This window comes from Diceros bicornis, chromosome 7 (genome assembly GCF_020826845.1).
Source record: "Diceros bicornis minor isolate mBicDic1 chromosome 7, mDicBic1.mat.cur, whole genome shotgun sequence".
NCBI classification, from domain to species: Eukaryota; Metazoa; Chordata; class Mammalia; order Perissodactyla; family Rhinocerotidae; genus Diceros; species Diceros bicornis.
In genome coordinates this window covers 75,506,390-75,763,053 of record NC_080746.1, presented here as the reverse complement: position 1 = coordinate 75,763,053, position 256,664 = coordinate 75,506,390, and the positions used below count along the sequence as shown (strand labels likewise).

At 45.0% G+C, this 256,664-nt stretch overlaps 2 protein-coding genes across 5 annotated transcripts; both read left to right on the top strand.

Moving 5' to 3' along the window:
- Positions 1–21,782: 21,782 nt before the first annotated feature.
- TPH1 (tryptophan hydroxylase 1) lies at positions 21,783–39,042 on the top strand. The gene is made up of 11 exons (XM_058546080.1): positions 21,783–21,914; positions 25,718–25,756; positions 26,368–26,551; positions 28,467–28,567; positions 30,933–31,000; positions 31,148–31,344; positions 33,710–33,845; positions 34,560–34,686; positions 36,408–36,503; positions 37,244–37,377; positions 38,868–39,042. Exons 1-11 carry the CDS (start codon positions 21,798–21,800, stop codon positions 39,040–39,042), a joined length of 1,374 nt encoding a protein of 457 aa, XP_058402063.1. The 5' UTR covers positions 21,783–21,797.
- A 7,249-nt stretch (positions 39,043–46,291) lies between these two features.
- On the top strand, positions 46,292–252,205 carry SERGEF (secretion regulating guanine nucleotide exchange factor). Of its 4 annotated transcripts, none has more exons than XM_058546084.1 (11): positions 46,297–46,579; positions 50,254–50,389; positions 51,562–51,717; positions 53,397–53,491; positions 57,655–57,715; positions 62,370–62,483; positions 64,999–65,061; positions 68,790–68,948; positions 93,535–93,701; positions 167,324–167,360; positions 214,208–214,395. In XM_058546084.1, exons 1-11 carry the CDS (start codon positions 46,520–46,522, stop codon positions 214,330–214,332), a joined length of 1,173 nt encoding a protein of 390 aa, XP_058402067.1. In that variant the 5' UTR covers positions 46,297–46,519; the 3' UTR covers positions 214,333–214,395. The 4 variants fall into 4 exon arrangements, with proteins under 4 accessions (XP_058402065.1, XP_058402067.1, XP_058402066.1 ...); XM_058546081.1 differs by lacking the exon at positions 214,208–214,395 and adding an exon at positions 251,845–252,205 and having other exon boundaries at positions 46,482–46,579; XM_058546082.1 differs by lacking the exons at positions 167,324–167,360; positions 214,208–214,395 and adding an exon at positions 137,411–137,749 and having other exon boundaries at positions 46,292–46,579.
- The last annotated feature ends 4,459 nt before the right edge of the window (positions 252,206–256,664 follow it).

Genomic DNA, 256,664 nt, shown 5'->3' with positions numbered 1-256,664 from the left:
ATTTGCTCAGGTCCCTTCCAAAGGGCCTGGGAGGTGCCTAGCAATTTCAAATTTGAAATTTTGTATTCTTTTTCTTGACCAGGGCTCCCAAATTGAATAAGCTTCAAGTGACTTAAAACCTGGATCTGACCTTCTCTGTCCTTGACGCGGTCTTAGTGCAGTCAGCAGGTTACTTAGCCAGCAGGAGCTTTTCAGAAGTATAATTTGGCTGAAAGATGCAGATTAACAGTCCTCTTATGGCCGCTTCCACATGAAAGCTAAACCATGACAAGCAACAGATGCCACTTTTCGTGGGTTTGTCCCTCTTCTTGGCCCATGACCTTAACAGTGATTTTTGCAATGCTCTCAGAAGAACTCCACTTTGGAGTGGAAGAATTAGTTGCTACAAGCGGCAGGGCTCTGTGGTTTTAATGCGTTCTGCATTATACTGATTGGATTTCATGGTCAGCACAAAGTTTATGGCACTTCCGGTGCAACGCCTTTGTCAGAGACACACTGGCCCTTTTGTGTGTCCCCAGAGTTTTGTGCCTCACCATCCCCCGACATTTCCTGGAGGAGTTGCCTGGTGACACTTATGAGGCTGATTCAAGGCTCTACAAAATTTATTCGCTGATTTTATTACAGAGGCAAACAATAACCGTTTCTGCTGCACATGTGGGCCTGTTGGCAGACAGGATGGCCACGTGGGGCACTTCCTCTTTGCCTTTGGCCAGGTGCACACCTGGAAGTGTGTCTCCATGACTCTGGATGGGGTAAGCACGAACACAGCCCGAAGAGGAGAGAATGGAGCAGCTCACTGTGCAGGAGCTGATGAGAGGCTCTCAGTGGTGTTTTGAAGTGGCTCTGAACTTGCTGAGTGGCCGTGTGAGCTGCATTTACCCATATCATCTACAAAGTACAAAGGCTGCTCCTGGGTGCTCTGAGCTCCCTTTTCCTGGCCATGCTTTGTTGTGAGTCCTCTTGGCCCCTTCCCAGTATCAAACACCTACTCAGCAGGTGACATCCAGGTTATTTATGCATCTGATTATCAGTGGCTTTGTTGCCCTCTGGGGAAAAAGTTACATAATACATAAGCCAGAGCCCCGGGGATGACTAGGGGCAGATTAAGGGCACGGCTGCTTCTCTCTGTCAGGAAGGACTGGGGCTTTTTTGATTAATGTCTGCCACAATGGAGCCTGTCAAGTCTCCTAATATTTGGCACCTAGGAAAAGGTGCCCCCAACTAACCTCTTCTGGGGTGGGGTTTGGGGTGTTAATGCCATGTAGATAGGATTTTCCCAAAGATGAAAGGACCATCTCTCCTTTCTGTCCATTTGGAACTCCAGGAGTTGCTTTCCTTATCTCTCCACATGGTTATTTTATTCTCCTGACTCTTCCAGGTGGTTACGGTTTAGATGCTTTCAGAATCTTCCTGATGGCTGTGAAAGCTTGGCCACACTGCCTTGAGCTCAGTTGGAGATGCAGAGGAGAGGGGAGGTTAACCATCAAGTTTGCTCATTTTCCCTGATGTAGATGCAGTGATATCCTTTCGTAAAAGCCTCAGAGACCATTAATTAGACAAAGAGTACTGGCTTTGCTTTCTGCAAATGCAGCAAATGCTGTTTGACTTGTAGGAGAGATGGCTGGTCGCATTGAATGAGAGGGGTAATATTGCCTTTTTAAACAGTACAAAGCAAACATTAAGACAACAGACGTTTGGGGAAACCATGCGTGCCCAAACAGTGGGGCTGCTTTCTCCAAGCACAGTTGCTTCTCATGCTGTAAGACAGTCTCCTTCATCGTAGAAATCTGAATAGCCAGCACTTCCTAATGGTTCAGAACTCTCTGTATTTCTGTAGTTAGTGGCATTTTCTCACACTGTTTGCTTCATTATCTTGAGCAGGAATGTGTATCGCACAACTCCAGGGGGCACAATTTGCATTGTCTTTTTTTTGTTTTTGGTGAGGAAGATTGGCCCTGAACTAACATCTTTTGCCAGTCTTCATCTTTTTGCGTGAGGAAGATTGCCATTGAGCTAACATCTGTGCCAATCTTCCTCTATTTTATATGTGGGATGCCACCACAGCATGGCTTGATGAGCAGTGTGTGGGTCTGCGCCCAGGAACCGAACCTGCGAACCCTGGACTGCTGAAGCGGAGTGAGTGAACTGAACCACTAGGCCACCAGGCCGGCTCCCACATTGTCCTTTATGTAAATCATGCTACCTGGACTTAGAATGCCTTGGCTCTTCCAGATGGTATTGGGTGCTTTCATAATTATCTCTTAATAATGGACTAGGAGGTTTCTATATGACTTGGAACCCAAAGTCCCAGAAGTCTAAAAACCTGAAGAAACTAAAAAAGAAAGAAATCCTTTCCCTTCCTTAGTCTACTTTTTGAAATTCTGTGGTACATTGAGGTGAAAAATTCCCTGGGATAAGTGAGGCCTTGGATCCTGCTCACTTGCTGTGGGACTTTAGGCAAGCTATAGTGCACAGCAAATAGAGGGCTTGGTCGTGACCCATACTGAGTGGGCTGTTTTGCTCAGTGTGTTTCACGTGACCACAAGCCAACATTTCTTGGAGTAATGTGTTGAAGCAAAGATGTTCAAATGGTAAACAGGTTTCCAATTGTGACTTTTAAAAGTCTAATTGAGAACTGAAGCAGATTTGGGATGAAATTATTGCATAAGCTGTGTGTGAACAAACTTGTACACAGCTCGTCCCAGGAAGCCATTCAGGCGTTATCGGAGATGAGTGCTCACTGAAGGTGTCATGTTGTGAAGATTACTGTGCTTTTTGGAGGGAGATTTAGTAGACTTGGATCTTGAGGACTCAAGAGATTATGTCCTGGCCTGATCTCTCTCCTTCATCCCCTTGCCTCATCAAATTACTTTCCATTTGAACATGGATAGAATCCCATATGGCCTCTAATGTCTGAGGACTTGTAGCAACAGCCTCTGTTTCATACTCAGATACGTACATGGAGCTTTGACCTTTCTGACGAAGGGTTACAGACAACATTTTGTTTTGTTATCGCATCTTTCATTTCTCTCCCATAGACTTGCTCATTTCTGTATTCATTCATTCCTTTTCAGCAAACATGTATCGAGTAGTGATTTATTGAGCACCTTCTCTGTAACAGGCACGTGCTGGATCCTGGGCTATAGAGACGAAGGCACAGTTCTCACCCTCAAGGAGTTTACGGTAAAGGAGAAAACCGAGGAAACAAATCATGACAGTGCCATGGAGAGGAGTGAGCTCAGGCAGCGTCCCCACTGCGGTTGCAGCTTCTGGAGGACGGTTGTAGCTTGTTTCAGAGATCCCCTTCAATTAAATGGTAACATCTGAACTAAACGCATAGTCCTGCACTGGAGTTCAACCAAGTTTCCTCTTAGAAGTGGTAGCATGATGAGTAAAACAGCAGAGGAGAGAGAGAGAACAGCTGGTTTCAAGTTCTGTTTATGCTGTTTACAGGCTGTGTAACTTTAGACAAGTCACTGAACCATTCTGAGTCTGTTTCTTTAAGGACCAAATTAAACAATATAAATAAAAGTACTTTATAAAACGCTATATAAATTTAAGAGTTTGCTGTTAGGAAAAAAAGCCCCAGTTTGCCACAGGCACACACATAAATGTCGTACTCCTGAAGAATGATAAGCCCAACTTTTACTGTGGGCCTAATTTTTTTCCTGAAAGGACTTTTTTCCCTCTCCTTAAAGAATTTTTTCTTAATCATACATATAAATCACATTGTGGTATCTAAAGCAATTCTTCATTTTACCTAAGTAAGTCTCCAGTCACAAAGCAATTAGAACATATGCATTTTAGACCCTCAGTTTGTGTATAACATGGTATTAAAATAAAATCCCCATAGGGGCTGGCCCGGTGGCATAGCGATTAAGTTTGCACGCTCCGCTTCAGCAGCCCCAGGTTTGTGGGTTCAGATCCGGGGCGCGGACGGACCCACCGCTAATCAGGCCATGCTATGGCAGCGTCCCGTACAAAGTAGAGGAAGATGGGCACGGATGTTAGCCCAGGGCCGATGTTCCTCAGCAAAAAGAGGAGGATTGGCAATGGATGTTAGCTCAGGGCTGATCTTCCTCACAAAAAACAATAAATGAATCAATAAATAAAAATAAAAGAATAAAATCCCCATAGGTGAGCCTCAGGATAACTTTGCAGAGGATGATTCTACCTGAGGCGTGCATTCTGTGTTGCCAGGCTATGCTGTACCTGTGTCTTACTGCCCAAAAAGAAAAGTTCTCCTACATACGTACCATACAATATACACCCACATTTGACATATTATTAATAACTCAACACTAAAAATTCAACACGTCTTTTGCTATCATAGAAGTATAACATATTGGAACTACAACTTTTAAAAGAAAATTGTGCAGATCATGAATGCTTTGCACACACACATTGCCACATGCACACACACAAACATCTTTTCAAACTTTGATGAGGTATTTATGTAAGCATTCAGGGTTAAAACATATTAACATAAGTATTCTTGTCTGTGGTGATATTCTAGTTTATTGAAGAGCCTAAGGGAAGGGACGTGGAAAGAAACTTGCAGTTACTGAGTACTTCTTGTATTCAAGGGCCTGAGCTAGGGGATTTACATACATAATTTTGTTAATACAATAGTCTCACAAGGGAGATAGTATCATCTCTGTTTTCTGGATGAAGAAAAGTTCAGAGAGGTTAAGAAATTTGTCGTTGATCACACACATAAGTGGAAGAGTTGGAATTTGAATTGAAATTTGTGTGACTGTAAACCCCATTTTCTTACCTAAATATTGAACTGCAATCATATGAAATACCGTATTAGTTTTACTTGTTATTTTCCCAAGGAGACACATGAAATGACAAAGAGCAAGGTTCCAGAATTGGAACACTTTCAGTCATGAGAGTATTCTAAAAGTATAATACCCATGCAATCTTTCTGAAAAAAATTATTCAAAGATTTACTTCAAGAAAATAAAAAATTAATTCATGGTATAGAAGAAAGAGTAACTTACAGGTCAGAACCCTTTGATTTAATTTAAAAAGGATTAAACTTTAGGTATGGCTGGTTCCAGATGTTCAAACAACGTCATTAGGTCCTAGTTTCTCTTCCAGTAGTGCTCCTCTCCATGTTGGCATCACTCTCAATAAATCTTTTCCACTGGGCAACTTCCATTAGCTATGGGCTTTTATCCTCCAAGGTTAAGGATAAGAGAAAGTCTCTTCTTCTAAATTGTAAACAAGTCTTGGGCCTGATTCTCATTGGCCCAGTTTGGGTCATGTGACCATCATTGAAGCAATTATTTTGGCTAATGGCTTCCAATCCTCTGATAGGCTAGTCCAGAGTCATGTGACTACCTTAGAACTGGTTGGGGAGGGGATAGAATCAGGTCCACCCAAAGCAATTGGATTGGGACTGGGAGTCAGGAGTGAGTCTTCAGATGAAAACCAGGGTTCTGTTAGAAGAAGAGGGAATAGATGCACAGTGTCCAAAACAGTAATATCCTCTACAAGCAATGAACCAATAAACCAGGAAAATTGTTAGTTAAGATCAAATCATCACTGATACTGTTAATGTGGTATTTGATGCAATTGTTAAATGTTAATGTACTAACAATTTGTAAATAAAATTCCAGATGATTTGAACACATAGTTGAGGCTCAGTAAAGATTTGTTGAATGAATGAGACATTAGGACGTTTAGGATAGAGTGGGCAGGGGAAAAGAGAAGCAGGAGCATTCTAAATTCTTTGTCTTGTTAAGGAGAGAAGTTACACACACTGACGAATCTTGGTGTTGATAGGATTACATACATTTAAGTATGTTTGTTAAGCATTCAAGGATAATTGCTATTGAAATAGGGAAAAGATGTGGAATTTCTAACCCACTAGGAAAAAAAGGACCAAAGAAAATTTGATCAATCTAGCACAAGTCAGGTTGGGAAAGAAAAAAAAAGTAAAAGTGCATTTTAAGGCTAAATATACCCATGAAATGAATGTGTGAAGTCACATTATTGAAAGGTAAAGATTTTTCTGTTGAGACAAAATCAAGTTTTATGTTGTTTACAGGAGACAAACCAGACAAAACAACACGCAATAAAGGGCTAGATAAAAAAAAACTAGGGAAGTGATAAAATAACGGGAATTGAAAAACTAAGAATGGAATTCAAGGCACAAAAAAATTAGAGACACGGGCTATTTTATAAGTGATACAATTAATCAATAAGATGTAACTTAAACTTAAGTATACCAAACAATAGAGTAACCAAACCTATAATGCAGATTTTGTTAGAAATACAGGGAGAATTTTTTTTTTATCGTAGAAAACTTGAAGTCACCTCTCAGAAATGGACAAACCAAGTTAAAAAAATTAGTGAAGACATAAAAGGATGTGAATAACAATATTTTACAATGTAGATTTTATATATTTGTTTTATTTATTTATCTGTCATATCTAGTACTTAATATGTGCCAGGAATTATGCTAAATACTTTATAAATATAAACTCATTTAATACTCATAACAATCCTTTGAGACGGGTGTGCTATCATCTTCATTTTTCAGATAGAGAAACCAAGGCATGCTAGAGTTTCTCTTGCCTGAGGTCACACAGCTGAGTAAATGGCGGGACTGCACTTGGCTCCACAGGCCGTGCTCTTAACTCCTGTGTTCAAATGCATACATATGTAGACCTTTGTACCCCACAGTAAAGAATATATGGGCTCTCCGTATATGGTTCTTATCTTCTTCCTGGCTTATGGGAAGACTAGACCTGGCAGCTCTCTTACGGTAAGGAAGGTGTGTGATAATGTGATTAGTTATAGCCAATGAAAGGAGAGCAGAAATGACAAGTCATTTCTGGGCCAAAGCATTTAAGAGCTGGCATGCCACCTCAAAACTCTCTTTTCTCTTTTGGTGACAGCCGCAGATTGAGATGGCAGAACCACAGGAGGAAAGTTGCCTGAATCCTGAGTAACCATGCAGAGAACCACATGGAGAGGCGCTGCCCTGGAGAGTCACCCAGTGGGTGTTGGACTTAGAGTGAGAGAGAAATGAAATAAACCTTTATTGTGTTAACATAACAACATTCACATTGTTTTCAAATTCAACGGAGTATCCATAACGTTAGATAATGTGATGAGCCACAAAGAACATCTGGATACATTTCTCTAACTAGGTATCGTACAGGCACCTTCTCTAACTCTAGTGTCATAAAGCAAAAGAAATGTTTTTAAAGGAAGAAAACTAAAAGAATATAACCACATGGAAATCTTTAAATAATGGATAATTTTCTAGGAAAATATTCAATATTAAGTTAACCCAGGAAGAGGCAGAAAACCTTAAAAGACTAATATTCACATTGAAAAGGTAATAAAAGAACTACCCCCATCCCCACCTCAAGGCAACAGAAAGTGGTGGGAAAATGTCTGAAGTCTACAGAGATAGCAAAACTGGATAAGAACAGTCACACACACAAAAAGAAAACTATAGGCCAATCTTATCTATTAATATAGATACAAAAATTCTAGACAAAATATTGGCAAATGAAATTCAGCACTATATTAAAAGATATATAAAAATATGCATTTAAAAAAACTATCGTTACCAAGGTGAGTTTATCTTACAAATGCAAGGATGGTTTAACATTAGGAAATCTTTTAATGTAATTCACTACATTAATAGATTTTTAAAAAGAAGAGCATATGCGATCATTTCAGTAAATGCGAACAATTCATTTGATAAAATTTAACATCTGTTTCCAAGAAAAACAGCTTTAGTGGCCAGCCCAGTGGCGTAGCCATTCCAAGTTCGTGTGTTCCGCTTTGGTGGCTCAGGGTTCGTAGGTTCAGATCCCGGGCACAGACATATGTACCGCTTGTCAAGCCATGCTGTGGTGGCGTCCCATATAAAGTAGAGGAAGATGGGCATGGATGTTAGCCCAGGGCCAGTCTTCCTCAGCAAAAAGAGGATTGGCAACAGATGTTAGCTCAGGGCTAATCTTCCTCACACACACACACAAAAAAACAAAACAAAAACAAAAAACAAAAAAAACACGTACTCCTGTATCCGTCACCCAGCTCAAGAAATAGAACTTTTGTCAACCAGAAGCCTGTCTGTATGCCCCCTCTCAATCATAACTCCTGCCTTCCCTGCAAATAAACCTTTATGCCTACTTTTTTGATGATCACTTATTTGAAAAGTGCTACTATTTTTTTTCAGGTGCCTTTTCAGAGGATATGATTATTACCTAGGAATTCAGGAGACTCACCTGACTGACCTTTTGGAACTAATGAGATCAGTAGGATGGACTTCACTCCTGTAATTATTCTCTCACTTTCCTAAGTCATCCATTTCTTCTCTCCTACTGGGTCATTCTTTTTCTAGTATCTCCTCTCTTAAAAAAAAAAAATTCCTCCCTTTATCCCACATTCCCCTCCAGCTGCCACCACACTTTTCTGCTCCTCTTTACAACAAAGCTGCTTCTGAAAGAGCTAACATACTGTCTGTGGCCTAACCTCACCTCTGCTGAGGTACGCTGGATTCCCTCTGCCCCACGCCACTGACGTTGCTGTTGTCAAGGATCCTAGTGACTTCCCTGTTCCTGAATCCAGTGGTTACATTTCTGTCCTCAACTGGAAGTAGCGTTAAAGGCAGCTGACGATTCCTTCCTTCTTAAAACACCTTCTCTTCTTGGCTTCTGGACACCATGTTCACCTGAGTTTTCTCCCTCCTTGGTGTCCATTCCTTCAGCCTCCTTTTCTGGCTCCTCCTCCTCCTCTTCTTAACCTCTGGACCTTGTCATGCCTTAGGGCCCAGTACTGGGCCTCTTTCTTTCTCTTGATACACTTTCTCCCTAGGAAATTTCACCCAGTCCTGTGATTTTATTACCCTCTTTGTATATGATCATAACACCGGTGAATTCTAAATTTATATCTCTGCCTGTGATCTCTTTCTGAATTTTGGACTCCCGTTTCTTAATGCCTACATGACATCTTCATTTGGATAGCAAGGAGGCATGTCAAACCTAACAAGTCCAAAACAAGACCTAATTTTCTCCTCCTTGCCAAACCTGCTCTCCCTCCCCCCATCTGCATCTTAGTAAATGGAACCATAACCTACTCAGTTGCCAAGTGAAAAGTCTAGGAATCATCCTTGAAACCCTGTTTCCCTTACCAGCCCCCCACCGCTGCCGTCAACTGATCCTCTTGACTCCATCTCTGAAGCGCATCTTCAGTTCTTGCTCCATTCTCTTCATCTCCACTCTACCCATGTCCACCATCATATCCCAGCTGGACTCCTCCAGCAGCCTTTCAGCCAGTCTCTCTGCTGCCACTCTTACTCCTTGCCCCCCACACCCACCACCACAACTAATCTCCACCTGTCCACCTTAGAACTGGGGGGAGGGAGAAGCGTGTGATTTGGGGGCCTCTTTAAACTCCAGCATAAAAAATTGATTTGACTTTATAAAAACAAAAAAAGTAGTAAGGTATAAGACATCTTAAATGAAGTTAAAGACAAACGAAAGGCTTAGATGACAGCCATGCATATAACAGTTAATATCTATAATATCAAGAGAGCTCCTACTTATCAATAAGAAAAAGTAACCTGACTGAAAAATGAGCAGTGACATAATTGCATGTGGACAAATGTCTGAAGAGATGCCCAGCTCTGCTAATAATAAGAAAAATTCTAAAAATTAGATACGTGTTTGGTATTTAGATTATAAAAAATTAAGATTAATAACATCTACTTTTGGTTAGGATGAGGATGTTGTTTTCTGTTCTTGAGAATAGGAATATAAGTTGGTGTAATCTTTTTGGAAGGCAATCTGCAGTATTCTACATCTGGGAATCAGTTCTACAGAAATGCCAGACTGAATACATATATGCACATATGTTTGGGTTTTTTTTGATTGTTTTGTTTTGTTTTTTATTTTATTTTATTTTTTAATTTTTTGTTTATTGCAGTAACATTGGTTTATAACATTGTATAAATTTCAGGTATACATCATTATACTTCTATTTCTGCATGGATTACATCATGTTCACCACCCAAATACTAATTACAACCCATCACCACACACATGTGCCAAATTACCCCTTTCGCCCTCCTCCCTGCCCCTTCCCCTCTGGTAACCACCAATCCAATCTCTGTCTCTATGTGTTTGTTTGTTGTTGTTATTATCTACTACTTGATAAGGGAGATCATACAGTATTTGACCTTCTCCCTCTGACTTATTTCACTTTGCATAATACCCTCAATGTCCATCCATGTTGTCACAAATGGCTGGATTTCATCATTTCTTATGGCTGAGCAGTATTCCATTGTGTATATATACCACATCTTCTTTATCCATTCGTCCCTTGATGGGCACTTAGGTTGCTTCCAAGTCTTGGCTATTGTGAATAACGCTGCAATGAACAAAGGGGTGCATGTATCTTTACGCATTGATGTTTTCAAGTTCTTTGGATAAATACCCAGCAGTGGAATAGCTGGATCATATGGTAGTTCTATCCTTAATTTTTTGAGGAATCTCCATACTGTTTTCCCAAGTGGCTGCACCAGTTTGCACTCCCACCAGCAGTGTATGAGTGTTCCCTTCTCTCCACATCCTCTCCAACACATGTTGTTTCCTGTTTTGTTAATTATAGCCATTCTGACAGGCGTGAGGTGATATCTCATTGTAGTTTTGATTTGCATTTCCCTGATAGTTAATGATGTTGAACATCTTTTCATGTGTCTGTTGGCCATCTGTATATCTTCTTTGGAGAAATGTCTGTTCAGGTCTTTTGCCCATTTTTTAATTGGATTGTTAGTTTTTTTGTTGTTGAGATGCATGAGTTCTTTATATATTTTGGAGATTAACCCCTTATCAGATGTATGGTTTGCAAATATTTTCTCCCAAGTGTTAGGTTGTCTTTTCGTTTTGTTGATGGTTTCCTTTGCTGTGCAGAAGCTTTTTAGTTTGATGTAGTCCCATTTGTTTATTTTTTCTATTGTTTCTCTTGCCTGGTCAGACATGGTACGCACACATATTTGAACGTAGGTTCTATCATTCAGTTGTCATTAGCTGAACAAATATATTGAGAAATTACTATATGCCAGGCACTGGGATGGCCAAAGACTGGGAGTTGTCTTATTTCAGGGAAGGAATTGACCCTTAAGTGAAAACCTAAAGGATGAGAAAAGTGAATCAGGTGACAAGGCAGGGGTTGGGGTGTGTGGGGGTGGAGATCTTCAGGTCTGAGCATGTGGGAAGGTCGTGAGGTGGGAAGGAGCTTCAATTAGAGGGCTAGAACCCAAGGTAGTAGACGGAATGCAGTGAAGAATGGGAGAGTGAGAGGGTAAGAGGTCAGATTGATGCATAGGGGCCAGATTTGGGGCCTTTAAGATCATGGAAAGGATTTTAAACTTCATCGTATGAATAATGGAAAGCCATTTTATGCTTATAATCAGAGTAGTGACATGATCGTGTTTGCATTTTTAAACTGTGGCAAAAATTGTTGTGTAGACTCTGCACAATAGGTTTTGGCGTGTTTTAAAAGGGAGGATGAATAGGAGGAGGGACTAGAGTGGAAAAAAGGGAAACCAGTGAGGAAATAATGGCAGTGTTTCAGAGACCAGATGATGGATTGGACTAGCATGGTGACAGAGGAGATGGAGAGGAGGAGATGAAATCAAGTATAGATTGGAGGTAGAGGAGACCAAATTTGCTAATCTATGGGATGAAGGAGATGAGACAGAAGCATACGCAGGAAGGAGGGAGGACTTGGAGGGCAGGGAGATCAAGTTTACTTTTTTTATTGAGGAGAAAATCAATAACATAAAATTAACCATTTTAAAGTGAGCAATTCAGTGGCATTTAGTACGTTCACAATGTTATGCAACCACTACCTCTGTCTAGTTCCAAAACATTTCCATCATTCCGAAGTAAACCCTGTGCCTATTAAGCAGTTACTCCTCCTTCTCCCACCCCGACCCTGCAACAGCCTGCCCTTGGCAACCACCACACTGCATTCTGTTTCTATGGATTTACCTATTCTGATATTTGATATAAACTGAATCATACAATATGTGAGCTTTTGTGTCTGGCTTCTTTCACATAGCATAATGTTTTCCAGGTTCATCCAAGTTCTGGCATGTATTAGTACTTCATTCTTTTCTATGGCTGAATAGTATTCCATTGTATGTATGTATATACCAGCTTGCTTTTGAGTATATACCTAGGAGTAGAATTGCCAGGTCATATGTTAATTCTCTGTTTAACTTTTTTGAGGAACCACCAAACTGTCTTCCATAGCGGCTGGCCCATTTTACATTCCCACCAGCAATGTACAAGGGTTCAAATTTCTCCACATCCTTGCCAACACTTGTTATTTTTCCAAGTTAACTTTTGAATATGTTAAGATGCCAATGTGTCATGTAAGTGGAGATATAAGATAAATTATTGGATATAAAGGCCTGGAGTTTAAAAGGGAGGTTTGGGCTTGAAATTTACATTTTAGAGTTGTTAGCATGTCAAGGATACTTAAAGACATGAGAGAGGATGGCATTGACAAGGAAGAGGGTATAGACTGAGAAGAGAAGAGAAGAGGACCCAGGTCTTTTCCCAGAAGAACCCTGAATATCTGGAGGGAAGAAAAGGAGAAGCTGGCAAAGAAGATCAGGAGGACCAATCCAAAGGTACCACCAAGCCAGCTTAGCAAGTGAGAAGCTGGAGATTGGGATGTCCCTTCTCAAATATGTTCTGCCAAAGATGCAAGGAATGCAGAGAGGTGTCCTTCTTTACCACCATGGAGCCAGTACTTTTAATTTCTCAAAATCCTTATGTCAGGGTCAGAAAACTCCTTTGCCTTAGATTCCACTCATCAAGATGATAGGACAAAGACAAGGAGAAAGACCAGTTCCCATCTGGTACCACCCAAAGCTTCTAATTTTGGTACAAAGATGTCCATGTCCTAATCTCTGGAACCTGTGAATATGTTTTCTTACATGGCAAAAGGGACTTTGCAGTTGTGATTAAGGATTTTGAGATGGGGAGATTATCCTGGGTTTTCTAGATAGGCACAAAGTAATCACAAATGTCCTTACAAGTGACAGAGGAAGCAGGAGAGTCAGAGATGGATACAAAGATGCTACATTGCTTGCTTTGAAGATGGACAAAGGGATCATGAGCCAAGAAATGGAGGCAGCCTCTAGAAGCTGGAAAAGGCAAGAGAGCAGATTCTCCCCTGGAGCTTCCAAAGGGAACACAGCCCTGCTGACCCCTTGATTTTAGATCAATAAAACCCATTTCAGATTTCTGACCTCCAGAACCATAAGATGATAAATTTGTGTTGTTTTAAAACACCAAGTTTGTGGCAATTTGTTACAGCAGCAAGGGGAAGCCAATTAAGCACTTCTAATTAGGCAAATATATATTTTCTCCAACTGATAGACTTTTCTCTGAACCTTCTCAGAGTATTGAATTTTTAAATTATATAATTGAGCCCAGCAAAAATTCTTCATTGGTGGAATTCCAGACACAAAATGCTGGAGACCTTTTGGGAAGGGTCAGAGTCATCTTAGAATTCTGTCAGAGAAGTGGGAAAGCCCAGATGGCTGGAGTCGCCCAGGGTTGTGGTGTCTATGTATGTTCAGAGAGGCTCGGAGAAGGTTCCTGCTCAGTCCTTCAAGGTGACCATGGACCGGCTTCAGTGAGATCAACTCCACAGACCTCTCCACTTTAGGGCTAGCACCCAACCTATTCTGATTTCCTAGGGGGTGGGCTGACTGAATGCCTCGGCCCCATCTCTCTTCTTTAACAAGTGGTGCAAGCCCTCCTGTAGACCCCACTTTAGGAAAGCCATCTTTGACTTCAGCTTGGTTCTGGAAGGTGTCTACCTGGCCAGTTTTCATGGGATTGCAGTAGGAACACCAATTGAAAGTCAGAATGCTTTTGCTTGATTCTTGATTCTACTTACTAGCCTGTGCTGGACAAAGGTCATAGAGCCTCCCTGTGCCTGAGTTTCCTTGTTTGTAAAATGAGAATAATATTTACCTCATAGAGTTATGCAGATAAAAGAAAAAATGCATGTGAAAGCTGTAAATGTCCTATATTTTAAAGGACATCCACACTCAGCAATGAAAAGGAACAAATTACTGATGATGCAACAAAATGGATGAAGCTCAAAAGTGTCATGTTAAGTGCCAGGAGCCAAAACCCTATACGTATCATAGGATTCCATGTATATGACATTCTGGAAAAGGCAAAACTATGGGGACAGAAATAGACCCTGGTCACCAGGGTCTGAAAGTGGGGGGTGGGGATTGAGACCAGGGAACCTTTTTGAGGTGATGATTGTTTGGTTGTTACACAACTGTATATGTTCGCCAAAACTCACGGAACTGTAGGTCTCAAAAGGGTGAAGTTTACTGTGTTAAATTATACATCAATAAATTCGACTTTTAAAAAGTTAGGGGAAAAAAGTCCTACAATATAATGTGTTACATGTATAGTCCTTTGGGACAGAATCTAATGAACCAAACACTCAACCAATAAAAACAATGTAGCCCCAGTTTTAGGCTTCTGTGCCGTGTTGTTCGTATATCATGTAACACGATTTTCTGCTAATATAGCGTGGCCATCTGCTTGCAGCTGTAAAATTTCTTTAATCAGAAAGGTACTGAGAACTTCCCTTCTTAAAAGTTCATCGATTGCTCTGCCTCAAGGAACAACGGAAAGCACCAAGAGAGTGATGAGGCAGGCCTGGGCTAGCAGATAACTTAGAAGCACAGAGATAGGTGGGGGGGATTCCTGCTTCGGTCACCAGCCGGGAAAAGCAGTACCGAGGTCATTATGTCGGTAACAGATGTTAGCTTGGTTTGGAGGGAATTTCCAACTCTGGATTGATTAATATTAGTCAGACTTCTGTAGTTAAGGATGAGCAGACATTAGCTTAATTAAAACACCAGTCAGGTACACGTAAGGGCTAAGGCGTGCGAGTGTCGGCGCAGGCTGGCTGGACGGTCAGCACCGAGCGGAGGTCAGCTCCCCGCAGGGCAGGCGAACCCCCTTCCCATTGGCCCTGCCAGGCGGCCTCGGGCGCCCATTGGCCTGCTCCCTCGCCCGCTGCTATAAGAGGCGGGCAGCGCGGTTCGCGGGCTCGCCCAGCTCACCGCTAGCAGCGCCCGAGGTGAGTGGGGTGGTCCCCTCCCGCGGGGACCAGGGGCCGCTGTCGCGGATATGGGGGAGCTAGGCCGGCGCGAGGCGGAGGCAGGGTCCCCCTCCGGGATGTAAATGTCCTTGGGGAGCTGGGTCTGGGAAGTTGGAGTTTATCCCTGTGATCACTCACTCTTCTCCTTTCCTCCTACCCATTTTGGGGAGAAAAGATATTATTTTTGAAGGCCACCTGTGTGCCAGAAACAGGTTCTTTACACATCATCTGATTTCACCTTCACAACAAACCCTGTGAAGTAGATGTTTCTTGCATTTTACAGATGGGGAAACAGGTTCAGTGTCGAACCCGAGTCTGTGTGACTCCTCTATGATAGCAGAAACAGACACATTCTTCTTCCTTCCCTTCCTCTCCATCAAATGACATCTCTTTTTCCCTTCTCCTCCTGTAAAGGGAACTTTAGACATCCCCAAAGAAAAGGGAGTCTCAGATGCAAAGCCTCTCACCATCACACCTACCCTCATCATCTCCACCCTAACACAGGACTGAGAGTTGCTGTAGGAGGTTACAACTGACAAAGAGGCATATGGCCGGGTAGTTCAGATTCAGTTAATAGTCCAGGAAGGCTTAACCTTGCCTCTGACCATTTGGTTTTCAGAGGCTTAAATTTAATTCCCCATTGATATTCTACTCTAGTTAGCTTGGAGGAGAACAGACTAGAAGTGAGCTTTCTAATCTAGTAAAACTTTGTGCCTGTCAATTAATTCTCAAATAAAAATAGAATTCACTTATTTGGCTTAAAAGTAGATGTGCACACAGCTTAAAATAACTATAAATGTTTCTGTAAAGCTGTAATCTGTGGCTTGTGTATTTCCTCACTGGAGTTCATTTGTACAAGTACTATTAACATATTAGGTTATCTTCCAGTAGGGATGTATCTTCTATTTCCATTTTCTTTGCCACTGCCTTTATTTCCTAGACTATGTGTTTCATGGACGGTGTTTTCTCTTGTATTTCATCTCCACTTTCACCCTCATTCCCCTAATTCCCCATTTAGAATAGAAAAGTCAAGAGTCTCTGGAGGATTCTGTCCCTCCACACCAGTCCTCCTCACAGCTTTTAGTTCTGTCTTCAGACAGCATCCATGCTTTCAAAATACTTTAATTTGATAGTGCTTTCTGTTTCCTAGATCAGATAAATTTAAATTACACTTGCTATTGATTAAGGGGAGAAAAGAGTTAGTCAATATATACACCTTGACCTCTACTCTACCAAGGGGCTGTTGGTCTTCTGACCTTCTTAGTGTGTCTTCCTGATTTCTAATGGCGTGTTCTCACACCAGTGCATCTTTACTCAGGCCTGGAAATGCAGCAGGAGAATGACTCCCTGCCCTCACAGGAAAAGGGAAAGTACCAGTTGGCATTGGCCTATTAGGTGTTGCTTTGAAAAGAAAATATATACTTTTGAGGAGACAAGGATTCAAACAAGTGTGCCCCCTTGGAAACTTAATAGGCTTTTATCTTACCAGGCTAGTACTGTGGGTTTTGTTCCTGAAGGAGTAGGAGGGGCTAGGTAAGTTGAAGGGGGAAAGGAAAAAAAGTGACAAGGGAAAATGTTGAGGTTCTGAAAGGCGTTTGGATTAGTTGAATAAAGGAAAGAGAACTGATGCCTCATAAGCTCTGTCAACTCGGCAAAGTTATGGGCAAATTTTAGTAAAGATCAAAGTCCTATGCTCTGTAAGCTTATTTTGGGGGGGGGGGAGTGGCAAGCGGGAGGAGGTGAGAATTCTTTTCTTCTAATTTCTTAGCAAAAGTTCTTTTTGAGAAACCTCATTCTTATATTGACTTTAACAAGAGGGATAGGAATGTTTCCAAATCTCAATATAAAATGCCTTTCACATCATAAATATTCAATTAATGTATCCTTCACCCTCCTCTGCCTCCACCCACTAGGGAGATGATGGTGGCAAAACTAGATCCATTCCAGAACCAGGGAAAGAAGAGAGAATTATGAACCCCAAAGGGATGGAGTTAGACCAGCCATGACTGTTAGTAGCGACTTACAATGGCTCCTGTCAGGGGAGCTTAAGGGCCAGTTTTGAAATGTGAAAGGAAATCTTTATATAGTTTTATATGAAGAGTTGAAGGATAAACTGTCAGGAGATCTGAAACTCTGTCGGTGTCACCACTGACTGGCAAAAATCGCTTTTCTTTACTGTTCTCTGATCCTTGCTCCCAGTTGTAAAGTTTGCTTACATTATGGAGATAGTGGTGGGCCAGGAAATAGCTTATATTTGCAGAATCCTCTTCCTTCAGCATGTCATGGTGACAATATCAGGGGAAATGGGCCCTCAATAAGTATAGGCTGACTCAGTAAATTGTACTTTGGGGTCTTCATCTGTTTGTTTGCAAAAGAATTGCTAAATTATTCACTTGGGATTTGGAACTTACACTTTAGGGGTTTCATAATAAATAAACTAATGAAACTGAAAAATCACCTTCAGACAAAAGAATACTTACATTTTATGTCATAAAACAGCAATTCCATGTGTTTGCTACTATAAGATATAGGTTTATAACTATCTTATAAAATGTTTAATTCGCAGGGCAAGGAACACTCTTAGCCAGGGGAATTTAGAATGTCAATTTCATTACATTTAACATTTCCTCTTGTTTTGAAGACTAGGAGATTTGATATGCACTTCCCATTATTAGAGCTAATATTTGTTGAGTACTTAGTGTAGGTCGGCAACTGTTCTAAGGATTTCATATATATTATATATATTTAATCCTCCTTATAACCATGAGATTGGTGGCAATTATCTTCCCTCTAATTTTGCAAATAAGGAAATTGATGCACACAGAAATTATAGCTTGCCTAGATGGATTTGTAGATGGATTTATTATCAGCAAAATGCTATATTATTTTACATCTCTCTTATTGTTTCATCTGCATAGTATAGGACAAAGTTACCCGTACTCTGCATGAAAAAAAAGTCCATGGTCTTCGAGTGAGAGTTAGACAGATGAGAAATGTTTCCAAAAGTTTTCACATTTATAAAAGCATTTTGCGAATGCGTATCTGAGACCATTCCTGAATTTTTAGCCCCAGAGCCACCAATTCAGAATTTCCTGTGTATACTGAGTTTACCTTAAGAAATGGTCAATTCCTTTGAAGCTGAAGCTCTCTCTTAGAATCTCTTGCTTCTTGCCCATAATCCTTTCTGATCAGAGACTTATGGACAGGCCAGAAGCCATCTCCAATCATCTTTAGAATCTCATGGGATATTGGTCACGGGGTGGGGAAGTAGGGGGCTTGGGTGTGCCCCTCAGATATCATAGCTGGGATCTCAGGGTCCCATTCTCTTCTACTTATTTGTAATTATTGGAAAGTCTGTCTCTCCCACCCCCCGACATACATATGTGTGTCAGTTCCTTGGAGGCAAATTATCTTCTTTGTTCTTTAATCTTTACTGTCCTAACACTGACTATGGTATTTTATACACGTGAATGCACTTGGGTTGAAATTTCACTTATTTTACCATTAGTAATCATTTGAATCACAGAAAAATCCACACTGTTAATAAGTTTAACTGATCGTTTGGTTTTAAAGCATTTCACATAGAGATTGTTTTAGTTGTAGAGAATAAATTGACACAATTAAAAATATCTAAGCAGTTTTGATTTTAAACTCAATGAATCAATAATTCATTTGAGTAATAAATATTTCAATATTTGTTAAATTTTGAATTGTATGTCTCCTTCTTTTCTTGGTAGCTGAAATAGCCTAGTTTCTTCTGTGGGGAAAACATTTAAATACCAAGTCACATGATGTGTTTTAAAATGTGTAAAAGAGTTTTGATGTTATGAGTTCTGGTTAACTGTTTGGGAACTTTGCTATATTAGAAAGGTTAAGTAGCATGCCCAATGTCATATACTGATAAACGTCAGACCAGTGATTAGATATGTCTAACTTCACGTTCCAGATATTTCCTTACACTGTTTTGCAGCATAAATAGGTGGTTGAGAAGAAGCCAAAGTAGATATCTAGTTAGTCTTCTGAGAAGGCAGCTTTCAACTAGATGCCAGGAATTTTGTTATACCGTCTGTGTTTCTGAATATTTTTAGGGTAACCCCAGTGAAATCATATCCATGTGTTAACATTCGCATTTTCGAGGACATAGTTTTAAATATGTGTTCTCACATTTTCTAGCTGTGTGACCATGGACAGGTTAGTTAGTTTCTCTAAGCTTCATTTTTCTCATTTATAAAATGGATATAATTCCTATCCCCTCCCACCAAGATTTTCTGATAATTATATGAGATAATTTTAGTGCATTATATTTATAGACATTTGACAAATGTCAGTTCCCTTACCCACCTCTTGGGTTGCTAAGAATGGAGGGAATCTTGCCATCATAAAATGGGGAATTTCTTTTTTTTCTTATCTCCAAAGTCTCTGAACTTCTATGTAGCAGTCCTTCAACTTAGCACATGCCTGATAAATATTTGTTAAACTAAATTCCAAAGGTGTCAGAAAGACTGAATTCTGAAACTGAGAATTGTATTCCATTGGCAAATTTAGTAAGCCATATGTTTAAGACCATACAGCTGAAAATGACTAAGCCATATTTGGTACTTTATACTCTCTATTAAGACAGATAGGTCTCTTGGGCCTGCCTCTTATACGGGGTCCCAAAATGTTACATAGTATGGGTTAAGAAAAAGACTTTATGGAGGAAAGAGAAAACTCACAAAAGCTCTCTGGTCAGAAAGACAGAAATGCATGAAGCCCCTCATTTTGCATCATCCTATAGAAAAGCATTTCAAAGCTGGGACTTCAGCTAAATGGAAAACTACCTTGTCCTTACTTTTCTCATTTAGCCTTTGATCAGCCTGGCCATGGGTCTTAGATAGGTATTTGGATGGGCATAGAAGATCAAGTCCAAACTCCCTGTATTACCTGCACAGAGCCTTTTGAAGGATCTGGCCCCACTTTCCTTGCCTACATGATCTCCCACTGCTCTGTAGTGGGTGGTCCCCTGCTCATCTTTTGTCTTTCACTTCCTCATCTACTCCTTCCCCCCTTTTTCTCTAAGATCCAGTTCAAACACATCTTCTTCAATGAAGCATCTCTGAACATGTACCAGAATAATCAATCTAGTCACTGCCATCACTATGCCATCTGGTGTTCCCTGTTAGAGTGCTTATCCATCTGCATTGTCACTCGCTCACCAGACTTCCGGTTCCCTGAGTGTGGGGACCATGTCTTTAATCAATCTTTCACTCATTTATTCATTCGATGACATCTATCCAGGGCCTAATGTGCTGAGACTGTGCTGGGTGGACATACAATGGTGAGTAAAAGCACATGTGATCCCTGCCCCCATGGACCTCACTGTCTAGTTGGAGAGACAGACATCATCAAATACTCACCCAGACAGAGCTGCAACTGCACCTGTTCTTAAGACTGGGAGGCATATGGTGCCATGATGACCAGCACGAAGGGGAGTTGACATGGGGAGGTCAGGGAAGCTTCCACGAGAAGTGAAGATTGAGCTGTGAGGGATTGGAACATGGTCTGTCTGGCTTCAAGCCTACATCATACCTGCTCTGAGTGGTCGTGCTGCAGGCTTGGATCGATGAGTGAGAGCAGGTGAAAGACAGTGGAATCACTTACCTCAATTTAAGCTGTTAAAGGTTAATTCTGCTAGAACCACGACATGAAACTGGGCGATTAGGAAAAATTAATAACCAAAAGAAAACTAATAAGAATCCTCAATGTTCTGTTTCCATTTATTAATCCAAATCTTATTTCTCAAGTGTGTATTTCTCAACTAAAGGTCACCAATACGAAGTTATTGTACCCTACTTCTATCCCCCACAATATCCTCACCTCCCCCAAAACACACACGCGCACACACACACAGAGTTGGATTTATAATCATATAGCCCTTGCAGGCCAATATTGAAAAGGCTTCAGGGCCCATGACCTAGGGGGTTCCACAGTCAGAGAGGAAAGGGGATACTTATATGGAACCAGAACTCTCTCGGTGTAGTTATTCTTCTAGTCCACATGTGTCCAGAGCTGTCCAGGATCTTGAATTTATAAAAGAAATACTGTAGAAGGGCTTGTCCCTGTTCTGAAGGAGCTTGCTGCCTTGTTAGAAGACACGTATGAATAAAACACTTGGGGAAGCCATTCAAGACCCAGTATAACACAGTGCTAAAATTGTCGGGGGAGAGGAGGAGGTGGGCTTCCATAGAGGAAGAACGCGCAAGTCTGGCCACAGTCGTCAGGACACCTGCAAGAAGCCCGTGGGCTTGAGTCGTGCCCTGAAAGGACTGGATTAGAAAAAAAGAAAAAGTAGGTGCTCGCACGTCTTGTATGCCTATTACATTCCGGGCACTATGCTAGGCAATGTTTTATCTTACTTTGGTCTCATCACAGTCTTGCCAGTGTATCTGCATATCCATGTTTTACAGGTGAGGAAACTAAAACTTGGTTAATGTTATCAAATATTGTTTTAGTTTCAAATATTATCAAATATTGTCTATGTTATCAAGTATTGTCTACATTGCACAACTTCTTTTTTAGACCTTTCTCTATATTTTCATATTTTATTTTTAGAGAAGTATACCAACTTCATCATGATTGAAGACAATAAGGAGAACAAAGACCATTCTTTAGAAAGGGGAAGAGCAACCCTCATTTTTTCCTTAAAGAATGAAGTTGGAGGACTTATAAAAGCCTTGAAAATCTTCCAGGTAAGCACTCTCCATATTGCTGCATAAAACTATTCTAAAATGAGTCTCTGAAATTATATTTAAAATAGAAATGGTTGTAAATTCTTCAGAGATGGACTATAGAAATTTCTTATCACTTCAATTTCTAAAATATTGCTCAATTCTAACAAATGTGCAAAAGATACAAACAATTTACAGAAGAGGAGATACAAATAGCTAAGAAAGAAATGGGGGAGGAAAGATTCACTTCATAGATTTTGGAGAAGGAAATTTTAATTAAACAAAATATTAAAATTTTAATGATATATTAACACATTTAATGATATTTTTTATATAGCAAAATAGCAAAGAGTCTACAATTATACTGTTCCCTACTGTCAAAGCTTCAATGCATTTGGCATTTAAATATACCTTTGGTGTGAGGGTAAATTGGTGTAATGTGTAGGGAAACAATCTGGTAATATGTATTATGAGCCTTATAATGTTCACATTTTTTGACCCAGTAATTCCACTTCCATAAATCTATCTTAAGGAAATAGGCGTCAGTCAGACAGAACATCAACATTTATTGAGTACTTCTGTGTGCCAGGTACCCTGCTAGGTCCTAAGGATGTGGACCTGAACCAAGCAGACACGGTGCCCGCCCTCACAATGTATATAACCCAGAGGGGGAGACAGACACTAAACAAATATCATAGGAAATACATAATTACATGTGTGTAAAGTGACCTAAAAGAGAAGTACCAGGCGCTATGCTAGTGTTGAACTGGGAGACCTAACCTAGTTTAAGGGCTTAGGGACACAAAGATTTATTTATAGGAACTAAAAATTATAAGCAAACTGCTTGTCCTAAGGTAGGGGACAGGTTAAATTATGCTACTAGAACATCACTGGGGTTAAGCTTTTAGGCTCTGAAGGCAGACCACCTGAGTTCAGATCCTTGCTCTGTCCCTTATTGGCTGAGTGACCACGGGCAAATTAATTAGTCTCCCTGTGCTTCAGTCTTTACGTCTATAAAACAAGAACTCTGCCTACCTCATAGGGTCATTGTGAGAATTAATAGAATTAATATAGGTAAGTGCATTATCAATACACGGTTAGCTATTTTAAAAATCAAGTTTATATCCGTATGATATAATATTATATAACCATTTGAAAATATTTCAAAGAATTATGATTTTAAAATATGGACAAATAGTCTAAAAGAGTTAGAAAAGCATCAGTTTTCCTACCCAACACACCGTATCCTCAGTCCCCCTCCCTGGAGGCAACCTCTTTTTTTTTTTTTTTTAAAGATTTTATTTATTTATTTTTTTCCCCCCAAAGCCCCATTGGATAGTTGTGTGTCGTAGCTGCACATCCTTCTAGTTGCTGTATGTGGGACTCGGCCTCAGGATGAACGGAGAAGTGGTGCCTCGATGCGCACCCGGGATCCGGGCCCGGGCCACCAGCATCGCAGCTCGCGCGCACTTAACCACCAAGCCACAGGGCCGGCCCTGGAGGCAACCTCTTTTAACTCTTTCTGTTCTTTAGTTCTTTTGGTAGTGAGTTTATAAAATGTAAATATTGCTCTTACAGCTCTCTTTATCAACTTTACACAATATTCATTTACTCTCTATTGTGAATGATCCTGATACCACCTTCCTCACTTCTCCCTCCTACTCCTCCTAAAATTTGATAATTACATGATTATTTTAAGCTATTCTATTGATTACCTTTGAGTCTTTAAATAATATACCTTTATTTCTTCTTCCATCCAGTTTATTTTTTATTTTATTTCTAATCAAAGAACACTTGTGCATGGTTTAAAAAGTCAACCCACACAATAAAGCTTGTAAAGAAAACAGCAGTATTCTGCTTCATCTCTCTTCCTGCCTGAGTTCCATTTAATTTTTTGGTTAAACTTGAGTACAGAGGGTTGAGTTAATCATACTCACTAGATCACGTGTGACTGTCATTGATTTATACAGCCTCCTCCTGCTTTAAATCCTTGTTCCACTCGATCTCTATTTCTCTCTTCTGATAGACAACTGCTTTGATATGTTTAATCTGTACATTGAATTATTTTTATGTGTACTTTGGGATGTGTAGATTTTTTATGTGTGCAGTATTGGTAATTTATATAAATTTTATTGTATGATACACTTCTTGTGTTTGGAAGACCTGCCCATGCTGCTGTGTGTCCATCTCATTCGTTCTTCTAACTGTGTGTAGTGTTCCGGGATGCATCCACTCATTTTACTTATCCTTAGCCTATAGGAGGCAACCATTTTCAACTCTTTTTTTTTTGGTGAGAAAGATTGGCAACAGATGTTAGCTCAGGGCCAATCTTCCTCTATTTTTTGTATGTGGGATGTCATCACAGCATGGCTTGATGAGCAGTATGTAGGTTCGTGCCCGGGATCCGAACTCGCAAACCCTGGGCCGCCAAAGCAGAGCACGTGAACTTAACCACTATAAAATAGTGGGCCAGCCCCTATTTTCAACTCTTTTAACTATATTTTCTAGTATTTACTTCCATATTTATAAACAATATGCTTATTATGCTGCTATTTCTTAGTTTTTTCAGTTGTGGATATTTCCTATTGATTTCCTACAATGGAAGTAAAGATTTAGATTTATTGACACAACTCCCTTTCCAGTGGCCCCCTCAACTTCCCTTCCCCTCACCTTCCCAATGTAGTTATGTCTCAATTTTTGGCTATGTCAGTTTTTAGTGTTTTTATTATTAAGATTATGTAAATCTTGTTCAAAGAACAGCCATATTATTCATTATTCTGCCTCTTCCTTTCTTGTACAGCAGGATTACAACATAGAGTTTAAAAGCATAGACTATGCAGCTGGACAGCCTGGGTTTGAGTTCTAGCTCTGACACTTATTGGCTGCATGCCTTTGGGAAAACTGCTTAATCTCTCTCTGCCTCTACCTATGTAATTGAAATATCTGATAGGGAATCTCACTTATTACTCTTATTTTATCTGAATTTTCCTGGATCTTCTGAACTAAATTTTTCTTCCAAATGGACTTTTAAATTATTTAGTTACATTTCCTCACCAAATTCCATCAAGATTTTGATTTTGATAGCATTTGTCTTATAGATTAATTTAGGAAGAATTGACATTTTGCAGCTTTTTCTCCAAAAACATAATTTAACTTTATAATTCAAGTCATCAATCAGAAAATATTTATGAATGCATTATTGTAAAATTTCATAAGAAATAGACTAAATGAAACTCTCCTTTACTCCTGATCAATTCCAGTATATTTTGTAACTGGCTTTCCTCTTGGTTCCATGATAAAGTCTGTATTCCAGGATAAACCTTGCCTATTCCAATTCCCCAACATCCCTGACACTCACTCTCCTTTCTTATTGGTTCATGTTCCCTGATAATCCTTATCTCATCCCTACCTTTGCTCGTACAGTTCCTCCTCTTTGGAATCCTCCTCCTTCCCTTCTGTCTTCCCATTCTATCTGTTCTTTAAGACTCATTTCACTTCCTATCTGCTCCATAGAACTTTCTGCTTTTTCTAACCCATGATGCTTTTTCCCTTCACTGAACATCTTCTGCACCTGAACACTCACTACTCGTGTTTTCTCTTAGTCTTTCACATGTTAGCCAACTAGGTTATAAACTCCTTGTATGTCTTACCCTTTTTTGTATGCTTCACAGCTCTTACCTGGCTACAGAGGTGTTTGCTAAGTTAATTTAGATTGAACTGGTTAATATTGGAAATCGTCTACTCTAACCTTATCATTTTTTAGGTTAACCATTGAGTGATTGGTTCTTATGTTTCATTGTTATGTCACCCGTGTTTTTCCTCAGCTGCCCAAATTGGTAAGAGAAGATACCCTCCTACCACAGGTTTGCACACATGTCACCCACAGCTCAGGCTGCGTGGGAAGAGATGAGAAGCAGCAATCTGGTTCAGCTGGTTGCTAAGTTAGTAGCTTAAGAGATTGGAGGTATTAAATACTCTGGGTTCAAGCTGTTCTTCTAATTTTACTAAATGGGTTTTTTCAAAGGAAACTTTTCTTTCTAAAGGACTAACATTAATATCACATTTTGAAAACTGGCTTGTATTTGTAATAATTTTCAAAAGGTTCTTTTTATCTAGGAGACTTGGTATTTTGATTTGAATACCAATCAATTCTGGCAATCTGAGGGACTTCTAGTGGGTGTGATTTTATCAGTTTCTGGAGGGTGTGATGAGTTTTTCAAACTTTTTTGAATCGTACCTAATACTTAGGGAGAATTATTTTGCTGTTGACCTAATAATTCTCCCAAACGTTCTCCCAAACGTACCTAATATTTAGGGAGAATTATTTTACTGTTGACAGCACTAAAAACAGCCTTTTTCCCCTTTGGCTGTTATAACAAGTATGAAGTTGACTTTTAATGGTAATGAAAGCAAGCTTCTCGGAGACTATTACCACCTGAGGCCATCACATATAATCTTGACCTGCTTTACACAGGAGAAGCATGTGAACCTGTTACATATCGAGTCCCGAAAATCAAAGAGGAGAAGCTCAGAATTTGAGATTTTTATTGACTGCGATATCAACAGAGAACAGCTGAATGATATTTTTCATCTGTTGAAGTCTCATACTAATGTTCTCTCTGTGAATCCACTAGATAATTTCACTGTGAAGGAAGATGGTAAGTTCGAAAAGTGAAAATACTACTCAGAAGATTAAGTTCATCATCTGTGTCTAATCTTATATTTATCTTGAAGGCATGAAAGTAAAAATAAAATACTGTCTCCTCAAATTATCTACAGTCTGGTAGTGACAGGAATACAAAATATAATTGCTCAAAATGCTAAAGAAAAATTATAAAGCAGCATTTTATCACGTGTGAGAGAAGTGAAAGGAAACTTTCAGTATAAGAAAGAATTCAACAGAGTTAGAAATCAGTTATCTCCATTTCCAAATATCAAGCATTTCTTGTTTAACAAACCTCTAATTCACAGTCCCTGAGCACTTAGAACCTCTCACAGGGCTTAGCATTAGCAGATAGTCAGTGAATATTTGAATTTGTTGAGAATGTTGACAGCTGCTGACAACTGTGATATGAAATACACTCTGTACAACATTCCTCTCTGTCCCCACTCCCAACAAAAGCAATTGGAAAAGCAATAAAGCTTTCTGAGGTTTCAGACACTCAGATCACAAAGATATAGGCTGAGATCTTCTATTGTGAAAAAAAACTCTGGTAGTTTACTTGGGGCAAAGACAAATGGGTAATTCAGCCAGGTTTCATATATGGTACTCAATTTAAAATAATCCCTTCAGATTAGGTCACAATATTTGGGGTATAATCCAAGCTGATATTCATCTGCTATGTATTCATCTGGCCTTATAAGCTATTACAATGTTGATATACTTTCATTTCTGGCTGGCAGATAGCTGCTTCCCTGGGTCCTGTGAGTGCTCCCCACCTTGTGTGAAACCCCTGTGCTCCTGATCCTCCCCTAGGAGTCCCGTGCCCACCACAAACAACTAAAGGGTTAACACCTGGCAGAGCAGGAGCCTAGGACTTTCTGCTTGTGTCTATTTTGAGTGACTGGTGCCCCTGTTGTATTCGTTAAATCTCTTGAATGTCACTTCTGGATATGTTAGAAAGAGCACTCAACGGGGGCAAGAAGGATGGAGTTCTAGTCCTCTTTCATCCATTGGAAATGAGTCACCTTGGAGAAATTACTTTACCTCTCTGGACTTTGCTTACCTCATCTATAAAATGAAGAGTTTTATAGAAGCTAAATGGTTCAGTTGATATTTAGGGTACAGCTACTCGTATCAGATATTTCTACTAAGAAATGGAGATACCAAAATATATACTCTCTACCCTAGAGTCATTCCCATTCTTTTGTGTAAGACAGATAGATAAACAGATACATTATAATAAAATATAGTGAAAGCTTTTAGAGAGTTAGAAATATAGTGTCATGGGAACCCAGAGGACAGAGAATTAGCTCCAGTTACAGGCTCATTTGATTTGTATCTTGAAAGATGAGGAGAGTCTCAGGAAAATAGAAGGATGGAATAGTGTGGGAAATGGGAGTGGGATAGGTATTCCAGACAAAAGAACAGCATATGCAAAACCCCAGAGTCTTAGGAGGCCTTGTATCTGGGGAATGGTGACAGATAAAAGTGGCAAAGATATAAATGATCTCCAAGATCATTTTCATCAACAAAAATTAACATTGAAAGTTCTTATTAAATTTGCACTTAGTCTGTAAAGTTGTACATATTTATTCTGTTTTTTTAGGATAACTAAATATGTAGCTTAAAAATTTTTTTGAACTTTTGGTCTATTATTAAAGTAGAGCATTTCTCCAACAACAGGTTGATAGTAAATCAACCTGAAGGCTCAAAAAATTTTAAAGCTCAAAAATTTTGAATAAAATTTACTTACTAGAAATAGAGCAGTTTACTTGTATAAATTTTACCTCAATGTACGAGCTAAAATTAAAAGTCTCATCCAAATGCATTTATAGCTTTCTTAATTTCTTCTTCCTTATTGCCTTATTTAAAATTGTCTCCTCGACTTTTAGTGGTTTTGTATTTTGCAGATATGGAAACTGTTCCTTGGTTTCCAAAGAAGATTTCTGACCTGGACCATTGTGCCAACAGAGTTCTGATGTATGGATCTGAACTAGATGCGGACCATCCTGTAAATATTTTTAATAAATTTTTTCATGAAAATAATTTAAAGCAAACTAAAAATAAGGGCAACTTTTTCTTTTTTGGAGAAAGTGCTCATTCTAGACTAAATAATATCTTATTTTAATCCAGATTTCAGGAAGTGTTAGTAGGCCTCCATGTTGGTGGAATTGAGACTAACTGCCTGAGGAGCACCTAACTTCATTGGCTCCAAAACATCTGTCCCATGCCTAGCATTCTTATTATTTAGAGCTATTCCAAGACTTATCCTAAAATGAAGACAGTGTCTGTAGTCAGTTTGAATTAAAATGACATGAGTTTTTAGAAAGGGGAGTAAAAATAGGAAGGAGAAAGACAGTACTCACACTGCCCAGCATAATTGGTTTATTAGGCAGTTGATGAACTAGAAAGTTGTTTCCTTGGAAAATTATATGGGATACAGTACAGGCATGAGTTGGAGAGTTAGTAAGTCCAGGGCATTAGGATTGCTTATGGAGCTCTAGGATCCTGGGAGGGGTGGAGAGAAGAGAGCCAATAGTGGAATTGCACAGACCAGGGATATCATCTAGCTTCTTCCACTTATTAGCTGTGTGAATGTGATCATATACTGCCTTAACCACCAGCTGATCCATCCATTTATTCTGTAACATCTTATTGAGTCACTATTGGAATTAATAAATTGCTGTACCTGCCCTCAGGGAGCTTACAGTCTAGTTGAAAAGATAAAACACACATATATAAATAAACACACACAAGATAAAAGGTGAAAAGTGTGCTAAGTGGCATGAACAGATTGCTTTGAAATATACACAAGAGAGCAAAGACTTCTAGCTGAAGAGATCAGAGAAAGGCAACATTTTTACTGGGACTTAAAGGATTTTGGCAGGAAAGAGATGGAGAGGAAGGACAGTTCATTACAATATAAGCAAAGATTCAGAGGCAAGAAAACTTGGGGCATGTTTTTGGAAAGGTGAGTAAATAAATTTTACTGATCTGCTACCAAGTCCTGCTGATTTTCACCTCTTAAATATTGCTTAAATTTGTTCCTTATTCATTCCTGCTACCATATCTGTTAACTGGTCTCGCCATCTCAAATCCATCCTCCTCATAGTCACTAGAATGATCTAAAACCTCAATAGGATCGTTATCTATCTTCTGCCTAAAAATCACCAATGGTACATAGGTGAATATCTAAGAGAATTGAAAACATACATCCACACAGAAACTTGTACACAGATGTTCATAGCATCATTATTTATAATAGCAAAAAAATGGAAACAACTCAAATGTCCATCCACTGATGAATGGATAAGTAAAGTGTGATATGTCCATAAAATGGGATATTATTGGTCATAAAAAAGCATGAAATACTTATACATGCTAAAATATGGATGCCCCTTGAAAATGTTATGATAGTGAAAGAAGCCAGCCACCAAAGGCCATATAATTTTTGTCATAGGCCAGGTGCCTAGTAGGGGCTCATGCATCTGTATTAGAGATGAGTTTCATTCTCTCTTTTCAGGTGTCCTCCCCTTCTTTCCTAGTAGTTGTATTATTGGCTATTTGCTCCTGGGCTTTGCTTTTTGATGCCTTATTTTGTCTATTTTTTTCTTAAATATTTTTCATAGGTATAAATTCTAATGTTACTATTTTGTCTATTTTTTTCTTATCATTATTTGCTTTTGTAAATGATGAATATGTTTGCATTTTGCAATAAAATCTAAGGCTAGATTCAGTTGAGTCATGATTTCAAGGATTATTAATTACTATTTTAGTATTAATTACTATTACAGGAAAATATAACTAAAAATGTAGTTGAACCATTAAGAAAAAAAATCTCACCCTTGGAAAAGAGCCGTGTATTTAACTAGGGTGGTGTTTTTCTTATTCCTCAAACTGTTTTATTTTTGTAGCCACTATAGTATCTTTGTATCAATAATACCTTTGATCTTTTTTTTTTAAATTTTTATTTATTTATTTTTCCCCCAAAGCCCCAGTAGATAGTTGTATGTCATAGCTGCACATCCTTCTAGTTGCTGTATGTGGGACACGGCCTCAGCATGGCCGGAGAAGCAGTGCGTCAGTGCGCGCCTGGGATCCGAACCCGAGCAGCCAGTAGCGGAGCGCGCGCACTTAACTGCTAAGCCATGGGGCCGGCCCATACCTTTGATCTTTGTAGCCACTATAGTATAAAGCTGTAGTGTATTATTGACTTTAAAATAAAAATGATCATAAATTTGTAACAGTGCTTGCTCATAATAACAATTATGTAGCCCTTTAATATAATAGCTCGAGTAATAATGAAATGCTTCCTATATATCATTTGTCAAGTATTTTTTCGTATGAACATTTAAAAACTTTTCTTTAATTATCAGGGCTTCAAAGACAATGTCTATCGTAAAAGACGAAAGTATTTTGCAGACTTGGCTATGAACTATAAACAGTAAGTGTATTGTAAAAATAACTTATCCAACTTTGAAATAATAAAATAAATGAATAGAGTAGATAATGCTCATTTAGTAAATAGAAAATAAGTGCTACTGTTTATTGAATGCTAATTCAAAATAACTCCTTCCCTTTATCTCATTAGTGGAGACCTCATTCCTAAGGTTGAATTCACTGAAGAGGAGATTAAGACCTGGGGTACGGTGTTCCGAGAGCTCAACAAACTTTACCCAACCCATGCCTGCAGAGAGTATCTCAAAAACTTACCTTTGCTTTCTAAACATTGTGGATACCGGGAAGATAATATCCCACAATTGGAAGATGTCTCAAACTTTTTAAAAGGTAATAAGCTAACTAATTTTTTGGAAGGGGAATGTTGAACTCTGTTTGATCGTGACAGAATTCTTAATAGAGGCACAAAGTGCAGTTATATGGGAGGTCAGAATTTTCCTGTACTCTGTCCTGGAGTATTGGGTCCAGTACTGGGCATCACATTTGAAGAGGGACATTCATAACCTGGAGCAAGTGTAGAGGAAAGTGAGCAGAATTATAAGGGGATTGAAAAATGTATCATATAAATAAAATTTGAAAGACTTTTAGGGTGTTTAACCTGGAGATTTAGGGAACATTACAGCTTTATTTAAATATTTGTCAATCATTTTTACGTAATAGAGGATTACTATGTGGCCCTAAACTAAAGGACTATTGAATAGAAACTGTAAACTTTTGGCTCAAAATGGAGAAGACCTTGCTAAAAGAGCCATTTGAAAATAGAACAGGCTCATGAGACGGCTGGTTCCCCATCCCTGGTGGTGTTCATGCACAAGCTTCACACTACTCGTCAGGGGTGTGGTAGAGGAGAGTCACGCACCTTGGCGGAGGTTGCAGTAGGTGATCTCTGCAGCTCTTTCCATACCAAGATTCTATCATTTTCCCAAAGGAGGAGATGTACTAGCAGAGGCATAAACAAAGGGGAAGGACAATTGTGCTCCTGTAAGTGCTTCATATTTATTTGATCCAGGCCTCCTTATTTTTTCTAGCTAGTATAGGAAGGAAAATGATCAGTGATCTCCAGGGTCTATAGTATGTAAGAAAAATAAATATCTCCTTTGATCTCAGCAGATTAGAACCGTAGGGGAAAAAAAGAAGTTACATTTTTGACTCAAATAGAGTTTAGTTTATTTTTGTCATGGTCTGAAATTACTATCTTTGAATTTCTCACATAGACTGTTATAAAAATCTGCATATCTATTCAACTCCATAATTCTCATTACTCAACCGCTATACACAAAACTAAGACAGACTAAAAGGAAAAGGCAATATAATTTTTACAAAGGAAGAACTCATCTAAGTGGTTCCTACAAAAAACTAGATTTTAAAAAAATAGAGGCTGGTCCAGTGGCATAGTGGTTAAGTTTGTGTGCTCCGCTTTGGCAGCCCGGGGTTCGTGGGTTTGGATCCCAGGTGCAGACCTACACACCGCTCATCAAGCCATGCTGTGGCGGCGTCCCACATACAAAGTAGAGGAAGATTGACACAGATGTTAGCTCAGGGACAATCTTCCTCAAGCAAACAGAGGAAGATATGCAATAGATGTTAGCTCAGGGCCAATCTTCCTTACCAAAAACAAAACAAAACAGTGATGAAGGATGACAGGAAAGGAAATACTTGTTATGGATACAAAACTGAAAGCTGTTCACTTGAGGCCTGGAGCTTTTACTGGCTACAGAACAAGTTGTTAAAGTTGTTTCAAGGGAAAGTGTCAAGGAGAGAAACCAAAATTAAAAGAGAGTTCAAACAAAACATCAGTTGGAAGGGACTACCTGCACTGTCAAATACGGTGGCCACTAGACATGTAGTTGTTTAAATAATTAAAATTAATGTAAATCAAAATGTTAGTTGCCCAGCCGCACTAGCCACATTTCAAGTGCTTAATAGTCACATGTAGCTAGAGGCTATCCTACTGGGTAGCCTAGATATAGAACATTCCCAACATTGTGGAAAGTTCTATTGGACCATGAAGTCTGCCCGTCAGAGTGGGAGAATCCAAGTACAAAGCAACTGGGTGGAACTGGAATGCCCGACTGTGAGGGTTTGAAAAGAATGGCAAGATGGGAGCTTATAGAGATGCCCTGAGCCACTGCAGCCTAGTAGCCTGCCCCGTCTCCAGTGGGCATGCAGTCTTAGCTGTTGGGGGATGGAAGAGTGCCATCCAGTTTAGAGAAAATAAAGAAACTACAAGAAGTAGTACTGGCTAAAAATGGCATACATTCAAGAATAGGTCTGATCTAAAGTAATAGATCTTGTTAGTGAGTTTTTTTAAAAAGACAGTAAGATTGTCTAGGGGATATTCTGAACTGTTTAGGGAGACAGCAAGGTGTAATATAAGGAAACCTGAGTTTTCATTCTACCTTTATCATGGGCACAATATTGAGTCTCTGAGCCTCAGTTTTATAATTGTCACAATGAGGAAAATAAACTTTAACTCATACTATGAACATGAAAGGAGATGTGATATGTAAGGCCGAACTCATTGCGTGGCCATGGTAAGTGCTTAATAACTATTACTTCCCTGTAGTACACATATGGTAAATTTTAGTTTCCAGTGCTCCCTCAAAGTGTTACTTGGTGCCACTGGCAGAATTAAAGTGTTGCAGTAAACGGTCAGTTCTGGTGAAGATTTTCTGTCTTCTCCTTTGCTTTGCAGAGCGCACGGGTTTTTCCATCCGTCCTGTGGCTGGTTACTTATCACCCAGAGATTTCTTATCAGGCTTAGCCTTTCGAGTCTTTCACTGCACACAGTATGTGAGGCATAGTTCAGATCCCCTCTACACCCCAGAGCCGTAAGTACTTCTCCTTCAGCTGTCATTCGTCAAATAGCTATTTGTAGTAATGGTACCTACCTCCTGAGTTTTTTGTGAAGATTAAATGAATTAACACATGTAAAGCATTTAGAAGGGTGCCTGGCCCATAACACATGCTCCATGCTCAATGTATTTTCTCCATTATTGTTACTATTACTAACTGACAGCCTGTTAGGTGCCAGATGCTGTTCTAAGCATAGGGGATATAACTGAAAAAAATCAGACAAAAACTTCTGCCTTCATAGAGCTTATATTCCAGTGGGGAATATAGATAATAAACCAGTAAATATATGTATTACATTAGATGGTGATAAGTACCACGGAGCAAAATAACGCAGGGAGAGGGGATAGAGGCGTGCTTGGGAGCGTGTTTCTATTTTGAAAGGGTGATCAGGGAAAGACTTGCTGAGAAGGTGACATTTGAGCAGAGCCCTGATTTTGGGGTGGGGTGGGGGGGGGCATGTGGCTGTCTATGGGTATCTGTATGCACTTATGTATGTGTGTTTGGAAATGGCCAAGGTTTTGAACCACAATAGTTTCTTTATTTTATTAGCATCCTTGGTGGTTCATTTCCAAAGTAATACCACCTAAACAATTTGAATAAAAGTAAGATCAGATTTTGATGTGATGGAATGGTTGATTGTGCATTTATGTTAAGCATCACAGTGTGACACAGTTGTACCTCTTTTTCAGAGATACCTGCCATGAACTCTTAGGTCATGTCCCCCTTTTGGCTGAACCTAGTTTTGCTCAGTTCTCCCAAGAAATTGGCCTGGCTTCCCTTGGAGCTTCAGAGGAGGCTGTTCAAAACCTGGCAACGGTATAAATCTGGAAATAGCTGCATAGATTAGTGATTCTTAACTGGGGTGGGATGTGAGTATTTGGGTCGTTTAAAGTACATATTCAAAATGACCACTAGAAAATTTGTCTTTGCTCATATTTAATTTAAATGATTTAAATAGCATTAAATGAAGATGTGAAATTTTAAGGTTTATCAAAAGGAGACATGAGCTTTAAAAAAAGGTAGAGAAACACTGGAGTACAATAATGTTAGTAGTTTGTATATCTTCTTTTTTCAATAAAAATCAGAGGTTCCATAAAAATGATGCTAAAAATATTTTTGAGCATTAAGTACAAGACATCATGCTGGAAATATAAGTATGAGTAAGGCCTGGTTCCTGCCTTCAAGGAACCTACACACTACTTGAGGAGACAGTTGTGTTAGAAGGAGAGGAAGTCGAGAGAAGTTCAGGCAGAGTGCTCTGGGAGCACAGAGAACGCCTGGGGAAGTTTTCAGGGAAGAGGGACATCTGGACTGGCCCAGGGAAGATGAGTAATGTTCTCATGTGCTGAGGAACGAAGGAAGAGCATCTCAGCATGAGGGCACACAAGGAAAGACAAGGAGGTACCTGGTGTGTCTGGGGAAATGACAAGAAGCTGGAGCAGAGTGTGTGAGGGTAGGGGAGGTGGTGTGAAATAGGCTAGATGGTTAGAACAGTGCTTCTCAAACTGTGGTTTGGGGACCCCTGGGGTCCTTGAGTAAAAGATCCGTTCAAAGTACAAAGTGGATATTAAGGTAATGGAGTTCATTGATATGGTTTCAGATTTCACATTGCAGCTGAACTTTAAGAAATTACCACTGGTTGAGTTTTGATGCAGTGTCAAAGAAGAATATCCACAATTGTCTGAAAAGGCTATTACAATATTCAACCCTCTTCCAACTACTTATCTATGTGAGGCTGAATTTTCTTCATATACTTTAACCAAAACAACATATTGCAACAGGCTAAATACAGAAGCAGATATGAGAATCCATCTATTTTCCAGCCAGACATTAAATAATATCTAGCCAGACAAGTAACAATGTAAAACAATGCTACTTTTCTCATCTTTTTTTGTTTTGTGCATTATAGTTACTTTTCATTAAAATCTTATGTTACCATAAAATGGTTTATTATATTTTAAAATTAATTAGTAAACATTTAAATTTTTTCTCAGTTTTATTTTTTGATACGATAAATATAGCTTGCTATTACCCAGATAAAGAAAAGGTCTTGGGGTCCTCAGTAATTTTGTGTGTGTGGGGGTGTGTGTGTGTGGGGAGGAGGTGAGCTAACATCTGTTGCCAATCTTCCTCTTTTTGCTGAGAAAGATTGGCCCTGAGCTAACATCTCTGCCCATCTTCTTCTATTTTATATGTGGGACGCCTGGCACAGCATGGCTTATGTGAGTGGTGTGTAGGTCCGCGCCTGGGTTCTGGGCCTGCAAACCCCCAGGCCGCCAAAGCAATGTGTGCTAACTTAACCACTACCCCACCAGGCCAGCCCCTGGGTCTTCATAGTAATTTTTAAGAGTAAGAGTCCTGGGAACAAAAGTTTGAGAAGTGCTGGTTTAGAACAAGGCCAATTATGGAAATACTTGTGAGCTAGTCTGGGGGTCTTGGATGTTATTCCAGGGTACTTGGGTCAGGTATGAAGAGTTGTAATTTGTTTTAAATTGAGTCGTTCAGGATGTGAAAGTAATGTTGATGTCCTTTTGCAGTGCTACTTTTTCACTGTGGAGTTTGGTCTGTGTAAACAAGATGGGCAGCTAAGAGTCTTTGGTGCTGGATTACTCTCTTCTATCAGCGAACTCAAAGTAAGAGTTGTAAATCTTTGCGCATAACCATACCCACTTCATATAATTGATATGACCTGAAATTGTTTTTGGATTTGAACAAGAGCTTACTACAGAAAATACTTGGGGTGGCAGTAAACATTACTTAAGAGACATTTTTCTCTATTTTCCAAATTTTTTGATATATATATATATATATATATCTTAAATAAAAAAGTATGTTAAAGCTTTCACTTATGAGGTCTTGCTGTTTCCTCACCATTTTTGGTGTGCTAGCTAGCAGTAAGTTCTGTAATTTCTAGGGAATTCTTTGAGATTTACTATTTATCCAATAAAAGAATTAACTTATGTTTGCTGAGTGGGGGATGAGCCTGCAATACTGTCCAAGGCACTGTCTTGCTCTCAGGGAGCTGATCGCCTTGTGGTGGAGACAAGTCGTGTATAAGAATAACTCGTGCAGGGCAGAAAGTAGGTGCCATAATGCAGAAGTAAAGAAAGAAGGATCCTTGGGTGCCTCCCACATGGAGAAGAGTGTTGGAACAATGGAGGTGATCTTGGGGCATTTATGGAGAACAGCAAGCCATTTGTTTTGCTGGTGTATATTGTAGGTTAAATAAAGCTGTAGGAAATAAGTTTGGAATTGTAGATTGGGGCCAGTGCATTAGTAATACATTCAGAGGTGTGCTGATTCTGGCAGTTGTGTGTAGACTGTGATCTATGAAAACAGATAGTGTTTGATTCACAAACTCTTTGTCCTCCAGCATGCACTTTCTGGACATGCCAAAGTAAAGCCCTTTGATCCCAAGATTACCTGCAAACAGGAGTGTCTCATCACAGCCTTTCAGGATGTCTATTTTGTATCTGAAAGCTTTGAAGATGCAAAGGAGAAGATGAGGTAAAGTATGTCTTCCTCGTGCCTTGATTGTCCTCTGCAAAAGACAGGTCCAATAACGGTAGCAAATCACAGAAGCAAGCAGCTGGATATTGAGAAGCCTCTAGGCGCCTTCTGCCTGTACCACACCTCCCTTTCACAACAAATATTTAGAGTATGTGGTTTACTATGATGTGTGGTAGTTGCAAATATGAATCAGATACATTAAGAAACTGGTTTCTTACCATCAGAGAGTTTGTAATCTAAAAGAAAAATGAACTATACACAATGACACGTTGTTCTGCATTTTATTCAAGAGCAATTTATTCCAGCCGAGGTGACAGGTAAAGCTTAATAGCATTTGAGAAAGGATTTGACGGCTAGATAGGATTTAGATATGTCAACTTTTTGGCCAAAGGACAGCATAAAAAAAGTAAGGAGGTAGAAAAATACAGGAGATGTGTGCAAGGCATTCAAAGCTGCTTAACTATTAATCAGCTAAGTGTGTGGTTAAGGAAAGATGTTGGAGGCAGAGAAACTGCTGAGGAGGTTCTTGCAATACTTCAGGTGAAAATAAAAGCCTGAACTTGTTAAAGAGAGAGGTAGTAGGAAAGGAAAGGACTGCAGAAGCAGAATCAACAAAACAATTGGTGGAGGGGTCATGAGGCCACATTGTGACGATGGAGATAGACAGGGGTTGAAGACATACTCCTTGTCTTTTAGGGACTTTCCCTTAGCTGAGGAATTAGGCCATGCACAGAACCAAATAACAATACCAGCAGGGCTTCCTCTAGCACATATGGCTCCTTCGTGCAAATTGAAAGGAGGGGTCCCCTCTGGGAAGACCAAGTGGATTGCAAACTGGATTTCAGGCCCTACTCCTGTACAGTTGTCCTCAGCTGTGTCCTTAGGGGTCCTGAACACAATTGTTTTGGGGGTGCAAATGAGAGATTCAAATGTTGGCTTGATAAAGAAGGCAGAACTTTAATACTTGAAGAAAAGGTGGAATTTAGGTCATTTGAGAGAAGTCTAGAGGAAAATATTGTAAACAGAAAGAATGTACATGTGTAGGAGGCAGGACTGTTCCTGGCCTGTTTCAGTGTGTGTGCGTGTGTGTGTGTGTGCACACGCGAGCGCGTAGGTGTAGTTATGTAAATCACAACTGAGGGGTCTGTTACTATGTGGTCAAATGTTGTCACTGTCTACTGACAAAGTTACTGTGGTTGGTCTCCTTACTGTATAAAGTAATAAATCATTAATAAAGCCATCTACAGGATCGTTCCCTAGTAACGCAGGGGTAGATGTATCCATATCTACTTTAGATTTTCTACCTGTGTGGGATTCCAGGGGCCCTCTGCACATGCAGTATAGGGAAGTAGGGCAGATTGGTTACACGAACATCTAAGGAAGATTTGTCTTTTGCCTAGTGTGTGAAATAGGTTTGCTGTTGTTTATTTAGTTTTCATCATTTTCCGCCTAGAAATTGATTGCCTCTTATTTGTTTTCTTAAATAGAGAATTTACCAAAACAATTAAGCGTCCATTTGGAGTGAAGTATAATCCATATACACGGAGTATTCAGATCTTGAAAGACACCAAGAGCATAACCAGCGCCATGAACGAGCTGCAGCACGACCTCGATGTTGTCAGTGACGCCCTTGCTAAGGTTGGCGGGCAGCTGAGCATCTGACTGTTGCCAGTCCTAATCCTGAGAACAGCTGAGCATCAATTCAGAGGCCTGTGGGCCAACTCTTGCTTTTCTTAAAGAGTTGGTTGTGGAGGGACAGCAGCCAAACAATATTCTCTACTTCTATTTCTCAATGGATCATTAGTCTTTGAAAATTTGTACCTGGATACTCTAGCTACCACCTATTTTTTTTTTTCTAACATCTTTAGTGAAATGTGATTCATATACCATACAAGTCATTGGCCACCTGTTTTTCATAGAGAAGTTGATTGACCCAATGGATAGATCCAGTCCCAGCCTGATTCTATTTTTTCCAATCCTTCTTGAGTAAAATGACCTTTCTGATCACTTAAAATACCTTAATGTATATTATGGAGCTGACCCATATTGTTACCTAAGATCCTCTTATTTCTGAAGTTTCTAACTTATTGCTGAGTTTGTGCCAAGCTTGGTCACATTCACATGCCTAAACTTGATAGACCAGCTGTCTCTGCTGCTAGCATGAGCAAAGCATAGAGGCCTTTGCACATGAAACATACCCAGTAAAGAGCAAGTAGTCTAGTTCAAGTGTAGTGTCTTGTGGGGAAATAGTAGCAAAGTCTGGAAAGGTTGATTGTGGTATAATTCTTGAGATCAGGCTAAGAATTTGGGACTTTTATTTTGTAGCCACTAGGGAGTCCCTTCCAAGTGACCACCCTCCTTGAAACTCTTTCCTGTTGATGGTGTTGCATGATGCTGGTTTTGTTTTAGATTATCTGTCCTACTCATGGAGCTATGGGGAACTTGGTGGGGGTGCCACTTGCAAGGCCCTGTACTCAGACATGCAGTCCCACATATTGTGATGGGATTGTCCTCAGGTTAGCAGGAGACAGTGTTGTCAAAGGGAGAGTTCAAACTGAGACAGATGAGAGAAGCACAAAGTTAAAGGTGGAAAAGCAGTGTCAAGCACTTTATTTCCAAGGCGTAAGGTGAGACCATAAATAGGAAGGCAAGTCATGAGGGTAGAGGGTGAGGAAATGAAGAGGAAATGGAATGTAAGAAAGGTCAAGGAGACCATTTTAGGACTGACACTATAATAACACAAGGGGTTACAAGGATTGGTTTTTACGTCAGCTGTGTAGTACAGGGAGTACGGATAGTACCGTAGTACAGGCCTGATATAAACAAGTAAAGCTGAAGTCCTGAATACATGCTGGGTCTCCTTAACTTGCTCCTTTCCTCCTCCTGCCCCCTAAAGGAAGACTTTCCTCAAGTTTCTGTCTTTGGCCCTCCTCCGTCTCTGCCATCTCTTCATGAGAAATGTCATCCATGTCCACGACTCCAATTCTTCTTTTGGTTGACTCTCATATTTGCAGTTCTAACTGTGACATTTTTCTTGAGTTTCTGCCTCTTAATTCCAGCTGCCTGCTGGATATTTCCATCTAGATGTCCCATAAGTTAGGCCAATGTTGTACAACTCCTTGTGGCACCATTCATGTAGAATGAAATGGGGTTGTGTAACATGGCAGCCTGTCAAGTATCTCAAACTCAACAGGTCCAAAAGGAACTCCGAATCACCTGAGTATTACATCCCATCAGCTTCCTCTCCCAGGGATCTCATTTCTGTTCATGGTATAGTAAGGGTCATATTTTAAGTTAATTTTCCAGTCTTAATCAGCTACTTAAAGAATTGTGGCCTTATTTTTTTCACATGCATAGTCACATTATATACCATTTAACATGTTTTATTTCATCAGATCACTAGATCTTTTAATGCTTTTTAGACCTCAAAAGAAATTATTTAAAACTTTAAAAAAAATTATTTCATTTTATGTTATACAAGGAAATAGAATTGGGAAGAGTAATTCATGCTATTTCAGATTTTTACATTACTTATAAATTTTAATAGTTGATCGACTGTTAAGTATACGTTTGATGGTAACAGATCTAAGTCACCTAATCTAAAATCATTTGAAATATTGATTAGCTGGTTTATACTTAGTGTATTTGGTTGCAAGGAAATCTATTGTAAGCAAACCATGATAGATAGCAAATTATAACAGCATACTGTATACTGTAGATAACAGCAAATTATGCATACTGTGTCTGGTTATTTTCATACAACCTTGATCATGGTAAAGAATCATAGTTATTGAATTTTAAAATCATGATATTTAAAATCACTCTATGACTAAAGCACACTGAAATAAATGTTAAGGCACAACCATTATAATTCACAACTTCAGAATAATGGAAATATTTAATGATTGATTTCAGTTCTTTCTTCTAACCTCTGGATTTGTGATATTTGATAAATCAGGAATCCTGAGAGTCTTAGAATTTTCATGCATTTTAAATATATATCTACAAAGCATCTAAGAATATGTTAATAGTTATTCAAATATGAGAACATAATTGAACCAAAAGTTTGGTTCATAATTCTTAATCAGTGAGTTATTACTCGAAGACATAGATGATGTTTTCCTGACTTTCTGAAGAAAGCTCCAAAAGTTGGTTGTCAGAATGCCTACATTTCTTAATCTGCCTATTTTGTCATTTGGAGTTATACAGTATAATGACACACCAAAATGTACAGAATTATAGTTAATTTTTAAGTTGGCTTCCAAACTGAAAAAAGAAAAAATTCTGGAATACTCTAAAGGAACATAAAATAGAGTTCATATATTAATTTCTAGGAAATGTATAAAGATACTGTGGTCTATTTCAGTCTAGTCTTTATTTTTACTATGTACTATGATTTGCAAGTTTGTTATTCAACTGGATAATAAATTAACACAAAATTCGTGTTCTCAGCAAGCATTTATTTTTTGTCAAACATATGTTAAAACTGATTTAAATATATGTTAGCAATTTTTGTAGTTTAAGAAATCTATAACATCAATTCTTAAAAAGCCTATGAATATGAGATATAAGGGAAGCCAAATCTGGAAACTAGAGTAACTACTTTTCAGAATTCTGGATAAAGTCTCAACTCATGTTCCTCATCTGGAAAATGAGCTAAATCTACTTCCCTGGGTTATTGGAGGAATTCTGTTATGAGAGGACTTTGTAAAAGAAACTTATTATCATATGTAAAGAATCTTTAATGTAATCACTCTCCTAATCAGAGACCCCCATAGCTTCTGGATGATTTTATCTTCCTCCAGAGGGAATTCACGTTTGCTTCTAGCAGGTAGTATATAATGGCATGGGAAGATCTCCTTAGTCCAATCAGGGATTAAGCCAATTTGAGCTGAGCTTCAGTCTTTGTGAGGGCTGGTCTGTTTCCAGGTCACCTCTACTTTTAGGGTGCAGCCCTTTGGGGATCCTAAAGGAAAGCTATGGGTGTGGACAAGGGCTTCTCCATGGGGACCCTGGGCTCCGACATTTGTCCCCTCCTTCACTCTCATCCCCCTGCCCCCATAAAATTGCTAAAAGTAATTCAATTTCTCAGCTTCTCAGTTGCAGCTTTCAGCCCAGTTTCTTAGTCTCCAAGTCACTGCTTGCTAACTAGCAAGTGCTTCAAGCAGAAGAGTAATGCCAAATATAATTGCTCAGCCTCCAGATCTTGGCCCTTCAAGTTCTGGCTGCTTTGATAGCCCTCCAGTGACTTGAAACAGATTTTAAAAATGTTTCCCCAATTTTGCTAGTTGTTTTGGTGAGAGAATTAGTCTGCAGCTAGCTAATCTGCCTTTATCCAAAGCAGAAATCTGACCTTAGGGTAAATCATTTAACTTCTTTGAGCCTCAGTTTTCTCATCTATGAAATAATGGTCCTAACAATACTTAATCATACCAGTAATAGTGAGAAGATCAAATAAGATAAACTAATGGGAAAAAATTTCCTAACCTGTATGGTACAGAGATCTAGTCTGTATGGCCCCAAATACTTTACATTTTCTTCTTATGGGGAGACAAGGCATCTGAAAGTGACACCACCAAAGAGTTTAAATCTAGCCATTCAAGAACTGTAGCTCAGGGGCCGGTCCCATGGCTTAGCGGTTAAGTGTGTGCGCTTCGCTACTGGCAGCCTGGGTTCAGATCCTGGGCGCACACCGAGGCACCGCTTCTCCGGCCATGCTGAGGCCGCGTCCCACATACAGCAACTAGGAGGATGTGCAGCTATGACATACAACTATCTACTGGGGCTTTGGGGGAAAAAAAAAAAAAGGAGGAGGATTGGCAATAGATGTTAGCTCAGAGCCGGTCTTCCTCAGCAAAAAGAGGAGGATTAGCACGGATGTTAGCTCAGGGCTGATCTTCCTCACAAAAAAAAAAAAAAAAAAGAACTGTAGCTCAAGGAAGAGCTAGTCAGTGGCGTCTACATAGTTGAAATAGTTGAAACATCTCAACACTTCCAAGAAATTGTATTAAGGATATAACTGTAAGTTAGCTGAAGTATTGATGCATGTACATTCAAGGCGTGAAATCAGGAAACAACTGTATTCTCCCAGACCCTCTCTCTGTTAAAACTGAATCTGGGTACTTCCTCCTTGCCCCTTTGGTTGATATCTCAGGTCCCTGCTGTTAAGTTTCTGCTCACTCTCAGTCTTTAGCTTCTAATCTCTCTCTCTCTCTTTCTCACACAAACACACACACACAGACACACACAGACACACATACTCTCATTTGAGTATTTTAAAAGTCCAGTCTTGTGTAAAAGTTCAAAACATCAAACTTTATGAAAGGTTAAAGTTTTTCTTCTCTGGAATTGAGAAAGGAAGGTGTGTGCTTAGTTTCTTATTTTCTTGCTCCTGCTTCTTCACTCTCTGGGATGCCTCTGGCTCCTCCAGGGTTTGGGAATGGTGATGGGGAGGACAGGTAAGGAGTAGAAAGTTCTTTTTGGTCTGATAATGTGAGTTGGCATATGTGCTTTCTGTACTTGGTAAGTATTTAAAGCTGACTCTCATTCTCTGTGGCTGTTTTGGGAGACCTTCCCACTTCTTATTTCTCGGGCTCTCTTGATGTGGGTAAATGTATCTCTTTGGGCTGTTGAATTCATCTCACTCAGCCTCTAGGAATCTAGTGGTCAACTCTCTTGTGGGTGTCACTTCACCCCTCCAGAAATTCCCTTGGACAGGGTCTGAGACCACCCCTTGGCCAATTTGCTCATGCATGGGAAACACTCACATGGGAGATACTCAGACATTCTTTGTCTTGAGAAACTCTGAGCATGAAAGATCTCTCCAAAGTGTCAATCTCTCTTTGCTCAATTATCAAAGCAGTTATCTGGCCACAAGCCATTGGACTTCTCAGCACCAACTGGACAGCAGCCTGCCCAGGCCCCAATCTGGAGGGACATATCACAGTCTCTTAGTGGCCCTCTGAAGCACACCTTTCCTTAGACATGAGGAGAGCAGGACTCACAGCACATTGACATCCATTGCCACATATCCACTCAGAATTCTCTCTCAGCCTCTCCAACATCTTTCATAGACTGGAAGTCATACACTGGTTTTTAGATACCTCCTCCACAAGTCCTGCTTTGGTGGTCTTGTATCTCACTTAATAATGTGGGAGTAATTGGCACTTACTGCCTTGGAGTCTCAGCCAAAACTGAGACGGGAAGGGTCCCATTTTTACATCCTATTACACATGCTTTAAAGGAATGGTCATATAACATAAGGAACACTCATATGAACCAATCAGCAAACATGGTATCGTTTTTGCACATCAAGGTCTCCGGAGGATGAAGAGCTGCTTTGCCTCTCTAAAGTTTGCATTTTTCTTAGCATGGTCATTGATGTTCTCAAGATGCCACAGGCAAGAGGTAAAGATGAGGTGCTGCCCTTAAGGGGTCTTACAGGTGGAAACACCAAGGAGTGGGTGGAGTGAAAAAACAGGAAAGAACTGTAAGTGCTCACTGGAAACATTTTCCAGAGCTCCCAGGCATAAAGGGTGATGAGTACTGGAGACTTGTGTCAGCAGAGGGGTCCAGTACTAGTGAATATGGATTATCATCTTTAATGTGACACCATTTGTACCCACAAGATAATGTGTGGCTTGGGAAATGTGAGTTATGTACAAAAAAGGACAAAAAAGAAAATAAAAATCACTTGTAATCCACCACCCCGAGTATGTGTGTGTGTGTGTGTATGGAAAATTGGTATAATACTTATTTTAACAACATATCATGAACACTTTCCCCTTATTTAATATCTTCCAAAACATATCTTTTAATGGCAGCCTAGTATTCCATTGCATGGCTATGCCATAATTTAATCAATTTATTTTTGGACTTTCAGGTAATAAGTTCTTTCCTATTATATGGAATCCCATAAGGATAACTTGCAGTCTAAGTCTTTGTGCACAGCTCTGATTATTTTCTTGTGAAAAATTAACAAAAGTGGAATTACGAGTTAAATATCTATTTATCTTCATCTTCCTAACATGCACTGCCACGTTGTCCTTCACGAAAATTGTACTTAGCTCCCACCAGCAGCCTATGAGGGTGTCTGATAAAAACCATTTTATACGAAAATCTTTGTTGGATGAAAATTATCCAGTATTAATGATCAGTCAGGGCAGGGGCGTGCTCAGAGCGCTGAGGGTTAGAAGGCCGCCCCAAGATGAATCCACGAGAACCAGCCTCCTCAGGTCAGTGCTCCTGGGTGCAAATTCCCGCTCCGTGCCAGGCGCTGAAGGCGACACCGCCACAGTGTAGTACGACACTACACGCGCCTACCCACAAGCTCCCTCGGAGTTTGCAAACCCACAGCAAAGCAGGCCCAAAGACAGTTCGGCCTAAGACAGCGGGGCAGGACTCTTTCCACTCCCTCTCGGGCTCAATTTCTTCCCCGTCAAATACAATCCCTGTCCTGTCAGCCTCTCTGGGCTGTCCTGGGACTCCAAGGAGACAAAAACGTGAGGGAGCGTAGTGCCTTCGCACAGAATCATTACTAAAAATAAAGAGTGCGAGGGGTGGGAGAGAGAGGCAGACCCGCCCTTTGAGACAGGAGGCCCCAGACGGAGACTCTCAGAGCCGCCCGAGCTGCGCGACTGGAGGCGGCTCCAGAGGCGGCCGGGGAGGCGGCTGCGGCGCTCCCGCCCGCCGTAGACCCCTCCCCCGGCGGGCCCCTCCCCCGGCGGGCCCCTCCCCCGGCGGGCCCCTCCCCCGTGCCAGTCCTATACCCCCAGTCACCAATCCCTCCCCTGACGGGCCCCGCCCCCGTACCGCCCCTCCCAACCACAGACTCCTTCCCGCGCCGACCCCACCGCCCAGTCTCCAATTCCTCCCCCGGCGGGCCCCTCCCCCGAGGGCCCCCTCCCCCGGCGGCCCCTCCCCTGGCGGCCTCCCTCCCCCCGGGGCCCCCTCGCCCACCACAGACCCCCCTCTCCCGACGGGCCCTTCCCTCCTCCCCACAGATCCCTCCCCCGCGGCGGGCCCCTCCCAACCACAGACTCCTTCCCGCGGCGGCCCCACCACCCAGTGTCCAATCCCTCCCCCGGCCGCCCCTTCCCCGCCCCAGCCCCTCCCGGAAGCGCCGGCGGAGCGTCCCCGCATGGCGCGCGAGCAGAGCGCCTCGGAGGCCGGCCCTGCGGCGGCCGCGCTCTTCGCCTGGGTACGTGACTCCGCCCCCGGCCGCGGCCGCTGGGACTGGGGGCGCGCGGGCGCTGGGAGCTCCCGGCCTCGGCGGGGGCGGGCTGTGGCTCCGCGGCCAAGGCCGGAGTCTGCCTTTGGGTTGGAGGATCCTGGGCTGGACGCTGAGGAGGAGAGGGCGGGGAGGGAAGGGTCTTCGCGGGGTGACTTAGGGGCCTGTTGGCTGGAGGGGTCCTGACCGGAGGGGCTGCGGCGCCGTGGGAAGAACCTGCCTCCGGGCCGAGCGTCCGGTTCCGCGGGAGCCCTCAGGCCCGGATGGCGCCGGGAAGACAGCGTGGAGGCTCCGTAGGGAGAGGACTGCCCCGCCCCGGAGCCCTGTGGGGCCACCTGTGCTCCCCACACTCCCGTTGCTCGGAGGATGCGGGCCCTTGCCCAGCCCCACCCCTGCCTGCGGCGTTTGGCCGTGCACGAGGCGGGGACACTGCATATTTGCTGATATTCCGCTGTGACTGCATCTTGCCTGTACTGGGGGCGTGGGGGTCTTGCTCTGGTTTTGGTTTGACGGGAGCACCGAGAGACAGGGTCATCTTTATGTGTCGTGGGTGGGTCTTTGCCCAGGAGTGTGTGGCAGGCATCCGACCAGATGCTCAAGAACAAGCAGACGGAGTGTCTTGTAGTTCTTAATAGCACGGATCACAACTGTAATGAAATATGTAATTTGTGAAAGTCAGTCTCCTTGGCTGGAACGTAAGCGTCATAAGGGTGGGTACTGTGTCTATTTTGTTCGGGGTGTCTGGCACATTGTAGGGTGCTCAGTAAATACTTGTTGACGAATGAATGAATACCTGTGTGTGCCGAGCTATGTACTGGTCCTCTGGGAAAAACACACGAGTCAAAGACTTCCAGCTCTTGTGTTGGGAGGGGGGGATGACATCTATATTGCAGTTAAAACCAGTATGTATTGGTTAATTTTAAAAAGGTGATATCAGTACCAGACAGAACTTGTTGAATGTCAGGCTGCAGACTGGCGGAAGGGAGAGCGTGGTGTGGCCTGAGGTAGCCTGGCTGTCTGAGCATCCTTGGGGTGGCGCTTCAGCTGGGGGTGGAGTTGGGGATTGAATGTGTGCCTGGGGTGGGTGCTGGCTCTGGCTTTTTCCCCAGGGGACTGGGGTCTGTGTGTCAGATATGGCCTTGCCCCTGTGAAACAAAGGTGTGGTTGAACCTAACCCCAGTGCTGAGTTTGGAGGCCTGCTGGTGTGTTCTTCCTGCTGCATAATCTGCTTTTGCTAGGGCTGCCATAACAAAATACCACAGACTGAGAGGCATAAACAATGGAAATTTATTTTCTCACAGTTCTGGAGGCCAGAAGTCCAAGATCTAGGTGTTAGCAGGTTTAATTTCTTCTGAGGCATCTTTCTTTGGCTCACAGATAGCTGCCTTCTCTCTGTGTCCTCATGTGGCTTCTTCTCTGTGCGAGAGCATCTGGTGTCTCTTCTTAAAATGGTACCAGTCATACGGGATTAGGGACCCACCTGTATGGTCTCAGTTAACCATAATTACCTTTTTAAAGGCCCCATGTCCAAATATAGTCACATTCTGAGGTCCTGGAGGTTAGAGCTTCAACAAATTAATTTTAGGGGAACACGATTCAGTCCATAACAAGGGGATTTACCTCCTTGAAGGTGTGTGTGTGGGGGTGTCTGGAATGTTTGTAAGGAAGAGAGGCAAATAGAACTGTAATATGTTGTATTAAATTTTCCTTCATTTTGCTTTATCCTGGATTTAGGGCCTCTTGCTGCATTACAAAAATTGAGTGCCGTAATTTGAATCCCAGAGTGCCTGTGTCTCCCTCCCTTACTTTCTGTTCGGCAGCCTGCAATCCTGGTAATGGGGCAGCCACAGAGGTCTCAGGGCTGGTGGAGAAATCCTGTGCACATACACTCCACTTCACACTGCAAGACTTGCATTGATCTTTCCTAGGTAGGGACTCGCAGGGCCTTAGAGTCATTCGCTATAAAATATATGCACACCTTCTCTGGGCCAGCAGAGTTTCAGATGCAGGGGGCATAGCAGTGAGCAAAACGAAGTTCCTCCCCTCATGGAGTGTAGGGGGTGGACAGTAAACAAGTAAACAAATATATAGTGTAATGTCAGGGAGTGCCATGAAGAAAAATAGGGCAGAAAAAGGGGATAAAGTGATGGGGGTATTATTTTAGGTAGGGTTGTACAGTTAGCCTCCTGCCAGGTAAGCCTCGGCTGTTTCACTATATATCCTGTTTTTTCTTTTTTCTTAGAGTATGGTACAATGAAAGGAACAGGGCATCCAGCTTGTTGCCTGCCTAGCTGTGTGACTGTAGAAAGTTACTTCATCTCTCTGAGCCTTGGTTTCTTCACCCGTAAAGTGAGAGTGATAATGCCCATCTCCCTGGTTGTTGTGAGGATTAAAGGTGAATGCCCAGCCCATGGAGAAGCACTCAGTAATTGGTAGCTAATATGGCTTCTGAGGGCCTCTGGGGCCTGTGCCCCTGCCCTGGTTTGCTCTTCTCTGGGAGTCCTTGCAGCCCAGAAAGGCTGTGGAATAGACCACAAGGGCTAGGAGTTTGCATGTGTGTATTTTTTGTAGTTGTTTTAAATCACTTTTTCTCATTCAGGTGTCTTCAAAAATGAACACATTTTAAAGGTTTTACTACTCACCTCTAGGAAGAACCAGCCAGGAGTAGATACTTAGAGAAATTGTAAGGATTCCTGAAATCTTAATAAGATTCTCCCTGCAGGTCTACAACTCTTTGTCTCCAATTTTGAAAACAAAAAGCTCTGAAAACCCCACACTGACCTGACATAAGGGTCTTTATAGTCTTTGCCCACTTACTGTAAGTATTTGTAGCTTTTACTGCAGAATAATACTGTTTTGCTTATGAGTGCTACTCCTGGACCTTGCAGTAGTGTGTATGATTTATGTATGGTATTGCTGTTCTTGAGTCTATAAAATTCTGAATCTGAAATACATCTGGCTGCGAGGGTTTTGGATTAGGGATTCTGGACCTTTATTATATAATAACAATGATAGACATATTGCCCACCAAGGGGAAATCTGTTCCCTTATAGGAATCTCATCATGTGAATCTTAGAGTCACAAAACATTGTACTTGGAAAGGCGCTTAGAGATCCTTGCCAACCTCTTTGTACAAATGGAATAACAATGATGTGCCTTGCTTGATGGCACTAAATCCTTAGCTACCTTTGGTTAGAGAAAGTCATTGCAGTTTTTCCAGTCAGCATGTGGGAAGAAGGGACAAGATCTGGTCCCAGGGCATTTCCCACTCACTTTGTTCATATTTGCCCTCCTTATTTCTTTCCTTAGTCTCCCTAGATAATTAGCTTTTATCAGAAGGAACTCCCATGCTGTCCCTCAAAGGGAATGCATGGGGGCTGGGCATTGGAAGGGAAGGCGAGGAGTATCATTGGATTAGTTGTGGATGCTAAGGGCTCCTCTCACATGGAAATGGTGGTGGTGTGGGGATGGGACCCACCTGCTAAGTGTGGGTTGCTTATGACAACCTCTTGAGAATAAGCCTGTGAAATCTCCTCTGTTATAGGCTCTGAGAGGTGTGAAGGTGAGCAAGATAGGGACAGGTAAGTACACATTGACAGTTGGGGTTCCCATACTTTTTTACCCTTGGCTTATTTTACCCCTAGGGTGCGAACAGCTATGGGCAACTTGGCCTTGGCCATAAGGAAGATGTGCTTCTGCCCCAGCAGCTGAATGACTTCTGTAAACCGAGGTGTGTCAGGAGGATCACAGGAGGAGGGGGCCACTCTGCTGTAGTCACAGGTAACTTCCTTCTCGAGTAGAGAGCCCTGAATTTTCTTATTTAGATATTTTCCCCTAGGGAGTTATATTGTCATCTTTTAGCCTTTTGTATTTTGTAGAGGAAAACATTTTTGTGGAGGAGCCAAGTTACCATCAGAGAATCCTAGATTGTCAGAGCTGAAAGGACTTCATATAAATGAGATTCAGAGAGGATAACTGACTGCTTAAGGTTACAAGACAAATTAGTGGCAATGTTGCAACGTCTATCACATTTTATACCATGTATTGCTATTTAACTTTCACATATGAGTTAGAAGTCTTTGCAATTAGATTGAATATTTCTTGAGAGCAAGAGCTTTGTATTTTCCTTAATCTTCCCTCACAGTACCTAGGATAGTACTCAACACGTACTACAAGTGCTGTAAAATTGTAAAAGAGAGCATATTGCATCCTAGTGAAGAATATGAGCTCTGGAATTAAACTGCCTGGGTTCAAATCCTGGTTTTGTTATTGATTTGCTGTGTGGCCTTGGGAAAATTACTTAATTTCTCTGTGCCACAGTTTCCTCTCTGTTTCATGGGGCTAATGATAGTGGATGAGCAGAATCAGTGAGTTATCAGGGCTGCATTATTACTTTCTTGGGTCCTTGGCACTTTTGCCTTTGTGATCCCCTTCCTCCATAAAGAAATATTTAAAATTATATTTTACAACTGCATTGATATAAAGGTTAATGTAATCCAGGCTAGATTTAGTATTATATATTCATTCTTGTTACATTTATTTTTTCTTATTTTAAAAGAATTTAAAATAAAACACTTCTGTGGGCCTCTGAAAGTATTGTGGGCCCTGGGCACTGAGCCTAAAGGATAGTCAGCCCCAGACAGAAAGCTCTTAGAACAGTACTTGGCACATTCTACTGATAAATGGTGGCTTTTATTGTTCCAGTAGATGCTCAATTTGGTGATTGATTGGCCACTGCTGTAGGACTTGGAATTTCCATTTAGATATTAGATTTGAACCCCTTGGCCTTGTGCCTCTGGTCCAGAGCACGTTAATATGCATGGCTGAATAACGTGAGTGAGGAGAAAGTTATTGGGTCTGTGACTCCAAATAATTAGTGAAATCCTTTTGCTCCATTTGGCAGTTGTAATTTCTCCTGTGCTCATCATCACTGAAGCCTTTATATTTTGCAGATGGAGGAAGCCTTTTTGTTTGTGGCCTGAACAAAGATGGGCAGCTGGGGCTTGGTCACACAGAGGATGTCCTGTATTTTACCCCCTGCAAATCCCTCCTTGGCTGTCCCATCCAACAGGTGGCCTGTGGCTGGGATTTCACCATTATACTCACAGGTGAGGTCACTCCTAGGTAAGTCTTGATCACCGCAAAGGCTCTGGGTGAGAACAGCGTGATGGTGGGGACGCTGATTGAATGCAAGTCTTGCTGTGTTTAAAAACACATGCAAATGTTCTCTCTGGTTGTCAAGGAAAGTTGCGGGGTGCATTTTGCAAGGAAAGCTTTAACAGTAAAACTTTGGGTTGGAAAACTTTTACCAGAGACTGAGAAATGATCTAAATCACCTTTGGTGGCCACTTTCTGTCCCAGAAGTTCATGATAGCTGTGTGCCTGGGCTAGCCGGCTGGTAGTGCCAGCTAAGGGTTACTCACGGGGGAACGTGGTGGGGAAGTGTGAGGAAATCGAAGGCTGCCAAAACAGTAATGGCAGCTTTTGCCCGAAGAGGGATTTAAAAAAAAAATATGGCTGGGTACAACTGTTCGGTCTCTGCAAAGCCAGGTAGCAGAATAGGGTGTAGAGGGATATGGGCAAGGGTTGATAGAATCATGCTCTTGGGAGCAGCTGGCGATAGTTACTGTGTCAGCTGACTTCGCCCTGGAAGCACTTTTGACCTCTCTGTTCAGCTGCACCCTGTCTGAAAGGACCATCTAGAGTTCTGACTGGGCTCCCTCTTTGTCACAGTCGTCTGGCAAGGGCATCTTCTGACCATGTCACCCCCGCCTCAGACCCTTGTGGGTTCTCACAGGCATAGCTCAAACCCCAAGTATTTTAGCTCATGGCCTCCAAGTACTCTTCCCACCAGTCACTGTTGTTGCCTTGTCGTTTGTTCTCCACACTCCTCGTACTTTCTGTCTAGTGATACCAGACAGTCCATGCTGTTCTCTGTCTGGAACAGCCCCTCAACTCTTGTCCCTTCTTTAAAACCCTGCTCAGGTGTCCCCATCTCTCTTCTGCTGAGGGGTTCCATCAGGTGCATTGAATTTGGTAGTGATTATTAGAATGTGAATACTAGCTCTCATTTCTAAAGTGCTTTGTGTGGGCCTGTGTTGAAGTTGTAGGGAGTCTGCAGATAATGTTGTTTCCTGCTCACTTTTGGAACCAGTTGTGAGAATGGTGCAGAGCAGTCCCACAGTTGATCACACTGCTGGGTTTTTACTGCTAGAGGCTAAGCTGGAGGACGGGATTAAGTGTCAGGCCAACTGGTTATGGTAACACTCCTCTGATCCAAGCCTGTCCTCCAAACTCTAGGCCTCCCTAAAGGGGAAGCCCTTACTATGTGTCAGCCCAGACTGCCTGACAGGAAAGTGCCAAGCTACACATGTCCTGTTCCTGCTCCCAGACTCAGCACTGGGCTAGGTTGCCCCCTTTCCTGGGAAGCAGTGAGTATGGGGAAGGACAGGGAGAAAGGCCTGGAAATTCCATCACATGGAGACATGAAAAGTGGAAGATAAGTATCCTCTGCTTCCGGCATTAGGCCCTGGGCTGTGTTCTGCACAGCTCGTCTGTCATTAATTAGGTAGAGTAATGGAGAGTCTGTGTGAAGCACTTAGCCCCCGTGCCCAATGTTTTTACTCCCAGGGGAATAAAAGCAGGGACTGTGGTTTGAATGTGCTGAAGCCCAGGGCCCTGCTTGCTCCTCTTCACTCCCTGTGCTCTTCTCCTCCTTCAGCATTTGCCCGTTGGTCACAGATATCTTACTTCTGTCATCTGCGATTTAAGTATTTGTATTTTGCAGAAAGTGGTCAAGTTCTGTCGTGTGGATCTAACTCCTTTGGCCAATTAGGAGTTCCTCATGGGCCTCGAAGATGTGTAGTTCCCCAGGCCATTGAGGTAAGGACAGCACCTAATCTTGACTTGCCCGTGTCCTGTTAAAACGTTTCCAGGGTATTACAGTTATCCCTTACCAGACTAAAGGCTGGCCGGGTCCCTGCAGACCCATGGGATAGTTAGAATTTAAGTTGAAAAACTCAGGTTCTTCTGGGAAAAATTAGGTTGAGGGGATGGATGTTGTGAGTGAAAAACCTCTGTCAGTTCTCATAATTTTTTGTGAAATAAAACAATAAAGGTAATGTATGTTATAAAGACATTAATGGCATTTTACAATTCTAAAGTTAGTAATAGTGGGAACTATGTTAGAAACATGTCCAGATAGCAGTGACTTGCCTAAAGAAACTAAGCTAGGTAAATGATGTAGGCCAGTTCTGTCCAGTAGAAATATAATGTGAGCCACATATGTAATTTAAAATTTTCTAGTAGCACCATTTAAAAAAGTAAAAAGAAACAGGTGAAATTATTTTAAAACAATAGCTTTATTAAGATGTAATTCATGTAGCATAAAATTTACCTTTTAAAAACGTATAATTCAGTAGTTTTTAGTATATTCCTAGAGATGTGCAGCCATCACCATTATCTAACTTTAGAACATTTTCATCACCACATACCCAATAGCAATCGCTTCCCATTCTCTCCTCCCCCCAGCCCCTGGTAACTGCTACTCTGTCTCTATGGATTTGCCTATTCTGGACATTTTATATAAATAGAATTATACAGTGTGTGGCCTTTTGTGTCTGGCTTCTTTCACTACACATGGTGTTTTTAAGTTTCATCCGTATTGTGGCATGTAGATGAAATTAATTTTAATAATTTTTAAACTAATCCAGTGTATCTAAACTATTATCATTTCATTTTGTATGTCTTCAATATAAATCTTTATTAATGAGGTATTTTATATTCTTTATTTTATACTGTACTTTGATTCTATACTTTAAATTCTGGTGTACATTTTTTACTTGCAGTATGTCTCAATTCAGTCTAGTCAGGTTTCCAGTGTTCTATAGCCACATGTAGTTAGAGGTTACCATATTGGACAGCCCGAGTTCAGAGCTCTTTCACTGATACTTTCACTCATACTTAAAATGTGCATATTTTTGTGAAGATTATATTGTAAGTGAATTTTTAAACAAGTTATGCTAGAATCTAAAATGAATTCTACAACCTAAGCTGCTCCATTCATATCTAATTTCCTTAAACTCTGACTAAGGGTGGGAGATCTGTTTTCATTGGAAAGAGCTTGGGTCTGTTCCTGTCATCTTGCTGAATTCCGATTGTTGATCTGTGGGTTATTATTTGGGATCATGATTTCCATGGGGTTTTAGTCCCTTTGGGCTACTCTAACGAAAATACCGAAGACTGGGTGGCCTAAACCACAAATATTTATTTCTCACAGTTCTAGAGGCTGGGAAGTCCAAGATCAAGGCACCGGCAGATTTGGTGAGGGCCAACTTCCTGGTTCATAGAGTGTTGTCTTTTCGCTGTGTCCTTACATGTCAGAAGGGGCAAAGGCACTCTCTGGGGTCTCTTTTTTATATAAGGGCATCAATCCCTTTCATAAGGGCTCTGCCCTCATGGTTTAATCACCTCCCAAAGGCGCCACCTCCAAATACCATCACATTGGGGATTAGGTCTCAACATGTGAATTTCACAAGAACACAAACATTCAGCCTATAGCACATGGTATGCACAGAAGTCTAGACTCTGTAGTCCCTGTTGTAGGAAGTGTTACAGCTTCCAATTGCAAATAGATGGCTTTTTAAGAACCTACATATGAGTTATAATTAATTTAGCTTAAGCCACATGATTAAAGAAGACAGAGAGGAACAACGGTTAAAATATGTTGAACGATAGAATCAGAAGGTAAAAATGTTTTGACAGGCTGTATCCTATAGAGCAGTGGGAGGAATGTGCCAAAGTGAAATATAATACAAATTCATTCATTTATTTAAAAGCAACTATTGTGTATAGGCACTGCGATTAGGAAGATCCAATCATAGGATTTGAGGGCCTTATAGTTTAGTAATACGTGTTAGATATAGAAACATCTAAATGCATCACCATGTTAGAACTATGGTAGATGCATGTATCGCCCCAAAGGGGGAGTATTGAACTCTTAGGGGAAGGGGGGATGAGAACAGGCTTGTACTGAGTCTTGAGAGTTGAGTAGAAGTTTACCTGGCTTGAGATAGGAGGTTGCACAGAGTAGGTACAAAAGAAGCACAGGCCAGACAGAAGGAACCATGTAAGCAAAGGTATAGAAGCATAAAACAGGAAGGTTTGGGATACTGCAGGCAGTTTAGTATGATTGGAATATAAGGCAGTGGTAGAAGTGCCAGTGGGGAGGGGGCATCGGGGAGGGAGTGTATGACAAACGGTAAGACCAGTGTGTTAGGGAGAGAGGGGTGGCGTGGTGCGGAGGATGGAGAGAAGAAAGGTGGCTCAGGGATCTCTTGCTAATAATCCAGAGAAGAGATGATCCTGGCCCAAACTAAAGCAGCAGCAGTGGGGATGGAGAGGAAGGGATGGAGGTAGGTGGTGTTGAAAAGATTGAATCCACATGTAAAGCCCTTCAGTTACTTTTGAAAAAAAAAAAAAGAAAATTAAAGGAAAAATTTTGAAGGACAATATGTTCAGATTGTATTAGCAGTACAGTTTGATCTTCCCAAAAGCTAATATGCTCGTGGGCTGCGTTAACAGAAGTATGGTCTCCAGAGGAGGGAGACCAGAGCCCTGTCCTTTGTGCTGGTCAGACTGCATCTGGGATGTGTTGTGGTGTGGGTTTGGTTCTTAGGCCCTAGGCGTTAAGGTGAATAAGACTCGGACCCTGCCTCTGAGGGCTCTGAAGTTGGGAAAGACACTGTGGACCTATAAATAAACGAATGTGGTAAAGCTCCATGGGGGCTGTGATTGATGTATATACAGTCCCTTTAAAAGAGGGAGTTTGGGTCACAAGAGTGTATTTAGAGGAGAGAAACCAAGAAGGGGAGGGAATTTGAAAACAGGTGATGGCTGATGGAATTGGGGTGTTTGGCCCAAAGAAGAGATATGTGTTATCTATTGCTCTGTAATAAATGACCCCAAAATTTAGCAGGTTAAAACAACAAATTTATTATCTCATAGTTTCTGAGAGTCAGGAATCTGGGAACAGTGTAGCTGGTCTCATGAGGTTGTAGTCAAGGTGTCAGCCAGGGCTGCACAAGGTCTGCTGGAGGCTCGGCTGGGCTGACGGAGCTCTCACACCTGGCAGGAGGCTTCAGTTCCTTGCCAGGTGGGCCTCTCTATAGGACTGTTCAGACGTGGCATCTGGCATCCCCCAAGAGTGATGAGAGAGAGAGGCCAAGCAGGAACCCTCAGTGCCTTTTATCACCTCATCTCTGAACCGCTCATCACTTCCTTATCCTTTTCACTAGAAGCAAGTCACTTGAGTGTCCAGCCGACACTCAAGGGGAGGGGAATAATCTATACATCTTAAAGGGGGGAATCTCAGAATTTGAGAACCTATTTTTAAAACCACCACAAGATATCTCAGAGAGGACATGACAACTGTCTTCAAATATTTGGAAAGCACTGTCAGAAGCTATAGGCAGATAGGTTTGGCTCACCTAAGGAGATAAATGGAACTGTGCGAAGATGAACAGGCACCTGGGGAGGTGGTGAGCCCATGTCACTGGAAGTAGGTAGCACAACCACTTGGTGGGGTATTGTGGAGGGGTTTCTATCATTGGATGGGGATTGGACTAGATCAGAGGTCAGCAAACTAGAACCCTTGGTAAATAAAGTTTTATTGGCATACAGCCACGCCCATTCATTTCCATGTTTATTGTGTATGACTGCTTTTATCTTACAATGGCAGAGCAGAGTAGTGTGACAGAAACCGTATGGCCTGCAAAGTCTAAAATATTTGCTATCTGGCCCTTTACAGAAAACATTTGCCAGCTTTGGACTGGATGACCTTAAAGGTCCCTCCCAGCCCTGAGAGGCATTGTGATAGGGTATTTTAACAAGATTTTTGGCTTTTAGGGGTACATATAGAGGTATTTATGGATGGAAATGTTTGGGATTGGGAGCTCTAAACCAATCAGGCACATAATGAAGGACATGCTGCCTTGGATTTGGGCATAAGTATTCTGAGATCTCCATCCCTTTCTTTGTTTTGACAGCTCCTGAGAGAGAAGGTTGTTAGTATTGCTGCTGGACTGAGGCACGCTTTAGCTGCTACAGGTGATCATTTTGCTTCTATTTTCTAAATAGGCACATAATAAGGAGAAATGGAGCTTTATGAAAAAAGTTTAGTTCTTTTTTTTTTTAATTTTATTGAGATCACGTTGATTTATAACATTGTGTAAATTTCAGGTATACGTCATATTTCGGTTTCTGTATAGACTACATCGTGTTCACCACCGGTAGTCCAGTTTCCATTCGTTACCATACATATGTGCCCCTTTACCCCTTTTGCCCTCCTCCCAACCACCTCCCCTCTGGTAACCACTAATCTGTTCTCTTTATCTATCTGTTTGTTTATCTTCCACATGTGAGTGAAATCATACGGTATTTGTCTTTCTCTGTCTGACTTATTTCACTTAGCATAATATCCTCAAAGTCCATCCATGTTGTTGCAAATGGCACAATTTTGTGCCTTTTTTATGGCTGAGTAGTATTCCATTGTATATATATATACCACATCTTCTTTATCCATTCATCCATTGATGGACACTTGGGTTGCTTCCATGTCTTGGCGGCTGTGAATAATGCTGCGATGAAGACAGGAGTGCATATATCTTTTTGAAATCGTGTTTTCATGGAGAAGTGGAGCTTTAGAAGAAATAAACTTGAAGGAGTAATTTGGAGTGTCCCGCTGTGCTGCAGTTCTGCTTAAAAGGAGAATGTAAGGCAGATGTCATGTGGGAAAGCCTTTAGCAGGTGAGAGGAAGGAAAGAAGGTTTCTAGCTCTTTATTATGTTCTAGGCATGATGCTCAGTTTTCTTGATTTAGTTAATATCTTATTTAATCCTCACAACTGTGCAGTGATGTGAGTTAAATTTTTACATGTGAAGAAACTGAGGTCCAGAGAGGCTAATGCGCTTGTCCGAGGCTACACAGGGACTAAGGTAGTAAAAGGTAGGGATCAGAGTCTAGGACGGTCTGGATTCCAAGGACAACGTTCTTTGCTGTGGACTGCTCTGCTTTCCTAGTGGATTTTAACGTTTGTTAATTTAAAAGCTTCAAGCGTGCTTGTCTCCTGAACCGTGAGAGGGTGATGGCTGTGGGGCTGACGCTATGTGTGAGGTGGAGGGTGGAAAGTGGGGAGGCGGTGGCATGTGGAAGAGTGGTGACCTTTCTTTCTCTTCCTTGCTCATTTTTCTGCTCCCCATCGTGTGGGCTGAAGGACAGCCCTGACGGCTGTGGCAGCCGATGCTCCAGTGCTTGGTGAGTCCAGCTGTGGAGTGGGGAGAGGAGAGGAGGCGAGGAAGAGGCTGGCGCAGCGCTGTGCTAATGGTCGCCTGGGGCTTAGTGTTAATTATACTTTAAGAAAAAATTTTAACTTTTTATTTTGAGATGATTGTAGATTCACATGCAGTTGTAAGAAATAAAATAGATCTCATGCACTCTTTTCCCAGCTTCTCCTAATGGTAACACCTTGGGAGACTATAGGGCAGCAGCACAACCGGGATGTCTGGATACAGTCAAGGTACAGAGCAGTTCCATCACACAAGGATCCCTCTTGTTGCTCTTTTATAGCCACGCCCTCTTCCTGCCTACCCCTGCCCCCTTCTTAGCTCCTGGCAACCACTATTCTGTTCTCCAACAATAATGTGGTCATTTCAACAATGTTATATAAATGGTGTCATACAGTATATAACCTTTTGGGCTTGGCTTTTTTGCTCAGCATGATTCCCTGGTGATTCCTACAAGTTGTATCAATAATTTGTTCCTTTTTATTGCTGAGTAGTATTCCATGGTGTAGACATACCACCATATTACTTTGCTAGGGCTGCCGTAACAAAATACCACAGATTGGGTGGCTTAAACAACAGGAATTTATTTTCTCACAGTTAAGTGTGAGACTAGATGTCCAAGATCAAGATGTTGTGAGGGTTGGTTTCTGGTGAGGCCTCTCTTCCTGACTTGTAGATGTCTGCCTTCTTGCTGTCTCCTAACATGCATGGAAAGAGAGAGATCTCTGGGGTCTCTTCCTCTTTTTATAAGGACACCAGCCCTATTGGATTAAGGCCTCCCTCTTCTGACCCATTCAACCTTTATTACCTCCTCATAGGCCCCATCTCCAAATACGGTCACATTGGAGGTGAGGGCTTCAACATATGAATTTTCAGGGGGCACGATTCAGTCCATAACAACCACAGTTTGTTTAACCAGTCACCCACTGAAGGATCTGGTTGTTTCTAGTTTTTGGCCATTAAGAATAAAGCCATAAACATTTGTGGACTAGTTTTTATGTGGACATAAATCTTCATTTCTCTGGAATAAGTGCCCAGGAGTGTGGTTGCTGAGTTGTGTGGTGGCGATTACATTTTTATAAGCAGCAGCTTCTCTTAGAAATTATTGGGGCTGGAGAATTGCCTATCATTGGTTTACTTGCCCCTTTCTTACCAAAATTCTGTAATTGCTAATTATGTGTACATTTCTGTCCAGTTACAAAGCAGCACCGTTTCCATCATGTGTTTAATTAACTTAATTGTAAGTCCTGTCCTCCCCCATTTAATCTGTAAATATTTCTGCATGCATCTCTAAAAAATAAGGACTCTTTCTGAAAATACCATCATCATACCTACAGAAAATTAACATTAATTCTGTAATTTCATCAAATATCCAGTCAGTGTTTAAATTTCCCTGATTGTCTCAAAAATATTTTTTTTACAGTTTGTTGGAATCAGGATCTGAGTTAGTGTATACATTGCAATTGGTTGATATGTATCTCAAATCTCTCTCTCTTTTAAAATATTTATTTGTTCCTTTTAGTTATTGTGATAAAATACACATACAATTTACCATCTTAACCACGTTTAATTGTGCAGTTGAGTGGTATTACGTACATTGACATTATTGCACAGCCGTTACTACCATCCATCTTAAGAACATTTTTCATCTTGCAAAACTGAAACTCTGCATCCGTTAAACGATCCCTCCTCATCCCCACCTCTCCCCAGCCCCCGGCAACCACCATTCTCCTTTCTGTCTCTGTGATTTTGACCGCTCATACAGGTACCTCATATAAGTGAGATCATACAGTATTTGTCCTTTTGTGGCTTATTTCACTGAGTATAATGTCCTCAAGGTCTGTCCATGTTGTAGCATATGTCAGAATTTCCTTCCTTTTTAAGGCTGAGTAATATTTCCTTGTATGTGTAACCACATTTTGCTTATCTGTTCATCTGTTGATAGACGCTTGGGTTGCTTCCGTGTTTTAGCTGTTGTGAATAATGCTGCTGTGAACGTGGGTGTACAAATAGCCCTTTGAGATCTTGCTTTCAATTCTTTAGGGTATATACCCAGAAGTAGAATTGCTGGATCATATAGTAATTCTATTTTTAATTTTTTGAGGAACTGGCATACTATTACATGCCCACCAATAGTGCACAAGGTTCCAAATTCTCCACATCCTCACCAACACTTGTTTTCTGTTTTTTTTTTTTTAATAGTAGCCTTCCTAATGAGTATGAAGTGGTATCTCATTGTGGTTTTGGTTTGCATTTCCCTAATGATTAGTGATGTTGAGCATCTTTTCATGTGTTTGTTGGCCATTTGTGTATTTTCTTTGGAGAAATGTCTATTCAAGTCCTTTGCTCATTTTTAAAACAGATTGTTTTTGTTGTTGTTGAGTTTTAGGAGTTCTGTATATAGTCTTAATATTAATCCTTTATCAGATATCTCAAGTCTCTTTTAATCTATAAATTCCTTTTCATCTTTTTTTTTCCCTTGCAATTTATTTGTTGAAAAGATGTTAAGTTTTGTTTTATTTCAACACTGTGTTTTGCTCACATTGTGCTCTGTCATCATCACTTATAATTCACAAAACAAGTTAGTCTGTTTACAGCCTAAAGGACCATTGGTTATAGAATACTTCCAGAGGAGCAGAACCTTAATGTTGCCATTGGGTGATGGATCCTGGTTACACACATCTGACCATAGACCAAATATATAAAATTTCATCTACACCTATTTATGAGGTTCAGAACATGGGTACATGAATTAGCTTCAGTGGATATGGAAATAAGAGGCCCTTTCACTGAAATAGTGGCTATTAAGAAGCTATCTTGCAGTCATAAATATGTATTTATTTGGCAATTAAGAATCTTTGAATCCATCTTGGTGTAGTAGAAAAGGCAGTATATTAGGTGTTAGGAGAGCTGAGTCCTGGTGCTTTCTCTGCTACTAGCTCCCTGTCTGACCTTGGACAAATCACATCCCCTCTTCAGGGCCTCAGTTTTTTCATGTAGTTAATGTGAGGAATGGACTTGATAATTTTCAAGGTTCTTTCCTGCTCAATCTGGAGTCTGAGTTGTCCTTTCAGGTTAATCATGAACAAGGTGTCATTCTAGTCAACTCTGGAGGAGTGTCCTGGAACTTTTTGGAGGGAGTTTTACCTATGTTGGAATTTTCTTTGATGGTCTTAGTTTGCGCTGAAAGTTGGGCTTGTGGTTGGCTTGGTGGTCATCCTTATGACCAGTCATAGGGCCCCTTGAAGCAATAAGCTTCTCCATAATATGCATGTTAACTGAGAAGCAATAAGCTTCTCCATAATATGCATGTTAACTGAGAATGAATTGGGACTCTCTCATATAGTGAGGTTCAAAGAGCAATCTGGTCTTATCTTGATAAGCATTTTCCCTTTTCTCTCTTCTGCTCCATTGGGAAGCAAGTGGCATCGTGTTCCAGTGGGGAACTGGTTTGGCATCATCTGGACGGCGGTTGTGCCCTGTGAAGACTCTCCCACTGTTTTTGACAGCAAAGGAACCGAGCAGAGTGACAGGTAAGGCCCTTATTTCTTCTGAATTTTGTATTTGTTCTTTGTCAAGAACTAGAGACGCAGGCATGCAGAAAATGGGTAAATGGAGTTTTGCTTTTGCTATTCCTTGGTCTCTCTGTCTTAACGCTCTCTGTTGATTGGTCTGTTAGTCTTGTTGGGAGTTTTGTGGGCCCAGTAAAAGCACCCCTCTTTGCTGCCTTGTTTGGAACTCGTTGAGAGACAGATGCAAGTCAGGCAGAATGGTAGCTCTAGAACTGTTAAAAGTTAGGTTGGAAGACGTGACTTCGGTGTTTGGAAATAATGTGTTGCAATAATGAGCCTCTAAATTCTGAATCCCAGATTGAATTTATCCACCAGACACTGGAGCAGCTGCACAGAGTCGGCCCTGCTAAGCTTCCTGCATGGCTAAGGGCACGTGAGGAGCCACCTTCTCCGCAGGCAGGCACATCCCAAAGGGAGAACCCAGAAGGACTGTGCTCGCATGCCCAGTTCCTTCTCCCAAGGGGAAAGCAGGAGTAGGCGAGGTTGTGGAGAGAGGGGCCAGAAGTGTTCCCCTAGGGAGATCTCTCCATGGGGCACACGAGGAGTAGGTAGTAAGTGTTCTGCCCACGGGTCTGTTGGTCAGTCTTTGATGGCCAGTCACTCTCTAGGGCTTTCTCTTTTTCTCTCTTTCACTCTGGGACTCAATCACTCCCTTTCTCTCTCCCTTCCTCTCCCTCTCCCTTTCTCTCTCTCAGCTCTTCTCTCTCCCTCTGCTCTACACTCTTTGGGGGCCTTTCTTTCTCTGGATGTAGCACCTTGTCTCCATCTCCTCCTCTTCTCCGTCTTTCTCACTCACTCTTACTTTATGACCCAGTTACTGAGGACTGGCTGTAAGAAAACCTTCACAGGAAACTTCTACTCTCCTCTAGCTCAGAACAAAGGAGGGATTTGTGAGGGTGGTAGGGAGAGGGAAGGACAAAGGAAGGGTAAGTTGCAGTGGAGTGATGCGCAAGCTTTTGGGATCATTCTGGTTTTCCTAAGTCCTGGAGGTTCTCCTTCAGCAGGGGTGAGCCTTCAGGGTGACCCTGAAGCGCTTGGGTTGAGTCAGGGAGGGTACTCAGAGGAGAAGGGGCATGGATGCTGGACAGCAGTCCACTTCACGTGACACTGGAAATGTTCATAATGTGAACTCCTCCTTCCCAAACATTTTTCCTGCCTCACCAGGATATTCACTGCTCCCTGGGCATATCTACTGCTTTCTCATTTCTCTGTGCCTTCGGGCGAATTGTTACCTCTGCCTTTCCCTTCCTGTTCCCCTTGCGAAAATCCTGATAATTTTTCAAGGCTTAGCTCAGATGCAGCTTTCTCAGTAAAGACCTTCCCTCTTCTTGCCTCCATTGCATTTTCTTCACGTGCATGGACAGCACACTTTATTGTGTTGTTATGAATTGATTATATGTTTTCCCACACCCCAAAGATATGAGCTTTTTAAGGGCAGGAATTGTGTCTGCTTTCTATTTTAGCACAGGACCTGTAACTAGAAGGAATCAGAAATGTTTTGATTTGATTTGATTGTAACGACCTGTTTGGGGTCTGCTCGGGCCACAGCTTAGAGCTGATTTGGGGGGTTTTCTGATGAGATAATAGAGTGGATCATCAACTTCCTGCCCTCAGAGCCTTTCCCTTTTCCTCCTCCTGTATGCACCTCATTGCCGTAGGTTCTGGAGCTGAGACCCTGGGTGTCCTTTCCTCATGTGGCCACCAGGGGCCCAGGGCTTCCTCTGTGGTGAAGGTGGCCAAAACCTCTATTTTGTCCCTTCCTCATTCTACAGGATACTTGAAGGTGCAAGGGGCATTTTATTAAGACACTAGTTAGTTAAATAGAAGTGTCAGAAAAAAGAATGACAGAATAAGACTGCCTTTCTCTTCATGCTAGACCAGGTGACCACAACTTCTAGCAGAGTTGATTGGATTATACCTTGTCAGTAAAGGCGGTGTAATTAAGGGAGGGAAAGTGCTGGATTTGGAGATGGAAGGCCAGTTCAGTTCAGATTCTAGTTCTGCTGTGTGTTGTTGGGAGGCCTGGGTTTGTACTTCAGTGCCTCCATGTGATATCTGAATGTATGAGACATCATTGCTCCTAGGCCACTCAATGACAGAGCTAGGAAATACACATGTACACACACATGTTTATACATATGTGCACCTATATGTAGGTATTTATCTCTGCTAGAAACCATGAATTGACACTGATTTCTCCAGTTACAATCCAGTATTGCATGGTCGATTCTAGCCTTCCACCTTTCCATATCTGTACTTTTCCTCTCCTCTCTGATAGTGAGAAATCTCATTCCTTTATCTTCAGTATATTTACTTTTTTGTTCAACCCCCTGGTAGGTAACCAGTCTCCCTACTGTGCCAGTGCCGCTGACTCAGACCTTCCTGCACTGGCTGAGTTTCCCCCCAGGCCTATGTCCCTTGTCTGCCTAGTTTGTTCTGTTATAAATGTAATTTCAAAAGAAATTTCTTTTTGTAGGCCTAGAGGATTCTAAAGCGACGTGTGTTGTTGCTGGCTCCTGTCACTCAGCCTCATTGACAGGTAGGTACCAGCTCTTTCACATTCACATGCTGCCCAGAACTGTGCATCTCTGCCTCAAGTGGTGCTATCGGGACACAGAGAAGAGCAGAGACTTTGGAGTCAGAATTCTGATGCCACCACTGCTCTGATCTTAGGCGAGTCATTTTACCTTCCTGAGACTGTTTCCTTGGCTATAAAATACCTTGTGGGTGGTTTTGAGAATTAAATATGCAAATATACATACAGCACTCACATGAAACACAGGCTCACGTCCTTGCCCCTGAGTTTGTTTTCACAACTGTACCGTAGGGATGAGAGTATCTTCCTCTCGGTAATTGTAATGGTCCAACAGTAAATCCGTACCTAATGTATTGTTATCTTATCCATCGAATCCATTTTGGTGTCTAATATAACTAAGCTCTCTAGCTATCTGTTCTCTCTAGCTGTTTAATCTCAAACTAACCTATTTTATCCACCTGTGTCTTTCTAATCCATTTATCTATCTCTCTGCTTGCTCCCTCTATATTTATCTACTCTATTTTATTTACTTAACTATATATCTTTTTACTTAACTATATATCTTTTTATCTTTCATCCTTGTATCTTTCTACCTAATCTATGTATCTATATATCTCTCTAAATCTAGTTATGTATATATTTCTCTAATCTAATTTATATTTTTATATATTTCTCTTGTTGATCTCTATTCCATCTCTTTGATCTATCCATCTCTCTATCTAAGCTGTTTTTCTTTCTCACCCTCTATCTCTCTTTTTGGCTATGCATCCATCCATACATTTGACACACCCAGCCAATGCAGTATAAACTTTCTAGTGACAATGCAGCATTTGCTTGAAAGTGAAGGTTCTTTCTTCCGAAGCCCAGCTTGCCCTGAGCCCTGCTGGTAGACGGGGGACAATGGCTCTAAGAGATTTATTTTGGTAAGACCCTTCACACGGAGTTGAATGCATTACATTTTTTAAGCAAAGGGAAATGACTTTCATAGTGTTTTCAGTGTTTTATGTGGCTAGTATTAAGGTGTGTACATAATATATGTAAATTAATGATGGCGTGCATTCCTCAACATCAAATTTGCCATGCGGTCCAACTGAGAAGCTGCATTGTCTCCAGAGTACAAGAGCCATAATGTGAGAATTTAAATATTTTACAAATTCTGAACTACAGATAATTTATTTAATGAATTTAAAACAACCAACTAACAAAAGAAATACCTGCTTTTAGCCTATGTTTCATATTAAGTAGATTTATGTATACGTGAAAATAGTTGAATTAAAATGAATGCCAGCTGTAAGGGACTCCATTGGGCCTCTGGTCTCTCCTCTCCTTTTAGAGGAAGAACTGGAGGCCCCATGGTGGGAAGTGACTTGTTCATGTCCTACAGTCAGTGAGGGATGAGGAAGGCATTCTTTTCTGAGACTAAGAGTAGACTAAGATGTTTCTATTCTGTTCTAATTAATTTGAAATGGCTGGCATTATGTAAACCTAGGGATTCTCTAATTGCTTGCCAACGTCAATCTCCTCAAAAATGTTGTAATTAGTAAAGTTATTTATTATTTCATATGTGGAGCAGTTATATTTTGGTGTTTTAAAAACATAGATGTTGAATTTTTCTTTTATTGAGATGCAATTCATATATAACATTCACTCTTTTAAAGTGTACAATTTAGTGATTTTTAGTACATTCAGAAAGTGACTTGGTTTTTGGTATTTTGAAAGTGAGTTAAAAATTGTCGAGAGTACTATCCCTCTTTCCTGCTCTAGTTCAAGCTGTTACACAGTGAATTTTGTTCAGTGCCCTTTAGACCTTTTCTCTGGAGTTGTAGATTATGTAACTGTTTGGCGTTGCAGCAGAATTTAATTTTGCCTGCTGATGCAACAGTGTAATAATCTGCACGTGGAAGGCAGTTTGCCTTTGCAAAAGATGGTGTAGACTTACTAAGAGAAGTGAAGGCTCATTACAGACACAGGCTCATGGTCAGTGGCATCTGTAGCTGACCAGTCCATTTAATGGGTTGAGACTTTGCTGAGGGGGTCCTCTGCCTTCTTGTAAGGGGTCCTCTTACTTTGCACACCCTGGTGAAGTCCAGGGAGGTTGCCCTCTCTCTACCAAATTCCCCTCATAGAACTGCAAAGTGTCAGTGCTGCAGAGGTCACCTGGGTGACAATAAGGCTCCACTGATTTACACTCCCTCATTTTAGACTCGATGAAACAGAGGCCCAGAATGTGAAGTGACGTGCCCAATGTCAAAGAGGGATCAAGTAGCAGATCTAGAACTTGAACCCTGAATCCTGGCCTAATGTCCTTTAGTGATACTGTCTGGCTTTTAATCAGTTTTTGAGAGTATACCAGACTGCTCTAGAGCAAGCAATGCTGTAAAGCTTTATTGGGAGGTCACACAATGCAGTGGAAGTGAAGACCTTGCTTCTAGTCCTGCTTGACTTCTTATTAGCCATGTGATCTTGAAAATGACATCTCTGAGCATTGATTAATTTATCTTCAGAGAAGTGCTGTCTAATATAAATATAATGTGAGCTACATTTCAAAAAGTAAAGAGAAACAGGTGAGTTAATTTTAATAATGTATTTTACCTAACCCAGTATATCTAAAATATTATTTCAGTGTGTAATCAATATGAAATTTATTAATGAGCTACATTCTTTTTGTTTTTTTTTATTGTCTTTGCAATCCTTTTTGCTTTTTTTTTGTCTTACAACACGTCTCGGTTTGGACTACCTACATTTCAAGTGTTCAATAGCCACTGTGTATGCTGTGTGCTGTATAGTGTAGAACCTTAAATGTTAGGGTTGGAAGAGCTCTTACAGACCATCCAAGGAGTGACATTGTAGATTCATAGGCCAAATTGTAGCCCATGGCCCCATTTTATTTGGCTTCCAGTTAAAAAATTTTTTGGACGTGAATGACTGGAGACAAGCACATGCCTTCTGGTTTCCCACAGTCACCCACCAGTCTCTCTTGTTAACCAGTGTCATCAGTTAGATCGTCTGCCCTTCTAGATCAACCACCTTGCCCTGCAGTTTTCAGCTAGTGAAACTAAGGTGTAGAGAGGAAATGATTTGTCCAAGGTCAGTAGCTAGTTAGCAGATCCAGGAATAGAGCCAGAGTCACTTGACTCTGAATTTGCTCTCTTTCTGTTAAATCGCAATGTCAGTCAGTCACATTCTTGCTTATATCACAGGATTATTGTGAGGGTCAAATGAGCTGAAGTGCTACACGGATGTGATGTGGCAGCATTATATTTTCTGCTGGACAGGGCATGTGGTAAAATAAAATAGTCTTATGTTTAAAAAGTTTAAGCTTAAATAATGTATCTTTTAACCTGTTATTTTTAAAAGTTAATATATTTTTTCCTAACAAAAGGTAATGCAAGCATATATTTTAAAAATGTAGAAAATAGAGAAACATATGTCTTGCACATGGTAGATGTTGAATAAATATTTGTTGAATGAATTAATAAAAAATAAACTCCCACATTTCTATTCCTTGACAAACTACTAAGAACATTTGGCCTTGTTTCCTGTTTATAGAATTTAAAAAAATCGTATATGTGATTACACTATACATGAATTTTGTACTTTGCTTTGCTTGACTTGATGTTGTAGCATACAAATAATACAACTTCTTTTAACCACTTTTTGTTCAGACTTGTGTTATTTTCCATCACTTTGGCCTAATGTTCCTTCACCTCTTTTGTTGCCCTCTGTTTAAGCTGCAGGAGAGCTGTATGTTTGGGGAAGCAATAAGCACGGGCAGCTGGCTTCCCAGGCTGCTTTCCTTCCTGTGCCCCAGAAAATAGAAGCGCCTTGTTTTCAGAATGAAAAGGTCACCGCCGTCTGGAGTGGATGGACACACCTAGTTGCTCAGACAGGTGAGAGAGCAGCAGAGAATTTGCGGTTGGCAAGAGCATCTGGGGGACAACTGTTTCAACAGCTGTGGGTGCTCGGGATTAAGTAGGTTGGTTTTTACTGATGAAAAGCTTGAAGGACTGGGAAAGGGAGAACCTGGGATCTAGTTCTGCAATAGGTATGTGGGTTAAGTTAACTCCTTTGGGCCCTAAGAGTCTGTGAGGTTTTGAGAAGGAACCCATTGCAGCAAGCATCACCCAGAAATTCGTCCAGGTTGTTGAGGCGTCTTTGCTTTGTCAGAGCTGAAGAGGTGACTCTGTTTGCATTTCTACCTGAGTCTAAATTAAAGGCATCAGAAACTGTTAAGTTTAAGATAAATATTTCAAGATTGAGGCAAGAGCATTACCTTGAATCGCAGCTGGCATGGTATTTTGATTTAAATCTTTATCAACCCTCACAAACTATGTATGTTGATTCAGACATCCATAGATTCCCTCAGATGTTACCTTACCCTGCCATGCCATCTGGCTTTCGGCATCTTTGTCTTTTCTTGAGTCTTCATGTATTTCTTATCTTTCCCTGAGGGCGGTTCTCCTTTCCTGGTCTTCGTATTCCCGGCTTTGTTCTAGGGGTGCTTTTTGCGTGGCCTTTCTTCTTCCCTGCCTTCCTAGAACTCCTGGCTTCCACAGCCTATTCCAGACAGGCAGCCTGCAGATCTTCAGATCTGTTGTCGTGTCAAGGTCTTCTGAACTTCAGGGGTTCTCAGGAGGCCCCTGGCCTGCTCTTGGCCTGCTTGTTGGCTACACGCAGATCTCTGGACTCCCAAATACCTGGTGACTGTTATTCCAGTGCCTTCTGGCTTTTGTGGGTCTTCAGGTTAGCTTCAGTTATTCTTGGTGAGTCACACGTACTACACATGTGGACACGCAGACATAGACTTATGAGTAGTCATATCTATGATGCTTTTACTTGGTCTTTTAAAAAATTTTTACCATCATTTTGGAACAGAGGCCTGTGTAACAAAAGTGTATAATAAACTTGGTGTATTTACCACTTCAGAGGATGCTCTAAGGAAAGTGTTCATTTGGAGGAAAATCGTGACTTTCCTCAAAGACGTTCAGACTGCTTAAAGATTGGGACTATCTACAGAAATTTTCTTTAAAGAGACTCACTGAGCATAGTAGCTGCTTATTTAATTGTTAATATCTGTCTTTTCCTACAGACAATGAGCTCTGTGAGGGAAGGTGCCAGATCAGTCTTGTTCACTTCTGTGTCTCCACTGCCTAGCAGAGAATGTATTCGTTTCCTGCATTAAATTGTTTCTAGTTAAAAGAGACTAAACATACTCAGATGCATTTGAGTCAGGGTAGACAGCTAGTATTTCTGAGCTCTATCCTTGGACTCACTGGTTCGTGAACAGAAGGCTTCAGTTTGTCTCTTTGGATTCAAGAGTCCAACCAAATCAGTTACTGTTTATTGGGAACCTATTGAGCAGTGTGCTAGCCTTGGAGAAACAGAGGAGAAAGGACATGGGCCGTGTCCTTCCACTAGGCTGTGTAGACAGGCTTAAGTCTAAGAATATAGAGATGGAAGACTTTACCATCCATCTGCCCATCATATAGATGGTGAAGATCTGTTTATGTACCATGCCTTGTACTAGATATAAATCCTGCCCTCAAGGAGCCCACTGTCCACTGGGGGAGACAGACCTGTGACCAAATTTCAGTACATTGCAGTCTGAGAAGTGCAACAACAGAGCTAAGTACAGCGTGCAGAAGTAGCATAGAAACTAGCAGGAATGTGAGTAATTGGGTGTTGACAGGTAGTCAGTCTTCAAAGAATTGCAGTGCAGTAAAATACACTTACTACCAAGTGGTAGCGAATTTGCTTGAGTCTGTCAGTAAACCCTTTACCTAGTTAAATAGCTGACTAATGAAAGACATAAAGATGCTGCTTCTTTGATTCTAGCGTTGAAGCACTGTAACTGATGCTGATTTCCCTGTCTGGGCCAACAGCCCAGCCCTCAGGGTGGGAGGTTGGAACCCACGTCCCTGATACTGTCTGAGTCACTCCAGCTGCTCTGGAGTTCAGCTTCAGGTCTCCACCTCCACTTGAGAGAGTGGTTTTTTGGTAATGTTTCAGCTATTTAATTAACTTGTTAATTCAGATCTCTTGTTTATGTACTTTGTCACTTTCCTCTTTCTCCTAAGTCCAGAATGGTTCAAAGCTGGGATGTTTGAGTGTCCTGGTTCTTGTACTGAATTTTGGGTAAATGGGCATGTCTTGCTCTTTGATTCACCAATTTTGTGCTCCCTCTAGCAGCTGTGGAAGCCTTTGCCCTGGCCCAGTGTCATTGAGAAGAAACACCCAGGTCTTCTAGTTTAATCAGACGTAGCTGCTCGTTTTAATGAGAGCAGGATTTGCTTCCAGGGTCGGAAGCAGCTCATTAGTGGAACAAAGAGTTATTTGACTCAAGTTGTTTTCACAAGCTCCACTGGGGAATTGTTCCTGGACCTACCTACAGGCCACATCAGCACAGAGGCTGCTCTTAGTCTCATTCTGGAAGGCATTAGTTGTGTGATATTGATTTAAAAAAGAGTTTGTGCACAGTGACCATATATCTGTCCAGTAAGATTGGATGGGATGGGATGGGATGGGATGGGATGGGATGGGCTGGGCTGGGCTGGGCTGGGCTGAGAGAAAGGGAGCCGACCTTGCTTTTCCCTTTCTCCATAGTCCCTAGACCAGTGATTCTCAACTACAGTCGATTTTGTCCCCCAGGGGACATTTGCAATGTCTGGGGACATATTTGGTTGTCATAACTGGGGTGTGCTACTGGCATCTAGTTGGTGGAGGCCAGAGAGGCTGCTAAACATCCTACAGTGCAAGAGCAACCCCCACAACAAAGAAATACCCAGCCCCCAGTGTTAGTCGTGCCAAGATTGAGAAATGCTGCCCAGGACTGACATCTCCAGTGGTAGCTGCTTAGCTAGGACAGTTCACATCGTATCAGGACAACTTTACAGCTTGTCTGTATGGGAATCTGGGATGCAGTGTCTTGCCTCCCTCTTCAGGAGTCTGGTGCCTGCCTGCAGTGTTTGCAGTGGAAAAATACTTTTCTCTGTTAGTCAGAGGTGCTTGGAAAGAGTCCAAGAGAACCTGTTCTAATCTGGGAAAGTTGGCAAGGGTACCTGTGTCTCAGGCTGGTGGAGCTGCATTCTAGAAACCTTTCCCAAGCTGCTTAATGTCCCTGATCATTGTTCTCAGGAACTTCATGGGACTCCAGGGTGACTTTATCCAGGCTCAGTGACCTGCAGCTGTCTCATCTGAGATTCATGATTTCCTGGCCTGAGGTGCTTCTAGTGAGAGCTGGGTGGCGGATCTGGGTGCCTTCCTAGTTTAATGACCTTGGTCACTTAAGTCACTTCGCCTGTCCAGGCCTCAGTTTCCTCATCTCTCAAGTAGCATATTAAACCCACCTGCATTCTACGTAGGGCTGCTGTGAGCTCCAGATGAATAAATCTGGGTGAAAGATCTCAACGAATGTTAAAATTGTAAAAACACGTACGTAGACGAGGGGTGCCTGAGGTTGGGATATGTGAGCATGTTAAGGAGTTAGCTGTTCTTTTTAGAGAGACTTCTGTTTCAGCAGGGCCTGTGCAGAGCTTCATGAGACATACCATCTTCTCCCCTGAGGGCTCATGAGCTGGCCAGGGACGTGATGCTCGATATCCAGCTCTGACAGGCAGTTTTCTAAAGTCTTTCACTTACATGCAGCCAGCAAGTGGCTCTTTTCTATTATCAACAGTTTGGAAGATCTTTGTGGCCTTATAGATCATTTTCCTTGTTAAAATCTCTGATCGCACTGTCGTTCCTTCATGGTGTTCATCCCAACGTGTAATTGTATGCCTCTCTTTGTATTCTTGTTTGTTTAATGACTAGACTGTAGATTCCATGAGAGCAGTGTCTGGTTTTTTTTTTGTTTTTTTTTCTGTGAGGAAGATCAGCCCTGAGCTAACATCCATGACAATTCTCCTCTTTTTGCTGAGGAAGACCTGCTCTGAGCTAACATCTATTGCCAATCCTCCTCCTTTTTTTCCCTTTTTATCCCCAAAGCCCCAGTAGATAGTTGTATGTCATAGCTGCACATCCTTCTAGTTGCTGTATGTGGGACGCCGCCTCAGCATGGCCGGACAAGCAGTGTGTCAGTGCGTGCCTGGGATCCGAACCTGGGCCGCCAGTAGCGGAGCGCGTGCACTTAACCACTAAGCCACGGAGCCGGGCCCGAGCAGTGTCTGTTTTGTTTGTGGCTGTATCCTCAGCACCTGGCGCAGCCCTGGCACATAGTAGGTGATTAGTCACTAATTGCTAATGACAAGTAGAGAGAAACATGGACTTTGAAGTCACACAGGGCTGGGTTTGGAGCTCAGCTCTGTCACCTTCCTGATTGTGTGGCTGTGGGCAGCTCTACCTCTCCATCTCCGTTGCCACTACTGTGGTTCAGGCCACTGTCCCCTCTTGCCTGAATCCTGCAGGTGTCCTCATCTTCCCACATTCACTCCCTCTCATGTCCAATCTGTTCTCCATACCTCAGTTGGAAGATCTTTTCAAACCCATCGTGTCACATTCCAGTGGCTTCCCATTGCTCTTAGGATACAAACATAATCCTTTGTGGTCCTACGAGGCCTGTGTGCTCTGCCTGCCTTTCCAGCCCCTTTTCTTACTATGCTAGCTCTGGGTCTCTAGCTGATCTCCCCTCTGGCCTCTCCTTGGGTCCTGGAATACAGCATGTATTTCCCACCATAGGGCCTTTGCACCTGATGTTCCTTCTATTTGGCACACTTATCCCTGCGCTCCTTTTTCATTTTGATTTATTTACATCCTTTTTTTTTTTTTCAGATCTCAACTTAGTCATTGCCTCCTCCGGAGGCCTTCCCTTGACATCCCTGACTAATCCCTTTGCCGTTCTGTCTGTCCTCGCAGCACTACAGCCTCTCCTCTGTGCTGTTTTTTATAGAGTTCTTTGATGAATTCTCCCTCCTGCTAGACTCTAAGCTCCGGGAAGGCAGGAGCCACATTCGTTTGCTCAGCATTATACCCTCAGTGCTTAGCAGAGTACTTGGCACTTAGGAGGTAGGTACTCAGTACATGTTGGACAAGTGAATAAACCTGACTTCTTTGAGCTTAGTTCTTCATTAGGAACATGAGGAAGTGGTGCCGACCTGGTATGAGGGTTAAATGAGATGATGAATTAAAGCTTCCAGCATCCAGGGGCTGGCCCGGTGACGTAGCGGTCAAGTTTACACGCTCTGCTTCGGCGGCCCGGGGTTTGCAGGTTCAGATCCCAGGCACGGACCGACACACTGCTTGTCAAGCTGTGCTGTGGCAGCATCCCATATAAAGTAGAGGAAGATGAGCACGAATGTCAGCCCAGGGCCAGTCTTCCTCAGGAAAAAAGAGGAGGATTGGCAACAGATGTTAGCCCAGGCCCAATCTTCCTCAGCAAAAAGAGAAGGATTGGCATTGGATGTTAGCTCAGGGCTAATCTTCCTCACACACACACAAAAAATATGTTTAAAGCTTCCAGCCTCCAGCACAGGACAGGCTCAGTTGTTGGTTCAGGCTATGTTAGCTTCCTCTGCCCTTTGAAACCTTGGAGCTCTGGAGGTCAGATGCCCCATCTCTTCTCTTTCCCGCGAGGTTTCTGCGGGGCTGGATATGCATGTCTCTGGATAGGCTGATTCAGGATCCCTGGAGAGTGCAGAAAGATCATTGCTTACAAATGCTGAGTGCTGGTTGCTGGTGATTTATTAGAATTTCAAGAGGAGTGATTTACACAAGATCCAAACCTTAATGTGAGGTTGGTCAGAATACCTAGAATCCGTTGTTTTCAGAATGCTGGAAGCTCTCCCTGACCCACGCAGTGTCCTGAAGTAGCCTTGTGGTCTCACAAAGGCTGTGGATTGACAAATGGGCCCAAATACAGGGTCCTTGACGTTCTTCACTTTCTTCAGTGTCACCTGAGAAAGTCCTAGAGTCTTAGAAGTTCTAGAGACTCGGAGATGAAGGAAGAAACCTCCTCACTTTGCAAAGGAGAAAACTGAAACAAAGAGGAGAGCAGGTGACTTGATGGCTGCATTTAAAGTTATAAATCCAATTCTGCTTTTCAGTAATTTCTTTTCCCTCCCATCACTCTCCTGGTTCTTGGTTATATACTTTTAGGTGAGATGTTTTTTATTCTTCAGTTTCTCTAAAGTGGGGAATTGAATGGCACATGTGGAAGGGACCAGCTGTTAGCAACTCTCATTTCTTCAAGTGCCACAGACCAAGAAATATTTTATTGCCTTTGATGTCTAAGCATTAGTGAAATCTAAGCCGAGCCATTGATTCACACTAAACTGAGCTTATAAATATATCTAATGCTGATTTTTCTGTTTTGGGGCCAAGATCCTTTCCAGAATAGGGTGACAGTGTATATTACTCCATCTTCTTTGGGACCATGTATCATGAAACCTCAACCGAGCTCAGGGAGGTTCTGACTTCATGGGCTCTATTTAAAGCAGGTGCTTTGGAATTCATGATGTTGGCGCTTTAGAGCTTTGAAAACCCAATGGTTGAAAGTCAAACTGAGCCCAGAGGACTATTTTGAAATGGATAGTTTTTGCTCATTATTAAAGTCATTAGTTCTCATCCTAAAATCCTTAGAATGTCAGGAATGTATGAGAACTTAGAGCTCACCTGGTCTGGCTCTCTCAGTTTAGACATGGGAAAACTGAGGACTGAAGAGGGGAAGCACAGGGAGTGAGTGAAGGAGCTAAGACAGAACTCAGGTCTCATGGCTCTCGGTCCACTGCTCTTTCCACCTTGTCACATTCTCTCCAGAGACGGTGAGGAAGTGTGGCTGACTTGACCACACCCAGGGACCTGAACCAGGAATAATAGTTCTTTTGTACATGAAGCTCTGCTTCAAGAAAACACCAACACTTACCTGAAATGTGTCACTAGATTCCCTTATTGGATTTATGTGTTCAGTGGAAATGAGGAGATGGCGCCCCAGGAGCCAGATCAGGAGCCATTCCAGGATTCACTGAAGCTGCTGTGTTTCCACTTATGGTAAATCAACAGCAATCGCAGCTGCCATGGACCACTTTTGTCACCACAAAATGCTTTCACATCCGTTTTCTCATATGAATTTGGCAAGATGAGTGGTGTTACCCTTGTCCCACAGATGAGCCCCTCATTGGTTAACTGCATCACCCTGGCTCACGGAGATGGGCAGAGCTGAAACTTGAACCTGGTCTTTTGTCCCCAAGCCTGCTACTCTAATTCCAAGTTGTGTGTATCTCAGAATGCTCTGACTTATTAACTAAACTGCTTTTACTCTTCGTAGAAGCATCTTTCTCCAACTTTGCCAGTGCTTCTCCCAAGCAATAAGGAAGAACATTCTTGTTATCCTTAATCCTTCAGCAGGTGTTTGTGGAGTGCTTATCTACATGTGTATAGCACTGTGCTACAGAATATAGGGGAATATAAAAATCCAGAACTACCTTCAGGAAGCTTGTAGTTGGCTGAACAAATGAAATATTTAGTAGAAGAATAAAAAAGAATGCGGCAAAGAGCCAGAGGAGTGGCCCAGACGCTGAAGGCTCTAGGGTGTTGGAGGAAGGAGAGGTCAGGGTGGGCAGGGAAATGGGTAAAATCCTTTGGGAAGGTCACATTTTAATGGGTGGAGAGTTTGGGACTTGGTTTTGTTGCTTACTCTTTGTCCTCTGCGAAGACACAAAACTCTCTGGTCCCCTTCCTCCCATCTGGGCAGTCGGAGGTTGTGGACATGATGATCTCTAAGGGCCATTCTAGCTCTGCAATTCTATCCTATAAAAAAATAAAACTGGCCTAAGGAAATAATTATGGATATGTTGAAAGAATAAGTATAATGCCATTCATTGGAGCCTAATTTATAATGACAAAAACCAAGGCCTGGAAACAAATGAAATTGTAGGGGGACTGGTTAAATTGTGTACAACCATATGTTGGAATATCTGGCCATTAAATAGAATATTTTAGAAGGATATTTAATGACAGAGGAATATGCTTATATAGTAAGTGAAAAGAGTAGATTACAATAAGTTACTACACTATAACTTCTAATTTGTTTTTTTAAAAAAAGGATGTTTGCATAGAAAAGACTAAAAGAAATATGCCAGAATATTATTTCTGATTGGTGGGATTCTGAGTGAATTTTATTTTCTTTTATATTTTCTATGCTGAATATGTAATTTGTAGTCTGATTATATCCCCCCTAAATGTTGAAGTTAATGAATAAAATTTCTTGCCCCTCAGCGCAGGGAACTGGCCCCTTTGCCACCCATCCCTGCGTGTATGTCCTTGACAAATCACTTCCACGGGCCTCAGTTGGGAGGTCGCATGGAAAAGAGGCAAGACACTGTAGAAAGAGGCAGGAAAGCAGGGATCTATTTTTGGCTCAGTGGTGAGTCAGCTTTGTAACCTGAGGCAGCTTCCTTCTGAACATCCCTGAGCCTTGGTTTCCTCATCTGAAGAGGGGAGTTGTAGGTCACAAAAGGTCCTTTTAGCTCCAAGATATACTTTTTCCTGAAGATGGAGAATTTCTCCACTGTGGTGGAACTGGCTCACAGGCCTCCTGGGTTCCTTGAGCCTGGCGTCCTTGCTTTCTTTCCTGCTCCTCTGCACCTGGGCTGGTCTGCCTGGCTGCAAGCCGATTGCTCCTATTCAAAGTTCAGGGTGGGATTGGATGGAGCTGAGTGACAGGGCTCACAGCTGGGAGTGTGCAGTGACAGCATTCCACCGCTGGAGGGAAGTGTTGTGACTACTTCCCCCTCACCCACTGTCCTAGTTGCTCTGCCAGTGAAGAGTAGCCTTGATTTGCCTTGATTTGGTTTCAAATTCTAGAATTTTAGAATTAAAAGGACTTTGAAGATCATCTAGTAGAACGCTGTTATGCTGCAGATGTGAGATAATAGAGGCCAGAAAAGGCAAGTAACCTACTTATAGTTGAACAGTATGTTTTATCAGGGTCTGCACTATAGGGTTTAGAAGAAGGCTGCAGACAGAGCTGAGAGTGTGCCAGTTGCGTCCACAAAAGGGTGGCCAGCTCCCATGATTGCGTAGGAGTCTAAGGGATCTGCCTGGATACACCTTTACAGAGCTCCTCTGGCCAGGAGCTGAGGGCCTGGAGATGAAGAAGAAAGCTCTGGCTCTGCCCTGAGGAGCTCAGTCTGGTGGGGTGATGCCCCCCATGTGTCCGCCTTGCCCTCGGGGTCTGCCTCTCCTGAGTCAGGCTGTGGTGGTGGCGTGGAGGCTGGTTTGTGGAAGACCTGTAAGGGTCCTTGTGAATGACGTCCCCCCCAAGGTTAGGAGGTACCCCAGGCATCCCCAGTTGTTTTCCAGTGACTTTCTGCAGGCAGTGCTCACGTGTTCACATGTCCTATCTTACCATTTCTTGAGGTTTGGAAGGAATCCTGACAGTTCGTTTCCCAGCTTCCAAAGGCTTTGTTTCCTTGGCCCTGGGCTGACTTTATTTTTGGTTTCCAGGGTGCTCACAGCCCTAAGCACTGGGGTAAAGTGGAATTGTGTGCTGGTCTGGGAGCCAGGCAGCTGTGCGACCTTGGGCAGGTTACTTCCTTTGTGGGCTGGGAGGTCAGGCTCTCAGCTGCAGTTGTGTCATCTCTGCCAGAGAGATGAAGTTCTGGTGTATTTTTGGTTTTTGTGTTTGGCAATGAATACTCATTAATCTGTGGTCCAGAGAAGTGCAGTGTATGTCCAGCTGAAGCAGAAGCAAGGTTCACCCTCTGAAGTAGTGCATTCGAATAAGGAACTTTCAGGGGCCCTGGCCAAAGCCACATGCCGCTGGGCCTGGAGGGCCACCAGATGGCAGCAGTGGGCAGGCAGACGGCCTTGGGGGTGAGGCTGGTAGGGCCAGCATCCAGTCAGAATTAGCAAGGTCAGAGCTGAAAGGACCCCTAGAGGTCACCCAGGCCCTCCCTCACTTTTTTAGATGGGAGAACTCAGGCCCAGAGAGGAAAGAGGGCTACCTAAGGTCTCACCGTGATATGATACCTGAATATCTCCTTGCTTGTGAGAAGAACCGAGATCAGAGTGGCCTCTAGCTGGGTGCCCCACAGGAGAGCCGGGAGACAAGGGCCTGGGCCCTGGGCCAGTGAGCCGGAGGTGGGAAGGGCCGGAGACAGCAGTTAACTGTCTGCCTTGATCCTCGTTTCTTGGACCGTCTGGTCTTAACGCTTTCCACCCTCCTCCCTGCAGCAGGGGCAGTGTCCACTGTCTTTTCTGCCCTCCTCCCGTCTGCCCAGTTCTCCTCCAGGCCAGGGCCCTCCCGTCAGGCTGTGTCATGAGGGAAGCTTTGTTAAGAGTTGTCTCACAGTCCCCACACCCGACGGATGCCCAGGCCCAGGGCCTTGCCTGAGGCACGCTGCAGTAAGACGCGAGTTACACAATTGGTTGAACAAAACAATTTTTCTTTTTAATTTCCCGGGGGCAGAGTAGGGCAGGGCACCAGTGTGTGTCAAGCGCCTAGCATGTACCAGGTGCTGCCTTACATACTCCTCATACCCCTGACATAGGGTTCATTCCCTCGCATTCCAGGTGGGAAAATTGAGTCTCAGAGAGGCTCAGGGGCTTGTCTAAAGTAACACAGAGAGTTAAGAAGCAAAGAGACCATGCTCGAACCGTGCTCCATTTGATGTCAAGGATCGTGTCATTTCATCTCATCATGCTACCTCCCCTCAGTGACTGCACTGGAAATGAGTGGCTCCCAGGCTTTAGGGCACGGAGGAAGAAATACTTCTCTCTTCCCACAGCTGTGGGGCAGTTGTAGTGGTGGGCTGCTAGGGCAGGAGGCCTGTGAAGCAGTAAAGGGCCGGCATTTGGGGGCAGGGTGGGGGTGGTGGCAGAAGCCCCTGAGAAGAGAGGAGATGCCCTTCCTCTGTGTGCCTTACGCTAGCAGCTCCCTCTGCTCGCCTCTCCAGCCCCCTTGAAGCTGTTGCCAATTTCCATCTTTCTGCCCACTGTCACCTCTCACAGAGGCCTTCCCTGTCCGCCCCATCCAAAATGGCCACCACCACACTCTCAGCCACACACTAGGCCATGCCCTGCTTTATTTTTCACTTCCTGAAACCATAATATGATTATTGGTTACTTATTTGTGGTCACTCTCTCCTCACCAAATGCGAGCCCTCCCGGGTCAGGGACTTGGTCAGTTTTTACCCCCCTGGATCTCCCCTGCACAGAAGAGAGGTGCAGTGAGGGCTAGCTGCATGGAATGGCTGTAGTTTTGGGATGTGGGAGCTGTGTGGTCTCCAGTGGCCAAGCTCCCGAGACCCAGCCTGGGCCCTACCCTCTTCCCACCTTCTCGGAGAAGTGCAGGGCGGAGAGCCTCAGCTCCCTGAGGCAGACAGTGACGCCTGAGGCCCCAGGGTGGTAGGGTCCGCTTTGCCCCTGTGTGTCTGCAAGGCCTTGCCTCGGCTTCCCCATTGTCCACAGCGGTGGAGCACCAGCCACGCTGCCAGCTCACCAGGTGGTTCTGGGAAGGGCTCACAGGTCCCTGGCAAAGGGCTCGGTTTCCATTCAAGGAATCGTCATCCTCTTTCCTGGTGGGGATTGATTTGTTCCAGGAGCTCTCTAAAAGTGGGCGTTAAGTGACTGGCCTGTAGTTTTGCCATCATTTTTAGGTTCCTGATGAGTGGCCCTGTGCTTGCCCTTTCTCAGGAGACCTTGCCTGTGTCACAGGAACTCTCAGTAATGGTGGTGACAGCCAGTGCCTTAAAGTGCTCTCGGATGTGTGCCAAGATGAAAGTGGCCCATTTTGAGGAATCTTGGATCAGCTTTTTCCTAATCTGAGTGTGACTTTTTACCTTAGGAGGAAGGCTGATGTGGCCAAAAGAGCCAGGTTCAAGTTCTAATTTGGCTGCTGGTTGGCTGTGTGATCTTAGACAAGTCATTTAACCTCTCAGAGCCTGAATTTCCTCATCTGTTAAACGAGAATCGTAATCTCTAATTTGCCTCACAGGGATATATAGTGTCGTTCACTCATTCACACATTCCTGCCTTCATTCCTTCACTCTGTTATTCAATAAATATTTGTTGAATAGGCAGAGGTGAGGGGAGGGCCTTCCAGGCAGAAGGAATCCTGCAAACAAGGGTGTAGAAGTGGGAGGCGCACCCTGGCATAGTTTGCTTAACGTGGGGCTGGATAGAGTGAGAAGGGACTGGAGACACTCAAGTGTGATGGCGTGGATCCTCACTGGGGCTTTGTTCTGTGAGCGGTGGAGGGAGCAGCTGAAGGCTTCTGTGAGGGGGAGGGTGATAAACATGAGCAGGAAGGAGCCGCTCTGCCTCAGGTGTCTCTGACGGCTCCTCTGTTGAGGCCTCATGCTTGCTCCTTGCTTCACGTCTCATCTCTGTGGCTGATTTTGACGTGTTCTGGGTTCTCGGGGAGCCCCATCCCCTGTGAGCCATGGTTGCTATTAGAATACACAAGATGGTAGGGCCTGGGGTTATCTGGCTCATTGATCTGCCTTCTGGGAGGTTGGCCACATGGAAGGTCACTAGGAAACCATCATGTTGCCTTCAGTCATGAAGCATTTCTTCAGGGGCTAGAGATGAGCAGCTTTGAGGCTTCTCACACACGTCTCTGAGGAGCTGGAGGTGTGTGGGGAAGGGTTACTTGCATTTGTCAAGGATGCCCTGAGTGCCAGGTGTTTTGCCAGGGCTTTACAAAATGATCTGTTTAATCCTTACACAAAGTTTACTGAGTGAGGCTCACTCCTGTTTTCGTGAAACTGAAGAGCGCTTGAGAGATGGACTCGCCCTACCTGGTTCTTAGCCTCACCGTATTCAATGCGAAATGGGGGTCAGCAACACTACCGCATCATCTTCAAGGGAGTTGTGAGGATCAAGTGAGATCCTGGATGTGAAAGCTCTTTGTAAACTGGAAATTACTGTATGCATAGGCAGGCGTATTTATAGTACTACTTCCCAGCGAAATCCTTTGAGATTTGCTTGGGCCTTTCCTGCCTGGGCAGATAGAAGGTTCGAACCTTTGGTTTCTTTGTGCATTTTCTTCCAGCCGGCTCCAGAGTCAGTGGCTCCACTCACCACTTCTCTCTTTTAAGCTCACAAATATGAAGGTACTGCTCTTGTTTTAGAAAATTAACGCTACAGTACAAAATTAATATCAAAGTAAGCTTACTTGTTTGCCATTTTGGTGAAAACAATAATAGATCATGGAATTTTAATGCTGGAAGGGACCATCTCATCCTTTTTTGAAATTTGAGAAAACAGAAGCCCAGGGAGATAGTCCTGTAGCTAACAGATGCAGAGCCAGGATTAGAACCCAGTGGGTCCCTTGCCCAGGACCCCCCCACTGCCCCACATCGCCCCTCTCAAGAGAGACTTCAAGTGCTTCATCTCATTTGTGGAGGAAGGATCCAGTTTCATCAATTTCATTACACCAGCCCCTTTATGTAACAGGCTGTTTCCGGGTCCTGGCAGATGGTCCATAGTAACAGTGCTTTGCTGATTTGGTTGGAGCTGATCCTATGAAATGAAAAATCCTGTGCAGCAGATGCCTTTCCCAGTCCCTGGCCGTGGAAGAGTCAGCCTCCCCGAGGAAGGCACTGCGGCTTTGGTGCTTACCATCTCTGCTGTGACTGACGGTGAATGCTGTGGGAGGGAGTCTTAAACCATGTCACACTTTTACAAAAGGTCACATTGGTGACTTGGAGTTTCTTGGCAGGTGGGTGCTGGTAAAGGGTGTTTCTTCTAGGGCCTGAGGGACAGATGGGAACAGGGAGCAGAGTGGGAGGGAGATGAGCAGATGTGGCAGGGAAAGACAGGCTGTCCCACCATGGATCTGGCCTGGTGGCTCTTCACACCGTGAGGCCGTGCACATCCAGATGAGCAATTTGAATATAATGCAGTGCTTGTCACACCACCCACCAGCCTTCACAGTGGACCTTGATCCCAAGCCTCCCCCAGCCCCTTCCATTGAAATTCCCGGACTCCAGGTCTCCTGATCATCTCCCCTTTCCTGGTGGGCTTGGTCATAATGCCTTCTCCTCAGTGGCCTCCTCTGGCCATGCTCGTTACTGCCACTGCTTGATGCAAGGGACAGATCCCCAAACCACTGACAGTGGAGTGGGCGTCCCTTCCACGGACTCCTCCTGACCTGGTGCTGCTGCTCAGTTCCCACGCAGGCAAGGTGCTCACATGTGGAGTGGGAGTGTGTTCCCCCACCCCTGAGTGCAGCTCTGTTAGGACCCCATAGGTCTTTTAGACCCATCTCTCATGAGGAGCCTGGGGGAGTTCCCAGAGGTGGGATTAGAGGAAGTTTGAGAGGCACCGTCCGGTCATGTCCTAAGATGTTCTCACTGGTTGACAAACTGGCATCCCAGGATAGGCGCCCTCACCTCCTTGCTGCTGCCCATGGATGAGTTATTTGCCTCCTGAAAAGTTGGGGGCAGCCTTTGTCTCCCCTGTTTGAAGATCTTAATCTGTGTCTCCCGTTAGCTGTAAGCCAGTTTCTCTTTGGAAGCCAAGGATGCATATAGTATTTCTGGGGGTTGCGGGATCTCTTGAGGTTTCAGAGGTGGGACCTGGCTTCCTACCATAACAGCTTTGATGTGACGGTGAGCTTTGCAGGATCCGCTGGCCCAGTGTGTGGTTTGTCGCTGGTCCTGCTTCTGCGGGGCATCAGGGAGGTCTGCAGGGGGAGCTGTGTTCCCACAGCCAGGTGCTGGGATCTTACTGAAGGAACTGAGCATTCCTCTCTCTGCAGGCCCAGGCATGCTTGGGAACTGCGGCTTTCCCCCGGCTGTGCCGAATCTCCCCAGTTTCCCTCCCAGTGCCAGCCTCCCTGTGAGTCATCATCACCAGTGGAAAATACGGCCTCACCAACAGCTGGGCGCAGTGCTTGGCCTTTTTTTTTCTGTCTTTTTTTATAGCTTCACAGAGATGGAAACCGTTGATGATCTTTTGCAGTGGACAGTAGCTGAAGGAGAAGTCCAGGGCTAGGGACGGTGGTTCTAGGGAGGGAGAGGAGATGGCGTAAGGATGGTGTCTTTCCATAACTGGCCTTTGGGCCTTCCAGGCAGCCATCCCAGGGAGGCAGGCAGGAGGGAGCGTGCGGCCCTCAGCTGTCTCTGCCCTTCCCTGCCGAGGAGCCAGGAGGCCTTTGGGAGTTAGCTGACGCAGGGAGCAATGGAGCTCTGCGAGATTGACTGGTCCTTTTCATAGAGGCCTTGGACAGGATGTACTAGAAGTCGGGGGGGCCTGGGTTCTAGTCTTGCTTTGCTTCTAACTCCCTATTTGACCTTGGGTAAGTCAGTCACTTTCCTCACTGGGCCTCACTTTTCCCAGCTAAAAGCAGTTGGGTTAGAAGGGCTCTGAGGTCCCTTCTTGCTCTGACGGTCTGTGAGTCTGAACTGAATGTTAAGAATTTTGAACCTTGTTCCCATAATCCTCTTGAACATCTGAAACCTGCAGCTATTTCTCCAGGTGAACAGTGCTCACCGCATAAGGAGAATCCCACAGATGTGATCCCTCCCTCCAAGAACTTACAGTCCTCCTCCTTTCCTCTCCCCACGAGGCAGTGGACAGAGTCTACTGGGAAGCAGGAAACTGGGATTCTGGCCTGGCTCTGGCAAAATACACGTGTGTCCTTGGGCACGTCATTCCCCTCCTTCGGCCTCTTTTTCATTTTCTGTAAAATCAAGAGATTCTTGATTCGTTGCTTCTTGGCTTCAGCTCCCCCCCATCTCTCTCCCCGCACCCCCAACTTGAGCCTCCTACTAGCTTTTCTGCAGGGTGTGATTCTTAGCTGCAGAAGCTCTGGGGTATAGGTTCCTTTCTTGTTGGGAGGGAGAAGAGCAAGATTATTTTTTTAATTACGCAGCTAAGATTAGGCAGCAATCTACATTTTAAAATGTTATTAATAAGAATCTAAAAGTGTGCGAAGAAGCTGTGGAGTCTGAATGTGAAATGAGCTGGGAAACATCTGCAGAGGCTCTGGCCCCAATCAGGGATTTTTCTCTGGGTACCAAGTAGCTGCTAGGTGTGACTGGCAGCCTGACGCACGGCTGGGCCCCTGGAGGAGCAGGAAGCCCAGCACTCAGCCGGAGCAGCCCCCCAGAGCAGGGCTCACGGCTCAGCCTCTCATGATCGTTCTTTGCAAAATGGCTGTAGAGAAAGAGTCATGATCTTACTAGCACCTCTGTTTAGATTTTATGAAGTGTTGCACGTTTCTCGTCTCCCTTTTCATCCTAGTCCTGAGACCGAGTTAGAGCAAGTTTCGTTGCCCCTTCCTGAGTTGGCTGAGGTCTCTTAAATTTAAGATTCTTCCTTTCAGAAGGGTGGCGTGCTGTAGAGGAAAAGCTCCAGATAGGAAGATGCGAGCTGGGCGTGCTCGCGGGCCTCCACCTCCCTCCCAGCTCTGCCTGCCCCTTTCCCTACTTTATGTTTCTCAACAGCACTTCGAGTCATTTGCGATGGTTTGTGTTTTATGTGTGTCTGGTCAGTTGTCTGTCTTCCTCCAACTAGAACGTAAGCTTCACCAAGCAGGGGAGTTCTGTCTGTCTTGTTTGCTTCTGTGACCCCAGCACCTGGGACAGCACCTGGCGTGTAGAAGGTGCTCAGGAACTATTTGTTCAGTATCATGACTGCCTGGCTCTGTTTCTGAGTAGTCCGTGTGACTTAGGAAAGTTATTTGTTTTCGTCAGTTTTTTATTCTCTTTGGGGAGTTGGATAGGATGGCCTCTGATGTGCTGGGTGGCATATGAAAGTCCATGGTAAGAGCAATGCCTGTAACTCTTTTCTCTTTCAGCAAACACTGAGCACCTGCTGTGGGTCAGGCCCTGTACTAGGTGCTGTGAGGAATACAGAGAGAAGAGAAAGGACCACTGTTCTCCACCCTTTAATGCATGTGATGGTAATTTTGTGTGTCAGCTTGACTGAACCTCAGGTGCCCAGATATTTGGTAAACATTATTCTGGGTGTTTCTGTGAGGGTGTTTTTGGATGCAATTAACATTTACATTGGTAGACGGAGTAAAGCAGATTGCCATCCTTAATGTGGGTGGGCCTCATCCAATCACTTGAAGGCCTGAATGGAACAAAAGACTGACCCTCCCCAAGTAAAAGAATTCTCCTGCCTGACAGCCTTTGAACTGAGACATGGGCTCTGCAGATTCTGGACTTGCCAGCTTTCATGATCATGTGAGCCAATTCCTTATAATAAATCTCTCTCTATAGATCCTATTGGTTCTCTTTCTCTGGAGAAGCTTGACTAATACAGTGGGCAACATAAGACATGTCATCGGATCATCTTATATTTGGCAGCATAGGATGGTTGTTGGAACAGAGGTACGAGCACATGCCATTGGTTCCTAAGGAAGGGGTGGCTTATTCTGACGAGGGGATAATGGGACGCTTTAGGGAGGCAGTGGCGTTGGAACCAGGCCCTGAGGGGTGAGAAGGGGTTTGGTGGGTGGAACAAGCAGGCTGACCAACATTGCAGGCTGGGGCACAGCATGACCCTGAGGCCTGGGAGGGAGGAAGTGGGGTATGCCCTTGACAAAGGGGCAGCCGTCCAGCCCTGAGAGAACACAGCTGCTTGGAGGGAGGGACTGTGTGGACAATGAGGGGCTAAACGAACAAGCACACCAGCGACGGGGCTTCCTGCGATATGCTCACCTGGTTTGGGAGAAGGTGCTCGTCCTCCCTGCTCTTGTCTGGGAAGCCCTGGCCCCGCGTGGTGTGGATAGTCCTGTAGCCGGTCTAGGGGCTCCTCCGGGTGCAGTCTGTCTTGACTCCCATCACTGGTGCTCCCAATTTGACAGCTAATAAAGTTAGTGGTGAAAATGGAGCAGCGGTGGGGAATGTCTGGCATGTTTTGGGACTCTCATCTTTGCCATATAGGCCAAGGATGACTCTTACTGGCTGGGCTCTCTTTGTGCCCCTGGCCCACACTTGTGTCCCTGTAACTTTGAACAACCTCCAGAAGTCCTTGGGAAAGTTTACTTTTGAAGAGGCAGTGTGCCCCAGTGAAAAGTGGAGCTGGGGTCCCATGAACCAGCGCATCCTCTGCAGGGCAGTGACGGCGGGCACCGACTCTGGGGCCAGGCTCCTGGGTTCCATCCGGGCTCTTCCGCTGACAGCTGCAGGACTCCAAGCCCCAGACTTCACCTCTGTCTGTGCTGTAATTTCCTTACCTGTAATTTGAGGATTATAATAATGCCTCCTGGTGGGGTGTTTTTGTGGACTAAATGGGACACTCCATGTAAAGAGGCTGGCGTGAAACACGTGCCCTCTAGATATTAGCTGTCGTCAGCATCATCATCATTGCGGCTTTGCCACTTACTAGCTGTGTGATCTTGAGCAAGTCACTTAACCTCTGGGATCTGTTTCTTTTTCTGTAAAATGGGGTTCACACCAGTTATTCAGGGTTGATTACATTATATAACTTAATGGCAGTGCCTGAAATCGAGTTTTACACTGAGTCAGCTCTCAATAAATAAATTCTCCCCAGTTCCTTAGTTTTTGTTCAATCTCTTTGCAGGCTGTTGCTTGTCCTCTCTTTAGTTGGACAGCCCACGTTTGGAAATTTTATTACTGTATTAACTTTTAAAAAATTCCAAACCTTTTGTTATGTGATATTGTTCATGATATGACTCTGGAGACCTAGGAAATTTTACAAAAAAATAACAGGATATACAGTCAAGTCCCAATTTTTATTTAAATTGTGAATTATATTAGTGGTCTTTGATATTAGACTGGATGTTTTATTTTAGGACATTGGTCAGGCTAAATGTGCCAATAAAATTAGATTGTACACCACTCATTTTGACGCTAAAGATTTTTAGACATCATTACTGAAGTTTAGATCAGGAAGAGGTCTTGGAGGTCATCTATTCTAGTCCTCTTCTTGTGTGGATGGGAAAGCTAGACCCTAGAGGAGAAAGAGTCTGTCAAGGTCTTGTAGCCCAGAAGAGAAGCCAGGATTAGGATCCAGGTCTTCTGAGCCTCAGGTTAAAGCTTCCTCTCTTCTCCAACTCACTGGGCTTCACCTCTCTTCTCCATTGTTCTCTTCTGCTCTCTTCCTTTTTTCCCCCTAGTTTTAATTTATTTGTATCGTGTGGTACAATGTGCCAGGTTCTTGAATCTTACAAAAATCCAGAAATTCCGTGGTGGAGCCTTCTGTGCTCCCCCGCTTCTTCATCAGTAGAGACAGTGACCCTGAGACCTTGGTAGATGGGAGTTGGTGGAGAAGATTTGACAGATTGGTAGAAACTGTGGGTAGAACTGTGGAAGTTCTTGATAAGGCTGTGGCATTCAGTTTGGGAGAATAATAGTAATAGTGGCTAGCATTTATTATTATGTGTCATGCACTTTGTGTGAATGTATCCTTGCCACAACCCTGCAAAGTAGATGTTATTATTCCCATTTTGCAGATGTTGAATAATTTGCTCAAGGTTATGAAACCAGCAAATGATAACAGTTCAGTAGTGGTGAGCAAGAAGTAGGAAGGTAGAGATGGTTAGATTCATTTGTTATTCAGGCAACAGCTATTTTATTGAGCACCTACTTTGTGCTGGGCATTATTCTAGGATACAGGGATAAGCAAAAATAGACAGTCCCTGCTCTCATAGAGCTGACTCTCTGGAGGGGGAGACAGACATTAATCCAACAGTCCTCCTAATGACTGTATGTGTATAAACTGGGATAAGAGCTCCCAAGAAGAGGAACGTGATTCTCTGAGATTGTTGCAGAAAAGAATCTGATCTGGGTTGAGGGCTCAGCAGGATTGAAGAGTGAGTAGGAGTTGACTGGGTGAATGGGGTTGGGGCAGTGGAGATAGCCGGGACAGACGGAAGCAGTGTGGAGGCCCGTCGGGGAGCGGCAGGGCACGTTTGTGCACGGGAAGGGGCCTGGCGTGGCTGCTTCCAGCACCTGTGCTCTGAGCTCCCTCCCTTCCCTCTCTCCTGCTCCCTACATGGGAAAGTTAAGCTGGGTGACTCTTGGGCAGTTAGTTCTGCGTCTGACTACTCCTTGGTTATTATTATCAAGTGCCTTTTTATAAAGCCTCTGTCCACATGGCAGAATGAAGGATGAGTTGCAGAAATGAGGCTCTGATGCTCTGAGGACTTAGAATTAATGACTCCGAGAGTAACTGGTGTTTGTAAACAGATGAATTATAAATATAACAAACTCATAGGCAGAGAGTGGGCTCCTTCTCGTGTGTGTGTGTGTGTGTGTGTGTGTCCCCTAGAAGGCCTTGCAGCATCCTGGAATTTTAGAGGTTGTATGGCCTTTTCTCTGCCTGACCCATGGGTGTTCTTTTTATAACTTTTTAAATAACATGTATAACATCTATTTGCTAACTCCATTTTGATATCTTCAGTCACATTCTGTTCCCTTTTGGGCTTATTTGTTAAGAAAATATGGATGTTCCTTATATTACACTGTAATCTATCTTCTTGTCGCCTTCAGGACCCGTTTCCTAGGACAGGGTAGGAAGTCCTTTTCCCTGGGGAGCTCAGATGCCACTGGAGCAGCTTCTCACTGTGCCTTAGCTGGGGCTGCAGCACCTGCCTCATCCCCATCCCAGGCAGCCCTCTGGTGGATGGGAAAGGAAGCTGGCTCCTTGAGTATTGATCATCCACCCACCCGCCCGAGTCTCCTCTGACCTCAGAGCACCCCCCACTCCAGGGCTTTGCACCTAGTAGTCTTTCTCCTCATTCACTCCCTCTTTATTTATATTTGACTATTTGATAAAGATGTTTGCAGAAGGCCCCAGTAGACTTAAATCATTTGGTAATGAAATAAATAACATTTCATAATTCCCATTGACAGGACCCTTAATCTAGCATCTCTGCCCCTTTGTCTATTTCTTTTAATGGCACCCCCACCTTCCCAGTAACCTTGAAGTCCTGAAATCTCAGAGTGGTGTTTGTGTCCTCCCGTCCCTTTCTCTCGCATTTAATGGGGTGCCAAGCCTTGCAAATTCTTACTTGTTCTCCCCTGTGTCTTCCACCCCAGTTTCAGCCCTGATGCATCTTAGGCTTGTGTACTGTGGCTGTTCCTTCCTTCCTTCCCTTTTCACTTACTACCTCTGTGACTTTGGGTAGGTGCCTTCTTCCCTGTCAGTAAAATGGGGCAGGTGGGAGTACCTATCTCACGGGGGAGTTGGGAGGGACAAGCAGGATACTACATAGAGAATGCTTAGAGCAGAAGGCTGAGGGACAGAGTAGGTGCTATGGAGGGACGTGTCAGCTGTGAATATTATTGTTACTGGCCCCTCCAATCCTCTGCCAGATGTACCGTCCCTAAATGTTCCTTTCATCAGGCCCTACCCCTGCTTAAAAGTCTGCCGTCCCCCGGTGGTCTATTTAGCAGTAGTCCCTAAAATGAGCGTGCAAGAAGAATTGCCAGCACAGTTCTAGCTCGAAATGTTTCCTCCGGGCCCTAGGCCTTCTTTGTCAGTGCTGCTCATTTGGCCCGTTTTCTTCTCTGCTGCATTGGGACCTTTTGCCGTGTGTATTTCCTGGCTCCATGGTTATTCTGTGTTAATTCTCACATGGATGTGCCTTTAAATTATATTTTACTTGCTGACTTTATTTTGAGCTGTCATTTCTCTCATTTATATGGAGACACAGACCTATACTTTTTGGATGACATTAATATATTATTTTTTATCACAGTAATATATAATTCTTACTCTAAGGAGAAGATTTATTTGTTACATTTGTGATCTGAATCTCCTTGGGTTTGACGGCATGCCTCAGCTTGAGGCAAATATTTATCTACAGTGCGTTAATGAACATTTTTTGTATGTGGATTCACTGTTTTCTTTTACTCTGGGTGACCTAAAATCATAATCCTTGTGTTTAATGCCTTTATGTCTGCGCTTATAGTCCTGAGTTCTGCATGGCCTCCTGGGAAGGAGGCCATTCTAGTGAGGATAGTTGGACGGTACACAGAACATAGCCATTTAATCTGAGATGTCCCCCTCCTCAAACACTGTAAGAATGCCTGTGTCGTCAGCTAGGTTTCCTCGGTTGGTGACAGCAGCTGTGCAGTCATTGGAGCTACCCTTGGTCTTGGAGTCAGAAGACATAAGTTTATATCTTGATTCCACCACTTCCCGGTTGTTTGGACTTGACCAAGTCATTTAACCTCATCTGTAAAATAAGCTTAATAATCTGTACTTCACAGAATTATTATGAGGATTAGCTGAGATAGTGTCTGTGAATGTGCTGGGCACCTGGGGGTGGTCAATAAATGCCTGTTAAAAGAAAAGGAAAAGAGCCTCCTCTGTCCTCTGTGAGCCTTCTGATGCAGCATATATTTTGGGGAGAAACAGACAATTTCAGAGAGTGCACCTGCCCGACTGAGCAAACTTAGGTTGGAGACTGAAGGCTGGACAACCAGTCGGCGTGGTTTCTGGGCTTGTCTCTAATAGAATGTCTATGGCCTCCCTGGGGAGCATGAAGATTAATTAGTTAATCTTTGTAAAGTGCTTTGAAGGTGAAAAGTGCTATGTAAGTGGAATGGTTGAATTGCTATTGGAGATGTAATAATGGTAGCACCATATTCTGGCAGTCTTGCCTGTCTTGGACGTCAGTAATCAATAGCAGAGCAGGTTCTAAGATGTTTTACTTGATAAGAAAGGATTTGTTGTGGGATTTGTGGTAACATTTCTTTCTGTTGTCTTGCAAATAGCAACTTGCCAGTTCTTCCCAGCAGAGGAATGCTGGGCTCATTTAAGAAGTAACAGTCTCATCCTCTGGCTTTCTGGGCATCTCCTGGCTAAGGCAGTCTGATTGTCAGTCTAGCCAGCTCAGGTGGAGAGACAGTTTGCCGGTTTGGATGCTTTGTGGGTCCTGGGCACATGGACTTTTTTTGGTCTCATCCTGCGGAAGCTCAGGGAGAGTGTTGAGTGAGTGTGGACTAGTGTGAATGACCAAAGCAGGGTGGTACCGTGGGCTAGGAGGAGATGTGGCTTCGCTGTGTGACCCCGGGCTGGTCGCTTCTCTGAGCCTAATTTTCTCTCCTGTTAAATGAGAACATATCAGTTGATGAGAACAGTAATAAGAGTGGCTCACAGGAGGGTGGATTTCACCCTTTCTGTGGAGAATTGAGGAGTCAGGAAAGGTTTCACAGAACTGTTGGTACATGAGCTGGACTGTAAAGGTTGAGCTGTAGTTTACTAGATGAATAATGTAAGGAAAGGCCACCATGACAACAGGTACAGCACATGCCATGAGAAGCCATGAGATAGCACATCTGAATGGAGCCACCCCGCTTCTTGTAATACACCTTGTATCCCATGGGACTTTGCTCCCTCTTTGAGGAAGCTCAGGAGTCCGATTCCTGTGAACTTCTTGGTGCCTGCGTTGGTGTCGGTTGAGAAGACTGATCCTGAGAACTGTATCCCTGCAGAGCCCTGTGCCCCTGTAATATTCTGACATGTCCCCCGTGAGTCTGTGGTTGTTTTTTCTCTGACACTATAAACCATATGTTGAATGTGGGGCCAGATGAAGCTTTGATGCTAAACACAGAGTAAGTAGTAGATTTGTCTAGAATTTAATATGCATTACTTGGTGTTTTGTCTCTTAAGCAAAGTTTTTCTTTGTTAAAATAAACATGTATAAAGAATTTATACAGCGCACATGGTTATGCATATTTATTGCAGAGAATCTGTTAATAATCTATGCCTCATCGGATTTCGCATTTCTGTTGAAATAACAAATGTGGCACTTGGTACAGCTGAATGAGTTTGGTGAATTTTCTCTTATTTGGGAGAAGAAAGGCCATTTCTCTTTTTCCAAATTTCATTTTCTTCTATCGTCTTGAGCCCTGGCCAGCTTCCCAGGTGGTGCATCTGGGGACTGAATGCTTTTCTGGTTCCCAGTGATTTTGTATTTTTTTCTGTCTCTCCCTCCTTTCCCTCCAGTGCACGTAGACACTGGCCTTGGCACTGTTGGCATTGCTCCTTTGGGTGAGAGTCTGGCCTCCAAAGGGCCCTTTTATAGTACACGGAGGGGAAAACGGACGTGAAACCGACCGTTAATTGAGTGCAGAGTGAGGCCCTGAGATGTGGCAGGGGGCAAGTCAGGAGCCTGGGGAACTTCAGGGTGACTGGGCCCTGAGTGGGGTGAGAGAGAGGAGAGCCTGGGGACAGACATCTGGGCAAAGCACAGTACGGTCTGGGGAGGGGAGAGACTGGGGAAGCCATCCAGCGAGGTTGAAGTGTTATCTGTGGTCATGTGCACATCTGTTAAAATGCAGGAGCAAAGCTTTAGAATCAGCCTCTGTTGGAATCCAACTCTGGTATTCACCACTTGTTTGATCTTGGACAAGTCATTTCGCCTCTCTGAACCTCAGTTCCCACAGCTGTAAAAATGGGAATTCTCGTGCATTCTTTACAGGAAGATAGGCTCCTGGTACATTGTTAGTTGGTACTAAAATAAATGTTCACACTTTCTCTTGTAATTCGTTGCTTACCTATGAGAGCACAGCTGTGGAACGTAGCCTTAATTCAAATAATGTTTGTTTTTAGAAACTGGCAAGGTGTTTACCTGGGGCCGTGCGGACTACGGTCAGCTAGGGAGGAAGCTGGAGTCTCATGAAGGCTGGAAACTAGACCAGCAGGATTCATCCCTCCCCGGCCTGAGACCACGGAACAGCACACTTTCATCTCTGCATTGCTTGACGGGAGCTACTGAGGTAGGAAGTGACTTTCCATAGATGTTATGCGTCCTTTTCCCTATCTTTCAGTGAAGTTTTTTGAGGGCCTACTGTGTGCTCATGTCCAGGCATATGGTAGTTTACATGCAAGAATCTGAAGGGTCCTTGCCCTCAAGTTGCCTGTGGTTTAATATGGTAGAAACAGCAGTTACCCAGATAACTATACCACAAGGCAGACTGTGTGTAACAGCTTTAGAGAGGCTCGGTATACTCTGGGTCCACTTCAAAGAGTGAGATGTGAATTCGGGGTACAGGCGTTGGGTTGGGCTTCGAGGGGGACATGGTTTTGAGCTGTGCCTGGGAGGATGGGTCAGACTTGAGCAAGCAGCTCCAAGAAAGAGGAGGACTTTCAGGTGGGCACAAGAGCTTGAACAGAATCCTGGGGTAGGAAAGGGAAGAAAGTGTTTGGTACCACCGCTGGTTCAGTTTGGCTGGAGCATGGGCTGTCTGCGGGAAAATATGAGGTGCCATCAGATAGATGGGTGGAACCTGATTGAGGAGGCCTTTAACTCTGAGCTGAGTATTCTGTGCTTCTGTTTATATCTCCCAGTGTAGAAAACACTGCAGTTCAGTTGCTTATTCAGGCCCCTTTAGTTCCCCGAAATGTCTTGAATTTCTACATTTAAGGAAGGAGTCTTAATTTCTCCAGGGTGTGTGTTTCTGTTACTAAATTTTACTTTACTGCCATCCTTAAAAAAAAAAGGCTAGGGTTTTGAGAAGAGTGAGGATGGCCACGCAGGAAATGTGCCTCTGAACCCAAGTTGGCTTAATGAAGGAATTCAGTCTTCATTCAGAGTCTGTCAAAAAATTAATAAGCTAGTGAGACTTCTGTAATTAGCATCAGACTAATTACAACCCTCTCCATACCTAGAGGGCTTCCCTTCCCCTGCGGCCTGCCTGGCCTCCTCCTTCCGGGTATGTAGGACGGTTCTCAATTTCTGCTTCACATCCCAGCCCTGGGCCTCTTTGGGCCCTTCCTTAGTGCTGGGTTGATCTGTCTGTCTTTCTCTCTCTCTCTTTTTCTTTAATTGAAAAGGTACTGAACCACACCGCAAAGAGGATTTAGATGTGATAATAATAATAATAAAACCATCCATAATCTTACCACCCTAACACAACTACGTCCCTTTTGCATACACACATGTACATACTTTACAAAGTTGTAGTGATAGCATTTATGATGTTTTGTATTCAGTCTTCATTTATTTTATCACAAATGCTTTGCTTTGTTTCCTCTTAGTCTTATAATATTATATGATTTGAAGGTTCTAGGATTTTCCAAACCATTCTTTGAGTGTTGGACATTTAGATTATGTCCTCCCCCCCTTTTTTTTGTCACTATGATGGACTCTGCAGTGAATACCTTGTTGAACTGTTTCCTTAAGGTACAGTCTTGGGGATGAAATTGCTCAAAGGCCATGAGCATCTTGATGACTTCTGCTGTGTTTCCGTAGGTTCTGTGTGAAAGGAGTCGACTCCCCCAGCAGGGAACGAGGGATTGCAGTGCAGTAGTCAAGCTAGATTGTCTGCCTGGAGAGCTCGGTACCTAGTCCTTTAGACTCTTCAGCTTTTCTTTGTCTTTCCAAGAACATTTAAGACTTTGTGGTCAGGTGGCGTAGAGGAGGCACAGAGTCCTCAAGGATTTTTCTGAGTCTCTGGTTTTATTGGCAAGATAAGGCTAATAATACCACAGAAGGTCGTTGATGAGGGTTACGTGGAAAGTCCTTGGCATGCAGCAGGCACTTGGTAATGGTTGGTTCCTTTCTCTTCTTCCCCTGTGAAGCCTTTTAATGCCCTGTGGTGGCCATGATGTGTGGCACTGTGACAGACATGGCCAGTGGAAACATGCAGCCTGAGAGCCTGACATTGAGGGGACTTTTATTTGGCTTCTTACCAGGGCAATCTGAAGAGTCGGCTTGTGCCCTGAGCCCCTTGGCAGCTTCATTTTAGGGCTCCCCTCCCTCTCTGCTCCAGTCTCTGGGGTGCTGGTGTGTATCCTTGTGGGTCTCACTGCAGGTTCAGACTCCAGGCTGTTTCCTGCTGGTTAGTTGGGTCTGGGAACTATCTCTGGCTGTTGATGTCCAGGTCTAACCTGTCTAGCATCTATTTGCCTGAGGCCCAGAGCCAGACCAGGGGCAGCTGTAAGCTGCTAGGAGGGGGTTCACCTTGGAAAAGACGAGAACCGTACTAAAGCAGGCACTGCCTTGGGCAGGGCTTGGCCAGGGAGCTGCAGGGACACCTGGGGAGACAGGAACAGCCTCAACCTAAGCTGATGGTTCCTGACCTTCAAGGAATTGAGTGTGGCCCATAGCTGACCAGTTGCCTTCTTCTCTGTCCAAGGGATAAACAGAGGGAGGATCGAGCTGTCTGGGCTGGGGCCCCAGGTAGGATGTCTGTGCAGAAGGGTCAAGAGGGACAGCCAAGGGGGAGGGGAAAGCGCAGGTGGACGGAAGTGGACTGTGCTGCAACCATCCCTTCCCGTGAACAAAGGAAAGCAAATAAGCGCAATTACTTGGTGGTTATTATGGGCCAGGCAGTGTGCGAAATGCTTTACATCTGTTGTTTCATCTTCAGAATAAACCTGGGCACAGGTGTTAGAATTGTTGCTTTACGCGTAAGGAGACCAAGGCTCAGAATGGGCAAGTCACTGGCTCCAGATCACACACTAGGTAAACAGTGGGGCTGGGACTTGGACTTGAAGTACTTGAAGCTCACATACTTTCTGTATAGATGACATAAAATTGGATATGTCCTTTTGCATATGTGCCCTTACCTGGATGAAAGTTCTAGAAGTCTGGGAGTCAGGGTCTCTGATTCCCTGAAAGTCTCAATTCTTTTCTTTTGAGTTGTGTCTCATGTTTAGCCTGAGAAGGACTTTGAGATTTTAGAGCTGCCGGGCCTTCCTTTAATGTTCCTACAGTGGTGAAAACTATGTGTTTCATGTACTATGTATATGAAACTTGTGTATTTAAGCTTTACCTTAGATAGTGGGCCTCCCTAGCCACTCCTGGAAAATTCCAGGGGTAGCACAGTGGTTGGGATTAATACCCCAAGCACATGTCAGGGCAGGGTGTGTGTGAACCATTTTGTTTGCTCCTTGACAGCAAACATACACCACAGCAGCTCTTTGCTTTCAAGCCCCAGATGGGGCTGCTGCCTGCACGTTTGCTGTGGAACGTTGACTGAACTCTGCCCAAAGGTGGAAGCACTACACAGCTGGGCATAAGTGCTTGTGCTCATTTAGTGGGGACACTGGGGCCTCCCCAAGATTCTAAAGCAGCCAGAATTGGGAACTTGGTGTGTAAGTAGAACCATCAGGACGACCTGCTAGACTGAAGGTCAACAGCCCTTGGGAGACAAGAACTAGATTAGATTTAGAAGGCTTGGGTTCTAGCTTTGGTTCTGCCCTGCTGAGTAAGTTTGTGCAAGCTCCTTTTCCTCCTGGACCCTCAGTTCCCCCAGGTGTAGGTTGGGGTCTTAGATCAGATGATTCCTAATGTTTCCTATAGAACTAAGAGTCCCTTCCATCTCTGATTCTATTTCATAGAAATGATCACTACTTAAATTTGTAATGGCTCCTGCGTCCAGAGTCCCTCAGTGTCATAGCCAAGTCACTTAACTCCTAGCTGCTGGCTCCACCCTGGCAGACCCGGGAATGTTAACTCATCTGGAAGTTCTAGGCTTCCATACCGTTTCAACCTTGCTCTGCCTCTTTGCCTTGGCTCTGTTCTCTGTGCTTGTTCCTTGTCCTCAAGCCCTCCTTTTCCCGTTTAGGTCACTGGGACTTGGTATGAGGCTCCTGTTCCTTGGTCCCTGGACCTCAGTTTGGTGCTTCTGCTCCCTGTTCAGTCCCTCATTTTTCTAGGACCTCCCAGGACTTGCAGTTCAGCTTTGACTCTGGTCCCTGTGGCTGTGCCCTTAGTGCCAGGGCAGGCAGACCTGGTGACACTACCTTCCTGGATTCCCTGGATGGTGGCCCAGATGCCCCTGGCTCTGTGTGCTGTCCCACCTTTTCTGTTCTCTTGGGTTTACCTCCTTGGCTTTGGGTTCTTGCCCATTCCATAGTCAACTCGGTAAACATTGGTTGACACCTGCCATGTGCCTGTGTTGGGTGGGGAGGTGGATATAAAGATAAGGAATACATGATCTTTGCTCTCAGAGAGCTTCCAGGTACATAAATAAATCCTCACTGTACAGAGTGAAAAGTGCTATTAGAGGTGTGTATAAAAGGCCAAGGGCACAGTGAAGATGGAATGATTTATTCTGAAGACACTAACAAAAAAGAAGCGTTGTTTGAACTGGGTTATTAAACGTGTAGGAGTTTAGCAAAGGTGGAAGGACATTCCAGGCAGAGGGGGGACAATATGAACTAAAGCTGTGAGTCTAGGTCTGCCTTTAACTCCTGCTGTGGTCAGGATGCCTGCCCATTCCAGCCTGGCTGCCTGTCCAGCCTGTCCCATCACTGCCATCCATCCTTCTGATAGGAGTACGGTCTGAAGGAAAATAACTTTCACATACGTTATCTCCTTTGATCCCAGTGTGATGCTGTGAAATAGGACAGAATAGGCATGATTATCCTTGTTTTCTAGTTGAGGAAACTGAGGCCCAGAGAGGCTAGCTTGGAATTAGGAACAGACCCAAGACAAACAGCCTGATTCCCAGGGGGCCTCGCTCTGGGCTCAGTCTGCAGCCACGGTCCTGAGTCATGTTCCTGGTTTAAATTCTGCCCACGTTTGGTTGAGGAGCACCAAATCCCAGTCGGGGAGCTCAGTGTGCACGTGCACGTGTGTGCACACACGCAGCCCAGTGGAGCAGAAGTGGGAATCGTGGAAATAAACAGGAGCTGAACCAGAGATGGAGTAATTGTCACTCCCAGATGCCATCACCCTTCATTTTGCTGCAGGACTAAAACTGTTTGTTAGAGGATCAACCTGTGCACAGGGTCTCAGTGAAATCTGTCAGAATGAGTGGGAAAGGAGCTATTTTTAGTTTGCAGAGTCACTCCCTCGGCTGTGTTAGCTGAGGTTTGAGCCAGTCCTATGCTTTCCACAGTGTTATTTCTGAAGGAGACATACCACTTGAATGCTGTGTAAAACCCATTAATGAACCTGGAAGTTTCCAGGGCATCTTTGTCCTGCAGCTCCCTCGGAAGGCTGCTTTTCCTGAGTGACCTTCCTGCTTTCCTATATTTAATGCATTTCTAATTTTAAGTTTGTGTCAAGACTGTGGGACTTTGGTGCCCTAAATAACACAGAAATCTACCACCAGCAGTCAGCTGAGTCCAGAGGGCTCTGGCAGAATTGAACACAACCTGAAAAAGCATTCCCAAGCAGCTCTGTGGTGAGGGACCCGTGGCATCGTTGCTGTTCTCAGGGGAGCATGACGTCGCTGAGACCATGGTGCCCGGATGGTCAGAACCTTCCAGGTGTAGCGGGTTTTCGAGGCCTCCCAAAATGGGTAACAGTGTTCACCCAAAGACTGTTTCATGGGAGATTAGAAAAGCTAGCACATCTGTGCTGTCGCTGCTGCTCTAACAGGAGGAGAAGTAACAGAAAACAGCCTCAAAGCTGTGGACTGGATTTGTCCGTGTGAACACTCAGAAGAGGAGAAGAGCCAGCAGACAGGGCTGCCTTGTTTGAAAGAGATGGTAAAGGATATGATACAGCAAGCACTTGCTTACTACCTGCTATTTTCTTATTTATTTGTAGTTATCATCGCTCTCTTCTCACTAAAATATAAGATCCAGGAGGGCAAGGGCCTTGTCTGTCTTGTTCAAAGCTGTGTTCCCAGGGTCCAGAGTAGTTCCTGATGTCTCATAAGTGCTAGTGGATGTCTGCTGACTGAATAAGTGAAAAATGAATGAAAGAAATGGTTTGGGAGGGATGTGCCCCTCTTCAGCTCCTCTTCTGTCTCCCCACAGTCTGCACTTCTCAGTCCCAGGCCAGTTCAGAAATAGGTATTTCCATGTTTTCAGGCATTTAAACATCAGATGTCCTGCAGAGCCAGAGAACAGACAGGCTCTGCCCCTGTTCTGTGTTTGAACGATCCCGAAGTTTCTTATGAAGGCTATTGGTGTCGAGGCCTGTAGTCCTTGAGCGCTTTGCGATTTACCAAGTGCTTTCAGGCATGTTCGTCTTTGGTTTTTCTTCTTTAATCCAGCTGATGCTCGTGTATGCCTGTCTCTCTGAGCACTGCATTAGCCGAATGGGGAAGCAGAGAAAAGTGGAACAGTCTTTGTCTTGGGAGCTTGTGAGCTGTGGCAGGGCTCAGATAAGTTCACTGCAGGACAAGCAGAATGTGACGGTGGCTGTGAGGGCGAGTCTGACAATGGAAACATGTTGGTCCCATCCCTTCCCTTGTCCTTGGGGACCTTATCTTCCTTGCGTTTTCAGTGCTTATGGTTCTCTTGGGTTCTACAGGGTTGGAGGGGGGGTGGTAAGGGGTGGTTGGGGTGGGAGGTAGTGACTGGAAAGGCTTCCTGAATTGGAAGCTTTAACATTAAATTAGTTCTCAAGGGAGCTAATGTAAAGTAACAGGGGAATCTTGGCAAGAATTTGCATTAAGAGGAAAGCAGAAGAAGAGTGGCCAGATAGAGACTGACTATTGACGAGAAAGGGAGAAAGCAAGCCAGGAACTGCAGTGTCTCAGAAGGAAGAAAATTTCAACAGGGAGGTCAGGGAGGCCGGAGACTGAGAAAAGACCCTGGATCTGGTGATGGGGAGGTGTGGTGACACTTCTGAGAGGAGCTTCGGTGGAAAGGTGGAAGCTAACGCAGGCTCGTGGGGAATGAAAAGGTGATGAGAAGCTGAGGCTGCAGGTGTGAACCACCCTTTCGGGAGGTTCGGTGGCCAAAGGGGGATGAGAACAGGCTCAGGAACTTGAGAGGAGAGCTTGGTTCGAGTTGGTTTTGTGAGCTCGAGGAAGCTGGAGTGGGTCAGAAGTCTGAAAGAAAGGATTAGAGAGAGAGAGAGAAAAGCTTATGAGTAAAGACGCAAGAGGGTGGGGGCATAGCTGGAACCTGGCCCCCAAGGAGATGAGAGGAGACTGACGTCACTGTGAAGGGATTGGGTTCTGACAAGAAGAAAGGACACTTTTTTTCCTGCACAGGAGTGAAAAAAAGGGGGATATGTGAAGAGATAAGTTTTGAGGTAGAGAAGAGAAATACTTTCATTGAAGTGTGTGTATCCTTTGTCATCATGTTATGTCTTAGTTTTATTTATTTGTTCAATAAGTGTTTATGCATCCTACTGCGGGCCATGCACAGGGCAAGGTGCCAAGAATCCACAAAGAAGGTCAGAGTTGCTGCCAATACTGTAATACAGGGTTATTAATGTGTCCATCTCTAAATCAAGCTGAGTTCTTTGAGAGCAGATACTGTCTTATTTATCTGTGTATAATTAGGGCCATGCTTGGTACAAAGTAAATAGTCAGTAGAAGTGTGCTGAAACAAGTGTGAGAGCTCCTGTTGGGTGGCTTGCATCTTCCTGGTTAAATTGAAAGCCAAATTGTCTGCTGGTGTGATGAGGTTAGTGTGGGAGGCTTCAGGAAGGGACTAGTTCACTTTACTCTCTAGTGGGTCCGTCCAGCACAGTCTGGCAACTGCCTGGAAGTGGGAGAAGCAAGACGTCATTATTGGCTCTGACCCCTGAGTAGAGGGCAGGGCAGATATTGCTGCCCTCGTTCTAGGGGTGAGGAAACTGAAGTGCAAAGTGAAGCTGTCACGAGCTCAAGGTTACATGAACATGGCAGAACGGGACTTGAACCTGGCCCTCAGAGCCCTCATTCTTCTCCTTGCTAGCCCCTTACACCAGCAGCTTCCTCTCTGATGAGAGAGGACGGTTCTGGCCAGAATGGGGCCCTGGGCTCTAGGTGGTAGTTGGGTCTGACAGAGCCTTGGTAGCCCTCTCCAGACTCACAGTCTGGGTCAGTGGCTTCTGAGGAAAAGCAGGGGGGAGGGAATAGCCTCAGTGAGGGCTGGGACAGTGAAGTCAGCTCACGACTGTGGTGAACCCTAGTGCTTGCTGGAGCTGGAGGTCTGACGGACAAAGTGTTGAATGTGGAGTGAGACCTGGGTTGGGATTTTTGCTTTGTCACCTATTGTCCATGTGACTTTGGGTCAGTCGAAATCTCTCTGAAGTCAGAATAATAATATCTGCTTTACCTTGCCCAGAGGGTTATTGAAAGATGCATATATAAGATCTGTAAGGGCTTTTGTAAACTCTAAAGTGCTGTGCGAATGTTATTGTTGGTTCATAGCACATGAGCCACTCTGTGCCTCAGATACAGTTTTTATTCTAAGTACAGGTCAGAGCTGCTCTTCTCTTTCCATCACTTGAGATCTTAGGAGCTACATAGAGCTGTCCTGGATCTTGTGGTAAACACTTCTTAGAATCAGAACCAGTGAAAATAGTGGAGGCCTAAGCTTGGTAATGCATAGCCAATCTCCATGCAGTGCCTGAGAGCATGAATTCCTGTTGAGGTAGCCATCAGCATCTACAGCAAGGATGCTTCTTGCTTGCTCTGTCTCAGCAGCAGAGGAAATTCATCAGCACTGATTTAAAGTCCCAGTGACCTCATATGTCACTACTACACTTTGCAGCATTACAACTGCCCCAGGCCGCGCCCACGGTCACCCTAGAGCTGACCAGCTGTCTTTCCTTGCATTTGACCTTGAAAACTGGGTTGTCCCAGGGTGAAAGTAAATCATGCAGAGGTTTAGAGTGAAAACAGAAGCCAATGAGGGTTTAAAGGAGGCTGCAGTGGTTTGATGGGAGAAATGCGAGGTGTGAAGGCTGAGTGAATTGCGCATGAATCCATTGGCCAGGAAACTAAAACTTTCTCCATCTCTCCCACTGTTCCTGTAGCTCGGACCCCCATCATCTACTGCCTAGTTACCGTGACAGCCCCTTAATTGAGAACCCCTTGTCTCTAGTCTGACCTCATCCCAGTTGCCCCCACCCAGCTGCCAAAGTGATGTACTAAAATATAAATCTGATCGTGTTATGCTTTCCTTTTTAAGATTCTTAGAAAATACAGAAAACATTCATCCCCACAATAAACACTTATTGGAAACCTACTATATGGAGGAAATTAAGCTGTGCCTTTAGGATGTAGTGGAGAATAAGACCCAGCCTCTGCCCTCAAGGGGTAGGAAAAGCACACAACTCATAGTCTCCACAGCCAGAGTGCAAAGAATGGAGTTCTTAGAGCATGAGTGCCAGGATATTCGTCGACCTGTTCACCTCTGTGTCCACATCACCTTGATCGAGCCCAGCACACAGTAGGTGCTCAGCAAATAATAATCATAGTGATGAATGTATGTATGCCCTTACTGTTTAATGCCTTCCCATCCAGGATGAAGTTCAAAATCTCTGGCTTGTCATAAGAAGCTCTTCTTGACCCCGCCCCTGTCAGAAAACCCAGCCTCACCTTCCGCTAGTCTCTACCTTGCCTTCTGCAGTTTATTTGTACTGCACCAGCGGGATTGCCATGTTGTTTGATACTTCTGCGTCTTTGCCGTGCTGGTTCTTCTGCTTCCCTTTGCCGTTGGCTACTTGAACAACTACTACCCATCCCCCAATGGATAACAAGAACAATGTCTTATATTCATGTCAGTATTCCTACCATCCAACCTGACTAACCTGCCTCTTCTTTCTTTCTCGACTGAGTTTTTCTTTGCTTGGTGTCATTACCCGCTTCCTTGGCTCTGTTGAGCTGCTGTCCCTGAAGCCCTTTTCCACCTTCTCTCTACCTCCCTTGTCCCTGATCCTTCTTGAGATTCCAGATCTGAAATTTGTTGGGCTGCTGGAGGCCTGGCTCTTTGTCTGTCATGAACCCTGGCCTTCCTTTTGTCTTTCTTAAGCACCATCTGCCCCCCACAGTGACCCCATCCAGACAGCTGGGCCTCTCTGTCAGTTCCACTTGTGCAAGAACCCTACCCTGAGCAGGGCCTGGACTGTGTCAGTCTCATTGCCCAGGGACTGGACTCTGTGTCCTGGACCCCCGGTCACTGTTTGGGACGTTGTTCTGAATGGCTGATTCCCCAGGAGAAATCCATCTGCTGGACTCGGAGTGTCGCTGCCACTCGGAGCTTCCTGCTTGGAGGCCTTCTTTGATGTTGGCACTGGCCTGAATCAAGCCTTTCTGTGCCAGGCCCCTTTGGGTACTGTATGTTGGATGGCTGTCTTAGGAGTAGCCCTGTAGTCACCCCTCCTCCCCAAAGGTTATTCCTATACCGTTCTAGCCTCTCCTTGGCCTGTGATGTGCAGAGCCACTGAGGCCTTACCTGGCAGGTGCCCCTTGATGTAGATAAAGAGAAAACATTGCACTTGTCACTTCCAGGGAAGCAAAACCATGCCATTCCATTGGGATGCAGCCTTTAGTACCCGAAGAGCCCAGGCCAGTTGGTGGAGGAACTGCTAAATGATGACTAGAAGGAAGAGGTTAGTCTTCGTCTGATTACATAATTCCCCTCTGTGAGGCAGTGGTTCTCTCTGTAGGAACACTGTCAGTGGTGGTGGCCATTGCCTGCACCTGCAGATTGCTTTTTGGAAGGAAGCTCTTTCTACTGGATGCCTGGTATCATCTAAGATTGGGGAGACTGGCTGTGGGTAGCAGAAATGGAAGGAATAAGAGATGTCATTGCACAAAGATCAGCTGATGCAACAATCAGTCATGAAGCCTCTGGCTTTTCAGAAGGGCCGGAAGTATAAGGAGAAAGCAAAGCAGGGGGAGAGTAGGAGCCCACTCGTAGGTGCTGGGAGGCTGCTGGTGGCTCCCATGAGGACCTTCCCATGTGCCACTTCAGGAGACCCAGCTGGCTGGGGAAGGTTGCTCATGGCTGCTGAATAAAATGTATGTGTCATTGTAGCCAGCACTCCCAGGACCCAGTGAGGAAAGTTCCTCACTCCAGAAAGGTAATTTAGTCATTCTTGAGTCTCTTCTCTGTGGTTTTATTTCCATGTGATCCCTTTTGGTTAAGATTTTTTATTAATTGCCTGGAACATGCACATCATTGAGGATAGAGTCTGCATGAAGCAGCAATAAATAGGAGAAGGACTTGGAAGAATCAAGAGAATTTTCACTGTGGCTTGATTCTTAGACAAACTGCTTTACTTCTCTGAGCCTCAGATTTTGTATCTGTCAAAGTCATATAATACTTATTAGGCCTACCTCTCCAAGTTGTTGTCAGAATGATGTCGTGAATGTGAAAGCATTTTATAAACTATGAAGCAATAAACAAATGCAAGTTATGTTAGTAGATTTCTTGGTCATATCCAACCTTCTGTGGGTTTTCAGGAAACTCTCATTTCTTGTAGGTCTGTGGAAATCATTATCGCTTATCATAAAGCTGGAGTTTGATATGAATCATTTCTGTGATTCTTGTGTTCCTCTTGCTCTGTCAGTACTTGTCGAGTACACAGGGTGCATTCATTACATAAGGAGCTGTGGACTTGGAATGTGACAACAGGGAGGACACAGAGTCCTAACACTTTCTAAATGGGTTGTGATTGATAGTATAAATCTCCAACAGGTAAGACATGAGGACATGTGAGAAGAGAGATCATTTGTTGAACATTGAGTATGTGCCACGTATTGTGCTAAGCACTGTATAAACATCACTTTTAATTCTAACCACATTTCTCTGAAGCATTATTCCATTTTATCCCATTTTGTAGATGAGGAAACCAGGACTTGGGGAAGTAACTTGTCTAAGGACACAGATAGGAAATAGCAGAGCTAACACAGTGGCAGAGTTGTGGACTAGAGGACATACAGGGGACTGAATGGTGGTTTTCCAGGTTGGAGGGCAAAGAGGTGACTATGAATGCTGCTCACTCCACTCCCACCCTAGAAGTCCAAATGGTACCAGAAGAGGTGGAGCCTGTGACAGCTCCTTGGTGCCTAGGTGCAGACTAGTAGAGGTGTACCTAGCAGAGCCACTGAGTGGCTTTCTCTCCCCAGAAACTACCACTTTAAAGCTGGGACAGTGATGTGTGCCTTTGAAGAGTTGAGAAAAAATATTTTAATTCCTCTCGGTTCTTTCCTGGGCTTCTGTTTCCATTCATAGTGGCAGCAAGGGTGAGTTTGGGAGTATCTCAACCCTAGCTCCTCACCTGCAAATCCAAATTGCACCACTTTACAAGGCTCAGGTTAGAGCTTACTCAACTGAATCTTTTCTGGACAACTCCAGGTGCCATTTCAAGTTTAAGCTACTTGAGGACAGGTACCATGTCTTGATTGCAGCTGGATCTTCAGTGCATGGCACGGTGCCTATCAGAGAGCAAGTGGATGGAGTTTATCATAGAATTGGATGGAAACCTGTCCTCACTTAGAGTCTGAGTGAGTCCCCATTTACTGTTTGATTTTACTGTAACATCTGGTTACCTCCGTGTGTGGTGATCTTCCAGAGGAGAGCACATGGTGCTGAAGAGTGGGTGCTGTATCCTAGGATTTTTTTACTCTCATACCCTGTTGGGCAGGGAGTGAGGAGCCAGGTCACACAGCAGGCACATGGAGAAGCCTTGGGGGCTTGAGCCCCATCCCCTCTGAAGCAGGCTTGGAGAGGTCTGCCAGGGGATAGCTGTGTTGGTTGCTAACAGAGTTGTGATGTATTAGTTCTGGAGGGAGAGGAACAGAAACGGAATGCTGACTCCTCCAGTTGTCTCAGCATGAGGGTCATATAAAATAAGCCTCTTTCTCAGTCTGCAATGTTCCATTCCTCAGATGCCTATTTAAGGGTGAGAGCACAGAGGCACAAAAATGGTACATTTCCCTTTGCACCCCTCAAGGTGAAACTTCTGCTGCTGCATGGGGACTTGTGGGAGCAGCTCCGTAGTTACTGCTGCACAGTGCATTTATCATTCTGTCCCTTGGCACATTTTACCAAGCTGCATAATTTCCCCGTTCCTTCCTACACTCACCAGCTCCATGATGATGATGCATCTGGTGGCTGCAGGCTCCCTGATCAGAGTTTGTGGTGTAGTGGAAAGAGCAATGTATCAGCTAATAATGACAGCACGTGGCATTCACCAAGTCCCGGTGGGGTGCCAGGTTCTCTGCTAAGCACTTTCCAGACCCTGTCTCTGTAGTTCTCATGATAGCCCAGCAGAGCTGGGATTATTATTCCTCAATTTGCAGATGAGGAGAGTGCGGATTGAGGGTGGTCACTTGTCCAAGGCCACACTAGTAAGTGACAGATTGTGATTAAAACTCAGATCCTACTGCAAAGCCTATGCTATGAAATACCACGATTCCATTTTAGACTCGAATGTTAATTCTCTATGGGACCTGGGGCCAGAGGCTCTGCTTCCCTGGGCTGCAGCTTATAATCTGTGCAGTGAGAAGCAGTTCCAAGGTTCTTCCCAAGCTCTAAGGCCAATACTATTCTGGTTTGGTTAGAACTCTTACCTACCTGGAGGCTGATTTCTTTTTAGCTTTGAGATTTTTTGTTCGTTTGATTTGTTTTATAGTGGCAGGCTAGCTGCTATGTATTAATTCCACAGCAACAACATTAATATCAGGCAATTAAGAGTGTACATAGTGTAAAACAGTATGGATCAGTGCTGTCCTTTAGAACAGTGATGATGGAAATGGTCTGTGTCAGCCCAGTACAGTAGCTGATATCCACATGTTGCTGCTGAGCACTTGAAATGTGGCTAGTGTGACTGAGGAACTGAATTTTAAATTTTATTTAATTTTAATTAATTTAAATTTAAATAGTCACATGTGGCTAGTAGCTACTGTACTGGGCAGTGCACGTATAGGTAGTATAATAATGTAAAACCAAATATAGTATAGAGTCTTCTATTCCCATCTCATCTTTAATTTGTCTCCTATATTCCAACTAAGGCTTCTGATTTCCATGTTGATTTTTCCAGAGGTGTGATACCTGACATATTATTACATTTGTATTGTGCTTTCAACATTCAGCGCACACTCAGGCATTATTGCATCATTTTTTTCCTTCCTATAAAGTATATAGAAGAGATGGATAGTGCTATGTGCGTTTCTAAGGAAACTGAGGCACAGAGGGGTTAAATATGCTACTAGGAGCTGAGTAAATACTTTTGGCATGAATAAGTGGCTTATCTGAAGCCATCTTTGGTGCCGTGGAACTGGGACTAGAAACTTAGGTCTTCTGTTCCCAGCCAGAGTCTCCTTTAGTTCTCCCATCACTGGTGTGCCAAGCGTAGAGTAGAGAGACCCTGCTCATTAGATAACTCACTGTTTTAATGTTAGATGGGGGACTTTTTCTTTTCATTTTATACCTTTCTGTACTATTTGATTTTTTAACTCTATATAGGCATCATCTTAATTATAATAATAAAATTGGTATTTGGAAAAATTAAATGAAATGCTATGAGACCGCGTAATGGAGCTGTTCCTATTTTGTAGATGTGAGAACTGACATGCTAGTCAGAGAGGCAGCTTTTCATGTAAGATCTGTGATCAGAAGAGGATTCCATCTTGATTCCATTTCTAGTATTGGTGGAGAAGTTCCTATCAGACTAATCCTCCCACAGAAAACACATAAACTCAAGACAAAATGTAAAAACAACTACCTGGAGGAACTGGACAGTGACCAAAAGCAGGCCCCTTCTTCACAAGTGTCGAGTCCTGAAGGTCAAGGAAAGACTGAGGAGCTGTTCCAGCTTGAAGGATTCTAAAGAGATGTGGCAACTACTTGAGATGTACAATTGCGAACTGGATCCTTTTGTTGTAAAGGACATTACTGGAACAATTGGTGAACCCTAAATGGACTTGAAGTTTCATTGGTAGTTACATACCAGTGTTAATTTTTTAGTTTTTATGGTTAAATTGTTGTTATATAGATAGTGCTGTTGGTTTTGGTGCCAAACACACTAACATATTTTGGAGTGTTGGGGCATTGGTTTGGCAACTTGCTCAGAGATAGTTCAGAAAAAATAGAGAAAGAGAGGGAAGGGAATATAGAGCAAAGATGGTAAAATGTTAATATTTGGGGAATATGAGTGAAGGGTAAACAGAAATTCTTTGTATAGTTCTTGCAACTTTTCTCTAAGTTTGAATTTATTTCAAAATTAAAAGATTTTTAAAAACTCCATACTGAACAATAATGAAAACAGAACACATCAACATTTGTGGGATATGGCTAAAGCAGTGCTTTCAGGGAAATTTATATCTTTAAATGCATATATTAGAAAGAAGCAAGGACTAGATTCACTGACTTAAGATTCTACCATTTGAAGCTGGAAAAAGAAAAGTAAACATGAAATAAGTAGAAAGAAGGAAATAATAAAAGTAAGAGCAGAAATTAATGAAATAGAAAACAGACAAAAGTAGAGAAAAAGAACGAAGCCAAAACCAATTCTTTGAAAATATCAACCAAATTGATAAAGCCCTAGCTGGACTGATTAAGAAAAAAGAGAAAGAGATCACAAAACACGAGTATCAAGAATGCAAGTAGGTCTACAGACATTAAAGGATACTGAAGAAATGTTATGAAGAACTTTGTGCCAATAAATTTGGCAGCTTAGATTAAATGGATGAATTCTTTGAAAAAATGTAAATTACCAAAACTGACATAAGATGAAATAAATCTGAATATCTATATATCTATTAAAGAGATCAATTCATTATCTAAAATTTTCCCACCAAGAACCCTCTCGGCCTAGATGGTGTAACTGGTAAATTTTATCAAGTATTTAAGGCAAAAACACGATTTTTACACAAACTCTTTCAGAAAATACAGGAGGAGGAGGGGACACTTCCCAATTCATTTTATGAAGTCAGCACAGTTCTGATACCAAAACCTAAAAACGACATTACAAAAAATGAAAACTGTAGACTAATATTGCTCATAAACATAGACACAAAATTCTTTAACAAAATGTTAGCAAATCAAATCTGGCAACATGTAAAAAAGACACTACATCATGACTGAGCTGTGTTATCCCAGGAATGAAAGCTTGCTTTAACAGTTGAAAAATAGTGAACGTAATTCACCATATTAACAAAATAAAGGAGGAGAACCAGATCATCATTTCAGCAGGTGCAGAAAAGGCTTTGACAAAATCACAGTGAGCTATCTACCTTTTAGGATGGCTATTCTCAAAAAGACAAAGAAATAACAAGTGTTGACTAGGGAAAGTGTGTAGAGAAAGGGGAACCTTTGTATACTGTTGATGGGAATGTAAATTGGTACAGACGTTGTGGAAAACAGTATAGAGGTTCCTCAAAAAATTAAAAATTCAAATAAAAAATAGAACTACCGTATGATCCAGCAATCCCACTTCTGGGTAGATATCCAAAGGAAATGAAATCCCTTCTCAAAGAGATGTCTGCACCTCCATGTTCATTGCAGCATTGTTCACAACAGACAAGACATAGAAACAACCTACATGTCTGTTAATGGATGAATGGATAAAGAAAATGTGATACACACACACACACTGGAGGATTATTCAGCCTTTACAAAGAAAGAAAACCTGCCATTTGTGACAACATGGATTAACCTGGAGGACATTATGCTAAGTGAAATAAGCCAGACACAAAAAGACAAATACTGCATGATCTCAGTTATATGTGGAATCCGAAAAAGTCTAAGTCATAAAAGCAGAGAGTAGAATGGTGGTTGCCAGTGGCTGGGAGGTAGGGGAAGTGGAGAGATGTTGGTCAAAGGGTATGAAGGTTCAGTTATGTGAAATGAATAAGTTCTAGAGATTAATGTACAGTGTGGTGACTATAGTTAATAATACTGTTTTATATACTTGAAATTTGCTAAGAGAGTATATCTTAAGTGTTCTTACCACACACAACACACACACGCACACAGAAATAGTAACTGTGAAGTGATGGATGTGTTAATTAGCTTCATTGTGGTAATCATTTCATAGTGTATTTGATGTATATCAAATCACGTTGTACATCTTAAATATATACAATTTTTATTTGTCAATTATACCTCAATAAAGCTGGAAAAAAATTTAACATCCATTTGTGGTAAAAACTCTTGGCAAATTAGAAATAGAAGGAAACTTCTGCAATCTAATAAAGGGCATTTATAAAATGCAAACATCATAAATAATGGTGAAGAATTCAATGTGTTCCTCCTAAGATCAGAAGAAAGCAAGCGTGTCCTCTTTCACTATTTTTATTCAACGTTATATTGGGTGGCGGTTCTAGCCAGTGCCATAAAGTAAGAAAAAGCAATAAAAGGCTTAAAAATCAGAAAGGAATAAGTAAATATGTTTTTATTCACAGATGACATGATTGTTGACATAGAAAATCTTAAGAAATCTATAAAATAACTATTAGAATCAAGAAGTGAATTTAGAAGAGTACAAATTCAACCTTCAGAAATCGATTTTTTTATATCACAGTAGCAAAGAATTGGAAGATCTTAAAAAAGCAATTTATTTTATATTTACATCAAGAAGCCTAAAATATCTAGGTATAAACTTAACCAAAAAATGTGAAAGACCTGTACATAAAAAATACAAAACAGCACTGTGAGAAGTTAAAGAAGACCTAAATAAATGGAGAGAGAGATCACGTTCATGGATTTGAAGGCCCAGCGTTGTTGTCAGTTCTCCCTAAATTGATTTATAGATTTAAAGCAATCCCAATCAAAATCCCAAGAGGCTTTTTTTGAGGTAGAAATTGTTAAGCTGATTCTAACATTTATATGGAAACGTAAAGGACCTCAAATATCTTGAAAGCTTGAAAAAGAAATCTTGAAAAAGAATGAAGTTGGAGGATTCACATTATCTTCAAGATTTACTGTAAAACTGCAGTATGTCAACAACAAAAACACAAATAACTTGATTAAAAAAATGGGCAAAGGACTTGAGTAGACATTTCTCCAAAGATATGCAAATGGGCAACAGCATATGAAAAGATGCTGAACATCACTAATCATTAGAGAAATGCAAATCAAAACCACAGTGAGATCCACCTCACACCCATTAGGATGGCTACTATAAAAAAACAAACCAAAAAACAGAAATCAATAAGTGTTGGCCAGGACGTCGAGAAAGGAACCCTTGTACACTGTTGGTGGAAATGTGAATTAGTGCAGCTGCTGTGGAAACAGTATAGTGGTTACACAAATATTAAAAATAGAATTATCATACGATCCAGCAATTCCACTTCTGGATATGTATTCAAAAGAATTGAAAGCAGGATCTTGATGAGTGTTCATAGTAGCATTATTCACAATAGCCAAAAGGTGGAAGCAACCCAAGTGTTCATTGACAGATGAATGGATAAGCAAAATGTGGTGTATGCATACAATGGAATAGCATTCCGCCTTAAGAAGGAAGGAAGTTCTGACACATGCTACAACATGGATGAACCTTGAGGGCATTATGCTAAGTGAAATAAATCAGTCACAAGAAGACAAATACTGTATGATTCCGCTTATATGAAGTACCTAGAGTAGTCAAAATTGTAAAGACAGGAAGTGGAATCTTTATTCCTAGTGGCCTCAAACTGGGAACAGCCCAAATATCCATCAGTGGAGAATGGATTAAACAACTGTAGTTTATTCATACAGTTCAGAAGGAGTGAAGTGATGCATCCAACAACATGGATGAAAGAAGCCTTACACAAAAGAGTACATGCTGCATGAGTCCATATATGTGAAATTCTAACAGGCGAAACTAAAACCAATAATATTAAATTAAGTACACATTATTTCTGTTTTACAGATGGGGACACTGGAACTCAGAGAATCTAAGCACCTGGCCCAAGGGTGCACAGCAGGTCAGTGGCAGAGCTGGGCCTGCCACCCAGATGTCTTGACTGCCAGGGCACTGTCCTTTCCACTCTCCCAGGTGGCCTTGTTAGCATCTGGGGTATTAACACACTGCCCAGGAGGAGGGCAATGCTGAGGGTGCAAGGTGGCTTGGGTTTCCTCTGATTCCTCTTTTTGTTCTGAAGAGTGCTCTTCCAACTTTCCTGTTGAACCTACTAGAACAGACTCAGTTGGTTTGTCAGACCCCTTCAGCTTTCCTCTTCTTTGCTAAGCTGGAAGAGGGAGCTAGCCTGGAAGAGGGAGGTAGCAGCCAGGCTGGAGAGTGCACTGACTGTGCTATTAGAAAGGTTTTTCTGGGGCTCTTTCCTCTGCACTTAACACCTTTAATAAAAAATAAAACAAGCAAATAACTGTATTCCTTCTCCTTTCCAAATACTGCGGAGAATCTTTGTGGCATTCTTGGTGGCCTGTCCTGGTGATGTCTGAGCATTAAATGCAAATTGAGAAAGGGACTGACAACACCATTACCGAAGAGGTTTTCTCAAGGGGAATGACCAAGTCTAGAATAGAACAGCCATCTGCTGCCAGATGGACAGGGTTCCGCTGAGCTACGAATTTGACCCAGAGGCTGGCCTTTTCTGTGTGTTTGCACTTTTGGGGTACCCCCAGGGTCTCTGCTCCCTGCAGGCTCATTGACTCCCCATCCCTCAGGAGTCACGCTGCCTGTGATGCCTGGGCTCACCCGACGATCCAGAGGAAGCCAGCAGCACACTGTATTCACGCAGCGAGGTGGCACCTCACCGTCTCTGCAGTGAAACGCCCAAATTAATTCGCCGTTGTTAGCAGTCCTCCCAGCTGAGAAGACTCACAGCAGTTCCAAGTGTTCCAGTGCAAGAGAGGGCCGAGGAGAGGTGGATTTTTCTGTCCGCACTCGAGGGTTCTTGCCTGATTTACTTTGCTTCTTGATTACCTGGGAAGCTGACGGGCTGGGGAGGGTGGTGGAGACAGGTTGGTGGGCAGATGGAAATCAGAATAATGAAGTCCATCTTCCTTTTTAAGTTGGAAAGAAAACACTGTTATGTTTCCTGGCTTGTCATTGAACTTGTTTATGATAAAAATATGCTTTTCTACTCTTCTTTTCTCTCCTCTAGTCTTCCTCTCCCTTTCTCCTTGTCCTGCTGCTCACTCTTCCTCCTGTCCCTGCCCCACCTTCTGTTCTTTTATCATTTGTTTTCTGAGAGTATGAAAATATGGAATGGTAGGAAAGATAGGACATCACCAGACTTCTGCCGCTTCCCGGGTAATAGAGTCACCATCTTCCAGAGGAAGTCCAGAACGTAACATTCGCTCATTCAGTTTATCATATTTGTTATGCTCTGTCTACACAGTTCCCTGTCTGATGAGAGCATGGCTACAGCCAAGCTAAGGAGGACCAAGACACCAAAGCAGAAGTGGGTTGTCTTTCCCTAACACTCATTCGGTCCATCAATTCAGCCCCCTCTGATACCCACGAACATCCTCGCCTCTCTCCTTTTGGTGAGCAGTATGGATGAATGCAGCTCTGTTCATGCATCTATGTAGCATTAAGATGCTGTTTGTTCACTTTCTTTGACTTGGTTGTCTGTCACCCATCCTGAGGGAGCAGAGGCTCTCTGTCTTCTAACCCCCATTCCTAGGATGTCCTGTCTTTTCCTGTTGGCCCACTGTCACTTACTCCTGAGTCCCAAGTATGAACTTTTATTTCACCGTGTTTTGGTCACTGACAGCTTAAAATAAGAACTGATGTCTCTTGCAATCCTGGGCAAAGAGACCCATAGGAGGTGGAAGAGTCTGGAGCCCCTTCTAGTGTCCGGGGCCTAGAGTCCCTGGAGAGCTGGGGATTCTGTAACGTGACACGTTGAACTGAAAGTCAGACACCCAGCTTCTAGACCCAGTTTGCAATAACTTGCTACGTGGCCTTCAACAAGTCACTTTTCTTCTTCGAGTCTCAGTTTTTCCATCTATCTGTGACAAGCTTCGGTGCCTGCAGGGGCATAGGTATAAGGTAAGCTGCTTATGTACTGTATTGTGACCAAGCCAAACCCCTGCTCACGTATATTGTCTTTTAAAACGCTTGGTGGGCTAAACAAAAATGTCTGAGGGTTGCATGTGACAGTCTCACTCCTCCTTTCCTCTCCCATGGAATGCCTGGGACCACACTGCAGAGTGAAGCCTTAGGACCAGTTTCGGTCCTCAGAGAAGTTACCATGAGCACTGTGTCCTACAGGCAGTGGCGTGTTTTAGCAACATGTTTGCTGGGCAGGAGGGCCTTTACTACTTGGGGTGTTGGAAGCTGGTAAGGGCACAGTGGCCACGGGCTGCTGGGGTTGCTTCCCAGAGGATCTCTCTTACTTGGCCACCGACTGCTTGCTTTACCCCTCGTAGTGCATACCACCAAGCATTGGGGCACTAGACAGGGAGGGTGGGACCAACCCAACCCAGCCCTGCCTTGCCAACAATGCAGGACACATCCTGTGGGGTAGAGGGATTTCACAGAGGCCTCTAGAATCCCAGGTTCCTAAAGTCTGACCTGATCAGGGACCATGTGGTCACACAGTGCTGCTTGAACTCTGTCTCCTTGGATTCAATTTTGGGATAGTTCTTATTGTTACAAAGCTCATTCTTCTGTTGGTTTTTATCACTACTCTGTGCGGTAGGTAGGAGAGGAATTTAAAAAATAATAATTTTTAATTTCTGGTTATAAAACTAGTGCATGCTCATTGTAGAATTATAGGACACCAAAATCATCCATAATATCACATCCTAGAGAAAACCATGTGTAACATTCTAATGCTTTTTTCTATATGTGTTTTTTAAAAATCCAAGATATTATGTCTAGTATGTTTGCTTTATATCCAGATTATCCACCTATAATTATATTGGGAACATTTTCCCCATGTTATTAAGTATTCTTAGCTATTTAACATTAAAAAATAATATTCTATTATTTGGATATGCCACAATTTATTTGATTATTTTTGGAAATTTAGGTTGTTTTCCAAGTTTTTGCTACTAAAAATTACTCTGTGATCAATATCTTTGTACCTAAATCTTTTGTCAAATTTCTGATTATTTTCTCAGGAAGGATTTCTAGAAATAGGATTGCTGAATCAGAGGAGATAGACTTTTTAAAGGCTTTTGACACCTATTTAGTATGGCAAGGATTATTAAAGTTTGCATTTTAGTCCTTGATCCCCATGCTGATCACCCATATAGTGGCAGATACCTCAGTGTGAATATTCCCTGTACCCCTCGAATGGGGAAGGGATTTTAAAGGTCCACATGTGCTCTTGCCATCCACAGTGCTGTTGAGGATGCACTGAATGGCGCCCCTAACTCTGCAAGTCTCTCAGGGCCTTGCTGGTTTCCTCGGCTAGAGCTACACCTGGGCCAGAGTCGCTCTGGAAAGCAGGCAGTTTCGTATTATCCTGGATTGACTGAAGGGCCAGCCTTCCTTATTAGAACATGAAAAAAATGCTGTTCTGTTCCTTCTCAGATGAGAATAATGCATGTGAAAACACATTGAAAACTGTGAAGAACTCTATAAATGTAATGTGTTATTAGGGTTACTTTGGAATCAAATAATAATGCTGATATGACTACTAAGATATTATATAATGCTTCTGGCACATTGGAGGACGTTGATACTTGAATGATAGCATGGAACTTCAGAGAATGTTTACTTTGGCCCCCTTATTTTACAGATAAGGAAACTGAGGCTCAGAGAAGTTAATCGTCTTATCCAAGGTCACACAGCAGAGTAAGCCTGGAAGCCAGGTCTCCTCACTTGTAACTCTTGTTTTATTTTTGCCACGTTCTTTGCTTCTTCTAGAGCCAAGTGCCACAATTAGTATCTTGCTTGTGTGTACTTCTAAGATACTGTTTAACATTTTTACCAAAGAATTTTAACACCCTGCTTGTGTATTGTACTGATTTGCTTTGTATGCCATTTAAGAAAAAAAATAGATGGAGTCCTGGGAAATTCCAGACAGACTTACCATTAGATTATTTCTTCTTCTGAACTAGTGAGCTGAATTAATGAGAGTTATAGCACACACATGTTCCTATTAGGTGCATAAAGACCTAAAGGAATGGTCTTGGAGGAAATTTACCAATTGCGACCTCTAACCCTCCAGCCTGGTGACCCCATCCCCCCTCTTTGCTTTATTACTTTCTAATGACTGTATTGGTGGTCTAGTGATTAAGATTCTAGCTCTCACTGCCAGCAACTCAGGTTCATTTCCCGGTCAGGGAACCACACCACCCATCTGTCAGTTGCCATACTGTGGCAGCTGTGTGTTGCTGTGATGCTGAAAGCTATGTTGCCAGTATTTCAAATATCAGCAGGGTCACCCAGGGTGGACAGGTTTCAGTGGAGCTTCCAGACTAAGACAGACTAGAAAGAAGGACATAGCCACCCAGTTCCAAAAAAAACTGGCTATGAAAAACCTATGAACAGCAGCAGAGCATTGTCCGAGATAGCACCAGAAGGTGAGGGGATAGCTCAAAGAGACCAGGCAGGGTTCCGCTCTGCTGTACACAGGGTCACTAGAAGTCGGAATCAACTCGATGGCACTAATAACAACTATATATATACACTTTACTCATTTGTTGTGTTTATTACATGTCTTCCTTTATTAAACTGTAAGTGCCTTCAGGGCAGGATTTTTAAGAAGTCCCTTTTAACTTCTCAGTGCTTAAATCAGTGCCTGGCACAGAGCAGCGTTTGATAGATAGTTATTGGATGAGTAAATGAATAGTTTCTAAATGAGGAACAGGATCTTTGAGTTGAGGATGGCGACCTGGGATCTAATTTCAGTTCCTAATTGCCTATATGACTTGGGCAAGTCTTTCTTCTCTTTGGGTCTCCTTTCAGCGTCTGTAAAATGAAAGCATTGAATCTCTGAGGTTCTTTCTAAAATTTCATGATTCTTTGCATTCTTAGTTTTTAAATGCTTTGTAGTGGTAGAACTATTTTTGTTTTATTTTCAAATAAAATATTATTCAGAATCTGAAAATCTAAAACAGGTGAAAATGGAACTGTTCTGATTGAATTGGGAATAGGCATAGGAACGTGGGGGAGGGAGAATGAAGCCTTACAACTTGGCTGCCTGCAGGCAGTCCCTGTCTTGTGGTAGCTCCTGGGGTCCATCCAGGGAACACAAGGCTCTGTAGGACACAGTTTGAAAACCCTCTCTCTAGATTAGTGAGAAATGGGAACGGGGTTATATCTCTGAGTAAAATTCTGTTTGTGCTCAGAGATTTGAAGGGAAAGTTGAATAATGAACAAAAGATGTGGTGTTAGGTGGTGGAATCGTAGATGAAGTTTTCTTTCAACAAATAATTTATTGTTACACAAAGATAAAATCAGAATTAAATTTTTCGGTTACGTGATTTTATTAGAAACTTACTTGGTTGAGGTTGCTCAGTACATCTTGGTCTCTAGTCCCTTTGTCTTCCATGGCTACAGGTGTCATGTAGCTTAAGAGCTAGAGATCTGTTTGTTTTGGACTTGCCAGAGGATTAAAGGTCTTTATGAAGTTTTTACAGTAAGATTGTAAAAACAATCAGTCATCGCCCCACCACTGGTCCCATCACATTAACATGGACCATTGTTGTCATTAATAGTAGAACTAATGTCTAAGCTGTGGGTCTTACCTGGAGGAGAGCTGTCAGATATGTGGGTTCAACAGGACAGTGAATTAAAGATAAATGACATAGGCAGTTTCTTTTCTCCTAAATCTGTAACTGGATTGAACTCTGGGCTACCAGCTGGGAAGCAGGCTAAGCTAATATTTGTCTAGCTCTATGATCTGAATTGTTTGAAGGATGGTTTGGCTTGTTTGAATTTGAGTATCCACTAATAATCAAGAGAGAATGAAAGCTCTTGTTTTGTTGAGTACATATTTACCATGTATTATATTACCTTTTATTAATATAGCAGCTAAAGAAACATTCAGAGTAAATTGTCTGTAGACTCATTTGATTGGTATTCCTTGCTGGATAATAGCAGGGGTATATGTACCCAGTCAATACCTTTCATTCAAGGATCTCAACACTTAACGAAAAACACTAGGATTTTTTTTTATGGGATTTATTCTGAAAATCACTTGACTCTTGTTGATTCCATGAGCATTTTGAAACTGTATGTTTCAGAGAAGTATAAGTAGAAATTTTCTTGTGGCTGTAGGAAATGCAGATCCACTTGTTGATGGCTTTTATTGATTGCCCCAGCTGAATGGTCCTGTTTGTTGCTATGGTAACTCTAGCATCATTTGGGGTTATTCAAACTCAATTTTTCCAAAGACATTTATTTTGGTGATCCAAAATTTGAGGATCCAACAAGACTGAGAACTATTTTCCAGTTTTCCTACCTCACCACCTTGATATTTGTGATCCCTGAAGCAGCATATTTTTCTTTGCCTAATTTTAAAAACTTTTAAAAGTAGCTTGTTCTTCGGTAGAGGGTTTGTTTGCTTGTTTGATTTGAATTTAGGGGAATCTAGGTACTACCTCATAGTAACAACTCCTTGTTTTCTCATCTGCTCAGCACAACAATTTGGTGAATTATGGCGAAGATTATTGTTTCATTTTATGTATGAGGAACTTGAGCCCAGAGAGCTGAAGTGACTTTCCCAGGGATGACGGCTAGTAGATGCTGAGGCTGAGGCTTGACCCAGGTCTGGATTCCCAGCTTAATGCTTTTTCCAGTAGAGGTCCAACTCAGTGCATATCATTTTTCTTCCTCAATTTGCCATTCAGACGTCACAAGACATTAATCCATCAATACAAATTAAAATGAGAGAAAATCAATGGGAACTAGTAGTGAATTGGAACAACATTATTAAATTTACAACCTTCCAGGCCCAGAGAGTTGTTTAAGCTTCCATTTAAAATGAAAAATGAAAGAAATGAACTATCTTTAGATGGATTTATGATTAACCATGTGTGTCTTTTGCTTGGTGACCTGTAGAACCTCAGATCATTTCTACAGGAAATTTGCTGTTACAGTACAGCAAACTTTTCATTATTATTGTCTTCCTCAGTATTTAACATTTTGTGGTTGCTGGAGGAAAACTGCATTTGGACCATAAAGTTAGACCTAACTTGACATTGAATTTCATTCCAGGCAAATAAATATTTTAAAGTCAAATGTATTATCTAAAAATTTAGTTGCAGTAAAATATTAATGTATAACTCCCTATAGCCTTTATCATCATGGGCACTTTTTATTACGTGGTTGCTCGCACATTTTAAAATATAATGATACTCTTTAATTAAGGTCACTGCCTAAATTAACATGCATAAAAACAATCCGTTGCTCATTATGCTCTCTCTGCCCCCAGCCACCCAACTTGAAGTTATTCGGCATCTGTGTTCCCACCCTAAAGCAATAACGAAACAAGAAAAGACAAATCAAAACAAAAGCTTTTGGACAGCAACTCAGCTGTGCTGGGTTGATTTCGCCACCTGGTGGCAGAGGCCAAGGACTGTCCCAATATTCCTTCACTGCCTCCTTTCTCCTTCTGGGGCTGATCCTACCCTCCTCTCTTCTCTTATTCAGAGCTCAGCAAATCCTACTTTAAACAACCTCTTTCTCATATGTACTCATATATTTCTTTCTCCCTCTTTTAATTCTCCCTTCATTTTTTAATTTGGTGACCCTGCAACATTTATTGCTCCTTGCTTTTTTACTTTCCACTCTCCTATTTATGAGTCCAAAAAAAAAGTGACCTTCATTGTGGTTGCTGAGTCTGAGAGCTGTGCTGGTGAATGTGTGGGAACACCCTCTGGAGTGATGAGCTCCCAGCTGAAGGAACAGAAAAGGCCTATATTTGGAAGTGAAGTGCCACACAGGAAAAGGCCCAGGGCTTTACCTCAGAGGCTCCTGCATATGCGCAGACATTCCCTTCTGCATTAGAACCAGCGTTTCTGTATCTTCCTTTCTCCTGTAATAAACCTGCTTTTTCCAAAATACCAACGTATAAGATAATTTTAAAAATCTATTTCTTACCCAGTTTCCAAATTCTTCTCTTAGGTTTAATGGACAACTTAGTTTTCTGCCGTTTCACTGCAAATATTCCGCAGTTGGAATGCTCTGAGGTGGTGATTCTCAAACGTAAGCTGCATTAGAATCCCCTGAAGGACTTGCTAAAATGCAGGTTGCTGGGTCCCACCCCTGGGGTTTCTGATGCCGCTGGTCTGGGGCAGAGCCTGAGAATTTGATTTCTGACAAGGTCCCAGGTGGTGCTGATGCTGATGGCCTGGGACCATGCTTTGAAAACCGCTGCCCCAGTGTTATGTGGCCTCTATGGTGTGGATATCGGGCAGTGTTTTGCCATTCATTCTTTGGCCTAAGTGCTTGCAGAGGCCTTTTTCTGCCACTTTTTCTTCCATAGCTGGGACCACTTGACTTGTAGCCTCAGACTTTGTTTAATGACAGAAATTGTTTTATCATTTTGTTTCTCCAGCCCTAAGAAGAATGGCGAGGATATATTAAAAGGTGCTGTCGGGGAAGAGGGAGAATCCCCATCCACCCTTTCCCTTAAGGTTCTTATGGCTGGCGAAATAATTAAAAGACAGGTTAGCAGAAGAAAATAATACCAAGTTTAATAACGTGTACATGGGAGAAACCAGGGAAACTGAGTTTCTCCACACAATGGCCAAGATTCTCATCTTAAATACTATCTTCAGCTAAAGACAAAGGAGGATGTTGGGGGTGCAGGGTTTGGGATTTCAGAGGGGAAGAAGACAATTCACATGGAGAGGGAAATGTAAATGTTTGTCAGACAGTTCTTTACAAGGCCACCTATAGAGAATGTGGCCAGAGAGACAGAAATCACAGTAATCAAGAGTATGTAGATTTAAGTCCTCTCCTTCCGTACTGATAAGAGTTTCCACAGATAAGACCATCCCCCACTCTTCCCAATATGGAGAGGGAGATACATTTACAAATGTAAATATTTGGTAAACAGAACTTTGAAAAGAATGGGCTTAGTGAGGAGGCTGCCAGTCTGTCCATACCCAGAGTTAAATTCCTTTAGGCAGTTAGTGGGGAAGGTCAAATGTCCGTCAGAGAAAATAATCAAGGTAAAGAGACATATTTCAGGGTGGCCAATTTTGATCTCTCACGGTGCCTAGTTGGCTATGTGTCTGAGGGTGAGGGTGGATATTGTTGCCATGCAGCAGGCCTGGGATGTTGAGTATCATTTATAGTATTGTTTCCCTAAGAAAAAGGCACTGGGTAATGCATGGGTTACATTTCTCTGTGTGGCCTGGCTCGTTTATGAAGTGGGCGTTCTAGACTTGCCCCATGTCCCTTCTGGTAGTTGTCTCCCTTTCAGTGCAGGTCAGCAATTCATTAAAGGTGTTGCTATTATTATTGGAAACAAAGAAAGGAGGAAATTGTTTTCTGGGTAAATTTTATTTGGCAGTTCTATTGATTAGTCTTTATAATACTCTAGTTAGTCTCTTTTAAAAAAAGCAAAGACCTGAAATACCCAAGCAAGTGACGAATGGTGGCTGTTTCAGGGAGTGCTGTGGTGGTATTATCTAGTAAGTTGCAAATGCAAAGAGAACAGGTGCAGTGCTGCATCAGGAGACTGCGTCGGCTCAGGGAAGACCATATTAGCCCTTCCTCCTGACTGTTGTGTCCGCTGTGTAACTGAGAGCGAGCCGAGTGTGTCAGGTCAGGGTGTGCATGACTGAAGAGTTCTCCCTGGCTCACTGATTACAGCTGGTTGACATGCATCCATCTCAGATCTTGAGTGCTATAAGGGTCCCTAGGTATCGTCCTAGTCCAGTCCCTTCCATTTACAGGTGGTGGAATGAGGCCTGGGTAAGGGAAAGACTTGCCTCAAAGCAGGTGTCTAATAGGTGCCAGAGTAGACTTGCGCCGCGTCCTCCGAGTCTGGGCCTAGCGTGCTCCTCCCACTGCACTGCACTGCCTTTGCCGTCACTGGTCTTCCTCAGTGACTGTAGCCCACTGTAGACCTTCAGGCTCCCTTTAGTTACTGCGGACAGCACAGTTGGGGAAGAGAGTTGTGTAAGCTTTTGTCCGAATGCCTCAAAGGGCACTTTCTGGCATGAGGAATGGGTTCAGTCTCTGCCATCTTCTTCCATAGCTGCGGCCATTTGATCTCCAACTGCAGGCTCGGTGCTGTGCCCAGTGTTGTACCTTGATCAGGTAGATGGAAGAAGCTCAAGTTCAGAGCCTGGGAGTCAGTAAGATGTCATCTTACTGGGCTGCTACCCCTGTCTAAACTGGCCTGATTGCTACCCTGTGCCTGATTCCTGTCTTGACAAGTTGATAAGTTCCTATGGGGCTGGGGCCCTGCTTTGCTGTTATCAATTCTTTCTTTACTATAGAGAGTTGGGGGAGAGGTCAGGGGGTAATATTTGTTGAGCATCTATTTCGTGCCAATCACTCTACTCACATCATATTATTTATTTGTCACCACATCTCTATGAAGTATTATCTCCATTTTACAGAGGAGGAAACAGGCTCACAGAGATCATGGGGCTTGCTTAAGGTGACATAGCTGGTAAGTGGTGAAGCCAGGCTTCAGATTTGAGTCTGTTGAGCTCCAAATCCCACTGTACATTTCAGGGCCTGTAGTTTGCCCATAAACCCCAGTTCATTCATTTGTTCAGTGAATATTTACTGAGTCCTACATATTCTAGCAACTGTGCTAGTCGCTGGAGAGGCAGTCCCTGCCCACATGGAGCTTACCGTCTCTTGGGGAAGACAGAGTAATGATGAGGATATAGAGTGTTAAAAAGGAGGTACTGTGGGTTATATAACAGGCAAGGCTAATCTAGTCCAGGGTGGGCTGGAGGGGTGGGGGTACAAATCAGGCGAGACCTCCTGGAGGAAGAGACATTTCAGCTGGGACCTGTGCTGAAGCATGAAAGGACCTTGCATAAAGACCTGAAGGAAGGCTAGTGTGGCAGGAGCATAGTGAGCTAGTGTGGACTGATGTTCTGCTTCTTACCAGAAATCCTTGTGCTGCCTGCCTGCCCAGCACAGTGTCTGGCATGTAATGGGGACCCAGTGAATATTTGCAGAATGAACGCATGAATGGACAAAACAATAAATGAATGGCAATTCTGAAAGCTCATTTTGTATAATAAGTTACTTTGGAATGATTCATAGTTCCAAATAGCTTTTTCCTCCAGCATCTCTTATCTTTCTGTTGTTTTGGGTTTCCTTGCTGTATTTTGAATGTCCTCATACGTGTCCTGCCTTTCCTTCACAGCCATGGGGTGTCTTCCTGCCTCAAAGAGAGCAAAAGCTGGGCTGCCCTATTATCCTCTTAGCGGCTGCCTTGAGCATGAAGTTTGAAATAGCGTCAGTGATTTGAGTTTTTCCTCTGGGGATCTGGCAATTGAAAATAAATGTAGAAAGAGCCCCAAAGGAGGTTTTTCTTGGGGCCATGAGAGATGACAGCACCAGTTATTGGTGCATTTTGACAATGCAGAGTTATATAACTGGATGAAAAATAGAGGCTATTCCACCAAAGTCAGCTTGCCTTACTTAAGTGCTTTTATATTCACAAAAGGAGGTGGCCCAGAGTGGTTCTGTAACTCCACTATTTGCAAATTCCTAGTTCAAGACATAGAGAAATAGAATTCTATAGATTGAGGTTCAACAAATGTTAATTTAAACAGTGAATATATGCCGGGTATTTCACATTGCATTTAATAACTAAAATATAAATACTATCCAGTTTCTAAAGAATACATTTCCGACTGAACAATTCTGGTAAGAGTAGCACAACATTGCAGAACCTGAAATAGGTGAGAATAGCCTACTTGTTAGTATACCTTGGTCCAGAAAAAATTCCAAGACAATTTGAATCCAGTTTTTTTCAGATTTAACCTCCTGGGTCTTTTCCTTCTGTGCTAGCTTCTGGACTGAGGAGTAGGCCTAGCTCACAGTGTTTGAAGGGCAGTCTTAACTGACACTGATGAAACTGAGTAAATGATCTTTGGTCCTTGTTTTCCATTGGTTGGTCCATTCGTTCATTCACTAATAACACATTTGTTGAATGACTCCTATACATAGGCCACCATAGATACTAGGACAAGTTTTACAGTCCTGTCCTCGCAAAGCTTACAGTGCATGGGTGAGACAGATAAGAGTATGCAATACAAAGTGAGGGGGGAGTGTTGGGATGGGCACCTAATGCAACACTGATGGTCACAAGGGCCTCATAGGAGAATGTGAATCTTAGAGGTCTGCCAGGGGTCAGCTCTCAGTGATGACTCATAAAGGCAAGCCCTCATCCCTCCCCAAGTCAGGACTGGGGCTGGCTGTAGTTTATTCAGTAAGTAATCAGAGTATCCTGCCCACATCTCCCACCACAGGAAGAGTAGGATTATTTAACGATAATCAGGAGTCCTATCGCCTTCCTCCTTTAGGTTCTGTGTAGGGTTGGGGGTCTTGAAGATTGATTTTTGGAGACTGAGTATAGCTATAGCTAGTGACTTCTAGAGAATTTTATAGTCAGATTTCCACTTGGGATTTCTATCTGAGTTGGTTGGGGAAATCAGGTCGTCAGAAATCCTTCCTGACAATGTCTGTCATTATTGTATGATCCTGAAACCATAAGGTGGAAGAGGAGCCTTTGGCAGATACAATAAGGAGTTTTGGGGCTAGGCTCTAAGGATTATAAGTTATTTTTTCACTGTGTGCTTAGGATGAAAAATGGGCACTGTGACATTGAGAATTCCTCAAGAAAGAGGGTCCCTTCCTAACTTGCTGATGACCTGCATAGTCATCAAGTCCAAGCCTCCCCTCCCCACTGCTCCCTCCCTCCCTCCCTCCTCCTGTCCCCTCCATTGTTAGGGAAACAAGCAATTGAGATATAGCCCTTGCATAGTGGGTGATGTGGCCATGCAAACAAAGATGAATGATTCTACGGTGTGTAATAGAATCTCATCTCAGAGGAGCAAGTGGTGACTCTCATCTGGTGGTGAGGGGGAGGGAGGCTGCCTCCCAGGGACATAGCATGTTATTGTAGAGTCAGGACTAGAACCCAGGGCTTAGGATGTTTTCTTTGCTTGTCTCAAAGCCTCATTGGCTGAGTGCGACTTTCTCAGCTGGCTGGTCACCAAGCCAGAAGCTGGGCTTCTCCCTGGATGTGGAGCAAGGGCAAAGTTTGTCTGGTCTGTGCAGCTTCCAGCCTGTGCTTCTCCTCTTCTTCCCTTTCTGCCCCATGGGACTGACTCTGTGTGGGTCTGTGAGCCCAGAGGTTGTGGCCCTCTCCCTCCTCGGCCTGCTGTGTGGGTCCAGGCGGTGTTCCTTTGAGTGTGGTCTTGTTTGTGGGATTCCAACTGAGACTGAGGTTCTGGTAGGCCAGGACCAGCTGGGAGACCGGTGGGGCTGGCAGCAGTACTGTGGTTTCAGAGGTGACCTCCTTGCTGATTTTAGAGCTTTGTTCAGTGCCCCTGGCAGCAAGCCAGTACAGAAGGAGCTCTGGATTCACTAATGCTTGGTTCATGGTTAGACTTCCGTGCATAATTAGTATTTTTTAAGTCATTTTATCTGAAGACTTCAAATTTAGAGACTCTAAGTATTTGAGAGAGATTTTATGGATCGCAGCTGAGTTTAAAAGGATCTTGCAGCTTTTCTCCCTGGCCCTTACTACTGGCCAGCTGCTTCTAATCGCATTCAGTTTAGTCCTGTGACAGACTCATTCTTCTTCCAGCTCCTTGCAGAATATGTCATGCTCCAGGTTGGCCTGGGTTTTTCCAGGGAGCTGTAGAACAGTGTTTGTCAGACTTCCGTGTGCATGCAGATCATTTCGGGATCTCGTTACAATGCAGATTCTGATTCCGTAGGTCTGTCGGGAGGTCTCCTCTGCATTGCTAACAAGCTCCCATGTGATGTCAGTGCTGTGGTCTGAGAACCACACTTTGAGTAGCAAGGAAATTGCTGAATGTGGGGCATGGGAAGGTCCTCAGAAATGATCACCAGATCTAGGTCTGTGACTCTGTAACACAGAGACCCAGGAAAGGAGAGTGACTCGCCTGAGGTCACACAGCAGATTAGTGAAGACACCAGCACCAAATCTCAGGTCATCACTTTCTTTCTGTTGTGTACACTTTTCCTCTGCTGATCTACAAAAAAGTAGAAATAAGGAAGTAGAAATGAGGTTTCCTACTTGAGTTACCAGGTTTAGAGCAACCTTGTAGAGGCCAAATCTGATATGTTGTAGTCTAGACCCATCTGGAGCCCTTCTTTCTTAGGTTTTAGAGAGACATTTTCTGTGTCAACCTCAGGGTCTTACACGGAGCCTTCCTCACACCATTCTTGTGTTCAGCAGTGCTTGTTGAACAGACTCTGAGTCCCTTCTACACTGGTGCCAGAAGGTGCCAGATGGCCCAAACTGAGTCTTTAGACTGAGCTAGCTCTCACATTCTGGGAGTGAAAGGTGGGTCTGGGATGCTAAGCCTTCCACAGACTTCAGAACTTGCCAGCACTTTGGCTCTTAGAATGCGCTAAGTGGCAAAGGGGATATACTGGGAATGGGGTGGGTAGGAGGTTTGACGCAGACACCCTGCCAGGGGCCTGGAGTTGTGGGAACAGCACAGCTGCCGGGGAACATGGCAATAAGCAACAGTACTTTTGTCCGTCAAGGAGGTCCTGTGAGTGGGGAGGGGCATAGGAGCAGATAGTTTGCAGGCATCTAGGCAAGTGGACAAACTTTTCATTTGATGAATATTTATTATGTGCCTGTAACACGCCAGACGCTAAGCTGCTCACTGGGGGATGTGGAGATGAATTCCTAGGAGCTCTGGTCTCAGGAGGCTCCCAAGTAGAGTCTGCATCGAGACAGTCTCTTGGAGTAAGAGTAAGCGGTATTGGTAGATTCTGGTCTAGGTGGAACGGTTCACTAGGTGGGGCTTCGGATAGAGGAACCAATTCAGGGTCATACTTGCTGGGCCTCTGGCACAAGCAGGGCATGGTTTCTGGAATAAGGCAGATGCTTAGTGATGAAAACTAAGGAACAAGGTCAGGGCAGGAAGGGCCGCACACTGAGCTTGTCTCTGAGCTGCTAACTTCAGATACTTTAAACCTTTCCTGAGACAGGACTGATGGGCAGGGCTGGGCTGGGGCTGAGCCTGCAGGTAAGGTCACCTGGTGAGGACATGGAGCCAGGCACTGTGATACCAGAGGGACTAGCCATGCAGGCTTACCATCTTTTTACCTGCCTACTCTCCCCGCCTTTGGCCCTGGCTGTGAGAATCAATCACCTCATTCTGTGGTTATGGAGAGAAAGTTTCTGGAAGCTGCTCAGGACCAGGCCCTCTGGGGTAGAAGAGGTGGCAGGAGGCCGCTGACCCCATCATCATTTGTATTAACATGTCCCAGGGCCTCCCAGGGCTAAGATGTCATTAAGTATTTCCTGATGGAGGCAAGTGACTAATGCTTCAATGGGGAAAAGACTGGGTGAACCAGTGTGTGGCTTGAGACCACGGACCAGGCTGCATTTGAAATTGACACCTAGTGACTGAACTGGAAGAGGTACCGTGTTGGTAAGGATGGTAACAGTCAAAGGGGAACAATTCCTGGCTCCTAGTAGGCCCTCAGTAAATATTTGTTGACCGAGTAGGTGCTTTATAGCACAAAGTGCTTTATAGTTTGCAAAACACTTCCAATTACAGTCTCTCCCCAGACTCTGACATAGGCAGAGCATTATGCCCATTTGATACTGAGGAAGCTGAGGCCCAGGGTGGTATGTATTTGCCCAGGATCATGCAGCTGGTAAATGGCAGAGCTGACACTAGAACTCAGGTCTTCTGAGTCTCTCTCTAATGTTTTGTCTTTGAAGACACATCTGAAAATGCACACAGGTGCTGCCAGGGATCTTGCTGTTGTACATTTGATTTTTGGTCCTTATTAAACAGATATCGTTTTTTAATACAAAACATTTTTTAAAAAGGAAATGTGCCTTTCTGTGTGCATTTTTACCAAATTGAGCCCTTGGGTGTCTTTATTTTTAATAAGGAAGAAACACTTGGGTCTGGAACAGCTGAACCAAGCACCATTGGTGCCTACTCATTAGCTCTGTCTAATTAGATTGAAAACAAAGAAGGAAGCAGCAGAGGCAACCATTTTTGTTTGGCAGGAATAGTCATGTGTGGCCTTAAGCCCTCCCTTCCTCCCTCCTCCTCCATAAGGCCATTAGAATGCAGCCCCTTTCAAAGAACAGTAGCATATTTCTATTGTGGGGGCGAGGTGGGGGGGAGTGAATGAGTGAGTGTGTGTGTGTGTGAGACAGACAGGCAGACAGACCGACTGACTTCTGGGACCTTTAGAGACTTAGTGAGTAACTGCTTCTTTTTGTTGGCACCCAGACACGTAGGGCTAGAAGACTGTTGTTTTTTCTTTAAGAACACACGAAATAAGAGCCATTTCTCTGAAGTACATGGAGAACCTTGACTTCCTGTAAATGGCTTTAAAAAAACAGTCCACCTGAAAGGTTTTGTCGCTGGAACTTGGGCCTCAGGTTTTCGCGTGAGTGGAACAGTGCTGGCCCGATCCCAGGCTCGTCGTAGGTGGTTTCGTCCTCTCCAGTCGGTGGTGACTGTGACCTCTGGGCCTGCTCACTGCGGTCAGAGCTTTCAGCGGGGAATTTCCACAGCCATGCTTCTCTGTTGTACACACTGTGAGGCGGCCGGTGTGGAGAGCAGGTGATTTATCTAACGCACAGACCTGTTCTTTATGTGAAGGCACCTTGGGGAGTGCCAAGGGCCAGTGGCAGTTTTTCTGAGACTCGGTTTCTCCTAGCTCCTCGAGCTGGCTGGCTTCACCTACCCCCTGTCTCTCCTCCATCTCCATTCCCTTCCCCCGATCCCAAGTCAGCCCCCTCACTGCCCTGTGTTTATCCCCAGTCCTGCCCCCTTTTCCCACCGTCCACACAGCCCGCAGAGGGCTGTGCCGCGTTCATTCCTAGCTCAGAACCTACAGTGGTTCTTCAGTGGCTCCTGGGAGGAGCGGTTCTCCTTGGCAGAGCATTCAGGGAGTTGTTGGCTCTTACTGACCTCTTCAACCCGTGTGTCACCGCCGCTCCTTTGTGCGGACCCTGCTTGTAGCCAGACTTGCAATTCCTGAGCACACCAGGTTCTCTGTCCTGCCTCCGTGCCTTTGCACATGCCGTTCCTTTGATCAGATTTCAGTTCTTTAGATTTTAATCCAAGTGTTACCTACCTCCTCTGTGAAATTTTCTATACATGCCCAGGCAAAATTAGGTGCTTTTTCTCCTTTCTGCTCTCATAGTAGTTCAGATGTATTCATGCCATATTTTTGTTACATAATTTTGTAATGAGTTGTTTCAATGTTTATACCTCTCTCTTATCCCCAATTCATGAAGCATTTGCTTGATGTCTGCTTTGTAAACTACTGCTTCCTAACCATTGCTGAGTGCTGACTGTAAATCAAGCACTGGGCTAAGGAAGGGCTTTACATGCATTTGCTCACTTCCTCTTCCTTGGGTGTAGAGATTGTTATTATCTCCACTCTACAGACTAGGAAATTGAAGCTTAGAGAGTTTAAGTGACTTGGCAAGATCACAGGGCTAGTAACTTGGGTTTGTGTCAGTGTGACGTGGTCTCTTCCTTCAAGGAGCTTGTGGTCTAGTAGGTGAGACAGAGAAGTCAGCGTATCCATCCAGGAGGCTGAGTCCAGTGATGAGGGGGTTCAGGGTGCCTCGAGGGGAGGGAGGGCTGGGGCTGTGCGCACACCTACCTCTGCGTCCCCAGCGCCCAGCACTGTGTTAAATTGTTTTCCTCTGTGACCAGGACACCACATCTCAGTCATCTTTTGCTCTACTCTCTCACCCTCTATTCTCATCAGTCCTTCCGCAGCACCTTCCTTTCCATCGAGCCTGGAGTTTGTGCTGTCTCCCCCCCCGGGCCAGGCCCTGTTCACATGAACTGTTCTGAGTGTGTGAGAAGTGTGCGTGCGAGGGTGAGGCTTCTGGAGTACCAGGAGTCTCTGGAGATTGCCTGTGCTCAGTTCATTTGTCATTGCCTAGGCTTCCTGGAGCATTTCCATCCTAGGAAATGTTTTCTTGGCCTCAAGACAGAACTTCTAAGAACATGTCCCAGGATTGGGCCCTCTGGCACCGTGTCCCTCTCACCCCACCAGCTCTGGCCAGCCTCTGCCGTGTGCTGGATCCTGTGCTGCTTACAAAGTAGAGAGCAGGGAGACGTGGTCCCTGCTCTCCAGGGGCTCAGGATCTAGTAGCTCAAACCAAGTGAGGGGCAAGAGCCTGGCTAGGCCTGGAGTGTGCTCCCTGGGCCTGTGGCAGGGCTGGACAAATATATGGGAATCAGCTGTGAGGGGAGGAGACGGTCACACGGGCAGGGAAACAGACCGACCTCATAGATGAGTCAGCTGGGGAGGAGCACAGCTGAGATCTAACCAGGTGGGGCAGACTGTCTGTGGTCAGAGTGAGGAGAGGTGGGAAAGGGCTGGGATCGTCACCCACATGTCTTCCTGTTAGGGAACCCCCAGGTGGAGGTTAGTGTCAAACCAGGCAGAGGCTCCAAAGGATGACTGTTGGTTTTTTTTGTTGTTTATTGCGGTAACATTGGGTTATAACATTGTATAAATTTCAGGTGTACATCATTAGACTTCTGTTTCCGCATGGATTACATCATGTTCTCATGTTCACCACCCAAATACTAATTACAATCCATCACACACACGTGCCTAATTATCCCTTTTGCCCTCCTCCCCCCACTTCCTCTCTGGTAACCACCAATCCAGTCTCTGTCTCTGTGTTTGTTTGTTGTTGTTATTATCTACTTCTTAATGAGTGAGATCATACGGTATTTGACCTCCACCCTCTGACTTATTTCACTTCGAATAATACCCTCAGTGTCCATCCATGTTGTCACAAATGGCTGGATTTCATCGTTTCTTGTGGCTGAGTAGTATTCCATTGTGTATATATACCACATCTTCTTTATCCATTCATCCCGTGATGGGCGCTTAGGTTGCTTCCAAGTCTTGGCTATTGTGAATAATGCTGCAATGAACACAGGGGTGCATGTATCTTTACACATTGGTGTTTTCACGTTCTTTGGATAAATACCCAGAAGTGGAATAGCTGGATCGTATGGTAGTTCTATCCTTAGGGATGACTGTTTTGATCTGAAATCGAAAGAGGGGGACCCAGTGCCCAGACAGGAAAACATTCTAATTTTTTAGGGACACAAAGAAAAGGAGTAAAGGGAGTAGGGAGCAGGATGCAAGAACCCCTCCTGTGTGCATGTGCCAGGTTATTTAATAACGTGTGTGGTGTTTAGTCTTCACAACAGCCCCGTGAACCTACACTTATAGATGGGGAAACTGAGGCTAAAAGTCACACAGCTACTGACAGGAGAGCAGTGCTGAAGCCAGGTGTACTCCAGAGCTTGGCTGCAGCGTGCTTCTTGTCCCAGAAACTGAAAAATACCCCAGGGCAGACAAGTGGGTAACTGCCTGAGTACCACGCAGGAAGCCAAAAACTGGCCAGTGTGAAAATGCCAACCAAGGAGCCAAAAGCTGTTAATGAGATCTTTGCCAGCATGGGCTGTTATACCTAGAAGAAATCCATGTTTTCCACAAAGAATCAGGTTCTACTTTCTCTTCCCTGCTCTGGGCATGACCATCTCTTCCTAGAGTTCTCCAGAAGCTCTGCCCCTGTGAGCTCTGAGAGAGCCCTCCGTCTCGCCCTGTCTGCCGGTGCCTTGACGAATGGCCCAGCACAGTTTAGGCGGGCCTGCAGAGCCCTCTCTGTGAGCGTGTGTGATCCGTCTTACTGCCAGAGCTCATTTGGGCTCCTTTAATAATTGAAGGCCAACGTTAAACGTTTCACAGTTTGTCCTTCGTGAACAGGAGCAGTTTTCTGTAAGTGATATGCCCTGTCTCCCAAGGACACTCTGTTTCCTGAAGTGCAGCTGATTCAGCTTGTTCTGACGTTGACACTCGGGAGCTTAGATTTCGTCAAGTCCTCTTTTCAAGAGAGATCTGTCTCATCTTTGAGGGCAAGCCCGGGAGGCTGGGTGGCTGGGGCCAGAGATGGCCTTACTGGGAAATTGGACTGGGGAGGTGGGCTACAGGAGACACGCTCAGCCACTTCCCGTTATGCTGAGGAGTCAGTGCATTTTGTCACTTTAACACAAAAAGAGGGGCCAGTGCAGGTCTAAATACCATCTGTTTACCCTGCCTTGGTCGTTCTGGGGGTTCTAATTGGAGTTTCCTCAGATCGTGTGCTCACTCTTGCTTCCAGGCCTCCTGCCCTCCTCACCTTTCCCCACACTCTGCTGACCTCTCTTCCTCTTTCCAGCTCCGCTCAGGTCCTGCTCCCGTTGGGGTCTGGGGAAGGGCTCTTTCTCTGCTCCCGCAGCACCTCATGTCCCCCTCTTTCTTAGCACTCTCCCGCCGTGAGCGGTTCCCTGTGTACCTGCCTTTCCCTAGTAGACTGAGAGCTCTTTGGGGATGCTGGAATGACCAAAGGAACAAATTGAAATAGTTTGTAAATTCTGCTGTTGGGAAAAGAACTATAATAATTAAGGAAGAAAATTGACATTTATTGAGGACCTCTTATGACCCAGGCGCTGGGTGAGGTTTGCTATCTCTTTTAATTTTCACAATGGCCTTGGATGTGGCTGTTAGAGGTTATACGAAGAAGTCAAGCTTCCTGCAGTCTTTCACTGTTATCCTTCTGTTTTTGGACTGATTCATCATAAATGACCTGCTTTATAATTTAGTAATGAGTACTTTTGAAACTTAAAGAAAATGCTTTCTTTTAATTTTGCAGTTTCACAGTTTAGCATTGAATGCAATAATATATCAGATGACTGTCAAAATGCAGAACCAACTCTTTTGCTGGAAATAATTATACTTTGCCAACCCCATTTATTTTGAGCAGCTTCGGCACGCTAATGTACTGTGCTGTAAAATGAGCCCATGTTGTATGGATGATGCGGGGGGATCAGAGTGGCAGTGAAACCAATTGCAGATCCACTAGATGGTGGTAAAAAGGGAAAGAGAACACGTCCCTTCGTTAAATACATCCCCCAAAGATAGTTTGTAATTTGACAGTTGAGACAGCTGGAAAAATTAGGAGCTGCTGTGCTGGCGAAGCTGGCCTGATTCTGCAAACTTGCGCTTGGAAAGTGAAACCGTTGGTCCTGTTGGTGATGCTCTGGTCAGAGTGAGTGTCTCTCAGGCCGTAGGCGGGTTAGGACCTGCACGCGTGGACTTGCCCCTGGCCAGGCCAACTTCGCTGTCTTGTGGGCATGGCTGCTGTTGGCTCTAATCTCACATTTCTCCCTGCCTGCTCATCATTGCCTCCATGATGGGCTGCTGTCCCCTCAAGGTTGGCCTGTCGAAAGCAAGACTCAGCCTGGCAGAGTGGATGTTGGAGTTGGAAAGATTTGTGTTTGAATTCAGGCTCCTGCTACTGACTGGCAGCTGTTATTTAGGGAAAGTCACATTACCTCTCTGAGCCTCAGTTTCCTCATCTATAAAATGGGGATAATTCATGGAACAATTATTTATTGAGCACTTGTTATGTGCTAGCCACTGTTCAAGGCATTTGGGAAATAGAAATCCTTGTCCTCGTGGAATTTACATTTTATTGAAGGAAGACAGGTGTTAAACTGTAGACATAATAAGTAAGAAAATTATATGTTTGAAGGTAATAAGTACAATAAAAAGAAAAAAGGGAGATCAGGGTAAGGGACTTTGGGGATTCTGGAGGGGAGCTGGGATAAGTGTGGGCTGCAGTTTTAATAGACCTCATCGAGGTGGTGACATGTGAGCAAAGAGGTGGAGTTGCTGAGAGACTTGGCCGTGCAGATGCCTGGTGAAGAGTGTCCCAGTGCAAAGGCCTGGCACATTTGAGAAACAGCAAGGAAGCTACTGCGGCTCAAGCAGAGTGAGCATGGGCGCAAATAAGAGAGGATGAAGTCAGAGAGGTAGTGGCGATAATATCCCCAGGGTTGTGAGGATTAAATGAAGCACCTTGCTCTTCTGTCTGACTTCTCATTTTTCCAATGGCATTTTCCCTCTCCTAGCCACCCAGGTTCCAAACGTCAGTAAGACTTTGAGGTCTCCCTCCTCTTTGCCACATTGCCAGTCACTTGCTAGGTCCTGTAGCTGTACGTCTCTCTTCTGTCCTTTGCTCCTCCTTCCCGTTGTCTTTAATCTAGGTGGTGGCCTCTGAACTGTCCAATCACAATGGCCTCCTAACCATTAGCTCTGCTGCCAGTCTCTCCATCACCATCCCTCCCCTCACCCCCTTTGTTTCCATGCCATGCTGCAAAATTGAACCACCTCTCTCCTGCCCAGAACCCCTCAGCTGCTCATTAGTGTATTCATTTATTCATTCCTTTGTTCACACATTCAGTGTCTTTTGAGCCTCTAATGCTCAAAGTCATTTGAATTGAGTCTAATGGAGGAAGCAGACTTGAAAATAATTACAATACCAATTCAGAAATGTTTGTTTTTACCCTAGCCTCTTTCAAAAAGGATTTGGAGTTCCACAACTTATTATGGAGTATGACAAGAATGTGAAGCGGTGTCTATGTATATAAAGTTCCGACCTCTCAGCCTGGCATTTAGAATCTCCCTTGCTTAGGCACAGCCCTGCCTGTCTAGTTTCATCTCCCATATGCAAGTTAAGTGAGCCTTTTGCTTCAACCCAGGGGTCAGTGCAGCTCTCCCACCTGGCCTTCTCTTCTAGCCTCTGGGCCTTTGCTCACACCTTTCCCTTTGCCAAGGATGCCCATTTTGCCTGATCCATGTCCTGCCCCTCCTTCCAGACTCAGCTTTAGATGGCGCCTTCTTGGGAAGTCTTCCCTGATCCCGGGTTCTAAGTGACCTCTCCCTTCTCTGAACTTCCATTAGCATTTCTCTTTGCCATTCACCACTTTCCACCTTGGATTTTAGGGTGTGTGTGTGTGTGTTCCTGCTTTATTTCCCTCACTGGGCTGTGCGTTCCTTGAGGCGTGGATCATTCTCATCTTTTATCACCAATGGCACCTCGCACTCTTTCTATAGGAGGCACTCAGTAAATCTTTGAGTGAGGGAATGAATGGCTCCCCAAGCCATAACATCTGGGGAGGGAGTTGCATTGGAGGTGCTTTCTCTTATGCTGCTATGAAGGAAGTCCTAACAAGTTTCTGGAGCCCAGATTTATTGACCCTGCAGGGAGCTGCTACCGTCTGGTGCTGTAACTCAATGTATTTTCTTGTAGAAGCCATGATGTAAATAGTTTCCAAGAGTAGTTCCATCACTAGTTCCAAATATCTGACTTGGAAACATGTACTTTTGGAGGCTTGCTCATTCATAAGTTGGCTTGCTCTTTCTTTTTTGAAGTTGCTCCATTTGTACAAGCAGGCAGGTGGCGTTTGCTTATCTGTACTGTCGACCACGCCAGGCACCATGGGGTGGAGACAGGAACACAGACTGTCACACAGAGATGACCAGCTCCACCGCTTCTTAGCTGAATGACCTTCAGCAAGCTACTTTACTGATTTTCTAATCTATAAAACAGGAATACAAATACCTACCACTAGACTTAGTGAGGATGAACAAGGTAACCTATGTAAAGACAGTGCCTAGTCAATACTTATAAATGCCATCTAACAACAGTCAGAACAGCAGCACATTTACTTCCCTTTTATCTCGTGCATCTGTGAAGTTCCTGTGGTCTAGGACAGTGCTGCTGAAACAGTACTGTGCGTGTGAGTCACCTGGGGACCTCATTACAATGCAGAATCTGAATTAGTAGGTCTGGGATAGGGCCTGAGGCTCTGTGTTTCTAATATGTCATACTGCTGACCCAGGGACCGTACTTTGAGTAGCAAGATGTCACGGCGATGGTTCTCAAGTTATATAGCCTGCCTCCGAATTACCTGGAAAGCTTGTTAAAACAGGTTTCTGGGCCCCACCTCTAATGATGTACTTATTCAGTAGGTCTGGGGTGGGACCTGAGAATTTTCATTTCTAAATAATTTCCCAGGAAGCATTGATGCTGCTGGTACAGGGACCACATTTGAGAACCATTGTGCTAGGGGGATAACAGGGATGAAGTTAATAAGAAAAAAGAGGTAAGTAATGGTAGTTCTTCCACTCCAGGATACTTGTGCTCTCTGCTCTTTTAATTGTGGGTGTCCATTTAGTAACTATTATCTGACCAGGCTCTGGAATGTCTTATTAATAATTAAATAACAGCTGACACTTAGTGAGCACTTACCGTGTGCCTGGCAATGTGCCAAGAGCTGTGTATAGTTCCACTTAATTCTGATAATAATCCTATGATGTGGATACTATGATTTTCCACCTTTGTGTTTCCCACGCTGACCAATTCATAAGAATCACCTGGTGTGCTTGCTAACAAATACAGAGTTCTAGGTCTCGACCCTGGTGATTTTAATTTGGTGGGGCCCACTGCCCTCAGGTGATTCTTTTGATTAGGTAAAGCTGGAAATCTCTCTAGTTAATCAGCTCTCCTCTTTCGTCAATGCCCAATACAAAATTGCCAATTTCAAAGAAATATCAAATCAATATAATATAATATACTTGACACTAAAAGTTACACTGGGTCAGATTATTCTTTATGATTGAGGAAACCCTTTGGGATCTCCAAATGCCTTAGTGTCCTCATTTTGACCATCCCTTGACTGTAGAGCTGCAGAAAGGCCAGGTGATAGAGCGTTCTGTTTACTAGAAGGCCAAGGATGCCCATGCTGACTGTATAATATTTGGCTCTCTTGAAGAGGGGTATTTTGTTTGGAACATTATTCTAGACAATTGGTCTTCATTGTATCCAGATGGATTCTGTGATTCCACAGGATTTTAAGAAAAATGAAAAGAGAAAATGTTTTACTTGCTTCTCTTCAGGCCAGAGCTTGTTTGCCCACACTGAGGCCAGCTGGCCAACCACTTCCTTGGAGCAAACCCCATCACTCTACCTACAATCCCAGCACCTGCTGGTCTCACTCACCCGGTCAGGTGAGGTCAAGAGCCTTCAACTCCTCTCTATTTTTCCAGCTACTGGCTTCTTTGCATAGGCTTTCCCATTTAGCCTGGGGTTGTATTTTCCATGTTTCATTGAAACTGTGGCCAAGTTCATTGATGGAAAAGGGGAAAGGTTCAGAGTTGCATGTACAGTTGGAAAGTCACCAACCCTTCACCTGCCTGGGAGGTCCTGTCTGCCTGCCTTAATGAGGGTGGTGGAGTGGGGCAGTGAGGTGTAGCCAGGGTGAGGTTGTCTGTTAAATGTACTACATTTTAGCCATCAGGAAAGACTATTCTGAAACCAAAGAAAATTGAGGTTTTCTTTAGTTCTGCTGATGCTCATCTGAGATACTTCTTGGGGTGAGTTAAAAGCCCTCAGAATAATTTTCTGATGCTAATGTGAAAAGTGTTTCAGTTTGATGGAATGGGCACTGGACCAGGGATCAAAAGAGCTGAGGGTTCAGGTCAGCTGTCTTGATTTCTTCTGTGATCTTGGGCCAGTTAGGTAATCACCTCTCTGGATATCAGTTTTAACTTGAAAATGAGGAGATTGGTCTCAATGATCTCAGAATTGGCTTGATATTCTGTGATCTTGTGATGACCTATATTCCCAGGAACATGAGCCATCACAATAACTTGTCCCAAAATACAGTCAAGTACACCCACTCAACCAACATCTGTTGAGCATCTCGTGTATTTCAGGTACTTCCCTGGGCACTGTGGGGGATGTAGCCATAGATAAGGCACATTGATCCGTTCACTCGCTCCCTCATTCATTCATACAACAAACACTTATTTATTGAGCACCTGTCATGTGCCACACACTATGCAAAAAGCTGTGAGAGACACAAAGGTGAATTAGACTCAGGCTTTGTTGTCAGGCAGTGCGCTGTCTTGAAGGGAGATAAGATGTGTGTGTTAATAAGGCTGTTCCTAACCACCCTCTAAAGGAGGACCTCTCCTTTGATTCTCCATCCCCTCACCCCACTTCTAATAGCACTCGTCCCCCGACCTTATATTACTTGTTTAGTATGTGTCTCCCTATCCGAGTGTAAGCTCCGTGAGAGCAGGGGCTCTGTTTTGATCACTGCTCTATTCTAGTACCTAGAATAGTGCCTGACACCAAATAGACACTGAATAAAATCTTTTAAAAATAAAATCTGTAAAAGAAGGTAGAAATTGTGTCATAAAAGATATTTGGATAACGTGCTGTGGGAGCTCAGTAAAGGGACACCACCCTAATTAGGACAATGGTTTTTAAATCTGATCGCACATTAGAAATGCCTTGGAAACTTTAAAAAAATTTATCAACTGCCTAGGTCCTACTCCATACTGATTAAATCAGAATCTCTGGGTGATGCCTGGACATTAGTATTTTATAAGAGCTCCCAGGTAATGATAATGGGTAGCTAAAATAAGGTGACCTAGAATAATCAGGGAAGCTTCATGGAGGAGGTGAGATTTGAGATGGCTTGAAAATCAGGTAGGACTTGGATAAGAAGGAAGTATTCCAGATGGAGCACACAGCATAAACAAAGTCAAGAGGCAGGAATTACAGGCTGAATTCAGGGATCAGAAGTAGTTCATTTTGGCTGGAGCCTAAAGAACAGGAACGGGAATAATTGAAGTGATGTTATAAAAGTTGACTGGGGCCGCTTTGAGAATGTCTTTGATGCGAGGCCATGGGATTTGGGCCTCATTTGGCTTTGCAGTCAGTGAGAATTGTGAATGACTTTTAAACAGAAGTGATGTGGTCAGAGCTCTCCCTGGCTGCCTTTGGAGGATGGCTTGGAGCAGGCAGGAAGACCAGCTAGGAGGCGATGCCGTGGTCCACATGACATGGGCTCAGCTTAGGGCTGTATCACTGGCATTGGAGAGAAGGGCTGAGGTAGAGCTGGGCTGCAGGGCCTGCCCACCCCCCAGCTCTGGATCTCCTTTGAGGGCTTTTGGTGGAATCACTGGCACTGCAGTGATCAAGCCAGGGGAGGCAGGCTGCACTGGCACTTCTAGCCCCGTTTGTTCCTACGCATGACTGATAACCTGATAGTGCAGCGAGGCCTCCTTCCTGGAATGACAGGCCATTTTATCCAGAGAAGCGTTTCTACAAGCAGAACTCGGTACCATGCCCAGCTACCCTGAGACAGAGATTTCTGTTGTTTTAATCCAGCAGCGTGTGTCTTTGCTTCATCTCTGAGTAATTCCGGCACCAAGGACACTATGACGTATGACTGGTAGAGGTCAGCTCTACTGGAATCTGGAGCTCTAATTTCTGAAGCTCTGGGTGTACTGAGGACAGCCTGCCTTCAACAAGACAGCTTTGAACAAGGGCTGGGGGCTGTGGGCCAAGGGGTATATTTCCAATAGCCTTATAGCAGAGTGCTCATCTACAAAGAGCTGAAGTTTCTGGGGGCACAGGACATCTGCATAGGAAGGACACCATATGTGTGTGGGGCTGAGGGAGAGTGGGTTTGGTGGAGAGCGGGTGGTGATTGAGTCGAGGTTGCTGATACAGGCTTGTGCAGAGAGGACTGCCTGCCCTTGGCCAGATGCTGCCGGTAGCTGGTGCATCCCCACGGTCATATATGACTCAAAAAGACAGGCAAGCAAGAGATGCTAGTGCAGGTGTTTTTTCCTTCCTTCTGTCTGTTTTGCCAGGGCTGACCTTATTCACAGTTGATTTCAGAATGTCAGTCCCTCAGAGGTGCACAGACTTGACACTTTGCAGGGACCTTTCAAGTTCTTTATCTCATTGGAATCTCACAACACTTTGTGAATTAATTGGGACAGGAGTTGTTGATCCATTTTACTGATGAGAAAACTGGGGATAAGATGGGATTAGGAAGCTTATTCTAATGTCATGTAGATGTAAAGCATAAAGGCTGGGACTTGTTCCTGCAGGAGCCAAGAGGCCGATGTCAGGGATGCTTGCGAAGGAATTTGTGCACATGGCAGTAGAAGAAGGTAACGTTTTGGCTCCTTCATTAACTAGGTGGTGACTTTGGGCAAGTCCTTTATTGTGCATCTCATGTTTGTCGGCTATAAAATGGGGATAGTAACACTTACTTAATAGGATTATTTGAGGGTTAAAATAATCATCTATTAAGAGTGTCCAGTACAATACCTGGCATACGTTTGATGTTCATTTAGTTCCTTTTTATAAACTTTTTTTTGAAATAATTATAGACTCACAGGAAGTTGTAAAAATAGTACAGAGAATCTGTGTGCCCTTCCCCCAGCTTCCGCCAACGGTAGGATCTTATGTGGTCATAATATAGTATCAAAACTAGAAATTGAGGGCCGGCCCTGTGGCGTAGCGGTGAAGTGCACGCGCTCCGCTGCTGGCGGCCTGGGTTCGGATCCCGGGCGTGTACCGACACATCGCTTGTCAGGCCATGCTGTGGCGGCGTCCCACATAAAGTAGAGGAAGATCGGCACGGATGTTAGCTCAGGGCCAATCTTCCTCAGCAAAAAGAGGAGGATTGGCATGGATGTTAGCTCAGGGCTGATCTTCCTCATAAAATAAATGAATGAATGAATGAATAAATAAAACAAAATAAAAATAAAAATGGAATGTGAAAAACAAAAACTAGAAATTGACATTAGTACAATACCTGTTGTTAACTAGACTACAAACCTGATTCAGATTCTCTTTATCTTTTCAGATAGAAATTAGACCAGATTATTTCTGAGTTTTTTTCCTAGTTCTAAAATGCTGTATATAGTGTCTTCATTGACCTTGACTTTTCTGTGGCATCTGACTTTCTAGAAACTTTGTTCTCCCTTGGTTTTCATGGACTGTGCGTCTCTCGTTGTCTTCTCACATCTTCTCTGCCTCCTTCACTACCCTCCTGTCCTCTGTACTGTTTGTCTCCCCAGATTCAGTTCTTAGCCCCTGCTCCTCTTTTTTCACAGGTGGAATCTTACTTTCACCTTTCCTTGAGGATTCTGAAATCGGCATCCCCACCTCCAGTGGCCAGGCCCCTCTCTGGTTCCCTGTGTTTGGCTCTTTGCTGAATCTAAGCTCTAACTCATCATATCCCAAACTAAACTGTCGTTATTGAAACCCCACACTGGTGCCCTGCTCTGTCTCCACCTGACTGCCCAGTTCTGTCAGTGAGTCATTGTTGAAACCACCCAGAGCTGTACAAGGAAGCTTCTGGATGATGGAGACTTTTGCTATCTTGATGGTGGTCTGGGTTTTTCTGGGTTTATACATATGTCAAAACTTATCAGATTGTACATGTTAAATATGTATGTGTCAATTATACCTCAATAAAACTGTTAAAAAGAAAGAAAGAAAGAAAGAAAACTGCCCAGAGCCAGACATCCTAGGTCTGAATCCTGGCTCTGCCCCTTGGGCAAGTTACTCAACTTCTCTGCACCTCATTTTCCTCATCTGTAAAATAAGGATAATAACAATGACTTACTATATAGGATTTTTGAGGAGGATTAAATGAGTTAATTCAGATTAAGTCCTTAAAACAGTACCTGCCACATGTTAACCTCCAAGTGTTTGTTGTGGTTGTGTCTTCTTCATCTCAGGTTCACAGTGTCTGGCACGAGTAGGTGTTCAATAAATGCTTATTGAATGAATGAATCAATGCTGCTGTAGTCTTGAAGTACTATTTTCTTTCCTCAGCTTTTATCCAAATATTGCTTCTGCTTTAAGGTCCAGCTTAGGTTCTACCTGCTCCGTGGAATCTCCTCCACAGGGCCCTCCTGGCCTCCCTCCTCTCCCTTCTACACTCATGTTTTGTGTTAGCCCATTTAGTACTGATTCACAGCCAGATTTTTTATTTTGTCTTTTTTTTTTTCAAGTGGCTTCATGTGTACATCTTTCCTCTCCATCTACATTGGACATCTGAGGGCATGCGTCATTTCAGACTTTTTCTCTTTCTCCTTTGCCTATGCTGGGCATATAGTAGGTGTTCAGTAAAAGTGGAATGAATGAATGAATGGTATATGATTCACAAAGTATTATGAGGCCGCCGAGCAGTAAGACAAATTCCCACCAGTTAGCTCATTATTAAAACAAACCTAGAACTTATAAAATTTAGCCCTGGAAGGAAATTTTCTAAGTGTTTGTAGGTGGCAAACGGTCCCACTTCTGCCCTCTGATCTCACCTTCCCTTTTGGGTCTTGAGGGAGCTGTAGGCCTCCTTTTATACCATGGCCCAAGTTTGGACACAGACCTTCCTCCGCGTCCCCTGAGCACGGCTGAGGCAGACTGGCACTGTTCTGAAGACTAGTCTGCACCACAGCGAGGGAGCGGTAGGGAACCAGGCAGAGAGGAGGAGAGGCTGAAGCAACCAGCTCACTCGGGCTAGGACACTTGGTCCCTTGCCCCGGAGGTTGGGCACAATTACCCCAACGTCTGGCCTGGTCCTCTGTTTTCTAGCTGCAGCCTCTTGCCTATGTGGAGGGTCCAATCTGAAATCTTATTTCCCAGGAGCTCCTTCTTGGACGTCCTGACATTTTTGTGTCCAAGACTGGAGAACCTGGCTTCTGTTCCTCTTGATACACATTTCCTTTATCCAGTCTGAGAGACACACCCAGGATGATCACCATTCCGGTAACACTCCTTCCAGATGTGGTTCTGGCTTGTCCTCTATACAAGTCTAGTAGTATAATGATACCTCAGCCGTATCATCAATAAGACATCCGTACTGTGACAGTTACTCACACAAATAACCCATTATTCTGTGCCATCCCCGCTGGGCCCTGATCTAGCTTAGAATTTCATCATTATTAGTGCCATTCCTTTGGATTAAGCACTGCCCTTTCTAGCAGCATCTCCCACTGGAAATGGTAATATATTGGGCTCCATGTATCTTGAAGTACATTCATTTATCAATATGCCTTCCTCACCTTCACAAGGAATTGGGAGCAATTTATAAGCACTAGATGCCTTGAGACAGAAGAGACACAGCTTCTTATCAACATTCATAATCATAGATGCCAATACATCTATTGTATACATGAATCTATTGTGTATTGGAATACATTGTTCCTTTCATTTACAAAGTATACTGTATCTCTTATGTTTCTTTAAACAGTCTATGAAATGGGTATTATGTTTTCGTTTTACCAATGAAGAAGCTAAGATTCTCAGAGAAAAAAAGGCTTGGCTTGCCCAAGGTCACAGAGCTAGTAAGTGGAGGAGCTGCCTAACTCCTAACCCTGTTCTCTTTCCATTGTATACCTCCTGGCTCCTCCTTCCAGTATCTTCTCTTTGATCTGCCTAGGCTTGTTCTGGCTTTAGCCCTAGGTTTTTTCTGTGATTCCAAGCTAAACTATTTATTACTTTCTCTACTGCTTCTATATCTTTTTAGTCTTGAGAGAATTCCATAGATTCCAGCAGGAAGAAGTTTATTCCTCTCAGACCCCAAGATTCTTCTGGGGCTTCCCATGCTGACTTGTGGAACTCCTTCCATCTTCCTTAGCTCCCAGTGATCTCTACCCTTATTTTTCCTGCTGTCAAGTTTACCCTTGGTCTAAACCTTAGACCCTGCTTTGTCCCTTGTCTTTTTTCTCCTAATCTGTCCTATATTTCTCATGGTTCTTTCTGTCAGTCTTGGTTCTTTGAAAGACTAAGGCTCCCCTCCTATGAGGTAGGCTCAGTTTCCCGGATTTATTTATTCATTCACTTATTCACTCCTCAGCCCTTTTCTGAATGCTGATGTCAAGCACCGTATGTAGGCACTGGGACTTCCAAGATGGTAAAACATGGTTGAGGAGACCATTAAGAATCAGGAGCCCTCTACAATTCAGTGTGGTAATGGTTTGAAGGCATAAACAAAGATGTTTGTGAGAGCATAGGAGGAGAGACATGTGATCTAGGTTTGGGTGGGCAGAGAAGTTTTCTTGGAAGAGATCATGTCTAAACTGAGCCCTAAGGGATGAGTTGAGGTTGGCTCAGAGTGAGTGAGTGGTGGTGGTGGCTGGGGGAGTCATGGGGAGGGCAGAGTGCTAGGCAGAAAGACCTCTTTATAGGAAGACCCAAAGCTTCATGTGTAGGGAACTGCAAGCGCTTTGGCCTGACTGGATCAGAGATTGTAGGGACAGTGAGGGATGAGGCAGGAGAGGTAATCTGGAACCAGACTGTGCAAGGCTCTTAGTTTGTTATGAAGTTGATGAGGGGTCATAGAAAGATCTTCCTGACTTGTTTAGAATAGCGTTTTAGAAAGATCACTATAGGGCCAGCCCCGTGGCTTAGCGGTTGAGTGCGCGCGCTCCGTTACTGGCGTCCTGGGTTCGGATCCCGGGCGTGCACCGACGCACCGCTTCTCCGGCCATGCTGAGGCCGCGTCCCACATACAGCAACTAGAAGGATGTGCAGCTATGACATACAACTATCTACTGGGGCGTTGGGGGAAAAATAAATAAATAAAAATTAAAAAAAAAAAGAAAGATCACTATGATGGCAGGGTGAAGGATGGATTGGAGAGAGAGAGACAGAGATAAGGGGTGAGTCAGAAGACTGTGGCAGTGATTGAGGCCTGAGCTTATGAGAACTTGAACTAAGGTTATAGCAGCAATAAGGGAGAGAAGTAAATGGATTCAGAATATAAGGGAGGTGGCATTTCTAGGGCTACTAGCTGATCAGCTGTCCATGCAGTTAGAGAATGAATGCCATTTTGTCTCACCCTCACATGTGTCTGCCTTGCCTTCTCCTACATGCAATTCCTTTTTGCTGTCAGAAGAGAAACCTGATGTTTGATTCCTGATTGGCTCTGTTTACTCATCCCCCTTCCCATACCATGTTCTCCCTGCAGGGTCCTTCTCCTTTGGCTAACCCTACCTTTATCATCTTTCTGATCAATGTCCAGGGCATTCTTTCTATTTGCATTTGGAAACCTGAGTGACACCTGAGGTCAACCAAGAGATGTGACTCAGGTGTCCCTCTGGATAACCTTCACTCCCCCTTTGCATGGATAGTGCCATCCTCTTCCAGGAGTGGTGCCTGGGGAGCAGTGAGATAAAGCTGACTTTATTTGCTGAGTTACCTCTAAAGGAGAAAGCGGCAAGTATCCCTTTTGCATTTTTAGAATAGAAAATCTTTAAACACAGTGGGAAACAACATGTAACTAATGCCCATCAAGAAAAGAGGAAGCCCAGTGTGGGCAGCCTGAAATGCTCTAGGCTGGTGACATTCGGATCTGTCCTCTCTGTGGTAGTGCTGACCAGTGTAATCTTTTATGGAACAGAATAGAGCATTAGCTTCAGAAGGGACCTTAGAGTCATCCAGTTCATCATCCTCATTTTGTAGATGAGGACTTGAAGTCTTAGGAGTCGTGTGGTTTGCCCAAGGTCACAATTAGCTAGTAGCAGAACTGGGACCCGAAGCAACGACCCCTAGTTCAGTTCTTGTTTCACTAGCCGCATGAAAGTATGATTTTTTTCCATAAGTTTGACAGTTTGACAGTCTGGAGAATAAAAGACTTATAGGCTGTTTTAGTGACAGTCTAGTTTGATAGTCCACCTTTTCCCAAGAGACTGGAAATAGTTGTCCAAGGTCACAGAGTGAGTGAGGGGTAGAGGGGCCCCCAGATTTGTAGTCTAGTGCTCTTTCCAGCACAGTCCAAGGTCACACCCAAGGCCCAAGTCTTGGACAGCTTGGCTCCAAGGACGCTGAATAGAATCATTCTTCAGGTGCATTGCAACCACAGTCAATTTCATACTATCCAAAAGACATGATTTCCTTCTTTTTTCTTTTTTCCTTGAGTGTTTTTTTTCTTATTTGATAAAAGTGTATGGCTGTGGAAATTACGTCAGTTTAATTAGGCTGCTTGACACAGTACTTTTCCACTGAATTTACTAGGAACTGTGAGTTTGTTGTAGCAAACTGCACTGCAGGCTGCAGTATCTGATTGGCATGCCAGGAGCATCACTAGCGAACAGCTAAATCGAGATTGAGGGAAAACTGGGTCAGGAAACAGGCCTCCTGTACCTGCAGCGGCTGCGGAAGGCGGCGCAGCGACGGCAGGTGGCCACGGCATGGCACTGTCTCCCAGGGCCTGAGCCGCCGAGCACCCCGCCCCCCAGCTCTGCGCTGCAGCCCCCCACCCACCCTTTCCTTTGCAGGTGATTGTTCCTGTGGCCATTTTGCCTTCTGTTTCTCTACAGACCGCAAAGGTTTTATACCTGACAGCGCAGGAATGGCTTTTTCTCAGTAAAAAAGCCAAAGATTGGTTCAGACGTAATCTTCGTTAGCCATTGGTATTCCAAATTATGGAGCAAGGCTTTTGGCTTTCCAGAGCTGGGTCTGTCAGGGGGCTGGGACTGGGTTTGAGAGTTCTGCACAGCGATGAGGAGAGGCCTGGGAATGTTTCCATTTGCCTCTCTCTGGTTTCCCTTCCTTTCTCCCTACGCACCCCCCCCAGGACCCCCCCCACCCCCCTCCCCGATTATATTGCATCCGTTATCTCAGTGCTAAGCACTGAGACAAATCAGGGGCTCCTAGAGGGAAGAGTGAGTGATGATGCCAGAAGAGTCAGGAAACTTGTTGAAGGCAGTGGCTTTTGAGCTAGGCTTTGTGCTATTAATTGTGTCAAGACAGGAAGAAATGAGGGGAAGATGCTGGTGGCCTGCCCATTGCTGGTCTCAGGACTGCCTCGTGGAGGCTGGAGACTTCTCCAGTCATCTGGGGCTAGAATCTATCTCAGCATGTCGGAGCTGACTGGGACCTAAGGATCTGCTGTTTATCCAAGCTCCTTATTTTATAGCTGGGCACGTGAAGGCATGGAGACAAAGGGGCTGGAGCACGGGCCGGCCCAGTGCTGTTATAACCACATGTGCCCAGTGAGGCACTTGTCCCCGTTTCTAATGGGGCTCTGAGAACCTCCACTTCCTCCTTCTGGATTTCACTCCTGTCATCGTCTTTCTGACTCCTGTCATATGAATTCAGAGATGCCCAGTGGTCTCTACCTGTAAATTAACTACTAGGGAGAGAACCTGGGTCCTGCTGATGTTGGATTCCTAGGTCACTTGGATCCCTGCTAGACAGTTGTATCCCTGCTAGACAGTTGTATCCCTTTCCTTCCTCAGGCCAAGCCAGATCAGGCCAGGACTGGTTTTGCAGTAGGGCTGGTGCCTCTCCAAGAATTCTTGGTAGGAATGGGTCTTGCCTCAGAGTGAGGGCTCAAATTCTCAGATTCAGAACAGCTGAGTGTGGCAAGAATCCAGGCCATTGTACTTTCATCTTATTCTGTGAGAAAATTGGGCTTATTTTGACTGAAAATTGTTTTTAATAAAGTACACTTAAATTACTGAAATTTGCTTTAAAGACAACTTTTGTTAGACCATTTTAATTCTGGACAGTATCTCTTTCCCTTTTGAGGAGAAATCAGAGGGTGGGAATAAAGCAGTCTCCCTAGTAATTTTTCCTGGATCTTTTGGATGGTCTCAGTTCAGTCTGAGGAATTCTGTCTTTGGACCAAGTATTGATGTTACAATTGAAATGCAGAAATGCATACCCATTTTCTGATACATGTACCAAAGTTTGCTAATCAAATGAACCTTTTACACAGGATCTTTCAAAGCCACCTTCAAGGCCAACATGTTTTGGAAGTCAGTTGATAATTCAAATGTCAAGTAGTCTGTAGCTTGAGCTATGTGGGGTGAACAGAAGAACAAGCCCGTTAGTTGTCAGACATTCCGGCTGTGAAAACCAGGTTTTGGTGGCTCTGGGAGTCAAGTTGCCAGAGCAGATCCAGTCTCCCTCAAAGCAGAGGTTCCTTTATTTTCTCTTATTTTAGGCCATAGCAGGTGGTTTTAAATGCCTCTAAATAATTTCCCTAGTCTTGAAAGGTTATAGTCGTTTGCAAATTAGTAGGCCTTGCCTCTAGTTACTATTTGCTGAAAGAAAGGAAGGAAAGCAGGAAGGGAGGGAAGGAAAGAAGAAATACTTCTTGATACTTTGGCAGGTTTTCACCCAGAGGCTGACACGTTCATAGAAATTTCCATATATTCGCATTTAGGGGTCATACTAGGACTTGTCACCAAAACAAACATCATCTGAACAGTTCATAGAAGCGGTTGGTATAGACAGAGAGAAGCTAGAGAGATATTGTAATTTGAAGTTTATCAAGAGTTGCCTGTCTTTCTTGCAGGGTTACATAAAGGGAAGCAAAAGGCAGGGCTGCAGTCAGTGGAATGCCTGGGCAGGGCTCAGTCTGCATGGCAGAGACCCTCTGCATAGTCTTTCCTGAACTTGTCCACCCCTGGCCACAGCCTCTTTGGTCATGGACACTTAGGAGTGGTCCTTAATCCTTAACCATTCATGCGAGCTGTTGCCAAGGGCAGCTTGGAGAACCTGGCTCTTCTCCTTGAGGGCTCCCCCTCTGCTCCACTGGTTCAGGCCATGGCCCATGCTCCCATTTCCAGCCTTGGAAATGCTTTTCTGTTTCTTGGAGTCCTCATTAGCCCTCTTTAAGGAAGAAAATATATGAGACACAAAACCAGTATAGAGTCTAATGCAGTGGGCTTCTGACGTTTTCTCCTCCTCCCTCTGCTTTGCTAGTCTCCCAGCCCCTCAACACTTCCCAGAACGTCCTCCCCTGGCCCTAGACACCCACCCCTCTGTTCTGGGCACAGAGCAGATGTGGGCTGACTGCTCAGGTGCTTTGTGGTCATGCCTTCAAGGCCTGTTAGACTGAAGTGAAGGGGGGATTGTAGTGTTCACTGCTGATGGCTGTTGTCTTCTCCCTTAAGACCTTCTACAGGACATGGAGATTCCCCTTTCCATCGTTCTCCATGGCTGTCCTCTTGTCTACTCTGGTGACTCCCCAGTTCCGATGCTGGTTAGGAAGTTCAGGCAGCTTCGGTGTGCCTGTTCCTTCCTTTCATATGTATCCATTCAATTATCAAATTCTATGATTTCACCCTGCAATTTCCCTCATATTTTTCCCCATCTTCTCACTGCTGTTGTCACCTGAATGACTGCAAATAAGTTTCTATTCCCAAAGCTCTGCTCTGGAAATGTCCACCTTGGTTGCAGCCTTCACAGTGTCAGCTTCCACTGCTCGCTGCCCAGGCCTCTCGTCATTGACTTGTTTGCATCTCAGGCTCTGATATTAAATGTTCATTAAACGTTCTACAATCCCTCCAGAGCAACCTTGTCAGAACAGAGAGGGAAAAAGCAAATATCTATCTTCTCTCTTGTCATTTCTCTCAGATGAATGAATTAAATATTTTTATTGCCTTGAAGATTAATTATCTTTCGTCCCTGGGCCAGCTTTAATATTCTAGCTGTATCTTCTGGTGACTGGGACCCGATAGTTGGAATTTTTGCCCCTGCTCTGAACCTGTGCTTTTGCCAGGTTTCTTAGCATCTCCGTTTCATGTAGGCTTCTGCAGTGAGTCACAGTCCAGGGGTTCAGAGAGATTGGAGTCTGAGCTGCAGGATTTAGATTAAGCGCTGAATCATAGATCTTAGAACTGAGAGACCTCCTGAAATCTTCTGGTCCTTTCTGGCACGTGAGATACTGTTATCACACTTAAGAGATAAAACATATGAGACCCAGAGAGAATTTAAGTGACTAACCCAAGGTCACCTAGCTCATAAATTTTGGTCTCTAATGCCAGGCTAGATTTTAGGCTGTAAATGTACCTTATCCTCTCCATGTAAGCCAGCTCTTTGTTTGGAGAAGGCACCAACTCGGTGAATTTCTCTTTGCAAATAAAACAATTTGGGACTCCTTTTGCAGTACTCTGCCTCGTGAGTGTAAGGAAGGAAAGGCAGCCGAGAAGAAGCAATCTCTTCCCAGGCAGATAATGTCTGGTGGGTAGGCAGAGAGCTCATGGGGTTCAGTGTGTGGGACACTTTGTCCTACATGCCTGTTATTCAGTGAATCCTTGTAGGCCCTCATGTACAAATGGACATTTTTCTTTGTTTCTAAAATAGTTTCTCAGTCCCTCAGGACCATCAAGCACTAATGCCTCATTTCTGCCTGTTCCACCTCAAACTGGAAGAGTAAACTATGTTCTTCCTGCGTGTGCTGCTCCCCCTCTGCCCTCCCTACCTCCCAGCTATCCTTTGGTTCTCTCGGTGTTCTGTTCTCCTAAATGCCCAGACTTGGAGTCCTCCACGACCCAGCCTGATGAGAGCATGAGTCTGTGAGCACTCACCAGCCCTGTCATTGGTGTCACCTGCCTTGGAAATCCAACCATTCCTGTCTGCTCCCTTGTGGCTGCCACCAGCCACAGCAAGGTGTTTGTGCCTCTTCCCTGGACCACTACAGCAGCCTCTTAGTCATGTCCTGGTCCTTAGTCCCTCATCCATCATGCAGACAGGTAGACTTGAAACACTGCCCCACTTTTGAGTTGAAAACTCCCTGAAGCTATCAAACCAAACATTCCAGCTCTTTCATAATCTAACTCTCCATCCCTGGCACGAGTTGTTCGTACCAGTCAGACTGGGCTACTCATGTCTCCTACATATTTAGTGATTCTTTGCCCATTTGTTCCCTCCATCCCTCTCTCCCTCCTTCAATGAAAAAATATAATAACATTTCTTTGCAAACTGTAAAGCATGCAGGGTTTTGCTTGTTGAACAAGTACTCTGCTGTGTGAAAGGGAAGAATGGGGTTTTGGATTTGGTAACTACCTACTGTGTGCTGATAATATGCATATATTATTTTATTTAACCCTCTTGATATTCCTGTGAGTTAGACTGAGTTATGTTCATATTGTAGACATGGAGACTGAGGCCCTAAGAAAAAAGCACATTCCTCTGCTGTGCTGTGGACCTGGTGCTAGTGGTAGAGTGGTGGGTAGGAAGTAAAAAATCTCTAGGCTGGCAGAAAGCGTAGGGCATGCACATAAACAACTGTCATGGAAGAAAATGCCCATTATCCTGAGAACTATAGATGTGGTGCTATGGAAATTCTGAGGATGGTGACATTTTTTCTAGCTGGGGGATTAGGGAAGACTTCATAGAGCAGGTAGATTTCCACTGAGTGTGAAGGATAGGCAGTATTTTGACAGAAGGAGCTGGGAGGCCAGGACAGGAAAAGAGGGACTAGTATAGACAGGACAGAGAGGGAAATGGCCTTGGTATCACCAGAGATCATTAGTGAGTGGTCTGCTTGGTTGGAACACTGGGTTCTTGTGGGGGAAGACATAGTGGGATATAAGGCTACAAAGGTGAGCTGTAGCCTGTTCATAGATGGACTTAAATGTCTGGTTAAAAGATTCATGGTCTGTTCTATAGGCACAGAGGAGCCATTAGCAGGCTTTGGGCAGGGCAGTTGCTAGTCAGAGCTGAGATTTAGAAAGGTTACCTCGGGCACACAATGAATTGGAGGGAAAGGGAAATGGCAGAGAGAGGAAATAGTTAGAAGCAATTGTCCAGCACAGATGTTCTGAGGACCTGAAATAGCACCGTGACAATGGGGTTGGAGAAGAGGGGCAACAAGAGAGCAGAACCAGGGAGGCAGAATTACAGAACTTGGTGACTGGCTGGCCTTCGAGGGAGAGAGGAGGACTCCGATGATTCTGAGATAAGTGCAAGAATGGTGACGGCAGCAACCGAGAGAAAGAGGAGGGTCAGAAGGAAAACAAGTTTGGGCGTGGGAAGGGGTGGGGTGGTGGTAGATGGTTCGTTCTGTTTTGTGCAGGGGAATTTTAGGTGCTGGTGAATTGCCCATTTTACATGTGTGCCCAATGCTCTTCACCACTACTGCTGCCATTCCTGATCCCCTCTGTCCTTTCTCTTTATTAAGCAAACGTTTGGCTGCCTTTTACAGTTCAGCTGAATGAAGCCCTCAAGTGAACCTTGTTTATCTTTGAATTTCTGATGTACTGTCCATGTCACTCGATGTTTCCTGAGTCCAGTCTCCCCAGCATGTGCCCCCATACATATATGTATACCTGGTATATGTGGGATGGCCACCTGCTGGTTGTCATTGACACAGTCACAACAGTAGTTCATGTTTGCATGAATGTTCATAGTTGACAGAGCACTTAGAATGGTCAGAAGTGTGTTGCATTTCCCTGCCAGTCCCCCCAGCAGGGTCACTAAACCATTGACTCAGCACTCTGAGAAGGTTATTAGGGAATAAATGGTAGGTTTTAGTTTAATAATAAATACAACTGAAGACATTAGTCAAATCAGATGGGAAAGTTAGGATGATTTTTAGCTGCTGTAAGTTGGTAGACTCTGTTAGAAAGAATGGTCAAATTTAAAAATATGTTCCAGGTGATGTCAATACTGAGACTGAGGTTTTGTGTGCATTAAGAATAAAGACTCGTAGCATTGTACTCAGTACATACACCTCCAGAAGTGTTGGCTTATATTATTACTGATGGAAATTTTGAAACTGTAAAAGGGAAAAAAAACATTTTTTAGGATAGGACCAACATTTTGATTAATATGGAAATATATACAGTGCTTTTCAAGTGCCCTTTAGAGGTCTAAAATCACTGCTAGTTGATGAATATAAAAATGTTTGGTTTGCTCATAATATTATCACGGCTGACACATTTAGAGAGAATTACATCTAGAAAATTTTGGAAGAGTTGTTTTACTCTTCTGATTTTTTTTTTTTCTTTTAATGAGAGATAACAGAGGTCTGGGGCAAAAAGATTGCTTCCCCACCTCTCAACAATTTTCCACTTGGCCTTTTGTTTCTCTGGGCCATCGGATCTCCAGTGGACAAAGGGGCAAGTGAACTAGCATGTAAGTGTCTACTCTGTCCAAGGTACTAAATATAGGTAATTGAATTCAATCCTCACGATAGTCCTATGAGGTATTGCTGTAATTCCCGCCATGCAGCTGAGGAAATTGAGGCTTAGGCAGTCTTAATATCTTGGCCAAGTTCACAGAACAAATAGGTGATAGAACCAGAAGTTAAACCTGCTCTCACCTGGACTGTTGCAGTAGCTCAACAGTCTGATTGTCTCAAGCTCTCCTCTCCGGGCCATGCAGCCTTCCTGCTGCACATGGCAGGGGTGGCAGCTTATGTTGACAGCTTCACATTGGAACTACTAGAACAAGTAATTCATTCAAACATATTTGACCTCTGTTTTGCTTTAAGGCAGGGCCAAATTCCTGAGTTCCTCAGGATGTTGCCTGCTACTTATTTAAAATACTTCAAAAAATAGTGTTAAATTATTGTGACTACTCAACCCTCCCAGTATGGCCTCTCTATAAATGGGACATATTGTTAAAAGGAGCTTGACCAGAGAAATCTATGTAGCATAATGGCTTTTTGAAAATTTGGTTACTCCTCTTTGGAATGTGTGTTAAGGTTTCAAATTATGCTTTTGATAGAATGTTTACCTGTATTAGGGGCTAACGGGGCCCTCAGTCTTGTTGGAGTGGCAGAGAAAGAAGTGAATGTGCAGTGATGTGTTTTCTGAGTGGGTCTCCCCAGCTCCAGTTCTGGGCTGAGGGTATAGGTGGAGGCAGAACAGTCAAACCGGAAGAGGATGGGACCAGTCAACCCACCCACCCAACCCCAGCCTTTCTATCACTATAAACTAGATTTGTTTTTCCTGGAGTTTCATATTACTGGTATCATACAGTATGTACTTTTTTGTGTCTGGCTTCTTTTGTTCAGCTCAGTGTTTTTGAGATTCATCCATATTGTTACATATATCAGTAGGCTGTACCTTTTTTATTAATGAGCAGTATTCCATTATGTGGTTGTACTACAGTTTGTTTGTGCATTTACCCATTGTATTAGTTTTCTCTTGCTGCACAACAAATTACCACAAACTTAGTGGCTTAAAACAGCATCTTTTTATTAGCTCAGAGTCCTATTGGTCAGAAATCTGGGTAGGTTTTCTGCTTAGGATTTCACAAAGCCAAAATCAAGATGTCAGCTGGGCTGGATTCTTATCTGGAGACTGTAGGGAAGAATCTGCTTCTAAGCTCATTCAGTTTGTTGGTAGATTTCAGTTCCTTGTGGTTATAGGACTGAGGTCCCCTTTGCTTGCTGGTGGTTGGCCCGAGGTTGCTCTCAGCAGTTAGATACTGTTCTCCAGTTCTCACGCATGGCCCCCCGTCTTCAAATCCAGCAGTAATGCCTCAGATCCCCTTTGTGCTTCAGTTCTTTCTGAATTGTCCTTCTGCCATCAGAAGGAGAAAACTCTGCTTCTAAAGGATTCCCGTGATTAGTTAGGCCCACCTAGAGATAGTCCTTCCATTTTTGATAGACTTTCATTATTAGAATGGCCTTTCTGATATTAAGCTGTACTTGGTCATTGTGAGCATTTCTGTCCATTGATCTGCATTCTGCCATCTCATTCTTTAACCTGATTCCTCTTCTCCCTGTCCTGTGGCCCTTGTACCATTCAAGTTTTCTCTTCTCCAGATTGAAAACACTCCTTTTTCCCCCTTTATTTTTTACGTGACATGTTGTAGCATAGCATTAAGTGTACTCTCTGGAATTATACATTATTGGATTTAAATTCAGCTATGCCACCAGCTAACTGGTATTGGGCAAGTTAACTTCTCTGAACCTTGCTTTCCTTATCTATGCATCCCTTATAGGATTAATTCACAGATTAAGTGAGCTAATGCGTGCAAAGCTCTTAAGCACCTTCCCTGTCACATTATATACATCCGATATGTTAGCCAATATTATTGTTGCAATATTGCTACTCTTTCCCCATTTTTTTCTTTTTCTTCTGGATGTGATCTATTTTGTCAATAACCCTAATAAAATATACTGCCCAAATTATACAAGTGCTTTAAAGAAGTTTATGGTTCTTATATTCAATAATTCTACTTTAGAAAATTTATCCCAAGGAAATACTCAGACATGTAGGCAAAGTTTTTTTTCAAGAATGTTCATCAGAACACAATTTATAATGGCAAAATATTGAAAGCAATCTAGGTACCCAACAGTAGGGAAATAATGAAATTAGGGCACATTCCTATGATGCTATAAAGCCATAAAAATCACATTTTCAATGAAAGTAATGACATGGGAAACATAACATTATGTTAAGTACAAAAGTCATGATATAAAACAGAATATATAGCATGACCCCAACTGTGTCTCTGAAATTATATATATTTTATTCACATACAGACAAACATTGATAGGGAAAAAGCTGGAAGGAAATATACCATGTATTAACAGTAGGCAGTGGGATTAGAGGTGTTTTTTATTTTCCTTATTATATTTTCTTGCAATAATTGTATATTACTTTTAAAATTTGAAAAAGATGAATAAACTCTGTTTAAACATTATTTTGTATGTGTAGCCCAGAACAGTACCTGATAATCCACAACTTGGTCTTGAACCAGAAAAGTTGCAGAGTCACATCAGTAGATCAAGAAGGTACCTCTGATGATCACTCAGCCAGGAACCTGACTGAAGGCAGTCGGATTCCAGCAGGCAGCCCCTGTGGAGAGGACAGCAGCACTCAGTGGACCGTTGACTTGTGGGGCTGTGCCTAGGAAGGAACTCTGTCAGGCTGGGGCACATGGCCCCAGTCAGTTGCAGCAGGTACAATCGTCATTCTTAGTGCTGTGTCCATTGTTACACTGCACCCGCTTGTTTTTAGAAGCTTTGATCTGTCACATCTTATCTGCTTTCTTGACTTTTTTTTTGTGTGTGTAAGATTGGCCCTGAGCTAACATCAGCCAATCCTCCTCTTTTTTTCTTTCTTTCTTCTTCTTTTTTTTTTTTTTTTTTTTTTGCTGAGGAAGACTGGCCCTGGGCTAACATCCATGCCCATCTTCCTCGACTTTATATGGGACACCGCTACAGCATGGCTTGACGAGTGGTGCGTCGGTGCACGCCCGGGATCCGAACCGGCGAACTCCAGGCCGCTGCAGTGGAGTGCGCGCACTTTAACCGTTTGCGCCACCGTGCTGGCCCCTGCTTTCTTGACTTTTTAATCCTAGTAAGAATAAAGCCTTAGGTTCTAGCCCTCTAGATTTTGTTTTGTTTTGTTCTAATCTAAAAAGCAAAAGTGATCCTTAGTGTGCAGGGCTCCAGAGTACCAGAGGGCCTGTTGGTCAGGGGCCGTGTTCAGGTGCTCCTGCCCCAGGCCTGGCAGTGGCCAGCCAAGCTCTGCTGTATAGCTGCAGCAAAGGCCTTGTACACAAATGGCTCAGAGTCAGCCCGTCGGCTTGTTTTTGTTGTTACGGTTGTTGGAGATAGACTCGAGATAGGAGGGGGCTATGCTGTCTCCTACACACTAGGTGTCCACTTTCTAACTCCTCCCATGCTGGGGCATCACCCAGCAGCTTTTCCTCAGGCCTTGGGGGGGGTCTACCTGTCATGTCTTGGGAGGCCAATCTGTTTATCCACTGACTCGAATTCCAGACATCTGAAGGATCATCTAGTCGCCAAATTCAACCATTACCTACAGAGCTCAAAGCATTTATGAGTCCCTGGTAAGGAGCTGAGGAAATTCAGAGATAAATTCAGTGTCATCCACCTAGCATTTCCTGAGAACCCACTCTGTGTCGGGCTCTGAGCCAAGAGCTGTGGGAGGTACACAGATGAGTGACTTCAACAAACATCTGATTAAGACCTACTATGTGCAGGGCACTGTGCACGGCCCTGAGGAAAGAGATTAATGAGACACAGTCCTCACACTTAAAGTTATAATCTGTATAATGTGGGAAGAGACAGACACGAGAACCACTTAATAATAAGTGGAATAAGTGCTGTTTCTATAGCAGGGCCCAGAGGAGGGAGCAATTACTTCTGAAGTGGCCTGCCGCTTACTAGCTGTGTGCTTTTAGTCAAGGTATTTAACCACTCTATTCCTCAGTTCATCTATTCAATGAAGATATGATGAGTTAATTCACAGAAAGTGACTAGAATCATTCCAGGGATTTAGTAGTCAAATGTCTGCAATCCTTTTCCGTCTCCTTTTCTGCTCTCTCCCTCCTCCTCAAGGATGAGTGAAGGTTACCCTGAACTGAGGGGACAGCGTGAGCCAGGCATGATGAGGAGTGGGGTGCTGGGATGCTGTGTAGGGGTCTGATGATGCTGGAATGCAAGTATTTGTGGTTAATTCTACTGGTGAAAGAGGCTAGAGAACCACACTATGTCCAGACCATGGAGGATCTTTGATACCAGACAAAGGAGTGTGGGCTTGGGCAATGGGGAGTCAAATAATCCACGTGTACTTTAGGAAGCAAGCAAGCCTCCTTCATGCCTCTTCTCAGATGTACCCCCACAGATAACCACTGCTCTATACTTTCACCGTAGATTGGTTTTGCTTGTGTAAATTTTTTAACTTTTTATTTAGAAATAATTTCAAATGTGTGGAAGAGTTGCAAGAATCATATAAAGAACTCTCCAAGTCCTTTACCCAGACACAGCATGTATTTACTTTTACCACATTTGTGTACATTTGTGGTGTACATTTGTGTCCTCTCTCTCTCTCTTTTCTGGAAATTTGACATTGATAGAATACTGTTATCTAATCTACAGAGCATCTTCATATTTCTCCAGTTGTCTCAATGATATCTTTGATGGCAATTTTTCACTTTGATCCAAAGTCCAATCCAGGATCATATATTGCATTTAGTTGTCACATCTTTTTGCTTCCTTTAATCTAGAATAGCTTTTCTTTATCTTTTATGACTGATATTTCTTAAGAGTACAGGACAGTTGTTTTGTATAATGGCCCTCAATTTGGTTTTATCTGATTTTTCCTCATGATTAGATTTCACTTAAGCATTTCTGGCAAGAATACTAAATAAGTAATGTTGTGTCTTTAATGCATTGCATGAAGAGCACCTGATGTCAGTTTATCTCATTATTAGTGATGCTAACTTAGAGCACTTGGGTAAGGTGGTGTCCACCTCCTTTCTCTGCTGCAAAGTTACCATTTCTCCTTTGTAATTAAGAAGTAATCTGTGAAGAGATACTTTGAGACTATGTAAATATCCTGTTCCTCTTCAGATTTTTGCCCAGTATTTTTAACATCTATTAATGATTCTTGCTTGAATTAACTATTACTATGCAAAATTATTTTCTTGCCCAGTTATTCCTTTTACATTTATTATTTTTGACATTGTACTATAAGGAAGAGCTTTCCCTGCTCCCCTATTGTTTTTATTATTCAGTATGTATTTATGATGTTTTATTCTATTCAATGAATTATAATCTACTACTGTCATTATTCATTTTGATGCTCAAATTCTCCCTGATTTAGCCAGTGGGAGACCCTTCAGGTTGGCTCCTGTATCCTTTTGACATGTCCCTGTCATTCTTTGATCACTTCCCTACTTCCTGGTGCAAATAGATGTTCCAGGCTCAAATTGTTCTTTCCCCATCCCAACCCTGGAATCAGCCATTTCTCCAAGGAGCTCTGATTCCTCTTAGTCGAATAGTATTTGAAGGCCAAGATTGGTGCACCAAGTGAAGTCATTGCTGCTCGAGTGTCACTGCTTCTATGCAATTGCATATTGGTTTAACTCAACCTGTGTGTGTATGTATAAAACTGCGAGTTCACAGTGATATCTCTAATTCTAATCCAGTGTCCGCAGGGTTCCTCATTGCCATCCCTCATTCCATATTTGTGTTTTCGTCATCTGCAGTGAAAACTCCAGTTCCCAACAACATTAATATATTTTCTCATTTGCACAGTCCTACAGTACATATAAAATACTTTCAGAATTGATACATGCATACTACTATGAAAAAAAAAGAATCCACTAAATAGAGATTTTTTTACAGCTCTTTTTGTTTTTAAACATAAATTATTTAGTCAAAGTGCTATGTTTAAAAGTTACTAGGATTGGTTCTTTTTTCCCCTTCAGAACGGTTATATTATTTATTTGAAATAAGTTTTGCATGTTTTTGAGCTTCATGTAAATAGAGTCATGCAATATTTAGTCTTCTGTGTCTGGTTTCTTCTGTTCACCTTTATTCTTGAAGATTTATCCATGTTGTGAATAACTAGGTTTTTTTTCCATTGTTATAAAGTATTGTGACTATACCACACTTAATCCATTCTACTGATGATGAATATTTGGGTAATTTTATGTTTTTATTTATTATGATTAAAGCTGCTATGAACATTTTTGAACATGTCTTTTGATGGAAGTAAGGTATCATTTATTTTGGGTACTTGGGTCTCGTGGCATGTATATATATGTATTTGTGTATGTGTGTGTATGTGTTTAGCTTTACTAGGTACTGTCAAACAGTTTTTCAAATCAGTTGTTGAATTTACATTCCTGCCAGCAATGTAAGAGAGTTCCAGTTATTCCACATCCTCACCAGCACTTCGTATTGGCTGTCTTTTTTCATTTCAGCCTTTCTTGGCTATTAGGGCAAGGGTTAAATTTTTTTGAGAAGCATGCTGTAGGATGTTTGGCTGGCCTGAATCTATTAATTGCCTGTCTTTGAGTTTGGTTGGCCAGCTCACATGGTTCCACCTGTTCTCAGGGGTATAGGTAACTTAATGGTTTGCCTTTACTGAAATCCAGATGCATTGTTGTTAGGCGCTTTTAGTCTGCAAGGATCAGAGGTACTCTTGGGTTACTTTCATATTGTAAGGAAGGGCATGAGTAAGGAAAACAGGTGAAGCAAATGCCTCATAAAAGAACAACTGGAAGGTCATTTAGAACACAAGGTACTCAAACATCGAGACCTTCTTGAGCCCTCAGCAGTAAAATCTAGAACTCTCACATCCTAGTGACTTAGCTACTCTTCTCTACTGTGACTGTTCTGCTGCTTCTGACTCTTCTGCCTATAGCTTCTCCTTATATTAACCTTTCTTGTGTCTATGTCTTCCAGCTACTGCCCCAGTAGCTGGAAGTAGTCCCCAACTCGAGGACTCACTCCCTACAACCCTTTTCAGGCAGAATTTTCACATTAAGCCACCTCACAGACTGTGGCCAGTCTATGCAGTAGCCCACTTTGGGACAAGTGTCCATCTATAGTCCAAATAGGTGTGCCCACAGGAAGGAGGAACACATAGTATTACCTTGGCAATTCAGGAGAAATTAATTCCCTTAGAAGGGCACTATGGGAAAAGCAAGCATACTGAGTGCCTGACTAGTTTAATTGTGTGTTATATTCTAATTATTGTGTATATCATATTCTAATTCAGTAGACACTTCTCAAGTTCTCTCCTTATGTGCCAATAGAATAACTATTGAAAAAGGAAATGAACCTAATGAGCCTATGCCAGTTCCTAATGCTTATAGTTTCCTTTTATATGTTCTCAAATTATATATTTTATATGTTCTGGAAGTGTATCTGCAGAACAGGGTCAAGCTCAAAGTGAATTTTATTCCGCAGATGTTGGGTGGAGGGTGGTGAAAGGGTTTAGGATGTATGAGATATGCCTGTTGTTATTATCCCATCTTTAAAATGGTGTGATGAAGGATGAGGGAACTGAAGGCCAGAGAGGCAAAGAGATTTGCCCAAGGTCACATGACCAGGAAGTGGCAGGGCCAGGACTCAAACCTAGGGCCTCTGGTTCCGTAACCAGAGCACTCTCTGCTACCTCCCACTGACTGTGGAGACATGCCCTACACCCATGCCCAAATTATTAACAGTACAAAGGAGGTTTGATGAAGCAAACTACGGCCAAGGCAAGTGGTAGGATCTGAAAGAAGGCAGACCTCCTTGGGGCTGAAGATGATCTGGGAGGTTCCTTAAGGCACTGGGTTTTGAACTGGGCCTTGTAGGGCTGGTCAAGTTTAGAGTGGTATAGAGAAGGGAGAATGGTGCCAATAAAGGTACAAAAAGGTACAAAAGTGGGGAAACAGATTTTCCAGGGACAGAGAAGAGACTCGTGTTGCTGGGTTAGTGGGTTTAGGTAGGAAAAGAGTGAGAGATCTAGTGTGGTAGGAAGTTAGGAGGCTTTGTGACTATGACAACTTAAACAAATTTTTTAAAAAAAGCAGATCATGACATGATGGAGAGAAGAAAGCTTGAAGTCATTTAGGTGTCTCTTAAAAGAGTCCAGGCTGGAGTGAAAAGGACTGAACGAAGACAGTAGCAGCTGGAAATCAAGACATAGATTTGAGAGTCTTTGAGAAGGCAGAATTAACAGGATGGCGACAGAGTAGGAGGGAGATAAAGAGTCAGAGACCTGTCTGTCACTTGAGATTTGAGCTGTAGTGACCATGGCAGTCTGGTCCCAGTATGTGAAGAGGAGGGGCAGTAATGTGCAGTGGTTAAGCTTACAGGCTTTGGATGTATAGCCCAGTGTTTCCTGGGACTAGTGATTGAACTCCTCTGAGTGTGTTTGCTGACCTGTTGAGTTGGAAGACAGATTTCCACTTCTCAGGGTAGCTGTGAGGAGGCGAAGCTTTGCAGGTAAAGTGAAATTCTATAATGTCACATGCCTGGCATCCAGGCATATACCAAATTTTAGCTCTCTTCCTCCCCACCCCAGCCTCTCCGTTTGAGGAGATAGTTGAACCCAGTTTAAGCCTCATTTTCTTAGGTATATAACGTGCTTTGAAAAAAGGAACTGGCTTTACAAGAGAGGATGACTTCTTGCACCCTGGACTTGGAGGCAGAGGACAAATGGAGCCTCTGGGCCTGGAGGTCTCACCTTGATCTCCTTTGACATGGAGGCTTCAGTCAAAAATTCAAGCCCTCACACAGGGAGCTAAAGGTATCCTTCTGAGGCTAGCTGCTTCCAGAAGAAGCAAGCAACTGTGCTGACTCTGTGCTGTCGCCATGGGCTCCATTTGGGGCTATGTCTGAGGCTAGGGGTAAAACCCTGTTGGCTGACTGCGGTTTGCCTGTAAAACGTGCCCAGCCCCGCAGCCCTGCTTGTCTAACAGGTTTGGAAACTGGTTGTCTCCCCGGAGTTCTACACACATGGCAACTCGGTTTGGGCGGAGTTCCAGCAAAGGCTGCACTGAGGCGCCCATTCCCTTCCCCCGTAACCCCGGGCCGGCAGGAGCCTGCCATTGTGGAGCTGCTCCCAGCACGCACCTGGGGCGGCTGTGCCCACCGAGGACTCTCGGTGAGGTCGGAGCCCCGGCTTCGAATCCATCCTCCGAGTCCGGGAATGGCCGCCCCTCCCTCGGCCGTCACGTGCCTCCCTGAGTGCCTCGTTGCCATAGCATCCGCGGCGCCCAGGCCCATTGGTACGGGCGGGAACCAATCAGCAGGCCCTGCGGGCTCCGCGCTGTCGCAGGATGGCCCCCCCCCGGCTGGCAGCGGCTCTAGGGAAGGAGAGGGCCGTCCCTGGCCTGTGGTGGGACTGGCCTCAGCCGGCTTCCTCTCCTTGGCGTCTCAGGGCTTTTTCCCCTGAGTCCTGCTCGCACCCCGCCCCACTCTGTTTTCTCACCCTAATTTCTTCTGATTCAGAGTTGAACAGTCTGGTAGAGTTCCCTGCCAGTGAGGTGATAGCTTCCACGGGGAGAGCAGAGGACAAAGCTTTGTTGCCATTTTACAGCCATTTCCCTCAAGAAAAAGGCCTGGAGCGGTTCTTGATCTTTCCAGAAGTGGGCGCTCCTAGGCCCAGGAAGATGTTGTTTGGGCCCTGTAAGCATAGGGCCCTCCCTGCTTGTAAGATCCCTTGATAATTGACACAGCGTTGCCAGATGTAAGGAGATGGGTGGGCGGTTTATTTCCATCCTATATGTGAAGGGGAAGGGTTAAAACAGTTGGGAGGACATAAAGGCTGAATCTGAGTGTCAAAGAATCCTGCACCTCCAGCAGCTGTAAGTCACTGGGCAAGTTACCTTACGTCTCTGGACCCCAGTTGTCTCATTTATAAGGCAGTTGTAACAAAAGAATCTCTCTCTTAGGTGTGGTATAAGTTTAAATGAGATAATACAAGCAAAGCAGTTAGCCAGGTGCCTGGCCATAAGCACTCAGTGGGGCCAGTCAGCTGTTTTTAGAAATGGTACAGTGTACTGCTGAGAACTGAAGGGCTCATGTCAACACTTGGCAAATATTTTCATGTTAATCTAATTTTGCTTATTCGTTTAGTTATTCGTTCATTTAACCCATTAATACATTCAGCATATATTCACTAGGCATCTATTACCAGTCTGTTCTTGCCCCAGCTCATCCCCATCCAGCTGTATTTAGTGGGATGCAGCCCCCAGGGAATCCCTGTGCACCTCCCTTCATGAGAACTGATGGGGTCTCGCCTGGCAGGACAGTTGCTGGGAGATCTCATCCCTGTGGCGGTTGGAGATTTGGAAATTGTTTTCTGCAGCTCTGCCTCCTCAGGCTGGATGCCTGAACAGAGCAGACCTTCTGGTATTTGAGCAGTGCTGACTCAGGACAGCTTTCCACAGCCGCTTCTGTTCCCCACCCCTCACCCTTGGGCAGATGTGCCCCTCTTCTCTTGAAGTCCCCAACCAACAAGCTGGAACTGCTTTCTCTGTAGTGGGACTCTGTCTCCTAGCACTGACCTCTGTAGCTGGTCCACTGTGCTTTGCTGTGCTCGAGTTTCTGGAACAATCCTGTGCTTTTGATACCCTATTATCTTTACTCTCTTTTCCTGTAGTACTGTTCCCTTTCTGCCCACGTTGTGCATCTCAGTGTCTGTCTCCAGTTGGCTGGAGTGGCCACACCACTACTCACATTTGTTTTGGGATCATCCAACTTCTCTGGGCCCCTTACCTTTGTACTCCTCTCTTTCCCCCCGCTTCATGCCCTGCACGTGGGCTGTGTGGCAGAGACACTACTGGGCAGGCACTCTGCTGGCTGTCTGAGGGACGGAAGTGCCTGACACATGCACAGTTCACGAATAGACATCTCGTGTGTGATCAAGGCCATGATGCATAATGCTGTGGGAGTAGCCAGGGAGGAGCAGCTGGTCTGCCTTGAGAAGTCAGGGCTCACTTTACCAGGAGGTGATATCTGAGCAATCTCGAAGGATTTAGCTAGGTAGACAGTGGGAGAAAGGGAATTCCAGTCAAGTAGAATAACATGCATAAAAGCCTGAAATCGCATGGTGTTCTTAGAGAAAATGCAATGTGGTGTGAATGGAAAAGGGAACTATGTTATTTGGGGTTGAGGGTTCGTGAGGAGCAGAGGGAGGAAATGAGGCCTGAAAGGTAACCAGAGGCCTACTCATAAGGGCCTTGTAAGCTGTACTGTGTCGTTTAGACTTTACCCTCCCTCGCTGGGAACCTGGGAAGGGTTTTATATAGGGGCATGACATGGTCAGATTTATGTGTAAGAAAGGGGAGATGCACGGCTGTGAGGAGATGGATTGTCTCATTTGTCCTCTAGCAATTTGGTAAGGCAGACGGGACAGATACTGTTATCTACTTTTTACACCTGAGAACACTGAGGCCCAAGAGGTTAAATACCTTGCCAGAGGTCTCGGAGCCGGAAAGCAGAGGACCTAGGATTCACCTGGCTTCCTGGCTCTGAATCTCTTTCTCCCGGGCACACTGCCATTGTTCACAGAGTCTTCTAGAAAGCTGCCTGCAGCTGGGCAGTGGGTAGATGCTGACAGGAGCAATATGAAGCAAATGATCATTGATAGAATCTTGTCGAAAGAGTGTAGCACTGGGATTTTATGGCCTGTGGTGTTCAGTCTCCTGACCTCTATGCCAATGCGCGGACAGCAAAGAAGCAGTGGGGAGCTTGGAGCTTCAAGCTCTACATTGCCTTGACAAAATCCATCCATCACTGTCTCGCTCATTAATTCAGTGCAGCATCTGCTGCCTGATACTGGCATTTGTCAGTGGCTTGTTGCTGTAAGCCCCTGGTGCTCAAGGTTGGTCAGCTCTGCAGGCTGCAGCCCCAGGATGAACCCTGGCAGTCAGAGGCAGGCCCTTTTTCTGTCTGCATTTTGTAAAATGATATAACTTTATTTTTGAAAAACAGAGGTAACATGATGTAGCAGAACAGAACATGAGTTTGGCAATCAGGCAGACCTGGGTTTTCTTTCTGCTGCTGCCACGTAGCCATCTGTGCAAGTTATTCAGCATGTGTGAGCCTCAGTTTCCTTATCGCTGCAGTGAGCAAAGGCACACCTACCTGAAAAGATTGTTGTGATGACTAGGACGTGGACATGTTTATAAAGTGCCTTGGTGTGGTGCCTGGCGCCTATGAGTCCTCCATATATGGTGGCTTTAATTCCTGCTCCTGTTGGTGCCACCACCACCACCACCACTGCTATCACCACAGTTAAAGAATATTTGAAAAAGAGAGAGTAGAAGAAAAAAACATCTTCTGCTGTGTGTATGGCCCTGGGTGGGGCATGGTGGGACCCCTCACATAAATCAGCTACAGAGCCTGCCTCAGAGACTAGACAACCTGGAAATACTTACTGGAGTAGATTATGCAAGTGCCTGTTTGCCAGACACTGTCAGAGCCCATCTGAGTGTGGGTGGCCCTCTCCCCTGTGGAAGCCGGGATCTGGAAGCGCCACTTTTACAAAGAAAAAAGCCTCGGAAGCCTTGCTGCCCCTTCTCACCCACCTGTGTGTTGTTTCGCCTCCAATGCTCAAATGTCTTTTGAACCTGTTGCCTTGACTGTCAGGGGCCTGTGCTGATTACCTGTGAATGTCACTTGCAAGTGGTTTTCCCTGGGAAAGAGTGAGACGCTATAGCATCAAGAAAGGAACTGTGTGAGAATCAGAGTGTCTCTAGTCTTAGTTTTGACACATCGAGGCAAGTTCCTTCCTCTTCCCAAGCCTCAGTTTTTCTCCTCGTGATGTGGAAAGATTGGACCAGAGGGTCTGCAGGGCCTTCCAGCACGGACATTCCGGGAGTACCTGAGGTCTTCCTCTTCCAGGAGCTGAAGTGAGCATCCTGGTAAAGGTCACAGGATGCTTCTCCTGAGTCTCGAGCTCCTTTAATTCATGCCTGAGGAACTGTTCACACTTTCACATTCCCAGTCACTTCCTCTTGGTAGCAGTTGGGACGTGCAGAGACTGAAAGGCAAGTGTCTCTCACTGGGTGAAAACGCTGGATTCAAAGCCCCAAATGGTTGTCTTGTATGTATTAGGTATTTGTTCTTTTATGTACTTACTCTGTTCTTTCATTCATTCTCTCAGTTAGCAGATGTTAACTGAGTGCCAGGCCTTGTACAATCCATCTGTGCAATACAGAGGTGAATAAGACTCAGCCCTGTTCTCGAGACACATGCAGTCTGGTGAGGAGACAGGAAGACTGTAAAAGGCAGCATGGTAGTTGCTACAATGTGGGTACGAACAGGTTGTGTAATGAGAGGAGTGCTTCAGTCTGCCTAGAAGCAACAGCAAAGGAATCTCAGTGGACACTTTGAGATTTTAAGGATGAGTAGAAGTTTTCTAGGTAGCCAGTCAAGGAGAGGGCATTCTAGCAGAGGAACAGCATATGCAAAGGCCCAGAGGTGTGAGAGAACATGTCGTGTTCAGAGAACTGGAGATAGTTTGTGTGGCTGGAAGGTAAAAGGGAGAATGAGCAGATGAGGAAAAGTCAAGATTTCTCCTCAGATAAGTCTGTTTCCACTGAATTCTTTATTTTATCAGTCCAGATGAGAGCGATAGTCTTCTTGGTTCAGTTTTCAAAAACTGTCATTTATATTGCTTAATATTTCCATTTTTATGGTAACACATGCTCATTATAGAAAGTTTGCAAAGTACGAAAAAGTAGAAAGAAGAAAAGATTTTAAAAAAATCACTCATTGTTTCACTTACTAAAGACAAATACTTGAACGTCTTGGTGTATTTCCACTGAGTGTTTTTTTCCAATTTTTATATAGTTGTGAGTGTAATGTAATTATAGTCTTAACTTTTGTGTATGGTACCCTCTACTACGTTCTCAAATTTTCCAAAAATGGATGTTAGTGTCATTAAAAAAACAACTGTGATCATAAAATATACTAGCTGAAGTATCTATACATAGTCTTTCTCTAATATAACTTATTTTCTTTCTTTTTACAGGTCTCTTGTGGCTCAGAGCATAATCTGGCAGTGATTAGTAAGTAATTAGTGTAATGATAACTGTGTTTATTCTGAAACTCATGTAGCAGAATTGGAGAAGACTCTTTGTTACTAAAGGCCAGGGTGCGTGCGTGTGTGTGTGTATGTGTTGAGGGGAGATTCTGGGAAATGGAAGTCTAGGTTGACCAAGGTTTTACTAGAAGCCCCTTTCCTAAAAATGTCAATCCACATCATTGAGCATCTTTTTAAGGTGCCTGAGCTGGCCTCTCTGCCTCAGAAAGTGGCATTTGAGGATATTAAAGATCTTACAGGCTGGGAGCATCATGTATAGAAAGCCAGACATAAAAGAGGAAGAGGATCGGGCTGCTCCTGGTTCTTTGAGTAAATCCCTTACACCAAGTTCTTTCCTCTTGGTTGGCTCTTTCTTTGGAAATATGGGGCTCTGCTCACTGCCTTGTATCTCGTGGCACTCAGGAACTCCCAGTTGAAGCCAAGCCTCTGATTAATTGAGGTTTCCTCTTAGTTGACTCTGGATGACCAAGGTTCTCTGTCTTTATAATCAGGCCTATGAGTACTTCCTTCTAGAAACCTTCTCATTGCTTCCACAGGTAGACTCAGTCTCCATCTCACAGTCCATTGAAGGGACAACATGTGGGGCCTCATTGCCCGAGTTCGGTGCAGGCTTCCACTCACCAGCTGTGTGAACTTGGATGAGGTGCTTAGCCCCTCGATGCCTCGTTTCCTCATCTGAGCCCAGAAGAGGGGAGGGCAGTGGTGCCTGCCTCACAGGCTGGTGTGAGGGTTAGAGGAGTCAGTACATGTAGAGCACTGGGAGCAGCACTCAGCTCCTAGTAAGAGGTTTAGAAGTGTTGGATCTTATTATCTGATATCATTAGTTCAAATAATTGCCCTCCTCTGGGGTTAAAACAGAAAACCAAGGTTCCCTCCCACTCTGATATTTTACGACTCTGTTACAACCCCATTTCTACCTGCTTTGTGTCAGTGGTTTCTCTTCCTGTCTACTTCTCTCTCCCAGCCTCTGACTCTCAGCTTCTGAAGGGCAAGGCCCTGTGTTTTCTTTTTGTTTCCTGCCTGTGTGCAGGACCCAGAACAGTGCCTGGCGCTCAGCAGAGACTTAGTACCGTTTTCTGGATTGAACTGGACTGGCTCTGCTGCCTGGGGTGGCAGCAGTTTGAAGCACTACTTGGCAGGCCCGAACGTGATGTGCAAGGAGGCAGAGGAGGTCGGCTGCCAGCCAGCGGGGTTGGGGAGGGGGGGTAGGAAAGGGGGCTGGAGTCAGAGAAGGAGTGAGAAAATGTAACAGCAAACCTGCATGCTTTGCAGCAATGCCAGATACTTTATAGTAGAACTGCTCCAGCCTGGGTGTAATCAAGACAAGCTAATCAAAGAATCAGAGGCAGTGCCTAGGATGTTGCTGCTGCTGCTGTCACTGGACTGGGATAGAGGTTGGCTTCTTCTGGGCTCAGCACAAAGAAGAAGATCCAGGCATCTAAATACATGAAAGAACAAAATCCAGATGAAGGAGGGAGCCAGAGTTAGCAGGATGGCAGGCCGAGCTGACAGAGGCAGCCTAGGGCTGTAGAAAGAGCATGGACTCTGCAGGCAGATGGCCTTGGTTCAAACTGACTCCATCTCTGTGTGAGCTTCCGTTTTTTCCCTCATCTTTGTAATGAGGATAATTCCACCTTGCAGGATTGATATTGTGAGGATTAGGTGAGATAATGTATGTGAATTACCTGGGATATAGGGGCTGCATAAGAAATATGTATATATTTGTAATTCTCTTTGTTTCTTATTTCTCTTGGTCAGGATGAGGAGAAAGGAGAATCACTTGTTAGTGTAACTGTTCTAGTGAAGTAATGCTTAGTTGGGAGAGGAAATGATAACGTTCTGGAAAGGTGTGTCCTTGTCACCCAGTCAGGAAAACATCAGAGGCAGTGGAGGAGCAGGGCATGCTGGTCAACTCCTTGAGGGCAGGCCTGTCGTTTTCCATTTTGTCCTCAGTGCCTGGGGCCTGGCTCAAGTCTGCTGAATGAATGGTTCCGGAGTCAGGAGAGGTGGACCCCATCACAGGGCTCCGGACATATCTGCCTGCCTGCGTGTGAGCTGGGAGCACAGGCTCCCCACCCCTCAAGGAAGGGGGCCCTCAGTGGGTGCCCTGCAGGGTGCAAGCTGTGCAACAGGAAGCGACAAGAAGCTGCCTGCCAGCCCTGGCAGGAGGCCAGCAGGAGGGAGACAAGCTGGAAGAGAGTTCCTACCAGCTTAAAGCCTGCTTCTCACAGCCAGCTCCTCCCGCAACCCTTCTCCATTGCCCACTTTCCATGGATTTCTCTGCCTTCACTCTCATTGCCCGAGAGCCAGCCCCTCGATACCTGGCGCTGGGTCCCAGATGTGATAGGCACGAAATAGTTATAGAATACACTAGAACGGAATATAAAGAAGTCAAACTTTGCTCCAGGGTAGAAGCAGCCTTAATGTCTAATGAATGTGCAACAGACAAATCAAACTGGAAGGGGAGGTGAAATAGAGACGGGTGGGAGGACATAATTCAGGACCTACTCTGTCTTAGAATGGACACAACTCCACAAAGTGTATTTATTTCTTGCACCCACTTTATGGAAAAGACAGCTGAGACTCTGAGGTTAAACAGGTTGCCCAGGGCTAAGTAGCAGTAAGTGGTAGAACTGTCTACCTGACTTCCAAGACTGCTCATTCGACCCTCTCATATCCTAGGGGCCAGAGGCAAGATGGGTAGTGGTTAAGAAGAGCACAGGCCCTGGGGTCAGATGGCCTGGATTTAAGTCCTGGCTCCTCCACTTAAGAGCTGTATAACCTTGTATAACTGGCTCAACCTCTCTGTGTCTTGATCGCCTCATTTAGAATATCGTATTATTGACCTCATAGGGTTGTTATGCAATGTGCTAACTGTGCCTGTCACAGAAGTAAATGTTCAATAAATGTTAGCTGGTATTATTGTTATTATTATTATTATACATATAAGGTCTTAAAGGAAGGGAGGAATTGTTAGATAACTATAAGAGGGCCTGAGGTTCAGGATGGAAATCTCAGAAGCTAGAGAAGGAAAGATCTTCCCCACCCAGGATGTCACGGTCCAGGGCAGGATGTCAGCATAGCTGCAGAATGGATTTATAAACTGGAGCCTGGGGACCCCAGTCTGGGGGATCTGCTAGCCCAGACTTGTTCCAGGTCAGGATTCTGCTATCCACTGTCCTGGACAAGGACTCAGGACCTGATGTCCAGCCTGAGGTGAGCTCCACAGCAGCCGTTTTGCAGGTTTCTTAGGGGATCAGAATAATTCTACTCTGCTACTTCGTTTGCTTCCAGGTTTCTTTTCTTCCTTTTCTTTTGCGACGCGGTTTGTTCTTTCCCTAGTTTTCCAGTGAAGTTTCTCTTGACATGTTGTGTTTGCTGCCAGGCACTGCCATGACTGGACAGGATGGTGAGGTGGTGTGATGTCCTGCTCTAGACAAAGGAGGAACTGCTGGAGCTGAGCGCTGAGAAACTCGAGTGACAATCAGGAAGGAGAGCGCAGAAGCCATTGGCCTGGCTGGCCTGGCCCCTCTCTAGCTGTGTGCCTTGTATAGTCACTCTGCCTCACTGAGCCTGATTCCTCATCTGTGAAGTCAACGCACCCCGAAAGCTGTTCTTCCGAATGGCATAGGTGTGTCGGGTGCCTGCCACATTACAGGTGCTCAGCAGGTGCTCGCTCACTTGGCAAGTGTGCTAGTTTGCATCCTTTGTTTCTTTCTTCCTTTCCACCCAGTATTTCCCTCCACATCTGACAGAGCTGGCTGGCTGGCTGGCTCCCGTTCGTGAGTGTGGACTGAGGTCAGGGAGGTGAGAGGAGGGCATGTGGCCACCACTTGCACAGGAGGTCCCTGCCTGCCAGAGGCAGGCTCCCCAGGCCCAGCTCCGTCTTGGGCCCTCACCTCCATGTCTGGCTGAGCTGGCTCCAGCTGGTTTGCTTCCCCCAGGAGCAGCTTATTTTGGCTTGAATGGGCAATTTGTTTGCCTTCTCTCCTGATGTGCAGTTGTTCAGCCTTCCCTTCCTGCAGAGAAAAAAGAGCTGACTGCATTTCCTCTCTCCCTGCTCCACACGGACCCTTGGAAAGAATTTTATTGGTGGCCTTTTCCTGGAGCACTCAGGCTCGCCAGACAGGAGTTGTGAAAGGGTTAGATATTTGGCAGGAAACTGTGGTGCCTCCTCCTCCTCCAAGCACAGCCAGCTCTTTTACCAAATTGCAGCTATAATCAATGTGAGGATTTTTTTTTTCATTTCACTGATGATTTCCAATTGTTGAACCGTTGTACCTTTGTAGTCTGTGTGGCACATCCTCTGACCTTGGCCTGAAGCCCATCGAACAGGGTTGTGTAAGAATTTAATAGAGAAAACTGTCTTTTTGACACTGGCTCTTCCTCCGAGAGGCAATACCTCCAAACCCCAGGGCCTTGTGGAGAGCTTAGAGGCAAGTACAGGCTTGTGTGGTCCTCTGCACAGTGAGATAGGCAAAGCAGCAAAGTGACGGGGTGGCACTGTTGTTAACCCCATTTTCTAGATGAGGGAAGCTGGGGCTTAGGCTGAGCAGTTTGCCCCATCCTGGTGAGAGGGGCAGGAGGAACCTGTGTCAGGCCTTTAACCCAGGCCTCTAACTTAAGAGCCTGTGGTCTATGACCTGCTGCTGCCTTCCTGCAGACCAGTGACAGTGGCCTGTTTTCAAGGCCACCAGATAAGATTATTTCCTCTCTTCATTCCAGTGTTTAGTTCTCCTTCGTGTTGGCAACTCCTTCTGTACATCTAGGCTGTCTCCTGCTTCAGATTAAGCAGTTTTCTGCATAATAACCAGATAAAATAGTGAAATTGATGACATTGTTTTGGAAAACCACCCGTTTTAGGATTCTTCTTCCCCCTTCCATTCTCCCTCACCTCTTTAAAAAAATTAACTTATTTCATTTTTTAATAACTAATATATGTACATGATTTAAAACTTAATAAAGCATAAAAAGATTTAAAATGAAAAACCTCCCTCCTGCCCTGTGCCCTATCTGTCCAGTGCCCCCAAACCTTTCCACTACGTGTGCAGCTAATGCCTGTTATTAGTTTCTTCTGTATTCTTCTAGTTTCTTTTTGCATATATTAAGTCAATACTAAAATATATTTTTATCCTCTCCTTTTGCATAAAGGATAGTATACTGTACACATTTTTTAGTGTTTTTTCTTTCAACAGTTTATCTGGGAGATCTTTCCAGATCAATATAAAAGGCTTCCTAGTTTATTACAGCTACATAATATTCCAGTATACCTGTGTACCATGATTTATTTAACCGTATCCTATTGATGGACATTTAGGTCATTTCCAGTCTTTTACTATTACAAGTAATGATGTAGTGAATAACCTTGTATATATGTTATTTCAAGTGTGGGAGAGTGTAGTTGTAGGATAAATTTTTAGAAGTAAAGTTATTGTATCAGAGAATAAGTGTAGGGGCTGGCCCGGTGGCGTAGCAGTTAAGTGCACATGCTCCACTGCGGTGGCCCGGGGTTCGCAGGTTCAGATCCCGGTCATGGACCGATGCACTGCTTGTCAAGCCATGCTGTGGTGGCGTCCCATATAAAGTAGAGGAAGATGGGCATGGATGTTAGCCCAGGGCCGATCTTCCTCGGCAAAAAGAGGAGGATTGGCAACGGATGTTAGCTCAGGGCTAATCTTCCTCACAAAATAAAAAAATAAATGTATTTGTTATTTTGCAAGATACTGGGAAATTGCCTCCATAAGAATTATACCATTTTTCACTCCCACCAGCAATGTATGAATTCCTGTTTCTGCAGCCTCCCTAATGTAATGTGTTAAGAAACTTTTGGAGTTTTGCCAATCTGATAGGTGAAAAACTACTCAGGGTGGTTTTTGTTTATTTTACTTTTAAGTTTGAAATACAATATATAGTAGTCCTCCCTTATCCATGGATTTGCTTTCCACAGTTTCAGTTACCTGCAGTAAACCATGCTCTGAAAATATTAAATGGAAAATTCCAGACATAGACAATTCATAAGTTTTAAATTACATGCTGTTCTGAGTAGCATGATGAAATCTCATGCCATGCGCTCTGTCCTGCCTGGGACATGAATCATCCCTTTGTCCAGCGGATCCATACTGTATATGCTACCCACCCTTTAGTCACTTAGTAGCCGTCTTGGTTATCAGATCAACTGTCGTGGTATCGCAGTGTTCAAGTCACCCTTATTTTACTTAATAATGGTCCCAAAGCACAAGGTGGTGATGCTGGCAATTTGGATATGCCACAGAGAAGCCATAAAATGCTTCCTTTAAGTAAAAAAGTAGAAGTTCTTGACTTAATAAGGAAAGAAAAAAAATCATATTCTGAGGTTGCTAAGATCTACAGTAACTTTTATTATAGTATATTGTTATAATTGTTATATTTTATTATTATTGTTATTAATCTCTTACTGTGCCTAATTTATAAATTAAACTTTATACTAGGTATGTATGTATAGGAAAAAAACATAGTATATATAGGACTCAGTACTGTCTGTGGTTTCAGGCATCCACTGGGGAGCTTGGAATGTATCCCCTGGGGATAAGGGGGGACTACTGTATATGCAGTAAGGTGCCCAAACTGAAACTAAGGTTCAGTTTGATGAGTTTTTCCGTATGTGTGTACCTAAGAAACCACATCCAGAACAAGATAGAGAACATTTCCAGCACCCCGGAAAGCTAGAAACCCCTTCTCAGTCAATACCCCACCCCCAGAGGTAACTGTGATTCTGACTTCTGTCTCCAGAGATGAGTTTGGCTGTGCTTGAACTTCATATAAATAGTGTGACACAGTTGTACTCTTTTGTGTTTGGCTTTTTTTGTCCAACACATTGTGTCTATAAGAATCATCCATTTTGTGTGTAGCAATGGTTCTTTTTTATTGATCAGTAATATTCCACTGTGTGAATATACCACAACTTATCCGTTTAACTGTTGAACATTTGGGTTTCCAGTTTGAGCGTTGTGAATAAAGCTGCCATGAACATTCTTATACATGCCTTTTGGTAAACATATATATTTATTTCTCTTGGGTGTGTAACTAAGAGTAGGAGTCCTAGGTCCTATGTATAGCATTAGTAAATACTGCTCAACAGTCTTCCAAAATAGGTGTACCAGTTTATACTAATCCCGTTAGCAATATAGGAGAGTTCCAGTTGTGCCACATCCTTGCCAGGTATTTTCAGTCTCGTTGATTTAAGCCATTCTGCTGAGTATGTGGTGTGGAATCTCGCTGTGATTTTAATTTGCTTTTCCCTGGTAACCAGTGACTTCGATCACCTTTTCATATGCTTGTAGGCCACATGGGTAGCTTCTTTTGTGAAGTGCAAAGTCATAAATGCAAAAAACTTTAAGTCTTTGCCTGTTGTTTTAAAGTGGGTTTTATCTCTTTTTCCTAATGATTTGTAGACATCCTTTATCTTACAGATTCAAGTCCTTTTTTGGACATATGTATTGCAAATGTCTTCTCCTAGTCAGTGGCTTGCTCTTTTGCTCTCTTAATGATGTCTTTCTTGAATAGATATTCTTAATTTTAAGGAAGTCTAGCTTCTCAACCTTTTCTTTAATGGTTTGAGGTATTTGTGTCCTATTTAAAACATTTGTGCTTACTCAAAGATCATGAAAATATTCTCCTGTATGTTCTTCTTGAAACTTTATTTTGCCTTTTGTATTTAGACTGAAAATCCATCTCAAATTAGTTAAACAAACAAACATTGCTCCACAACCATTTATTGAAAAGTTCCTCCTTTCCCCATTGAATTTTAGAGGCTCCTTTGTTGTAAATCAAGAGATGGCATATATGTGTGAGTCTGTTTTTGGACTCTCTCTTCTCTTTCATTAGTTTATTTTTCTATTTGCATGCTAGAACCACACCATCCTTTTTTTTTTTCTTTGAGGAAGGTTAGCCCTGAGCTAATGTCTGTTGCCAGTCCTCCTCTTTTTTTGCTGAGGAACATTGGCCCTGGGCTAACATCCGTGCCCATCTTCCTCTACTTTATATGGGACACCGCCACAGCATGGCTTGACAAGCGGTGCGTCGGTCCACGCCAGGGATCTGAACCTGCGAACCCCGGGCCACTGAAGCGAAGCGTGTGTACTTAACTGCTACACCACCGGGCCGGCCCCAGAACCACACCATCTTGATTACTGTAGCTTTATAATAAATCTCCATATCTGGTATTGTAAGCCCTCCAACTTTGCTCTTCTTTAAGATTATTGTGGCTTTTCTAATCTCTGTCTAGTTTTAGTTACTATGAATGAAAGTTGAGCATCTTTTCTTATGTTTAAGAGTATTTTCTTCTTTATAAAGCGTTTTTCCCTACCTGTATTAGTTTTTCATTGCTGTTTTAACAAATTACCACAAAATTAGTGACTTAAAACAACACAAATGTATTATCTTAGAGCTTGAGGGTTTCACTGAGCTAAAATCTGGGTGTGAGCAGATTTCATTCCTTTCTGGAGGCTTTAGGGAGAGTCTGTTTTCTTGCCTTTTCCAGCTTCTAGAGGCTGCTTGTATTCCTTGACTTGTGGCCCCCTTCCATCTTCAAAGCAGCAATGGCTGGTCGAGGCTTTCTCACATCATACTCTGAAACTGGCTCTTCTGCCTCCCTCTTCCACATTTAAGAATCCTTGTGATTACATGCAGCTCACTCAGATAAGCCAGCATAATCTCCCTATTTTAAGGTTAGCTGGTTAGCAAACTGAATTTCATCTACTACCTCAGTTCTCCTTTGCCATATAACATAACGTTCATAGGCTCTAGGAATTAGGACTTCTGGAGGCCATTATCCTGCCTACCACAATATCCTTTGCCCTTTTTTCCAATTAGATTGTTGGTCTTTTTCTAATAAATTTCTAGGAGCTCTTTACATATCAGGGAGATTAGACCTTTGTCTGTGGTATGAATTGCAAATATATTTTCCCAGCTTTTTGTCTTTGGCTTTGGTGTTTTTGTTTATTTTGTCCTGTTTTTGCATGCAACTTTTTCTTTCACCGTAGGTGAAATTTATCAGTCTTTTCCTGTATGGCTTCTTGATTTTGAGTTAGAGAAGCCTTCCCCACTCCCCTCATATTTTATTTTAGTATTTTTATGGTTTTATTTTTTACGTGTAAATCTTTAAGCCATTTGGAATTTATCCTGCTATACAATGTCAGGTGTGAATTCAACTTCGTTATTTCTCCAGATGGCTACCCAATTGTCTCAACACTGTTTATTGAATTCTCTTTCTTTGGCTGCCTTCCTGGGTCCCATTGCTACCAGAGCTGCCCTAAGGCATAAAGAGAGGCAGTGACTTACCCAAGATTGCCCAGCTAGTCAGTGGCAGAGCTCAGACAGGAGCTGGTGGCTGGTTCTCAAGGAGCCTTCCCAAGTGGTTGTGATCTCCTGGGCAGTTTCCTAAGCAGAGGACTACTAAGGTGGGGCAGCCTCTTTCAGTTCCCCTGGTTCTCAGTGCTCTGTCCCAGGTCCTGCTTTGCTCAGCTCCAGAGCTGATAAATTTGTTGCTGGTATCACACCTGGCCACTGGAGGCACCATATTTTCTTCCCTACCAGGCCAGAAATGTGATAAGACCTTTTGCATTCAGGAGAGATGTTTCACAATCAATACAGAGTTGTTTCTACAGACGGTTGGTTATCGTTCGAGTCACATTTCTTTTTTTTTTTTTTTAAAGATTTTATTTATTCATTTTTTCCCCCCAAAGCCCCAGTAGACAGTTGTATGTCATAGGTTCACATCCTTCCAGTTGCTGTACGTGGGACTCGGCCTCGGGTTGGACGGAGAAGTGGTGCCCTGGGGCGTGCCTGGGATCCGAACCCGGGCCGCCAGCATCAGAGCGCGCGCACTTAACCGCTAAGCCACGGAGCCGGCCCCTCGAGTCACATTTCTGTCATTTGTTTTCAAGGCATAGCCTCCCATCACAAAGCGTGCCTTTTTAGCTTTCAATAAAGGTGGATTTTTTTCACTATTATCCCTAAGGAAGCAATGTTTATGTCACTCCACAGGCGTCATCATATATGAGACCACAGGTGAGGGTGCCAGGCTGTCAAGGAGGCTCACATACTTCCTAAATTACTCACTCTCTCATGCCAGCTTTTTTGGCACAAGATTGACCACTATGCTCTAGGACAATGCCCTGGTCCTTTTAGGGTTGCTTACAGTGGCAAAAACTGCAGTCGTGATCCACTGCACTTGTTTACAAACACTCAGGAGGCTTGGGGCCTTGCGAAGGTAAATCTAACTGAGGTGAACTCAAGGTAAAAAATACGAAGAGTGAGAGTAAACTAGAGGCAGCCTTTCCCAGTGGAAGGGCTGGGCTCTGGTCCCAGCTCTGTCTGCCCCTAACTCTCTGGGTGATCCTGGGCAGTCAGTTTCCCTCTCCAGGCCTTACGATCCCCATCTGAGAAATGTTTCTAAAGTCTGCTGCACCGCGCAAGTCTGTCTTCATGTCCACAGACGGCGTTGTACGTCTTAACAGACCCAAACTGTCTACCTTTGCCTTGCAGGCAGTAGGTGCTTCACATGTTTGTTAAATACTAAATGAATGTTACATACAGTATTTTCCTCCCTCCCTCCCTTCAGTTAGTTGGAGGCTGACATGTAGCATTCTGGATGCTGTGGAGGAGTACAGCAAATGGTTGTTACCGTGGAGCTCACATTTAATGGGAAAGAGGGCTATGAATTAAGCCTGGCACATAATATGTACTTAATAAATGAATGAACAAATGAATGAATGCAAAGCAGAGAGTGATAATTAGAAGAAAGAGTGAAGAGGAGGGAATGACTAACTTTGGAAATCCTCATGGAAGAGGCGTGGAGGAAGTGGTAAGGAGGATGGTGTGCTGAAGGATCAACATGAGCAAAGGAAAGGAAGGCTTCACGGTGTGAATCGTGGTTGAGGGACGAGTGGTCAACCAGCAAGTGGAGGAAGGGTAAGGAGGATGGTATGCTTGAGTGGAGGAAGGGTAAGGAGGATGGTGTGCTGAAGGATCAACGTGAGCAAAGGAAAGGAAGCCTTTACAGTGTGAATCGTGGTTGAGGGACAAGTGGTCAACCAGCAAGACAGCGGAGAGTCAGCTGCAGTCAAGTCTCCAGGGGCAGGCTGAGGGGATTTGACTTTATTGAATAGACAGTTTGGAGCCATTAGAGGTTATTTCGGAAGACACTTCAGTAGTTGACAATTACGGAAGATAAAAGCCTTTAAAAAAAAAAAAAAAAGATAATGCCTTTTTACAGAATAAAAGAGAACTGACAGGAGTTGGGTACCTACTCAGTCCTGGCACCATTCTGAGCATTTTACATGTATCATTTCATTTAGTCATCGCCATGCAAGGCAGAAAGTAGACAGATAAGAACTGTCCCTGTTTTCCATGTGGGAAAATGGAGACGCAGAGAGGTGGAGCCCAGGGTTCAGACTAATATCTGCTGACTCTGAGGTCTGCACTTACCCCTTATCACACTACCTCCCTGCAGAGGTCAGGCTTCCGCGTAATTAGCGTATCAAGCGAGCTAACAGCATGCAGGTGACCTTGGAAGACAGGAAGAAGCAACAGCACAGTTAGTACTGATAGTACCTGTCCGGAGGGTCTGAGGCAGCCCCTATCTTATTGTCTCTCCTCAGAGCATAGCACCTATGTGTGACATGAGGCAGCTTTGACAGTGGCCAAGCAGTCAGGCCCAGGAGCCTGCTCTGTCCTTCCTTAGACAGGAGCAAGCTTCCTGAGCCTGGGCAGTACCATGGTATCTCCCTGTGAATGCCTGGACTCACAGTGTTGCCCCTGAGCACCCACAGGCCTTGGCTTGCACTGGTGCCTCTCAATACCATTACCCAATGGCTGCTGTCCCTGCTGCCTCTTGCCTCAGTGGAATCCCCTCTTCCTCCTGGGTGCACCTAACGCCCTTAAATGCAGAATAGCTGTGACTGTTCATTCCAAAGTGCTCTCACTGGGCAGGGCTTCAGCAACGTTCTGTTTGCCCAGTTGGCCATTCATGGATTTATTCATTTATTAAGAGGCTGCACTATGTAGTAGAAGGAGCCCGCCAAGGGACCTGAGTACAAGGCTAGCTGCTATCATGTTGGGCAGGCCACTTTCCTTCCCTGGGCCTCCTTTTCTTTATGGATAGAATCAGAGAGTTGTAAAAGTCAATCTTTGAGGTTTCTTCCAGCTTCAGCACTTTCTGAGGCTGTGTTTTGTTCATCCATAAATTCATGCCTTCACCATAACGTGGGATTAGGCAATGCTCCTCAGCAGCACAAGAATGATGCCGCTGACCTTTGGCCCTCAGCACACTGGGTGTCGTGATCTAAGGTCTGATCATCTCCACTAGGCGTGGCTCCTGAATGCCCATCAAACTCGTTCGTCTGGACTCTGCCCCGTCCTAGTTGTAACTCCAGGCCCAGCCCAAGGCCAGTCCCTCCCTCTGCCCGTGGCAGCCAGGAGTCTGACTTGGTGAGGAAGCTCCCCAGTGCAGCCTTCGTGTGGCATGCATGCATATGTCAGGAGCCTCTTATGTGTGCTCACGGCTTCACGGGGCACAAGGCCCTTCAGCTCGTCCATCTCCTGTCACTGTCACAGTAACTCTGAAGTTCTCAGGGAAAGTTCAGTCCCTGTCGTACAAATGAGGAAACGCAGCCTCAGAAAGGTTGCATGCTTTGCCCCAAGCAGCATAATGTAGTAAGGAGCCCGAGGCCTTGGAGTTAGAAAGTCGTGGGTTCCAGTTCTGGCTCTGCTGCTTAATATCTGTGTGACCATGGGCAAGTGCTCCCCTCTCTGAACTGTGGGTTTCTTATCTCTGAAGATGGAGATAGTAACAGCTTCTGTAAATGCTTGTCGTTGGAGTGAATTGTGTGGTTTATGGAAAGCTCTTGGCACAGAGTAGGTGCTCGGCATGTCTGTTTCTGACTCCAGTGCTCTTCTGGTGTTTCACTTTGCTTCCCGTATGGCCCTTTTTGTCGTCTCTCTTGCTCCCCTACTAAGTCAATCCCACAGACATATGTTAATGAAAATACTCTTCCTGTGTACCCAGCACAAAGCTAGGCCTGTGGAGGGGGTGAGAGGACATAGGAGATGGCCCCTGTACTCCCTTTGCTTATTGCCTGGCTGGTGTGTGTGTTGGAGCAGAGAGGGTCTAGTCTTCACTCCTGAAACAGAGCCAAGGTGATCTGACCATGAAATGGAGTGCTAGTGACCTCTCCTTCCTCCTCAGGGAACTTACAGCGTGGCATGCGCCAGGCTAAGCTCTTACCTGTGTTATCCCACTCAGCTCTTATATACTCTTGCACACTCTATTTATGTGTGTATTTCACATACACTTACGTACACTATAACATGGAACCTTGTTTTACAGGTAAGAAAAATGAGGCTCAGAAAAGTTAAACATTTTGTCTTAAGATCTTATGACTAAATTTTGTGGGAATGTTTACAGTGTTTATTTGAACTAGATTATCTGACTCTGGAGCATGCACTTTCTTTGTTATTACAGAATAGTATATGTACATAATTAAAGAGTAAAAAAATGACGGAAGGCTTAATAATGGCAGCTTCTGCCTCACCTTTTCCCACTCCCTGGGCCCCTTCCCAGAGCCAGCCGTTTTGAGTCATTTTCAGGTATTTACCTCTATATTTCTAAATCAAATGCTTAAGATATCAATTTTAAATAAAATAAATTTTATCTGTTTATTTCTTAATGTAAATAAAAATTTAATTATCTTACACCACCACCTCCGTGTCCTCTTCCTCCGTCCTCCCGACGGTTAAATCATGAGTCCATTATTATGACCAGTGTAGATGCTGGTCTCACTGCTGAGCCAAGTAGTGTACGTTTTCTTTTCCTGGAGTTAAAGTTGCCTGATTTTTTCCCTTTTGATTGATTTTCTATATACTAATCACTAATTCTTCCCAAATACCCCCAAACCCATCTGTAAAACACCTCTCCATACTCTTTTGGGCATGGTCAATACATCAACTCTGTTAGCTGTCACCCCAACCCCTCCAGAGCCCCGCCCTCCTGTTCCCCTCAGAAGTGGTTATGTTGGCTGGCACAGTGTTACCCGGTGAGTTCTCCTTACATTCTCCTGTGTCAAATCCCTGCTTCACCTGCTCCCTGTCTTCCTCCTCCTTTACATTAGTCTCTCATTTTGGTGGAGAACGTGTTTCAGTAGCTTCCTAGGAAAGAGTAGTTGAAGATAAATTTTTTGATTCCTTGAATTTCTGAAAATATGTTTACTCTGTTTTCACACTTGATTAATAGCGTAGCTGTGTGTAGGATTCTAGGTTGGAAATCCTTTTCCTTCTGACTTTTGGAGGCATTTTTCCATTGTCTTCTAGTTTCTAGTGTTAGTATTGAGAAGTCTGCTGTTTTTTCTAATTCCTGTTCCTTGGTATGTCACTAGGGTTTTCTCCCTCTTTGAAACTTTTAGAAGCTTCTCTTTATCTTCAGTGTTTTGAAGTTTTATGAAGATGTGCCTTGGTGTGGGTCTTCTTTTATTCATTGTCCTAGTGTTAGTGAGCCCTCTCAATCTGGGGGCTATGCCCTTCAGTTCTGGGAAATTTTTCTTGAAATATTTCTTTGATAATTTTTTCCTTATTTTTCTCTATTTTCACTGTCTAGGACTTCTACTAGATATATATTGAATCTCCTGGACTGATCTTCTAATTTCCTTAGCTTTCTTTCCTCTTGGACATGTTGTTGCTTTTTGATTACTTTTTGGGAAATTTCCTTAACCTAATCTTCCAGCCTTTCTCCTGGAATTATTATTTTTAATTTCCAAGGGTTCTTTCTTATTCCTTAATCCTTTTTAAAAAAAATAATTTCCTATTCTTGTTCTTATTGCCTTATCATCTATCACTTTTTAATGGATATTATTGTAGAGTTTTAAAAAATGTTTTCTTTTGCTCCCTGCCTTTTCTGTTTCTTCCACTTTTTTCCTTTCCGTTTCTTGGTTTTGGGTTCTGTCTCACATGTTGGAGACTGTGCTGGATGCTTTTTGCTTCCCCTCCGGACGTGCTCTCCACTCTTTTCCACCCTGCTGTGTGCCCCCCAGGAGGCTGACCTCTGTGGCCTGCATTAGCAGTCTCCCTTGCCCTCTGGCTTCTGGTTGGATTTGGCCAATGAGAGGCATAGCGGAGATCTGAGAACTGGAAAAGAGTGAGGTCAGGGTGTTTATTCCCCCAGCTCCCTCCCTGCTTGGTTGCTATAGCTCTAACCCTTTGTCAAGGGCCACAGCTCCAGTCCGGGATCCCTTTCCATGACTCCACCATCTCTGGTTCTGGTACCCGCTCCCTTCCCTTGCCTCTACAGGCTTAGAGGTGCTAAAGCTCTAGGTTTACCTAGTAGCCCTGGGGCTACTAAACTACCCCTTGTTGGTTTCCCTAAATATTGTCCATGCCTCAATCAATGGTCCCTTTATTAAACTCTCCCCTGCTGCTTGGTTTGAGGTGCATCTGTCTTCTGCTGAGACCCTGGCTCTTACAGAGGTTTTCTTCTCAAGAGATCTGGCGATCTTTGGTTACCTGTTCATATTGAAAAGTGAGACGCTAAGTGAGACTCTGTGTGCATGGAGAAGCTCATTGACTGGTAGACTTCCTTGTAAAATGTTGAACTTAGGAGTGAGAGAAGCTTTTTCATTGGTAGTCCTCCAGAGATCAGCATTTATGGACTTTTTTTCTAATCTCCTGCCTTGGAGCATGTGTGCCTGGCTGTTGACTTTCTGGAACAGGGTGGAGGAAGGAGGCTTGGGGTCCCATCATTCAGTCTACAGACTGTCACTTTTGTTTCATCCTTCCTCACTCTCACCCTCCGATGAATCTGCCACGGCATCAGGAGCCCTTGACTCGGTTCTTCTGGGTGGTTTCTGCTACTCATCCACACTAGAGAGATCCTGTCCTCCAGTTGTCTCTGCTGCATCATCTCACAGGTTTTCGGCACATGCAGCTCAGTGCTAAATGGAAATTTAGACCTATTTCCTTTTATTTCCTAATTTTTGAGGCTCCCCCAGGGGTTGCTATATGAACTCAACTGTAGTTTAAAAAAAAAAAGGTAAAGACTTCAATAACTCATCTTTTGGGGGAAAGTAAGGGGAAATAAGGGCCCCGGAAGCCAATACAACAGATTATCGACTCTCAAACATTTACTGACCATGATAACAGTAATAGCTGACGTTATTGGTCCTTACCATGGACCCTGTGTTGTTTTACACCTTTTACATGCATTATTAATTGATCCTTTACATCAGCCATAAGGTAGGTACTGTTATTGTTAATTGATCCTTTACATCAGCTGTAAGGTAGGTACTGTTATTATACCTATTTCACAGATGGGGAAGCTGAGGCGCAGAGAGGTTAAATGACTTGCTTAAGGAGAAGGGCATTGTCTTAGGTACTCTACAGTGTAAGGGGCTGGGTATCCAAAGTGGTGGATTCATAATTAGTGAGTGATATCCTCCCAAATTATTCAGTAATAGATCAGTAAGACCTGCAAAGGGATCTCTTGTGGCTGCCAAAAGGCTCCAGCCTTAGCCTGTGCCCGTGAAGGCACAGAAGGAGAGCGTTCCATTTTCTGGGATATCAGAAAACTGAGAGGGTTTATCTACACAAAGGATGACAAAGTCAGGATCTAAACACGGGTGGAAATGTGAGCTGAAATCAACAAAGTAACAAGTAACTGGGCATAAATGTAAAAGTGGACCTAATGGTAGAAATTCTAAGTCTTAGGTGTTGACTGACTAGATGATTCCTGGTCAGTTTGCACTAGTGAGGCCGGAGCACAGGGGAGCCAGCCATGGCAGCAGAGATGTTGGCATTGGGGAGAGGATGAGCTCATTGCTTGTGTTGTCTTCAGCTGTCAGTGGGGCAGGCAGGGGGGCCGTCCTGAAGGCAAAAAGTAAAAGGGGTCTAGTGAGGAAGTTTGTGGTAGGGGCAGGGCTGGAGTTTTGAGTGTCTTGAGTTACAGCACCACACCTGTGTGTCCACACTGAGAATAACCTCTGTCCACCCCAGAGAGAGCTCACAAAGCACAGGTATACTTGGGAGTGTTGAGTTTATAGAATTGAAGTGGGTTGGAGCTGGAAAGGACCTCAGAGGCCATCTATTCCCGCTCCTTATCTCTGAACAAAGTACCCAAGTCTTGGAAGGGGCAGCGATGGATTCCAGTTGTGAGCTAGCCAGAGGAAAGGCCCAGGCCACCTGAGAAGGCAGATCTCCCACCACTCAGCCCAGAACCTTTTGCTTCAAGCCATGTGTTCTCGGAAGGGAGTATTTGAAATCCAAATCCAGGCCTGCTAGGGAAGGTGTCTTTGAATCTGGCCTTTTAGACTGTTCAGACGCTTTTGTTAATCTCTCTCTCTTTTTTTTTTATGAGGAATGTTAGCCTTGAGCTAATGTCGGTTGCCAATCCTCATCTTTTTGCTGAGGAAGATTGGCCCTGGGCTAACATCCATGCCCATCTTCCTCTGCTTTATATGTGGAACGCCTGCTGCAGCCTGGTTGGATAAGTGGTGTGTAGGTGCACACCTGGGATCCAAACCTACGAACCCTGGGCCACCAAAGCAGAGCACATGATCTTAACCACTACGCCACCGGGCCGGCCCCTAATCTTCTCTTTTTTGTGACTTTAAGTAATTTTCTTGCCCTCCAAGGGCTCTAATTGCACTTCTGTAAAAATAAAGATAATAATCTAGTCCCCCTCACCTTGCTTTATAGAGACTTCCTGATGTTGTAAAAAGTATGGTTAGAAAAGAAAGGTAATAATTTTGCATAAAAACCAAAATAGAATATCATAGTTTTAATAAATATTGTTTTATTATAATTCTCAAATGAATTTTATGTGAATTTTGGGGGACACTAAGTCCATGAAATAAACCTGACTAGGTTTCAAATCTCAGCTCTGCCATTTTCTAGCTATGCTAGTTTGAGTGAATTACAGCCTCCCTGAGCCTCAGTTTCCCTATGTGGGTAAGAGAATGAGAATACTCAAAGTTATTATGTTTAATGCCCAATACATCTCACCAGCGGTACAGGAAGATTTCTGTAGCTCCACATCCTTGCCAAAACTTGGAGTGATCCATCTTTCAATTTTTGCCAGTCCAATAGCTTCTATCGAAATAAGAATTTTGGTTCAGAAACAGAGTATATCAGCCCAGGTTCAACCAGAGAAACAGACCCAGGAGAAGACATATGTTAAGAAATTTTAATGCAAAGAATTGGCTTAAACGACTGTGGAGGATGGCTATGTAAGTCTAAAATCTATAGGGCAAATCTTTAGGAAAGGCAGGCTGACAGGCGGAACTTCTTCCTCAGGGAAACCCCAGCTCTCTTCGTAAGGCCTTTCAACTAATTGGATCAGGCCTACCCAGTTTATCCAGAGTAGTCTCTTTTACATCAAGTCAGCTGATTATAGATGTTAATCATATCTACAAAATACCTTCCCAGCAACACCTAGATCAGTGTTTGATTGAATAATGCGTACAAATTGACACATAAAACTGACCATCACATGGGCCAACTTGTATTTAAGAAAATCATCCTGGGGACAGGAGGGAGGCTGAGTTGAAGGAGAGAGAGTCTGGAAGTGGAGACGAGTAGAGAAACCAGAGTATTACCTTAAGGGAGGGGAGATGAGGACCCGAATTAAGTAGTGACAGCTGAGGTGGAAAGAAGAGCTTTGAAAGACCGAGCTCAGCTTGTCGGGATTCAGTGATCTAGTATGAACAGGGTGGAGAAGGGAAGGAGAGGAATGGGCAGGATCAGGGATGGCACCCAGTTTTCTGCTTGGTAGACTGGGTAGATGTGTCATCATTGACTGAGAAGGGAAATACACTGAGAGAGGAAAGAGTGGGCTTTAGGCAAGGTGATGCATCTATTTTTGAACATAAGTGAGCATGAGATGCCTGTGGAACATCCAAATAGAACTATCTGGTAGAAGATTGGAATGAAGACTTTTTCCTATTTAGAGAGGTCAGGGAGTTGTTTCTGTAGAGAAAGGTTAGTGAAGTAAATCTACTTATGTAGTTTTTTCTTCACATATATACGTGCATAGTGGTTCTGCTAGGTGGCCCTGTATAGGGTGTGTTGTGGTGATGCCTTTGATATTGTTACATCAATGTGACTATTCTTTGATTATTCCTGCTGCTGCAGTAATTGGGCCCAGGGCAGAGACTGCTTTCCTAGCCACCTTTTGCAGGGACCTACCCACCCTGCAAGACTTTCTGCCTAGATGTCAAGAAGTCATTGCAAGGATTAGGTCCTCAGTAGGATCCCATACATGTGAAGGCTCTGTCTCCTTGAGGAAAATCCAGGATGGAGTCGCTAATTTCTGGGGAGTGACCTGAGAGCACATAGCACAAAGAAGGATTAATGACTTCGTGTAGCAGCTCACAGTCCCAGAAAACAAGACCAGCCCAGTCAGGCTGCCTGGGAAGAAGCACCCTCTGCTCTCCCAGTTTCCAACCCTAGACCTCCTCCAACAGGTCTGCCAATGTGGATGGGGGTTTTGTGCTCTGGGAGGTATGGGACCATGGGGAAGGGGAGGGAGTGAACATTCGCTGAGCACCTTCTGCACGCCAAGCAGTGTGCAGGGCACCTGCATGATGATGATGATGAAAAAAGTGACAGCTTGCTCAGTGTTTGCCTTGGTGCCAGGCGCTGGGCATGCATGGCTTGTTTTTTTCTATTTAATTGTCACAACAACCATATAAGATAGGTACTATTATTAGCGACATTTTACAGGTGAGGAAATCAAGGCAAAGAGATTACGTGACTTGCCCAGGGTCACATAATTAGTAGATGTCTAAGTTGAGATTTGAAAAAATGTTCTGATTCCCAGGCCCAGAGTTCCAGACTCTGTGCTGCCTCTCTCTGATGACACAGCCACTTTCCCTCTCTGGTCCTGCCGTTCAGGGCAGCAAGACTGCAGAGTTCTTCCTCTCACAGTTCTCACGGATTTCTGTCCTCACAGCTTTAAGGGGTAGGTGTGTTGGGGGAAGCACTGGATGGGAATTAGGAGACTTAGGTTCTTATCCCAGCCTCTGTCTGACCTTGAACCTTGACCTTAACCTTTTGGAACCACACTTGCACCATCTATAAAATGGAGATACTGACATGTACCTGGCAGGGTGTTATGAGGATCAGATGAAGAAATGGGTAGGAAAGTGTTCTTGTAAGCTTGGGAAGTTGTTCTACAACATCGGTACCTACTGCACTGCTCGTTAGAGCATCCTCTCTCCTGTTATCTTCCCCAGTCCTGACTCCTCCTGTCCTTTATGATGATTTATGACATTTTTATCACTTAAAAGTCTCTGATAATCATGCCTTAAAGCAGGAGGCCACTGAAATTCTTACATGAATAATTCCCCTCCTGGAGCCAGCTGGGGCAGGGGGTGTCACAGATTCGGCAGCTGCTGAAGCTCTAACCCAGAGAAGTCTTCCCGTCAGTCACAGGAGTGTGTCATTCAAAAGGCTGCCTTGCTGAGTCCTTCCCAGAGCCAGAAGGTAAACGGGAGAGCAGTGTTGCTTTCATCACTCACTAAGCTTAAAATGAAGCTTAGCTTCTGACTTTGAAATGTAGCAGGCATGTGTATTTGAAAGAGCATGGGTTCTGGAGCCAGACTCACCTGGCTTCCGTTCCCAGCATTGCCACTTACTAGCCAAGTGACCTTGGGCAATTCATCTCACCTACCTGGGCCTCAGTATCCTCATCTGTAAAATGGGAGTGATAGTACCTGCCTTGCAGGCTGTCGTGCTGCTCAGATGAGACCGCGTGTGTAAAGGACCCAGCGTGGTGCCATGTGCTCATTAGACTCTCAGTAATTCTTACTTCCCTGTGAGAACGAGCACCTTGGGGAGGTAGATTAGTGATGGTGAAACAATCTGGTTTCCGGAGTGCAAGGCAGAGCACTCAGTAATAGACATTTGAATCACAGCTCTGTTTTGTGTGTGTGTGTGTGTGTGTGTGTGTGTGTGTGTGTGTGAGAGAGACGAAGACCAGCCCTGAGCTAACATCTACTGCCAATCCTCCTCCTTTTTTTCCCCCAAAGCCCCAGTAGATAGTTGTATGTCATAGCTGCACATCCTTCTAGTTGCTGTATGTGGGATGCCACCTCAGCATGGCCGGAGAAGTGGTGTGTCGGTGTGCACCTGGGATCCGAACCCAGGTCGCCAGTAGCGGAGCACGCCCACTTAACCGCTAAGCCACGGGGCCGGCCCTCACAGCTCTGTTTTTAGTTCATTCCAGCCTAAGCTTTAAAAATATGGTGTCTTCCTGGTGTGTCCCTGCATCCTTTCTGTGTGAGCAGTGGAGGGTCGGGGTGGAGAGGGGATTGTCCAGCTTCTCTGAAGGTGCATACTCCTGCGTCACATCTTCCTCGTTGGTATCCCTCGCAGTCACTTTGGATCCCATCAGCTTCTAGGAAATCCATGATAATGCTTCAAAATGAGTGTTTTACTCAAGTCATCAGCAGGGTTCTCTCACTGCCGACCTGGCCTTCAACTCTCCAACTTTTCAAACTTTGGAGAAATGTCATCCGTCACTCCTGCCCATGTTCACAGTGTGGCTGACTTCATGAATTTGGGGAGCACAGCAGTAAATATTTTTCCAGCAGATCTTGTCTCTCCCCTCTGTTCTCTTGATGCGCACCTGCCCCCAGAGCCCCACAGCCCCAGAGCTGTGCAGAGCCTCCTGGACTCACAGGGTGCAGAGGAGGGATGCAGACTGCTGGCGCCCAAGAGGACCGTAATAGTAAGTGGTATTTCATGTCTTCCTTGCATCAGCTCTCTGCCAGGCAGGAATATGGTTTGGTGGTTGAGGGTACAGGGTTTCAAATCAAAGAGACCAGAGTTTGAATTCTAACTCTGCAACTTAACACTGTGTGACCTGCAGCAAATTACTGAGCTCCTGTGAGTGTAGGTTTCTGCGTCTGTCAACTGGAGATACTAGTACCATCTCACAGGGCTGTGAGGATGAGTGAAAGAATGCATGTAGAGCCTCAGCACAGGGCCAGGCACACAGTAAGCACATAACACTTCGTAACTGTGGCGTCAGTTTTACAGCAGAGAAGATAGCAGCCCAGGGAGGTTAACTTGTTTGTCTGAGATACGCATTATCCCTATTTTATGTAAAGAGAAACTGAGGCTGAGAGGTCGAGGATCTTGCCCAAGGTTGTACAACGAGTAAACAGCAGAATCAGAACTATAAGCCAGGTCTCCTAACATTTCACCAGAAGCCTCTGGAAGACTGGAATAAATGCCCCAAACTCATTTACAACTAGCCTCCTGGGGGTAGAGTTTGAGCCCAGCCTCCCTCCTGCTGAATCCTGCTTTCTAGAAATGGGCTGCTGGTGAAAGATGTGTGTGCACACTCACACACGTTTATGCACAAATATACACGTATAAATGATGGAGCAGGAAAATGTCCTGGAAACCGTGATTCCCCAGAGTGCTCCAGGAATGCAGTATTTTGGGTAATGGATTTTCTCAGAGTATCAACCTCTTGGTTTCAGGCCTTGTTGAGGGTCATTATGAAATGCATTGCAGCCATTCACTTTCTGATGCTAGAAGGGCCTGTCTAGTTAGCGTAATTAAATCCTTCTTAAACAACAGAGGATCTTGGCAGGGTCTCCAGTCATTGTCAAAAAGGCTAGTTGTGATTATCAGGACTCTAATAACAATCTAATAACAATCTATATGTCTGTCTGGGTCTCTTACGCTCACTGTATCCTTTAATCGTGGCAACAGCCCTGTGTGCGTGTGTGTGTGTGTGTGTGTGTAGATAATTGGATGGAGATAATTATCCCCATCTCACAGGTGAGAAAACTAGGACTCAGCATGAATGCCTTGTTGGGCATCATATAGCTTGATAGTAGCAGAGCTGTAACTGAAATGACATTGTAGACAGTGTAGTAAAGCAGAAAAAAACAGGTTTTTGAGTCAGACATACCTAGGTTCAAATCTTGATTTTCATGCTTACTAATGGTGTTGACCTTGAGCAAGTTAGTCTCTCAGGTCCCAACATTCCTCATCTGTAAAATGGGGAGAATAATGTTTCTCTTCTGGGATTATTTTAAGGTTATTCTAAGTATGTATATAAAGCAACTAGCATTGTGCCTGGTCAGGTAGGTGCTCAGCACATGAATATTATTATTCTGTCTCCCAATCCAGTGCTCTTTCCAGTCTACCAGGATGCCCGCTACTGTGATATGGCAGGTACAGAGGATTGGACAAAGATTGGATGGGCCTTGAGACCACCAAACTCTAGAAGTGCCTTTTTGAAGTAAATGTATGCTCATTAGCTTTAGGAGGGTGTGGGGGGGTGGTTTTATCTCTTTCTAATAACAAAGGCCTGAGACAGACTTTTATTCTGGAGGTAAACTTAAATAATTTTACATCAATACAAGAGGTACTGCAAAGCAATAAAATAAGTATCATATATGGATGTTATTGATAGTAAATGCCCACAGTCTGGAAATACTTTTTGGATCATGTAGGTCCTTCTTTTTAAAAATATGCAGAGAATTTGAATAGGAGAACAGGAGACATTTCATGTGGGATCAAAGGTGAGGAGGTGTGAGAGTGTGAGATCTACTTAGCTTGGCTGGAAGAAAAAGTGTAATTGGAAGGGAGCATACATGATAAGGTTGGAAAAAGAGAATGATCTGTAGAACTTCGCATCAGCGTGTAAACACACACTTATTGCCCCATCTCCTACCATGTACATTGCTAACCTAAAATCCTTGGTTGGAAGTGCTCAGAGGCAGTGGCTGAATAGATCTGCATTCAGCCTTGATCTGTAGGAAGGCCACCTGATGTAGAAGCAGCAGCGCTGGACCGGGACTTCGGAGGCTCGGATGTTGCTCTTGGTTCCAGCCCTGTTCAGCAGTGTGACTTGGACAAGACGTGTAACTTCTTTGGGCCTTACCTCCTCATTTATAAAAACAGGCCACTTTTGGAAAATCCTTTGGAACTATTTATCAAGAGCCTTGAAGATGTCCATTCACTTTCATTTATTAATTCACATTCTGGAATTGTCTCCCAAGGAAAGATCTTATTTGGAAAAAGCTTTATGGTTAAAGATGTTCATCATAGTGTTTTTATAATTTAATAAAATTAGAAGCTGCCTAAATGTCCAGCAATTGGGACTGGATAAATTATGGTCCATCTGCTTGACTAATTTGCAGTATTTACTAAGAGTAACAGCATTGGTCATGTAAAAATGAAAACAAAAAGGCATAATTTAAAAAATACTGGGAAAAATCATACTTCCTAATGTAGGCAACATTGTTAAAGTCATTTGGGATCCTTCGTGATCTGGCCCCAGCCATTCACGCCAGCTTCCCTGGGCCAACACTATGGTGACTTCACTATGGTGACCTTAGGACATTTTCCTAACAAACACCTTTCTCCCTTGTCTGCTTTTGTATGTCCTCTTCATTCCTCCTGAAACGCTCTTCCCTCCCTTGTCCAGCAGGTGAACATCTACTCTTCTTCCGGTCCAGCTTTAGATTTCCCTGACTTCCTAGAAGGGATCAATTGCTCCTTTGTCTCTGTTCCTGTACATTTTGTAAGGCGGCTCTAACACCTATGTATTATGTTAGTCTTTTGTGTCTGTTTCTGTCTCTGCACATGAACTGGACACCCTTTGAGGGTCAGAACTGTGTTATCACCAAATCCAGAGTACTTAGCAGAGGGCCTGGCATTTAATGGGCACTCAATACATGTTGATTGAATTGTTCTTCACTTTTTACTTTTTCCTTTTCCATGTTTTCTGCATATCTTATAATGACCATGCATTATGCTTATAATGGAAGAAAAATAACAGTAATTCATCTACCCCTTTTTTTTCAAGGAGGTGACTGCTCTAACTCAAAGGTTCTCAAACCTGACAGTGCATCAGAATCACCTAGAAAGTGTATTAAAATGCTGGAAATCTTATTAAAATGCAGATTCCCACGTCCCGAGACAGGCTGCCTGACTCCCAGTCTCCAGGGCAGGGACCTGGAATCAGCACTGTTGACAAGCCACCTTGGCTGTTGTGATGCTTAGCCGTCTGTGGGAACCCTTGACCTAAGTACCTCTAAGGCACTTTCAGCTTAAATCTTTCTAGTTCGTGGAGGGGTCTCCTGTCCCTTGCTACCCCTGCCGTGAGAGGCTTCAGCATGAGGACACTGTGGAGCAACAGGCCAGAAAATGGAGAATAATTGTATTTGCTTCATTATTGAGACCTATTCTGTGCAAGGACTGCTTTACATGCAGCATTTTTTATCTGTACGATACCTTAGGGTCAGTTTTATTATCTCCATTTTACAGATGAAGAAACTGAGGCAAAGAAAACTTAAGTGTCTTGCCCAAGGTTAAATAACAATAATGCAGTGGAGCTCATATTTGAATTCAGTTCTATCAGACTTCAAAGCTCAGAAACTAGAACCTTCCTTACTGCCCCTTCCCTGCCCACCCCACTCACTAAAGGCATGCAGGCAGCGGGGTGGGGTGGGGTGGGCACTAGAGCCCTCTGCCCTCTGCACAGACGTGTGGGATTAGCCTGCTTGGTGGGCAGCCGGGCGCCACGTAAGCGGAGGCTCCTGCTCACCAAATGTGCTCTGACGCCCACCCACCTGCTTACAGGGTGCAGTGAAGCAGCAGAATTCAATTTGCAGCAGTGACCTAAGAGGGGCTATTTTTAGTAAGAAAGTAGGTCAGGGGCTGCAGCGGTGCTGGCTGAGAAATGAACAGCCTCCCCTCTCTCCAGGAGGCTCGCTCCCTTCTCTCATAGCACTGTGGAGGTGAGGAAAGCAGATCTGAGGTCCTCATGTTACTGCAGTTGTAATCATCACTGGAGAGGCACCGAGGGGGACACACATGTCTGAGACCCAGAGATTTTTGTCTGGGTTTGCCTAGGGTCCTGGCCCCAATTTTCCTCAAGAGATTAGAATCCCTTCAGAAAACATCCCGAACATGGTAGGAGGCTCGGGTATTGTACACCACCACATGCCAGCTACTATTCTGGGTCTGATATGCATTATCTCATTTAATCCTTGCAAATACCTCTGCAAAGTAGGTATTATTATCCCCGTTTTGCAGATGTGGAAACTGAGTCAGAGACATTGAGATGCACTGAAGATTACAACAGCTGTGTGTAGTGGAGCCAGATTCTGAATCCTGTGTGAGACTTCAGATCTGATGACCAGATGTCCAGTCCATCAAACCATGCTGGAGGTTTTTTAATTACCACTCTACTTCTGCCCCATTTTGTTTGGTACTTCAGAGAAAATAGTGCAGAGATGGCTTTCTCCAGCTGGACTTAGTGAGTCAGACAACCTACGCCTTCCAGGATAGGAAAGGGTACCCAGGACACAGACCTCTTCCCCAGACAGGAGAAAGTACATCCCTGCGTACTGCTGCCCAATCATTGAGGCCAGGAGTTGCCAAAAACAAGCCACCACCTGATTTCCCTGGAGTATCTTGAAATCCTCTGCCCCACTTGCTCTGCCACATATTAACTGCAAATCTGTGGCAAATTGCAGGGCGTTCATTGGCAACGCACAGGCGGACACGAGCTTGTTAACAGAATGCAGTAATTGACGTGTCGTGATTCATTATGCACAGCACGGAGTACTCTAGCAGAAGCCCACTTTGTGGCCAACCGCCGCTGGCACCACCAGCCTTGAGAATTTGTTCCTGGCTCTGTTCTGGCTCTCCAGCTGGAGAGCGCCATACCTCCAAGGGCCAGAAGTGGCTTGAGCCTTCTGTCTTATCCTGCTCCCTCCCTCTAGGCAAGGAGCAAGGTTATTTCCCCTGCCCCAGGCTGCAGGATCTTGGAGGGAGGTTATTTGTTCATTGGTTCGTTCAATCAACATTCTTGAAAATGTGCCAGACATGCCATGGAGAACGAGACAGCTAGTTCCTGCCCTCACCGAACTTATAGTCCCTCCCTGGGCCTTAGTTTCCATATCATTATATGGGTAGGAAAGAGAGAACTGGCTTGGTCAATCTCTTCTAGCTCTAAGATTTCAGAATCTATGATTCTGGGTTATAAACATTTATCATTGAGTCATGGTGTCAATCTTAGTCATTTATATCCCGTGCCAAAGAGAAAAAAAATAAAGATCTAGAATTTTAGAATCTGGGCAGGAACGATTGACGCAAGCTAATTCAGTTTCTTCACTTACAGATGGGAAAATGAGGCTGAGAAGGGTGTGACTTGCCCAGTCTCCCAGTGGCAGAGCCAGGAGGGGGAGGCTGGTCAGCTGAACCCCGGTCTCACCTCCAGCCTTCTCCTCACTGAGACTGCTGGTGAGCCCTCCTTGCAACCCTTTCTACAGTTAGCTGCTTTCACACTGAGCTCTCCTGGGGCTCCCCTACCCACCCGCCAGCTACTGCTTCTGGGCTCCCTTACCAGCCTCAGAGCCTGTGGCCTGCGAGCAGAAGAGGAAGGGGTAGCTCTGGCAGCTGAGCCTCCGAAGGTAAATATAATTGGAATTCATTATGCCCAGATTGCCAAAACGATGGACAGGAAGACATTGAAGCAGAGCAGGTAGAGTTTGCTCTCAGAGTTCTCAAACAAGCAGAGACAGGCAGACCACAGTGAAACCAACAGAGAAGGGGACCCGGTGGAGGTGGCTGACGAGCAGCTGCTCGGTGTAGGCTCACTCCCCTCATCCTCAGAGCCTCTCTCTACCTCTGGCCTTTGCCTGTCTCCTACATTTAGTCAGTGGAAGGAATCTAAAGGTAGGAGGAACAGAGGATCTTGCTGATGTCCTAGTGAGGCAGGGGGGTTGAGTTCACTGCAGAGAAGTCAGCCGTGGGAGGCTCATCACTTTTTCAGGGACCAGAGCATCTCTACTCTGGGTGGAGAAAGATGCTGTGGGTGTTGCAAGGCTGTAGCCAACTACTGAAGTGCCCGTTTGTCTGCGCTTTTCCCTTCTCTCCTTCGCAGTTTGTGAATCAGTACCTTGAAGCACTGTCCTTAATTAATTAATGAAATTTTCTGCCCTGTAGTGATCCCCTAGTATGGAGGTGGTCAGAAGTAGAAAGGGTGAGAATATTGTTCTTGATCATGAAAACCTATATCCGTTCTGTGTATCCATGTATAATTTTAGTCTCCTAAGTTGATCTGTGTTATTTTCCACACTATATTTTTGTGGAAAATAATTTTCCAGTAGGCACATAACATTGTCCTTAAAGAACTACCTGATCCGGGTACATGAAATAAGTTGTATGTGCACTTATAAATGTATATATAATGCTTAAAAATAAAGCATTCTGAATTTTTGAAAAAGAACTTCAAGTCACTTGGCTGTGAGCTGGAAACCTGAGTCTGGAGCATTGACTCTTGTGTGTCCATGGGCTGCTTACGTTCCCTGTCTGCCCCTCTGCTGTCATACCTGCAAGGTGAAGGGGGTGGGTCAGCAGTGGTTCTATTCAGCTGGCCTGTGAATCAGTTCTGTCGAGTCACTTGGGATAACTGTTAAATGTACAGATTCCTGGGCCCCACTGCAGATCTGTAGAGTTGGGAATTGAGTGCTTGGAATTTTTAGCTGTAGTAATCCTATAGGTGATTCCAGGTGGTGCTGCCACGTTTTGAGTAGTTGTCTTCCAAGAACCCCTCTGGTCCTGATGTTTTAGAATCCTCTGCCTTCTCTTTCTCGCTCCTGATTTTCTCTTATACTTTTTTCCTTAGAGAGCTCCCCTCACTAGACTGTGAACCTCTCAGGAGCAGGGGCCGTATCTTGCCCACCTCTGTATCCCTGGCATCTTATGCAATGCCTGGCACATGGGAAGTGCTCAGTAAGCAGAATGAGGGAAGGAGGGAATGACTGGGCTTTTGTGGCTTCACTACCATTTATGCACATCCATGTAATTTCCATAATTTTTCTTGATATGAAGAATGAAAAGAACACAGCTTTTGGAAACTAACAAAATGGATTTGAATCTCAGTTCCACTTCTTACTGTGTAGTGATTTCTCCCAAGTCGTTTAATCTCTTTAAACTGCAGTTTCCTTGATTGTACAATAAGGATAATAGCACCTGTCACTCAAGATTGTTGTGAGGATTAATTTACTACATGAGAATGTGCATGTGAAGTGCTTGACATACAGTAGGAACTCAGATACTTTAGCTACTTTCTTTCTCTACATGGCCATTGGTGAGTGACAGGAAAGGAGGGAAGGAGACCCAGAAGAATGGATCATCCCCAAGCCAGCCACAGAGGATGACATATGGTCCTTTGTCATCTCCTGGCTTCCCGGGATCCTGAGGCTCTGACTGAAGCCCAGGCACCTTGGTGGATCCCTTCTTGCTCAGTCCTGAGCACATCAGAATTCAGACTTAGACTCTCCTGACTCCAACTGCAGTGCGTTATCTTTATAATGCTGCTACAGGGAGGTAGAAGAAGAAGTAGCAAAAGAAATTCAAGGAACTAGATTTGGGTTCCCGATGTGGGCCGTATGTCTGGGCTTACAGTGAGAAACCCAAGTTCGTTCAGAGTGGCTAGTTTCCACGGCCAAAGATCTTCAGGTTGGTTTTCTTAGCACATCAGCTCCCCTCTCCACTCTCTGTGTTCCACTCTGTGTTGGAACCACGACAGCATCCTGCTTCTCATAAAAATCTTCTTCAAACCAAGGCCAATTGTTTCAGCCCCAGAAGAGCAGCCACATTAGCTCTCTTTTGGGCAAAATGATAAATGGTTATCCCTCCCCATAATGCTTCCAGCACTACGATAATAATAACAACCACCACCCTTTACCAAGTGCCTACTGTGCCTGAATCTTTATGACATCACTATGAGTAGGTATTATTTGCCCCATTTTACAAAGCAACAGGTTGTAATTAAGAGCATAGACTTTAGAGTTAGACCAAGATTCAAATCCTGGCCCCACTGTGTTTTAGCCAACCCTCTCTGAGTCTTATCAGCAAAATAGGATTAATAATGTATACCTTGTAGTACTGTGAGGACTACGTAAATACCACATGCATGGTACTCGACATAGTGCCTAATACATGGCAAGTAAATCCTCCTTAAATGTAACTGTGGTGATGGTGATGAAGATGACAGTGCCATGATCTCTTGATCTATAGAAGGTAGGCCACTATAGTAGATACTAGAGGGATAAGGAGAGATGCCAAAAAGTCACCAGTTCCGAGTAGCCTAAGACAAGCTCAAGAGAACCTTAGGAATGATGTTAGAAAGGAACCCGGTATGATTGGTTGGAATAAACTCAGAGAAGAGCTGCATTTTATTTATTAATTCAGCAGATTTTTGTTGACTACCTACTATGTATCAGGCCTGTGCTAATAGCTGGAGATACAGTGATGATAAAACAGACATGATTCCTGCCCTCAAGGAGCTTCCAATCTCATCGGGGAATCAGACGCTGTTAAAATAACTGCACCAGTCCTGTAAAATTACAAACTAGGATAAATGCTAGGAGAGAGAGGGACAGGTTACCATGAGAGCATATAATAGAGGTCCTTACCTACCTCAGGTGATGAGAGAGAGCTTTGCTGAGGAAGTGACCTCTAAACTGAGATCTGAAGGATCATTAGGAGTTTATTAGGTAAGAGTGGATGACGTGGGGGAAAAGCTTTCTAGGCACGTGGACCAATATGGCCCCTAAGGTGAGAGACAACGTAGTACTTTCAGAGAACTGAGGGGGTCAGCATGACTTGAGCGCAGAGAGTGGGGAAGAGTGAGCCGTACAAGAGAAGGCTGGAGAGGGAGGTCAGGGCCTTGTTAAGGATTGTTTTTCTCTTTATTCTAAGTGCACGGGGACCATTGAAGGATTTGGAGCAAAGGCTGATATATGTGTGTGTTGCACATGTGGGGAGTAATATGATCAATTTGGTATTTACAGGAAATCTTTTTGGCAGTGCTCTTGAGAATGGGTTGGAGGATGCAAGAGGGCGGTTGTGGGGAAACCTAAGAGGAGGCTTTGCATTAGTGCCAGTAAGAAATCACGCAGGTTAGGGCTAGAGTAGTGACATCAGAGATGAGGAGGGAGGAGGGTTTGCGATATTTCAGAGGTAAAATTGGCAGGACATGATGGTGGGTTAGATACAGCTGTGAAGAAAGAGAAAGTATGAAGGGCACCCCTGGGTTTCTGGATGTACAAGTGGTTTATGGCCGTGCCGTTCTAAGCTTTAAAAAAGGCGGAAGATCAGAAGACCAGGTTTGGGTAGAAAGATCTTGATTTGAATTTGAACACGCTGCATTTGAGGTGCCTTTTAGACATCCAAGCATAGATGTTCCGTGCTTAGGGCCCCCAATGGTAGGATACAATGGCCTTGGAATGCCTTGGGCACTCTGACCCAGGTCCAGCCTCCGGGGGTCAGGCTTGTTTAGTCCAGTTGGTCTGAGGACTCATGGTTTGCTTCCTGCCCCTCGTGGTTCTGTTTCCTTACCGGATTATTCTGAAAAGGGTTGCCATGAGAGAATTCAGCCTAAGGAGGGGTACAAACAGTCTGGGCAGAGAGGCAGCTTCTTCGGGGGAAACAGTTCAGATATTGGTGCATGTTGTTTGAGATGGTTTTTTATTCCAAATTTGTAGGTGAGATATTTGTGCTTGATGTGTGTTCTTTTATTCATTTATTAATTAAAATATTTGCTATTAATATATATCTACAATATGGCAGGCACAATGCCAAGTCAGAAAGGCCCCCGGGTTCTTTGGGAAGTGACATCGCCGGAGCCCATCTGGCATTGCTGTTCTTGTGATCCTAAAGAAACCAAGCAGGATGCTGCCCTTTCTCTGAATGCTGAATCTCCAGGATGCTGACTGCTGGCTTTTCTCAAGGGGGCATGTCCTTGAGTTCATAGAGTTGGTTTGTCAGGGACTTCCTCTGCAGCTGCGCCTCCCAGGTCTGCGAGCCCCCTCCTTTTGCAGAGTCTCCCTAGACAGTAACAGCATCCATGCTGGGTCTTCCCTTTGAATGGGGCTCAGCTGGGCCGTCTGAGTCCCACCCCTATGCCTGTGCTGTGTGTTCTGGTTTGTTGTCTGAGAGCGTCCCTTTGTTCCAGGTGAGGGTGAGAGTAGTGGCAGAGCAGGTTTTGTGTCCTCTTGGGGAGTGGCTGAGGAAGTTGGACTGGCGGACAGAGAGGCAGGTGGGCAGGGGAGTGACACATCCAGCCCTGGCACCATGTGCTGGGATCTGTGAGTACCCATGTGGAATAGATACGTGCTCTCAGAACATATTTGCCTTGTGAAAATCTAAACTCACGAGCCACATGAATTCAGGACAGTGATTCCCATCATGCGAGGGAGCATGGTATCATCCTCTCGTGTTTTTCACATGCAACGCAGTGAGGGGGGAAAGCTATGCCAGTGTAGGCCCTCAAGGGGAGCTGACCTTCCCTCTGTCAGTGGAACAAAGAGCTTCTTACAACTGGAGCAGCTGGTGAGCCAGTGAGGGGAGGTGATCCTGCAGAGGGTGACCGTGACAGGTGGGACAGGGAGAATCCATCCCAGGGTGGGACGGTGGGCTGAGAGGAGCATCTCTAAGATTCTCTGATTCTTGGCTTTGCCTTTCGTCTTGAAAAGTAAGTCTGCCTTAGGCAAATCTGACAAGGACTGAAGTGTCCTTCAAGTCAGAAGGATGTGGGCTAAATCCCAGCTCCACGTCTTCTAACTGTGTGACGCGGGCAGTTTGCTCGCTGAACCTCCTTCTAACCCGGTCTGCAAACCCCGTTCGGAATGCCTTGCAGAGTTGTGTGTGCGAGGGTCAGATGAGTTAAGCCCAGCAGCCAGCACCCCAGCAGGTGAGAAGGGGAGAGGCCTGTGGTGCCTCTGGTCAGCTGCCAACTCTCGTGTGTGCGCATGGCCTGGGTCCGCAGGCTCTGCTCAGGGAGAACATTCATTTCTCCCCAGAGCACAAATGCAGGGCGTGTGTCAGCTCGCTGGCAGCCTGGGGTGGGCTGGGACACACTGTCCTGTTTCTGCCTGAGGAGACACCCACTCAGCAACCTTTAGCCCACCCAGCTTAAGTTTCCTCAAAGAACTCAGTCCTCATCACAGAGAACTTCTTTCAGGTTCCGATGGTGGCATGTTGCTTGCAATCTGACCCCTGTAAGAATTCTGGCTATGTCCCTTTCTCATGCCAGCTCTTTCCTAAAGCTGATTTTATGAGGAGTTATTTTCCTAATGTGTTGGCTAAAATCCTGTATCGTGTTTCTGATGGTGTCTCAGGAGGTTCACGCTGTTTTTTTTTCCGGGGGAGCATTAACAAGATATAGACTAGCCTTTGGAGGGAGCTAGCACAGTCACTCAAGGCCATTTGCTTGCTGCCTGCAAAATCCTTGGCACCCCAGGCATGGCTCTGGCTTCATATGTCACCATCTAGCACACTTGAATCGTGCCAGCCTGAAGACACTTGTCCCTGCTCAGGGCACCTCTCACAGTCATCACAGTGCCCATCTGCACACACAAGGCAGATCATGTTCACTGGTTATTTTCTCCTCCAGCGTCCCTGTGGGCTCTGTCGGGTTGAGTTCTTGGCTCTTTTGTTCAGATTAAGAGAACATTGCTCTTGCAAGGTGCAATAGTTTGTCTGAGCTCATGCAGCTAATTATTGGCAAAGTTGTTTTTCAAATCCTGGTTTTCTAAGGGGCAGCCTGACATGGTGAAAACTCACCTGTGACATTCAGGAGCTGTGTGACCTTGCACAAGCTAGTCATTAATGTTAGAAATGGTTATTAATATTAGTAATAACGGTAAAATTTACAAAACAGCCAGCGCAGTGGCAGGTGCTCTCCACTGTATCTCGTTGCATTATTCACATTAGATCTGTGAGATGCATTTATTATTATCCATTTTACAGATAAGCGTCCTGAAATTCAGAGAGCTAAAGTAACCTGTCTGAGCCTCAATTTCTCTATAAAATGAGAATACTGATACCTCCCTGGGAGGGCAGTTATGAGGCCTGAATGAGGTAATGTATGTAAACAGCATAGCACAGAGCCTGCAGTGGAGGAGGTGCTCAATCAATGCTGCTTTCCTTTCTCTAGTCCCCCTCCTCTGACTCCCAGTCCAGTGCTCTTTCCGCTGCATCCCATTTAGTCTGTTTAGAAGCCAAGGTCATGCTGAAGGTCCTCTCCATGGCTTTCTCTGTCACACTCCCTCCAATCCCCCAGAGGCCACTTTAAGTCTCTGATCTGAGCTCTCTGTTAGATACCGCCTGTTTAGTCTTGTGCCAATTCAGGAAATACCATCCTCCCTGGCATGCTGCGTCACCCCCTGACATTTGCCCCAGGGCTGTGTTCTGGAACGCTAAAGCCTGCCCTGGCCTCACTCGCCACAGGGCTCTCCCCTTTCCTGACTTTCTCTAAGGCAAGTGCGGGTTGTTTTCCTTATTTCGGCACCTTGCGTGGATCTTTCATGCTGTTGTGTTGTGTTTTATGAGGGACCACGTATGGAAGTGAGCTGGGACCCGGGTCTCCTGACTTCCAGCGTCACATGCTGCAGCATATTGTTAGGTGATGTTTAAGAGGAGTATGCAGTACTCATAGGGAAAAATAGGAGCCCCCTCTTTGTCTTGGGGAGCCTCAGAAACGTATTCATTTTGGCTTTCAATAAATATGTACTTATTTAGCACCTACTCTCAGCCAGACCTTGTGTTAGACACTGGATGTGGCAGTGAAGGAGACAGACAGGTCTGTCTGTCGTGGAGCTTTCAAGGAGTTCACATTCTAGTGTGAGAGGTAGATAATAAAAACATAAACAAGTAAATCAGTAAGATAATTTTGGATTTTAAGTGCCATGAAAGGAAAAAATCGGGCTGTGGGATGGAGAGTGACTGGGAGATGTTTTGTGCACTTTGGATAGCATCGTCAGGGAAGGACTCCTTGAGGAGGTGACATTTTGAGCTGAGACCTCAAATGAAAAGCTGAGCAAGAGTGTTCGAGGCTGAGGGAGCAGTGAGAGCAAAGACCTAGAGTGAAAAGGGCCTGGCCAGTCAAGGAGTAAAACGGAGATCTGGATGGTTGGGACACAGTGTGCCAGAGGGGAAAGGGATAAGGTTGAGAGAAGCATGAGGGGCCGGCCCGGTGGCGCAAGAGGTTAAGTGCGCACGCACTCCGCTGTGGTGGCCCGGGGTTCGCCGGTTCGGATCCCGGTGCGCACCGACGCACTGCTTGGCAGTCCATGCTGGGGTGGCGTCCCATATAAAGTGGAGGAAGATGGGCACGGATGTTAGCCCAGGGCCAGTCTTCCTCAGCAAAAAAAGAGGAGGATTGGCAGATGTTAGCACAGGGTTGATCTCCTCACAAAAAAAAAAAAAAGAGAGAAGCATGAGCTAGAGCATGTTGGGCCGAGGCCACAGAGTAGTTTGGATTTTTTTCTAGAATCAATAGGAAGCCATTGAAGGGCTTTAAGCAGGGGAGTGATGTGATCTTAAAGAAAACTGAGGCTGCTAAGTGGAGAATGGATTGTAAAATGTGAACAGGGAAGCAGAGATACCAGTTAGGAGGCTGTTATAATAACCCAGCAGAGTTGACAGCTGCCTGGACTGGGTTAGGACAGGGGAGACAGAAAGCAGATAAGTTTGAGATTATGCTGAAGTTAGGACAACAAGGCTTGATGAAGGATTATATGAAATAATCCATTCTGCTCAATCTACTCAGTATCCAATTAGTGTAGATCAAAGTGTGGATCAATTCCTAAACTGGGGTGGGGGAGAGAGGGAGAGGGAGGACATCTGGCAGTGGGTGGACTTGAGGGATGACAGACCTGACTGCCAGCACGTACCTCTGTAAGTTTGAGAGATCATAGATAGAGGCTTGTTCTTGCATCTCTGGAAGACAGCTTGGAGAAGTGAAAAGGGGAGAGATTTTCAAAGAATTCATTCATTCAGCAGTCCTACAGCAAGTACCTTGTCAGTGGCTGGTGTTTTGCTAGTGGTGAATAAGATAGGGCTCTGCTCTTTATGACCTCCCATCTCTTGGGGGAGGTAGAAATGGAAATAGATGAATCTCAGGGAATCAGTATAATGGCAAAAGGACGAATGAACAAGGGGATGTTGGAACCACCTAAAAGGAGAAGACTAACTTTTCATTGGGGAAGTAAGGGGAAGCTTCACAGAGAAACTGGGCATCAAAAGAGGGTAAAGAGAGAGAACATTCTAGAAAAAGGGAATAGCATTTGCAAAGGCCCAGAATCCTGAGAGAAAGGGATGTATTCAAGAAACAGGAAACACCTGTGTGGCTGGGGTATAGAGTGTGTGGTGGGGGAGGTCCAGGCCGGTGTGTGTAAGGTTGTTGACTTCACTCTGAAGGACCTTATGTGGCATGTTGAGAGTCCTAAAGGACTTAATCCTTTAGGCATCCGGGAACCAGTGGAGGTCTTAAAGCCAGGGTCTAGTTGATGGAAGGCAAATAGCTGCCTCATAGACTGCCAGTCAGTCAAATCCCCATTTCCTCCTGCGTCTGGATACAGCCTCAGAAACGTTCTCAACACGGCACTCCAGGCAGTCACTTCCAGTCAACCAGAGTTGGCAGAAGATGAGGCCTATTTTCCATTCCTGAAAGAAGATGAGTCTGTGGATGAATTTAAAGAGAGAAGTGTTCTAGCACCAAAAACTGTCTTCTACAATTATCTCATCAGCCACAAGTATAAATTGCCTACATTGTGTGAGACATGGAGGACAGTCAGAACCCAGTGTCCCTGCTGTTGCAGGGAGAGTGGCTGTTGGGCTGAAGGGAGAAGTAGCACTCTAGTCTGAAGGAACATATTTCTAAGTGTGGCCGTGGTTGTATTAATTGCAAGGGGGCAGTGCTGAGGCAGAAAGTACCAGGCTTTCAAGGGATTCTGGTCCACTAGCCCTGGAATGGATGCTCTTGACCCATAAGGAAGTACAGTGCTCTAGTAAATGCAAGGCCTCCTTGTCCAACTGACATTGGTCCGTTTCCCCAGGAAGGTCTTTCGAAGAGGCTATGTAGCTCCTTTGAAGAAGATGAAATGTCCTGGGCTGAGGCGCCAGGAGGTAACCATTAATCTGAGAACTCAATGATGGCTGTGATTGTCTTTCCCAGTTCCATATCCCTGGGCCCCAGCACAGGCCCTGGCACACGGTATGTGCTCAGTGATGTTTGTTCAGTAAATGAACTAGGAAAAGAAGAGAACCACCCAACCAAACATTCAACCTGGGGTCTAATCCCAGCTCTTGAATTTCAGTTCTGTTAGCTGTATAACAACCTGGTTGGTCTCTAAGGCCCTTGACACTCTGCTGTCCAAGGATTCTGGATGATGAATAGAATGGTTGAGAACAAGCCAAGTCATCACTCATATTTCTGTTATGCCTCAAATTTAATCAGAATAAAATACCAAAATCAAGCAGTACTTTACAACATCTCAGATATGCCTTCTAAAAACAGAACCTGCGTCTGTCTCTGAGTTGTGAAGGAAATATATTAGGTTATATTAAACAGCAAGATTGTCTTTTTTGTAGGAAATAAAATGAATTAAATCTTATCTTCCTGACTGAGGATTTTAATTGGGATTTGAGTCAATTTGATCTAAATTTGAGCATCCATCCAGAAAACATTTATTGACATCTGCTATGAGCAGGGCTTTGTGCTAGGCATGTGGGAGATAGGAAGATGAACAAGATACAGGATGAACAAGATCTTTCTAGGCAGGAACTGACGGTCTTCAGGGAGATAAAACATATACACACTTGACCCTGACCCCAGATGGAGAGAGAATAAGCTGGGACAGGCCAGATCCAGGGGCAGGGAATGTCAGAGGAAGAAACCCCTTCCAGTGCATCATACGAGCAGGAAGTCTGCCTCTTATCACACCGTGTGGGCTCAGAATTCACTGAGCCGCCGTGGCCAGGAGGATGTGCTCTGTGGCTGCCTGGAGCTCCTAGTCAGCCTGCAGCTACCAAGTTGAACACCTCAGCCCAAGCTGCTGTTGGCAGGGAAAAGCACCTCAGGCATTCAGCCACTGGCCTTTGTGAGCAGTGGGCACAGCTCAGTGGCCCCTTTTTATGGCCCACATCCTTGGGGTTGATTTCAAGAAAAAGTTGTTCACTGCAACAGGAATTTGTATTCTGTCTTTTGTAGGACTGGAAACTGTTTGCCTGTGTGGCCCTCTCTGCCTTGGCAGCCACTCAAATTCAGGATCTGACTAAAATGGGAGCTTCTGCTTTCTGACGTTTATCCAACAATTATTCATCAAACCCTTCATTGTGCAGGGCCCTGTGCTAAGTGGGTAGGAGACTCCCCCAGGCCCTGCCCTCAAGACAAAAGGAGTATGAGCTAGACTCAGGCAGAACTGTTAATACGACTTGTGAGAGAGGGGCAGATGAAATACTACCAGGCAGAGGAGAAGGAGTTTGCTTTTAGGCTAGGGACATAAAGGGAAATCCTAAAAGAGATCCAAGTGATTTGGACCTCAAAAAATGTAGGGATCATACACGTTGAAATAGGTGTAATAGGTTTTCTAAAATAAAATAATGACAAAAGCATTGAGGAAGCAGAAAGCTCTAGGCATATTTAGGGAACTGGGAATACTTCAGTTTGAGTGTTACAAAGGGAACGTAAAGGGGAATAATGCTTAAAAAAAGTTGGGGCCTCTCTTTGTTCGGGTTACTATAAGAAGATACTGTAGATTGGATGACTTAAACAACAGACATTTGTCTCTCATGGTACTGGAGGCTGGAAGTTCGAGATCAGGGTGCCAGTGTGGTGGGGTTCTTGGTGAGAACCCTCTGTCTGGTTCATACATGGCGGTCTTCTTGCTGTGTCCTCTGATGGTGGGGAGCAGAGAAAGAGGAAGCAAGCTCTCTTTCATGTCTCTTTTTATCAGGGCGCTAATCCCATTCATGAGGGCTCTATCCTCATCACCTGATCACCTCCCAAAGGCCCCATCTCCACATTCTATCACATTGGGGATTAGAGTTTCAACCTATGGATTATGGGGACCACAAACATTCAGTCCATAGTAGGGCCAGATCTCAGAGGGCCTCCTTAGATGTTCCAGGGTAAGACAACTATATATTTAATTCTATAGGCAATAAGATGGCACTAATAGTTTTTACGCAGGAATGTGCATAAAATCCTAGGGTTGGAAAGGACTTTGGAGATGATCCAGTCTAGCCCTCCGTCTCACACATAAAGACTGAATCCCAAAAGGGGAAGTTACCCGAGGTCAGACAGTATTAATGATGGAGCTGGAGGTAGGGCTAGAACGAGAACCAGATCTTCTGGCTTCAAATACGGTGGTCTTCTATACTCTGTGATGAGATCTGTGCTCTGGGAAGATTAATGAGTCTTTCTAGTGGAGGCAGATGGAGGGAGAAAGCGAGGCGCGAGTCAGGGAGAGCCTCGGGAGGCTTTTACATGCAGTTAGGTGAAAGGTAACACGTGAGGTCTTTAATCAGGGCCCTGGCAGTGGGCTGACGCGGAGGGGGCTGAGGGGAGAGACAATCCAGAGGTCCAGTCAGCGTGGCGTGGATGTGGAAGGCAGATGAAAGGAAGAAGTCTACTTGTACTTTCTTCGGTTGCTATTCTTTACTGAATTGTCCCATTGGGTTTTGTTTGCTAAACTACCTCCAATATATGTCGATAAATATATTGATGAATATATCAAACACATTCAACATTTCCTAAGTTGAGCCTCTCTGTAATTTTTTTTTTTTTTTTTTTTTTTTTTGGTCTCTCTTGCCTAGAGGGCCTGGCCTTCCAGGTCTTAAGTCCTCAGAAGTGTGATCCCCTTACTAGCCACCACTCTGGCTTCACGGTTTTATGCATGGGATGTTGGAACTGCCATCCTATCTAAGTGTCTCTGGTTTTAGGTTTCCTGCCAGGCCCTGTGGAGGTGCAGTCCGTGTAACTTGCCTCCCATCCCACGACTCTAGGTATGGAGCCAAAGCCCCGAGATGACCTCCCACCCATACTGAGCTCCAGAATAGGCCAGACACCTGGCCTGAGGAAGGCACTGGGCTGAGCTCTCATCGTCTGGGGGCCTTGCCCCAGGTCTGTAGACAACCAGCCTCAGAACCTGGGGAGCACTGAAATGCAGATTCCTGGGCTCCATCTCGTACCTACTGAATGAGAGTCTCTCAGGGTAGGGGCCCGAATCTGTATTTTTGAGAAGTGCCCCAAGTGACTCTTATGTACCTAAAGTTTGAGACTCTGTCTTAGATCACTTCATTTTTTTTCTGGGCCCCAGTTTCCTTGTTCAAAAATGGGGAAATTATGTGTTCAATTTACTGTGAAAATAGAAAAGCACTTGGAAAAACAATAAAAGTATAATAATTATTATATATATTATTAAGTTTACAATCTTAGGATCAAGAAAGTTTGGAACATTTCTCAGACTGAAATACACTGGAAACTAGTAAAAGGTCTGAGTGCTCACACTTGGGGCGTGTATGTTTACCAAGCGAGTAATTATATGAATGAATACCTCCAGGAAGGATAACCCCTGAAGCAAGGCCATTAAGCTTTCTCTTCAATATTCTCCAGCTCATGCATTCATTCAGCGTCATTCACTGAGTGCCTAATATGTGCCAGGGCACGGTGCCAGGCTGAGAATGTGGAGATTAGTAAGACATGGTCCCTGACCTCAAGGGACTGGAGATCAATATGGAAATGAGTGTTCAATACAATATGAAAAGCACCGGCTCCAGGGCGAGCGGAGGGGTAGGTATTAGTGCTTTGGCAACAAGAGCAGGAACCGGCTGTCAGGGAAGATGTCACCAAGGAGGTGACCCTGGAGCTGCATCTGAACACTGGTGTGGTTGTTCTGAGAAGGAAAGCCCCTTTCACAGGCCTTGTCTCTGGCTTCCTTCTTTCATTCCATCAAATTCTCTCCTCGATTTCCTCCCCTCCTTCTCCATCAAACCAATCTCAGGCACGCAGTGTTTTTGGCCTTTCTCTTCTTCACCCACCAAAACCTACTTTCACTCTAAGTCGGTACTTAGGTCTAGTCATAAACACTTGGGTTCAAAACAATGCTTTTGGTGGGGGAGGGGTTGTAGTTTACATCGTTACCCTGAAAAGTTTTCATCTGAAGTGATTTTAAGCTCTATTGGAGATGTGTGTTCGCCTTTTCCATCAACCAGTTGATAGGAGAGGTGTTGTGCTCTGTTTTTGTGTTTCGGGGGAAGAAGATTGGTGACCAGTGGTTTTCCCCAGCCCTAGTTATTTTACTAGGTAAATAATCACTATTTTGCTTACCGATCAAGACTCAAGATAATGCATAGTGTAAGCTAAGCTGTAGAATGGGCTTCCTGTGTTTTAAGGTAGAACAACAGTGGTTAATGAGTCAGACCTGAAGCTGACATAGCCTGTCACAGTTTACAGAGTGCCCTGACAGTACATGTCCTTTCTACTCAAAAGGTGATCCACAAACCAGCATCCTTGGCGTTGGCCTGTGCTAATTAGAAATTAGAACCTCAGGCTGTACCAGAGACCTGCTGAATCAGAATCTGTATTTTAACAAGATTCCCTGGCAATTCACATGCACAGTAAGGTTTGAAAGAGACTACGAAGTTAGTGATTTATCCTCATTTATTGATTGGACACTACAGTCCAGAGAGATTAAGGAATTTACCCAAGATCACGTAACAAGTAGCAGACCCAGGATTCAAGCCCTGGTCTATCCAATTCTGAGTTCAGTGCTGTGTCCACTGTACAATTGGGCTTCTTTAATTAAAGACCGTATTAATTAAAGAACACCTCTTCAGTGGTTCATGGTCACTGAAGAGAGGAAAAGATGACACTTTTTCAAGATACAAATGTATCTTCTTGAGAGCTGCGGGAGACAAGGCGAGTCAGAGGGGAGCTCACATACCGAGCTCTGACTCTATGCAAGGCCCGTGGACAGCACTGCATGACAGGTAGCCTTGTCTCCATTTCACAGCTAATAAGAACGCTCAGCGTTTCACTGAGTGTAACCACCCTGTAGGGACTCATAGGGAGGCAGGAGTTGCCGGTGGTATTTAAAGGCCTGATACTAGGACTTCCTGGGTCAGAGGTCAAGGAATCAGAAATGTTGTGAAAGTTTTTTTCATCCTAGAGGTAAGATCCTCTTTCTGTATGAGGCCAGCTTCTTCCAAGGCAAATCAGATTCAGTGGCTGCCCACTCCTTCCAAAGTCAGGAATTCAGGCTTCGGTCACTTGGAGCTCCTCTTGATTTATGAACAACTCTTTCTCATAGAGTAAAAGCGGTGTTCCCAAAGAGGAAAAAATAGCTTAAAGGAAGGCCTTGAAGAATCAAGATGACAAAATGTATTATTTATAAGGACCTAAAAAAAGTGCCGGATCCTCCACTCAGAGTGAGCAGGCGACAGCCAAGTGCTGTGTGGAGTGGAGCCCAGCCGACTCCAGCAGGTCCACGTGGCAGGGCCAGTCAGCCACAGCTCCACACAGTCTTCCAAGGATCCTTCTCGGGAAGTGGCTCCTGCTGCCAAGACAGGGCAGCCAGTGTAGCTCATGCAAATGGGTCCTAGCTTACGAGTAGGTACAATAGGTTCAGCAAAACGGGGAAATTCCTTTTTTTTTTTTTTGGTGAGGAAGATTGGCCCTGAGCTAACATCTGTTGCCAATCCTCCTCTTTTTTTTTTTTGGCTTGAGGAAGATTTTCCCTGAGCTAATATCCGTGCCAGTCTTCATCTATTTTGTATATGGGATGCTGCCACAGCATGGCTTGATGAGCAATGCATAGGTCCATGCCCGGGATCCGAACCTGAGAACACTGGACCACCGAAGCGAGCATGCCAACTTAACCACTAAGCCACTGGGCTGGCCCTAAACGGGGAAATTCTTGAAGGAGAATGGGGGAAATGCAGTGAGAGTCTGTGGATTGGTGGGGAGACTCACACACATGCACGTGTGCACACACACACACACCGTTGTAAGATTATATCGAGTTCCTGACTTAATTACTCACAGATACAGGTACTTATTGGGAGTGAAGCGGCCATGTAGGACGGGAATAGATATAAGTTATCTCAAGCTAGCCTTCACTGGCCCCTGCTTCCGTACTGGAGCATGCAGCTGCTCGTGGCACTGTCCATGCAGAGTGGAAACAGCATCTAGGAAACGGCCACTTCTTGTTGCGTCACAGGTCTTTTCTTACTCAGTGAAGTCTTGGCCCTTCATTCTTGAAGAACTTACAACAATTTTTGTGTTTACTTTTAAGAGAATGTTTACAAACATCTCTCCTACTAAAAGCTGTCCTGCATTTTGAAGCAAACTCAGTGTCAGCAGATCTGTTTTGTCCAGTGGGGAAGAAGCAGAGTCGGTGTCCAGGGTTCTCTGATCAACAGCAGCATTTACAAAAGACCCATTTCCCTGTCACCCATTCCTTCAGTTTGCCGTAATACCTCTGTTACCTGGGTGTTTGTGATATTGACTTAGACCTGAGGACCACTTCCCAATCCCCTTGTCCGTAGAGGGCAAGACTCAGTGACAGGAAGGGAGGTCACTGAAAAATAGAAGGTGATGCCAAGGGACTTCTGAGGACACCTAAGACAGTCATGAGATTGTGGTCCAGCTTCAGAGTGATTACAAGTCTGCTCTTACCAACGGAACAGTAGGCTGGGATTTGAACAGAGGCTGGAGCCTTCAGAACCCTCTCACTTGTCCCTAATCCTTCTTCTGCTTTGTCTTCTTCCTTCCTCTCTTCAGAATTTCTCTCCTGGGATGTGGCGACTACACTGTGGGGGAGAAGCGCTTTCAGTAGCTCTTGCTGTATTCAGGGCTTGCTGTGTGTGCGCTGTTGGCTGACGGCCTCCTCCCCCGCCCTGGGGGCTGGTTGTGGCCATGGGCCCTGACGCAGTCCCCTAGCGGCATCAACCTGGTATTGGCTCTGGTTCTAATCTCAAGGGTCTTCCAGTTTCCTCTTATCAGATTGGTTGCCCCTGGAGTGCAGGGCACCTATTCAATAGGCTCGGGTTTACGTACATGCCCTGGCAGTGCAGTGGAGCCTTCAAGAAGATGAATGTCTGACCTTCCTACCCCTCACACCCCAATTCAGAATAATAAAATCTTAAGATTAAAAGAAATCTTTAGCATTTTTTCAACAATCCAAAGAGGCTTATGCACCCCTATGTTCATTGCAGCATTATTCACCATAGCCAAGAAGTGGAAGCAACCTAAGTGTCCCTCGACTGACGATTGGATTAAGAAAATGTGGTGTATATATACAATGGAATACTGCTCAGCCATAAAAAAAGACAAAATCGTCCCATTTGCAACAACATGGATGGGCCTGGAGCGTATTATGTTAAGTGAAATAAGCCAGAAAGAGAAAGACAAACACTGTATGATCTCACTCATATGTGGAATATAAACCAACACATGGACAGAGAAAACTGGACTGTGGTTACCCGGGAAGTGGGGGTGGGGGGTGGGCACAAGGGGTGAAGGGAGTCATATATGGGGTGATGGACAAACAAAAATGTACAACCCAAAATTTCACAATGTTAGAAACCATTAAAATATCAATTAAAAAAAAAACAAAAGAAATCTTTAGCATTTTTAATCCAGGCATCTACTCAATTTTTGAATGAGAAGCAACACGGTATAGAAGGACATGGTATATTGAACTGGTTGGGTTCGAGTCCCATCTCCCCCATTTTCTAGCTGTGTGGTCCTGGGCTGTTCACCTGATCCCTCTAAGGAAGAAATGCCTTACAGAGCCATGCTGGAGAATAAAGATAAAGTGCCTTTGTAGACGATGTGCTTGATAAGTAGTTGGTAATATTATTATCCCAAAAACCAGAGGCTTTCAAGCTTTTGCCTGCAGAACACCTGAAAGAATTATATGTGGTCTTTAGGCCCCTCACCACCCTGGTTACTTTATTTTATTATTATTATTATTATTATTATTATTATTACTGGTTTTACTGTGGCAAAATATACATAACAAAACTTACCATTTTAAATGTATGGTTCAGTGGCATTCAGTCCGTTCACATTGTTGTGCAACCATCACCACCATCCATCTCCAGAACTTTTTCATCTTCCCATACTGGAACTCTGTCCCCATTAAACACTACCTCCCCCTTTCCCCCTCCTCCCAGCCTGATCACTCTCTTTTGAATAGCATGCTCCAAGTTCTTCAGTGTCTTTCTTCCCACCACAAATGGAGGTTGGAAAGGCCCTCTTGGTAGGATTTTCTTCGAGTTCTGCAAACTCCCACTGGGGAGCCCGAAAGTTAGAGGCTATGTCAGTTGCAGCAAACTTGGGAGATTGCAGATAGTTACAAAATGGATGTCAATACAGCTGCTTTGCATGGGCTGGATCTTCAAAGAGCCTTCCAAGGGCTGGTACATTCCTTCCAAAAATATACAAGGATGTGGCTTGGCATAGCTTGGGGGAAAACCAACAGTTTTGGAATTCTTTAGTAGCGTCTACCTCATGGTGAAGATTAAATGAGCTAATTCATGTCAAGTGTGTAACACAGTGCCTGGCACAGATAAGGCCTTGATATGTAGGCTGCTGTTACTATTTTTGCACTGTGGCAGAGATATTATGTATAATGTTCTGGTATTTAATCCCCGCAATAGGTAGATACCCTCTTCTTTGTCCATGAGGAAACTAAGGCTCTGGGTTGTTAACAACCCCCAAATTACCAAGCTAATAAGTAGCAGAGGAGCAGAGCTGGGATTCAAACCCATACTCCTTTTCTCTCATACGATGCCACCTGTTGTGATATCCCAAGAAAAGAACTCTGTGGGTGAGTCATGTTGACTTCATTCCTGGTATTTCATCTTTCCATGTACCCTGGCCTTTCTCTGGGGTTCTATCTTCTTGCTATTTCTTCTTCTTAAAATCATGCACTTGATGTCCACGCTTCAGAGCTTTCTGGATTTACCAGTCCCCATTCTCTGCACCATCTTGAAGTGATCACTCGTGGTCTTCAATAAGCTCTCTGCTCTAGGATAGGAAACTAAAACCATGTTTGCAAACCATGGAACTCTCTGGCTTTATTGGATGAGCATCTAAGAGCTAATGAATTGTGCATGAAATTTAGAGCAGTCATTGGGGTTTTGGTCAGAAAATGGTGCTTTCCAGGACATTCAAGTCACCCAGAAGCACGGAGTGGAGTTTGTTCAGAAAAAAAGACTGCTTACTTTTGTCTTCCTTGAGTGACTAGGATTCAGTCTCCTTTCAGAAAACAAGACCAAATCGCTCTGTTTTGCTTATTGTCATGGCTCCTCGGAAGCTCAAAGGCAATTTGAATGCTCAGTCACACACAGCATGTATATAAATTCCCAGGGCTGGCGTGTTTGGATACTCCTCCTTTTCATGGTTTTGACTTTCCGTTTCTATTTTACCTGGTATGTTGTAGGAATGCCCTTTGGAAAGAGACGAGCTTAGAGTAAGTAAATCAGTAAAGACAGTAAGTGCCTAGCGGTCAGGGACCGTGGTCGTTTATCATAGTGTCCCAGCACATAGCCCAGTATCGGGCGCTCGTTGAATGAATGAATGAAAGATAATGAATCAGTATTCAAATTGACTTAAAGGGCGGCATCTTTGGTACTTTCCTTTGGACTTTCAACTCCCAAAGTCATCAAGGTGGAAGCTTTTGAAGATGTTGCTTAGACTTTGGAAGTCTGTCAGTAAGGAATTATGTGCACCTGCTGGTAACAGTTACCAGAAGTAATAATGGCTTAAACAAAAGAGAGGTCAGTTTTCTTTCACTGTTATGGACTGAGTTTTGTCTGCCTAAAATTCATGGATTGAAGCCCTTACCACCAATATGACTGTATTTGGAGGTAGGGCCTATAAGGAGATAATAAAGGTTAAGTGAAGTCATAAGGATGGAGTCTTAGTCTGATAGGACTGGGATGTCCTTACAGAAGAGGAAGAGACGCCAGAGCTCGCTCTCCCTTCATGTGGGCACAGAGGAAAGGCCATCTTCAAGCCAGGAAGAGAGGCTTCACCAGAAACCAACCCTGATGGCATCTTGATCTTGGACTTCTAGCCTCCAGAACTGTGAGGAAATAAATTTCTGTGCTTTAAGCCACCCAGTCTGTGATATTTTGTTATTACAGCCTGAGGAGACTAAAACATTCACACATGAGGAGTCTGGTAATATGCAGCCCAGGGCTGGTATAGTAGCTCTATGGATAGCAAGGACCCCAGATATTTCCATCTCTCCATTTCACTATCCTTGGTATAGGCTTTCATCTTCAAGGTTTTCTCATGGTCCAAGATGGCTGCTCGAGTTGAGCTGTCACATCCATATTCAGGCAGGAAGCAGGTAGATGGGAGAAAGGACAAAAAGAGGCCCTATTGAGGCACTTTCCCTGAAGTGGTACCCAGCAATGTCCACTTAGAACTCACTGGCCAGAACTTAGTTACATAGTCACACTTAACCATAATGAAGGCTGGGAAATTAGTCTTTTAGCTGGATAAGTGGCTGCCCTGAATAAACTTTGGAGAGAATGGATCTTGAGTAGATAATCAGTAGTCTATGCCTCAAGAAGCATGAGCACTTTGGGGAGTGAAGAAGCTGAAAGTGAGCTTCTTACTCACAAGAGCAGTCCCACTTCTCAGAGCCTGTGAGTCACCACTGGTACCCTGAGCAAGACATAGAGGAGATGGCTCTCGTTGTCTGCAGAATAGTCCAAGCCTCCTGCTTGGCTGGAGGGCACTGCTCAGTTTACTCCTAACCACCCTCCCAGCCTTCTCTTCCCCTGTTCCCTGCTACCTTGCCTGCAGCCCTATTCGCTGAATAGGCTTGCACTCACCTGCCTTCTAGTTCCCTCTCCCTGGAAGTATACCCTTTGCCCTTTGACACCTTAATTTCCTACCCATCCTTCCAGGCCCACCCAGACTCTTCCTCGGGCAGCACCTGAGATGATATAGAATGGTCTCAATCCTGTGTTCCTGTGCACTTTGCTTACGTGTGTACTTTAGTACTCATCATGAGCTGCTTGCTGTTGCAAGTTATGTAGGATATTGTCTCTCCTTTTGTGTGTTTGAAAATTTCTGTAATAAAAGGTTTTTAATATGTCCCTGCTTTTCTCCTCAAGGGCATGGATGACATCATCTTGTACCTGTACTACCAGGATGTCACAGGTATTTACTGGGCATCTACTAAGTGTCAGGCTTGACCCTCAGGATACAGCAATGAACAAAACTGTGCTGGTTCCTGACCTCGTGGTGCCTGCTCACCTGCAGGGAGGGGAAGCAGCAAGCGTCAGGCAGTACATTCATAAAGACATAATTGCAAATTGTGAGAAATAGTGTCAAGGGAAAAACAGGATGCAATGAGAGAGAAAAATGAGGAGGGCATATTTTAGATGATTTGATGAGGTAGACCAGGATTTAAATCCCTGCTCTCCCATACGGAAGAATTCCAGGTAATTTACATAGATACTCTCCCCTTAAGGAGCTGGAACTGAACTTCCCATTTCCTGAGTGTAGGCTCTGCTTAGTGACTTGCTTCCAAAGAGTAGAGCATGGAAGTGGGGTGGGGAAGGGAGAAAAACTTTACAGTGAAGAAACCTGGCAAACACGACCTTGGCCAGGTGAGCAAGGTTAACATCATCGGTGATAAATCGTGTTAATGTTAAGTATGTACCTTTGATATGATGTCATGAGCGGGACACTTCACGTCTGTGGTCTTCGTCCCCCAAACCCATAATCCTAGTCTAAATGAGTAAAACATCAGAAAAACCCAAATTGAGGGACATCCTACAAAATACCTGACTAGTACTCTTCAAAACTGTCAGGGTCATCAAAAACAAGGAAAGTTGGAGGAACTGTAACAGACCAGAGGTGCCCAAGGAGACAGGACAACTAAATGTAAGGTGATATCCTGGAGGGCTCCTGGAGCAGAAAAAGGACATTAGGGCAAAACTCATGAAATCTAAACAGAGTGTAGCATGTAGTTAATAGTAATGTCCCAGTGCTGGCCCCTTAGTTGTGACGGGTATACCATAGTAATGTAGGATGTTACCAATAGGGGAAACTAGAGGAGGGGTATTTAGGAACTATACTACCTTTTCAACTTTTCTGTAAATCTAACACTGTTCTAAAATTAAAAGTTTATTAAAATAAATTCCTGCTCACTGATTGTCTGACTTGGGCAAGTCACTTCCCCCTCTGGGCTCCGTTCTTTAGCTGTACGAGGGGGTGACAACACCTTCACTGCAGGATTGAGAAGCCGCTGCAGTGAGACGGCGTGTGACAGCTTTGGAAACAGTGTTCCCACGTTGTTGCTTAGCATGTGGATTCCCTGCCTGCCTCTGCAGTTCCGCACTGGGAGGCCCTCCAGAGGTTGCCCCAGAGGCTGCTGTGCTGTGGCCTCCAGCAGGGCCCGGCCGCCGCCCCACTGGAGCTCCCTTATAGGCAGAATTCTGTGCAGGAAACTTCTCCCTCAGCTCTCTTGACAGCTTGCTCTGAGGGACTTAGATTGCATTTTTATTTTCAAATTGCACTTGATTTTTTCCCCTTGAATTTAGTTTTTCTCTTCAGGAATCAGCATATGACTCAAACTGCCAGTTCTAAATTTAGTATAGCCTGTGATACGGAGAATGCTTTTAGTGCTGCCTGGGATATGTATTTGGAAATAATGGTTTTATTCATCCACATCCAGTAATTCTGCCTGCCTGCTGGGTTCTTTCAGGAAAGAGTTTGTCATCTCCTTTCCTCCTAATGATGAAATGTTGCCTGCTCGGGTCCCAGAGGCCCAGCCTGAGCCAGATGCTGGTGACTTGAGTCTCTGTTTAATTAAACACTGTCATCCCCAGGATTCTCAGTCGTGGGTTCTCTCCAAGGCTTCTGTTTAGAGGGAGTTTGGAGTCAGGTCTGGAAAGAGCGTATGGACTCTTTGGAGCCTGTAAACTTATCTCTGGGCTCCCAGATGATAAGATTTGCCCCTTTTTCAGAGAGTTGCCCCTTCAGTACTGGAATACCAGTAGTCTCCCCTTATCTGTGGGGCATATGTTCCAAGCACCCCAGTGGATGCCCAAAACCACGAATAGTACTGAACCCTATATGTACTGAGTTTTTTCCTAAACATACATACCTAGGATAGAGTTTAATTAATAAATTAGGCATGGTAAGAAATTCACAACTACTAATAAAATAGAACAATTATAACAATGTACTGTAATAAAAGTTATGTGGATGTAGTCTCTCTCTCTCTCAAAATATTGTACTGTCCTCACCCTTCTTGTGATGATGTGAGATGATACAATGCCTACGTGATGAGATGAAGTGAGGGGAATGACGTAGGCATGATGACATAGCGTTAGGCTACTATTGACTTTCTAGCAGTACGTCAGAAGGAGGATCATCGAGCAATGACAATGTCAGTGCTTGGATGCCAGGAGCGGACAATGTCTGCGGTTGACCGCAGGTAACTGAAACCACAGACAGCAAATCCGTGGATAAGGGAGGACTACTGTATATGGAAGGAGGAGGAAGTGCCACATGTATAGAACGTGTGCCCTGTACTTTGGGTGCTGAGGATATAGAGGTAAATCACGTACAGCTCCTATCCTCTGAAAACTACAATTCACTTATTCAAAAAAATGTATTGAGAGGCCAGCCTGGTGATATAGTGGTTAAGTTCACATGCTCTGCTTCAGTGGCCTAGGGTTCGCGGGTTCAGATCCTGGGCACAGACCTATGCACCACACATCAAGCCATGCTGTGGTGGCGTCCCACATACAAAATGGAGGAACGTGGCCATAGATGTTAGCTGAAGGCCAATCTTCCTCACCAAAAAATATATATATATATATTTTTTTTTTTTTTGAGCATCTACCATGTACCTGACACCATGCTAATCATTAGGGTTATAATAGTGACCAAATCAGACAAAGTTCCACTCCCCCAAAGCTTGCATTCTTGTACATGTGGTTTGTGTGGCTCTGACATGAAGCAGGAGATAAGGGGTGATGTGTGGTAAGTTAGGGAGATGGGCAATGTGTATTCATTTCCTGGAGCTGAAGTAATGAAGTACCACAGTCTGGATGGCTTACAACAGAACTTTATTCTCTCACAGTTCTGGAGGCCAGAAGTCTGAAAACGAGGTGTTGGCAGGGCCATGCTCCCTCCGGAGGCTCTCGGGAAGGACCTTCCTTGCCCCTTCTGTCTTCTCGTGGCTCCAGGAGTTCCTTGGCTTGTGGCTGCAAAACTCCAGTCTCTGCCTCTGTCATCACATGGCTTCTCCTCTGTGTGTCTGTCTCCTATAAGGACACTTGTCATTGGATTTAGGGCCCACCTGGATCATCCAGGATGATCTCGGCTCCGGGTTCTTAATATTGTATTTACAAAGGCTCTAGGGGAGAATGCATTCTTTGCTTCTTCCAGCTTCTGGTGGCTGTTGGCATTCTGTGACTTGTGGCCACATCACTCCAGTCTCTGCCTCCATGGTCACAGTGCCTCCTCCTCTTCGCTGTGTGTGTCAAATGTCCCTCTGCCTTCTCTTAAAAGGACACTTGTGATGGCAGTTAGGGCCCACACAGATAATCCAAGACTATCATCTCTTCTCAAAATCCTTAACTTAACCACCTCTGTGTATAGACTCTCTTTGCAAATAAGGTCACATTCACAGGTTCCAAGGGTTAAGGTGCAGCCATGTATTTTGGAGCTCCACGGCTCAGCCCACCACACGGTGCAAGATCGTAAGGCCTTTGTATACTGGCTGTAGGAGGGAGGCTTTATTCTCATTTTCCAGATGAGGACACTGGGCTCAGAGAAATTAAGTGATTCACCCAAGGTCATGCAGAAAGGAAGTAGCAGAACCAGAGGTGGAAACCTGGTGTTGTCTTACTCTGAAGCCCGTGCTTTTCCTCCTGTGGCCTCCTGACCAACCAGAAGTTTTGAGGAATCTCTCCTTTGGTTTAAAACACAAATGTCTATGGGAAGACCACGCCTGGTTTTACGAGGCATTAAGTTCTAGTGGGGGGGCCGGCCCAGTGGCATAGTGGTTAAGTTCGCGTGCTCTGTTTCTGCAGCCTGGGGTTCGTAGGTTCAAATCCTAGGTGTGGACCGACGCACCACTCATCAAGCCATGCTGTGGCAGTGTCCCACGTACAAAATAGAGGAAGATGGGCATAGATGTTAGCTCAGAGCCAGTCTTCCTCAGCACAAAGAGAAAGATTGGTAACAGATGTTAGCTCAGGGCCAATCTTCCTCACCAAAAAAAAAACTAATTAAATAAATAAATAAAGTTCTAGTGGGAACTAGTCCAAGGGAACTGTTAGCTGAGAGCAGGCTGCTGTGGAGATGGCAGGAGGTTTGAGGGAGGGAGGGAAGAGGGGGCTGAGGGCTGGTAATGAAGACAGGGGGCTTAGAGCCCAGGGTTGGGCAGGGATACCTACTAAGTAAGGGAAGTAGAACTTTAAAGAGAAGTGGGCCATACTTTGCCATCTTAGAGTTTTGCCCAGCGCTTGCTCTGGCTCTTTGCTGTGTGAGGGGCCTCTGTGCTTGCCTGCAGCTGGGGACTTCTCTGGCCAGAGACTCTCTGGGACAAGCTGGAGGGCCTGAGAACGTGTAGGGAAGGGCTCTCTGGGTTTGTGTCATTCATTCCCCCGACACTTCCTGAGCACTGCCATGGGTGAGGCACCAGAAACTCAGAGATGGACACCTGTGATCCTTGCCCTGGAGGCAGAGTGGCAGAATAGAAAAAGATTGAAAACCAAATCCCACTCTGCCTCCCGTCACTGTGTGACCACAGACCAGGTACTCTACCTTCCCAAGCCCTGTTTTCTTATCTGAAGAATGTGGATTTTTTTGAGATTTAAAAGAGATAAAAATGAAAAGTAACTGGCACTGCCCTGGAATATAATAGAGTCAATGAATGTTACTTCCATTTCAACAAAAAACTCACTTTCTGGGCCAAAGCAGTGGTTCCCAAACTGTAGGCTTTGGCACCTTGGAATCTAAAGCATTGTCCCAAAATTTTGTCACCTACCTGCAGCAATGTTTTCAAATATGTATAGATGGCATCATGTTGACTTAAATACAATTACATTTAAAAGCTTTACTGAATTCATGGTGACGTTTTGTCATTAAATGTTGCTTTGATCGGCGTGTATGGAAGATCCTGAAATTCTCTGATTAAAAAGGAGTCCTCATACTCAAATATGTTGGCAACCACTGGTGTAGCATGGGAGACAGAGGTACCCACGTATTTGTCAGACACCATAGACTGACAAATCAGATTATGGGTGAGCAGTGCAGTTACAGAGCTGGGTTCAGTTTCTGCCAGAGCTTAGAGGAAAGCTAGACAAGCTGCCTGGAGAAATCTGGGAGGGAGAAAGTGACATTTAGGCTAGGCCTTCAAAGATGAGTGGGGATCTGCCTCATTTGGAAAGCGGGCGCTGCAGGTGTAGAGAACAGCTGGTTAAAAGGCAGAGTCTGGGGGCTGGCCCAGTGGCGTGGCGGTTAAGTTCAGCCACTCTGTTTTAGCGGCCCAGGGTTTGCAGATTCGGGTCCTAAGCGCGGACCTCCACACTCTTTGTCAAGCTATGCTGTGGCAGGCGTCCCGCATATAAAGTAGAGGAAGATGGGCACGGATATTAGCTCAGGGTCAATCTTCCTCAGCAAAAAAAAAAAAAATGAGGCATAGAGTCAGGTAGTGGGGACTTCAGTTTCTGGGAGGGGGAAAAGCGGGGGAAAAGACAGAAAAGAAGATATAGGAGCTGAGTCAGGGCCAGGCCTGAAAGCCAGGGAAGGGTTTGAAGTAGGAGAGTGACAGTATTTGATGGGCCTTTTAGAAAGATCACTGCCTTGATGGAGAATGGAGCTCGGGAGACCTGTGGTAGGAGGGCTGCTGGAGGAAGGCATGGGGCTCGCAGCAGAACGGGAGAGCACAAGGTCTCAAGAGCGACATGGCCTGGGCTTAAATCCCGCCTCTGCTCCCTACCAGTTGAGTGATCCAGTTACTTAGTCTCTCTGTTCCTTGTTTCCTTTCTGTAAAATGGACATAATGTATCTACCGCAGAGAACTGTTAGGAGGACTTAATGCTAAGTGAGAGAAGCCAGTCACAAAAGGACAGACGCTGTATGATTCCACTCATGAGGTACTGAGAGTAGTCAAGCTCCCACAGACAAAGTAGAATAGTGGTTGCCAGGGGTTGAGGAGGGGGAGGGAGGAGGAGTTATTGTTTAATGGGTACAGAGTTTCAGTTCTGCAAGATGAAGAGTTGTGGAGGTGGATGGTGGTGATGGTTGCACAACAATGTGAATGGACTTAATGCCACCGAACTGTGCACTTAAAAATGGTTAAAATGGTAAACTTGAGGTCATGTATATTTTACCACAATTTAAAAAAAAGAATAAGAAAAAAAAATGCATTTCAAGTGCATAGTGTCTGTCACATAGAAAGCACTTCGTGATTGTTGTTCATTAATATTATTGTGCCGGATAAGTGATGGTAAGGGCCTAAACTAGGGCAGTAAAAATGAGGTTGGAGAAGAGAAAACATCATCTGGATCTTTTTAGGCAGAGCCCATCGGGCTGGGTGACCGGGAGCTAAGGGCACAAGGCAGAACCATAGCAGTTCCTGGGACTCCACAGAGCCAGGCCCAGGCCACACGCCTCCATCAGAGCCATTCTGAGGACCAAGCGATGACTTCTGAGACCCATGGATTTCTGCGGTATGTCGTGCAGGGACAGAGGGCCAGAGCCAGCTGGTGCTGAGTCACCTACTGGGCCTGGTGCTGCCAAGGGCCCATCTCTGCCCATCTCCCAGACTGCAGCTGCTGCATCCCAGACACGGGTGGCTCAAGGCTCTGCAGAGGACCAGCCTCTGTCTCCCAGAATCAAGCCGCAGGAACCATACATGATGGCCTCCTTCCTCCCGTAGGATCTGAAAGCCTGGGAGAAGAATCACCCCAGAAACCTGAGAGAAGAGGTAGTGGGCCTTTCCTGTTGATCGCTCAAGTCCAAGCACAGAATTTCCGTTCAGATGTTTTGTGGGAACCTCACAGGAACCAAGACTGGGGAGGTGTGGGCAGCCTCAGCCCTGCAGGAGAGGGCCGAGCTGGCAGGGAAAGGCCTGAGGGGCCCCCCTCCTGGAATTGCGGAACCCAACGTGCCTTTTAAGAGAGGCAGTTTGGTGTGGTGGCGAAGTTTCCAGGCTCAAGCCACATGGTTTGGGTTCACAGCTCAGCTATGCCACTAACTAGTTGTGTGACAGTGAACAAGCATTAACCTCTCTGAGTGTCAGTTTCCTTGTCTGTAAAGTGGAGATGCCTCTCTCATGGGGCTTGTGTGAAATGTCAGTGAGACACATACGTATAGAGCCTGGCACATCATAGGTGCTTAGTAAATGTGTTTTCTTTCTCTGCTGTAAAGTTTCATACTTTTTTTTTTCTCATAACCATCCTGAAAGGCAGAATTTCTTTGTTTGCATTTTGTTGTACAGATAAGGAAATTGAAACTCTTAGAGAGAGAGATGCTTGCCTCAACCCCGCAGGAAGAGGGTGGGAGCCCTACGTCTCTCTAGGCCTTGGCCCTTCCCCCAGGAGTCCTGCTCCCTGTGTCTCACTCAGTCCTGCATACAAGTAGGATACAAGTGGTACGTGTGAGGCCACTTCTAGAACAGCACCTGGGCAGGGTGGACACTCAGAAAGCCCTAACCATCTGGTGTCCATGCACTGTAACAGAAAAGGGTGCACACCGTCACAGGAGGCCGGCTCTCCCAGGCCTCTGTCTCTAGGGGAGAGAGGTGACTATATATATATAATTATTATTTGTAAAGTGCCTTGGGAACCTGACTCACACAAAGCCACCTGCTCGAGCCTTCCTGATGGCAGTGGACATCCATTCCTGGTTCTGTGGCCTTTCGACCCAGAGGACAGATGAGGTCAGCTGGGCTCCCTGTGTTCAGCCCAGAGTGGCTGCAGCACAGTCCTGAGCAGGGAAAGTTTGAGGAAGGATGCGGCCTCTGGGGTAAATACTTGATTTGCCTCTTGTTAGCTGTGAGATCCTAGCTGAGGGCTCAAATCTCAGTTTTCTCAACCTTAAAACAGGACTAATAAAACTAACCTGGCAGAGTTGTTTGGATTAAATCCTATGGAGCCAGACTCCCTGCACTTGAATCCCGGCTCTGCCACTAACCAGCTATGTAATATTGGGCAAGAAATCTAATCTGTCTGTGCCTTGGTTTTCTTGTCTGTAAAATGGGTATAATGAGAGGCCCTAACTCTAGGGGTTGTGGTGAAGGTTTATTAATGAGTTAATACATGTGAGGTGCCTAGAGCAGTGCTTAGTTCGTTGTATGCTCTCAGTAAATGGTAGTTATTAGTGTTTTGATGACTAGCTCTTGCCTCTCACTGGAGTGCTGGCTGGTGGTGACCATAGGCTCTAGCAGCTGTGTAAACGTGCAGGCAACTCTTTTTATTTTTATTTTTTGGCACAGTCACACCAGCGGCAGAGGAGAGGAGAGATCCCTGGTCTCTCAGCAGACACAGGAGACAGTATGCCTGTCCGGGAAGGCTTCCTGGGGGAAGTAGGCCTTTTCCTGGTCCTTGAAGGACCCTTTGGTCTATAACAGGTAAGCCTGCTTTCCTACTAAGGGGGGTGAGATTTCCTCTGAAAGGTGATGTCGTTTGCCTGTCACCACACTCTTACCTGAGGAGGAAGCGTGACCCCCCAGACCAGAGCCCAGAAATGCAGGGATTGGGCAAGGCGAGAGGCAGAGTTGATTCTAGGACTCTTGACTTGGTTTGTGAGTGGGACAAGGCTCTGTAGGACAGGTTTCCCAACCAGGGATCGAGACAGTGACCCCCTCAGCACTCAGGGTGGCTGGCCGGGCCCGGGCTAGCAGGAGCCAGTCTGACTGTACATTGACCTCTCCACTTACCCAGTGTGCAAACATCATCACTTTTTATGTTGCCTTCATGTGTTGGGAAGTACTGCTCTGGGTGGCCATGGCTTTGAGGCAATAAGCAAGATGGCAACCACGTGGAAACTGCTGGAAGTTGAAGTGACAGGAGCTGAGCAAAGGCTGCTGCAGATGCCCCAGCACTTTGGAAAGAGAGGAGTTATCAGAGTCGGAGCTCTCATCGTGGCAGCCCTGCCCGCCTGGAGATGTGTTGGGGTGCTGGGATTGTTTCCCTTTCAGTGCCCCGAGCATTCGGTAAACTCCCTCCTGCACACCCCGCCCTGTCTCAGCTGCACCAACAGGAATGAGGAAAGAGGTTTCAACCATCCTTGGGCTGACATTCAGGGGAAGAATGCTCTCCCTGCCCCAGGAGACACTGTGGCGGTGAGAGACCCTGAGGAGGGGAGAGGGCAGCCCAAGGAGGCAGAGAGAAGTCTGCTTGCCCAGGCACCGCCCAGAGAGAGCAGCCCCTTCAGGGCTTGTTGTTTGGGCAGAGAGCACCATCTTCCCCCTTCCCGTCAGGAGCCGAAGGGAAACAGTCTCAGCCTGGATTTGCTTCAGGAGGAAGACCACTCAGGGCCTAACCAAACCTCGTCTTCTTCCGACACTCAGGGGTCCGGTTTAAAAGTGATGAGACCCTGAAGTAGTTATGCAGACCCCATTCCCACGTCCAGATACAGATCCCAGGGAAGAATGGAGATCTAAAGACTGAGCTTTGCAAAAGCAGATTGTCCTGCTTGAATGAGCAAACCTATTCGTACCCCTAGTTCCTGTCAGCATTGGCTGCACCCCTATGGAGAAGGAGAATCCAGAAGAATCAGCAACTCCATTTGCTTTGGCGAGGAATTCTTGTCCCAGTGTTCTTAGAAATTCTCCTTCATCGTGCCCCCTGGTGACGCTGATAAAGCGTGGGCTTCCGTGTCTCCCTTACCAGGTGACTTGACTCTCCAAGCCTCGGTTTCCTCGTCTATAAACAAACATCTGAACAGCAAAACCTGCCTCTTAGGGTCATTTGGAGGATTAAGTGAGATAAGTTAGGTGAAAACACCCAACCCCACATGTATTAGTTGGGGTCTCCAAAGAAACAGAACCACTAGTGTCTCTGTCTCAGTCTCTGTCTCTCTCGATTTATCTTTAAAAATTGTCTCACATGGTTATGGAGGCTGGCAAGTCTGAGCTCCCTGAGGCAAGCCAGTAGGCTGGAGGTTCAGGTGAGTTGATGTTGCGGTCCTGAATCCAATGGCAGGAAACTCAGGCAGGGTTTCTATGTTGCAGCCTTGAGGCAGAATCCCTTCTTCCGGAAACCTCAGTCTTTGCCCTTAAGGCCTTTCACTGATTGGATGAGGCGCACCACAATTGATTGTAAATGTTAATCACATCTAAAAAAAATACCTTTATAGCAACATCTAGACTAGTGTTTGACCGAAGAATTGGTCACTGTAGGCTAGCCAAGGTGACACAAAATGAACCATCATACCGTGAAAGGGTTAGGGTTCTTGACAAAAACATTTGCTTCCCTCTCTCCCTCCCTCCCTCCTTTTCGATGTCATTGCTGAGGTCTTCAGTGAAGAGGCTTCACTCAGTGACATCTCTGGGGTGTGGGCCAGGAGCTGTTAGAATCTGGGCAGTGGAGTCTGTGTGTCCCTCCTGTCTCTCTCAGATCTGTTTCTGCTGACTTCACACCCAGGGAATCAGTGTCCCTACTTCCTGAGTCAAGCCCTGGGGCAGCCTTCGTGGTTTTGCAGTGAAGTCTCCACTCCAGGCCACACCAGTCTCCTTCTGTATCCTGTCCAACTCGTTCCTGATCTGCTGCTCTGATATTTGCAGTGTTGCATTTATTGTTCTCGTTTCTGAGGTTAGATCAGAAGACCTGGGCTCTGCTGCAGCAAGACTGTTTTACTCGCCAGGATGACCTTCTGGCATGGGTTAGTTAGCAGTGACCGAGAGACTAGAAGGAAAGGCCTGCTGGGGGCGTAAGAGTTAACTCCCTGCTGAGACTGTGTCAGGTGGCATTCTGCCTGGAAGCAGAGAGCTGGACTCCATTCTGTTTCAGAGATTTGTACTCCACAGGTGACCCAGAATGCTTCTTATTTTAATGGAATGTGGAATTGCTTTTGCCAAGGTTGAAGAAGGCCTGGATGGGATCTCTAAGGCAGCATAGGTTTGGGAAAAATAGCTGTGGACCCGGAATTAGGAGGCCTGGACCCTGCTTCCCTGCTACCTCCCCCTGAGATCGTGGGCACTTCGTGAGTTTAGGCCTCAGCCACCTCTTTCATAAGATCCTGGAAGCCACACTCCACCTTCTCTTGGCACAGACCACCTTACAGCTGTCAGAGCGTCTTCTTGATTCATCATCTCTGTTCCTCACACCAGCCTCATGAGGTAGGAGGATATAGGTGTGGAAATGGATTGTTCCCATTTTGCAGACAAGATTCAAAGAGATTAAATGAGTTGCCTAAATTCACAGAAACGGGAGGATAAAGCTAGAGTTGAACCCAGGATCCTTAGCCCAGCTCGTTTTGGGGTGCTCTTTTGAACGTGGTGATGTCTATGAAACTGTGAGGGGGAGCACACACTGGAGTTGGCAGGAAGCCAGTGGGAAGGACAGCAGCATCGGAGGGGGGTGACACTGCCTTCCTGCTCCCAAAGCACCCAAGGCTTTGAGGGCAATGATAGTCTGCGTGGACTCCCATAAACTGCAGGAGGGTTGGTCTCTGGCTATCAAATTAAAATGTTTTCTCATGCTGTTGGTTCAATTCAGGAAACATTTATTGAGGCTTTTTCATAGACCAGGTTCTCTACTGGGGGGCAGGATAAGTAAGCAGAAGTATAATGCAAAGTAGACTGTCTGTCTAGTTCTGCCAGCAGAAGTATAAAGAAAAGTTTCATATTTGAAATGTAAACAGAGGGCTTTAGATTCACAGGGGAAGGTGTGTGCGATTAAGTCATCCCGGGGAGATGAAGGCAAATACAGCAGAGCCCTGAAGCGAGGAAGCGGGATTTGACCGTCAGGAGGCAGAGGAGGAGAGAGGTCTCTGCCCCGCTCTTCCTTCTCAGCCCCCCTGCAGCAGCCACCGCTGCTCTGGTGTGACACGAGGCCAGCTGCCACAGCCTGTTTGCTGGAGGACCTGGCCAGCGCCGACCCTAGTGGAGCCTCTGTCCTTGCTTGTCAGATTTGATGCAATGCCCTAAGCACGTACGGCAAAGCAAGAGAGGCTCTGCCTGGCAGCTCTCAGAAGAGTGAAGAGTAGGAGGGGAGGCACGCGGGGCCTTGGCAGGGGAATGGGCAGGTTGGAAGGAGGTACCTTTTCTAGTGATTGTGCCGAACCCTCCGAAGGGCTGAGAGGCAGGAGCTGTTGCTTTGCATGTGGGATTTCAGACTGAGAGTGTTTTGTGTCTTTATTTTAAAACTGGCTTCTCAGTCTCCTGTGCAGTTTTCTGTCAGCTCGTTGCCATGGAGAAGTCGGTTGGGGCTGGAAGCTCTGTCCCTCTCTGTGTCAGCATTTCTGGACTCGCCAGCTGCCTCCTGTCCCTTCTGCAGATGGGGGCGGTGCAGGACCCCACTTGGTGGGCAGACCCTTTCTCTGCAAGGCCTGGAGTTGCATCTCGCTTCCCTTTAGCATGGGAGTTCATTTATCTGTGCATTGACTTGGCAACTTTCTATCCATGTGCCTCTCTGTGCCAGGCGTCGTGCTCTGCTCTGCAAGTACAGAGATAACCATGGCTGGGAGCACACACGTCTTCAGGCAGGACCCTGCCAGCATGTTCTAGCACACCATGCCCTTCTTGTACCGTTCCTCAATCTCATTCTTACTTCAGAATTTAAAAGATTTAGTTTGTTTCTCTTCCAGCCTTTATAACTGCTCATTTACAATCTCCCTGGAAGTTGTCTCACACTCCTGCATCTCATTTCCTCTCTCTGTCTGCAGCAGCCAGTGCAAGCCCTGGGGCAAAGGAGGGGCCCACGCAGGAAGTGTCTGTCTAGTGGAATCCTTTCTCAGACTTGTCAGGATGGCTGTCTGTCTTGTCTTGCTTCCTTTATTCTGAGCCTGGAGGCAGCACGTGTGGCAGCATGAGCCAATGGAGAAGGGAACGACTTGGGAACCAGGTAAATCTGTGCTTGAGTTTTGGCTCCACCTTTTTCTAGTTGTGTGATCTCAAGAAAGTGGCTTCTTCACCTGGAGCCTTAGTCAAAGCCAGTACTTTTCTTTAAACCTGAATCACCAGTCTGTCAGTAATTGAGTTTTGACATTTTAAAAAACCATGCAGAGGAGGCCGGCCCTGTAGCCTAGTGGTTAAGTTTGGGGCGCTCCACTTTGATGGCCCACAGTTCACGGGTTTGGATCCTGGGCACAGACCTACACCACTCATCAGCCATGCTGTGGCGGCGACCCACATACAACGTAGAGGAAGATTGGCACAGATGTTAGAATCTTCCTCAGCAAATAAATAAATAAATAACAACGTAGAAGTTACTGATGGCCATTTAACCCCACCAGCTCTCTTCTTCTACACCCACGTGGGACTCAGCTGAGACAAGTTGCCCTGCAAAGAGCCCTGGACTGGGAGCAAGAGACCCGGAATTGTGTCCTGGCTGTGACCCTGAGGTATTATGTGACCTCGTCAAGGACTCTTTGCTTACCATGACCTCAGTTTCCTTATTTGAAAAATTTGGGAATTGGATTGGGTGATCTTGAAGCATTCTTTTCACTCTAAAAATCTGAAGATTCAACTTTAAAAGCAAAATCTGACCTCAGGATGACCCCTTCTGCCAGCCTCTCGAAGTTGCTCTCCCAGGAAGCTCTGAGCTAGAACACTGGCATCAGATGCAGAAGTCTCTTTTGGATGCAAAAGTGCCTTTGAGTGTATCATTCTGTTCCCACCCCAAGTCCAGTGGCTGGGCTGGGCTTGCATCCCAGAACAGGGGAGAAGTGCTGGAAGGAGGAGTCCTTTCTTCTTCACCTGTGTCTTGCTTTTCCTCAGGACCTGTTGCCTTCCCCAGCCTTTAGCTACTGAGGATTCTGTTTCCTGAGCTATGTGCAGTCCATGGCTCTGTGCCAGGGCCTGAGGAGGATACAGAGATACAGAAGTCATTGTCCCCACAGACAATCTCACAATCTGTGACACGACAGGCAAGACAAAGCAGAGCTGTGGAGCTCATGGGAGGCTTGTCCAGGGAACCTGTGGACTTGGATTCTAGTCATGGCCTTTCTGTCTTGGGCAGGTTCTTCCTTCCTCTAAGCTGCAGTGTCCTCTTACGTAGAGTTGAGAGGGTTGGCCCAGTGATCTCAAAGTTTCCTTCCTGCTCTGAAATCTCCATTCTAAGTGCTGTAGCTCAGTGAAGGAGTGGTTCTTGTGGACTTTCTAGAGGAAGGAGGACTGAGCTGAGCCTTGAAGGCTAGACTGGGATTTGGACTGGCCCAGGAGAAATGGATAAGCGCCTTTGTGACTCGGGGGAGGAGGGTGCATGAGCACAGGCAGAGACTATAGAGTACAGGTGAGGTAGAGCAGGTGGGAGCCCTCCTGACTAGAGCAGAGTTCGTGTGGGTCATGAGGAGCGAGAGCAATCTCCAAGGAGGCAACTCTTGCCATCTGTAGGCCTTTGTCCGGGGGCTTGGGGTACCAGTGGTACCTGCAGGATAGAGAAGCAAACAAGACAGGTTAAAACCAGGGCTCCCTGCCTATATGGGGGCCCCAGTCTGATGCAAATCATGACAGAAAGACCCCCACCAAGAAGGCTCAAGGGTCAAAGCTAGGAGAGGCCGCCCCTTTCCAGGCCCTTTCCTTGTCACCCCAGCCAGCGGCACAGTGTGTGAACGGGTAAGTTGTCCTGGGATAGCTGGCCCTCTTTCATGGTCTGTTCCTCCCCAAATGTTTTTCTGAACTCAGAGTGACAAGAGGGATATTTTGACTATGTCTTTGGGATTGGATTCTAGATTCATCTACCAGGCCTAGACGTGGATGTGACCTCCATCCTCCCAGTCCTCTGGCTGAGGCTGTCTGACTCCTCTCTCCCCTCTGTACCCACAGCGTTGCAGATGCGCAGTCCTCTTGGTCCTGCCTCCTTGCTTTCTCTCCAGCTATCTCTCTTCAGCATCCCACTGCCGCTGAGACAGCACAGGCTTCACTCAATCTCCTTCTCCCGGACTTGGCCTCTGCCTCCAAACACATCTTCCTGTGGGCCCTGCTCAGGTTCAGTCTGAAGTGTTTAGAAAGTACCCAGCGTAGTCTAAGTGCTCCCTACATGTTATCTGTCCTGATGACAGTGACAGTGATGATGACTGTTATTGTCCAGATTTGCTTCTGAAGCACAGCTCTGATTCTGCGCTCCCTTGCCCAACAGCCTTAGTGGCTTCCAGTTGGCTGCCAAATAAAGTCCAAAATCTTTAGTTAGTCATGTTGAGGATTTTATTTCCTAAGCCCTCTGCAGTGATACACGCCCTACCCAGCATCCCGCATTTATTTCCTTCTACTGCTTTTTGTACTTCCTTTTCTCCCACCAAACTGAGCTCCCACCATTAGCTCTACAAGTTCCATCCACCTCCCCAGCAAGGCCTTTGTCTGCACTGTTCCCCCTACGTGGAACGCCCTTCCTCCCCTCTCCCTTAATCATTCTTTTTCTGCTGGGAAGTCTCTGCTGACCACCTAGACTATATATTCCTTGATGGCAGGTGCCATGAATGATTCATTCTATATCCCTGATGGCATCTACCAAGGGAAGCTCAATAAATGTTTTATGAGTGACTGGAAAGACCTGGTTTAGCTCCCTGTTTTCAAGCAAGCTAGAGTTTGTATTAGGGAAGCTCAGTCATCAAGGCCTATCCAGCCAGGCCTCAATGCCTATGAATTTCCTCAACAGGATCTGGAAGTTCCTCAGTGTCCGTGGGCACATATTCAATCAGCCAGCTCCACAGGGTTATGACCCCTGTATGCTCTATACAAGCAAACTGGCAGGAGAGGGTAGAAACCCAAGGGAACCATATTAGCTGTGGAGTTGGCTCCTGCTGGGTCAGGATAGGGATCAACCATCCAAGGTATAGGGCCTGTATGATCCTGGGAATGTCAGTATTCTGGAGGGCCCATTTGGGGTCCTCCAGCAGGTGAGTAAGAGGTCTTAAGGTAATTATCATGGGGCATTCAAATTCCAAGGGGCTCTTAGGGGGCAGATAAAAGGCTCAGGCCCTTAGGTGGTGGGATGGCAGGAGAGTCTAGGCAGAGTGTCAGGGTCCTGCCCAGCCACCCAGAGTTTGACTCAGGCCTCCAGCCCCAGGAGCCCCAGTTTAGGGCTCACTAGTCATGTGGCTGGGCATGCCCAGTGGGCATCAGCTGGGAGGCTGTCAGATGGGAATGAGCTCCCTCTCTGGCCAGGATTGACTTGGAAATAGGCATGACTTCAATTTGGAAACAGCTTCTTCTTGTCTTCAGTTCCCTTAGGCAGCCAAGACCAGGGGAGGCACAGGCTGATAGACAGGCAGGTCCAGAGGTGAGTCCTGCCTCCTGGTTCAGTCTGGCTCACCAGGCCCTTGCCTCCATTTCAAACTCAAGCCATGATCACGCCACCCTCTGGGCCACCATTTAGAAAAGCGAATCTCAGACTGACACTGACTGTCTGTAAATGGCGTGGAATTAGGCTAATCAGTGACACTTAATTCCCAAACAAATGCAAGTGCTGTGCTAATTGCCAGGGTCCACGCCAGCAGATCCCTGGTTGGCAGCATCAAGCAAGAGAAGTGGTAATTTGGGGGCTGGAGTGGGGGAGGGCCTGCTTTGTTGGCTGAGCTGGTTAAAAACCATATTACCCCCCGAGTGAGCCACGGTGTAGAGAGCCAGGGCCAGGCCTCCTTATCAGCCAAGGGGCCGGGTGAGTGGCCCACAAGTGTGTTTGCAGGAGCTAAACCTCAGCACCAGTGGAGCAGTTGCTTGTCCATTAATGGATTTTTTTTTTGGTTCACCAAGGAAGACTCCACCAGCAGCCTGGAGTGGCGCTGCCAGGGCAGCTCACTGGGGATAAAGCATCTCGAACTTTGGTCTGTCATTACCATGGCAACATGGCATTTCCAGACTCTCCAGGCAACCTTACTGGCTTCTGCTACTGTGAAAGATTCAGATGCAGAAGGGCCACTGCTCTTTCTCCATTAGAGACAGAGCAAATTGTGAAGATAGGGAGCCAGACACCAAGGACCAGGATCTTAAAGGAAAATGCTGTTCCAATGATGTGGGGGCTTCTTGATGAAATGGTATTTAAGTGACTGTTAAAGCTATTGTAGTCTGTTATAGTCTGTTGGGGAGAGCTGCAGGATCAGAAGAGACCTGCTCGAGGAGCAAAGTTGGGGGAGATGGGGAAAAATAGGGGGAGCAGTATGAACAAAGGCCCAGCTGGGGAGGCAGATGAGTGGGCAGTGAGGTTTGGTGGGAGGAGGGACATTGGTGGAGGTGGGCAGGTGTCAGCCATGCCTCTCTGAAACTTGCTGGTTTGAGCTGTGTGTGACAAAAGCCTGGCCTTGGCCTCATTCCACCCAGCTTGTGTCCTGTGTCTTCCCCTCCTGAGCTATGGAACCTGATCTCCACACCTCATACCTCACTTCAGGTGGGCATCTCCTGCTTTCTGTTTTAGCTCGCTTGTGTTGCAAGATCTCTTGTACCCACTAGAATTGTTGAACTCTACATTCATAGGGGAACTGAGACCCAGAGAGGAAGATGCATGCCTAAAGTCCCCAGTGATACAGAAGCCATGGAACACAGGGGTCAAGAACTTAGGATCTGGAGACATGACCTTGATTCGAGTCCTGGCTCCACCATTTGGTTTTCAGGTGAGCCTGAGCCTCAGCTTCTTCAGAGGTAAAGTCAGGACCCTGAACATTCCTACCTATGGGGGGATTATGGGTGTGAAACAGCAGAGTTCCTGGTATGTAGTAAGAGCTCAGGAAATGCTGGTTATTAAGAGATTGAGAATTCCTTAAAAACGGGGACTATCTTACTCATATTTGCTCATTCCTCCTGCTTCCTTGCACACATGAGACACCCAAATAGTACTTTATCTGGAGTTGATATTAAGAGGATGTTTGTTAATGGAATGAATGCATGAATACTCAGAATAAAGAGCTGCCGGGGGCCAGCGGTTAAGTGCAGGTGCTCCGCTACTGGCAGCCCGGGTTCGGATCCCAGGTGGGCACCAAAGCACTGCTTGTCTGGCCTTGCTGAGGCGGCGTCCCACATAGAGCAACTAGAAGGATGTGCAGCTATGACATACAGCTATCTACTGGGGCTTTGGGGAAAAAAATGGAGGAGGATTGGCAATAGATGTTAGCTTAGGGCCAGTCTTCCTCAGCAAAAAGAGGTGGATTGGCATGGATGTTAGCTCAGGGCTGATCTTCCTCAAAAAAAATTAAAAAGTAAAAGAGCTGCCCATGTTGATGGGCTCTGCACTCCTGTCAAGTGTTTTCAGCTTTGATGCCCTTTGGTCTCCATAGGCTGGAGCCAGGCCAGGCCGAGAGTCTGTCTTGTGTAGCTCAGCCCACACGGTAAAGTGACTTGCCCATTCAGGTCCCATATCCAGCTGCCCCGTGGCTGAGGACTTATACTTCCCACGGCTGTGGGTTTCTTGAAGGACAGATGCAGTAGATTCCTCCCGACCTTCAGGCACAACGTATGATATTAATGGTAACTAATGTATAGCTTTATAATATACAGAAGCTTTCCCCTTCACTCTCACTTGAGCCTCACCATAGCACTGGAATTGTCAGGAGTAATATCCCCACATTGTGGATGAAGACACTGAGGCTCAGTACCAGGGAGTAGCTGGTCCAAAAGCACACAGCAGGAAGAGCTGGAGCAGGGGTATTGTCCCGTCTTATGACTCCAACGCTGGTGGTCTTTCCACCAAATGAAAGCTCTTTGGGTCTGTAGTTTTCCCTAGGATGTGATTCCAGTGAGGTAAGGAGCACTGGGCTTGGAGTCAAAATGCCTTGATTTTGGTCATGGCCCCATCACTTACAAGGGCACAGCTCTTGAGTGAGCCACCTCTCTTCTAGATGTGCTCACTCCCTGATTTGTAGTAGGGCTGAAGGTGCTTTGGAAAGTCTGAAGCTCCAGTTAAATGACTGGGGAGAGGAATGTTGTTTTCAGCAAACAGTGTCTCCATGAGCCACCTCGAGCTCAGCAAGGCTGCAGCCCCAGCAGGTCCAGATGTGCTGTGGAATGACTGGTATGGAATGCTGGGTGTGTTGGAAAGTGCTCTCCATTGTCCTGAAACGTTAACCATCAGAGCTGGAAGGTCCTCGGAGATCAGTAAAGCTGATGCCTTCAGTTTATGGGTGCAGAAACAGAGGCCCTAGGAGAGGCAGTGACTCACTGAGACCACATGCTGAGTTAGTGACACAGCTGCCTGAGTTCTCCTGTAGGGCCATGCTGCCCACGCCCAGCAAAGCCGGGCATTGGCCTTGCTCCGAGTGCCTTGTTTGAATTTATTTTAAAGCATCAGATAAAGAAATAAGAGTGTTTGAAAGAACTTTGTATATCAGACAGTATTTTCAACAGTGGTGCTTTTAAAAAATTGTTATTATAAAAGTAATATGTGATCATTGAAAAAAATTTGGATAATAGAGAAATGTTCTGTTTAGAAGATAACACAGTGGGTACTATTCTTAAACCTCAGAAATACCCCTGTAAGCAGGTTGCTATCTTTTAGATGGAGGCTTTTAGACCTATGGTTCCCCAAACCCTGTAACACCTTCTGGAAGTTTAGCTACAGAGAGTAGAAGGGTAATGATCCACTGAGGACTCTCAGGACTTAATTTAGTTCTGCAGACTTCAGATAGTTAGATATACTACTAATAAGAGTAATAATAGTTGTTGGCACTTGTAGAGTCTCTTCCAGGTAATGAACCGCTTCTTCATAGGTGTTCTTGTTGTTTATTTGATCATTACAAGAATCCTGTAAGGTATGGGAAACAAGTCTTATTTTTCCATTTTGCAAGTGGGAAATTTGAGTCCCAGAGAGATTAAATAACTTGCTCAAGATTACACATCTAGTAAGTAGTAGAGCTGCTGACTTCAAACAAATACTTGGCATAAAGAAAGCAGAGGGCACCTAATAGATGTCTGTGAGTGAGTAAATGAACGCCTGACATCCCTTCTAGGGAAGGCACTAGAAATCATCTGGTCCACCGGTTTTCAAACTACGCTCTGGGAAGCCCTAGGATTCCATGGAACCAGATGAGGGTAGTGGGAGGCTGAGTGGATGGGGCTCTGAGCCCCTCACCTCTGCTCCAACTAGAGTAGCTTCCGTGTGGCCTGTTTTATGCACTGGGAGATTGGAAACAATTTAGATAGTCTAATTCCTACATCAGTGGGTCTTAAACTCTCACGTGCATCAGAACCTCCAAGGGAGATTCTGATGGTTGGTCTGAGGTGGGCACCAGTACTGTGATTGTTAACAAGTGCAAGTGGTCACCAGGCCACAGTTTGAGAAGCAGCGGCCTACTTCTTAGAGTTGGGGAGGGTAAGACCCAGGGGGAAGCAGGGAGTTACCGTTCGTCATACAGCCCCATAGGAAGGAGCATGGGCCCCACTAGGAGTCTAATCCTCAGGTACCTTGTCTCTTCCCTCTATACCACAACTACAGCTGAGCCAGAAAACAAATGACACAGCAGAGAATAGCAGAATGGTTTCCATAGCAATGCTTAGTGGTTTGTGCCTGTCAGGACACCTCAGACAAATGCTAATCTGAACCCTCAGCTAGAACTTGTGTGAAATGTTACTTACTTGTTCCATGCAATGGGTCCTGGGAGGATGGGAGGAAGGAAGAGAGATGGCATGTTTTTGTCATTTGCCCCTGTACTGAGGATTCTCCCAAAGTTACGAATAGCTGGCAGCAAGATAGACCAGACCAAGGAGGGCTAGGAATGGATCCTGGGCAGGAGGCACGGGGCCATCCCACCAGCAGATGGGAAGAGGGGGAAGGGAACAAGTGTCAACTGAGCATGTATCATGTGATGGACTCTGTGCTGGGCACTTTACGTATTCATTCAAAAAAAAGGTAAAGGAAAGATGATTGTCCTTTTTTACAGATGAAGAAACCAAGGCTCAGACCTACATAGTGGGTAACGGAGGCAAGATCAGATCCAATCTTCTCTGGCTCTATAGCCACTGAGCAGTAACAATTGTTTCCAGATTCTCTGGCCCAGCGAGTGAGGACTTGAGATATACTGCCCAGGGGACTCCTCCTCGTCTCAGGAAGGGGAGGGTCGCCCTACAGGCAGCTGGGTGGGTGCCCATTTAAAGAGCTGAGACAGGCTTGGCCAGGCCAGGCTGCCAGACCAGGCTTGGTTCTAAAGCTGGAGGTGGAGTCTGTCCAGGCTTCAGCTGTAACGTCTCCTTTCCCCCATGAGTGAAGCTGCAGGCACCCTACAGTCTGCAGGTGCCTTCAGCAGGGCTGCCCCCCAACACACACCACAGCAATTCCTTGGATCGGTGACTCCTGTGGACAGCCTGCCAAGCTCTCTGACTTGGCTTCCCCTCAAGGGAATGAGCTCCTCCTGGACAGGTGACACCTGTTCATTCCTAAAACAAATCCTGATTGAGCACCTTGTATGTACCCATAACTGTTCTAAGTGCTGGGGATACAGCAGTTGAACAAGATGAAGTTTTTGCTCTTGTGGAGTTCGTTCTAGTGGGGAGACAGACGAACAAATACGTATATGATGGAGTGTCACATGCTAGGAAGGAAAATAAAGCAGTGTGAGGGATAGCAGGATGGGGTTGAGTGGTCGGGAAGGCCCTCTGAGAAGGTGACATTTGAACTAAGACCCAAATGAAGGCCAGGAGGGAGCCACGTGGATATGTGGGGAGGAGTGTTCCGGCAGAAGAAACAGCCAGCATGAAAGCCGAAGCCGGAAGCGTGGCTGGCCTGATGGAGGAGCAGTTAGGCGGCCAGTGTGGCCAGGGAGGAGTGAGCGAGGGGGAGAGTGGCAGCGTGGGCTCAGAGACAGCTGGGGCCCAGTGAGTGTGGACCCGTACAGGCCCGGGTCTGGTCTTTGGAATTCCTCCTAAGCTGGGGTGCTGTCGGAGGATTTGCGCTGTGGGCACACATGTCCTTGGCTTCAGTCTTAGAGCCTCCAGCTCCCTTGTCTGGGAGGGAAATCTGTCACTTGGGACTGAGCTCCCGGGAAGCTGAGTAGTCTGAGCTGGCTGTGAGCAGTCATGTAGGCAGGGGCCCCCAGGAGTCTTGCCGGGCCTCCTTAGCTGCAGTTGTGAGTTCTCAGGGCCAGGGCCACGGGGCCTCTCGGAGCTGCCTACCCCACAAGCCCTCATTTCTGAGTGGCCTCACACTCCCCGAGACTAGGCAATCTGGCAGCAGGGCTGCCGCATTTCCTGTGCCCACGCCGCATCCTCTGGGAACGCCACTTCTCGCCCAACACCCGTCCCAGGAGAGCACTGTGCCCGTGTCCCCAGCCCAGCAACCCTGTGCTCACCGGGCTATTGGAGATTGCGGCTTCCCCGGGACCACGGGAGAACTTGGGCCAGTGGGTTATAGTTATGATAACTTCACGTTCAAACAGTATGCATTTTTTATGAAGTAGAGCCATTCACAAAGGAAATTTATATTTTATTAGCCCATGTGCTATGCATACATCCCAGTCATGGACTTCATTAAAAAAAAAACAAAAACCGAAGCTGGAATTTAGAGTGATAAAGGCAGCAAGTTAGGCCCCATCGAATCCTAAGTGCCCGTTACCTCTTGCACTGCCCACTGCTTACTTGGTCAGTCCCTCTGCTTGTCGTTCCCACAGTTTCAAGTTCTCACTCAGGTTCAGAGGTCTCTTTGGTAATATATTCATGTCTCATGGGCACTTCTATCTTAAAGTGTCCAAAACAGAACTCTTGGTTTTCTCCCCAGCCTGTCCCTCCCCCGAGGCTTCCTCAGCTGAATAAATAGCACCACTCTCCACCCACTGCACGAGGAATCTGTCTTGATCCCTTCTTTCCCTCACTCCCTTTGTACATCCATCAGCAGGTCCTACACACCCTGCTTCCAAAATAGATTGTAAATCCATGTGTTTCTCTGTCCGCACTGCTCCCAGCCCGCTCGCGGCCGCCGTCCTGCCCTGCCCTGCCCGTCCTCTGCAATGCAGACACCTCCTGAATCATCTCCTCCACATGGCCCTTCAGAGAGCAGCCTTGTCCAGTGTAAGTCAGATCTTATCACTCCCTGCTTAAAACCCTCCAGTGGCTTCTCAGCACACTCCGAATAACTCCTCAGGCCTCACCAGGCCTCCCAAGGCCTGCCTCCGCCCCGGCTAGCTGGCCCCAGACACCAGGGGCCTCCTTACTGTTCCTGGAACTGGCAGACTCCTCTGCATTTTGGGCCTTTGTCTTGGTCGTTTCCTCTGCCTGGAAAGCTGTTCCTCCAGGTGTTTGTGTGGCCGGCTCCTGCTCATCTTTCAGGTCACAGCTCAGAGGCCACCTTGTTGGAAAGGACTTCCTTCTAAGCACATCACTCCATCTATTTTCTTTGTAGCTCTCATCACTGGCTGCACCTGATGACCTGTGTGTCTGCTTGCTTGTTGTTCCCCTGGTAGAACATAAGCCCCTAGAGGACAGGGGCCCTGTGTCTCATTCACTCCGTACCCCTCCCACTAGGGCTGTGCTTGAACCTCGTGGGCACTCTGTAACTCTTCATCCACTCATCTATTCATTCAGCTCTGGTAGATAAAACCATAAGTAAACAGGTGGAGCACAGAGGACTTTTGGGGCAATGAACCTATTCTCTGTGAAATATAATAGATGATACATGTCATTAAACATTTGTCCAAACGCATAGAATGTACCACACCAAGAGGGACTCCTAATGTAAACCATGGACTTTGGGCCATAATGTGTCAATGTAGGTTCATCGATTTTAACAAATGTACCACTCAGGTGGGGGAGGATGTGAGTACGTGGGGGCAGAGAACTTTCTGCTTAATTTTTCTGTGAACCTAAAAATGCTCTAAAAAATAACACTGTTTAAAAGGAAAAAATGCATTAATGTAAATTAAAAGTATTAATCCCTTAGTCTTTTCCTATTTTTACTATAATTTTTTTTTTTTACTGGCATGAAGTTCAATAAAAGTGTACTGAAGAAAGAAAAAAAGATAAGAGTCAGACTCTGTTCCCAAGGGGGTTTGATCCCTCTGAAGAACTGGCCACTGCCTTTCGGGGTATACCTTTCCTGGGCACTTGTCTCCCTGCACTGTCACAGTGGGATGGGTGCCCCCCTCCCTAACCCAGCACTTGTGCGCTGTGGGAGCCTAGTCGCTGTGCACTAGGACTGAACTGAATTGGATACAGCACCCAGCATGGAACAGTCACTCAGTAGGTGTTTATTAAGTGACTGGAAACCGTAGGGAGAATTCCTCCTCAGGTTGGTGTCATCCAGCGGCTTCTCAGTGAACTTGGTACCTAATCTTCTTAATGTGCATGTGGATTCTTCTGGACCTGCTGCTGGCTTCCAGAAAAGACCTTCTGACCCCCACCCCCATGACTGCTCTAACTCCCAGCCTCCTCTCCTGCACACTGCTGAGTCCCACATAGGCCTGGGGAGAACAATGGAGAGAGGCTCTGTTGCAACCAGGCTCCTGGAATGGCAGCCTGGCCCCACAGCCGCATCGTGCCCCTGCTCCTCTGCTGGTGCCCCGCAGATCACTGTGTTCATTTAATCAGATGAATTTTTAAATTTTTTTGTGAGGAAGGTTAGCCTGAGCTAACATCTGTTTCCAGTCCTCCTCTTTTTGCTGAGGAAGATTGGCCCTGGGCTAACATCTGTGCCCATCTTCCTCTACTTTATATGTGGGACACTGCCACAGCATGGCTTGATAAGCGGTGTGTAGGTCCGTGCCCGGGATCTGAACCCGCGAACCCCAGGCCGCTGAAGCAGAGAGTGCAAACTTAACCTCTACGCCACCTGGCCGGCCCCTAATAAGATGATTTTTGATGGAGACAACTTGAAAGTTCCGACCAGCTCCCAAACACCAGCACACAGGCCAAGCCAGGGGAGACATAGTATAGCAGCTCATGCAAAAACAGTTTAGGAGTATGCGTGGGCTGTGCATTCAGCAAGAGTCAGCGGACTTGGACTCCAGCGCAGCTCATGTGACCTCAGGCTAAACTGATAGAGGCAGCCTCTGGGACAAGGTGAGCATCTGGATGGGCTCATCATCTCTAGAGCCCTCGGGCAACTCTGGGGACCACATTTCTAGAAGGGAGATGACAACCTGGAACCTACAGAGAAGAGGGGCCCCTGACTGGCCTTGGGGACAGGCCACCAGGTCATACAGAGGGCCGATATATCACCTGGAGTGAAGAGCTCTTAGAGGATAGAAGCTGCACTATGCCCATAGTGCCCTTTCCGACTGGCCAGTCCCCTGCCGGCAGCAGCAGCCTCCACGTCAGGCCTCCTCATCCACAGCCTAGCTCTTGCACCCCGTCACGGGGTGTGCTGTTTCTGGACCTCTCTCAGCCGCTGTTTCTTCATCTCTAGAGTGGGATCACAATACCTTCTTCCCAGGGCTGCTCTGTTAAATGAGATGGGTCGTGCAGAAGCCCTTAGCACGATACGTGGTCATAGCCGGCCCTCGGGAGGGTTAGTTGCCTTTTCTGTTCCCTCTCCCAGTGCAGCCAAGAAGCCCAGAGAGCCAGCAGTTCTAGCAGATAACACAGAATTCAGAAAGACAGTCTGTGGGGAGGATTTCAGTTGTTTATAAAACAGGCCAACACGTTTCCACCTCGTAAGTTCTAAATCCGTCATCCCCAGCTCCCTCAATCTAAGAATAGTCACCCAGTGGAGCCAATGTGCCGCCGCACGCTCTCTCCGCAGGTGACTGAGGAAATGTATCCACAGCAGCTGCAGCACCTCCTACTCCTGGGGTAGGGGGGCTGGCCTCCGCCCCTCCTGGCTGGGCTATTTCTGAACCTCTCCCAGGTCACTGTTCTCTTCCACACAGTGTTGATCCAAATACTGTCCTCACTGGGCTGCTCTAAGCGTCAGGTGCGGTGCCCGCAGTGATGCCGAGGGGGAGGGAGCAGTGGGAAGGCGTGCAGGGGGACCTCTGGCAGGATACTGCCCCACCCTGGGCCTCAGTTTCCTCTTATGGAAAGGGATAGAGACTGACAGAGAACTGAACAACCTTTTGAGCTGTGAGGTTCTAAAAGAGATTCTAGAGCACACCCAGCCTTGCGGCCTCAGAATGAGACCTATGAGGGCATACTCATCAATTCAACACGTTTTTATTTCTCGTCGGAACTAAGGCCATCCCTCTGGCGGGTCTGAGGGAGCCAGCCCGAGGACCTGGGTGTCTGTTCCCCGACGCTGCTCGTCTTCTCTCTCCTACACGTCCACACAAGCCCACATCACCACACAGTTCTCCCGGATCAGAAGGACATTCGATTTGTCTCATCCCAGGCTCTGCCCACTGTAGGAATGCCCTTGCCAGCTGGGGCTCCGAACCTCCAGCCAGGCCACCTGCTGCTCCAGGATGGCCTCCAGTGGTCACAGCGCCCTTCCTGAGGGCAAGCTGACGTCAGCAGCTTCTCTCCATGTCCGTGGGCTCCCTATTGTCCCTCTAGGAGAGAATAAGGCAGCTCCGTTCTCTCACTAGCCATTCGTCCGTTCATCATTCGTCTGCTCCTTCATTTGACAACAGGAATGTATTGAGCACTAATGTACACCAAGCACTGTTGCAGGCGCTGGGACACAGCAGAAACAGAGTCCCTGTTCTCAAAGAGCTGGTGTTCTGGTCAGGAGAGATAGGTAATAAACAAATAAACAGTAAAACAATGTAAAGAAAAATCAAGCAGGTGAGGAGACAGAGATGAGGAGGGGTGTAGATTGCTATCTCATATAGAGTTCTCAGGGAAGGCCTCTTGGTTAAGGTGACATTTGAACAAATGAGGGAGTGAACCTATGGATATCAGGGGCATTGCAGACAGCAGGAACAGCAAGTGCAAAGGCCCTGAGGTGGGAAACAGGAACTACTTGAGGAATAGTAAGGAAGTCACTGTGGCTGTGGTGATGTCAGCAAGGTGGAATGCAATAGGACATGAGGTCCGGGAGGAAGCTGGAGACCAGCTGCTGTTTATCTGAGTCGGAGAAGGCAGTGGAGGATTCTGAGCAGAGCAGTGCCATGTCTGACTTAGGTTTTAGCAGGATCATTCAGGCTCTGTGTGGAGAATAGACAACGAGGGGCAGTGGATTCCGAGGGACCAGTCAGGAGGCCCTTGCAGGAGTACCGGTGTGCGGTGATGGGGCTGCTGAGAAGTGGCCAGATTCCGGCCGTGTTTTGAATGTTACCTTCCTAAATCCCTTCTTCCTCAGGGCCTCGTCTTTTCTTACCTGGTGGACAGCCACAGCCTCCTCACCGGCCCCCTTGCCTCCAGTCCTCACCGCCCATCTCCTCCTCTCACCCCACTCTCAGTGGGGCCATGGTCCTGGTCTGGAAGGGATCCTAGACCAGCTTACTTCCACTTACGGCCTTCCCTGAGGCAGTATGGGCCACGATCCCAAAACATCTCCAGGTAATTCTGTGTGTGAACGGCCCCGCTGTCTGATTCTGGAGTGGCTTCTTCCTGCTGCTTCAACGCTTGCCTCGAGGGCCTCGTTGGCCCTGGTGAGTGATGGATGGACTGATTGTTGGAAGGGTCCTGCACTAACAATGGCCATTCTCTGCGAGAGCCGCCTCTCTTCCGGGCGGTGTGACCAGGGACAGAGACTTGCCACTGTCTGTTCTTGAGGCCGTGGCCGGGAGGCAGCTCTGGCCACAGACCAGGGAATACAGACAGGCAGCCAGGCACAGGACTGGGTCGCTGGCACCCAACTTCAGCTGTGTGTGTGTGTGTGTGTGTGTGTGTGTGTGTGTGTGTGTGCATGCGCACCCCTCCCCTGCTGCTCTCCGGGCGCATAAAGACTGTGGGCAGGGAAAAGGCCCAGAAGAATTCACTTCCACTCAGTCGCTGTATCCTGAGTGCCTGTCCCATGTGCCTGAGGACTGAGTGATGCGTGTGCCCTGCTCCAAGCACCTACTCTTGTCCCCAGCTCACAGCCTGGTGAGACCTGTAGAACCAGGAGGGGTGTGGTGTGTGCTTGGAGAGCTCTGGGTCCTGCAGAAGCTCAGGGGAAGTGAAATTAACAGTATTCCAACAGCCCAGTGGGTCCTAGCCCTACACCCAGCCACCATTCTGTTCTCAGCAGCAAAATAGGATGCTATCGGGATCAATGAAAGCAGGTCAGAGTGGGCAAATTTAAGACTGGTGAACTCTTATTGATCCTTCAAAACCCAGCTAAGAATTAACCTCTGGACCTTTCAGTGACACCCACCTCCTCTCCCCACAGAGCATATCATCCCCTCCTCTGTGCTACCTCTGTCCCTTAGAAATACAGTTATTTTTTGATTATCATCCTATGTTATTGCTTTCTTATATACTTGGACAAACGATTTCACCCATTTCTCCCTCTCTTCCTCAAAGACTGTTCTCAGTTTGGGATGTATTCTTCAGGATCTATACTTACAGAAATATATAGAGGCTTTTCATAAATTAAATCACACTCTCTCTATTCTGTAACCTATTTTCTCTTAAGAATGTGTTCGATATCTTCCCAGGTCCGGCCATAGAGCTCTACCTCATTATTTTTAATAGCTGCAGATTATTAACAGTGGGGTCAAATCATCGTTTCCTTAAACACTCCTCTATTGATGGATATGTTGGGGTTACGCCGATCTTTTGCAATTACGAGCCGTGCTGCAGTACACACGTTGTGCGTGCCTCCTTGTGCACACGTGCCATCTGTCCCCATAATCATCATTTCCATGGCTGCTTCCCCAGTGGACTGGAAGCCCCGAGGGCAGAAACTGAATTTTCCTCTTCTGGGTCTTGTGTCCAGCACAGGCCAAGCCAGAAGAGACACCCACATGATGAAAGAAATGACTCATCTGAGCAACATCATGACGGTGTGAAAGGCCTGGGTGAATCCGGGGAGCAGCAGCGAGCCCGCGGGGCTGGGACAGAGGGCTGGGAAAGAGGGGCGGACCACAGAGGGCCTTGAGAGCCAGCTCAGAGGCCTGGACTTGGTCTCGTCAGTGGTGGGGAGTCAGGGAATTGTCCATGGGAGGACCTAGTCCACACTGTTTCAGCCTGATTCCCCACCCTCCCCAAGGCCAGCTGCCTCTGCATAAAGGACAGAGTAGCTGTTGTCATTGTCCGGGCAAGAGAGGGTGAGGACCTGAGCCTCTTCTTTCTACCCTCAGATTGCCACCTAGACCCAAAACGCTGCAGGAGGACTGAATTCCAGGTTCCTCACTCACTATTCCTTGCTCACAGCAGGACCCTGGGGCCCATCCCAGCAATACTGCCCAAAGGGTGGGATCCCTGTGAGCTGGACGGCTGGACACTCAGAAGTTTTTCCCAAATTTGCCCAGCTCCACGGCCGGCTGTGTCCACACTGACGTTTACCAGCTTCCTGAACCCAGAGCCTTCCTCTCCGTGAGGTCCTCAGACCTCCCCTCCCCCTGCCTGGTACTGCAGGAGAGCAGCCCTGGCTGATGCTCCAGGTCTTTGTGAGGTTTTGGCGGGAGGAGCTCAGACAAGGGGACCATGAAGATGAGAGCTGCCTGCCTTTTCACCCCCATGCCCCCCTCCTCTTCCCAAGCCCACCAGATAGATGTGCGGCTTCCTCGGCCCCAGTGCTCCTAAGGGCTCAGGGAGGTTTCTGCTGCTCTGCAGACTGCTTCTCTCACCAGCTACAGTGTTGCCTTCCATGCTGATCTTGTCGCCAATCAGGTGGACCGTTACTCTATACCTTTTCTGGATTATCTTGGAAGCAGGGTTTTTGCTAGAGGACAGTATGTTCACTGAAGAGGTCCTGGAGTCAGGCTGCTGGGTTTGAATCCAGTCCTGCTTCTGCCAGCTGTTACCTTGACCAGTTCATGCCACCTCCCTGGAAATGGGGCTGATGTTCGGTGTACCTCACATGCTTGGGGGGATTCATTGAATTAATACGTATAAAGTACTTGTCACCGAGTCTGGCGTACACCAAGTATTCAGTGATTTTATTACCATTTCACATGGAATTAGTGAAGGAGCCTGAGACCTGGGTGTCCTGGGTTCCAGTCCATTCCAGACTGGAATGGCTGTGTGACCACGGACAAGTTATTTCACCTCTCTGAGCCTAGTTAGCTCATCTGGAAAATGGAAGTAAAACACCTCGGAGGGTTGCTGTGGGAATTAAGGTGACATTTGGATGAACAGAAGCCCCATCCCCAGGTTGCAGCCTTCATCTTCATGGTCTGAGCTGGCAGCCTGAGCTCCACATTCGCAGTGACAGGCTGGAGGAAGGGACAAAGAACAGACAAAGTGTGCATGCCATCTGTCTGTTAAGGAAGGGTCCCATAAGCTATTACAGAACATTTCAGCTTGAATCTCATTGGCCACACCCAGCTGCAAGAGCAGTTGGGAAATGTAGTCTTTCTCTGTGGTTCAGGGACAGCCAGGAGGCTCTGCCACACATGCTCACGTGTTTGCCTCTCCTAGGCAAGGCCCCCCAGCAGAAATGCTGCCCCCTCCCTAGCGCTGGGCTGCAGTCCCAGCAGCATAAGGCCCTCCAAGGACCTGAGTTGCCAAGAAGCTCAGGTAGTGCCACAAGGCCTGAGCAGATTTGGGTACTGTGTCCAGCCTGTGCCAGGGACCCTGCCAGTCCCGAGGTTCCACTGCCCGCAGGGCTCTTAGGTTGACACAGTGTGGTGGGCCGCGAGCACCATCACTTGTCACAGCCTGGATCAGGCCCGCTCCACTGAGCCCCGTGAGCAGGGACCTGAACTCCGAGAGGCTGGGGAATCCCTCTGTAACTGTGGGCTCTCCACTCCGGGCTCAGCCGTGTGCCCTGGGGCCAGTAAAGCAGATCCAGATCGATCAAGTAGGATTTCAGAGTCCTCAAGGACCTGGCAAGTGCCAGCACACTGCAGCGAGGCCTCTGTAAAGCCAGGCATCGTCCTGTAACTCAGCTGTTTTGAAAACCGGGTGTTCCAGATTCCAGTTAGCTTAGCGAGAGGCTCGCCATCGCCCATTCTCCTTCCTCTCACTTCTGCTTGAGAACAGCCTGCACAGTGGCATCTCGCTGAGTCCAGAGGGCCTTCCCGTCTTCACTGTGCCCCTGAAAAGGTGGTGCTAAGTGAGGCCAGGGGGCCGGTGAAACCCATTCTAAAATGCTGGAGGAGCTCAGTACTTAAAGATGTCCTTCTGTTGAGGGGAGCGCCAGTCTTGCACTTGCCGAGTTCAGCAGCCTGGTGTTTTGTTTTTTTTTTTTTGTGAGGAAGATCAGCCCTGAACTAACATCCATGCTAATCCTCCTCTTTTTGCTGAGGAGGACCGGCCCTGAGCTAACATCTATTGCCAATCCTCCTCCTTTTTTTTTTCCCCCCTTTTTCTCCCCAAAGCCCCAGTAGAGAGTTGTATGTCATAGTTGCACATCCTTCTTAGTTGCTGTATGTGGGATGCCGCCCCTGACAAGCTGTGCGTCTGTGCGCGCCCGGGATCCAAACCCGGGCCGCCAGTAGCGGAGTGCGTGCACTTAACCGCTAAGCCACGGGGCCGGCCCCTGCCTGGTTTCTTCTGTAGGAGATTTGTGTAAAGTGTTCAGGAGCCCCAAACTTCTTGTCGTTCCACCCTAGGCCTTCCCATCTGCTGGTGGCCCTCCATCTCTGTGCCTTTTGCCACTGGCGTGGCCTTCTCTGCCTTCCCTTCTCCCCCGTGGTCTGCTTCCTACGTGGGTGTGAGCTGTCACCAGTGTCAGGCACTGTGCTGGGGCCTTAGATATGCCTCAGCTCATGCAGCCCTCCTCCCAGTGACCCTGGGAGGGAGGTGGGGACAGGGGTACCATTATCACACAGATGTTTGTTTGGTAATGTGGGACCTGGGAAAGCAGAGCCCAGGCTATGGTAAATTATATATATTCTTTATATGCCAGGGGCCGGCAAATTACGACCCACGGGCTGGATCTGACCCGGGGCCTGTTTGGTATGGCCTTGCAGGCTCAGAATGGTCTTTAAAGGGTTATAATAAAGAACATGAGTGTGCAACAGAGACTGAATGAGGCCCTCAAACCTAAGATATTGACTATCTGCCTTTATAGAATAAATGTGGCAAGCCCTGGGATACAATGTGCAGAGCTCACTACAGATTCAGACCACCCTGCCCTGAGTTCTAGATCCTCAGTTTCCTCATCTGTAAAATGAGAATAATCTATAAAACAGGGCTCTCGCATGGACATTGGAATTAAATGAAGTGAAGACTTTAAAGCGCCTAACCTCGAGTAGGCTTCTTTGGAAGTATTGAGGGAAGATGTTTCGGGCCTTTTGCCAGGCTTCTCGACCCAGTGGGCATGAAGGCCTGGCATGAGGCCTCTGGCTGCCCCGGCCCGAGTGCGCTTCCTTGGAGCATCTGTCCTTTGGCAGGAGGAAAGGGACCTGCCAGCTGCCCATCGCACCGCGTCCTGCTGGTAGGTCAGCTCTGCCTTCCTCCCACCCCCACTCCTGCTGACCGTCAGCTGGTGCCACTCACCAGGGCCTGGCATGAAGCCCACGCCAGGTGCCGAGCTGGGCCCGAAGGTACCAAGCCTCCCACTCTCCCACCTCGTGCCGCAGAGCCACCTGGCTGAAACTCCCGCATAACTGTGGGAGCTGCAGCCTGGGGTCCATCCTCTCCGTGTGCGTTTCCTCACTCGCCGGCCAAACAGGCAGACATCTGTGTTTCCCCTAACGCAAGCTTTTGGCCCGTGATTGCCTTCCTACCAGGGAAAAGGAAAGGGATGTCCCGGGCCAGCCAGCCTCCCTCTGTGAAAGAATGGTCTGTAAAGCAGATTTTCAGTGGTAATGAGTGAAATGAAGAGATTAAAAAATTCAGATCATTGAAAAATCAAAAAGAATATTTTCCAATCTGGATAGGCATAGGTTTTCAGTTCTTACAAGCACTGGAAGAAATTATAAGGTAAAAGATCAATAAATTTTACTACATGGAACCATAAAACTTATGATTTACCTCAAAAGACTCAAAACAAAATTTTAAGTTAAACTGAGAAAAAGTATTTATGCCAGATATGGCAGAGAAAGAATTAATATTCTTACAATAAAAATCTTTAAAACAACAAGGCTCTTAATTGATGATAATAATAGCTGATATTTATATAGTACTATGTGCCAGGTACCATTCTAAGTATTTTGTACATACTTACTCATTTAATCCTTGTAAACAACTTTATGATAAAGGTACTATTATTATCCCCTTTTAACTGATGAGGGAACTGAGGCACAGAGAGGCTAAGTAACTTGCCCAAGCTCATTCAGCTAATAAATGGAGGAGCTGGGATTTGAACCCAGCTCATCTGGCTTTTGGGTCTGAGCACTTAAATCTTCTATACTAAGTAGGAAAAAGATATGAAGCAGACAATACACAAAAGAGGAAATACAAATATGTGAGAAACATAATTAATTTCCAATTTCAGTGGTAATCAAAAAAGTACAAATTAAAACAATGAGATACCATTTTTGGTCCTCGAACTGGGAAAGATTTTTAAACATAATAACTAATAAATACTGTCAATGCTGGAGTGAAACAGACACCCCCCCAGATTGCGCTGGTTACAGTCCAGTGGCCTTTCTGAAAGGTGCTCTGGCAGTGCTCAGAATTGAGGAGTCTCAAAAAGTCCATACCCTTTGACCAGGAATTCACATTCGAAGAATCTACTTTGAGAAAATAATTAGAGAGATGGACAAAGATTCATGCATAAAGATGTTCATAGGAATGTTATACAAAATAATGAAAAATTAGAAACAACCTGATAATAGGATACAGGTTAAGGAAATTGTTTAATCTCCACAATGGGCAGTCAGGCAGCATTTTACATAAATCTGTATAACAAAAGACACTGTAAACAAACTTCTGAGAGGAGACACTTGCAATGCATGTAACAACAAAGAATATATAAACAAAAGAATACACAAAACATACAAATCAATAAGAAAAAGATAAACAACCAAAGAACAGAAGAGGCAAAGAATGTCTACGTGCAATTCACAGGAGAGGCAACATAGGGATAATAAACAAAGTGACGCTCCTTCTCACTGTTCGTCAGGGAAATGCAAATTCCTTACGTATACTTATCACAATGACAGGAGTCTAACGGCAAAGAGAGAGGGAAACAGATTCATATCCATTGCTAATGGGACCAGAAATGACTGAAGCCACTTGGGAGAGCTATATTTGGCCACACCTAGTAAATCCCGCTACACTCACACTTCTGGGAATCACCCCTGCAGGAACACCAATCTGTACAAGGAGACGTGTTCAAGGATGTTCATTGTAGTGCTGTTTATAATAGCAACAATATTAGTATTGTTGTATAATATTATTGTACATTATTATATTTCCAGTAAAATAACAACAGCTATCATCATTAAAGAGCTGTCCATCAGAAGGGAAATGGATAAGTAACATATGATTTATACATAATAGGATACTATGCACAGTTCAAATAACTAGATCTAGAACTATCAGCTCAGATAAATTTCAAAAACAGTGCTGAGTGGAAAGAGCAAGTACCAAAAAGGATACATAGTTAAGTGATACTATTTATGTAAATCTTTAAAACAAACTAAAAATATTACATAGTATTTAAGGGCATATATAGGTAGAAAAATATAAAACAAGCATGCAAATAATGTACACCACCTTCAAAGTAGTGGTTACTCCCAGGAAGGAGGGGATGGATGGAGGGGCAAGGATGGGGGTGGGGGTTAAGCTGTGTCTTCGTGATTGACTGGTTTTTTTAAAGGGAAAGGTTGAAGCAACTATGGCAAAATGTTAACTAATGTTCTAAATCTGGGTGGGGATATGTATCTTTCTGTTAAATTATTTTTGTACCTTTCTGTACACTGAGCTATTTCAAAATTTAAAATTATTTTTAATTTACTTTTTGAACGATTTGCAATTTCATGGAGAAATTTTAGTGTTATAATATTAAGGGATAAAAGCAGGACATGGGGCCAGCCCAGTGGCGTAGCAGTTAAGTTCTCGCGTTCCACTTCGGCAGCCCGGGGTTCGCCGGTTCAAATCCTGGGCGTGGAGCTCCTCACCACTCATCAAGCCACACTGAGGCGACGTCCCACATAGAAGAGCCACAACTCTATGACTATGATACACAACTACGTACTGGGGCTTTGGGGTGAAAAAAAAGAAAAAGAGGAAGATTGGTCACAGATGTTAGCACAGCGCCAATCTTCCTAAAATAAATAAATAAATAAAAATTAAAAACATAAAAGCAGGACAAAATATACACAGATATTTACAAATTAAAGGTTTGAAAGAGATATCCAAAATATTCATAGTAGTGGGCAAGATTCCGGAAGTCAGCTTTTCTTTACACTCATCCCATATTTTCTGTTTTTTCCTTTTTTGCCATGAAGATGTATTACTTTTATATCCAGAAAAAAAAATTTCTAAACGACTACTGAAAAATGTGAGTGAGTTTAGACTCTAGGAAAGAGTCCACAACCTAGGAAGAGGTGATGTGATGGAGTGGAGCATCGTGGACTATGGGAGGGACCTGCGTTTGAATGCTGGCTGGAGACTTTCTGGCTGTATGACTCTGAGTTCTTTCAATCTTTTGTCTAGTCGACAAACCCTTACTGACCACCAACTGTGTGCCAGGCCCCATGCTAGAAATACAGCAGTGAACAGAACATGCACGTTCCTTCCCACTGTAGAGCAGATGGGCTAGTAAGGAGCGGATAGTAAACCCGTCACCACACAAGTCACCTGCCTGCTGCCCGTGAGGGGAGAGCGCAGGGGCAATGGCGGGAGTCTAAGTTGGAGTGGGTGGCCGCGAGTCTGGCCTCTGAGCAACATTTAAGCTGGAATCTAAAGCATGAGGACATCTGGAGCCCAGTAAAGCGAGGACTTCGAGAGAAAGGAAGGCCCTACAGGGCTTATTTAGGGAACTGAAAGAAGGTACGGGGAGAGTTGTGCAAGGGAGGGCAGCAAGATAGTCAGGAGCCAGGTCACTGAGGGCCTCACAGGCCAAGGAAAGGCCTCCTTAAGGGCGGTGGGAAGTCATCGAACAGGTCTAAGCAGAGGAGTGACGTGATTAGAGGGCAGTGTCAGAGGTCACTGTGATACTCTGAAGATGGAGTGGATGGTGAGCAGCCCTGTAGTTAGCCGGCGATGGGCATGGCCCAGATGCAAGAAAACGGCGTCGGGACCAGGGCGATGGCAGTGGAGACGGAGAGACGTGGGAGGATGTGAGAGGTGTTTGGAGATAGAGTCGGCAGGTCTTAGATTATGTGTGTGTGTGTGTGTGTGTGTGTTGGGGGTGGCAGTGAGGGAAGGGCCAAGGGGGAAAGCCAGGTTTGGGGCAGGAACAGTTGTGGGTTGGTGGGAGTGGGAAATAGGGACCAGGAGCAGACCCAGGAGGGCAGGGGTGGAAGCAGGGATGGTGAGCGTGCCACCAAGTGTCACTGAGCTTTGGTTTCTTCCTGTGAACTGGGGTTATGATGACACTGTGAGTGTTTCAGCCCTGTTATCCCAAACCGCATCCACAGCAGTCTTCCGTCTCCTTCACAGGCGGCGCATGTTACTCCTGGGGCTGGAACGAGCATGGCATGTGCGGGGACGGCACCGAAGCCAATGTCTGGGCCCCAAAGCCCGTGCAGGCTCTGCGGTCGTCATCGGGACTCCTTGTGGGCTGCGGGGCTGGCCACTCCCTGGCCCTCTGCCAGCTGCCAGCCCTTCCTGCACTGGGCCAGGGCCCCATGGTCACTGACGATTCCCCAGATGCCACCAAAGACGCCAAATCTCAGGAAGCCATCGACAAAGAGAGAAACTGGAAGGAAAGACAACCAGAAATTTCTACCCAAAGCCAATCTGACAGGTGCAGAAATGGGTGTCTTGTGACAGAGACTCTTCAATAAAGTGGCTTTTTCTACCCGAAGTGTTCCCAGAGAATTGCTTTGTCAGGTCTTGGGGTGGCCTGAGAAGGCTCAGGAGGCACTGTGGTGGGGTTGACCACAGACCAGAACAATGGAGGCTGCCTGCCCAGTGTCTGGGGCTCGAGGAGACAGACATCCTTTCTGCCCAGCAGATGAGAATGAGGCGTAGGTCCTCACCAAAGGACATGCAAAGCTAAAACCCAGCAGGAAGGCTCCAGCCTGTCCCTACCTGGTGGGAACAGAAAGCCCGGCCCTATCCCCAGTGGTGGTTTTGGTCCAGCGGCCTTTGATTCAGGCCACGCTGAGAGCAGCCGCAGCCTCTCCTGGGCTGTTCTTCTCAAGGCACAGAGCACGTAGTTTGCTGGTTCAAGGTTATCAAGACACCCTGATCAGCAGGCTGGATACTTGGACAGGAAAAGGTGCTTGTCTTGGTGACTAGGACCAAGGGAGAAAGCCCTGGAGTAGGGGTGGAAGGGAGTGGAGATGAGTAAGTGGAGGAAGGGACAAGACACCTGGGAAGACCCCACAGAGGAGACCCCTGGGACAGACAAAAGAGTGTAGAACCAGTGAAACTCGCAGAAAATTACTGTCTTCATCTGAGCCAGGCGGGACTCTGGAGCCAGTCTGTGACTGTAATTGCCAAGCTGTGCAGTGTCAGGTGAGGGACAGGCCACAGCATGGGCAGGGGAGTCTGTAGGGATAGCGACATCAAGACCCTAACCCCTGACGTCCGCCCCCAGGCCCCGGCCTCTGCCGGACGAGGGCCCTCAGGTGAGATGGGGACCAGGCCAGACCCCGGGCCCCAGGCTTCCCCCGGTGGTGGCTATGGCTCTGGGGGACATAGTACCTTTCTCTCTGCTGTGAGTGGTGGCAGGCGTTTGACCAGAGGGCCTGAGAGAGTGGCTCTCCCTGGGGGACTGTGTGACCGTGTCCCCAGCTAGCCAGCCAGCAGTGTGGCTCCTCCCACACTGCCTTCCCTTTGTGACTTGGGAGAGGGTTTGGATCTGTGAGGGCTAGGCTCCAATGGCTTTAGGAAGTTACAAAACCTCAGGCCATCAAAGCTGGAGGACCTGAAATAACCATGTAGCGTAGTGGCATTCAAACTGCATTCGGTAGAGCCTAGAAGTCTCTGGAGAACTCAGTGGCACCCTGTGGGCTGTGGGTAAAGGAAGGCCGAGTAGATAGAGGCCCGGGTCCCACCCTCCACCTTATTCACATCAGCTTTATTTTAATCTATGTTATATATTCGGCTTCACATAAGATTTCATTTGACAAGGGGTCTGGAAAAAGTTTAAAAACCACTGATCTTATCCAATATTTCCTTGTTCATATGGGAAAATGGAGGCCTAAAAAGGGGAAGGGACCATCTCGAGGCCGTACACCTCATTCCTGGCCCAGGGTCCTGATTGGGAGGTGACCCATCCAGGGCCTTGAGCCAGACAAGGAGGGGGCATCAGGGGTGGGTTCAGCTCAGGAGGGTGGGATGAGGACAATCCTGAGCTTCCTGGGCCTGAACTTAGGGGCCTCCCACAGCCATCAGCCGACCTTGAACATAGCACATGGAGTCCTGCTCCTAGCATTGCACCCTAGAAACACTGCTGCCCTGGCCAGCAAATCCCTTGGTCCGCCACCTCCCAGAACAAGTGGAGGCCAGAGCAGCCTCCAAGCACTTCTGGAATGGGAGGAAGGACATCTCCATGGACTCTGAGTTGGTCTTGCCAAGGTGACCAAGCCCTCAGATATGGAGTAATCCATCGGTGGCCCATGCCAGAGCAAGCCCGTTACTGGCCACCACCCACCGTCCCAGGCCAAGTGGTCTGCATTAGACACAGGCTGGAAAGCAGTCCCACGTGGCTAGTACCCAGGCCCTCCTCGACAGACTTTCCCCTCACGAGGAACCAACGTTGACGCTCTCTTGCAGCATGGCAGTGCCAAGGCCCCTACCTCTTGCAGCACCTGCTGGAAGAGACCCAAATCCCAAGTCCTCTGCTGCTCAGCCCTAGTGCCTCTCCGGAGACCTCCTTGTGGGCACAGGAATGAAGCGTCTCGGGGCTCCTTTCCCGCCTGCCGGGGTCAAGTGGCACGTCAGCCCTAAGCCTCAGAGCCTCACTCAGAAGCTGAGTCAGACTTTGTTGGAAGCATGCAGGGCACAGGTAGTCCACACATGGAGGACTGAATGGCTCTTGGCGCCAGCAGACACCACAGCCCGTCCCCTCAGCTCGAGTTCCTCCACGTCGCCCTCCTGACAGCAGCAGACGGCTTCTCCAAGTCAGTTCGCCAGCAGGATCTGATGAGGGTCTGAGAGCTCCAGGGGGCGAAGGGCTGTTGACTGTGTCTCCCAGACTTTCTTCGGGACTCTTTGATCCCTACTGGTGGTTCTCAGACTTGTGGATGTCCGAGCCCCTCATTCCTGATAGACCCTGAGCTCTTCAAGGGCAAAGGATCAGGGCTGGGTCGACCCGGAACCCCTTCCCCAAGGTCAGGTCCTCTACAGAGGAAGTGCCCAGTAAATGAATGAACTGGTCAGTCCACCCTTGGGGTCACTGTGGGTTGGGAGGTTAAGTGAGTGGGTACTTGATCCCTCACCCCCCACCCATCCTCTGCTTTTATCTTGTACAAATGTTTGATAACCATGCTGTGGATGTTGTAAGCATCTGATAGTCAATTAGTGTAGATATTGTTCACCTGGTTATCTAATGAGCCATAGGAGCCAACTTGAGAAATACCCATTCGTTTTTAAAAAAAAATTTTTTTTCTGATAGACCAAATAAATTGGCCTTCACATTCTTCCTGTGTGAGAAGGAGGAAAGGAAAATGAAGAGGGGAACGGGACCCCGCTGTGTGCTCACAGGTCCTGGGCCTGGCTCCTGGAGTGATTGTTGACGCCCGCGCACGTACGAGGTGTTAGTGGGATGTTTACACCCAGCCTGCCCCGCACGCTGTCCCCTCCTGATCGGAGGCACCCCATCTCCCCTTGACACCTCACCCCCTTTGATCGCAGTGGGCCATCAGACCACGACTAGATGAGACTGTGCTTGGGAACAGTGAATCCAGGCCTGGGGTTCAGAGTAAAGCCCTCCGCCATGCCCCCAGGCAGCCGCAATGGCTGAGTGAAGTGACTTAGTGACAAATCGAAATTGGGGTTCTGTCATACCCATGGCACAAGTTAGTCGGGAAGTGGTGGGGGTGTTAGAGGGAGGGAGTTCCAGGCCCTGAGGTGCGTATGTGTAACCACTGCAAGTGTAGAATTTCAGTGACGGAGCCCAGAGAGCGTGAGAGCCCGGAGAGGGGCGCTGGCGGCCGTGCGAGCCAGTGTAAGGGGCTTCAGCTTCCTTCTCAGGGCAGCAGGTGTCTGAGCGGGAGTGTGAGGTGGTCAGGTGTGTGTATGGAAGGCTCGGAGCAGCGTGTGAAGTGGCCCTTCTGTCATACCCATGGCACTTCGTGAAGGAAGGCAGGAGGCCAGGTCCTGAGGGTCCTGGGATTCAGGACCAGCAACTCTAGTGTTCCCATCAATTCCACCTCCAGCCCCCGGAAGGCATTGAGACAGCTTAACCTGAGCTCTGGAGTCAGACCACCTGGGTTAAAATCTTGGCTTCATCATTCATGGACTGTGCAGCTTTGGGCCAGTTACTTTACCTCTCTGTACGTTGTTCTCTTGCCTCTAAAATGGGCATGTTGAATTATTGTGGGCTATCAGTAGACAACTTTTCTCAGATGCCTTGCACACGGCAGATGCTCAGTGCATGTTAATCCCCTTTCACCATTGGCTGCTGTGTCCCTGAAAACCCGTGTTCCAAATGGCTTTGTCTTGAGTCCCGCTTGAGTCCACTAGAGGCACTTATGGGGCCGATCCAGGTGGAGGGAACATACCCCGCTGCAGCAGCTGAGGCGGCTTGGCTTCTCCATCCTGAGACTTACGCATGACTGTCACATGCACAGCGTGGAGCTGGCAGCCCTTTGGCTGCATCACCCCTGGGCAGAGGCCTTGCCATCCTCACTGCTCCACTGATCCCACCCACTGGTTTCCAGACTGCACAGGGAACCGGGACATTGAAGCAAATGCTTAGAGGGGATGAGAAACTGCTGGATGAGAATAGATGAAGGCACCCACCTTCAGCCCCCCACCCACCCATAGGATCGTTGACTCAGGCCGTGCTGGGGGGCCTCAAGGGAACTGAAGTCAAGGGGAGACTGACACCACTTGTTTGTGGCCCTGGGCAGAGCACTCCCCTCCGTGTGCCCCAGTTCCTCATATGTAAGATGCTCAGAGGTCGACCACCATGTCCATTGGGACTTTTCCACCTGAACATTCCTGGATTCTCTAATGGAGAAGAATCAGAACCCTAGTCCCCCACTCTACCCCCGACCCAAACCAAGTGAACAACCCAAGCAAATCAAGATCCCTAGGACAGGGCTCCACCCCTTCCAAGATGCCCCCAGGCTGAGTGAGGGGTA

What these genes read in the sequence shown, in the direction of transcription:
- TPH1 (XM_058546080.1), top strand. Translation starts at nt 21,798, where the DNA reads ATGATTGAAGACAATAAGGAGAACAAAGACCATTCTTTAGAAAGGGGA. An exon ending in TGTCTCAAACTTTTTAAAAG is followed by an intron (nt 31,345 to 33,709) that starts GTAATAAGCTAA and finishes TTTGCTTTGCAG; the next exon opens with AGCGCACGGGTTTTTCCATC. An exon ending in CTTCTATCAGCGAACTCAAA is followed by an intron (nt 36,504 to 37,243) that starts GTAAGAGTTGTA and finishes TTTGTCCTCCAG; the next exon opens with CATGCACTTTCTGGACATGC.
- SERGEF (XM_058546081.1), top strand. Translation starts at nt 46,520, where the DNA reads ATGGCGCGCGAGCAGAGCGCCTCGGAGGCCGGCCCTGCGGCGGCCGCG. An exon ending in TTTCACCATTATACTCACAG is followed by an intron (nt 51,718 to 53,396) that starts GTGAGGTCACTC and finishes TGTATTTTGCAG; the next exon opens with AAAGTGGTCAAGTTCTGTCG. An exon ending in GGAACCGAGCAGAGTGACAG is followed by an intron (nt 62,484 to 64,998) that starts GTAAGGCCCTTA and finishes TTCTTTTTGTAG; the next exon opens with GCCTAGAGGATTCTAAAGCG.